The 288,358-nt window shown below is 35.6% G+C and overlaps 1 protein-coding gene across 1 annotated transcript; it reads left to right on the top strand.

Annotated features, from left to right (window-relative positions):
- Positions 1-26,405: 26,405 nt before the first annotated feature.
- LOC308617216 (AP-3 complex subunit sigma-1-like) lies at positions 26,406-27,119 on the top strand (the record flags this gene model as incomplete). Its single annotated transcript, XM_081234083.1, is given in 2 exon segments — positions 26,406-26,655; positions 26,658-27,119. Coding segments are annotated over 2 exon segments (579 nt in total). The 3' UTR covers positions 26,987-27,119.
- Between the last annotated feature and the right edge of the window lie 261,239 nt (positions 27,120-288,358).

A 288,358-nucleotide genomic window follows, 5' to 3' on the forward strand; every position in this document is an offset into this window, starting at 1 on the left:
AAACTACCACTGGCATTTTTCACAGAACTAGAAAAAAAAATTCACTATCTGTATGGAAATACAAAAGGCCCCAAATAGCCAAAGCAATCTTGAGAAAGAAAAACTGAGCTGGAGGAATCCGGCTCCTGGACTTCAGACTGTGCTACAAAGCTACATTGATCAAGAAAGTATGGTACTGGCACAAAAACAGAAGTATAGATCAATGGAACAGGATAGAAAGCCCACAGATAAACTCACGCACATATGGTCACCTTATCTTTGATAAAGGATGCAAGAATATACAATGGAGAAAAGACAGCCTCTTCAATAATGGTGCTGTGAAAACTGGACAGCTACTTGTAAAAGAATGAAATTAGACACCATACACACAAATAAACTCCAAATGGAATAAAGACCTAAATGTAAGGCCAGACACTTTAAAACTCTTAAAGGAAAACATAGGCAGAACACTCTATGACATAAATCACAGCAAGATCCTTTTATGACCCACATCCTAGAGAAATGGAAATAAAAACAAAAATAAACAAATAAAACAAAAAATAAACTAATGAACCTAAAAGCTTTTGTACAGCAAAGAAAACCATAAACAAGATGAAAAGACAACCCTAAGAATGGGAGAAAATATTTGCAAATGAAGCAACTGACAAAGGATTAATCTCCAAAATATACAAGCAGCTCATGAAGCTCAATATCAAAAAAACAAACAATCCAATCCAAAACTGGGCAGAAGACCTAAACAGACATTTCTCCCAAGAAGATATACAGATTGCCAACAAACACATGAAAGGATGCTCAATATCACTAATCATTAGAGCAATGTAAATCAAAACTACAATGAGGTATCATCTCACACCAGTCAGTATGGCCATCATCAAAAAACCTACAAACAATAAATGCTGGAGAGGGTGTGGAGAAAAGGGAACCCTCTTGCACTGTTGGTGGGAATGTAAATTGATACAGCCACTATGGAGAACAGTATGGAGGTTCCTTAAATAACTACAAATAGACCTACCATATGACCCAGCAATCCCCCTACTGGGTATATGCTCTGAGAAAACTATACTTCAAAAGGAGTCATGTACCATGGTGTTCACTGAAGCTCTATTTACAATATCCAGGACTTGGAAGCAACATAAGTGTCCACTGACTGATGAATGGATAAAGAACATGTGGCACATATATACAATGGAATATTACTCAGCCATTAGAACAAACAAAATTGAGTTATTTGTAGTGAGGTGGATGGACCTAGAAACTGTCATACAGAGTGAAGTAAATCAGAAAGAGAAAAACAAATATATTATGCTAACACATATATATGGAATCTTAAAAAATGGCTTGAAGAACGTAGGGGCAGGACAGGAATAAAGACACAGATGTAGAGAATGGACTTGAGGACACAGGGAGTGGGAAGGGTAACCTGGGATGAAGTGAGAGAGTGGCATGGACATATATACATTACCAAATGTAAAACAGATAGCTAGTGGGAAACAGCCAGATATCACAGGGAGATCAGCTCTGTGCTTTTTGTCCATCTAGAGGGGTGGGACAGGGAGGGTGGGAGGGAGTTGCAAGATGGAGGAGATATGGGGTATATGTACACATATATCTGATTCACTTTGTTATACAGCAGCAACTAACACACCATTGTAAAGCATTATACTCCAATCAAGATGTTAAAAAAACCCAGAATCTGAACAATAATTTTATATAATATCTGAAAATGTTACTTTGCAATTTTAGTTACTACGCTTTCATGAATCTCTAAAATTAGAATGATTGGTGAAAAACAAAACGTTACATAATGTGGTGCAGCATACCAATAAGCATCTGCTTAATCTTTTATTCAGGCCATAAGTAAAGAAAATTACAAAGGAAATAAAAACAGATGGTATCTTTTCTGTTAAGCTAATAAGTGTACCATTTTCGAAAAGGCAGATGCATTTGTTAATGTCAAGCCTTTAGAGCCCTCAGATATTATTAATGTAATGATATAATAATAGTACCTATATACTGAGTACTTTCTTGCTGCCAGGCATGGTAGTTATTTTACATATATAAGTTGTCTAATATGTAGAGAACATCCCCTGAGTTAAGTTTCACATTCCAGGTTTTTTATATCAGTTTTTTTGAGATATAATTTATATAACATAAAATTCAGTTTTCAAAGTGTGCAATTCAGCATTTTTAGTAGATTGACAGAATTGTGCAACCATCACCAATATCTAATTTTAAAATATCATCATCATCCCTAAAAGAAACTCCACACCCATTAGCAGTCACTTTCCATTCCTGCCACAATGTAGCCCCCGGCAAACATCAATCTACTTTTTGTCACTATGGGTTTGCCTATTCTGAATATTTCATGTAAATGGAATCTTTCATACCTGGATTCTTTCACTTAGAGTATTTTCAAGGTTCATCCATGTTTATTCCTTTTTATGGCTGAATAATACTCCATTGTATGGACAGACTGCAGTTTGTTTATACATTCACCAGTGATAGACATTTGGACTGTTTCTACTTTTTGGTTATCATTAATGTTGATGTGAACATTTGTGCTTAAGTTCTTGCATGAACATACTTCTAAATTTTTCTTGGTATGTACCTAAGAATAGAATTGCTGGTAACTCTATGTTTGCTTTTGGAGGAGTTGACAAACTATTTTCCATGTTGTCAGCACCATTTATATTCCCATGAGTAGGGTATAATGGTTCCAATTTCTTTATAACATCGGCAACACTTATTTTTTTACAATTTTTATTGGTGTATAGTTGATTTACAATGTTGTGGAGTATTAATAATATGGTGGATTCTGACCTGGGTTATTGTGAAACACGTACAGAGGTACATATCATTTTCATGCACATTTCTGAATGTGTATCATACAATGAATGTCAAAAAATCTTTAGAGTTTATATAATTAAAGGTAAGGTAACATATAAGTTTTTACATAAGAAAAAATTTTATAAAGTTCCTATTGTAAAAATATGTCTAAATTAGTTTACATAAATTTTTTCTAGGCAATCTACTTATTTTAATCAAGTTGGACACAAAACTGATTACATATAAAAAGAAAATAGGGCTTCCCTGGTGGCGCAGTGGTTGAGTCCACCTGCCAATGCAGGGGCACGGGTTCGTGCCCCGGCCCGGGAAGATCCCACATGCCACAGAGAGGCTAGCCCCGTGAGCCATGGCCACTGAGCCTGCGCGTCCGGAGCCTGTGCTCCGCAACGGGAGAGGCCACAACAGTGAGAGGCCCGAGTACTGCAAAAAATAAAATAAAATAAAATAAAAATAGACATATTGGGAGGAGGGCAGAATTTGTGCAAAAAAGCTGGAAATAGATGTGCCACAACTGATTATAAAGCAGGTATATTCTATCTCTGTTCCCAGTATGTATATGACCCACTCACCCTTCCCCCCCTGCTCCACGTCACTTTGCTTTTTCTTTTTTGTGTGCCTTTCTAAACGTTACAGAGAGAAGTCAGGGAATTCGGATAACAAACTGCACTTCAAAATACTATATGAAAAATCAGATCAGATGGGCACTGACTGCCACCCCACTAGGGATGGATATGCCTTACTATAAGGGGCTGCAAACCCCCAACCCATGCCCCAAACATACACAAACACACACACCTTCTTCAGAAGCATCTTTGTTGTTCCCTCAGCCTCGAGCCTTGCACATTAGAAACTTGCTTTTGTCTCACTGCCTTATTTCTTCCTCAAGCATGTTAGAGGTATGGTGACATGGTAAGGGAGAAGGGTAGAGTCTAAAATCATTTTTGGCTCAGCTGCTTTATTTTAAATAGAGGGAGAGAGAACTGTAACATAATTGACTAATCTCCACTGAGTCCTTATAATGTAATAGGTAGTGACCTAAGGGCCCTTTGTGTATTAACTCATTTAATCCTCTTAAAAATTCTTTGAGTTATTTATGATGCTATGTTTATAGATAAAAAAGCAAAGGCATAAACTGTTGAGATATCTTGTCCAAAGTTACACAGCTAGTAAATGATAAAACTGGAAATCAAACATGGGTAATCTGGCTCCAGGCAACCCACTCTCCTAATAATACTTCCTCTTAATTACTAAAATAATAAAAAAATCTTTTTCTGGCTTTGTCACACTTTCCAGAATAATGCCATTAGTAGTGCATTTTTAAACCAAAAGGAAGTTAATGGTGAACCTAACCACAGTTATTACGTTTTTCCCTTTCACCTTTTTTCTTTTTCCAAAAGAATAAAAACATTATAACTTTCAATAGAAAAATTATGTTATTTTGTGATCCTTCTAAAACACTTATTTACTTACTTTTTAATGATAATGATATATTTTGGTTTGTTTTTGGTTAAGCCCAGAGTGTACAGTAATGTAGTTTATTTTAGCCTGTCATCTTCTAATAACCAGCCTTATACAGTAATAGATTTTGCTGGTCAAATATGATTTCTTAGTACTCCTATGTTAGTCATTAACACAAAAACCAAGCATTACTAATTCTGCCCCTGGAACTTAGTAAGTTGTAATCCCCTCATCACACTAAAATGAGGCGTGGCCATTTGACTTGTTTTTTCCAACCTGTGTTACGTGACAGCAGAGCTTTATAAGCCAGTATGATACACCAAATTCTTTTCTATCAAAGTGACAGTTTTAGTTGATGGATGGTCTGTTGGCATGGGTTCAAGATTGAGGACAACATGCAGCAGGGGCCCAGTCAACACTAATGGACATGAAACATGGAAAAAAATAAAATTTTTCTGAGATGTTTGGACTGTTTGTTGTCACAGCATAACCTAGATTATCCAGACAGATACATACTCTATTACTAGAACAGATAAATACATGATTCTCAAAAGAAAATATTTGCTTTTACAATAGTACCTTGTTAGTGACATTCTGCCTCTGAATGTATTATGCTATTTTAATAACTTCTAGATACTAACAAAGTAACTTCTTGGAATTTATAATGTAAAATCATACATATCAACTTAGTATCTTCTTGTAGAGCAAGGAGCAAATAACTCATACAAATTGTTAAAATAGTTTTATGACAATAAAGAACCCCTATTCTCTATTATTTCTGTACTTTCATACTGTAATGCAGTACTAACGTCGCATTGACTTGTTATATAGAAAGATAGAGTTTAGAAATTTCCATTTTTTTTCTCTCCACTTTTCTACCTTCTTTTTTTAATCAAGGTAGTTTTTCTTGAAATGGCTTTGTTTTGTGGCATCTTCTGTCCAGCATAAGGGATGCAAGATAAAAATTAATGTTTCAAAAACATTTTCATACATTTCCTAAACCCAGTATTGTTAATTGCTTTTATATTAACAGTACTTTACTGTCATTATTGCTGTCATTTGTTGAAGAAATGAAGCTCAGATAAATCACTGACTCAGTAGACAATAGTTCATAGATGACAAAATTCAAAGTAGTTCAGCTTGTCCATGCCGGAACAAGTAAAAAAACAGAGCTTTCATTTTATATAAAAAAGTATCAGATCATTCTTTAAAATGTTGGGAAACCATTGTATTACAAATGCTTTTTTGTTCTTGGCAGACAACTTGACTCTAAGTGGAAGTTCACTCAAGTAGAATTCAAATTTGCATATTCTAATGCACTGCAGGAATGTCTACTTCACTAAAACTAAAAAATCACTATATCTCTATTTTCTGTAAGTGGATCTTATGGTACATGCATAATGTTACTGCCACAAAGTTATACAATATGCAATATTATTCTACTCACAACACATTAAGATCCTCTATGCTAGTCATTTGTTAGCTAATATATCACATTGCCCAGTGACCACTAATCTACAGTTTCTTAGTGTTTATGTGTGGAATATTACACAAAGAATGGATGGTTATTTATTTATATGCATCCTCAGTTTTCTATCCATATCCTATTTCTAACTATGCTTGTAATTGACATTGTGACTGTGTCTGAATTCAATACTTTCTAATGACTATAATGACATCAAATTCATCCTTGCATGAGCATTGTCCCTGTGTAAGTACTGCAAGCACTAACTGTAAGAATGAAATTGAGGTTGAAAAAGAATCCTAGAATTTCCATTAAAAGGATTATTGAGTATAAGGTGACTTCAAAAGTTAAAGAAAGTTCCCAGAAGCATCAACATAGCAGAGGAAGAATGGTGTGCTTTAGCATGGATTAACAGTAATAAATATTATAGTTCTGGTTGAATATGAATCTGTAAGAAATTTTTCTTCAGTACAGAGAAGGATAACAAATATTAAAAGTATATCTACCAGGTACTTTACATAGATAACTATTTGTCATTGGTTCCCAGAGTAATTTTAACTACATGTAACAGTTATAAACTGCATGTATCTTTAAAGTGATCAATTTTGCTATATAAATTGTCTTCTCACTTTTAATTTAACATCCAAGAGACTGTAATTTGACTACTTGGCGAGTTTTCACACGAATCTCTATCTAATATTTGACATATAATTCAACCAAATCTTTCTAATCTGAATTTTCATGTAAAAGGTATGTGGTGTGGGCATCAAAAATATTACAATAAAAGTTAGGACGTAAGTAAAATATACTTATTTGAACACACATACTTATAAGCCCTTATTGATGTATTTATTTCCTGCCATGCTCTGCTGTTAGGTCTCTTAAATAGCTTAACACCAGAATCTTAGATTATCTGTGTATCAGTTTAATGGAAAACTCTAAGCTTTTCAGAGACAAGTGATACAGAAATAATACTGATTTCTTTAAATACAAATTAATTCAATGTGTTATTCAGTGATATAAAATAAAATATAATGCATATTATATTTGTATAAATGTATGCATAAATATTATAAATACTATGACTATTTCTGAAACTCAAAAATGAGGTCCAAAAATGATAAAGAAAAGCAAAACTTATTATTAATAAGTAGCAATTATGTTGCTGAAACCCTGAAATGAACATCCTGTATTTATTGCTTTTCTACCCTCCTACTAAATTTTGCCAATTAGCTATAGAAGGTCATGGGAAGACTCAAAGCACATTTATAACGGTAATTGTACTGAAAGCAATCCGATTATGTTTAAATGCTTCCGTAATATTATCATTCTTATGGAAGCCTCTGTTATGCCACCTTCGTATAGGAGACAGAGCAGATGCTGCTTTCCATTTACCTACTTCCCCTCATTCTACTAAGCCTGGAATGTAGTCCAGTCAGGATATTATTCAGTACAGACTGTCTTGGCACCAATCTCCTTAAGTTAAATTCATTGGCTATATATAGATGCCCAGGATTAATGTATAACGGATTGGAAAATGATGAGCTATTTCAAGTATTTTCTACATCATCAACATAAGATGGATAATTCTATGCCTGTATTATACAACTTTAGCTCTCCAAATATTCCTTTATGAGGAATAATATCTGGCAAGTTGTTACAGTTTGTTAAGTTTATTGCAAAAGATGCTCCTAGTCCAATCTTTCTTGATTCTTTTTTTTTGAGTGTTATGTGTTCTAAGTTATCAAAAAGAGTCATAAGAAAGTAAATTGGGTTATCTAGAAAAATGTTCTTATTCTAAAAGAATTTGAATTGCAAGAACAAATTATTTTTTCTTTAAATTATTAAAATACAATTTAAATATTTTATTCCTCATATTTCTTCTAAGATTCAATCATACGGATATATTTGTTTTTCTTCTGCTGAGACATGACAAAATACAAACATCTACTAAGGATATGGATAGTTGAAAAACAGCCAAAAATAGATTATGCTAAATTTTGTCTGAATTTGTATACTTCAAGTGATTTATACCATTAACCTTTGCACATATAACTTTCATTTTCAAGTAGCATATTGAATCCTATTTAATATAATGCACACAATGTAATTGAGTGTAATATATGGATACATAATTTTATTCCCCATGAAACTGCTAGAGATATGATGCTAAAAAACCTAATAATCCCAATTTCTCAATGTCAGAGTTTTTAACATTCCTTCTCTCTAACTTTGGATTAATGACTTAACATGTCTCTTAAAAATCTGAATGAACGGTTGCCACTACTCTAGACAACCAAACAATATGCATTCTGCACCATGTTGATGATAAAACTTTATCTTGATCTAGTAGCTCACACTTGCTGTCACAATGAATGACTTAGTATCAACTTACTCTAAAACTGAAATCAGTTTTTGATATATATTCTCCAGTGTCTAATTGGTTTATATCCAACAACTGTATCCAGCATGCTAACATGTTTAGTTACCTTAGGGTATATTTTACAACTAATTTAGCTTTTGATCCTTCACTGGGAAGTCAAATTGCTTAAAATGAAATGTTTTATGGGCCCTGGTGAGTGATAATATGTTATGAAAATGGTTCAGGATAAAACTATTGAGATCATCTAGTGTGGAATAAGTCTTTAAGTCCTCACTCATTTTCATGTTGGAGCAGATGCAGAATTATTTGTCAAGGAAATGCCAGGTCCTAAATTTTTCCTCTTGCTATCCTCATGCAAATATGGGCTAGCAACTTTAGACAAAATTCCAGGTTTTGAAATCTATTTCCTTTTCAGATGTCAACTAACCTTAGATGATTATAAAGCATATGGGCCTATCTTTAATCAACAGAATGACTAATGCGTCTCTAGATTTCTACAGACTATATAGTCTCATACTCTTGTTCCTCAATATTAGGAAAAATAAAAAGGAACAAAAAAACATGGTTGCTCTTAGTAGGGTTGCTCTTGGAGGATGTGTTGGATCATATATCACCCTTCTTATGTTGAGAATAGTATTTTATAGGCAGCCAGAGTCTCTGAGGATTGCATTTGGATCTCAGTGTTTTAACATCTTGAACAATTGCTTTTATTGGACTTCCCTATGTCCTGGTGCTCAGCATGGATTGATTAATCCTGTAGAAGCCATCGTATAAAGTCTGCCTTTATAATAATTTCATGGATTTTTAAAGGACACTGTCTATTACATCACACAGTGGTCCCTTCAAGAGGCATCAGGGAAAATTTTATCCAGAATTTTAATTTTGAAATATCAGAAAAAATTTTATTTTATGATTACTTTGAATCTTAAGATTATGTTTCTCCCTTCACTTTAGTTTCTGAGACTCTTAGAGCTCAGTCTTTACCTAGAACTAACAACATATTAAGAGTTCTGTTATTTTATTTGGCTACTAACTTTGTACTTTTCTTCAAATTAGCACTTTTGTTGGTAATTTATCATAGAGTTCACTCTTATCAACAACCTTCCCTTTTCTTTTTTTTTTTTTTCTTTTTTGGCCATGTCCTGTGGCATGCAGGACCTTAGTTCCCTGACCAAGGATCAAAAACCCATGCCCCCTGTAGTGGAAGTGTGGAGTCTTAACCACTGGACAGCCAGGGAAGTCCCCTTAATTCAATTTTTAAAATTTACTTTTTAAAAAACCAAATTAACAATTTGGCCAGGGGCTATAAGAGGTTTCCCTTATAGCCCCTGACCACACATATAAATAGCCCCCCCCCATTATCAACATTCCCCCACCAGAGGGGCACATTTGTTGCCACTGATATGTCATAATCACCCAAAGTCCATAGTTTACATTGCAGTTCATTTTTGGTGTTGTGTATTCTCTGGATTTGGACAAATGTATAATGACATGAATCCATCATTATATTATAATACAGAGTATTTTAACTTCTCTAAAAATCCTCTGGGTTCCGCCTTTTCATTCCTACCCCCCACCCAACACATGGCAACCACCCATCATTTTACTATCTCCATAGTTTTGCCTTTTCCAGAATGTTACATAGTTTTACAACCTTCCTTTTTTTAAAAGCAGCCAATAAAATGCTAAGAACTAAACATTAACCTAGAATTAGCAATTTTAAAAATTTCTATTGTTTGGTTTGCTTACTAACATTATTCTAATCATTTGTCTTTCAAAATGAACACTGTCATTTACTTTGACCTTAGTGTACATTTTTGTCAACTGCTTTAAAAAAAACTTAGAAATGGAATGCATAAAACATCATATCCAAACCAAGATTCATTCATTCATAAACGCATTCGCTGAATAAAAATACGGTGAAAACTCATCCTGTGCCAGGCACTGTGCTGAGTGTTGAGTTATAATAATGAATAGAACCTCACATAAATATAGTCAGCTGATCCTTGACAAAGGAGCAAAGGCAATACAATGGAGCAAAGGTAATCTTTTTGATAAATGGTGCTGGAACAATGGGACATTCACAGGCCAAAAAAAAAAAAAAAAGAATCTAGACATGGAACTTACATCCTTCACAAAAATTAACTCAAAATTGATCACACACCTAAATGTAAAATGCAAAATAATAAAACTCCTAGAAGATAACACAGGAGAAAACCTAGATGCCCTTGTGTATGGTGAAGACTTTTTTTTTTGGGTGGGTGATGACTTTTTAAATACACCACCAAGAGCATGATCCATGAAAGAAATAATCAATAAGCTAGACTTCATTAAAATGAAAACTTCTGCTTCACGAAAGACACTGCCAAGAGAATAAGACCATCTACAGATGGGGAGAAAATATTTACGAAAGACATATCTGATAAATGTCTGTTATCCAAAAAGAACACTTAAAACTCAACAATAAGAAAATAAATACCCTGATATAAAAATGGGCCAAAGACTTAACAGACAAGTCTTCAAATAAGTACGTGAAAAGATACTCCACATTATGTGTCACCAGGGAAAGACAAATTAAAACAACGAGATACCACTACACATCTTTTAGAATGGCCCCAAATCTAAAACACTGACAACACCAAGGACTGCTGAAGAGATGAAGCAACAGTACTCTCATTCATTTCTGGTGGGAGTGCAAAATAGTACAGCCACTTTGGAAGACAGTTTGGCAGTCTTCCAAAACTAAACATATTCTTGCCATATGATCCAGCAATTGTGCTCCTTGGTATTTACCCAAAGGAGTTGAAAACTTATGTCCACACAAAAACCTACACATGGATGTTTATAGCAGCTTTATTCATAACTGCCAAAACTTGGAAGCAGCCAAGATGTCCTTCAGCAGGTGAATGGATAAATAAACTGTGGTACATCCAGACAATGGAATGTTATTCAGCACTAAAAAGAATGAGCTTCCAAGCCATGAAATGATGAAAGAACTTTAAATTCACATTACTAAATGAAAGAAGCCAATCTGAAAATACTATGTACTGTATAATACAGTACAGTAACTGTATATGTACAGTAACTATATATACAGTACAGTAACTATATGACATTCTAGTTAAGGCAAAACTATAGAGACAATAAAAAGGTAAGATCAGTGCTTTCCAGGGGATTGGGGTTTGGGCAGAAGGGAGATGAATAGGCAGAACACAGAGGATTTTTAAGGCAGTAAAAATACTGTGTATGGTACCATAATGATGATACATTTGTCCAAACCCATATAAAATGTAAAACAATAAGAGTGAACCATAATGTAAATTAGGGATTTTGATGATTATGATGCATTGACGTAGGTTCATCCAAATGTATCATCCTGGTGAGTGACGCTGATAATGAGGGAGGCTATGCATGCATATGGGCAGGGTGTAAATGGGAAATCTCTGTATCTTCCCCTCAGTTTTGTTTTGAACCTGAAGCTGCTCTCAAAATATAAAGTCTTAATAAAAAATTAAAATAAAAAAGAGGAAAAATGAATAAGACACAATCAATTTCTCTAAGGAGTTCACAGTTCAAAGGAGCAGACAGATAAGTGAACGAGCATTAACATGTGGTAAGCTAGACCACAGCAGAGTCAAGCACTGGGTGCTAATGAATAGAGGAGGGCTATGTAACCCACTGACTCCAATAGATTGGGTCAAGAAACAATTTCCTGGAGATGGTGACGTAGGCGAATCTTGTAACCACCATTTTGATAATATTGATAAGTTCTGCTACTTCTTTTAGGACATTTACTTACATTACAATTCATCATAATTTAACTCCCATGATTTCTAATTGTATTCCACCCCAACTACCCCAAATCATGGTTATACAGAAAAGGCAAATTAATCAAACCAGAATTAGAAGGTCTGCACTAGTTCAGCCATTTTTCCTGCAAATTTTTATAACAGGAAAAAGAAATTGTACCCAAAGCACAGAAATTATTTCCAAGTTTGCTTTTATTTAGTTATCCACTATAGATATGAATGGTACTAATTATGGCCCATCCCGTATTGGTATGTTTATATTTTGATACATATTTTTGGTGAGACATGTGATCATAAGTCAATCTATCATTAATTTCCAGCTAACTCATCTCTAATACTTTCAATTTATTGCTAAGGTCAATATCCTTTGAGCAAAACCATGCTTGAGAAGCATTAGGTCACTCTTTTTCAGAGTTGCTTTTCAGGATTAAATGAACAAATGAACAAAAAAAATTGATTTTTACAGAAGCAAGTAAAATCCTTAAAAATATCAGGCCGAAGAACTCTGATTCAACTTAATAGCCTAAAGGAAACATTTAGGAATAGCTTCTTTTAAATGCATACGAAGGTCATTTCTTCCATTACTTGAAAAATACAGTGTTGTTAGATTGTGTAGTTGAAGCCTACAGGCAAAATAGTGAATAATTTATTTAAACATACAACTTTATCTCTAAAATTTTTGTTATAACCTTTCATTATTTTATTGATATGAAATGCTTATAATGTAAATACTATTATAAAATTATAACCACATTGAATTTTAATCTATAGTTCCATCTATATAATTATATTATAACCAGATCAGTCATAAGTCCTTAAAATAGTATTATATTTGCATAAGGGTTAAATTTTGTTTTTTTAAGTATTTAATATTTAATTTTTCAGCTTGAGTAGGATGGTACCTACTCAAAGATAACAAAAATAGGGTAGTTTGAACAAAATATTACAAATATGAATTATCCACCATTTAACTACTTTGGTGTAGCTTGCAATATTTTGACATACTGACATTTCAAATCCATGTAATATCTAATGACTATTTTGTACAATTTCTTCAGCTTAAACTAAACTATAGGCTGTAAACCAATGGCTTGACACAGTATTTTATGTAACTTACTTTTCTTGTATTATATGCCTTTTGTTCTGTTGCAATTGCTTATTGCTTCCATTACAGTAATTATCATTCTTCATTTTCTCTCACAGAAGATTTCCTGCACTTCCTATTACTTAAAACATAATTTTATAAATGACAATAACCAAAGAGGAAAGGAGAAAGTATAGAGCTTTTAGTTCTGGTCATAAAACTACCACTTGTTGGTTTTCTGCTCAATTGATTGTGTTCATTATAACAAATTCAGGATCACTCCTGAAGAGATGGTCATATGAAGAATGAAATCCCTGGTAAGTGGGACATGTTACAGGAAGCACATAACTGAAATCAGTACTCGCTGAGCTCATGTTGTTTTGCATGCTAGATACAAAGGTAAGAACAAGCATCTCCCAATCTAGTGAGGTTTCTTTATGACTCTTTCTCAAAGTTTGGTCCCAGAGCCTACAGCATCAGCTTCATCTGAGAAGCAGTTAAAAGTGCAAAATCAAACTCTAGAGTTAGGGCTTAGTAATCTGTGTTTTAACAACCCGCCCCTGAGGTTTATGATGTGTGCTAAAGCTTGAGAACCACTGCTTTACCAGATGCTCTTATAGATCACTTTCCTTTCTTACAAAGCACTTATCTGAATAAAGTGAAATTATACATGTTTATTAATATATGGGGCTTCTTCATGACCTTTCCCCAACTAGTCTGCAAGCTCCCCTGGAACAGGGACCTCTTCTGTGCTTGCTCATCATGAATCTCCAGAGTCCTGCAGTGTTACTTAGCTGTCTGCAACATTATCTTTGGTGAATGGCATCATGCTTTTGAACTTGACTCTTAAAGGTAGATATTACATAAATACACAAATAAATTATAAGGAAGATTATATCAAATATTAAAGTCAAATGTGAGGGTAAAAATAGATTTGGCCTTTCAGTTTATGTGTCTTAGATATATCTTGTCTTACTTGGTAAGATGCAACATTGAGCTCAAAGGCATTTTCATAAATGTTTACTATAATTAGGCTAATGTTTATATTAACACAGTACAGTTCCACTATATATAATATATACATAAATTATTTGTTTTATTTGTTTATTATAACATATAAAAGCGTTTAAATTTATATAATACAGTTTAAAATGCTTTCACATGGATTGGTTCTTTGATCAAATGGTGGGAACAATATTTTAAAAATATGAGTAGTTTTTGAGGCAAAATATAAAAAGAAGTCACCAACAAAAGGAGTCTATTGAGAAGCATTAGCTCACACTTTTTCAGAGTTGCTTTTGAAGACTTAATGTCAAAATAATATGATATTTTAAAAATTTGCACCTTGCGTGAGTTATAGCCATAATCTAATTCATGTGCTTCATTCTTTAACGTAGCTTTAAAAAGATTCATGCAGCTACCTTTGCAAATACTTTCTCCCTTGGCTCTTGGTCTGTTCATTTTTCTGATCCTTGATGAGAGTATGCATAGAAAAACCAAGGCAATTTCATAAGAATAAGATGCATCATCTTAATTTTGTATTTACAGATTGTCTAAGTAATACTTAGAAATAATATGTGTAGGTTACTATTCATCCTTACCTTTAAAGCACTTACAGAAAAAAAAAAAGAACAACACAAATGTAAGTGCAATTATCTATGACATGCAAGTATCAGGTCTGCCCTTGACATTCGCAAGATCAAGACAAGAGGAAATGGAGGTTCAAATTCCATACGTCTAAATATGTAAATGTTACATTAAACTCAAAACAACAAAGAGTTAAATATGCTCTAATCTCTTCCTTTATAAAAGGCACTCCTCAAAATTACCTGGAAGGACAGAATTTAGTGCCTAAACGTGGCCGTGTAGTGTACCCCTCCTCCTCCTCCAGCCCTGGCTCAGTCTTATACTACAGCGGCGCCCCCCAGCTGGGACTAACAGACCTGTCCAAAGTCTCCACGGACAACCTCCCCTTGGCCAACACTTGAGCCTGGAGGTACCCACAACAGTGATATATAATCCACCCTAGAGAGGACCCAGGCAGGCTGTGGACACAGATTAGGAGCCATTTGGGTACAAAATTCCAGTGCACAGGGACAAGTACTATGGTCTGGAAGGTGATGCATGGGCTCTGAATGCACACATCTCTACAGGCCCAGGGATGCCTCAGCTCACGGACAGATGCTGCTGGAAGGAGACCAGAGTGTGGGCCCTCCAGCATACGGCAATGCAGGAAGGGTTTCTATGTGCCTTGGTCCAAGGGTGGAGCTGTGCAGCACACAAAAAAGAAGATGTTTGAAGGTAACACATTCTACTTGTCTTTGCCCAAGTCAGTGAATTTCTTCATGCTTTCACTTCTTTTGAAAAAAATACCTTTCAAATTTTTCCCCCAAGCATTTCCAAGGCGGATTGAGAGCTGCCCTCTAATCACTCTTCACATCATTTTTGTCTATTGTTTTTCTTATTATAATGGCATTATTGTAAGAAAGAAGTCACGTTGCCAGGGTAACCAGAGTGGAGAATAGGCATTGTTGTCACTGCAAAAAAACTTAACTCTTCTTGAGTAAATTTCCGCTGTAATATTAGACCCACTCAATTTTGTGTGAATAGTTTACAGTTTCTGCCTATTTCTCACCTCTCTTTCTCTCTCCTTCTCTCTCTCTCCAAGTATGGCTGTCCTGTTGATTTTTCTCTTGAACCTACTCTTTTTGTACCTACCACTGCTTCCTTTATTCAATAGCTTTTCTCTTCTGTTCATTACTGCACACTCAACGCTGCCAAACGGTAGCACTGGAAGCTCATTTAAACTTAGAGAACTTTGCTCTACTGGTAACTTTTCAAGTTGGCCTTGAATTAGAACATCTGCACAGCCTGTGCTTAGATGATTTCTCTGCCATTATTACTGCTCCACAGGACAGGACTGGGCAGCCCAAAGTGGGCAGTGAGAGTAGAACAGAAAGCCAACATAAATATCCCTTCAAAGCTATGTTCCATTTTCACTTAACATTTTTCTGTGCCTTATTCTATATTTAAACTTCTATTTCAAAATAATTTCATTGAAAGAAGATCCAACATCACCACCATAGGTCAATCATTAAAGCTGGAAGTGGAATCACACAGGACTTATTAATTTATATCAAATAAACAGGTCAACGATGAAGCTGCTTTGCATATATTTAGTGGTTTCTCATATTAGAAATTTTTTGATATTCTTATTTATTTTATAATATTTTAGTTAATGCTTTGAATCATACTAGTTCACTGTGAATAAAAAAACACATACTTTTAAACATTTTCTTAGGCTACTCTTCCTTGGGATTTAAACTTAACTAGGAAATAAAACCTCATGCTCTATCAGGCTGTGTGTTCTAAAAGTTCTGAGTAATAGTATATTAGCACATTCTCTGTGAACCTGCAGTGGTTAAATAGAAAACAGCTTCATACCCTAGTGCTTTCCAGAAAGGATCATGGTTATTTCCACCTCATTCTAAGGGAAAACAATCTCAAATCTTTTGACTACTAATTTGTCTTGGATGCTGCAACTTTGCTTGTCACTGAATGTAAAAGAAATAGATGTTGAATTCAGAAATCGAATTGCTTAAGGAGACATTTGCAAATAGATAATGATGCTAGTGCAAAGCAGAAAACATAAAAGTCAAGAAAACACTGGAAAAGAGGAAGAAGTAGAACAGGCATATAGGGAAGTAAACAGACAAACACCTGGGAAGTAAAGAAAGCAAGTTTTACTTGTGCAATGAATAGTGAACAAGCACAAGTAGTGGGATGCAATCAAAACCATCTTTGTTATATTACCACCCTGTCTATTTAACTTTGCTCAGTGGGGCTACTTTTCACCTGCCACTGGATAAAAATTTAGGCACCCATGGCTTTTCTGCTAACTCGTAGCTAATTCAAGTTGCTGTCACCTTATGTCACAAAGCAGAATCTTAATTCAGTACAATGAATGCCCAGTCCTATATTTTAAAAGTCAAAGTTTCCAACTTCAGACAAAATGATAGTTACTCCTCTTTTGCCAGCAGGCTCTGTCTTGATGAAAAGCCTGCATGCTTGCAGTCATGGGCAAATGCCAATCAAGCTGCCTGCTTTCTGGGCTTGGCTGAGGTAGAAAGCAGACTCCTTCCTGGGGGTAGGCACTTCTTTGGTTTCTTTGGTGATTCCCCTCAACCTCTTCCCCCATCATTGAAGGTCTCTCAATTTGAGGGATATACCTTCTTTCTATTACAGCTTTCATTCGTCTGAGTTTGATCAGAGGAGAGAAACTGCTAAGGGAGATACAGAATAAGTAATGTATTGCAAGGATCATACAATGTAGGAGCTGGTAAAGCAGTCTATTGTCCTGAATCTGGTGATGACCCTAGAGTTACTATCGGTCAGCCAGACTGGCTGTCAAAAATGAAAGCTCGACCTGGATGAGAACAAACTGCACCTTACAAGGACAAACAGGGACCCTCAAGACAAACTATAAAAGGGCCTGGAGGAGTTATGAGTTCAAGTACAGCATTATGCTAATTAGGCGAGCCAGTGAAACAGCAACTATGAATGCCTGGCCCCTGCACTGACCTTCAGAGCTTAATGGTTAAGCTTTACTTCTGCCTTTACTTCTGACTTCCAAATGCCAGGCACATTTCTCCCAAAGCCAACATGGCCTGAAACCATATAGGTAAGGAATTACTAGGAAATGTAGATCCAGATTGACTAAGGTGAAACAGTGTAGGGCCACTACAAAACTCCATTTATTTCTGCTGGTGCAGATAAGAATCTCAAGAAAACTCATCTTGTCCCTGCAGAGACTTGTTCAGACACCAAATGGCAAAATTATTGGACAAAATCTTACATAATCCCTTTTTCTCTCTCTCCCTGTCTCTCTCTCTCTTTGCACAAATCAGGTCCATGGGAAAGATATATCCAACACACCCCGGACAGACTTACCAACCAAAGTGTTCTCTTCTGCTTTATTTCTGCCTTCAACCCAGGTTCACTGCACCAGCTCTGCTTCAGAGAATAGATGTCAAACTGTCTGAAAGGTCTCACTGAAGTCTTTCTCTTTGGATTTGAGGGGAAGGGCAGGGATTCCTGCTCCTGGCGATGGGCGGAGCACTCTGAGCCCAGTCCAGCTGTCACTAGAGAAATTCTCATTCTCCAAATCCTCATCCCTAAATACCCTCAATGGGGGTGGGAGTTTTTGGAATCATGTAACTATTTTTTAATACCTCCCATGTAAATTCACATCTTGTTCTAGCACTGAGGTTTGACCTAGCTAGTCTTTTATATTTTGGCACTTCAATGAGAGCATCCAATTTAACTTATTGCTTTTAAGAAAAAAAATGTATACCTAAAGTTTTATATTTCCTTACACATTTAAATTTCCTTATGCATTTAGCCTATGACTGAAATTCCTACTTATTTAAGTTTAGAAGCAGCATGGCATATATAATGGCTTATGGACAACCTTCATTTTCCTATAAGTATATGGAGACTACTATCCATGATGTGTATTTCAATCTTACAAGAAGGATGTTAATGTTAATACTTTAAACATTAACTATCAATCCTCCTAGGACTCAAAACCATTGCATGTACCCTACTTACTGTTTTATTTGTATTTTTAAAGCAAATTTTATAGCAGCTCTGAATTCTGCATCTTCCTCTACTGGTAGCATCATCCTGCAATTTTTCAATAAAACTAATAGCAAACCCAACTCTAGCTTTAGAATCATAAAAATAGCCTGCTGTCTCCTCAGTATTGACGAGCTGATAATTAAAATGAGACCCGCTACCAAGCACAATCATTTCTGATCCTGTGGAAAGAGCTGTACTTCTGAACTCTCCAAACCATATCTTTCTGTACATAAAATTGATAACTAGAAATGCGCTTGGGAAAATCCACAATCAGAGAAGATCTCAGACAAACAGGGTAGAATACACGAGGCAGTGCAGTGAGGATGAAAGCCGCAGAAGCTAAAAAAGATATTGGGTGGAACTTTCTCAATTATTTTAATGTTAATATAGAATATGAAATCATAATACAAGTGAATACTTAGAAACTACAGAAAATAAAAATAACAAATTACCCACTTATCTAAACTTGAAGAAGTCTCAAGACTTAAACAGCAATTTAGCAATTCCTTTTTTTTTTTAAATTTATTTTATTTATTTGCACAGGCCTCTCATTTTGGTGGCTTCTCTTGTTGCAGAGCATGGGCTCTAGAGGGCAGGCTCAGCAGCTGTGGCACACGGGCTTAGTAGTTGTGGCTCGCAGGCTCTAGAGCGCAGGCTCAGTAGTTGTGGCACATGGGCCTAGTTGCTCCACAGCATGTGGGATCTTCCCGGACCAGGGCTCAAACCCATGTCCCCTGCATTGGCAGGTGGATTCTTAACCACTGCACCACCAGGGAAGCCCAGAATTTTTTTTTTTTAATATTTGAATTTTACTTTATTTTTTTATACAGCAGGTTCTTATTAGTCATCAATTTTATACACATCAGTGTATAAATGTCAATCCCAATCTTCCAATTCATCACACCACCACTGCCACCCCCCAGCGGCTTTCCCCCCTTGGTGTCCATATGTTTGTTCTCTACATCTGTGTCTCAACTTCTGCCCTGCAAACCGGTTCATCTGCACCATTTTTCTAGGTTCCACATACATGCATTAATATACGATATTTGTTTTTCTCTTTCTGACTTACTTCACTCTGTATGACAGTCTCTAGATCCATCCATGTCTCAAAAAATGACCCAATTTCATTCCTTTTTATGGCTGAGTAATATTCCATTGTATATATGTACCACAATTTCTTTATCCATTTGTCTGTCAGTGGGCATCTAGATTGCTTCCATGACCTGGCTATTGTAAATAGTGCTGCAATGAACATTGGGGTGCATGTGTCTTTTTGAATTATGGTTTTCTCTGGGTATATGCCCAGTAGTGGGATTGTTGGATCATATGGGAATTCTATTTTTAGTTTTTTAAGGAACATCCATACTGTTCTCCATAGTGGCTGTATCAATATTCCCACCAACAGTGCAAGGGGGTTCCATTTTCTCCATACCCTCTCCCAGCATTTGTTGTTTGTAGATTTTCTGATGATGCCCATTCTAACTGGTGTGAGGTGATACCTCATTGTAGTTTTGATTTGCATTTCTCTAATAATCAGTGATGTTGAGAAGCTTTTCATGTGCTTCTTGCCCATCTGTATGTCTTCTTCGGAGAAATGTCTATTTAGGTCTTCTGCCCACTTTTGGATTGGGTTCTTTGTTTTTTTAATATTGAGCTGCATGAGCTGTTTATATATTTTGGAGATTAATCCTTTGTCAGTTGCTTCATTTGCAAATATTTTCTCCCATTCTGAGGGTTGTCTTTTGGTCTTGTTTATGGTTTCCTTTGCTGTGCAAAGGCTTTTAAGTTTCATTAGGTCCCATTTGTTTATCTTTGTTTTTATTTCCATTACACCAGGAGGTGGATCAAAAAAGATCTTGCTGTGATTTACGTCAAAGAGTGTTCTTCCTATGTTTTCCTCTAAGAGTTTTATAGTGTCTGGTCTTACATTTAGGTATCAAATCCATTTTGAGTTTATTTTTGTGTATGGTGTTAGGGAGTGTTCTAGGTTCACTCTTTTACATGTAGCTGTCCAGTTCACCCAGCCCCACTTACTGAAGAGACTGTTTTCTCTCCATTGTATATCCTCACCTCCTTTGTCATAGATTAGTTGACCATAGGTGTGTGAGTTTATCTCTGGGCTCTCTATCTTGTTCCATTGATCTATGTTTCTGTTTTTGTGCCAGTACCATATTGTCTTAATTACCGTAGCTTTGTAGTATAGTTGGAAGTCAGGGAATCCAATTCCTCCAGCTCCGTTTTTTCCCCCTCAAAACTGCTTTGGCTGTTCGGGGTCTTTTGTGTCTCCATACAAATTTTAAGATTTTTTGTTCTAGTTCCATAAAAAATGCCATTGGTAATTTGATAGGGAGTGCATTGAATCTGTAGATTGCTTTGGGTAGTAGAGTCATTTTCACAATATTGATTTTTCCAATCCAAAAACATGGTATATCTCTCCATCTGTTGTTATCATCTTTGATTTCTTTCATCAGTGTCTTATAGTTTTCTGCATACAGGTCTTTTGTCTCCCTAGGGAGGTTTACTTCTAGCTATTTTATTCTTTTTGTTGCAATGGTAAATGAGAGTGTTTCCTTAATTTCCCTTTCAGATTTTTCATCATTAGTGTATATGAATGCAAGAGATTTCTGTGCATTAGTTTTGTATCCTGCTACTTTACCAAATTCATTGATAAGCTCTGTTAGTTTTCTAATAGCATATTTAGGATTCTCTATGTATAGTATCATGTCATCTGCAAACAGTGACAGTTTTACTTCTTCTTTTCCAATTTGGATTCCTTTTATTTCTTTTTCTTCTCTGATTGCTGTGGCTAGGACTTCCAAAACTATGTTGAATACTAGTGGTGAGCGTGGACATACTTGTCTTGTTCCTGATCTTAGAGGAAATGCTTTCAGTTTTTTACCATTGAGAATGATGTTTGCCATGGGTTTGTCATATATGGCCTTTATTATGTTGAGGTAGGTTCCCTCTATGCCCACTTTCTGGAGAGTGTTTATCGTAAATCGGTGTTGAATTTTGTCAGAAGCTTTTTCTGCATCTATTGAGATGATCATATTGTTTTTCTTCTTCAATTTGTTAATATGGTGTATCACATTGATTGATTTGCATATATTGAAGAATCCTTGCATCCCTCGGATAAATCCCACTGGATCATGCTGTATGACCCTTTTAATGTGTTGTTGCATTGTGTTTGCTAGTATTTTGTTGAGGATTTTTGCATCTATATTCATCAGTGATATTGGTCTGTAATTTTCTTTTTTTGTAGTATTTTTGTCTGGTTTTGGTATCAGGGTGATGACGGCCTCATAGAATGAGTTTGGGAGTGTTCCTTGCTCTGCAATTTTCTGGAAGAGTTTGAGAAGGATGGGTGTTAGCTCTTCTCTAAATGTTTGATAGAATTCAGCTGTGAAGTCTTCTGGTCCTGGACTTTTGTTTGTTGGAAGATTTTTAGTCACAGTTTCAATTTCATTACTTGTGATTGGTCTGTTCATATTTTCCATTTTTTTCCTGGTTCAGTCTTGGAAGTTTATACCTTTCTAAGAATTTGTCCAACTCTTCCAGGCTGTCCATTTTAGTGGCATAGAGTTGTTTGTAGGAGTCTCAGGATGCTTTGCATTTCTGCGGTGTCTGTTGTAACTTCTCATCTTTCATTTCTATTTTTATTGATTTGAGTCCTCTCCATCTTTTTTCTTTGATGAATCTGGCTAATGGTTTATCAATTTTGTTTATCTTCTCAAAGTTTTTAGTTTTATTGATCTTTCCTACTGTTTTCCTTGTTTCTATTTCATTTATTTCTGCTCTGATCTTTATGATTTCTTTCCTTCTGCTAACTTTGGGTTTTGTTTGTTCTCTTTCTCTAGTTCCTTTAGGTGTAAGGTTAGATTGTTTATTTGAGATGTTTCTTGTTTCTTGAGGTAGGCTTGTATAGCTATAAACTTCCCTCTTAGAACTGCTTTTGCTGCATCCCATAGGTTTTGGATCGTTGTGTGTTCATTATCATTCGTCTCTAGGTATTTTTTGATTTCCTCTTTGATTTCTTCAGTGATCTCTTGGTTATTTAGTAATGTATTGTTTAGCCTCCATATGTTTGTGTTTTTTACATTTTTTTCCCTGTAATTGATTTCTAATCTCATAGCATTGTGGTCAGAAAAGATGCTTGATATGATTTCAATTTTCTTAAATTTACTGAGGCTTGATTTGTGACCCAAGATGTGATCTATCCTGGAGAATGTTCCATGTGTACTTGAGAGGAAAGTGTAATCTGCTGTTTTTGGATGGAATGTCCTATAAATATCAATTAAACCTATCTGGTCTATTGTGTCATTTAAAGCTTTTGTTTCCTTATTAATTTTCTGTTTGGATGATCTGTCCATTGGTGTAAGTGAGGTGTTACAGTCCCCCACTATTATTGTGTTACTGTCAATTTCCTCTTTTATAGCTGTTAGCAGTTGCCTTATGTATTGAGGTGCTCCTATGTTGGGTGCATATATATTTATAATTGTTATATCTTCTTCTTGGATTGATTCCTTGATCATTATGTAGTGTCTTTCCTTGTCTCTTGTAACATTCTTTATTTTAAAGTCTATTTTATCTGATACGGGTATTGCTTCTCCAGTTTTCTTGTGATTTCCATTTGCATAGACTTTCTTTTTCTATCCCCTCACTTTCAGTCTGTATGTGTCTGTGTCCCTAGGTCTGAAGTGGGTGTCTTGTAGACAGCATATATATGGGTTCTCATTTTTGTATCCATTCAGCAAGCCTGGGTCTTTTGGCTGGAGCATTTAATCCATTCACATTTAAGGTAATTATCGATATGTATGTTCCTATTACCATTTTCTTAATTGTTTTGGGTTTGTTTTTGTAGGCCCTTTTCTTCTCTTGTGTTTCCCACTTAGCGAAGTTCCTTTATCATTTGTTGTAGAGCTGATTTGGTGGTGCTGAATTCTCTTAGCTTTTGCTTGTCTGTAAAGCTTTAGATTTCTCCATCGAATCTGAATGAGATACTTGCCAGGTAGAGTATTCTTGGTTGTAGGTTCTTCCCTTTCATCACTTTAAGTATATCATGCCAATCCCTTCTGGCTTGTAGAGTTTCTGCTGAGAAATCAGCTGTCAACCTTATGGGAGTTCCCTTGTATCGTTTTTCCCTTGCTGCTTTCAATAATTTTTGTCTTTAATTTTTGCCAATTTGATTACTATGTGTCTCGGCGTGTTTCTCCTTGGGTTTATCCTGTATGGGACTCTCTGCACTTCCTGGACTTGGGTGGCTATTTCCTTTCCCATGTTAGGGAAGTTTTTGACTATGATCTCTTCAAATATTTTCTTGGGTCCTTTCTCGCTCTCTTCTCCTTCTGGGACCCCTATAATGTGAATGTTGTTGTGTTTAATGTTGTCCCAGAGGCCTCTTTGGCTGTCCTCATTTCTTTTTTTCTTTATTCTGTTCCACAGCAGTGAATTCCACCATTCTGTCTTCCAGATCACTTATCCATTCTTTTGCTTCAGTTATTCTGCTATTGATTCCCTCTAGTGTATTTTTCATTTCAGTTATTTTGTTGTTCATCTCTGTTTGTTTGTTCTTTAATTCTTCTAGATCTTTGTTAAACATGTCTTGCATCTTCTCGACCTTTGCCTCCATTCTTTTTCCGAGGTCCTGGATCATCTTCACTATCATTATTCTAAATTCTTTTTCTGGAAGATGGCCTATCTCCACTTCATATAGTTGTATTTCTGGGGTTTTATCTTGTTCCTTCCTCTGGTACATAGCCCTCTGCCTTTTCATCTTGTCTGTCTTTCTGTGAATGTGGTTTTTGTTCCACAAGCTGCAGGATTATAGTTCTTCTTGCTTCTGCTGTCTGCCCTCTGGTGGATGAGGCTATTTAAGAAGCTTGTGCAAGTTTCCTCATGGAAGGGACTGGTGGTGGGTAGAGCTGACTGTTGCTTTGGTGGGCAGAGCTCAGTAAAATTTTAATCCGCTTGACTGCTGGTGGGCGGGGCTGGGTTCCCTCCCTGTTTGTTGTTTGGCTTGAGGCAACCCAACACTGGAGCCTACCTAGGCTATTTGGTGGGGCTAATGGCAGACTCTGGGAGGGCTCATGCCAAGGAGTACTTCCCAAAACTTCTGCTGCCAGTGTCCTTGTCTCCACGGTGAGCCACAGCCACCACCACCCCCCACCCCTGCTTCTGCAGGAGACCCTCCAACAGTACCAGGTATGTCTGGTTCAGTCTCCCCTGGGGTCACTGCTCCTTCCCCTGGGTTCCAATGCGCACATTACTTTGTGTGTGCCCTCCAAGAGTGGAGTCTCTGTTTCCCCCAGTCCTGTCGAAGTCCTGCAAGCAAATCCCACTACCCTTCAAAGTCTGATTCTTTACGAATTTCTCCTCCCGTTGCCAGACCCCCAGGTTGGGAAGCCTGACGTGGGGCTCAGAACCTTCACTCCAGTGGGTGGACTTCTGTCATGTAAGTGTCCTCCAGTCTGTGAGTCAACCACCCAGCAGTTATGGGATATGATTTTACTGTGATTGTGCCCCTCTTACCGTCTCATTGTGGCTTCTCCTTTGTCTTTGGATGTGGGGTATCTTTTTTGGTGAGTTCCAGTGTCTTCCTGTCAATGATTGTCCAGCAGCTAGTTGTGATTCTGGTGTTCTCACAAGAGGGAGTGAGAGCACTTCCTTCTACTCCGGCATCTTGGTTCAGGGCCCCAGCAATTCCTTTTTGATAGGACAAAAAAGTTGGGGGGTTAGTAGATAAAAAAAAGCCAAATGTATTTCCCTTTGAGAATATTTGTGAGTCATTTCTCAAACTGTCATTTTATTATGTTAATTTTGGAACCTCCTTAGGCAATTTTAAAGTAATTCTGTTATTTTTCATGGCATGTAATAGAGTGAAATAATTAATTATGATAGTACTAAAGACTGTCATACCAAATTCATTTTAATACAATGTGTAATACTATATATTATATATAGATAAGTGGTAAACAAATATTTAATTACTTTAATTATTCAAGAAAAAACTTAATTATGAAAGGTGAATTGTGAAATTATATCTCAGGATCAATTTTGGGCATTGAGTTAATAGTAAAATTATAGATTGTGTATTGACTTAGGAAGAGACAGAATGCCTGGATTTGAATCCCAGTGGGCATATATCTCTATCACAGGCTACCTACTGTTGGGCAAGTTGCTTAACCCTTTCAGTTGAATTTCCTCAGTTGCATCATGGGAGTAAAAGCATCAAGTATATCATATAATGTTATGATACAAAGAGCTTATAATAGTGCCTGGAACATGTACAGATTCAATAAATATTGTCAATATTGTGTTACACACACACATTAATCATGTAATCTTAAAATATTTAAAACATATAGAGGAATATCTTTATGACTTTGAGGTAGGAAAAGATTTCTTAGTTACAAAACTTAAAAAAATAATATCCATAAAGAAAAAAAGACACTTTCATTACATGATGATTTAAAAGTTCTATATAAATAAAGTAACCATATATAAAATTAAATAAGTGACAAATTAGGAAGATGTAGTATTATTTTTATATCATATATATGTACATACATATATATGACTGAAAAAATTAGTATTTGAAAAGTGTTCAAGGGGTGCAGGAGGGGGCAGGTGGGGAAGGATTGCCAGCAAGATCCCGAGGCGAGGCTCGCGCATCTGCCCCCGTCCTAGCCCCAGCTCCCACCCGGTTGGCCGGGCTCAGCCATGATCAAGGCAATCCTCATCTTTAACAACCACGGGAAGCCACAGCTCTCCAAGTTCTACCAGCCCTACAGTGAAGATACACAACAGCAAATCATCAGGGAGACATTCCATTTGGTATCTAAGAGAGATGAAAATGTTTGTAATTTCCTAGAAGGAGGATCATCAATTGGAGGATCTGACAACAAACTGATTTATAGACATTATGCAACGTTATATTTTGTTTTCTGTGAGAATTCTTCAGAAAGTGAACTTGCATTTTAGATCTAATTCAATTATTTGTGGAAACATTAGACAAGTGTTTTGAAAACGTCTGTGAACTGGATTTAATTTTCCATGTAGACAATGTTCACAATATCTTTGCAGAAATGGTGATGGGGAGAATGGTATTGGAGACAAACATGAATGAGACTGTTACACAAATTGATGCACAAACTAAACTGGAGAAATCTACGGCTGGCTTAGCAGGAGCTCCAGCCCGTGCTGTATCAGCTGTAAAGAATATGAATCTTCCTGAGATCCCAAGAAATATTAACATTGGTGACATCAGTATAAAAGTGCCAAACCTTTCCTCTTTTAAATAAAATATTTAAAAGGCCACTCCCAGGTAAAATCTGGGGGAAAAGTCATCTAAGTTTACCATGCAGTTGTTTACCAAAAATAGAGGAGGAGAGTCTTAACTTTTGCTCTTGGATTTAAGTCAAGGTACTGTATAGAATTTATGTCAAATCAGTATGGAAGTTCATTGTTGCTTTTCTTGCTCAGTGATTTTAAAGAAATTGAGTAGCTACAGTGTGAATTCTTTCTTTATTTTCTAAACTGCATTCCTATAGCCACCTAAGGCATGCCTCTATGTACTGGCTACTACAGTATTTTGAAAAGTGTTTGAGACATTTCTTTAAATTATATACAACCCAAAATGTTGGTGTTTTGTATGGATCACAAGTACAGCATTCCTAATTCTTTCTTTTATTTGTCACAATTGTTATTTAAAGAAAGAAGTATGCACTGCATGGAAACATTATAACCTTTTTCTCTTAGTTTAAATAAACTCTGAGGTAACTGGACTTTAAAAAATGTGTTCAAGCCAATCAATTTAAGATAAAGTTCAACAGAAAAATACATCAAAGAATTAGAATAGCAATTCATAAAAAGGAAAACCTGAATAACAATAAAAAATATGAAAAGATGATCCATCTCATAATAGAAGCTCAGAATCAGCCAAATGAAAATTAAAATGAGATAATATAGTACTTCATACATATCAGATTGAAAAAATTAAGACAGACTCTACCAAGTGAGGGTGTGGAAATCAAATAACTCTCCTATATAGTGGTGAAATATAAATTGACAAAACTGTGAAATGTACCATACTATGTAGCAATTCTACCACCAGGCTTATTCTAAAGTGCTCATGGAGAGAAATATATGAGTACTGATTACAGTTTTGTTCGTAATTAGGAATACTCGGAAAAACTTTATATATCCACTAATAAGACAAGGGATAAATAAATTGAGGGATATTAAGTCACTGTATTACACTGGAGTTAAAATGAATGAGTTAAAAGATATATGCCAAAAAGGTATCGTTTATATAAAATAAAAAACCAGTCAATAATGTTGTATATCACTTATGAATGTGCAAGTATGTGGTACAAACACATATATGAGAATAATGATACAAATTAAGAAAACTGTTATGTCTAAGGGGGGAGGTGAAGAGCTTATTTAAAAAGTATTCCATAGGTGGCTTTAGTGTCCTTGCTTATAGCTTTAGTTTTCATTTGGTTAAAAATATATGACAGGGACTTCCTGGGTAGTGCAGTGGTTAGGAATCCACCTGCCAATGCAGGGGACACAGGTTTGATCCCTGGTCTGGGAAGATCCCACATGCCGCACAGCAACTAGGCCCGTGAGCCACAACAACTGAGCCTACTCTCTAGAGCCTGTGAGTCACAACTTCTGAGCCAGCGTGCTGCAACTACTGAAGCCCGCACTCCTAGAGCCCGTGCTCCACAACAAGAGAAGCCACTGCAACAAGAAGGCCCTGCAACGAGAAGGCCACGCACCACAATGAAGAGTAGGCCCCACTCACCGCAACTAGAGAAAGCCCGTGTGCAGCAACAAAGATCCAACACAGCCAAAATATATATATGATGAAATTATATATATATTTGATATAGCTTAAAATTTATTATTATTACACAGGTGTTTTTTATTAGGTTTTCCTTGGTTCTCACATTTAAAATCTTTCATAACAAAAGTCAATTTAAAATATAATAAGTTTTTCTACTTGTGTTACAACATTAGAAAGAGGCAGAAGTGCCTTAAAAATTGGATTATTAGATTTTGTGCATTTTATTTTAAATTTCCATCTAATTATTGTGTGTGCTTGTATGTTTCATTTTTTACTATTTTTTTATTTCTCCTTTATTGACAAATAAAATTGTAAGATATTTAAAGTGTCCATCATGGTGATTTGTTATATGTATACATTGTATAAGGATGCCCCCCCTTCTGGTTAACTGACACATTCATCATCTCACATATTTATTTATTTATTTATTTATTTAAATTTGTATTATTATGTTTTTGGTGAGAATATTTAGCAAATTTCTTAGCAAATTTCAATTATATGATATAGAGTTGACAGTTATAGTCATAACGTTATTCATTAGACCCTCAGACCTCATTCATTTTACAGCTGATTTGTACACTTTTACCCATTTCTCCCGATTTCCCCTACTCCCAACCCCTGGCAACTACTTTTCTATTCTGTTTCTATGAGTTTGACCTTTTTTCTTTTAGAGTAAACATATAAGTGATGCCATGGAGTACTTATTCTTCTCTGTCTTATTTCACTAAGCATAATGTTCTCAAATTCCATTCACTTTGTCTCAAATGGCAAAGTTTCCTCTTTCTCATGGCTGAATAACATTTCATTGTGTGTGTGAATATATATATATATATATAGTGATATTGTGAATATATAGTGAATATATTGATATGTCATATATATATATATATCACATCTTCTTTATATGTCATATATATATATATCACATCTTCTTTATCCATTCAACTGTCGACGAACACTTTGGTTGTTTCTATATCTTAGCTAATGTGAATAATGGTATAATGAACATGGGAGTGCAGAAATATCTTAGATGTCCTGTTCTCTTTTCCTTTGGATACATTTAGATACATACCCAGAAGTGGAATTGTTGGATCACTATGATAGACCTGCTTTTAATTTTTTGAAAAACCTCTAAACTGTTTTTCATGGTGGCTGCACCAATTTACTTTCCCATCAACAGTTCATGAGGGTTCCCTTTTCCCCATAACCTTGTCTACACATTATTTCTTTTTGATAACAATCATCCTAACCAGTGTAAGGTGATATCACATCGTGCTTTTGATTTGTATTTCCCTGATGAGTAGTGATGTTGAGCACCTTTTCATGTACCTGTTGACCATTTGTATGTCTTCTTTGGAAAAATGTCTCTGCCCACTTTTAAATTGGATTGTTTGCTCTTTTGCTATTGAGTTGTATGAGTTCCTTACATACTTTGTATACTAACCCCTGCTCAGATACATGATTTGCAAATATTTCCCCCCATACCATAGGTTGTCTTCTTTTTATTTTGTTGACAGTTTCCTTTGCTGTGAAGAAGCTTTTTAGTTTAATGTAGTTCCACTAGTTTATGTTTGCTTTTATTTTGTTTGCTTTTGATGTCAAATTAAAAAAAAAAAGTCACTGCCAATACTGATGTCAAGGAGCAAGGTCCCTATTTTTCTTCTAGAAGTTTTATGATTTCAGGTCTTGTGTTCAAGTCTTCAATCGATTTTGAGTTGATTTTTGTGTGTGGTTTAAGATAGGGGTTCAGTTTCATTTTTTTAATGACAAAAGAAACTAGAGTGCTTCAACATCCTTTATGACAATGTTTCTCTGCAAAATACATTCTCTCTATTGATACCTTTCATTTCAAAACCATGAAAATTCACATTGAATTAAATCGATGTTAAATGCTGAATATAATCAGTTGCATATAATGGTCACTCTTTGCTCTTTTAAAAGTTTTTAAGTATCATCAGTGTCTCCCTGTATTATGTAAAATCTTTGATCAGATGAATGCAACTTACGAGATGTAGTTGCAGAATTATTATAATTTTTAATGTCCCTATTAACTTTTTTTGTATTTCAATGTTAAGTCCTTTCAGATTGTCTGCTTTTACCTTTTTTGGTCTTTTATGGGTGCAATTAAGCAGTATATCAGAATCAAGAAAAACAATTTAAAATTATGATCTCCACAACCATCATGTGATAAAGCACCTGAAAAGCTAAATCTTGAGTATGCTCATTCAGTCTCCCCTAATAGCTGTAAAAGTACACTTGATCACTCAAGCTGTTCCGTATTAAAGGGGGAAATATCTTTTTTTTTTTTTTTTTTTTTGGAAATATCTTTTATTATTGAAAATATCCACTGATTTTTCAAAGTAGAAATTCAAAGGTGTCATTATAGGTTTTCATCACTTGATATTACCCACCTTGCAAATCAATATGTTTTCAATTTCCCTGTGACTTCCACTCAGCAAACACTGATTGGAAAATGACTTCACAAAAGACAGGCTAGGGCTTCCCTGGTGGCGCAGTGGTTGAGAGTCCGCCTGCTGATGCAGGGGACACGGGTTCGTGCCCTGGTCCAGAAAGATCTCACATGCTGTAGAGCGGCTAGGCCCGTGAGCCATGGCCGCTGAGCCTGTGCGTCCGGAGCCTGTGCTCCGCAATGGGAGAGGCCACAACAGTGAGAGGCCCGCGAACAGAAAAAAAAAAAAAAAAAAAAAAAGACATGCTAAAGCTTAAAGATCATTGTGACACAATCATGTGCATGGTTCTAATAGCAGATATTAATTATTTAAGATTTACATCTTTTGACTCACATTTAGCTAAACACAACCTGCAAACTGCTCTAGCATAGCCAGCTAAGAAATATGAGTTTAAAGTTCCGGATTAACTTTTTTTTTTCTTTAAAAAAAATTTTTTTTGATGTGGACCTTTTTAAAGTCTTTACTGAACTTGTTGCAATATTGCTTCTGTTTTGGTTTTTTGGCAGCGAGACATGTGGGATCTTTGTTCCCAGACCAGAGATCGAACCCACACCCCCCAAACTGGCAGGGGAACTCTTAACCACTGGACCACCAGGGAAGTCCTCTGATTAACTTCTGAAAGGGTTTATCGTTCTGTAGGGAGGGTAAAGAGGCCATTATTATATCTGCCAAGGACTGTGCTGCATGCTGATGAATTTTGTAAACTCATATTATTTAAACTTTATAACAAGAGAGTATATGTGGCTATTAAATTAATTTTATGGATGCTAAAGGATGTATCTAGAATAGTAAAATTCCTTGCCCAAGGACACATGCACAGTAAGGGTTTATCAGAGTCCAAAATCTATGTTCTTTCTCCTACTTCACCACTCTGACCCTGGATCCACCACTTATTTAGCAAAGACTCATAACTTAATAAACCCAAGCAAGTGAGTTTATATGAATGAGATCAAAAGTCAAAGCTAGTCCATGAGTTGAAGATGGAGTTAACAACAGAAATTAAACTCAATTATTGGGTGACCAGACTCGTGGCGGTTGCAAACTGCACAAGTTTCAGCCATTTAGACACGTAAGACAAGAATAGAAACATACCAGTAAGAAGTGAAAACGGTGACATCAGTGACACAGCAGCCTACGAACACTGATATTGTGGGGAAAGAGCTTCACAGCTCTCAACAACCTTTTGGTATATACTGCAATAGTATACATTTAAAAAGAAGACTCAGAGCCCTTAAGAGAAGTCTAGTTTCTTATTTTTGGGGTGTATTATATTTAAGAATATTTACATAAAAGTGGTTAAAATGCTATAAAGATATATGGTGTTGTTAAAAACATAAGAATGCCACAGTTGATTAAGCTTCCTATCTATGCTGTGATCATGCCCTTAAGTACCTGCAAAGCCCTTCTCTCCCACTTCCACACCAGGGGGCAGCATATTTTTAAAAGGCTTCAAATTGAAACACTGGTATCCCTTGCATCTGCTGGCGCCTCCAGTTAGCACATGTCAAGACAGAGTTAGAAATGCAAGGAAAAATAAGAGGAGAGGAGAGGATTGTAGTAGAAGTAGGCCTCAAAATCCTTCTGACAATTCTAACGGTCTGACACCTGTAAAAGAGGATAAGAATGGAAGGTTGGGTAGGAAAAGTATCAGACTACACTGAAGCTCTGAAAAAGCCAGCAGGCCCATGTGGGAGCTCAAGCACAGACTGCTGGGAGAGGAGTCCTGCACCTGCACAGGGAAGAAATGGTCACGCTTAATATCCCCACCATGCTCAGCCATTGCATGGCCTCAGGCAAATGCTGTGTTACATCCTGAAGGCACTGAAGCTGGAGGGTGTCAGCTAACTGAACCCCTTACAGCTGATCATCCAGTTCTTTTGTGAAAGGAGATACAAGCAGTACATTTCTGTGGCTGTCACAGGCTTTGCCACAAGTTCAGCAGTCGCAGTCTTATTCCTCTGGTTTTGAACCCCTTTCCTTCTATCTGATCCTAAGGTGGTCTTCTGACTTTTTCTGACGTTACTCTTTTCTCCAGTGTTCGGTCATGGCTGATTTGAGCCTGAAGTTGCCACCCCAGTCTTGTAGCCACATCATCTGTTTCTATCTGTAGCTTTCTGTTCAGTATGGAGGACTAAATCTTAACCCAGTGTTCCTAATCCAGGCACTGTGCTTTGCTTTTCTCTCTACAGAAACCTGATAAGTTCAACTCTGATTTGGCCTAAAATTCAGGATTAATGGTACAGTAATTGCATTCGTCTTCTATTTAATGCATTTAATGGAAACAATGAATATACACTGAGTATCAATTCCAATCTGATGTTGATTACTTGGAAACTTAATATATGAATCACTTCCACTTTTGAAAGATTCTTATTGAAATACAACGCATATATATGAGTATGTGGGTATGTGTATCTTACATTCACTCTTTCGTTTTCTTTCTTTTGTTCTTCTTTCTTTCCTTCCTTCTGTCCTTCTTTCCTTTTCCCCCTTTTTTATTGTAGCACACTTGATTTACAATATTGTGTTAGTTTCAGTTATATGCCAAATTAATTAGTTATATATTTTTTCAGATTTTTTCCATTACAGGTTATTACAAGATATTGAATATGGTTCCTGTGGTATACAGTAAATTCTTGTTGCTTATCTATTTTATGCATAATAGTTTGTACCTGTTAATCCCATACTACTAATTTATCCCACCGCCCTTCCCCCTTTGGTAACTATAGGTTTGTTTTCTATGTCTGTGAGTCCATTTCTGTTTTGTATATAGATTCATTTGTATTATTTTTTTATTCCATATATAAGTGATATAATATTTGTCTTACTCTGTCTGACTCACTTCACTTAGTATGATATTCTCTAGGTCCATTCATGTTGCTGCAAATGGCAATATTTCATTCTTCTTTTTATGGCTGAGTAATATTCCATTGTGTGTGTGTGTGTGTGTGTGTGTGTATACACACAATGTAATATATATATATATATATATATATATATATATATTCATCTTCTTAAGTCAATTTTCTGTTGATGGGCATGGAAAAATATCCCTTGTTTTTGGATTGGAAGAATTAATATTGTTAACATGGCCATACTAGCCAAAGCAATCTATAGATTTAATGTGATCCCTATCAAAATACCCACAACATTTTTCACAGAACTAGAACAAATAATCCTAAAATGTATACTGAATCACAAAAGACCTAGAACCGCCAAAGCAACCCTGAGGAAAAAGAACAAAGCTGGAGGCATAACCCTCCAGACTTCAGACAATGATACAAAGCTACAGTAATCAAAACAGCATGGTATTGGCACAAAAACAGACATATGGATCAATGAAACAGAATAGAGAGCCCAGAAATAAACCCATACACCTACAGTCAATTAATCTATGACAAACGAGAAAGAATATACAATGGAGAAAAGGCAGTCTCTTCAGCAAGTGGTATTGGGAAAGCTGGACAGCCTTGTGTAAATCAATGAAGTTACAATACTCCCTCACACCATATATAAAAATAAGATCAAAATGGTTTAAATACCTAAATATAAGACATGACACCATAAAACTCCTAAAAGAGAATATAGGCAAAACCTTCTTGGACATAAATCATAGCAATATTTTCTTAGGTCAGTCTCCCAAGGCGAAAGAAATAAAAGCAAAAATAAACAAATGGGACCTAATCAAACTTAAAATCTTTTGCACATCAAAGGAAACCATAAACAAAACTAGAAGACAACCTACTGAATGGGAGAAAATATTTGTAAATAATGCAACTGACAAGGGATTAATATCCAAACTATACAAACAGCTCATACAATTCAGTATCAAAACAAACAAACAGACAAACAAAACAACCCAATCAGGAAATGGGCAGAAGATTTAAATAGACATTTCTCCAAAGAAGACATACAGATGGCCAACAGGCACATGAAAAGACGCACATCATTAATTATTAGAGAAATGCAAATCAAAACTACAGTGAGGTATCACCTCACACCAGTCAGAATAACTATCATCAAAAAATCCACCAGTAATAAATACTGGAGAGGGTGTGGAGAAAAGGGTACCTTTGTACACTGTTGGTGGGAATGTAAATTCATGCAGCCACTATGAAGAACAGTATGGAGGTTCCTTAAGAAACTAAAAAGAACTACCATATGATCCAGCAATCCCACTCATGGGCATATATCTGGAAAAGAAAAAGATAAAAACTCTAATTGGAAAAGATACATGCGCCCCAATGATCATAGCAGCACTATTTACAATAGCCAAGACATGGAACAATCCAAGTGCCCTTCCTTCCTTTTATTTATTGAAAAACTGCATATTATTTTTAACAGAGCTGTTTACACATGTTTACAAAAAGACATATATAAGGAGAAATACAAAACCACAATAAGATATCACTTCATACCTACTAGTATGGCTAAAATAGGAAAGACAACAAGTGTTGGTGACAGTGTGGAGAAATCTGAACTCATGCATTGCTTGTGAGAATATAAAATGGTGCAGCAACTTTGGAAAATAGTCTAGCAGTTCCTCAAAATAGTATACTTAGAGTTACTACATAACCCAACAATTCTACTCCTAGGTATATACCCAAAAGAATTGAAACATATGCCCACATATAAACTTGTACACAGATGGTCATAACAGTATTATTCATAATATCCAAAACGTGGAAACAATCCAAATGCCCCAAAACTGATGAATGAATAAACAAAATGTTGGATATTCTTGCAATAGAATATTATTCAACCACAAAAAATGAATGAAGTGCTTATATATGCTACAACAAAAATATGGCAAGTGAAAGATACCAACCACAAAAGCCACATATTGCTTAATTCCATTTATATTAAATGTCGAAAACAGGCATATCCACAGATTAAGTAGAACAGTAGTTTCCAAGTACTAGAGGAAGGAGATAGGCAGTGACTGATAAATGGTACTGGATTTCTTTTGGGTGATGAAAATGTTCTAGAATTAGATGTGGTGTTGGCTGTATAACTTTGTGAATAATTCGTTTATATATACCATATATATAGACAGAGAGAGAGAGAGAGAGAGAGAGAATTGGGCACTTTTAAAAGGGCGAACTTTACGATGTGTGAATTAAATCTCAATAAAACTCACACACACACAAACAAATCAAAAATTTTTTTCAATATGAGGCTAAAATGTGAATGAAAAACGCAGTTATTATCTGAATATTTAGTTTTAATGCCAACTATACTAACCAGCTTTCAAGATTATCTTGAATCAACCTCTGCCTATATACACATTCATATAGTTCACTCGCACATAATTTGGCCTATATGACCAATAAAACTCAGTAGAAACAATGGTATGTGTCTTCCAATATTAGATTATGAAGGCACTGTGGCTTCCATCCTGGTCACTCTCTCTTGCATCAATCTGTCTTGGAGAAGCCAGCCATGCAGTGCGTGGCATGAAGAATCCAAGACATAAGGAACTGAAGTTTCCTCCCAACAGCCAGGTGAGTGAGCTGAGGTCAAGCCTTTAGAGAAAAGCAGCATGGGCTAACAGCTTGATTGTGACCTCATGGGAGAACCTGAACTAGAACTACATAGCTAAGCTGCTGCCAGAATCCTGACCCTTAGAAAGTGTGTGAGAGAGTTAATTGTTTCAAGCTGCTAAATTTTGAGGCAATTTGTTATGTAGCAATAGATAATATACATAGGCAAACTTGTAGACATATAGGTGTTGGGTGACAGGTATATAAACATATATTTACATATTTTATTAAATATATAAATATGTGTATAATACACAAATATATAAAATATATAAATATATTTACATATTTTATGATAATATATACTATATTTTATATATTATTAAATATAATTATTGCATTTACACATGTCCTGTTAGAAAAAGAGTTACAAGAGATGAAGAGAAAAATACACAAAGGAGATAAAAATGAGAGAAACGAAATAAAGTATTGCCAGAGAGTCACATGTTCTTTGAACTTAACAACAGAAAGAAAAGGATAATGCAGAGTTTCTTAACAAAAACAGTAGACCAATGAAGACACTAAGGACTACTCCCCATGAAAACCCTACAGCATTATATGCACTTTCAGCCAAGGGATCAAGTGCATTAAATAAATATCATAAGTCACAAGCAACCCTAAACATCTAAACTCCTTGAGGTATATGTGTACTCAAAAGCAAAATCACCATTAGATGAAATTTTAATGTACTTTTCATGGTTCTTACTTTGAGAGCTTTAGAACAGTGTTGAATAGAAGGTTGAGAGTGGAGTTGAAATAAGTCCTAATGCTAAGATCATTGATCTGATAGTCTGGTGTTACAAGTCCTTAAAATTCAGATCCAGACAGAAATAAAATTATGAACTAAGGAATATTGAAATTTCAAAGTACAGAATACAAAGAGTGTTTTAAATCAGTGCAAAGATTATATTTTGCTCAGGGCAAAAGAATATTTTAATCATAATGTTACATGTTGTGTAATGCTCATATAATATAAAGCATCTGAAGTGTGACTACATAAATAAATATGCATTAATTAATATATCTAATTGAAGCAGTCTCCAAAAATGTACACATGGTGGCGGTAGGGCAGAGGGATATGCAGACTACACTTAAAGGTGCTGCTAATAGAGCAATCCTTTTTTCTTTAGTCCTTCCAGTATATATTTTCAAAGGCTATATGCTTTCAATACCTTTCAGCTCTACCAGTAATCATTTATGAACTGATTTTTCTTCAGAAATAATCTTACAACTTTTAGAACAAAGTTAAGGGTATGAAAATAAAAATGACAAATATAATAGTTAATAATTGTATAATTATTCCATAATTATAATGGTTTATCCTCATAACATTATATCCACGTTTTATAGGTGTATAAATAGCAATAGAGAAGTTAAGTAACTTGCACAAGGTCACACAGATTTATTTAATGTTTCTGTCCAGCCATGCATCTTTGTTTCTTTTTTCCCTTCTAATGTCATTCAGTAGCATTCCACTGACTTTCCAATGTATTGTGGCACCTCTGAGGTGTCTCAGAACCTTTAAAGGACTAACAGGTCTTACTAACCTTACTAACAGGTTAGTCTTACTATGTCTTAATCTCTGAGTTTCTGTGATATTCACTGTAAGTAATAGATCACCACCAATCCCTGTAGAGGAAAAAAGAAGAGTTCCTTATTTTCTGTTTTGTGGTCTTGGAGGAAGAAAGAAGTAACAACAAAACAAAAATTAGGCAAAGAAAAGCAAAAGATCCAAATCCCAAACTTCATTAGAATTTACAATCAAAATGATTGAAAATTTGCCTAAATATTTCTGAGCAAATTTAATCAAAATCAGCCTTTTCACTGAAATCCTCTCAACACAAAATGAGATATGAAAGAAAAAAATGAATACTCATATTCATTGATCAAAAGTCACATAATAATACATTGCTAGAGCCATAAGCAACCTCATTTGACACATGAAGACAGTGAGACCCCAAAAATCTGTGCATAACCCAAGGTCACACTGTTGGGATCAGGGAGTAAATCTCTTTTTTCCTATTACACAGTTTTTTGCTATTCACTGCAATTTTTATAAATGCTTATATTCAAGGTTCTTGTTCACTGGTGCTTTGTCCAATATATTGTTACAAGTTCCTACCCTCACCACTTTCTTTCTTGCATGAAATGATGTGTATGTAGCTAAGAATTACATATTTGAAAGAACATTTTGGATTATATTAGGTTTTAGTAAAAGTATTAGGTACTTCTAGTTGAACTGCTAGGTACTAAGAAGTACTTGGGTACTTCTAAGTACATATTAATATGTATAGTTACATATTGATTGTCCACAAACTAATTAATGGAATTTCTAGATCACTGACTCAATCTGATTTTGCCAGAAAAAATGAGTACATTTGTATGTTCTCATGTAGGTACATTCATACACATGCGTGCACGTGCACAAAACCTGTTGAATTAATGTCAGAGATTCATGGATTTCCTCAGTCTATCCACGAGCCTTGGACTTCATTTTAGATCACTGTTGAATTATCTTTCTTTTTTACTGCTTATAATGACTATTTTCCTCCTTAATAATGTAAACCCCTGAAAGTTGGTAGATATAGTACTATCTTTAGTTAAGTTTGTTAGTCTGATTGATAGTTGGTGGGAGTTGCTGAAAAGGAAAGAAGCAAACTATTTATTTACATGAAATTTAGGAATTTATTAGGTACTGTATTTATCCAGGTCATCCCTATTTCCCATTTTCATAGATGACTGACATTCAGCTAGATTCATTATGACAGAAAGAAAGAAAACTTTTAGTTTAGAAGATTGCTACCTTTTATAATTATATTCTAGAGTTAATAAATTGGACTTTGATTTTGAGAGTTTTCACAACATTCATGTAAGATATAAATAAAAGTCTTCAGAGGTGACAAAGTGACAAAAATCACTGAGGATTTTTTAAAAATAATGAGCAAAGCAAAATGCTCCTGGGTTGAGAATACTTATGACAGTTTTACCTGAAAGCAAATATTTTGCTTTTGTAATAGAATCTTCAGGAATACGGTCTATAATGGAACTGCTGACAAATCCTTAACTATGGAGTTGCTACTGGGAACAACAATAATGCCTTACACATTTCTTTGTGAAAATATTGAAAGCAGCAATAATAAAGGTTAGTTTTATAATATTGAAATTCTTTTATTGTTTCCTCTCTCTCTCCCTCCTCTCTCTCTGTTTTTTTAACCTCCAGGGAGAAAAACAATTAGAGAAAAACAATCTAGCTAAATAGACTGGAAAACAGCCTGACTATGTCTCATTACCCTCCCTCTTTCTCCTCTCACATTTTCCACAAATGGCTTGATTATGTTTACCTGACATCCTCACACTTCCCTGCTGACTGGCTGTGGGCGCTTTGAAGACAAGAGAAATAATGTTTTCCACAAACGTCTGTACTCCCTTGTAGACAGGCCAGTCTTTGTGAATACATAGTTGTAACTTCAATATGCCTATGACTGTACTTTCTCAGAATTCAAAAGCACTTTCTGAAACTAGCTTTGCACAATAGATGTAAGTGGAATCAGGATTGCTCTGGGGGTGCAAACACTCTAAGTTAGCTAAGCAAACACAGAATCAGAGGTTAGGAATTCATGCCCTGAATAAGTAGCATGCCCCCTAAAAGGCTGATCAAATGCTGAACTCCTTTATACTTTCAAAAGTCGGGGCTTTAGAAATATGGCTGCCATGTTTGGATGCCCTTTACTCCCAAATACAGCAGGATAATGGCCTCTAACTGTTGCACTGAAATAAGGTGCTTTTTCCAAGATGAAGCTCTTTGCAAGCACTGTCTGGGATGAGAGTTGTAGAGAAATAACAAGCAGCAGAGCTGATTTTCCTGAATTCTTTTTATGGACTGAGCCATCAATCTATAACAATGTGAAGGCTTCAGAGATTTCCTAGTTGCTCTCATAAGAAATAGACATCATTCTATTTTCGGACAGTTCAGGTAGTGGAAGTCAGCACATTTCCCCCATAGTCACCAGGCTATGAATCTGAGTAACTAATCTACTGACAATTAGATGTTATGCTTCAAATTAGAAACCAGTATCACATGTGTGAATTAATGGCATTTCATTATGCATTACTGTCTCCGTCAATAAACTGTGACTAGATTTAAGCTTTGCAGGTCTGAGGTAACTCAGGAGAGTTCTGTTCAAGTCCAGTTTCAATCAAGGGCAGTATGAAATGATGAATGTAGGAACTAAAATACACTGAATATGTCTTAGAGGCAAAACCATCTAGAGCTTCCCAGTGTGTGTGAGTCAAATGCCTTGCATGCTGGAGAGAGCAGAGCATTGTGGGAATGAAAAGTAAATAGAGATTTAAAATCCTGAGTGACTCTCAACCTACATGACAGATTAAACAAGTCACATTTATGGATTTTAAGTTAGACTGGTCACAAACTGACCGGGCTCACTGAGTAGAAAGAACTTGGTCTGGGCTTATGAACCCTAAATCACTGAAAGATAAGCTTTGTTTAGCAAGTAATAAAACTGGATCAAGAGCAGAAGCTGAATTTGATAGAGACCCCTGTGATTCTCCTCTCTCATCTGCAACCTCCAACTTCACTGGCTTGTTACAGCTGAATAGGTAGCATTTATGCAGTGAATAAAAAGCTGCCTTCCCTACCTCTTCACCTCTCCTCTCAAATCATGCAGTATTTCCAAACTCGGCCTGCTATTTTAAATGAAAAGAAATGCTGTAGCCCTATCTCTACATTAGTGGAGCATGGAGGACAATTTAGGTCAGCTCAAAATATTAATCAGTGGAGAAGCCCTCCTTCTCTGCCCTTACCAAGGGTTGGCCTTGGCCTGTTATTTCAAAATGAAATTTGCATTTTTTGTATGAGTGTATAGGGGTCACGTAACACTAGCTTGCCATTGGTAAGGGTACTCCCCACTGTGGGTCTAAGTAAGGTTGAGAAAGCAATTCGTTTATCAGATTTGGAATATTGCCACTTCTAAACGGATTTTACTATTTTCACTTCAAACACATTTACACACATGTATGAGTCTCTCATATTTACCAAATTTATTTTTCTGTATACATAATTAAGTGAGGTAATATAAAGGAAATTTAATGCTTTTTACTATATTCCAAATCCTTGTATTTGGCTTTTTTTCCAAAATTATCTCTCTGCCATCCTAAATTCTTCTCCCTCTCTCCAGTCTCCTTATATATAATAATAATATAATAATAGGTTTAAATATTGGATTTTCCATTGGAGCACATCATGATTCCAGGTACTGCCCCACTACCTGGCTGCTTCACTGAATTTGATCATGACTGGTGAGTCTCTTGGCTGTACCTGGATTAGACAGTATATACATATATATTTCATTCTTTTAGTTACTCACACTAACATCTGTAGTCCTGAATGATGTGAATTCATGGATTTCTCTTCTAGAAAAACAACGTAACTTTTGAGAAAGTGAGTCTATCTGTAATTTGACTTTGCCAGTGCTGTTGCAAGCTCCACAGTTTCAGTTAGTCAAATTTACAACCCTAAAGCAATATTCTCTTTCCCTTTTCTCTATCATGTAAAACTGTAATTAGTTTGCTCCAAAGCATTTTTAAAATCTACATTTAATCTATAATTTGTTGGGCATCATAATCCCTAAATGCCATGCAGTTTGTCTGTGCAGGAACCTATGTGCTGAATTTACACACGTGGATTTGAAGTCTCTAATCTTCCACGTGGTTCTATTCACTCCAGTAAGAATCACCTTCGTCAAGTATCAATTTCTCTTTCAGAGGCCAACATATCCTTGTAATTGCATCTTGAATTATGGTTAAGGGATCCTCTTGTGACTGTTAATTACTAGGTTCAACAGAATGAGAAAAGAGGAGAATTAAATTTGTCTATCCTGTGCTATGTATTTTATATGCATCCTCTCATTTTAGACTCAGGGTAAACCTGAGAAGAAGGGAGTATTATTTCCTTTCTACAAGTGAAGAAAGTGAGGCTTATACATATCATGAAATGTACTTTAAATTCCCAAAGCTGACAAAAATTTAGGCCCTTTTAACTCCCCTTCTCTAAAAAGGGACAGGGGAATAAGGAGGGAGGGGTGAGCAGGAATGACATTTGCCACTGCCAGGAAACAAGAATGCTATACTTAAGGGTAACTGACAGGGTAACAATGACCTGCTTCTTTCATTAATTCACACATGCATGTCCTGTATAGCCTCTAAATATTTTTCTTCAATATTTGCACAGGTGATGTGTGAGTGGTTGAGATATAAAAGAGTGTTACAAAAGAAAACAGAAAGAAACACTGTCCAAATTAACCCATATTCCAGAGTATATACTAATTGTGTCCATGTAATTTTGTTGAAAAACATATAACATAAATGATAGAGCCATGATATCAAAATTTAATAACATGAATATACATGCTTAAAAATCATTGAAATTATAAGCTGCACTTGTAATTTCATCATCAGGCATACCCTGATGACTGTTTTAATTTAGGCAGATATATTTGTCAATTTGAATTAAAGTGTACATTGCATGGAGTATGAACGGTTCCTTTCAAGTACTTGTTAGGGCAGTATGCAATATTAAACAATAAACAATGCATATAAATATTGGGAAAGAAATATTATGAGAAATAATATAAAGATAAAAGCAGTAAAACATAATAGGTTATTTTTAAATTCACAAAATTATGTGTTTCTCTTACCCCTCTCCCCCCACAAAAAAGTTAAAGGAAACATCATTTGCTGTTATATTCAAAGATCTTGAGTATGGCTTAGACGACAATAAATATTCCATCTTTGTAATTACTTAATTTGTATAAAAGTCCCAAATATATATTTATGAAAGATATAATGTAATAGTGGAGAAAGACCCAGGAAACATATAAAAAGAATAAAATGCTGAGATTTGGAGATTAAAATAACATCTACCAAATAGGCTTTGGTACTCTCACTTGGAGATAAATTTGTTTTGTAGTAGATGGGTAGGTATGAATAGATTTGTTGTACTAAAAGCAACCTCTATACGTCACTAGATACTGATTCATTTCCCTGTACTCATCGTCAGGCTGTCCTCAGAACCTCTGGGGTGTGCTTGTTGGTGCTGTGCAGCGACTTAGTATAAGTGGCATAGCTACTGACAAGAGAGGATTCATGAGTCCAGCAGAATCAGCAAGTGCTGGAGTTTACTTCCAAGGCTTTCCACTGAGTCACACCACTCAAAGAAATAGACTGTTCGGTTTGACAAATGAAATAACTCTCAAATGGTCTGCTTTCAAAATACGTTTTATATTAGCCCTGGCTAAGAACAGTGATCTTCTGTGAATTTCAACACATGTGCCTCTAGTGTACAGTATGGCCCTGATGAAAGACATGAGGTGAAGCAACAATCCTGCCATCCATCATCATTTAATCCAAAAGGTGATTTCTGCCTTGAGGCAGAAAACAAAAACAACTATGCAGTGTTTTACCTACTTAGTATCAAAGAAATTTTATTACTGATTTAAGAGGAAAAACAATGATGTGTATATATGAAGAACTAATTTTTTTTCTCATAAGCTTTTTACTTATATATTTTTCCTTCCAGTTTTTTTGAGATGTAATTGACCTATAGCATCTAAGTTTAACGTATACAGCATAATGATTTGACTCACATACATCATGAAATGATTACCACAATAAGTTTAGTGAACGTCTATCATCTCATATATATATAGATACAGTATAGAAGAAAAAGAATATTTTTCCTTGTGATGAGAACTCAGGATTTACTCTCTTAAAAACTTTCATATATAACATACAGTAGTGTTAATTATATTTATCATTTTGTACATCACATCCCTAGTACTTGGTTATCTTATGACTGGAAATTTGTACCTTCTGGCTACATCCAATTTCCCCTTCTCCCCCACCCCTTGTGGCCTCTGGTAACCACAAATCTGATCTCTTTTTCTATGAGTTTGCTTATTATTTTTTGAACTATAATTGACCTACAACACTATGTTAGTTCCTGGTGCACAACATAGTGATTTGATACTTCTGTATATCACAAAATGATCACCATGATAAGTTACCATCTTTCACCATACAAAGATATTACACTATTATTGACTATATTCCTAACACTGTACATTTCATCCCCTTGACTCATTTATTTTGTAATTGGAAGTTTGTACCTCTTAATCTCTCTCACCTATTTCTCTCCTTCCACACACAATCCCTGGGCCTCTGTCAACCACTTACTGATTCTCTGTATCTATGACTTGGTTTCTGTTTTGTTATCTTTGTTCATTTGTTTTGTTTTTAGATTCCACATATAAGTAAAATCATACAATATTTGTCTTCCTCTGACTTATTTCACTTAGCATAATACCCTCTAGGTCCATCCAAGTTGTCACAAAAGCCACAATTTCATTCTTTTTTATGGCTGAGTAATAGTCCACTGTATACATATACCACATCTTTTACCATTCATCTATGAATGGACACAAGTTCCTTCCTTCCATATCTTGGCTATTGTAAATAGTGCTGCAATAAACATAGGGATGCAAGTATCTTTTCTAATTAGTGTTTTTATCTTCTTCTGAAAAATACCCAAGAGTGGAATTGCTGGATCACATGGTAGTTCTATTTTTAATTTTTTGAGGAACCTCCATAATGTCTTCTACACTGGCCGTACCAATTTATTATACATTCCTACCGAAAGTGTACAAGGGCTCCATTTCTCCAACACTTGTTATTTGCTGCTTAAAGGAAAAAATGATGATGCATATATATATAAAGGATTAAATTTATGTAAGAATTTCATTGAAAATGTAAAGGAGCATAAAAGAAAGAATAAGAGGAATTAAATAAAAACATTCAATCTTAATTCATTGATTAAAATCTATTTAGTAGGAAAGCAAATAATTATTATGTGAACAAATAGTTATTGAGAGCTTACCTTGTGCCACCCAGTTCTAAACACTTTGCATCTCATTTATCCTCAAGATACCAGAACAAAACACGTAATATTACTATCACTATTTTACAAATGAATAACTGAAGCTCAGAAAGGTTAAGTAACTTCACTCAGATAAATTTCACTGCTGAGGGTTGACAATGAGAATAATAACTAAATGATTAATAAAGCTAATTGCCCATATTCAGATATATATTGAATCTTAATTATAATAATAGGAGTTAACAAGCAGCAAATGCATAGTACTTCATATGCTTCACCTGGTTCAATTCTGGTAACAACACTTTGGATTAGAAATTTTAATTGTTATCACTTTACAGTTAACAAAAGTGAGGCTTGAATGGGGTAAACAACTTTTTCAAAATCACTCAAGTACTAAGTATTAAAAGTGAGTGCTTGGATAAAAACTACCCACTTAACTCCAGAACTATTTCCCTTATCTACTATTATATTCTGATTTTATTTTCCCCAGTCTAAGAAGCTATGCCATGCACAATGCACCCAAGCGTGCGCACACACACACATACACACACAAACTTATGTTATTTTTTCATTGCTCTAATGAGAGTAATAATACATATAGAAAACAGGAATACATGTGTCATAGGAAAAAGCAAAATCTTTGTGTATACTCTAATAGATTACTCGCCTTTTGCCTGTGCCAGAGAAAGATTCCAAATTTTATGTTGCAATAAAAAGGATGGGCACATGTTTCAGACCATTGACCCATGCTGCTTCAAGATTTTAGTGTGAAAAATGGAACATCAAAAATAGACTCCTACGTGAAATACATTGTCCTGTACTTTGCCTCTGGATAAACACACAATCAGATTCTATACAGTATAAATATATATCATTTAAATAATTCAGAATAGCTAAGGGGATTGAAATAAATAAAAAAGAAGGCTGCAAGTCTTTTGAAATAGTTGCTACAGTATGACATTTTTTTAAAAAGCCGATATTGCTCATATTTATTTCTCCTTTTTTTCCCTATGTAGTGTTCAAGAACTTATAAAAGTGCATAATTTTTAGCCTCTTATTTATTTATATGAGGTAATTGTGGCATACATACCACCACGGACACTAACATATGTGACAATGCAGCAAATAAAAACATGCTTCATTTATTAAGATGCATAGGAATGCTGTTAGTCTGTAACCAATTTCTGTACATAATATATTTTTGATGATTAGTTGCCTAGTTCTCTTCAGAGCTTGGAAAAAAAGATGGGAATGTAGATATGAGCTACAAAATATTAATGGCATCGTATGGTTTACACTGGCCTGGGCCACTCTATTGGATTAGGGCTTGAGAGTCACATATGTTATAATGCAACCTACCACACGTAGCGGAACCATACTGACTCCATGTAGCTCGCTTCACCTTAGGCCTGCAGTCCTATTCCATTCCCTGTCTGCCTGAGTGAGCTTTCGCCTACTCACAAGGAATGGGCCCAAGCCAGATAAGTTCCCGGTCAACTTTTACCCTTGCCTTCATCTGATACGAAAACTGGAAGAATGTCTTCTACTGATGCAGATGGTTAATGGTCATGAGACCCCCCAGGGGGAGGGAAAAACCCCGGCTCCAGTTGGTTCTGACACACTTCTCACATAGTAGTCAAATTCTATTTTTAGCTTTGGCCCCCCCCTTTTTTTTTACATCTTTATTGGAGTATAATTGCTTTACAATGGTGTGTTAGTTTCTGCTTTATAACAAAGTGAATCAGTTATACATATACACATGTTCCCATATCTCTTCCCTCTTGCATCTCCCTCCCTCCCACCCTCCCTATCCCACCCCTCTAGGTGGTCACAAAGCACCGAGCTGATCTCCCTGTGCCATGCGGCTGCTTCCCACTAGCTATTTTATGTTTGGTAGTGTATATATGTCCATGCCACTCTCTCACTTTGTCCCAGCTTACCCTTCCCCCTCCCCATATCCTCAAGTCCATTCTCTAGTAGGTCTGTGTCTTTATTCCTGTCTTACCCCTAGGTTCTTCATGACATTTTTTTTTCTCAAATCAATAGAATTAGAAATGAAAAAGGAGAAGTCACACTGACACTGCAGAAATACAAAAGATCATGAGAGATTACTACAAGCAACACTATGCCAATAAAATGGACAATCTGGAAGAAATAGACAAATTCTTAGAAATGCACAATGTGCCAAGACTGAATCAGGAAGAAATAGAAAATATGAATAGACCAATCACAAGCACTGAAATTGAAACTGTGATTAAAAATCTTCCAACAAACAAAAGCCCAGGACCAGATGGCTTCACAGGCGAATTCTATCAAACATTTAGAGAAGAGCTAACACTCCCAAACTCATTCTATGATACCATCACCCTGATACCAAAACCAGACAAGGATGTCACAAAGGAAGAAAACTAGAGGCCAATATCACTGATGAACATAGATGCAAAAATCCTCACCAAAATACTAGCAAACAGAATCCAACAGCACATTAAAAGGATCATACACCATGATCAAGTGGGGTTTATTCCAGGAATGCAAGGATTCTTCAATATACACAAATCAATCAACGTGATACACCATATTAACAAATTGAAGGAGAAAAACCATATGATCATCTCAATAGATGCACAGAAAGCTTTCGACAAAATTCAATACCCATTTATGATAAAAACCCTCCAGAAAGTAGGCATAGAGGGAACTTTCCTCAACATAATAAAGGCCATATATGACAAACCCACAGCCAACATCATCTTCAATGGTGAAAAACTGAAAGCATTTCCACTAAGATCAAGAACAAGACAAGGTTGCCCACTCTCACCACTCTTATTCAACATAGTTTTGGAAGTTTTAGCCACAGCAATCAGAGAAGAAAAGTAAATAAAAGGAATCCAAATCAGAAAAGAAGTAAAGCTGTCAGTGTTTGCAGATGACATGATACTATACGTAGAGAATCCTAAAGATGCTACCAGAAAACTACTAGAGCTAATCAATGAATTTGGTAAAGTAGCAGGATACAAAATTAATGACCCCTTTTAAATCTCCCTGTATCCCTTTCAGCAGAGTAGAGTGCCTCTGTGAATGCCTCTGGTTCTTGTCTGCCAGATCACGCCTGTATGTAAGTTATTCACAGTAAACTTCATAAGTGTACTTTATGGAGTTGCCTTCTCCATTTTTGGTCTTAAAGTTCCTTCTCAGTTCAGAGGATATTTATTCAATATCCCCACCTCCCAACAACCATAAAGTCTAATTAATTCTCAGATTGCAGACCTCCTCCCTTGGAAGCCACAAAATAAACCAGCTCATCTCCTTGGGACAGTGACTTTAATATTCTTCAAAATATTTTTATATGCAAATAAACACAGGCATGTCATGGAAAAGAGGTAAAAATCCCCAAATTCTTTTAAATGAAAGGACAATAGTTAAAATTTACATGTACAGAAATCCCCTTAAGATTCCATGCCCAGCCCCCCGTTTTTCTATTACAGGTACCCCCTATTTGGGGCTTCTTAAGAGGAAACCTATGAATACCTCAGAAGATACCTTGATGGAGTATGTGGTAGGAAGAAGTTATCTCATCAACAGTACTGACCTGGTTGACAATTTATTTCCTTCCCTGGCTAGCAAGCACAGCACACTTGTATTTAGGTCTCTTGCCTTCATGTTTTTATGACAAAATTAGTCTCCAGCCAAGGGTAGTGTTTTATAATAACTTTTGCCCACTCACAGACTAGGATATAAGCACACGTAAATGAGCGTACAAAAGGTATCTTATATGTCTTAAGATCATAAATACACACTGCTTGAATTGGAGAGAAGAGACATCAAAAAAAATCTTAAAGAAAAAGGGACTTCCCTCGTGATCCAGTGGTTAAGACTATGCCTTCCAATGCAGGGGGTGCAGGTTCAATCCCTGTTCAAGGAGCTAAGATCCCACATGCCTTGCAGCCAAAAAACCAAAACATAAAAAAACAGAAGCAGTATTGTAACAAATTCAATAAAGACTTTAAAAAAGGTCCACATCAAAAAAATCTTAAAAAAAAAAAAAGAGAGAGGGCCCATTAGAAGCCTAGGGTTTTGATCTAGGTTATATATATATATATATATATATATATATATATATATATATATTTGTTTTATTTTGCCCACTCATTTTTTCTTACAAAGAGGGATTTTAGATCCAAACAAAAGTCTGTTATTATCAGCTTCTCTTAAAACAGGAAGATCTGGCAGCAAGTTGCTTACATTCTTGAACAGCAACAATCTGCAGTATCCCAAATAGGGAATGACACTTCATACGTATTATTTGTTCTTTGGTTGGCCACAGTCCTCACCAATCCCCATTATTTACTGCTTTCATCCATCTCTGTTATTTATTTCACTTCTGTGGCATTTGAGCATCAAGACAATTAAAACAAGCACATACTAATTCACCATTTTGACTACTAAGTCATCCATTAAGTAAAGCATTTTAGTAAATATGACTGAACTGCTTATAAATTGAAACAGAATAACTATGATACATACATCTCACGGTAGCACTGATCCATTGCTTGCCATATGTCAATGTATGTAGGTTATTTTAAATTAATGGTAAATTTCCAGGTTAAAAAAATTAAGGGATGAACGAAGAGAGAAATTACTTAAAGAAACTGAAATTAATTATCTACCTAACCCAAGTGCAAGACCATAAGAACATTTCTGTTAGGGAAAGAGAATATCAACAATTTACCTTGTGAACTAGGTGATTCAGTCTTCAATTATGGGATGTCTACAACTAAGGTTAGCCGTTAACTCTACTCATAATCTAACAATCTTGGCTTACTTTCAAAACTGACAAGTATGCATAATGATGGTAATTTGATTGGATTTAGTATTATATTACATGATTTTACAGGATTTGTAGTCAGAATACAAATGTATTTTATCTAATTAGTAAAGCCTGATGTATTTCTCCTATAAATCTCTTATTCTTGAATAACAAGTTCAGAAATGTTAATCATCAGTATTGACAAACTAATGCTTATTAGTGAGTATAATCCATCCTTTTCAGAACTTGTTAGAGATGAGAAAAACAAAAAAATAAAATAAAAATGCAATGGTCAAAATGACCTGTGTTTATAATTAAATGTAAGGCATCCTGAAAAGCAATTTACCCATTTACTTACATTTTCAGAGCTTTTTGTTTGTTAAGGTGTCCAAAAGTAGGGCTCAAAATAAGAAAAAAACTTACCCTTTTCCAGTGATAAATTTTCAGATATTTTCCAATAGACATTCAAAAAAGAGAAGAAAATGAAATAGATCTTTATATCTAATATTCTATTTGTTTTGACTGATTGTTTTATGTACATATTGGATGCTAAAACCTACTTTATTTTGGACAAAAGAATTAGCCAAAATTATTTCAAAATAATAAGCATTGTTTTAAAGATAATTAAAATATTTCTGTCAAAATATATGTATTTAATCCATACTAAATTAATTGTTTTTAGACTATTAGATGACTTTGTAATAAATTTTTATCTCAGTGCCAATTTGGGAGATAGGAAATCCAACCCTTACCGTGATTAATCCTAAGATCTTGAGAAACAAACTTTTATTTTCAGGCCTTAGTTTCCTCAGACAGGGACCCCTTCTTTTGTTTTTTTTTTTTTTTTTTTTGCGGTGGTGGGCCTCTCACTGTTGTGGCCTCTCCTGTTGCGGAGCACAGGCTCCGGACGCGCAGGCTCGTGGCCATGGCTCACGGGCCCAGCCGCTCCGCGGCATGTGGGATCTTCCCAGACCGGGGCACGAACCCGTGTTCCCTGCATCAGCAGGCGGACTCTCCACCACTGAGCCACCAGGGAAGCCCGACAGTGACCCTTTAACTCACAAATTCTGATATAGATTGCTTTGATTTTAATATGTATTTCTGGAAATAAAATTGCCTATTTCTAAACAATTCATTTCAACTCCTTATGGAAAATGCCATAATAATTATTATAATGGTTATAATTCTCCTCTTTCCTCTTTTTCATCACCTAATAGCTTGTCAGAATACCATAGAAGATAAACACCTGATTTGTTATTTTCAGTCAACCATCCTAGTCTTCAGATCGATTCTGAACAAATCACATTGGATCCTAATCAAGGCTCCATAAAATATGTATTATTTTTATGAACAGAGTGGGATATACAATCAGAGAAAAGATAGAAATAAGAAATTGGAAGTAGAAAACTTGGATAGACTGAAAATTATCACAATTTCCAGATGACAGAATTTGATACCTACAAACACAAGAAAAACAACTACAAAATGGTCATACTATAAGAGAATGTGCTTAAATAGCTACTTACAAGATTTATTTCTTTACAAAAAGTAGCTTTCCCATATTTGAAGAAGAAAAACATTATGGATATCAATTAAAGTGAAGAACCCATCTACTAAAGCAATAATAAGATAAAATACTGAAAAACAAAGTTGGAAGAAATAAAAACGCCCTATGAAGAAAACTTTAAAACACCACTGAGGAACATAAAACCAAAAAAGATGAACAAATGGCAATACATATTCTATCATTTGTTAGGAAAACTCAGTATTAATTCTATGAGGTCTAATTTGAAAATATAATCACAGTAAAATGTTATTTTTTTTTACCTTACTGGAAATAGTGATGCTAATTCCAAACTTATTCTAAAAATAAAATAAAATAATTTAGCATCTGTACATGCATAGTCTCACAAATCAATGGAAAATACAGAATTCAAAGATAGACATGGCTGAAACAATGATGTAGTGTGTGAGTAGAATACCTTTTGCAATTTATTTAAATCTTAATTTACTCTTTTAAATGCCCGAAGTACAGCACGTATGTAGAGACTATGAACTCTACAGTTTAATGATGCTTTACAAAGTGAACAACATATAGCCATAATCCAATGAAGATACAGAGTATTACCGACATCCGAGAAGTCTCCATATCATTCTCTCCCAGTTATTAGCATTTCCAAAAGCAATTTACTCATTTGGTTAAGCTTTACATAAGTGAAAGCAAACAGTACATATTATTTTGTGTCTAGCTTCTTTCACTCACCATTAAGTAAGATTTATCACTTTGTTGCTTATAGCCATAGTTTACTATTTCACTGTTGGTGGACATCTTTGTTGTTTAAATTTTTTGGAAAAACTGACATTCATGGTCTGCATTTAATGGATCAGAGAGTATTTGTAAGCTCAGATTTAGTATAATAAATATGAAAAGTGTTTTCTAAAGCAGTATACCAATTTGCATTCCAACCAGTAGTGAATGAGCTTTTCATTTGCTCCTCATCCTCATCAACTCTTGAAATCATGTTTTTTTGTTTGTTTTTTTAGCTTTTTATGACTGTTGTGGTAGGTACATGGTGGTATTTAATTGTGTCTTTTTTCTTTATTTCCCTCATGACTACCTATGTTGAAATTCTTTACATAGGCTGTTTGGTCATTTGGATATCATCTTTGTAAAGAATTAATTCAAAATTTTCTATTTTATAAAATGTGGGTTGTCTTTTTTCTTATTGATATTTAGAAATTCTTTGTTTATTCTGGATACAAATCCTTTGTTGGATATAAATATCTTTTCTTGCTCTGTGGTTTGTCCTAATGGTTTCTTCTTGCTGAACAAAACTTTAATTTTAATGGAGTTCAATCATCAGTATTTTTCTTTATGATTATTGCTTTTTTGCTGCTAGCTTAAAAATTCCTTGCCTCCTCCAGAGTCATAAAGATATTTCTGCCTTATCATCCAAATAGTTCTAAATTTTGATTTTATGTAGGGTATGAGGTAGATAGGTTTATATTTTCTTACACAGGTATATAATTAACCCAGTCTTATTTATTAGAAAGAGCATCCTTCCTTACCAAATTGCAGAGGCATCTTTGTCTTAAATCAGGCTAATTTCTGTACTATTTATTCTATTTCATTAGTCTACTTGTCTATTCTTGAGTAACAGCACTGTTTTAATAACTATGACTTTATTATACATCTTGATGACAATTATATCCTCCAGCAAGGTTCATTTCCTCAAGATTGTCTTCACTATTCTTGATTATCTCATTTCTACATGAGTTGAAATCAGCTTGTCAACTTAACATGCTGAAATTTTTACTGAGACTGCATTGAATCTATAGTTTGACTCAAGGAGAAGTGACAAGTTTACAATATGTGATCTCCATTGATTAATCTTCCTTACTTTATCTCATAAGTATCTTTTTCTTGGTATAGAAGTCTTATTCAAGTTTCTTAGCTTTATATTTTGATAAATGATATATTTTCAAAATTACATTTCTTAAATGTTTCTAAGTGAAAAATACAGTTTACTTTTATATTGATATTTAATCCAGTGACCTTTTAAAAGTCACATATTAATTTTAATTGTCTCTAACATTTTTTTGAATTCCTATGTACTATATAATGTCATCTGTGACTAATGACAGTGTTACTTCATCCTTCTCAATACTTATATCTTTTATTTCTTTTTCTTCCATCACTGAACTCCCTTGAAAGAAATATTGAATAGAAATTGTATTACAAAGCTTCTCCATCTCTATCTCATTCCTAGTTTCACAGTGAAATTTTACAATATATCACCATTAAATAGGATGTTTACTGTACAATTTTGGTCAATACTCTGTTGTATTAAGTAAGCTCCCTTCTGTTCTCGGTTTGCTAATTATTTTTAAAATTCACGAATAGCTGATGAATTTTGTTAAATATTTTTTTAGTGTCTACTGGTATGGTCATATTTTTCTCCCAAATATTGTTAATGTGGAGGATCACACCGATTCATTTTAAATGCTAAACCTATCTTGAATTTGTAGAATAAATCAAATTTTACAGGATGTCTTTTTTAATATGCCTGAATTCAATTTTTTCATGATTTTTTTCCTCACTGTTGTCCCATTCTCTCGCCATTCCTGGGACTCCAGTTGTGTGAATACTATTTATTTTTTCCATACACCTTATATCTCTTATGGCTTTTAATACATTTTCAATTATTTTTTTTCTCTCCAGACTTCAGTTTGAAATTTTCTAGTAAACTATCTTTTTCTTCACTAATTATCTTTCCTTTTCTGTCTAGTGTGCTATTAAAGCCTACTGAATTATAATTTCTGTTATTTTATTTTTAATTTTGGAATATTCATTTGATTTTTCTGTGTGTAGAGTTCAAGCAGGTCTGCTAAAATTCTCCACCTTTCTATATTATTGACCATAGACATTAACATTATTTTAAAATATCTGTTACCCCAATGGTCTGTTTCCATTTCCTATATCTTTCTCTAGGTTTTTTAGTTATTTTATTCTGTTACTTGATATTACTAGGTCAATATTATTCAGGCTTTTAACATTAGTAAAGGCTCTGGATATTAAGTTTTTCCTGAAGAGATTTTCTTCTGGCAGGCAATTCGTACCATGTTTACTTACTGTGGGATTGAGGAGATATTTGCTGATATCCTTCTTCACTGTCAAACCCAAGCAGAAGTGGAAACATTTAACAATTTCTATTTCCAACATGATTTTTCAAAGATTCAGTTTCCTTTCAAAGTGTAAGAGGCTTGTCACTCCAGAGCCTGGCAGGAGAGACTTGTTCAACCAGTTCAAGTGAAGAAAGAGTACCTACTAATTAGGTTAGTTTGGGCAGCCATTTATCATTTTCAAAGCATTCAACAAAATTTGTATCAATATTTCCTTAAATGTAGTACTGAAATTCACCTTCCACCTCAAACACTTTGACAATTTGCTGAGAACTCTCTCTACAATGAATCCAGATTTTTGTATGTATTAAACGACTCATGTGCTCTTTGTCCAGTTTTACTTTCTCAAGGGAACTGATCATCCTTTAACAAAGTTAATCATTTTATGGTATCATTCAGACATTTTAGTTTTCATTTCCTCTCCAAGTTTTTTGAATCCAGCATTTATCTGTGAATAAAGCACTGTATTGTGACAATGTCAAGATATTATTTTATAACAATAGATGAAACATCTCCTGGAGCCAGCCACCTATGGGATAACATCGGTAAAGAAGCCAACACAATTCCTCCTGGACAGCACTTTCTCAATATGAAGACAAAAAAATTAAATGTACCTTGACCTTTTTTGTTTCAGACAGAAACTTGCAGCAAGAAAATATTGTTCATGAATTTTGCCAACATTTACAATTTTTACAAGAGCTAGAGCTTGATATCTAATGGTGAAATCTGCTTACTCACCAACCTGGAAGGAGAAGTCATTTTTCCATTTACTGATCTCAAATCTCTTCAGTTTCAGGTGATACTTCTTCAGTAGTTCAACTTATACTGATAGAGAGTGGAGCCTTTGATTTATCCAGCTGCATCTTGACCTAACATTTTCTCACTATAACTTTACATGCTTCCATCATTATGTTCTCACCAACCATGTGAAACTTTTCCTTTTATTTTTTTGGGGGGGCAATAATTCCTGCTACTAAATAACTTGATTCTTGAAACATTTCATTGAATGCAGCTATTTTTTTAAAAAAGAGCTTTACTGAGTTTAAGATTCCAAGAACTATTTCTCAGTACTTTCCTTGTTGAGTGACTGTGGTTTGTAGTTGTGTCCTTTTGATCTTGTTGCTTCACTTAGAGATTGTCTGCAACAAACTATGTACAATGGGATTAGATAACTTGGATTGTCAGCTCCTATAAAAATAATTGGCTTTCGTGGTAAATATAGCAAGTTTTTGGTTTTATTGCTATAGTTTCATTTTTTCCTTTGTTGCTCTGGATCACTTACTTTGAAATGACTTTGAAGATTGTGATTGTTTATTTCCAACCTTACCAGAAGTATCTGTAGACCTAAAATAAAGAATCATCCTCTTCCATCTCACACCTCATGTCCAGAAAACACCATACTGGATCCTCAAACATGTTTGTAAAGAGAAACATTAATAAAACAGATGAGTAATAAATAATTTTACAAAAAAATCTCAAAAAGTATTAAAAGTTCACAACTCTTCCAGCCTACATATCCACATTTTGCAACATTTACAATAAGAGCAAAGCCATAGGAGGACTCCTGACCTACAGTGAATAAAAATTTTGTCTTTGAATCAAGATAGACATTTTCTCTACTGTGCTCCTCATTTCCTTCTGAGCACCAGAAGCACTTTTTTTTGGGGGGGGGGCCGTGTTGGGTCTTCCTTGCTGAGCGCGGGCTTTCTCTAGTTGCAGTGAGTGGTGGCTACTCTTTGTTGTGGTGCACATACTTCTCATTGTAGTGGCTTCTCTTGCTGTGGAGCACGGGTTCTAGGCACGTGGGCTTCAGTAGTTGTGGCACGCAGGCTCAGCAGTTGTGGCGCATGGGATTAGTTGCTCTGCGGCACGTGGGATTTTCCCGGACCAGGGCTCGAACTCGTGTCCCCTGCAGTGGCAGGAGGATTCTTAACCACTGTGCCACCAGGGAAGCCCCCAGAAGCACTTTTTTTTTTTTTTGCGGTATGTGGGCCTCTCACTGTTGTGGCCTCTCCTGTTGCAGAGCACAGGCTCCGGACGCGCAGGCTCAGTGGCCATGGCTCATGGGCCTAGCCGCTCTGCAGCATGTGGGATCTTCCCGGACCAGGGCATGAACCCGTGTCCCCTGCATTGGCAGGCAGGCTCTCAACCACTGCACCACCAGGGAAGCCCCCCAGAAGCACTTTTAAAGTCCATATTTCTGCTAACATTCTGTTCAAGGCAATCGAGGCTTTTTCTATGAAGTGCTTCAAATTTCTTCCATTCTTTACCACTATCCAATTCCAAAGTCACTTTCACATACTGAGTCACGGCAGGCTGGAAACTTTCAGGCAGAGCCGCTACTGCAGTTCACAGGTGAGATTTCTGCTCCCCAGGGAAACCTCCATTCTGCTCTAAGCCCTTTCTGCTGATTAGATCAGCCAGTGCAGATTATCAAGGATAATCTCCTGTACATAAAGTTAACTGATGGTAGACATTAATCACACCTAAAATATAGCACCACTGCAACACTTAAGATTTATGTTTGTTTGAAAAACTGGGTCCTATAGCCTAGCCAAGTTGACACATAAAATTGATCATGACAGGAGATTTTAGCAGTATTAAAATTAATTTCAATATTAAAATAGCACTATTAACCTCAGGTGTAGTACAGCATTTTGTTGTTTTATTATACCTAAAATGTTAACAAGGAGGTTTTGAAAATCAGAAAGGATCTTGTACATTCATGTATTCCTATGTTACACAAACCTTGAGGTGCATGTTCAGTGTATGATGCACCGGGATAAATACACTGTGGGCACCTAACTGGGAAGATAATGAGGAATCATCCTAGGCATGGTAGAGAGGTAAAGTGAACGCTAATGGACTAGATAAAATTTGTCAGGTACCCTGTTAGAGCACCTTTGTCTTGGTTTTCCTGATAATTAGTATCTTTTTAAATAGAGAACTTAATCACGTTCGCCTTACAATGCAAAATGTCTTGAAAAGAAATCCACCGAAATTATAGAAAGATTTTAAAAACCCTGATATTGGAAACTGAATTCAAACCAGGTTCACTGTATACAGAAGAAGTAGAGCAAACTGACCAAAAGTGTAAGAGTAAAAATGTTATTTCTTGGTCTAAAATTCTGATTCAATATTAATATTATCATATAATGACACACTGTAGCATTAGCAATGGAAGTTGTTTCTAACTTAATACAGGAAACGACTTCTAAACTATTAAAGATAAAATGTATGGTCTCAGAAATTAAAGATAATAAAACAGGTCTGTGCAATTGATGTTTATAGACAGTGCATCCCTGTATAACACCATGACATGGATTTTGAGTATCTTAATTATTTTTAAGTCACAAGTATTAATTTTATGAATATATTTTCCTTTTATAAAATTCAACATGAAAATAAATTCTATATCAACTATTGCTCTCAATCCTAATTCATTCCTTATAGAAAACCACTGTTATCAATTTGATTTCAGAAATTATTCTATATACAAGAAATATACATACCAAGATCATCCATTATTTTTAAAATTATTGTTTTTTACATAAATCATGATACACTGTCTATTTCTGCAACTCCTCCACATACATTATATGTCTTAAGACATCTTTCCATTACAGTTAATATTTGTCTTACTGATTTTTTGTTAACTACTGCATAGTATTCCCAAAGCAGATTCATCTGCAATTTATTCAGCTAGTTTCTTCAAGATGGACATTTTGGTTATTTCCAAGTTCTTGCTAATATGTACAACACATTCTTCCTCATGCATACGTGCAAGTGATTTTATAGCACATTTTCAAGTTCATCTGGAGGGCTTGTTAACCAAAACAATATACCCACCCCTAGAGTTTCTAATTTAATATGTCTGAGATAAATACTAAAAATGTGCATTTCCAACACGTTCCCAGGTAATTATGATGGTGAAGGCGCTGGTCCAGGGTCTGTACTTTGAGGACCACTGCACTAAGTACCTACTGAGTGCTAATCAAACTGTAGTCCATGAACCACCATTAGCAGCATTATTTCGAGTTTGTTAGAAATTCAAATGTTTGAGTCCCACCCCAATTCTACCAAATAAGAATCTCTGTGCTTTAACAAGTTCTTCATCTGATTATTATGTATTCTCAGGTTTGAGGAGCACTGATGTAGCTTAGATTTATGTAGCTAAGACTTACGTTGTCATTGGGAAATCTTATCCCCTCCACCCTCTTATTTAGAATCACATGAATTACATACTGTGATTGGGCACCAGTAAAATATTTTCATTAGTTCTAACAAACATCAGAGAGTTCATTAGAATTTTTATTAGTTTTAAAATGGGTTTATCAAAAAAATTATAACCTCAACATTATAGGAAAAGCTCACATTTAATATATTTTATTTTATTTTTGCTTTATTTTAAAAATGCTTTTAAAACAGTTCCTTAACTTTTCTTTAAATAAATTTATTTATTTTATTTATTTATTTTTGGCTGCATTGGGTCTTTGTTGCTGTGCGCGGGCTTTCTCTAGTTGTGGCGAGTGGGGGCTACTCTTTTGCGATGTGCGGGCTTCTTACTGCAGTGGCTTCTCTTGTTGCAGAGCATGGGTTCTAGGCACACAGGCTTCAGGAGTTGTGGTACGTGGGCTCAGTAGGTGTGGCGCACAGGCTCCAGAGCACAGGCTCAGTAGTTGTGGTGCACGGGCTTAGTTGCTCCGCAGCATGTGGGATCTTCCTGGACCAGAGATCGAACCCATGTCCCCTGCATTGGCAGGCGGATTCTTAACCACTGTGCCACCAGGGAAGCCCATGTTTAATACATCTTAAATTCTATACCTATACTGTCAAATAGGGTAGCCATGAGCCACATGTGTCTATTTACATTTACATTTAAATGAAGTGAAATCCAATTAAATTTAAAACTCAGTTCCTAAGTCACAGGAGCCACATTTCAAATCCTCAATACCAGCATGTGGCTATGGGCTACCATATTTACATCACAGAAAGTTCTATGGACAGTGCTGTTCCACAGGTATACCAAGGTTACATATTTTCTTTCTTTTTCAAAATAAGGTTCAGTTTACTGTGTTCAAAACATATTAACTCTGTTACTATGGCAAATGTGAGGAATTTCTTGCAATTTTCCTTGGAAGATTTACAAAATATTTCTAAGAAATAGAAGCATCTAAACAACACCACACTTATGTTTTCTTTTAGAATACACACACACACACATATATATAGTATATTCATAGTTTTGTACTTGAAGGTTATTAAAATGTGACTTGTAATTTAACCACTGCTTTCTCCAAAGGGCTCAGACCTTAGAGAGATAATTTTAAACTAACTCCAACTTTCTGGCTTTTATCTACCTCTTCCTACTCTCAGTAGTGTTGTAATCAATAGAAACATGTTTAACTCACTTGAACTTTCTAGGCTTATTTTCACTCTGTACTGTAATAATGAACTTTGCTTCTCCATGCTTGAGTTGCTAGAGATGCAGTGGCAATCAAATGTTTCTTCTTTTAAAAATAATATTTTACTTTGATAGAAGGAACCAAAATCCTAGGTATAAGATATATTACTTATAAAATTACATGGTGGAGAGAGACCTTCAACATGGTAGAAGAGTAAGACGTGGAGATCAATTTCCTCCCCAAATACATCAGAAATACATCTACATGTGGAACAACTCCTACAGAACACCTACTGAACGCTGGCAGAAGACCTCAGACCTCCCAAAAGGCAAGAAACTCCCCATGTACCTGGGTAGGGCAAAAGAAAAATGAAAAAAACAGAGACAAAAGAATAGGGAAGGGATCTGCACAACTGGGAGGGAGCTGTGAAGGAGGAAAGGTTTCCACACACTAGGAGCCCCTTTGCGGGCAGAGACAGGGGGTGGCTGAGGGGAAGCTACGGAGCCACGGAGGAGAGCGCAGCCACAGGGGTGCAGAGGGCAAAGCGGAGAGATTGCCGCACAGAGGATCGGCGCCGACCAGCACTTACCAGCCCGAGAGGCTTGTCTGCTCACCCGCTGGGGTGGGCAGGGGCTGGGAGCTGAGGCTCGGGCTTCGGAGGTTGGATCCCAGGGAGAGGACTGGGGTTGGCGGTGTGAACACAGCCTGCAGGGGCTAGTGTGCCACGGCTGGCCAGGAGGGAGTCCGGGGAAAAGTCTGGAGCTGCCGAAGAGGCAAGAGACTTTTTCTTCCCTCTTTTGTTTTCTGGTGCGCGAGGAGAGGGGATTCAGAGCACCACCTAAAAGAGCTCCAGAGACAGGCGCGAGCCGCGGCTAACAGAGTGGACCCCAGAGACGGGCATGAGACGCTAAGGCTGCTGCTGCTGCCACCAAGAAGCCTGTGTGCAAGCACACGTCACTCTCCACACCTCCCCTCGCGGGAGCCTGTGCAACCCGCCACTGCCAGGGTCCCGTGATCCAGGGACAACTTCCCTGGGAAAACGCACCACGCGCCTCAGGCTGGTGCAACATCACCCTGGCCTCTGCGACCGGAGGCTCGCCCCGCACTCCATACCCCTCCCTTCCCCCCGTCCTGAGTGAGCCAGAGCCCCAGAATCAGCTGCTCCTTTAAACCCATCCTGTCTGAGCGAAGAACAGACGCCCTCAGATGACCTACATGCAGAGGCGGGGCCAAATGCAAAGCTGAACCCAGGAAGCTGTGAGAACAAAGAATAGAAAGGGAAATCTCTCCCAGAGGCCTCAGGAGCAGCGGATTAAATTTTCACCATCAACTTGATGCACACTGCATCTGTGGAATACCCGAATAGACAATGAATGATCCCAAAACTGAAGCGGTGGACTTTGGGAGTAATGATGTATATATATTTTTTTTCCTTTTTCTCTTTGTGTATGTATTTGTATGATTCTCTGTATAATGTTGTCTGTATAGCTTTTTTTTTACCATTTGTCCTAGGGTTCTGTCTGGCCTTTTTTTTTTCTTTTTTTATTACATTTTAATTTTTTAACAATTATTTTATATTTTTAATTTTAATAACTTTATTTTATTTTATTCTCTCTTTCTTTTTTTTTTTCTCAGCTGTGTGGCTGACAGGGTCTTGGTGCTCCAGCCGTGTGTCAGGCCTGTGCCTCTGAGGTGGGAGAGCTGAGTTCAGTATATTGGCACACTAGAGACTTCCTGGCACCACATAATATCAAACAGCGAAAGCTCTCCCAGATATCTCCATCTCAAGGCTAAGACCCAGCTCCACTCAATGACCAGCAAACTACAGTGCTAGATACCCTATGCCAAACAACTAGCAAGACAGGAACACAACCCCACCCATTAGCAGACAGGGTGCCTAAAGTCATTATAAGGTCAAAGACACCCCAAAACATACCACCGGATGCAGTGTTGCCCATCAGAAAGCCAAGATCCAGCCTCATCCACCAGAACACAGGCACCAGTCCCCTCAACCAGGAAACCTACACAACCCACTGAATGAAACTTACCCACTGGGGGGCAGACACCAAAAACAATGGGAACTGTGAACCTTCAGCCTGCAAAAAGGAGACCCCAAACACAGTAAGTTAAGCAAAATGAGAAGACAGAGAAACACACAGCAGATGAAGGAACAAGGTAAAAACCAACCAAACCAAACAAATGAAGAGGAAACAGGCAGTCTACCTGAAAAAGAATTCAGAATAATGATAGTAAAGATGATGCAAAATCCTGGAAATAGAATGGAGAAAACACAAAAAACGTTTAACAAGGACCTAGAAGAACTAAAGAGCAAACAAACAAAGATGAACACCACAATAAATGAAATTTAAAATTCTCTAGAAGGAATCTATAGCAGAATAATGGAGGCAGAAGAACGGATAAGTGACCTGGAAGATTAAATAGTGGAAATAACTACTGCAGAGCAGAATAAAGAAAAAAGAATGAAAAGAATTGAGGACAAACTCAGAGTACTCTGGGACAACATTAAACACACCAACATTCGAATTATAGGGGTCCCAGAAGAAGAAGAGAAAAAGAAAGGTACTGAGAAAATACTGGAAGAGATTATAGTTGAAAACTTCCCTCATATGGGAAACGAAATAGTTAATCAAGTCCAGTAAGCACAGTGAGTCCCATACAGGATAAACCCAAGGAGAAACACATCAAGATACATATTAATCAAACTATCAAAAATTAAATACAAAGAAAAAGTATTAAAAGCTGCAAAGGGACAAACAATAAATAACATACAAGGGAATCCCCATAAGGTTAACAGCTGATCTTTCAGCAGAAACTCTGCAAGCCAGAAGGGACTGGCAGTACATAGTTAAAGTGATGAAAGGGAAAGACCTACAACCAACATTACTCTACGCAGCAAGGATCTCATTCAGATTTGATGGAGAAATTAAAACATTTACAGACAAGCAAAAGCTGAGAGAGTTCAGCAGCACCAAACCAGCTTTACAACAGACGCTAAAGGAACTTCTCTAGGCAGGGAACTAAGAGAAAGAAAAGACCTACAAAAACAAATGCGAAACAAGTAAGAAAATGGTAATAGGAACATACATATTGATAATTACCTTAAATGTAAATGGATTAAATGCTCCCACCAAACGACACAGACTGGATGAAGGGATACAAAAACAAGACCCATATATATGCTGTTTACAAGAGACCCACTTCACACCTAGGGACACATACAAACTGAAAGTGAGGGCACAGAAAAAGATATTCCATGCAAATGCAAATCAAAAGAAAGCTGGAGTAGCAATTCTCATATCAGACAAAATAGACTTAAAAACAATGACTACTATAAGAGACAAAGAAGGACACTACATAATGATCAAGGGATCAATCCAAGAGAAAGATATTACAATTGTAAATATTTATGCACCCAACATAGGAGCACCTCAATACATAAGGCAAATGCTAACAGCCATAAAAGGGGAAATTGACAGTAACACAATCATAGTAGGGGACTTTAACACCCCACTTCTTTCACCAATGGACAGATCATCCAAAACGAAAATAAGGACGGACACACAAGCTTTAAATGCCACATTACATAAGATGGACTTACTTGCTATTCATAGGACATTCAACCAAAAACAACAGAATACACTTTCTTCTCAAGTGTTCAAGGAACATTCTCCAGGATAGATCATACCTTGGGTCACATATTAAGCCTTGGTAAATTTAAGAAAATTCAAATCTTATCAAGTATCTTTTCTGACCACAACACTATGAGGTTAGATATCAATTACAGGAAAAAATCTGTAAAAAATAGACACATGGAGGCTAAACAATACATTACTTAATAACCAAGAGATCACTGAAGAAATCAAAGGGGAAATCAAAAAATACCTAGAAACAAATGACAGTAAAAACACGATGACCCAAAACCTATGGGATGCAGCAAAAGCAGTTCTAAGAGGGAAGTTTACAGCAATACAACCCTACCTGAGGAAACAAGAAACATCTCAAATAAACAACCTAAACTTACACCTAAAGCAATTAGAGAAAGAAGAACAAAAATCCCCCAAATTTAGCAGAAGGAAAGAAAACATAAAGATCAGAACAGAAATAAATGGAAAACATAGAAGGAAGCAATAGCAAAGATCAATAAAACTAAAAGCTGGTTCTTTGAGAAGATAAGCAAAAATGAAAAATCATTAGTGAGACTCATGAAGAAAAGAAGGGAGAAGAGTCAAATCAATAGAAGTAGAAATGAAAAAGGAGAAGTCACAACGGACACTGCAGAAATGCAAAGGATCATGAGAGATTACTACAAGCAACTATATGCCAATGAAATGGACAACCTGGAAGAAATGGACAAATTCTTAGAAAAGCACAACCTTCTGAGACTGAACCAGGAAGAAACAGAAAATATAAACAGACCAATCACAAGCACTGAAATTGAACTGTGATTAAAAATGTTCCAAAAAACAATAGCCCAGGACCAGATGCCTTCAGAGGCGAATTCCATCAAACATTTAGAGAAGAACTAACAACAATCTTTCTCAAACTCTTCCAAAATATAGCAGAGGGAGGAACACTCCCAAAATCATTCTGTGAGTCCACTATCACCCTGACACCAATAAAAGACAAAGGTGTCACAAAGAAAGAAAACTACAGGCCAGTATCACTGATGAACATAGATGCAAAAATCCTCAACAAAATACAAGTAAACAGAACCCAGCTGCACATTAAAAGGATTATACACCATGATCAAGTGGGGTTTATCCCAGGAATGCAAGGATTCTTCAATGTACGCAAATAAATCAATGTGATACATGATAGTAAGGAACTGAAGGATAAAAAGACATATGATCATCTCAATAGATGCAGAAAAAGCTTTCAACAAAATTCAATACCCATTTATAATAAAAACCTTCCAGAAAGTATGCATAGAGGGAACCTTCCTCAACATAATAAAGGCCATATATGACAAACCCACAGCCAACATTGTTCTCAATGATGAAAAACTGAAACCATTTCACTAAGATCAGGAACAACACAAGCTTGCCCACTCTCACCACTATTATTCAACATAGGTTTGGAAGTTTTAGCTACAAACATCGGCGAAGAAAAAGAAATTAAAGGAAAACAAATTGGAAAGGAAGAAGTAAAACTGTCAATGTTTGCAGATGACATGATTCTATACATAGAGAATCCTAAAAATGCCACTAGAAAACTACTAGAGCTAATCAATGAATTTGGTAAAGTTGCAGGATACAAAATTAATGCACAGAAATCTCTTGCATTCTTATAGACTAATGATGAAAAATCTGAAAGAGAAATTAAGGAAACCCTCCCATTTACCACTGCAACATAAAAAATAAAATACGTAAGAAGAAACCTACCTAAGGAGACAAAAGATCTGTATGCAGAAAAATATAAGACATTGATGAAAGAAATTAAAGATGATACAATCAGATGGAGAGATAGAGCATGTTCTTGAACTGGAAGAAACAACATTGTGAACATGACTATACTACCCAAAGCAATTTACAGATTCAAGGCAATCTACAGATTCAATACAATCCCTATCAAACTACCAATGACATTTTTCACAGAACTAGAACAAAAAGTTTCACAATTTGTAGGGAAACACAAAAGGCCCCACATATCCAAAGCAGTCTTGAAAAAGAAAAACGGAGCTGGAGGAATCAGGCTCCTGGACTTCAGACTACACTACAAAGCTACAATAATCAAGACAGTATGGTACTGGCACAAAAACAGAAATATAGATCAATCTAACAGGATAGAAGGCCCAGAGATAAATCCACACACATAAGCTCACCTTATTTTTGATAAAGGAGGCAAGAATATACAATGGAGAAAAGACAGCCTCTTCAATAAGTGCTGCTGGGAAAACGCGACAACTACATGTAAAAGAATGAAATTACAACACTCCCTGACACCATACACAAAAATAAACTTAAAATGGATTAAAGACCTAAATGTAAGGCCAGACACTATAACACACTTAGAGGAAATCATAGGCAGAACACTGTATGACATAAATCACAGCAAGAATCTTTTTGACCCACCTCCTAGAGAAATGGAAATAAAGACAAAAATAAACACATGGGACCTAATGAAACTTAAAAGCTTTTGCACAGCAAAGGAAACCATAAACAAGATGAAAAGACAACCCTCAGAATGGGAGAAAATATTTGCTAGGGAAGCAACTGACAAAGGATTAACCTGTAAAATTTACAAGCAGCTCATGCAGCTCAGTATCAAAAAAAAAACAAACAACCCAATCCAAAAATGGGCAGAAGACCGATATAGACATTTCTCCAAAGAAGTTATACAGATTGCCAACAAACACATGAAAGGATGCTCAACATCACTAATTATTAGAGAAATGCAAATCAAAACTACAATGAGGTATCACCTCACACCAGTCAGAATGGCCATTATCAAAAATCCACAAACAATAAATGCTGGAGAGCATGTGGAGAAAACAATAAATCCTGGAGAGGGTGTGGAGAAAAGGGAACCCTCCTGCACTGTTGGTGGGAATGTAAATTGATACAGCCACTATGGAGAACAGTATGGAGGTTCCTTAAAAAACTAAAAATAGAACTACCATATGACCCAGCAATGCCACTACTGGGCATATACCCTGAGAAAACCATAATTCAAAAAGAGTCATGTACCACAATGTTCATTGCAGCTCTATTTACAATAGACAGGGCATGGAAGCAACCTAAGTGTCCATCGACAGATGAATGGATAAAGAAGATGTGGCACATATATACAATGGAATATTACTCAGCCATAAAAAGAAATGAAATCGAATTATTTGTAGTGAGGTGGATGAGTGAAGTTAAGTCAGAAAGAGAAAAACAAATACCGTATGCTAACAAATATATCTGGAATCTAAAAAAAAAAAAAAAAAAAGAGGTTATGAAGAACCTACAGGACCAGACAGGATTAAAGATGCAGACATACAGAATGGACTTGAGGACATTGGGAGGGGGAATGGTAAGCTGGGACGAAGTGAGACAGTGTCATGGACTTACACATACACTACCAAATGTAAAATAGATAGCTACTGGGCTTCCCTGGTGGCGCAGTGGTTGAGAGTCCGCCTGCTGATGCAGGGGATATGGGTTCGTGTCCCGGTCTGGGAGGATCCCACATGCCACGGAGAGGCTGGGCCCGTGAGCCATGGCCGCTGGGCCTGCGCGTCCAGAGCCTGTGCTCTGCAACGGGGGTGGCCACAACAGTGAGAGGCCCGCGTACTGCAAAAAAAAAAAAAAAAAAAAATAGATAGCTACTGGGAAGCAGCTGTATAGCACAGGGAGATCAGCTCGGTGCTTTGTGACCATCTAGAGGGGTGGGAGGGAGACGCAAGAGGAAGGGGATATGGGGATATATGTATATGTATAGCGGATACACTTTGTTATAAAGCAGAAACTAAGACATCATTGTAAAGCAGTCATACTCCAATAAAGATGTTAAAAAAAATTACATGGTGGACATCGTATGCAGAGAATTATCTTGTGTTTAGGCACAGCTCAATAAGTGCAACTATTTATAGAATTCATGGAAGCATACAGACTCTCCCCAGTGTCAAAGTTGCTCCCTGGAGGCAAATTCACTATTCAGGGATAATCAAGACTTTTAGAACTTTGAAATACCACCATGATCCATTATTCATGGTATTACAGTCCAAAAAACTCCTAAAATAGTTTGGTGAGATTGTGGCAAACTCACTTGGTGGCAAAACATAACCTGATCTGATGGGAAGGGGTGTGATTTTTAGCCTATATTAATCCCATACAGTCTAATTATTCATAATTTGCTGAAGAAATGCAAATATGTTTGATTATGGGATGTTACTTCAGACCCTGCTGGGAGTATTTACATACCAACTTTTTCAATGAAGTGTTGCTCTGGGTCTCAAATAAAGATATAATTTTTAGGGACTTCCCTGGTGGTGGAGTGGTTAAGAATCCGTCTGCCAATGCAGGGGACACGGGCTGGAGCCCTGGTCCGGGAAGATCCCACATGCCCTGGAACAACTAAGGTCATGCACCACAACTACTGAGCCTGTGCTCCTGAGCCTGCAAGCCACAATTAGTGAGCCCATGTGCCACAACAACTGAAGCCCGCGCACCTAGAGCCTGTGCTCCGCAACAAGAGAAGCCACTGCAATGAGAAGCCCGCGCACCACAACAAAGACCCAATGCAGCCAAAAATAAGTAAAATAAATAAATTTTTTAAAAAAGATATAACTTTTAGAAGGCAAAAATAATATTACTCATAATCCAAAAAGGGTAATATTTTATGGCTGAGAAAAATAGCATCAAGAAGACTTCAATTTGACGTATTTAAGAAAATGTTATGCAAGAAGTTTTAAAATCCAGTTTAGTTTTGGCTCAGATATTTACCAGTTTAGTGACTATAAAAGCTCTCAAAAGCACAGATTCCTTGGAAAATCACGTTATTTTTTACTTTCATTAGTTTATGCATTCACCTTTTTCAACAATTGTACCACCAAGTCATATACGCTCAGTCAGAGTGAAAGGTGAGATCTGTTATCATAATATAACTTGAAGTATGATCAAATTATATATTTTTTAACTTAGAAGAATAAAGCCTTGATTTATAATGCCTATTTTTAAAAGAAATATTTCAATGCTAGGAAACAAGTCTGATTAGCTAACAGTACCATAACAACATGGCTCAGATAATGTTTTCAGGGAAGATTAAATGGAAGGAGAAAACCCTTTGTTAAGTTTGATGATCCATCCTGCTATATTTCCAAAGAGTATACTGTCATAGAATGTTTTATCTTCTATTTAATTTATAAACATTCAAATCCGTATTTACAAAATAGTCTCACAGCTGCAGTTGGTCGAGAGTCCCAGCTGGAGAAGGTGGGACGCACAGGACTTTCAGAGTGGTTGACACTTTAGATAATGGAGGTCATTGTTTCCAGTAATTCTCCCTTGGGATGAAAGAAATTACACAGGTGGATGGAGGAGGCAACTTATTTTAGGAAATTGTCCCTGCTATAGAGGCAATTTTGAGTTATGTTTGCAAGTATATGTACATAATTCTGAGTTGCACACTGATAGCTAGCCATTAAATTGATTATTACTGATCAGCATTTTTCTGATTTGATTAATATTCAATTTTGCAAATACCTGTATTGAACAATATAAATTTATATATCAGGGACAATATTGGATTCAGTCCCACTCAAATGTGAGGTCAGCAGTGGAGGGGTAATTAGTAACTTCTTGGAGACATGAAGAATATTTATTAAAATTAAGTTGATCAAGAAATAAAATTATTATAAATAAGTAAACTATATGTAGACATAAAGTTATTGTCTTAATAATTCATTTTTCCCTAAGACAAATATACCCAGTGCAGTTTAAATTCATCTAATTTTACAATATTTTACTATAAAAAAACACATAAATGTAAAAATAAACTAACAATAGTGATAATGACATATAATGCTATTTATAAATAGAAAATGTCTTCTGAGAAACTCAAAACATGTTACTAATATTATGTTAATAATCTTCTCCATGTACCGTCTTAGTTTAAAATTCTATGCGTTAAAACACGTCTCCTAGAGAATAATTCAGAAGTCTTCTAAGATACAGGAAATTTCTTGCTGACAACTTTTACTGAGTATTCAGATTATGCTGATGCAGGTGGCCAAAGGATCACCTCTTGGGATTCTCCTGCCTCAAAGATTATTGAGTTTAAGTTGAAATTTGCAGGTGAGGAAATGGAGTACAGTGGTTAAATGAATTTGATGTAAGTCACATACTTTATTAGTTCTTCATCTGGGCCTCAAAGTAACATTTCCTGATTCCAATTCCAGTACTCCTAATTTTGAATCTGTCTCCAAATAAGTTGTGTGGGGCATCTTTCCAAAATTTTACACTTGTGCAGATTTTGTTTCAAATGGGGAAAATTCTAACAGATTCTCCACTAAGACAAATTTTTATTGTTATATTTTGAAATACATGTGTAAAAACAAAAACTAAAAATTTCTATGTTTATATTTTTGGTTCATCTCAGAAACTAAACCAATTCATAAGTAGAATTTTATATTTGTTTAACAGAAACTTACATAGTCATTACCATAAATCAGTCAGTATTCTAAAAATTTTAATAATCATATTTGTAAATATTAATAAACAAAATTATTAAACCAACTACTTTCACATTATTAACATTAATTTAATGTTGCAGAGGGTATCATTTTGCTGAAATTAAATTAATGCCCACAACATTAATATAGTGGTAACTGTTCTGGTGCACATCCTTTTGAACGTGCATGTTCTACAACTAGTAATAACAGTGTCTGACCTTTATTGGATTATGTTCCAAACACTATTCTAGCACATTATATTTTAAACTCATTTAGTGTTCATAACAGTCCTATAAAAATGTATTATTATATTCCCAATTTTCATTGAGGAAACTTGGACAGGAAGACGTGAAATCACTTGTTCAAACTAGCAAGTAGAGAAGCCTGGCTGGAGAGTCCATTTTCTTAACCATTACTAACTAATGCTTTTGACTTCAGTGTGTCATGTTGTACTTCAAACACCCACTGTTATTATCTAGTTCATCTACTGTAAAACTGTCATTTGTACAGTGCTTCTTGACCACATTTCATCTTCACTCTGTGCAAATTTACATATTAATTGGCCTCAGTCATTTTCTTGATGGCACTAGACACAAAGCAGTGTATTTCACTTCCTATCATTGCTGTGATGTAATATAAAAGCCTCCATTATTAAAGCCTCCATTTATTAATTTCAGAAATCAAAGTCCTTTTTATAAAATGGCTCTCCATTGTGCATATAATTTTAACCTTCAGAACTGATAAAATAATTTGAGTATAACAGGGGATGTAGGAAAATTTCTGTCATTTGGAAATTTGGCTTTATTAACCTAAGACCAAATAGAAATGGTAACCCAAACATTAAAAGCAAAATATTGGCTCTTACATAATCACTTATGATTCACATACAAATGTAAATACAGGGGTCAAAATCATAAAGAAAATCTAAGAGCTCCAGAGTTTATTTATCATGGACAGTAAATCACAACATTAAAAAAATAGTCGAGGATCTGCTGATCTCCAAGAACACAATCAAATACTAGTAACACATACTCCTAGGGAAAGAACTGAATAAGACTGTATGGCCCTCTCACATTCAGAATGTATGAATGTGCAACTGCTGTATGACTGCACACTTAGAGTCCTTTTGGGATCAATTAAGTTTTGTTATTTCTGAGAATGTGACACACAAATTCTGATGCAAAATACACCTCCACAGATATTTCCACTAGCAGAATACATTGTCCTTATGCTTCAATCCAACACTGCTTAGCGAAATTTGTGACGTCAGCGATCTGCCCTTTAAAGCCCTCTTAAGTATCACATCAGGGTCCTTTCCCTCTCTGAGGGTCCTCCTCCCCTAATTCTCGCTTATGCTCCATGGCTTTTCTGAACTTTCACATTGACATGCGGCTTAGAGAGGCATACTCTGGAGCAGGCCTTCTAGACTGTACCCCAACTGCCAGGATTCTGGTTTACATTATATTGTTGATGACTAATAATAGCTCAATGAATCTCAATTAATTACAAAGGAATGCTCAGTTTTTAATCGAGGGCACCACAACTGTTTAAGTTGTAGCTCAAATAATGTAATCGCTTGTAGAATTTCAAACACACACATGATCGGGTGCATGGTAGGGCAGGCATTCAAGGATATATATATATATACACACACACAGATACACATATATATATTTTTAGGATGGTGTGTTATGTATGCATATACCATTTCTGAATCTCTCATCTATAACAGGTAGGCAAATACCCATACCATATGCATGCGTGGCCAACTGTGCTCTCAGCTGAACTGCAGTCACTTTTCTCTTTTTTTTAAACATCTTTATTGGAGTATAATTGCTTTACAATATTGGGTTAGTTTCTGCTGTATAACAAAGTGAATCAGCTATATGTATACATATATCCCCATATCCCCTCCCTCTTGTGTCTCCCACGCACCCTCCCTATCCCGCCGCTCTACGTGGTCACAAAGCACGGAGCTGATCTCCCCGTGTGATGCAGCTGCTTCCCACTAGCTATCTATTTTACATTGGTAGTGTATATATATTAATGCTACTCTCTCACTTCGTTCCAGCTTACCCTTCCCCTCCCCATGTCCTCAGGTCCATTGTCTACATCTGCATCTAGATTCCTGTCCTGCCCCTAGGTTCATCAGAACCTTTTTTTTTTTTTTTTTAGATTCTATATGGGTTAGCATACAGTATTTGTTTTTCTCTTTCTGACTTACTTCACTCTGTATGACAGCCTCTAGGTCCATCCACCTCACTACAAATAACTCAATTTCAGTTTTTTTTAGAGGTGAGTAATATTCCATTGTGTATAAGTGCCATATCTTCTTTATCCATTCATCAGTCTATGGACACTTAGGTTGATTCTGTGTCCTGGCTCTTGTAAGCAGTGCTGCAATGAACATTGTGGTACATGACTCTTTTTGAATTATGGTTTTCTCAGGGTATATGCCCAGTAGTGGGATTGCTGGGTCATACGGTAGTTCTATTTGTAGTTTTTTAAGGAACCTCCATACTGTTCTCCATAGTGGCTGTATCAATTTACATTCCCACCAACAGTGTATGAGGGTTCCCTTTTCTCCACACCCTCTCCAGGATTTATTGTTTTCTCCAAACTCTCTCCAGGATTTATTGTAGATGTTTTGATGATGGACATTCTGACCGGTGTGAGGTGATATCTCATTGTAGTTTTGACTTGCGTTTCTCTAATAATTAGTGATGTTGAGCATCCTTTCATGTGTTTGTTGACAATCTGTATATCTTCTTTGGAGAAATGTCTATTTAGATCTTCTGTCCAGTTTTGGATTGGGCTGCTTGTTTTTTTGATATTGAGCTGCATGAGCTGCTTGTATATTTTGGAGATGAATCCTCTGTCAGTTGCTTCATTTACAAATATTTTCTCCCATTCTGAGGGCTGTCTTTCTGTCTTGTTTATGGTTTCCTTTGCTGTGCAAAAGCTTTTAAGCTTCATTAGGTCCCATTTGTTTATTTTTGTTTTTATTTCCATTTCTCTAGGAGGTGGGTCAAAAAGGTTCTTGCTGTGATTTATGTCAAAGAGTGCTATTCCTATATTTTTCTCTAAGAGTTTTATAGTGTCTGGCCTTACATTTAGGTCTTTAATTCATTTTGAGTTTACTTTTGTGTATGGTGTTAGGAAGTGTTCTAATTTCATTCTTTTACATGTAGCGGTCCAGTTTTCCCAGCACCACTTATTGAAAAGGCTGTCTTTTCTCCATTGTATATTCTTGCCTCCTTTATCAAAGACAAGTTGACAATATGTGTGTGGGTTTACCTGTGGGCTTTCTATCCTGTTCCATTGATTTATATTTCTGTTTTTGTGCCAGTACCATACTGTCTTGATTACTGTAGTTTTATAATATAGTCTGAAGTCAGGGAGCCTGATTCCTCTAGCTCTGTCTTTCTTTCTCAAGATTGCTTTGGCTATTCGGGGTCTTTTGCATTTCCATACAAACCGTGAAATTTTTTGTTCTACTTGTGAGAAAAATGCCACTGGTAGTTGGATAGGGATTGCATTGAATATGTAGATTGCTTTGGGTAGTATAGTCATTTTCACAATGTTGATTCTTCCAGTCCAAGACATGGTATATCTCTCCATCCATTTGTATCATCTTTAATTTGTTTCATCAGTGTCTTATACTTTTATTCCTAGACATTTTATTCTTTCTGTTGCAATGGTAAATGGGAGTGTTTACTTAATTTCCCTTTCAGATTTTTCATCATTAGTGTATATGAATGCAAGAGATTTCTGTGCATTAGTTTTGTATCCTGCTACTTTACCAAATTCATTGATTAGCTCTGTTAGTTTTCTAATAGCATATTTAGGATTCTCTATGTATAGTATCATGTAATCTGCAAACAGTGACAGTTTTACTTCTTTTCCAATTTGGATTCCTTTTATTTCTTTTTCTTCTCTGATTGCTGTGGCTAGGACTTCCAAAACTATGTTGAATCATAGTGGTGAGAGTGGGAAAACTTGCTTTGTTCCTAATCTTAGAGGAAATGGTTTCAGTTTTTCACCATTGAGAACAATATTGGCTGTGGGTTTGTCATATATGGGCTTTATTATGTTGAGGTAGGCTCCCTCTACGCCTACCTGTTGGAGAGCTTTTATCATAAATGGGTATTGAATTTTATTGAAAAATTTTCTGCATCTACTGAGATTATCATATGGTTTTTATCCTTCAATTTGTTAACATGGTGCATCACATTGATTGATTAGCATATATTGAAGAATCCTTGCATTCCTGGGATAAACCTCACTTGATCATGGTGTATGATCCTTTTCATGTGCTGTTGGATACTGTTTGCTAGTATTTTGTTGAGGATTTTTGCATCTGTGATCATCCGTGATATTGGCCTATAGTTTTCTTTCTTTGTGTCATCTTTTTTCTGGTTTTGGTATCAGGGTGATGGTGGCCTCATAGAATGAATTTGGGAGTGTTCCTCCCTCTGCTATATTTTGGAAGAGTTTGAGAAGGATAGTTAACTCTTCTCTAAATGTAGGATGGAATTCACCTGTGAAGCCATCTGGTACTGGCTTTTGTTTGTTGGAAGATTTTTTAGTCACAGTTTCAATTTCAGTGCTTGTGACTGGTCTGTTTATATCTTCTATTTCTTCCTGGTTCAGTCTCAGAAGGTTGTGCTTTTCTAAGAATTTATCCATTTCTTCCAAGTTGTCCATTTTATTGGCATATAGTTGCTTGTAGTAATCTCTCATGATCCTTTGCATTTCTGCAGTGTGTTACTTCTCCTTTTTCATTTCTAATTCTGTTTATTTGACTCTTCTCCCCTTTTTCCTTGATGAGTCTGGCTAGTGTTTTAACAGTTTTATCTTCTCAAAAAACCAGCTTTTAGTTTTAATGATCTTTGCTACTGTTTCCTTCATTTCTTTTTCATTTATTTCTCATCTGATCTTTATGATTTCTTTCCTTCTGCTAACTCTGGGGTTTTTTGTTTTTCTTTCTCTAATTGCTTTAGGTGTAAGGTTAGGTTGTTTATTCGAGATATTTCTTTTTTCTTGAGCTAGGCTTGTATAGCTATAAACTTCCCTCTTAGAACTGCTTTTGCTGCATCCCATAGGTTTTGGGTTATCATGTTTTCATTGTCATTGTTTTCTAGGTATTTTTTGATTTCCTCTTTGATTTCTTCAGTGATCTCTTGGTTATATAGTAGCATTTGTTTAGCCTCCATGTGTTTGTATTTTTTACAGTTTTTTTCCTGTAATCTATATCTAGTCTCATAGTGTTGGAGTCAGAAAAGATACTTGTCATTTCAATTTTCTTAAATTTACCAAGGCTGAATTTGTGACCCAAGATATGATCTATCCTGGAGAATGTTCCATGAGCACTGAGAAGAAAGTGTATTCTGTTGTTTTTGGATGGAATGTCCTATAAACATCAATTAAATCCATCTTGTATAATGTGTCATTTAAAGCTTGTGTTTATTTTAATATTGGTTGATCTGTCTATTGGTGAAAGAGGAATGGGGTATTTATTAAGATATTTAAGTGTAGTTTAAGGTGGGCATAGTGAGCATTGCAAAGAGTCTTTGGGTATTGTCATTTGATGCTTTCTATTTCAGAGAGCATGGGTGTTTCAGGAAATTCTTGGAATGTACAATATCTTTATTCACAACGTTTATCTTCCTGGGGCAATACTAAAGTTACTGATAAAAAATTACTCTGTATAATATAGACAGTGAGCCCTGTGAATGATTTCAATTCTCAAAAGTTATATCTGGCAATAAAGAGATCTTAATTTTCTGAACTATACTTCCCATATCTTCATCTACCTGGAAAATGCTAACTTTTGAAATCCTGATTATACCCTCAGTATTCTCTGTGTTATTATTGAAGGACTTGTCTTCCTCAAACAGTAGACACACAGTGGTTTTTATCCACCACAAAATACAAAATATAAATTAGTCAAATCAATATATTTTTAGAACACTGAATCAAAATGGTCATTTCATTATTTATGACATTTAAAACTTGATTCAATCTTATCTATTTCTTTCATCTACATCATCATAATCACACCTCCCCCTTGTTAGAGCTCTTTGGTTATAAATAATCTTCAAGTGCCATTCTGCCTCTTCTTGATTTCCTGAACTTCAGAACGAAATGCCATGTGGACATCCACAGATGCCATACTCCACTCATCAGTCTAACGGTCCAGCTAGTAATGCTAATTGGGGTGAGTATAAAATAACAAAAGTCTAGAGTTGGTATTTCTTTTTTTCATGTTGAAATATACAGCCCATGTATATTATTGAGTCTGTAAAAGTAACATCATTATTTTGGTGTAGAATTCCTAGAAATTTATTGTGATCCATCTGACTTGTATTAAATTCTAGAGAAGTGCAGACATTTTGCTGGAATTAAAATGACAAGGGGATCTGGACAAGATCGTGTCATTTCTCTCTGCTCCTCCTGGCCAAATACAACGTTAGAAATAATGCAAAAGGCAACCAAGGGAAAGTTGTGAAAGGTGGTAAGAGGAAGATGGATTGGTCTAGGACCCCAGGAGTAAAGGAACAATGAAGCAGAAAGGTGTCCTATGTCTCCTCTCCAACAGTAGAAGGTAATCAAATTTCAGTGTTTCCAGAATCCAAAATCCAAACCTGGCAACAGAAGGAAGCATAGGTATGATCATTTCTCCCCTGGATTGAATGGGAGTCCCTCTGACAACTGCAGATGAGCCTAGCACCACTGGAAATGCTTTTGTTAACAGGAGTTCTGCTAAAAATAAATCTCCAGGAAAAGTTCTCTTTATCCCCACAGGGTTTGAAACTTCCCTCTCCCACTGAGAGATACCAGGGCAGCCAGGTGGGACTGGCAATAGGGACCACACTACAACAAGTAGCCTGGCCCTGGATACTCTTTATCCCTGTTTGCTTGAGAACCCCCTTTGCTTCTCCTTTGGTTGCCACTGATGCCCCCTCCCAGGTACCACCAGCCAGTATGGCCAGGTTGTGGAGGAGGCTAAAAGAGGGCATCTACCATTATAAGCCTGTAGCCCAACAAGGAAGATCTCACCACAAAAGTGTGTGGCCAATGTGCTTGTTGAAGTGGCCATGGGAAGCAGCAACAGCAGGGCCTTGGAAACCCCAGAGAGACCAGATAAACCAAGCAGACGAAAATAAAACCATGAAGGCTCTGGAAACAAGCTGTATTTAAAATTGCAGCCTACAGATGTAGCTTAGAACCTACATGCTAACTATAAACAGGATGATGACCTACTAAAATAAAAGGCTTAACTAGGACTCAGACACTCCTTAACATATAGACAAAATAGCCAGGATACAATAAAAAGCCACCTGGCACACCAAGAACCAGGAAAATCATAACTTGAACGAGATAAGACAGTCAAATGTCCTAAAAATGTTCCAACAATTAATTATAAACTCTCTTGAATAAGTGGGGAAAAAAACCTCAGTAAAGAGACAGAAGCTTTAAAAAAGAGCCAAATGAAAATTACAGAACTAAAAGACACAGTAACAAATAAAAATAGCTTAATGGACTCAAGAGTAGAGTGGAGATGACAGAGGAGAGAGACAATAGTGGAGGCGATAGAATCAGTGAACTTAAGGACAGAACACAGAATTGACCTAATCTAAACAACAGAGAAAAAAATACTGAAAAAAAAATTGTGCAGATTCTCAGAGATCTGTGGGACAATACCAAAAATCCAGCATGCATATAGTCAGAGTTCCAGATGGTAGAAAGAGAGTGGAGCTGAAAGAATTTTAGAAGAAATTAATACCAGAAAACTTCCCTAACAGAGAAACACTAATTTATAGTTCTCATCTGAAACTATGCAGGCCAGAGGAAATAGCATAACATTTTTTCAGGTGATGAAGAAAAAGGGAGTGTCGACCAAAAATTCCATTTTCACTGAAATTATTTTTCAGGAATAAATGGGAAGTAAAGGTATTTTCAGATAAAGAAAAACTAAAATAAATTTTGCTAGATGACCCTTTAAGATTGCCTAAAGTAATCTCCTGAAGCAGAAAAGAAGTGATAAAAGAAGGAATCTTGGAGCATCCAGAAGGAAGAAAGAGCAATTGAAAGAACAGATATATGGCTACATACAAGTTCTAATATCATTGTGTTGGATTTCCTAACTCTTTAACCATTCTCATTCAAGGCAAGATTTTTTTGGACTGGCTATTTTTTTTTTTTAAAGATGTTTGTCCCTACTCACTATTCTTTGGGTGATACAAGATTCTCATTCAAACAAATTTTAGGAGCATAGGTTTAAATAATAACTCTTGTTCAATTTGCTACAAATACTCCTCTAATTTAGCTCTCCAAGTTTAAAAACTATTCCATACTTTCATTAACTGTGGTTTTTTTGTTGTTGTTCAGTTAGCATAATGTAATATATCAGTAACTGAGGTCCCCATCATGAAATATTGGGCTGGCCAAAAAGTTCATTCAGGTTTTTCCATAAGATGTTGCAGAAAAACCTGAATGAACTTTTTGGCCAACACAATATTAATTACCAGGACTACTCCTATTCTAACCCTGGTCTTAATGGTAAGTGTACAACTTCCAACGTCTCCCACAAAACCACTATTTCCATTTTCTAATTCCTTATCCATATTCTGTGGTCATTGCAGACCACAAATAGATGTAGACAGGTGCTGGTAAAGGATGAAGTGCAGACAGTAGAGGTACCTGGACCAGTGAAACCAGTGCCTCTAAAGTAGGAGTTTTCTTATCTTTATGTTCCTTACAATGCTGAATTTTGCAGAATATCATGGGAAGTGAAATATGCTGTAGACCTCTTGGATTAGCATATTTGATTTAAGCATCAATATTTATACTGAACAATAATTGTTTTCACATTCTTTTGTCTTATAGATGTTAAAATAATTCCCCATATGCTAGCACCACATAGAAGCTTATTATTATCTTTTGCTGTATTATTTCATGAATTTTAATGGTGGGATGGGAAGAACTATAACTAGGATTTAAGCCTAAAATACTGGATGTATTCCTGTTGAAACATCATCTCTTAGAAATAAAAGTTTCATCTAGAGTAGAGAACAAAATAAGGCATCTAAAATGTCATTTAATACGTAGACCAAATAGAAATATGAAATTTTGGGATTCAACTGTAAACCAGAAACCAGATATCCAAATGTATGTATTTTTTCTCAATACAAAGCAACTTATCCTAATATCAGCATCCTATTTTAAAAAGTTAGTCAAAACTAAAAGCTGTCTAAGGAAAGTAGGATTTTTAAAACAAAGTTTTTTAAAGTACTATGTGATAGCTAAAAAAAAGTGTCAATATGAGAAAAGAAAAATAAAATTTTCTTAAGAGTAGAAGAGTCCCTAGGCCATTCTTTGTATTTCCATCTTTGACATTAAGCATAGCTTATAATAGTTTATATCTAAATGAGAACAGCCTGACACAGTTCACAATATTTGGTTTAAGGCCACACTTCATTCTTAACCAAAAAAAAAAAAAAAAGTGCCAAGAATGAGAGGTACATATGATGATTTGGGCAATTTAAAGTGCACCGTTTCTTGAGGCCTGAGGTGCTTAGTCCTGGACACATACAACATACTAAAATTTAGTTTGAGTAAAGGGATATGCAAGTGAAAGGATTTTGCAAAAGAGGATTGAACTTGGAAAACCTACAGGAACAAGCAAGTGAAATCTCAGGTAGATCACTTTTTAATGAGTGGAAGTTGAGGAATTAAAATTTTCTTTCTTTTAAACTGTATCTTTGGTCACCCTTGAGAATGCCTTCTGGGAAGGATAGCTGCTCTCCAAAATGAAGATCACAGATTTAGAAAATAAAGATTAGACCATTGTCCAATGCTCACTTATTTCCTGAAAGTGAAACAGAAGTTATTGAGTAAAAGATAAACTTCCTTTCTTTTCTTTTAAACAAAATGGAACTTATGTTTCTTTGGATGGTTTGATGTTTTCATATCTGTAAAACTGCTTATGCTTGGTTTATATTTGAAGATTGAAATGAAACAAGTTAAAGGTACAAAAATGGTAATGCTTCTTAAAGTCCAGATGTCGTGATGAATTTAATAACACTTCATCAAATGTTTTACACTCCATTGGTATCTGAACTTTGTAGTACATTTTCTAATTTTCTCTATCCTCGCTCTCTTTATTCAATATTCTTTCAATTTCAAGTTTTTCTTTAGCACTAGTTCTTTTCTTTAGTGGCATTTCTTGATTTGTTGTCTTGTCTCCAGCCTACTACATACAAATCTGTATTGCTATGGTCAACAACAAAATGACTGTTTTCTTGATCTCTAAACCTTTCAGACCTGTACTTGAGAAAAGTATTAATTTCTCCTTCCCTGATAGTGAACACCTAGACAGATCTGAACAAACCAAAGAAGAAAATCCCTAAGCACCCTTCCTCTCTTCCCAATTCTGGCTTCCAGTCTTATTCGATATACTTTTGGTAATTAGCACTTTACTGCTGAGATTTACAATACATTTTTTAATACCTTCAAACATATATCTAATTCCTTTATAATTTTGGAAACATAATTAGGAACTTAAGTTTAAAGGAAATTTCAAATGAGAATTGTAACATCTATTTATAAAATGAACACATAGCAAAGATTTTATTAACTCATTAATAAATGCAGGAACAAGTAAGAAGTTAACTGGTCCAAAGAAGAATATAAGGAATATATTTATAGACCCGGAATACTGAAATGGGCTTGCAAACAGGTGTGAAACTGAGTTGTAATTCAGTTGGGAAGGAACCAAGTTGAACCTCCACATGACAAATTTCTTTGCATACCTATAATGTGAATTATTTTGCATTGCTATCATTTATCTACAATTTACAAAGTTGCAAGTAGCTTAAAAGCAAAGAAAGGCACAGAATCCCTATAAGATTAGATAAACCGGAAGTGTATGTTATAAGAATGCAGTTTTCCATTGGAAGCACTTTTATTCCAATGTCATAAATATTTCTTTCACAAAGATTGAGCATATTGATTACCTTTACACACTGAATGCTTTTTTCCCTCTTTACTGAGATATACTTGATAAATAAAAATTGTATATATTTAAGGTTTACAGCTTGATATTTTGATATAAGTATACATTGTAAAATAATTACAATCAAGCTAATTAATATATCCATCACCTCACACAGTTTTCTTTCCCTCCCTTTCTTCCTTCCTCCCTTTCTCTCTTTCAAGATACTTAAAATCTACACTCTTAGCAAATTTCAAGCGTACAATACGTTAGTGCTGCAGAACTTGTTCATCTTGCATAACTGATACTTTGCATCCTTTGATAAGCATCTCCCTATTTTGCCCTTCCTTAAGTTTCTGGCAAGCACCATTCTAGTCTCATTATTCTTTAATGAGTTGGGTCATTTTAGATTCCACGTATCAGTGAGATCATGAAGTATTTGTCGTTCTGTGTCTGGCTTATCTCACTTAGCATAATGTTCTCCAGGTTCATCTGTGTTGTTGCAAATGGCAGGATTTCCTTCTTTTTTAAGGCCGAATAATATTCCATTCTTTCTTTTTATCTACCTATCTATCTATCTATCTGCCACATTTTCTTTATTCGTTCATCCAATGACAGGCATTTAGGTTGTTTTTATATCTTGGCTACTGTGAATAATGCTGCAATAAACATGGGAATGCAGATATCTCTTCAAGATAGTGCTTTCATTTCCTTTGGATATATAGTCAGAAGTGCGATTGTTGGATCATACAGCAGTTCCTTTTTTAGTTTTTTGAGGAACCTCCATACCGTTTTCTATAAAGGCTGCATGAATGTACATTTCCATCAACAGTGCACAAGAGTTATAAGACAGACCCTTGAATAGCAGCTGGAAAAATGAGGGCGGTAGTGTGAGGTCCAAACCCTTTGCTCCTCAGGGAGGAACTGCAATTTGGGGGTTCCCTCCTGATCGTATGGTACTGTGCCAGGGATGGAGTTTATGACAAGATTGAGTCTCAGCTTTTCCTACCAGTCGATGTGGGTGTTTTTTCACTTGCCCAGCATACAGGAATCTCTCAACCAGTTTCTGGATTTCACAAAAAGGGAATTGATGCTTGTGTAGCTGCTAAATCAGTGGTCTGTGGGGAGAAAGAGCATCTGGAGCTTCCTATTCCACTATCTTGCTGATGTTCACAACTTGACTAGTTCTAAAATATATTCTCCAAATGAGAACAGAAATATTCCTTATGTTTTTACAAAACAAATAACAATAAAACTGAACAGTTATGAATAAAGGAATTTCTTTTGTGCATGAAATATATATCGTATATATATACAGATATATATATATGTACATATAAAATATATATTAGGCTAAGATTACACGATTAACACATGTTCAGGTCACATTAATAAATGAAAAATGGTTGTATTATTTTATGCAAGTGCTCAGCAATTGTGTTGCCACAGGATTTGGTTCTTAGAAATAAAAAAAGCTGTATCAGTCCTGAATGTATCAATTCTGAGATGTTATGTCTGAGCTTCTTTTCTCATGCATGATAAAACACTCGTTTCTTAGATGAAGCATAGACTCATTATATGTACTCTCCACTTTGCTCTATTAATACTCTCACTTTGCTATCATGTATAATAAAACAGCTGCTGTAAAACATAAGTCAGATAATATCTGAAGGAAATAAAGAAGAGACTTGAAAGAAGGCTTTAGTTAGCTTTGCAAAACGTTATTCATCATATATCTGCACTATTATAAGTTCAGGTTTTCATTCCTTTTGTTTGATTTAATTATTTTGGATAAAATGTCAAGATAGTAGGCAAGTCTTTTATTTGATTTTTTCCTTTTTTCTTTCTCCCTTATAGTGCATCACTGCATACAACATAATTTCATCTTCAGGCCAGCATGACAGCTGAAAACAGTGGGCAGCTAACATATGAAGGAGTATTTCTTCTACATAGGATGAACACTATCAACAGATTATAACCGACCTACACTTTTAGCAAAAGAGGAAAAAAATCAATTTTTAAAAACAAAGTTCTGAGTTCCCTGAAAACTGGGCATTTGTGCCCTATGGTTTAGAAGCAAAGAGCCTAAAAGCAATTTTACTGACTTTTATGATAATGCATTTACATAGAGCCTGAGAAGGACTATTCACTCTTTTGCAAGACAAAAAAACAAAACAAAAAAAGCTGCACAATTAAAGGGTTATGGGCATAGGACTGCATGAAACTTGGGGGATCTGAGTACCTAAAAAGATTTTAAAAATATAAATAAAAGTGGTGAGCTGGACTAACTGAAGTAGAAACTCCTGCTTGGCAGTTGATTGAAAACAGAAGTCCTTTGAAAGCAAGTGGGGAAAAAGAAAGAGACTAGTAATAGCAACCAAAACAAACAAACAAACAAAAAATTCTTCAAAGAAAACACAGTCATTGTCACCACAGGTCTTAGTAAACTACATCATTTTGAATTCCCCAATTCTACCTTCGTCCTGCTCTTTGGTGAAGGAAAGAAAAAAAGCAATACCCCAGGGTTTTATTGCTTCGAATGACCCAGTTCCTCATGAGGTGATCTACCACTGTGTTAAATATGTGTTATATTTTGCCACAAACTGACCCTTCAGAGAACATTTAAAAGAGTTTCTAACCCTGAACTTTAAACACACATGTTCACTTGTTCAAAGTGCTTTGTTCAGTTTAAATAAAAACATGTTGTTTACAATGGTTTTAAGCATGTTGTGCTAAATTAACAGAGGTAATACAAATATGCATTTAAAAATAATTTTTTGGCAAAAACAAATTTACCTGAAACATTTAAGTAGAATTATACCACCTATATTTCATTTGCGTAATTTTTACCACACAATTTGAGATATTTGCCTTATAAAAATGAGAATTGCATTGCCTCTAGTTGTAACATGAGAAATAGACGAAACCAGGAAGGACTGTAACTGCAGCAAAGTTAAATATCACAAATGCACAGCCAGAACTGCTGGGAGTAAAATATGATGACTTTTACGAAGGTAATGTCTAAGGCAATATGGTGATCAAACTGTAATATGGAAACATTAGAACAACTGGGTTTTTTAAATGACAGAAATTCTCTGATTGTTACGCATATTTAGGTTATACGATATATGATACCTGGAACACTCCCTTGTTGTTCATTATGTCTTTATGGCCCATTAGAATTTATAGATCTCTGTAGTAGAGAAATTCCACAATTCTCAAAGTGGGCTTCTGTTCTAAATGAAACCATTGATTTAAATACAGGTGAAGTCGACCTGCTGCAGAGAACAGGATCCATTTTAGTAATATGAGAACGAGCTCCACAGATTGGTTGTGTTTATTGTCAGTTATATGATATTCATTTTATAAATTATTTAAAAAACAAAGATTGATCACATTGCAAGGCCCTCTGATTCACCAGAAAAACTGTTGTTTGTTTCTACATACCATATTCTTAATTTATTATAATCATCATTGCTAATAAGTAATTTATTTGAATTACACAGGTAGATAAAAATTTATTCATATTACACCTTGTCAGTTCCCTAGTTCCTCATTAAAAATACTATATATATATTTATATATAAATATATATGTCACCAAATTATAGTTTTAAATAAGATGTGGATTTTCAACCTAATGGATATACTTTAAGGTAGCTTATTACTATGATTCTAATTATTTCCCAGTATTTATTATGTGCTTATGGTTATATCTATAAGTAAAATATAACTAAAATGTGCTTTTCTGTGTAAGCCATTACGAGTTTACAATATGCAACAAGATTGTAGAGTAGATTGTAGATTCTATAGAGGAATAAACAGTTTCAGGGGGAAAAAACACTTGTTCAAATTATCTCAAATATTATATTATTCAGTTCTGTTAATTCAGTTAGATTTTTAATAGAGTTTCTATTTTTCTCATGAAATTGCCTCTCTTATTTTTCATTCTTTCATTCATTGCAAGTATGTTTTTCTCCACTGCATGAGCACTGCTTTAATAGTTGTTTAAAAGTCCTTGTTTGCTAATTCCAACATCTGGGTCATCTGGAGGTAGGTCTACATTTATTTTTTTCTTCTGAAAAATAGGTCACATTTTTCTGATTCTTTGTTTGTAGGATAAAATACAGTGTTATGTTGTATTGTGTCCTGTTCATTGTGATATTATACTGTGGAGACTCCATATAAGAATTCTGTTATTTTCCTTTGAATAACACTGATTTTTGTAGCTGTTATTGTTTCACAGGTATTTAACTTGGTTGGATTCAATCTGCCAAGTCCTCATGCAGCAGGTCAAATCTCAGTTCTTTATTTCCTAAGGTGTACTCTTCACTGTCTGCCCCATATGTGTGGTTCAGGGATTAGCAGGAATATAGACAAAGTTTACATACAGAATTGGAATCTCTCCTCAACTTCAAGAGATTGTGGATCCTTCAAACTGTTTTCCAATTTGTCGGGCCAAAAACAATAAAAGTTTTTGCAGTAATGGTTATAGTTAAACAGACTTCAGTGTCTAAAACAACTTACAAGACCCAACATAACAATGCTGACAAATCTACAGTTTATTTTAGGACCAGGCAACTGCACTAAAATAAGGAAATGCACCAAAGCCAAAGGCTGTCTCAGTAGCAAAGAATCCAAACTCTGGAGAGCTCCTGTGGAAGCTCCAACTATCCTCCCTCTATAAGGACACAAATTCTTACAGAGAAAAGAATTTGTGTTCATCAACATGTGCACAAAACTCCTCAGAAGCAGAGGGCCCAAAATGGAGCCTCAGTTCGGTTTTTATACCTTGCTGGTCACATAGGCACATTATTGTGTGTTTACATATTACCAGGGGCCATCATAAAGGAAAAGAAAACCTAATCAGATGCAGTAATAATTTACTTAATTTTATTCTATAACAATGAAATAGAAAATAAAATTGACCAAAATATCAAATTATTAATCATGCTTTATAAGGTTTTTTATTATCAAAATGGTCTTTTGCAAATGCATCTTGGAGATCAATTTGTGTATGTTCTTTCAATATTTGATATGATACATTTTACTGCATAACTAAAAGTATATTTTTTAAAAAGAAATTGACAGCTACTATCCTAAAATACAAGTTGTTTACATTGGTTGATAAATGGTCATTTTACAAAAAGTCAATGCAGTGTTTTTGAGGTATCTATTGTAATTTTTCAAATAGTGTACACCTGTAATCATTCATTCTCATATCCCACTGACCAAAACAATGACCAGTAATGTAGCTTAACAGAAGAAAATAAAAGACAAAATTTTAATTATTTTGTCTACATTTGAATTCACAGGGAAGGCTTTTTCTATAAACTGGTTAGTTGACATTTTTCATCAATTGAGTGTAGTTCTATGACTAATTCATTGCAATCATAATTTTCTTCATCAAATTATATTTATATCTGTGTCTCAGTAAACATGCCACATGCAGTAACCGTAGCAGATAAATAGGGTTCAATTGTTAAAAAATTTTCACAGAACCTGAAATGATGGTGCTTCCTAATCTACAGTTATTTGAAGGAAAATAATACAGTATAACAATAGCATTAAAATGAGGATATCAATCACAGCCATATCTTACAGCAAAGGGACCAGAGAGGCCAGGCATGGATTTCTATTCCCCATCTGTAAGCGCTGTGGTAGGACATACTTTCTCCTATAAAGAATCACCAATGTGTGCACAAAATACCTCAGAAGCAGGGAGCCCAGCAAGGAGCCTCAGCTGGGGTCCCTTATGTTTTGCTCTCATGTACATATTTCCCCAGCAAACTAGTTTCAGTGGCATTGTCTGGGGAGGGGGCAAGGGAACCACATGAAAATAAAATGTCACTGTTATCAATATAATACTAAAAAGCTGTTAGTTAGGTACTGTCCCTAAATGAATAACTCACCTATTTTGGTCCATTCTTCCAAGTTTCAAAGTCCCTCTAGAATCTTTCTGCTTTTGTTCCCTTTTCAGAGCCTCCTGGCAGTTGTATTTTGTGAAGAGTATATAGTTGTTATCTGAGGGAAGGACAGTTTGTTCAGATCTTAGTCATAACACAAGCAGAGCCTCAATTTGTTCAAACTAACATGGCCGGTAAAAGCAAAACTAGGTAAAGCATCTTGGTTCTGATAACCCAATCCACTATTTTTTCAAATGTTATTTTCTAATTTCTTTATTATTAAGTACTATGAAGCAAGATTTTAATTTTCATCACTGACAAGGAGAAATTTTTAAAAATTAGTCTCCAACCATATCATATCATATCATATCATATTTTCATCATATTTCAATCTATTCAACTTTCCCACTCATTTAAGATATACTAAGAAACAAATTATACTGGCTAGTGTTACTAAGACACCAATATTCAATATTAAATACCATGTATATCAAACTCACTTTATTATATAATAATTGCAACAATTAGTTAATGGAGCTGTTATAGGTAGTGTCCTGAACAATTCCTATGTATTGTCCTATCTAACTCTCAAGTGTCCTATAAATAAGTAGCTTCATTATTCTTATTTTATAAGTGAGAGAACTGAGGCAATATAGATAAAGTAACTTTTCTGATAACTTTCATCGAGTAAGCAACAGAGTCACATTTGAATCCCAAAGACTAGGAATGGACTACCAAAAAAAATAATAAAAAGTAAAAAAAAAAACCCAAACAAAAAAAGTACTAACTTCTGCTATTAGCATCTCCCTTTACTAATGAATCATGATAGAAAGAAATGTCCACTTCCCACCAAGGACATGCTAAGCTCACAAGCATTTTGCTATTACATTTGCCATTTATACAAAGTGTCCATGATACTAAACCATAATATCTTTAAACTACTACCATTATTGCATTTATATTTTGGGTTAAACTGTTGATATGTTCAAAAGTTATAAACATCAATAATCGTGTTGCAGGATGATAATTACTGAGCTGGCAGCAACACTTCCATGTGGCCATGGGTACTGGGAGAGGATCAGAAGTACAGTATAAAATACCTGCAACATAGGATGGGCTGGATGTTAAATATTAAAGGGCAAAAATAAGGTGGGATAATGAAAACAAAGAAGCCTAGTGTCCAAGGTAACTCTTGGCATGTCAATATATCATAAGCAGATTGTCCCCCTAAGACTAGGCTCAAGGAATTGTCCATCACAATTCAGAATTGCCTGAAACAAATTTACAAAAATACTTTATTCTTCCTGGTAACTAAATTAACCAGAAAACTTAAACTTAACATTGTGAATAAATGACAATTTTCACTATAACTGAAGTGGGAATAGATCAGGGTAAAATTTAATGCCCTGTACTAAAATCTAATGCCCTGCACTACATTTTTCTTTGTTTTGACTTTGTGGTAGTAAGAAATAGCTGAAAACAATTTTCTCTATCCACTTGCAGATTGTGTGAAGTTGCTTCACACTCTTCTAGGATATAGTTAGTTTCCCTAACATGTATGTTTGTTTTAAATTTTATTTATTGTTTTTTAAAATATTTTCATCCATCTAGTATTTTTACTTCTTTAAAAATAATATACCTTAAAAATGAAATTGTAACTCCAAAAGACGTGTTGCCTCAGTATATGAATTTTACTCTGGGCAGTGAGTCCAAGATAAACAAATGCTATGGAAGATGCTTTTGATTAGAAAACAATGCATCCTTGATGCTTTACTTTCCTTCAGAATAAATGACATATATTGCTGAGAACAGACCTCTGCAATCTATCTAGAGAAGAAGCTGTGAAACTTTTCAGTAGTCAAGAAAGATCTGTGATAATGAGCTATTGACAACTCTGCATGTAGAATAGACTGGAAGCTACTTGGTAAACTGTACTTTTAGTATAGCAACATTATCTGAGTCCATTTTTAAAAGCACCTAAAATAAATAAATATTCAAGAACATATGTTTATCTTTTTAAGATCAAAGCTTAGCTTATCTGAACAATTCAGACTGATTTATTTTCTACATATTCTACTTTCTTGACTGAATACACTTAATATTTAAATTTCACTTGGCTCATCAGAGACACCATTATAAGCAAGACTGTTTGTCTTAAGATAATAATGATCTCAAGGGATCTTAAGAGGCAGTTTAGGCCCTAAATGGACTCACCGGGTCTTTTAAAGAAATATATTATGCACTAGTGAATGCAAATATGCTTACTGATCTTTTATACCCAAACACTACAATAGGTTCAGAGGGGATTAGAACATGAAGAATACAAATTTGCCCTTAATAAATTTATATAGCATTTTAAAGGATATAAGATTTCAACATAAGCAGAAAACAATATACAAAATATTACTTCATGAAATCATAAATAAGCAATAACTACAGTTGAGAATAAGAGGAGACTTGAGCTGAAGTGCAGAAAGGAAGGAAAACTCAGAAATACAGTTATAGTTTTAGGCATCGAAACTATGCAAATGAATGGATTGCCACGACAAAGAATGTAGAGAGTAGCATATCAAAAGGAAAATAAAAACCCATAGGATCAACTTAAAGAATGAGGACATGGGGAATACTTGCACACAGAAGAAATTATATAGAGTTGATATTTAGAGGACTTGAACAATAAAAGGTCATGGAAGTCAGTGAAGAATATTTGAAAGAGGAAACAGAAGTCAATAGTATTTAATGCTATAGAGAATTCTAGATAAATGGAGTCTGAAAATGGGCACTTTGATGATTAGAAAGAGCTTAGGAATCTTCAACTTTTATAAAGGTGACTGGAGTGGCGTGCAACACACCAAGTATTACTTAGAAATGGGGAAGTGGAAATGTAAGAGATAGATGAATTTTACTTCTGAATTTAATATTGTCCATCACCTTAACAAGCTGTAATTTAAGATAAGGATGGTAAGACTAACATATTAGTAGGTTTATTGTGAGAGTTACATGGAAAATTGAGGTAACAAGAAAAATGTGTGAGGTGGTTGATAAATACCAACGAATCTCTGTTACTGAGTGACATACCTTCTATCATGACAATGGCATTTTTAAAGTTAGGTTTTGATAAAATTGTAGGTGTCTTTATTCAAAATCTCAAGGGTGTGAAGTGCTCTTCTGAAAATCTTTTGACATAAGATTTGTAATCTATGTTTGTCTTCAAAGGGTAATAATAATTTTTTGTGTGTGTTCCTGTTGTTGTTTATACATATATTTATAGTTTTTAAAAAATTTTTGAAGGAGATTTATGTAGGTTTTTAATTATGAGAGGGAGAGTTTGAAGATCTATAAGAGTAAAGAAATGCAAAATAACTTGAGGTCTCTAAAAGGGAAGGGGAACACAGGATAAAGGAAGAATTCACTTTGTGAGTCAACAAGCATGTGGCAGACTCCTTTCACTTTAGGCAAAAAGAAAGAAGAAAACTTGTTTCCAGTAACACCCTAGATCCTTTTTCCATATGGCTTATTATTCTGCCATTTCTCATAACCACTTTTAAAATAATCCAATAATCTAATCATGGTCCTTATCACATTGCTTTTCCTATTACGCTCAGCAGATATCCTTGTCTTTTATTTCTCACAGAACTAAGTTTCCTGCCTGTATTAGTCAGCTACTGCTACATAACAAGACACCCACAAAACACAGTGGCTGGGAGCAGTAAACATTTATTCTCATGCTCATAGGTCTACAGGTCAGCTAGAGTGGCTCTCAGGATTAACTGGAATTGCTTTATTTTAGTCTGCATAGGTCAGCTGGGACTACCCTGTTCCATATGTCTACGCTGGCAGTGCAGGGGTTACCTGTGCTATGTTTTTCTCATCACAGAGGTCAGAAGCTCCAAGAGAGTGCACAGAAAGATGTGATGCATCTTAAGGTCTGTTCTTGGATTCTGTACTGTGTTATTTCCACTGCCATTTCAATTGACCAAAGCAAGTCTCATGGCCAAATCTAAAACCAATGCATTTAGAAGAATACTGTGCCCATAGTGAGAAGTAGGGAGGAGTGAATATTTGCTGAACAATCATCTAACAATCAGAATCTACCCTCTTCTTTAGAAATATTCCACATGTTCTCTTGCACACAAAACACAGGTACTCCTATTCTAAGACCACTAATAGGCTTATCTGTCACAATGGTATCAGACTTTAAGACAAGAATCTCATCGTCTGCATCATGTCCAGGTGCAGATTCTCTTGACCTGAAGATTTATGAACCAAAGAGACAAGCCATTTACTCTCCACCTACCTAAGTTACAATGGTGAAACAAGCAAGGATATCCACAATAAATATTTTCATTCCACAATGAGAAGTATAAGAGGCAGAATTAATAGTTAATAGTCCACAAGAAGCCTAACTCCTGCTGGGCAAATGTTTCCAGATGCCCAGATGCCCCTATCTTTGATTTAATTCCAGATTTGCTCCCTGAGAGTGGCTACCCATTCTCCATTGATCACTACCACACTTGGTGCTACCCTCTGGGAGGCCCTTCTTTATCTTTAATCCTCCTTAGCTACTTTTGAAGCAGTACTGCTTGGTGGATAAACAGTTTTCTCAGATTGCTTCTTGTCTGTACAAAGGTGGTGGCTCTGAGGTATTTTTACATTGATAGACTATCTCATTTGCTCTAGGCTGGTAGTGATTTTGTTAATATAGGTTTCTGTAAGCTGTGGATTTCTGATGTGTTTCATGCCAGTGAATTCCAACAGTCAAAAGGCAGAACCACAAGGGTTTGGATTTTTGCTGTCGTTTGTCTGTTTGGGCATGCTGCTCTTTCTCTTTAAACATAATTATAGCTGATTTTACTTATCTGGCTTCTATAGGACCACACCCTTGTGCTTTCTAGTGGCTCTTTGTCCAGCTCAATAAATGAAGTTTAATTCACTTGAAGATCTTCGCAAAGGGTGTTACATTCTTATCTAGTGCTCTGGATTTTTGTCTTTTTTCCTGAATCTATGTTGTAATGTTTTATGCCTATGATTTTAACCCTGCAATTTCTAGTTTCTCTATATTCCTTCCAAGTATGATTTAAAACTGCACAGCTCTTTACTGGACTCATTTTTTCCCTCTGTAGTATCTTAACAAATGCAACTAGCCATTTATGCTATGAAAACTTTCTTGCCCAATACTACAGTTTCCTTAGATACTTTTTTCTGTCTTCCAAGTTACCAGAGGCAAATGTTTTACCAGATGTTTTTCCATTACATACCACAGCTCACTACTATCCAGTCTCCAATAAGAGTTTCCTTGTTATCTATTAGCAAGTCTCAAAGCCAGTGTGACCCATTCTAAGTCATCCCCATTCTTAGCCACCAATTAATTTATTACTTAGCTATTGTTACATAAAATTCAGTGGCATACAACAATAACTATTTATTCTCAATGTGAATTCTTATTTATTCTCAAAAACTATTTACCTCCACAGGTGTTCATGTTGGTTGGAGGACTCTGCTCCATCTGTTTTATTTTGGGGCTCAGGCTAGAGGGGCAGAAGCTATGTGGGGTATGATCTTCACAGTGGAGGTCGAAAGTTCTCTGAGTTGAGGAGAAACACTTTATAAATCTTAAGACCTACATTTGGAACTCATGTCCTGCCTCCAGTGTTGAAAGCTTCTGTAATATGGGGAAACCCCAAATCAATAAGGTATGTAAACAGACTCTGCCTACAGCAGGGCAGGAAACATAGTGACTATCTGCTGAACAATAATGCAAACATTCACACTGCCTCACCTATTCTCATGTTCCCAGATCCTTGTCCATTTCCTTCTTTCAGCTATCACAGTGGGATAAGTGCCTTCCATCTTTACTCTGGTTCTATCCACATTCTGCCCTTTCAAGGATACCACTGTCATCATGCCATCTTTGTAACAGTTTCACTAACTTCTTTGACAGCAATTTCAGGCTTAACCCTAGTTTTGAAGTAACCTTTAGTTAAAAGTTCTCCCTTGGCACTATATCCCCTCTGACTGATTTCAGCTCTTGAAACCTATACCAACTATCCCCACCTCCCTGCCAAAGACACACACACAAAACACGGATACACATATGTACAAACAATACTATGAGTTCCTTTTATTTAGGGATTGTATTTTACTCCTATTTTTTTAAATAAATCCAAGTCCATATACAGTATATGTCACATAATAACTGATAAATGTTAAGCAAGTGAATAAGAGTTGAATAAGATTATGTGCTATTTTGTAGTTGAATAGTGGAATGTAAGGTGGGGAAAATTTTTCTATCCACTCTCACAGTCAAAATGCTTTCATTTCTTGTTAATGCCACTTAGCAGGTAAACTCAGTTTTGATTTACTTATTTTAATCAGCTGTGAGCCAGAGTGCTTGATCACTGAGCCTATTAAGCTCACATGAGATGTGGGACTCAGTGGCTAACAGCTCTTATGAGAAAAGGTTGTATATGTGGCATGAGCAGAAATCCTTGAACTCTGTGACACATGACTGGCTGTAGTCTCTGTGAAGGTAGGGTGAGGTGTGTGGTTTTCACCATTCTATCCAGCACGTATCAAATAGTAAACATGAAATGAGTAAATGAATGAATAAATGATCCTGGCTGATTTCCTTCTTACAAATAATATGATTATCAGATGAGTGTCCTCTGCATCTATGTGGGATTATTGTGTATATTTTTTATTCAGGCATAAAACACACTACAAATATGAAACATTAGGCTCTCATTCAAATTACATTCACTATAAAACTACAAGACAGGAAATAATTTAGGAAGTTAAAATTGAAAATGGGTTATATTTTTTCTTAAAAATTTTTATTTTTGAACAGATGTTTGTTAACCAGCTTTTACTGCATTGAAATATACTTCCCTGCACTATACTGGCAATACCAACTGCCACTAATAAGTTGGGGCGTGAACTTCATTTATTAGCATTTTGAAATAAAAATGAGAAACCTATAAGAAAAAGAACTATAATATTTCTCTTTTAACTTGTGCAGATGGAGGTTGAAAGGAGAAACTTTGGTTCACTTATCAGACAAACTAATCATAACCTCTTCTACAACAAATACACATCTTGTGCCATTATTGCTTTACAATAAAATATAAAAGAGCAATTGAATGTCAAGATACTCCCCACTGGGGCAAACAAACTTTTTCTCTTTTCAATTTCCATATACAAAATTGCTGATGTTCTTCAACAGATGTTCACTTATCAGAAAAAGTCAGCATTAGAAATTGGAAGCTGATTGAAAATTCACAAGAAAAATAACAAAGTTATCTTCAAAAATCACATTACTTTATCAAAATCATTGCACATAAAAAGCATTAGGGAGGGACCTTCAAGATGGAGGAGGAATAAGATGTGGAGATCACATTCCTCCCCACAAATACAAAAAAAATACATCTACATGTGTAACAAGTTCTACAGAACACCTACTGAATGCTAGCATAAGACCTCAGACTTCCCAAAAGGGGCTAACAGGGTCTTGGTGCTCCGGCGGGGTGTCAGTCCTGAGCCTCTGAGGTGGGAGAGCTGAGTTCAGGACACTGGTCCACAAGAGACTTCCCGGCCCCCATAATAACAAACAGCAAAAGCTCTCCCAGAGATCTCCATCTCAAGGCTAAAAACCACCTCCACTCAACAACTAGCAAGCTACAGTGCTGGACACCCCATGACAAACAACAAGCGAGACAGGAACACAACACCACCCATTAGAAGAGAGGTTGCCTAAAATCATAAGTTCAGACACCCCAAAACACACCACAGGACATGGTCCTGCCCACCAGAGAGACACGATCCAGCCTAATCCAACAAAACACAGGCACCAGTCCCCTCCACCAGGAAGCCTACACAAGCCACTGAACAAACCTTACCCACTGGGGCCAGACATCAAAAACAACAGGCACGTGAGCGGGGAAGATGGCGTTAGAGTAAGACGCGGAGATCACCTTCCTCCCCACAGATACACCAGAAATTCACCCACACGTGGAACAACTCCTACAGAACACCTACTGAACGCTGGCAGAAGACCTCAGACCTCCCAAAAGGCAAGAAACTCCCCACGTACCTGGGTAGGGCAAAAGAAAAAAGAAAAAACAGAGACAAAAGAATAGGGACAGGACCTGCACCCGTGGGAGGGAGCCGTGAAGGAGGAAAGGTTTCCACACGCTAGGAAGCCCCTTAGCGGGCGGAGACTGCGGGTGGCGGAGGGGGGAGCTTCTGAGCCGCGGAGGAGAGCGCAGCCACAGGGGTGCGGAGGGCAAAGCGGAGAGATTCCCGCACAGAGGATCGGTACCGACCGGCACTCACCAGCCCGAGAGGCTTGTCTGCTCGGCCGCCAGGGCGGGCTGGGCTGGGAGCTGAGGCTCGGGCTTCGGTCGGAGCGCAGGGAGAGGACTGGGCTTGGCGGCGTGAACACAGCCTGAAGGGGTTAGTGCGCCACAGCTAGCCGGGAGGGAGTCCGGGAAAAAGTCTGGAGCTGCCGAAGAGGCAAGAGACTTTTTCTTCCCTCTTTGTTTCCTGGTGCGCGAGGAGAGGGGATTCAGAGCGCTGCTTAAAGGAGCTCCAGAAACGGGCGCGAGCTGCGGCTAAAAGCGCGGACCCCAGAGACGGGCGTGGGACGCTGGGGCTGCTGCCACCGCCGCTAAGAGGCCTGTGTGCGAGCATAGGTCACTATCCACACCTACCTTCCGGGGAGCCTGTGTAGCCCGCCACTGCCGGGGTCCCGGAATCCAGGGACGGCTTCCCCGGGAGAGCGCGCGTGCCTCCGGCTGGTGCAACGTCACGCCGGCCTCTGACGCCGCCGGCTCGCCCCGCCTCCGTGCCCCTCCCTCCCCCCCCCACGGCCTGAGCGAGCCAGAGTCCCGGAAGCGGCGGCTCCTTTAACCCCGTCCTGTCTGAGCGAAGAACAGACGCCCTCCGGCGATCTACACGCAGAGGCGGGGCCAAATCCAAAGCTAAGCCCCGGCAGCTGTGAGAATAAAGAAGAGAAAGGGAAATCTCTCCCAGCAGCCTCAGAAGCAGCGGATTAAAGCTCCACAATCAACTTGATGTAGCCTGCATCTGTGGAATACCTGAGTAGACAACGAGTCATCCCAAATTGAGGAGGTGGACTTTGAGAGCAAGATTTATGATTTTTTCCCCTTTTCCTCTTTTTGTGAATTTGTATGTGTATGCTTCTGTGTGAGATTTTGTCTGTATAGCTTTGCTTCCACCACTTGTCCCAGGGTTCTATCCGTCCTTCTAAAAAATTTTTTTTCTTAATAGTTTTTTTTATTTTAATAACTTTATTATATTTTATCACACTTTATTCTATTTTACTTTATCTTCTCTTTCTTTTTTCCTTCCTTCCCTCCCTCCTTCCCTCCTTCCTCCCTCCCTCCCTCCCTCCTTTCTTTCTTTCTTTCTACTTCTACTAATTCTTTCTACTTTTTCTCCCTTTTATTCTGAGCCGTGTGGATGAAAGGCTCTTGGTGCTGCAGCCAGGAGTCAGTGCTGTGCCTCTGAGGTGGGAGAGCCAACTTCAGGACACTGGTCCACAAGAGACCTCCCAGCTCCACATAATATCAAATGGCAAAAATCTCCCAGAGATCTCCATCTCAACACCAGCACCCAGCTTCACTCAACGACCAGCAAGCTACAGTGCTGGACACCCTATGCCAAACAACTAGCAAGACAGGAACACAACCCCACCCATTAGCAGAGAGACTGCCTAAAATCATAATAAGTCCACAGACACCCCAAAACACACCACCAGACGTGGACCTGCCCACCAGAAAGACAAGATCCAGCCTCATCCACCAGAACACAGGCACTAGTCCCCTCCACCAGGAAGCCTACACAACCCACTGAACCAACCTTAGCCACTGGGGACAGACACCAAAAACAATGGGAACTACGAACCTGCAGCCTGCAAAAAGGAGACCCCAAACACAGTAATATAAGCAAAATGAGAAGACAGAAAAACACACAGCAGGTGAAGGAGCAAGATAAAAACCCACCAGACCTAACAAATGAAGAGGAAATAGGCAGTCTACCTGAAAAAGAATTCAGAATAATGATAGTAAAGATGATCCAAAATCTTGGAAATAGAATAGACAAAATGTAAGAAACATTTAACAAGGACCTAGAAGAACTAAAGATGAAACAAGCAATGATGAGCAACACAATAAATGAAATTAAAAATACTCTAGATGGGATCAATAGCAGAATAACTGAGGCAGAAGAACAGATAAGTCACTTGGAGGATAAAATAGTGGAAAAAACTGCTGCAGAACAGAATAAAGAAAAAAGAATGAAAAGAACTGAGGACAGTCTCAGAGACCTCTGGGACAACATTAAACGCACCAACATTCGAATTATAGGGGTTCCAGAAGAAGAAGAGAAAAAGAAAGGGACTGAGAGAATATTTGAAGAGATTATAGTTGAAAACTTCCCTAATATGGGAAAGGAAATAGTTAATCAAGTCCAGGAGGCACAGAGAGTGCCATACAGAATAAATCCAAGGAGAAATACACCAAGACACATATTAATCAAACTTTCAAAAATTAAATACAAAGAAAACATATTAAAAGCAGCAAGGGAAGAACAACAGATAACACACATGGGAATCCCCATAAGGTTAACAGCTGATCTTTCAGCAGAAACTCTGCAAGCCAGAAGGGACTGGCAGGACATATTTAAAGTGATGAAGGAGAAAAACCTGCAACCAAGATTACTCTACCCAGCAAGGATCTCATTCAGATTTGATGGAGAAATTAAAACCTTTACAGAAAAGCAAAAGCTGAGAGAGTTCAGCACCACCAAACCAGCTTTACAACAAATGCTAAAGGAACTTCTCTAGGCAAGAAACACAACAAAAGGAAAAGACCTACAATAACGAACCCAAAACAATTAAGAAAATGGGACTAGGAACATACATATCGATAATTACCTTAAATCCCACCTTAAGAAACAGGAAACATCTCAAGTAAACAACCTGACCTTACACCTAAAGCAATTAGAGAAAGAAGAACAAAAAACCCCCAAAATTAGCAGAAGGAAAGAAATCATAAAAATCAGATCAGAAATAAATGAAAAAGAAATGAAGGAAACGATAGCAAAGATCTTCATCAAAAAATCTACAAACAGTAAATGCTGGAGAGGGTGTGGAGAAAAGGGAACCCTCTTGCACTGTTGGTGGGAATGTAAATTGATACAGCCACTATGGAGAACAGTATGGAGGTTCTTTAAGAAACTATGAATAGAACTACCATATGACCCAGCAATCCCACTCTTGGGCCTATACCCTGAGAAAAGCATAATTCAAAAAGAGTCATGTACCACAATGTTCACTGTAGCACTATTTACAATAGCCAGGACATGGAAGCAACCTAAGTGTCCATCGACAAATGAATGGATAAAGAAGATGTGGCACATATATACAATGGAATATTACTCAGCCATAAAAAGAAACGAAATTGAGTTATTTGCAGTGAGGTGGATGGACCTAGAGCCTGTCATACAGAGTGAAGTAAGTTAGAAAGGGAAAAACAAATACCGTATGCTAACACATATATATGGAATCTAAAAAAAAAAAAAAAGTTCTGAAGAACCTAGGGGCAGGGCAGGAATAAAGACACTGATGTAGAGAATGGACTTGAGGACACGGGGAGGGGGAAGGGTAAGCTGGGACGAAGTGAGAGAATGGCATGTACATATATACGCTACCAAATGTAAAACAGATAGCTACTGGGAAGCAGCTGCATAGCACAGGGAGATCAGGTCAGTGTTTTGTGACCACTAGAGTGGTGTGATAGGGAGGGAGGGAGGGAGATGCAAGAGGGAGGAGAAATGGGGATATATGTATATGTATAGCTGATTCACTTTGTTATACAGCAGAAACTAATACACCATTGTAAAGCAATTATACTCCAATAAAGATGTTTAAAAAAAAGGCAATAAGGAATCTCTATTGTAACTCAAATCATATTTTTAAAAGACTTCCCCAAGATTTGTTTCAGTTTTGACCTACACACACACACACACACACACAAACACACACACACACACACACTGCTAACATAATGGGGGGACTTCTTTTTTTTTTTTTTTGGCGGTACGCGGGCCTCTCACTGTTGTGGCCTCTCCCGTTGCGGAGCACAGGCTCCGGACGCGCAGGCTCACTGGCCATGGCTCACGGGCCCAGCGCTCCGTGGCATGTGGGATCTTCCCGGACTGGGGCACGAACCCATGTCCCCTGCATCGGCAGGCGGACTCTCAATGGGGGGACTTCTTAAGGATTTAAACATAGATCAGTGCACACTAGGGTTGTGCGTTTTACAGCATACAAAAAATAGATAATTATTTTGTGTCAGAGGATGGAATTTAATTTTTACAATAAAGAGAATTTCATGAAATAATCAGTTTTGAACTACATTTTTAAAGGAAGTGAATGAAGAAAAAAATGATTGTCAAAGAAAACTTTTCCCCAAATTAAAAGTACAATATATCGAAGTTAAATATAAAAAGTATAGAGGCTAAAATTATGTATTAAATTATTTTAAAATAATAATTCATATTTCCATCCAATTAAAGGAGGATATACACATTACTACTGAATAAAAAGTATTAATCTTAATACATATACTGACTTGCCTTAAAATCCAAACTCTCAAAAACTTGGAATCAAAGTTTTTAAAGAGGATGATTTGAAAATCCTAATAGAATCAGCTGGCTGCCTTGTAGTGAAAATCTAACTGAAAACACAAACTAGTGGGAAGGGATCTAACTTTTATCAAAAGCCTGCTATATACTAGGTATCTAGTGATTTTCTGTGAATTATTTGATTTGGTACTCACAACAGGTGAAGTAGGATCAATTATCCTCCGTTTACAAATGAGAAAACTGAGGATCAGAATATAAAGCTTAAAAGATCTGAACTCTCACATATAAATAACAGAGGCAAGATTGAAACCAAAGAACTCTGTGACTCCAGAGGTTTTCCTTTTCAGCAACATATTGTCTCCCTAATAATATATTTTGCCTTGCAGAATCTCAATAGCAGTAAGAGCAATAAGAAATGTTCACCATCAAAGTCCTTAATTTTCCCTGTGTATTGGCCGGACAACTAACTAATGAGAGATGTGTTGCAGACGTCAGGGTGTAGAGCTTTTAGAGAGAACCAGAAACACAAGCTAGACATAAAGATATAAATAGATGTTTGGGAATATTTATATGCATATAGTAGTTGAAAATATGCGTTTCGAATGTAAGCCCCTCACAGGACAGACAGATGGCTGGGCCTGAGAGATAATGATGAATAAGGCGGGCGAAAGATTATTCAGAATAAGGAATATTAAAAGAGTTCAGCCCTCAAAAATAATAATAATAAAGGAAAAGTGGAGAAGGAAACATTATCAAAGTTAGACACTGCAAGAAGTTCTTCCACAAAGAGAAGTACTATCTATGGAACCACTTTATATTTTTATCATTTTCTTGAAATTGTAGGGGAACAGGTTGCAGTTCTTGCCCCCAAGCTCTGATAATGTGGATTAGTAGTGAGAAAGTATAAGGGTAGATGTTTTCCCTTTTTTCCTCCCCACCCAGATTGAGGGCAGAGGCAGACAATTATCTCACTATCCCTCGTGGTAAGGAGCCCTGCAGACTTTAGTTGAATCAGCTCTATACAGTGGTCTCCAATTCCATCACCCACACTACATAGGATTTACAAGTGTGAATGGGCAGCCTGATAAAACCACTAAGATCTAGAATCTTAGAGCCAGGGAGAGACATTCCAGTCTTTATATCACAGTGTTTGTGTGCGTTCTTGTCATTTCAGGTCTCAAAAAAAAAAAAAATCCCCTTATATTCCCACTACTCAATATTGTTTTTGCATCAGTGTGCTTCCAAATACACTTATCTTATCTATGGATTAAGATATCAACTCTATGGGAATGAATCACAAAATTAAATCTCTTAAGCATGAAGAACATATCTCTGTATGCACATTGGATATTCTTGTCTTATATTCAGCATGTGTAAAAATGTGGTCCAGAATTTCAAGTGTACAGCATCCTAGCTATATGAAATCAAATTACCTAACTTCTCTGTGCCTCAATTCCCTCATCTCTAAAACTGGAATAAAATAACCCTTCCTTGTACAGTTGTCCTAGAACCAAATGGATTGTTACATATAATAGATGTGCTTCACACAGTGACTGGCATATGATAGATATTCAGTAAACTATACACTTTTACCTCTACAAATGTTCTGTTCTTTCTCTTTCACCATTTTTATAGTCAGGGTAAGCTGACCAAGCTGTCATAAAAGCAACCCATAATCATAGTCAATTTACACATGAAAAAGTTCATATCTCACTTAATGATGAGGATTGGATGACATTCTACAGTTGCTTCTATCCTTCAAGTGACTTAGGATTCTAGACTCTAAGTGATTCAGCCATCTCAGCTCTAGATCTACTCTGTTATCAAGGTCAGGGAAGAAAGATCCAGAGAACTGTATACCACTTATTCTTTTCTCAGGAGGGACACATATTATTTCTGCTCACAGCTCATTGACAAGAAGTAGCTAGATTATCTTACTTTACAGCAAGAGGAATGGTCAGTATGGGAACAAACATAGATATTTGGTGAGTATTAAATATCTGTGCCACAATTAAGAAATTACCATTCACCCAGTGAGCCAAGATGGCAATCTTGAACTTATTGCTGACACCTCCCCTTTCTTCTTTATCTATATAATTTATCCAACTAAGTCCTCTTATTTCCCTCCCTTTAATGTCTCTGAGATGAGCTTCCTCATCTCCACTTCTGCTTCTGCTCCAGGGGACATAGATTCTTACATGGTATGCTATCTCATGTCTGACTCCAGCTGTCTGCACTATAATCTACCCTCCTCAGTACTTCCAGAGTTACCATTATAAATATATGACTATGGGGTTTCTTGGTATAAGACTTCTGTTTTCTTACATTTCCTGTAAGCAGTCTCCTTCTGAATATTAATGGTTTTGCAAGATAGAAAAGAAATCCCTGGGTGTTCTTATACAAGCAATTAAATGCTTTGGCCTGTAAGTGATACATCTTGATATCCATTCACAACTTGCTTGTCAACACTGCCTTAAAGGTCCTTAAAAATCTAAAAATCCTAACTATCTTGGCCTATTTTCTGTTCACTATTATTGTGACCTCTGCATCCTAGTTTTTTAAAATTAATTTCAACAAATATTTATTGTACACATACTATGGGTCAGGGATCATATACTTTCACATGAACATTCATCTTTTCATGCTTTACTCATGTTCTTATCTCCTTAAATAATATATTTCCCTTCTCATATAATACCACAAAAAATCTTTAAGGCATGATTTAAATTTCCCCATGTAGGAGTACTTAAATATCCATTCTATACCCACCCAAAGCTAAATTAATTCCAGAGCATGTTGTTCATTTCTTTGTATAGTGTTAATACCTGAATTACTACAGCTGTTGAATAGTTTATCATACACTATAGACTGTTGGCCCCTTAAGGGTGAAGAACTGATATAATTCATCTTTGCATCCCCAGAACTTGGCACAAATTATGTACTTAAAGTTGTGAATTGAACTAAAAGTTTGGCAACAGTTCTATAGAGTAAATGCTTGAGGGAACACTTCAAAATTGAAGTGCTAATTCTAAAGCTTTTCCACAATTAGGCTTCCACTCCATAAATCACTACCATGTAAGTAAACTGTGGCAGATGCATTGGCTCAGGCAGTTCAATAACCATTCCAACCTCTTTCTAATATGCTTTCTTGTAATGCAGATGCTGAATTACTAAAACAGAACAAAACAAGAATATAAAATTCCTTGTTATGATTTAGATTCCCCAAATCAGACACACTTGAAAAAGACTTGAATTCAAAACTCAATTAAGTGTAAAAAGAAGCAGGGCACAAGGCATCCATTGGGGTGTGAGTGTGTGTGTTGTGTGTGTGTAGTATAGCACAGGAGTCCTGATTATGAAGCAAGCAGCTGTAGTATAGTACTGATTTCTTGATTCCACAGGAAGTTTCCTGATCATGGAGGGAATAGCAGTCCTTGGAAACCCAGTTCTATTGGTGGTTTGGAGGTTATTCTTGGCATCTTAACCTAGAGTCTGTCCCTACTGCCTCCCAATAGTTCAGTAAGAAATTAAATTTATTATAATACATTATTTTATATGTATGCCAGCTTGAGCGAGTTCTGTCTTTGCTGTTAAACCTTAACTAATACAACAATGTGTGCCTGGTAATAAGCCTCAAGGAAATGGGCATCTGGTATTGAATGTCTGACCTGGTTGTGTTTGAAGACAAAGAGGATCCTGCTAACATCAGAATACAGAACACTGTTATTCCATCATATGCTATGTCAAAGCAACAAATTAAATGATTATCTGCAGTCTCCCGGCAGAAAGTGTTTATTGAAGCAAAGTATTTGATAAGCTGATTAGCTTCTGCAGTATGTCCTTATGACAAAAATGCCAAACTTTCCATGTTATAACATAGAAGAAGGAATTCTAACACCTCAAAGATTTAACAATGTTGGTGTGGCTTAATCATACATAATTCATTTATACATCCATTAAATGCGACTCCCTGAGAGAGTCCAAAGAAGATTCCTTTCACCAAATCACTGAAAAATCCATTGGTAAGGAAAGCCATAGCATTCTATTTGCTATTCTTTGTAATATGATGATGAGAATTGTCTTGATATGGCTTCAGATTTTAATAAGTATGATGAGATCTAAGAATCCAGAGGCCAAGTGGATATATTTAACAGACAGAAGCAAGGGTATCATGGTTTTCATAATAGTTAAAGTAATCAGAATTTTTGACTAATTGCTCATAGACTACCAAAGATTAACATAGGCAGGGAGCCCACTAAGGCCTTACATTAATTTTTAGGCTTATAAATACAATCTTCATAATTACAAGTTTTATGTCATATTTATTATAAAGAGTGCATTATTTATAACCAAAAATATTCTATAATATGAAGTAAAAGTAAAACTGAGGCTCTAGAAGTCTCTGAATCCAGTGCATCTATCTCTACAGCACTGGCACCCCTCTTCAAGCCACATTTGGGCATGCTCACTTAGAGAGTTCCCTATGACCACTTGATTGAGAAAGAAAAAAAAAGAGCCGCGTTCACAAATGGCCCTTCATTATATGCTAGAAATAGTTAAAAGTGTGCCTGTAATGCCAAAGCAGTCTACTGACTGGAAAGGAGAGTGGAGAAGGTACTGCCATTTGGCAAAAGTTCTAATGATACATATGGTCGTCACATTGCATGGAAGAAGAACTGGCTGCAAGTATGAGTTAACGTTTATTCAAGAACAGAGGGTAACAGGTTAGCCAGATGGTCAGTGAATTAGAAATATATATATATATATATATATATATATATATATATATACAGGTAGGTTACCAAGAGTTTGGGGGAAGAGGTATGTTTATGAACTCAAAATAGACTGAAAATGAGAGGATATAAGCTTCTCTTGGTAGGAGAAGCTCTTAGGTGAATAAGACAGTATTATTATGATGTTACATGGCCTCTTTTCCTAGGTATCTCATATATACTTAAAAGGTTTAGGGCAAAAAGTGATCATGTTGGTAGGAATAAATATTATGAATGAGGGCATGCAGACTTCTTTTCTCTTCTCAAAGCTTATTTGGCTATGCCACTTAAACTGCCCAATGCCAGCAGCAAGGAGCAACACTGAGGTCTCCAAATAACAGTGTATCTCTAGGGGACCAGTTAGTAACTTGGGACATGTCAAATATGGAAGGTTTTCTTATTTGAAGAGACATTTATTCTAGTTCATTCTTCTCTGCCTGCCAGCAATGCCACTATAATCCTACTGAATGTCTTATTCAACATCAGGATACTCTACCTCTAAATGAATGAACTTGTTTTCCAGCCAAAGTAGTGAGGCAATTGGTTTACACTCAGAACTGACTAATCTAACTCTATCACCTGGAAGTAACTGGTGAAATGGGCTCTTAAAGACTCTGCTTTTTGTGCTACTTAGAAACAACCATCTGAAAGTATGACATCCTAGAGGAGACAGAATATTCTACAAATCAGTGACAAATATACGAGGCTGGACTAGTTCTCCCATAGTTAGAACACATGGAACTAGAATATTTGGGTAAATTAGAAGTAATATTTCTATTATACCTAATGACTAACTCACAATACATTTTCTTCTTTTCCTTGCATCACAAAGTTCTATTGGTTTAGAGTTCTCAGCTAAACGCTTCCACCAAATAAAACAACAGTAATGTCGCTGAGATCACCCCCTGGCCATTTTGGGCTCCTCATGCTGCTAGACCAACAACCCCCAAAAGAGGAATAATACAGTGTTACCTAGGATGACTGGTTCTGATTATCAAGGGCAAATGGGTTTGTTTTAACACAACAGGAGTAAGGAGGAGTATTTCATGTACTGCCATTCCAGTGCTATTAGTTAATGGAACACTGGAGTAACCACACACATGCAGGAGCATCAAGGGTTAGATCCTCTAGGAATACAGTTTTAAGCCACCCCAACATGTAAAGAATCCTGAAAAGCAGAGGTAGTAACTGTGAACAAAGGAAATAAAGAATGGGTGGTGGAAGAAACAAACTGAAAATCTTATTACCTTATGCAAATATAGAGACTAAAGAAGCTACCCATATATGCTTCCTATATGCTTTTATATTAACCAGATATCTTTTGTTTCTCTCTCCCTTTGTCCAACTATCTTAGTAGAATATATCAGTTTTATCTTTATCCCCTAAATAAATATACTGGCTTCATCATTTTAATTGAATTAGAGAAGGAATGAACATCATGTAGAATGTGCCTTTTCAGGAAAATTTGGATACTATTTCATTTGCATGAAGGACATTTATATTTATTAGGAAGGTACCTGTTGTAGAGTTATTGTTGCTTAGAAATTTAAGTATGGAAGTAGGTTACTGAGTAGCAATTGTTGGACTGCAGTAGATACAGAATATTGACTTGATAATGATCCATTCTGTCTTCTATGAAAATTCCTCTGCAGAAAGGGCTCAAAAGCTTAAGAAATTAATTTTTTATTCTTCTTTGAACCTAGAATTTCAAAAGTGATCTAGGTATTGCAAGTCAGGTAGGCTTGAGCAAAACTCGCATTAGAACTAAATTATGTGGGAAAAAGAGTAGGGCTTGAGGCATCCATTTTGCAACCAAGAATTATAGCAGGGGTAACGTGGAGCTGTAGCAGGGACTTCCTGATGCTCAACGTAGCATTCTTACCAATCATAGAGGGAACAGCAGCTTTCCTGGCAGCCTAGTTCTGGAGCATATTTTTAAGTAGCAGTTCCTGAAAGATCAGGCTAGAGACTGTTTTTTCAGCCCATCCCAAACTTTTGTAAGCATTTAATGCTCAGCAACAAATCCCTTTCTGCTAATATAAAACAGAGTGGATTCTCTTCTCTTCAATTGAATCATATCATAAATTGAATGTTGAATACTGACTGCAGTCATCTCAACCCAGAAAAAAGATATATAGAATTAATGATGTTGTTAATTAAAATATATTTCAAAGAACCACAATATAGCCTTATATTGAACTTTAAAAATTGCTGATAGTCTTTTTTATGACTAACAGAAAACCCACCAGGAATAAAATAATGACATTAGTGGGATGAAAGCTATTGTTTTTTGAGTGCTGCCTCTGTGTCAAGCATGAAACTAGACACATAAATACTATGAGGTAGAAAATATTGTCCTTGTTTTATGGATACGAAATCTCAAAGTCAAAGAGCTTCAGTAGAGTTCAAAAGCCACACAGCAAGAAAGGCAGTCTTACTACAACGTAGGTCTCTGTCTGTGAAGTCCATGGTCTTCCCTTGTATCACAAATATTTTTTTCTTTCCTCCATTTTTGCTATGTGTCATTACTATGTTTAAACCTATAGAATATAAACTGTAAACTCTTAAAACAGACCTGGCAGAGCCAGGGTTTTACTTTGAGTTTCTACCATCCAATATTCTCATTGTCTTCACCTCCAGTTTAAAATACCTCAACTAAATAAAACCTAAACATATACATAGCAAAAAAAAAAATCACTTTTATGCCTGACAATGTTTATAAAGCTTATGGGGATATAGTGTACTTCAGGAAGTTTGTATAAATCTATACTTACAATATTGAGGGGAATTTTAATGCTTTGCATGGCAGATTATGGACATAATTTAATTCTGTGATAACCTGGAGGTATGTTTTATTTCTTTTTTTTCCCCTGGTTTGGGAGAAACTAAACAAACTGCCTTCTGCCTCAGAAGGTTTTCACAAGTAAGAGACACGTTTATTCAGCCTCTGTCTGATTAAAGTCCATTTTCTACTGCTATCCTGTTTAGACCCTTTGCGTCCATCCACAGCCTGCTCTTCTTCCCTACTAATACCCCTGTGTCAGACAAACTGACGCTATCATTTTCACTGAGTCTAGCTTTTGTTTGCCTGCTTCTGAGCTTTTACTAAGGCTTTTCATCCTTACTGTCTATCGCATTCACTTTTTCTTTTTTTTTGTTTTTTGCCCGTTCAAACGCTATCCATGCTACAGAAAATGAGTAACATGATTCTGAAACCTTAAAGGAGTTCTTAGTTGCCATTTATTTGGCAATGGATCATATACTATGTCTTTGGCATGTTCTCACTTCTAAATTTATATAGTCCTTGTACTGTCAAAAAAACTTTTCAAACTAGTTATGGGTGGGTGTTTTATTCATCCACCCTTTTAGGATATGTACAGGAATTAAGTGACCAAACAACACTTCAAAAAATCTAATGTATAATAAAAAACATTAGAAGATGTTTTTCTGGACCTCCCTGGCATCAGCACTATGCAACTCTTGATAGTTCAGGTTTAATATATCAGTATTTGTAATTAACTTGAAGTTTTCCAACTATGCTGTTTTTAACACTGATCATTGAGAAACATGTAATAATGTGTGCTCTAGTTTTTTTAAAAAGGAATAAATTAAAGGTAATATGCCAGCAAGACAATTCCACTTGTAGTCCTATTTCAACTAGAATTTGAAAAGAAAAAAATGAAAGAGCAGAGACTGCCTCAACTCTTTCTCTGCTATCTGGGAATAACTCTTCCTGATGAGAACCTTATCTGTGATTTTTGTCTTAAACACTAACATGAATAATGTGTAAGTTGCATCACTGAGCAGATCATTCTTACTTAAAGAGCATCAAGTGCTTTATATTTCTCTATGGGGGAAAATGAACATATAGAGCTATATTACAGAATAGCGTAATTTCAGAGAAGGAAAGGACATTAGAGGACATCTAATTCAGAAGCTCATCAAAGCTAAGTTCGAAGTGAGACCATCATCAACATTTAGTGAGCTCCTACCATACTTTATTACACCCTATGGGAAAATGCAAAGGAAACAGTAGACATAGTTTTTGTCCTCCAGATACTACTTCTTGAAAAATACTTAATTCATAATCAAATCTTTTATGTTATTATCTTGCTACATTTCTTAGGTTGTAATAAAAATGATTTGAAAGCTGTTTTAATGTGAAGTTATTATAATATTTATCATTTATCAGAATTCAAAGGCTGTAACATATAAAAATTCTTAAATACAAAGTTATATTTTAAAGTATGCTTCATGCAAATGAACATAGTTTTTATAGCCTTTTAAATAACCTTAATAATATATATGTTCAAATGAAAACAGCAATTTCAAAAGAGCTCTTTCCATATTACTTGTCAATCATAAAGACATGCCACTTTCTTATGTATTACAAAAGTGAAATATTATTGAATTAATGGCAAATACTTATGATCCATTCAGGAACTTTTAAAAATACAGTGTTACTTTTAAAATGATTTATCATTAATAGAGTGGATATCTGTATTTTAGGAATATGTAAGTCATTACATTGAAGTCAACCTTATAGTCTAGCAACAAAAAAGTGATAAAATGAAAATATTTTATTTATTTAAATATATATATGTGTGTATTTATATCTCATAGTAATCTGACATTTTTCTATTATAGTCCTTATTATATGACATTCTAAAATTATATTTGTCTGTATTTTCCACTAATCTAAAAGCATTTTCAGAATGAGGACCATCTTGCCTTGTTGGTTATTTTATCACCAACTCTTAGCTTGGCAAGTAGCATCAACCAGGCACTCTGTGTTTTTTGATAAATTTCCATATTGTAATATATACTTACTATTTATTATATGACTACAATTTACTTCTGTCATAGTTGAAATACTTTAATTCTAAATTAAATATTTAATTATATAATTTTACTCATAAGTTTTAAAATTAAAATAAACACAAAATGAGTATATGAAACTATTATTGAGGCAATAGAACAAAAGTATGTGGACCAGATTATAGAGACAGTAAAATATTTGGGGCAATACAATAAAAATTATTGCATAATAAAAAAATAGCTAAAAATATAATAACTGAATGTGAAAGAAACAGCTTTATATACAAAAAAAATTGTTGGCTCTCAGTGCAAATGACAGCAATAGATGTCATGACTGTAAACATATTTAAAAGGCAGTTGAGGAGGAAATGACACTTGAGGTAGAGGGGTCATGAGAGTAAAAATAAAAATACAACTGAAAGGAAATAGTTCGATGACTTTGAATCCAAGTAAACTTTTTACCAAATTATAAGATTAACATTAATGTCTCTATAAAAATGAGTAGAGAATCTTAGTTGGGGTTTAAAAAGTAGCATATTGAAACAAAATTAAATTAAAGAGTTAATATCTAAGGATAAAGGAAATGCTTACATCAACTAAAGGTGAGAGAGTATATGGGTTTGTCAGAATAGTCAGGGCTGGTTCTCCAGGATAAAATAATGCCCCTCCATTCCTACTTCTGTTGAACTCCATATTGGGCCTGTTATAAACTATCCAAGTTAGAAAGCAGCAACCTCTCTAGCAATGACAGTTTCTCCCTTTACGGAACATCTCCAGGGGTAATACTCTACAAGCTTAAGAAGTTAATGATTTATGAATTTCAACTCTCTTTTGCACTAATTCAGGTCCATTTTCTCTCATTTGTGCTCTACAAGTAAATTCAGTAGATAATCTCACCATGAATTTGCACATTCATTTATTCATTAATTTATTATTTCACTCCACAAATATTTATTATCTGTTCTATGTCAGACTTCAGAAGTAGCCATTTACCTCCCTGAAGGACCCTCTTAGAGTTTCCCATGTTTCCGGATTGAATGAGTTTATATCATTGTGGCTTTTCATTCACTTGGAGTAAGATAGTTTGTTTTAACCTTTGCATAATATGTTAGAGTTAAAAGCATCACTGCATAATCTGATATTCTTAACCGAACTGAGATGTAGTTAAGCAGGTAATTTGACTAATTTTCATGGGAAACCCAGGGCTCCAAAATGAATACCCTGTTTTTCCCCCATTAACTTTTTCTTCCTGTTTTTCCTACTTCATATTATGTCATCACATTTACTCCATTTTCAAGCAAAAACCATCAGTCATTTTTGTCTACTCCATCTCTCATCCTTAATCTACTGGCAACAATGAATTTCCAGTAGTTACTTTTTCTCTCAATACTTTCTTCTTCAGCCTCACTGTTTTGTTAGTATCCTCCTAAATTTTCTCAGGACAGTTCACCCCAGCCCAGTGCCTGGCAGAGAGTAGGTGCTCATGAATTAATTAATACTCTGTTTTTTTTCCCTTCGGTCCTTTTCTACAGTGGCATGATAATACATTTACCCAAAGACTTTCCAGTGAAGTGGTTACAAAAGTGAAGTCAGACTGCCTTGTGTTCAAAGACTGTGTCGTTACATGTAATCCCTGTAGCCACTTATGTACCAAGGAGTAAAAACAAAACTTACCTCAGGCAAGTGTTGGAGGCTCAAATGTGTTAATGCATATAAAGTATTTTCCTCAGTATCTGATACATGCTAAATGAGCTAAAATAGTCAACATCCTTAGGACACTCTCTGCAATGTCCATTTTGTTTTTTCAATCTGGAAAATGCCTGCTTACCCTTAAAGTCTGAGTTCAGTTGCTACTGTCTTCATGAGGCCTTTGCTAAACCTCTTAGGGAAGTGTGCCATTTTATGCATGTGAGCATTGCCACTTTTCTCACATTACTGAAATCATGTATTCAGACTTGTATTTCCCCCACTAGACTATGAACATCTCTGAGAGGACCAATCTTGTCAGAATCACTTTTGTATTCCTAGGGCCTAATGAGGAGTCTGGCATTTTAAGGGACAGAATGAATATTAGATAAAGTGATTTCCTAACATTATAATACTAGTACATGGCAGAAAAGTTCTTAAGTTCTCTCTAAATAAAATGCTAAACTGAAAATGACAAAGGTTACATTTTGAAAGAAAACCAACTTGCATCAATGTTATTAAAATGCCTTTTTAAAGTCACCAAGCCCCAGATGTCAATGGGAACAGAAGCAATTTCATTTCCAAATTGTGAAAAAACTCTTGCTAGCCTATAAGTTAAGATGCATTCTACCTTGAAAGTACTCCCCTTTGTCAGAAGACTTTGTACTTCTTCATTGAACTGCTTGTAACTCCCTGAACTTAGCTCTTGGCTTGTTCTGAAGCTGACTACATCAACATAACCAATTTCCTTTCAATTGAATGAATAGGTACTTGGCTCATCAAAACAGGCTGAACTGCCCACTACAGAGGTTGATTCTGCCAGGCCTTGCCTCTCAGTTGCACTTGATTCGCACTGAACATAGAAATCACAAGCACTAAAGCGGTAGCTCCATTTCTCTCTATATTCTCATAACTTTTTGTGTCCAAAGAAGAGAAAATGTCATCTGTGAGCCAAAAATAATGAACTGTCTCTTGTTCTCTCTGTGTAACTCTCCTCTCTGCCTTCTAGCTCCTCCTTGGTTACTTAATGATTCCATTTTCTCCGCAGTGTGGTTGTTCATTTGTAATCTGGCTGTTTCAGTACACTGAGGCCTGGAAAACAGTGATTTTCACAAAAAGACTGAAGTATAAATCTGTGGAGGGATATAGGAAAATAATGGTAATAGTTAACTTATCATCTCCTACTATATGCCACATTATCATGTATATTGTCTTAGTAATTTTACAACTCTTTAAGGTGATTTTTTCCAAATAAAAATCGGAGACTCGAAAAATTCAAAAACACCCCAAACCATATAGCTAAGCTGGTGTAAAGGCAGGATGTGTGCCCTGGCCAGTGTGATTTCTGTGTTCACCCTCTTCTCCTTATGTTTTACTCTTTACAACATCGGGACTTGAGCCAGAACAAGCCAGTTCTATAAAACATCATAAGAGCAACTCTAGGCAAAAGAAGCCTGGATTGCAGATATGTTCTGTAGAAGAGCTACACCTTTCTTGGGCCATTTTAACCCCTTGATAAAATAAGTGAGAGATATTTGAGAATGATCCAATATGGAACTTTATAGAATGTGTTTTTCTACTTCTATAGGCTCTATTTCTTTGTGTTAATAAAACTTATTTTGAATCACTTGCATAATATATTTTCTACTGGAATATCCAATACAATGTAAGCTTAAGCTATTAGAAATGTGCTTACTGTGAAAGGTAACTTGGTTCTGTGCATCATGCCATAGTTATCAATAGCTACCCCAAACCAACACCCCACGCCAGCCATGCCTATTTTATTTTCTTGTACGAATTATACTACCTAAATTCTTCCCAGCTTTTTCACCGTGTGTTCTCCTTTAGTAGTTTTTCTTTTATAATTCCTCTCTTAAACTCAGTGTACATTCTCTTGAATCCTTTTTAAATGTGTTGATTAGAACTAATAATTTAAAAATAGTCTGGCTTGGAATATGAAAAGAGAACTTCCAATTCTGTCTGAGAACTAAATGAATATCCCAAATTAATGACACCTTTTTATTTTATGTGGAACTCAAACGTTCTGTGTACCTTTGAAGGGGGTAAGAATGAGGGCCCAGGAGAAGCCACCCATCACTGTTAATCTTATTGGTCAATTGGAGTCTTTGAAGGAGTGTGCCCCAGGTGGAGATAGGGAATGATCCACACACCTTCAGCTGGGCAATGAACTGGCTAGTTAAGAACACCAGTGATTTTCTGTCCCCTAAATTTTGTTCCAACATAATAAATGCATTCGATCTCTAGTGAACTATGATTAGGAGGTGTCTTGTTTTTCCACTTTTCCTACCTACCCATCATTACTGAACTTTTCATTGTAATTGGTTCTTTATTACTAAGTGTATTAATTTTAACTTGTCTTCACTGAATCTATTTTTAGGATTTAACTAAGGTAATTTTCTTGATTTTTAAAACTATATTTTTACTCTTATTTCAAAATAATGCATGCTTACTGTAATATTTTTGGAGGGGGCATCTAGATTATTGTAACGTTTTTTAAAAATAGATATATTTTGACTAAAATATGAATAGCCTCCTCTGATCTCCCTGAAACATATTCCCAGATGTAACCATAACAAACAAGTGTTTAAACTCCTTCCAGATATTTTCCCATGAATAATCAAACACACACACATGTTATGTGCATGTGTATATATATGTATATATATATATACACACATACACATGTGTATACATACATTTTATACAAATATGATATATACCATTTGTTGAATCCTTAATATTTTTTAGGAATCACATTATATCAAAGTGCTTATGGCCCCAGGCTGTGAAACTGGACAGACTGAATTCAAATCCTGAATCACCTTGTACTAGCTATATGAATCTTGGCAAATTATTTAACTATTTTATGCTTTAATTTCCTCATCTATAAAACAGGGATAATAACAATGTCTACCTTCTAGGGCTACAGTGAAACTATGATAAAAATACATGTAAAACATTTAGAACGATGCCATTCAGTAAGCAGTAAATATTATGGCTTTTCTTTCATTTAAGCCTGTTAGGGTAGTAATCCCCCAGAGAAGGAACTGCTACTGTACCCACTTTGATGACAAGGAAATTTGAGTTTAGAGAGTTTAAGAAATTCCCCATGGTTACACAGAAGTTAGTGATGCAACAAGGCATTAGTCTAGGGAACTGGCTACATGCCCATGCTTTAAGTTCTATCCTATCTAAACTACATTAAAGAGTGCTATACCAATCTCTAAACACACTCAGTGAATCAGTGGTCTGCTACTTAACATTTTCACTTAAAATATAATAATAATAAAAGAAGAGCTAACTTATACTGACCGTTAATTGTGTGTTGAATGCTTTGCATGTGATATCTTGTTAAAAGACAATTTTAAAAATGAAGAAAATGAAATGTAGGTTTATGTAGGTGAAGTACCTTTTTCGACATCATGCAGTAAATAAGAGGCAGAGCCTGCAAAATAATTGTTTTGCCAACACGAAAGTATATGCACTTAAGCTTTTTTATTTATTCCCACCATACACTGGGCATACTTCTATATAAGAGCAAATGAATCTACTTAATACTGTATTACTGAATGTATGGATGCATTATGACTTATTTAACCCATTCCCATACTGATACACATTCAGCATTTTTACAATTAAAAAACAATGTTATAATAATCATTTATGTATATATATATATATATATATATATATATATATATTTTCAAATTTTGCATGATTGTTTCTGCAGGATACTTACTCAGAAACAAAATGTCTGAGTTAAAAAATAGAGATTTGAACAATTGTACCCTATAAATAGTTGTACAATTTTTCTCACACATCAATAGTATGTAAATGTCTCAAGGATATTAATATGGAAATTATATTTCTCCATGTTTTTAGGTTGAGTTCTCCAAATGTGGAGTCCAAAACAGGTTCATATGATATGTTGAGGGAGAGCTTTCAGGAGAAAGAGAATGAAGAAGCATCATAGAGCACAGAAAGTAACTAAGGAAGGATGTGGCCTCAGTTAGATCTAGCTTCAGTCTGTACCCAAGAGGAACTCTACATCTTGAATGACAGTCAGTCACTGAACACAAACTGCATCCTTATGGGGTGAGTAAATGGGGTGACTCTCTGGAGAATCGGACAGTTCTGAGCCTTAGCAACTCTACCTCTAAGCAGGTGGGGTGTGGCAACACTGGCTGGGAAAGGGAATCTATGTCACCAACAGAATCTATTCTAGTTCACCCTTCACAAGTCACAGACCCACTTATGTTAACACTAAATATACTGCAGCTAGGCATAGCTTTTTTCAGATTTTGATCTGTCACAATTTCTGAGAAGACTTACAAGAGTGGGACAAACTGTAGGGCAAACTACAATTCTCAATGCTATAGTTGGTCTGGACACAGTAACTGATACTCAACATCACTCTCCCCCAAAATTCATTCTAGATTGCCCTCCCCTTTGGCTAGCACTTCTGTATGTCTCAGTGGCTTTCATGATGAATGATCCATACCATGCCCAAGGAGACTAAATCCATTTTTACGATGCCCTTATCAGGGGTCGGTTGCTCTCCTTGTCCATTTGTGGTTTCAGTTAAGTTTGGGAATATCAAGAGATGCAAGAAGGTCACCAGTGTTCTATACATTCCTCTTCACCCCCATTATGTGGTGGTAGCCTACCTCTCCTTGATGATAGGGTAACTGACCACTGCTTGCTGATCTACTGTAGCAAGGAACCCAATCAGACCAGGGGACAGTGATAGCTTACAGACACTCTTACTTGTATCCTGTTGGAAATGTCCACCCTGGACTTGGGACTTTAGACACTGAGTCTTGTGAGGACAAGAGGTATAAATCCCACAAACAGAACACTAAAACTGATGGTAAGCAAGGCCAATATTATAATAACTTATTGGTCCCTAAACCCATCCAGTCTACCGATTGGGCACACATCACCATATAGTGGCCATTGGTTTAAGGTTTATACTGCATCCTGAAATATACTACCTCATTTTCACTGACTGTCATCCTCAAGCTAGTGTCTTAGCTCTGACTTCAAAGGTTTAGTCTACTACTTTATCAGGGTAGAAATTTCAGAATAGCTTTGTATGTGATAAGATCTATGAATCCCACAATAATGTATCTACTACTGACTGAAATTCTTTGTCATATAACAATCTCTTAGTCCAAGAAAATGCTATATGATTTCATACATCAGCTTATTTCACATTCTGACCCCTGAGTGGCGCTGCTGGGGCACAGTAGACAAAAAAGACAAATTCAAATCCTAAGTATGGTCAATCCTGGTCAGGCGGAATTCTGGCCAGTCTCTTCCAGAGTGGAAGGCGTCTAATGCAGTCAACTTACCACCAAATGATTTGTTAGTCTCTTTTTAAAGTTAGTACTGTATTTCAGGCATGGCACTGAACTTTGTTGCAGGTGGTTTGGACATTCAGCAGTGGAAGTAGCAAGACAAACCTCAACAGGGTGCCATGTTCTTGCTCCAAAGTATAGCCCTCATCTTGGTCATCATCTGCTATCTACTTTGTTTATGAGTCCATTGTCCAAGCTTTGATGGCTAAGAACAGAAATTGGCTGAAATCTACTGGCCAAGTCATCCTGCCCACTTAATTGTTTAGAAGCTCTTCAGTAGTGGATAGCTTTTGGTAGAAGTTACATGATCCTCACATCCTGTGTCCACTTCCATAGATTCAACCACAAGCTTCTTCCCTAAATTTGCTTCTCAAAGATCTCTGAATCTTAGTTGTTCAGATTCCAACCAATTAGCTAAGCCATTCTCCTGCCTATAAATCCAAGCATAATCTGACCTCACATCACAACTTTCACTACACAAAGTGGATGGTCAGTTACATAACCCAAAGCTTTGCCCACTGGGAAGATTTACTCTCAATGCTCCCTTTTCAGATCACCCTTATGTGAGAAGGTAATGTAGTAATAAAACATTTTCATCTTGCAACCACATGTTAACCTGAGTTACCCTTGAATCAGGCTCAAATTATTCTTATCCTCTGTCAGCTGGTTCCCATGAGTTTGGGTGTGAGCTGATAGGAGTCAGTGCAACATGGACTGGTAACATGAAGATCTGGTCTGTCTCCACATACAGCTTACTGTGATCTTTGGACACGCCTGATTCTAATCCTGAATATACCATTTCCATATTACATTGGGTTTCTGCTGGGCTCATTTGACTTTATTACATGGTGGCCTGACTGGACCCAGGACATGACTGGCAATACTGGCCACATGGCCACTTGGATGTGATATACCTTGCCTTTACTAGGGCACAGAAGCAAAATGAGGTCTTTTTAAATGGTATCAGAGAGAAGGCTAATTGCTTGGCATCACTAGGAACAGAATGAAATGCTGAGAGTTGACACAATTTTATGTCAAAACACCAGAAAACTTTCTCATATATATATACATGTATATGTATGTATATATATATATATATATATATATATATATATATATATGTATATATATATTATTTGAAGGAACAAAATGCATATTCCCAGATATTTTTACTGAACTTATAAAACTGAAGTGGTAATGGATCTTGGAGTCACTTCACATTTTTCTGGAACAAGGGATAATAAGTTGAAATAAATTAATTCAACAAATCATTATTTTAAGCAACATTGTGTCAGAAAAGAAAAAGTAGGACTGCAGTATAAAAGCCTAAATTGGTAAAACTTTATAAGACATTAAAATGAAAGGTCACATTGCTAAGCGTAACCAAAATTAACGACAGCACTTCCTCCATTTTGGAAGAGAATACAATGAAGCTTCCTTACTCTGAGGATCAAAAACCCACAATGCAACTCTGGGACATTGGATCTTCTAGCACATCAGCATCACCCTGCTGGGCTATCACCATGGAGGTCCCACCACAACGCATCCATAGCCATAGGAAGCAGAACCAGGATGTTGGGGATCCACAGACGCCATCACTGATGACACGGATATTAGCCTGAGGCAGTGGTGGTGGTGTTACACTGTGGACACTAGTACTGCAGTAGCCAGAGCAGTGTTATTGGTCTGGCATAACTCCCTTGTTGGTCAGTCTTTTCCACAGTGCTTCAAAGGAGTTCAATGTCATCAACTTGCCACCAAGAGAATGGCTGGTCTTTCTGATTGATTGGCTGGTATCCATTCCTATGCCTTTGCAATTTATTAGTCTCACAAGAACCAGAAAGTAAACACATTGAAATGAAAGCTGAAAGGTTCTCATTATTCTTAGATTAAAGTAAAAATTATGACTGCTGTATACCTCTCAGGTCCACATACAGCTCTAACTCCAGCTTGTGTAAAACAACTTGTGATTTCCTGGATTACTACTCACTCATCTCAGTTCATTTCAGGCTATTTTGCATATACAGTTCTTTCTAGCAGGAAAGTTCTTTTCAGGAAGTTTGTTAATGGTAGGCTATGGAATCAGGCAGAGCCAGGTTTAGGAATAGGCTACACCTCTTACTACCTATGTTAACTTCCACAAGAAATTAATGCTATTGAAGCCTCCTGTTCTTATTGGTAAAATGGAGATAGTAGTGGTAGCATTTTATTAAATGATACAATCATAGTATATTAATAAGATCATATTAATTATAAATGATAAATGAGATATTAACAATTCCTATAGTGATGGATGTACGATGATGATATCTTACATTTTGGGAACATTTACAATATGACAGTCATACTCGTTCTAAGATTCTACATGTATTATCTTATTTAAGTCTCCAAACAGTGAGTTATGAGTTAGTAAGAATATAACAAAAATTAATAATTGTTACTATTATGCACTCCCTCTATACACCCCTCTATACACACTTTTCTGTGGTTAGTTTCTATTAAAATTTCAGCTTAGACATCACTTTTTTACTGGTAGTTTTCTGAACCTATAGAAATGGTTTGAATTCTCCTCCTATGTGTGTATGTAGCCCTCTGTGCTTACCTAGCATAGCTTTTTTTAATGCTGTATTATCTTCCTGTTTTCTTCTATTCTTCCCCTAAATAGACTATCTGCTGCTTCAGGCCGGGAGCCAGGGCATATTCATCGTTGTATGCCCAGTGTCTGGTGCAGCTCTTCACATATATTAAGAGCTTACTGAATATATTTAAATAAATTAAAGAATAAGTATATTGTTATTAGGAAATGAGTGGTAGGATGGCTCTTCATCCTTGGCTAAAGGCAGTAGAAGCAGCAGTTGGCTTGACTGTCTCCCCACACACTAGATGATTCTACAGAAAGTATGTCCTCACAGCAGCCAGAGCAAGAGAGCAGAGAGTTTTTGCATCATTTAACATCATTTAAGAGAGAAGTTATTGGTGGTAAATGCGCGATACCTTCCCGGGGTTGCCAAAAATTGGATGGAGCTATTTTACAAAGGCCGACTTAGATTTCCAGTGCATTTTGGTGGGGAGAAGAGCACCCAAAATATTGCTTGTTATTAATGTAAAATCCTATTGAGACTCCACATATATTCTATAAATAGGAGTTAATACTCTTGTTTGCTTATATGGATGAAAGCATTTAAGGTAAACACAAAACAAATTCTATTTTCTCTGGCGTTATCAAAAGGAAGTTTTACTTGTGCCTAGAACTGCTTACCTGGGAAAGCAATGTATTGTCATGATTTCCTCAAAATAAATTATGAAAAGAAATATAAATATTCCTGATTTCAGAATGTTAGAAATTACTCTGAAATCTAACAGGTATAGACTTCAGTCATTGGAAATGAAACAAGGAAAAAAACACAGGATTTTAACTCATCATTATTCTTGGAACAGGCAATTTGGAAAACGTGAGCCAAAGAAGTGTCAAATGTTCTTTGACAGTGCATATGTCACTTGATAAGGGGCAGATGTCACATGCCTGTAGAAATTTGTTATTAACAGGTAAACAAGTTTAGTTTTAAGATCTTATAACAAATTATTTTCATGTTACACATGTATAAATTATGATTTTCTTATGTAATCTGAAGATGATATCAATATTATAACATAGCACAATAGCAAAGGGGTTCTTGAAATAATCTAAGTATCATATTGCTAAATATTGCTAAGCATGTCATATGAGTTCAGAAAAAGGTGAGTGTTTTTCAACATAAAAATAAAATTTGGGGTACAGTAAAATCCTACCATTTACTTGATGTTACAATACGATAACCAAGACTATACATTAGGAATATATTCTTCTGGCTTTCACCAGAATATATTTAAGAGAATAGAAATAACACCATTCTCTAGGGACTCCATTTCTACGGTTAGTATTAGATAAATCATTTCAGTAATGCAAGTTTAAAATATAAAAAGCCTTTTTTACATTAAATATACATGAGAATACAACAGAAATAAAATCATCCCAATTTCTCTGTCACCCTTGGACTACAGAGAAGAAAAATTTTAACAGTGCAAAGAATAGATTTGAAAGGTAAAATTAGATTTATAGGCAGCCAGAATTTAGTATAAAAAATATTTTTTCATGGGCTTCTCATTCCAAACATTAAAATAAAACTCTTCGAAGAAGTAGCAATAATGTTTTCCCCCAAGTATTATATATATCAACATATGCTTGGCCAAAGTACTAACCTATCATATCTTTTCAGAAAGCAAGTTATAATTATAATTTTAATGTAACTACTTAAGATATTTTTAATACTAATTTTGAACACTTTTGAAGTATATTATAATACACCAATTATGAAACTATACAAAAAATATGCTCTTTTGCCGCTCCAAACACAACTATTTTAATTCTCCCAAAGTCTCCTTGTGAATATTATCATACACATGCATAATTTACATAGTTATTATCATCATGCACATTTAATCTTGATTTCTGTTTCAATTAACACTATATATTCATATACTATAAATAAGATATGCTAATATGATTACCTTATTGATATTGTCATTTATTCAATTTAATTTATGTAATTCAATACAATTAAATATAATTTATATAAATATTCTTAGTTAGGCATTTAGCTTATTAATTTTAGCCATTACATACATATATCATATGTTACTCTAAGGAGTATCTTTGTGAATATAACCATTTTATTATTTTGAAAGAATTGCTAAGTTCCTAGACCATTTTAGACATCCATTCACTCATCTGTCTTGTAGTGAAGAGAAAGAATACTTCCTAAGGAAATCTACCAAGAAAGGAGACTCGATCAATTTTAGAACTTAGATCATAACTGAATTTTTCAAAATCACTGTATTGCTTCTCCATTAAACCACATTGTTTCCTCCTATAGAAATAACATTCCTGAAAGTGGCTACATGGGGCTATCTGACCCAGGGTCATTTCCGATGTCTATTAAATTAGAGTGGAGATTCTCAGACTCCACCCTAGGTCTCCTGAAATTGAATTTCTGGGGTCAGAATCTGAAAATCTGCATTACTACCAAACTTTTCAGGTAACTTTTTGTCCACTAATGATCACAAAATTACTTCTTTGTCTTTTCTAAATGATTGGGAGCTTTCTCCCATTAGTAGGGTTCACCCATCTTCACAAAATTTATCTTAATATGCTTACTACACATCCTTAGAAAATATTTCCCTAGCTTTCCTCTGAAAGTACAGATGCTGAAGTTTCCTTCTTTAATTTTCTTATCCCATTTTCTTATCCCATTTTATTCAATGTTTGCTAATGAAATTATCTGGCCAGTACACTTGTGAGCTTCTTCCCTTCACTGATATCTTGGTACAAATATCCTGAGGTACTCCTGCCTCCTTGAATGGGTAGAATGTTGGCTCAATAACAATCTAGGTTGATTCCAGTAATCATTTCAATTTTTTTAGTTATCCTTCATGTCAAGCTCCTCATGCTGGCCTGGGGAGGTTTTCTTTTACACCAGTTGAATTTTAAGGTTCATCTTTTGGAATACAGCTGGTTGGATTCTCAAAGGAAAGAATTTGATGTGTTGGCAATATTCATGGGAGTATTTGGCAGAAATAAGAGGAATGTTATTCTTTTGTCAATTTTAAGAGGATTGCTCTTAAACTTTTAGGGCATATGCCTGTAATATATATATTTACCAGCTTTGGGCTGCTTTCAGAATTCAGTGATTTATGGTAGGTCTCCTGCTATCAGTTTGCACTGATTCATGTTTGACGAACAGCTTTACGAGAACCAGAATTCTTGTTATTGTAGAGATGTAGTTTAGGATATACTTTAGTACTCTAGTGCTTCAGGAGAAACCTGGAAAATATGCTGCCCTCAGTCTAGCATCAAGAAAAATTATCTTGATCAATTGTTTGATTTTGTGTTGGGACATTATGAACTGTTGATCTACACTTATTTTTCTTTCTGTTATGGCCACTAGGAAACTTGAGCCAAATTTTTGGCCACCTCTAGCTCATATACAAAAAGCTACAGCATGCAATTTTGTGTGCAAATATTTTCAGTGTTTCTATTTTCTACCCATATATTCCCTTTGTCTTACTCTCATGACAATTTTTTGCTATATTATTTATTTTAATAACTAATCTTAAATATTTTGTATAGTAAGATTGAGAATAAATTATTTTTAATATTTAAATATATATTTAATTACATTAATATTTAATTATAACAACAGTTTCTGAGCGTTAATAACATTGTCATTTAAATAATTTTCTTATTTAATGACTGTTTTCATATTGTTTTAGTGTTTTCATTGCATTCTTTTGATCATCAGTGATGGTAAATATTTTTGCTTTTCTTCATGTGTGAGCTTTTTGTTCCTGCCCTTTTATAATGAAGTTATTTTCTTTTGGCTATATATACTAGATAGGTAGGTATTGGTAGGTAGATAGATAGTTGACAGATAGATAGATGATAGATAGATTAGATAGATAGATATATAGATAGATTGGTAGCATATATGGATAATTTAAATAAGATGCACATATGTGTTTTAACTGATGTGGTATATACCCATTACCTTTTTTCATTTTATTTTTACATGTTCAATTTTCATTGAACAAAAGGTTTGAATTCTTATTCAAGAAAACATTTTCAATTGTCATTTATGAATGCTGACTGCTTTAAAAATAATCCTCAATGACAAGCAAAACACTGTTTACAGTTAAAAATGGAAAACAATAGAAAAAACCCTGAAATTTACAGTATTCTGCTATACCATGAATCCAAATTTCTATGCATGATCAATAGAAAGTATCAGTAGACAGCTGCTTTAGCCTATTTTTAAATGGAATGCTGTTGTAGCAATGGTACTGTGTTGAGAAAAATCAATGTTTGAGTATATGGAGTTAAAATGGTTACTATTTCATAAGTGTTAAAGCCAATAAAGTACCCATAAAAAACTCAGTGTTTATAAAGTATATATAAACTTATGATGATAGATCTGCTGTGCCTTCAAAGGTAACATAAATGTACTTCTTAAATGGAATGAGTCTTGTATACTAGTCTAGAACGTCTGTGCTTTCTTTGATTTGTTGTTATAGGAGTAATGCTAATTAAGGCTCATAGCAACATATGGAGATAAAATGGAAGATTTGTATGCCTGAGTGATTCTAAATTCATGAGTAATCCTTTACCCATGACTTGAAATCAACTTCCTTGCACAAACCAACTTTGCAGCCACATTATCTGCAGCAGCAAGAAATATTGCACACCAAACTTAAGAAGCTCATCCCTTGCCTTGCAGAGTTCTACCAAACATTATCAAAATATCCTCCTAGAAATATTGGCCTCCCTTGCTACTATGCCTCTTTTTTTAGTCTGTTTGTAGGTTGCGCATCTTCAATGACATAAATTTTACAATCCTAAACACTGTAGACTAAGAGTTTGACCTTCCCTAATTAGTTAAAGCAACACTCCCCAGCCTCTAATTGTCCTGATACTCACCATTTCCTTCCTCTTGTATTTTTCTTTCTAGCCCTTATTATAACAGTATTGTTATATATTTGTTTGTTTATATAAAGCTTCCCGTGCTCACTGGAATATAAACTGTAGAGCAGAGACGTGTTTTACTTCCTATTGTATCCTCAGGGCATAAAACAGTGCTTGGCACGAACCAACACTCTATAAGTATTTGTTAAATGAATAAATAAATTCTATAAATCTCTCCAAAGTGGGACCAATTAATAGTGCTGGTTCTAAAAGTATCAAACAATTTAACCCTAATTGATACATCACGTAACAGGGGAGAACTCTACATGAGTTTTCCTATGTTTCCATAGGAAACAGTTTTACTGTGAATGGAAAGAGGTTTGGTACCAGTTTGGTTTGGGTATCAGTTAGTTTGGATACCAGCCTGAGCTCAGATCCTTACACAGACGTTTAGTTACTCTGTGGTTCAGAGCAGGTCAGTTAATATCTCTGGCTCTCAAAGTCACCTGTAAATTAAAGTTATCACTCTCTGGATTATTATGAGGTCAAGTAAAATAATGTTTGCAAATGTGTAGACTGTGGTAGGTGCTTATCGAATGTAAATTTTGTCCCTTTTTCATCTATGAATAAAATGCCAAAGGCATAATTTTTAAATCTCTTTAAAACAAGCCCAAAACAAATTTCTTTATTATTCAGTGAGGGAGATCAAGATCTATTTTTCTCTAGATATTTGTAAAAATTAATAATAAATTATTTGATCTGAGAATTAATATCAAAATCTAAAAGGAAAAGAAAAACGCAGTAAGTTCAATAACATTTTGACACCATACATACACGGAATCACTCTCAAGTAACTTTGAATGTTGAATAATAGGAGAAAAGATGCTATTCGTAAGAAACCCATGAGAAACTTGATTGTATCAAGAGGGTAAAATACACTTTAATTTTATTCTAGTTGACCAAGCATCTTGGCCAAATTATAGATCCATATCTTAGAAAACATCTGTATTTCTGATATATTAGGTCACTTTCTTTTAAATTGCATTTTGCATTATGTACTAGAGTGATAAACAATATATCTTAGTAGATCTATAATGGCTTGTCAAATGTTTGAGATCAGGTACTTACTGTTACTGATTTTGTATCATCTAGCAAACTCAACACAATGCATTAAATATAGTGGGCGTTTAGAAAATGTTGCTTGAATTAATTTGGTGCTAATATTAGATAATCTATTGAATTTATAAATTGGAGGGTAGTCAATACATTTACATACATTATATAATAGGGTATAAAAAGTATCACATATATATTTTATTGATCTCACCTTCTGTCAAAATTCACGCATTCAATAAATAAAGTGAACAAAATATAGAAAATAAAATCCTTCAACAAAATAAGGAAAATTCAAGTCATAAGCTATGCAGAGTAAAGGTCCAAATCTATAAAATTTAAGCTCAAACAATACTAGGCACTGAGAAGTAACACACATTTCCTAAGATTTTAAGCAAGATACAAATGTATTTAAAGGTAAGTGTGATATATGTAAAAGAACTCTCTAATGTTCCTATAGTGAGCAAAGTGAAAGCAAAGGCAGACTATGGAAGAGGAGCAGTGACTTTCAAATAGTTTTACTCAGGTACCTCCAAAAAAGGTTTTTTAAAAACTGTATACACACTCAAATATTTACAAAATTGCTGTAAAATTTTTATTGTAACCATATAATTGCAAAAAAAAAGTAATTTCTGTGGTTGCTTTTTAAACCATTATATAACTTAAAAAAAAATCTACAAACATTACATGACTTAGGGGCACTGTATGTTCTAAAACTTCATGTACTGCTTTGACATCTTTAAGTTTTACTGACTCTTCAGTTTCCCTGTTCTCACCACATATGTCCCCACCCAGCAGGAAAGTTTCCTCATCTGACTAGTTTCCCTATCAGCCCAGAACTACAACTATGCAGCTAGAAACTCAAACCTGCATAGGCTGTAGCAAAGGATGGTTTTGATCTACCAAGCTCTGAGTTGTGGTCCCAGGGGTCTTCCACTGCACCTACCCCTACTTATGCCTCTGCTAACAAAAAAAACCGATCCTCAAACTTATAGAGGAAAACATCTGTGGTATAGTGAAGGGGTTAATTCAAACCTTCCTTAAGCCAGTTTCCTTAAACCATACAACCACTGGCACTGGGGAGGCCCCTGTCCCTATGATACTGATCTGAGGCTTTCTGGAGAAGGGAAGAAAGGAATTGATAAATATGAACAGTATAAAAAGAACCCCTCGGGCTTCCCTGGTGGCGCAGTGGTTGAGAGTCCGCCTGCCGATGCAGGGGACACGGGTTCGTGCCCCTATCCCGGAAGATCCCACATGCCGCGGAGTGGCTGGGCCCGCGAGCCATGGCCGCGGAGCCTGTGTGTCCGGAGCCTGTGCTCCGCAACGGGAGAGGCCACAGCAGTGAGAGGCCCGCGTACAGCAAAAAAAAAAAAAAAAAAAAAAGAACCCCTCACACCAAATATACCCAGTGACAAAAAAGGAAGGGGGGAAATAAAGAAAAAAATCTGGACACAAAAAATAATGAAAATAAAAACAAAAATAAACAAGTAGGACCTAATTAAACTTAAAAGCTTTTGCACAGCAAAGAAAACCACAAATGAGACGAAAAGACAACCCTCAGAATGGGAGAAAATATTTGCAAACGAAGCAACTGACAAGGGATTCATCTCCAAAATATACAAACAGCTCATGCAGTTCAGTATCAAAAAAACAAACAATCCAATCAAAAAATGGGCAGAAGACCAAAAAGACATTTCTCCAAAGAAGACACAGATGGCTAAGAGGCACATGAAAAGATGCTCAACATCACTAATTATTAGATAAACGCAGATCAAAACTACAATGAGGTAACACCTCACACCGGTCAGAATGGTCATCATCAAAAAAAAATCTACAAACAATAAATGCTGCAGAGGGTGTGGAGAAAAGGGAACCCTCTTGCTCTGTAGGTGGGAATGTAAATTTATTCAGCCACTATGGAGAACAGCATGGAGTTTCCTTAAAAAACTAAAATAGAAGTACTACATGACCTAGGAATCCCACTACTGGGAGAAATCCCACTATCCTGAGAAAACCATAATTCAAAAAGACACATGCACCCCAATATTCATTGCAGCACTATACAATAACCAGGACATGGAAGCAACCTAAATGCCCACCAACAGATGAAAGGATAAAGAAGATGTGGTACATATATACAGTGGAATATTACTCAGCCATGAAAAGGAATGAAATTGGGTCACTCATAGAGACGTGGATGGACCTAGAGTCTGTCATACAGAGTGAAGAAAGTCAGAAAGAGAAAAACAAATATTGTATATTAATGCATATATGTGGAATCTAGAAAAATGGTACAGATGAACCTATTTGCAGGGCAGGAATAGAGACGCAGACATAGAGAATGGACATGTGGACACGGAGGGGGGTAGGGAGGGTGGGGTGAACTGGGAGATTGGGATTGACATATATACACTACCATGTCTAAAATAGATAGCTAGTGGGAACCTGCTGCATAGCACAGGCAGCTCAGCTCAGTGCTCTGTTGTGACCTAGGTGGGTGGGATGGGGGGGCGGGGGGAGGAGGGAGGCCCAAGAACAAGGGGATATATGTATACATACAGCTGGTTCACTTTGTTGTAAAGCAACTATGCCTCAATTTAAAAATAAATAAGTAAATAAAAATAAAATAAAACAGAGGTCCAAAATTTGACCCAATTGGAAAATTCGACCCAATTTTGCTAAAAAAAATTTACAGCAAGAAGATAAAAGTGTGTTAAATGGCTTTTGTATCTGGCTAGTTTCCCTATCAGCTGGAACAACTGCACTCGACCAATCCTCAATCCCAATGGGTTTCACTTCTCAGCCAGACTAAGGGTACCTCATCTTCTTGTTACTTCAAAGGCTGCCTCCCATAGGTCCTGGCTGTTCAATATGCTTCTGAATGCAAGCCCTGTGTGGCCCTGCATGGCAAGCAATGTCCCCTTCTCCCAGGGAGTAAGTACATGTTACTAAAAAACTGTTTTGTTTTTTCTTTTCCCAAGGGAGGACAAAACATTTAAGTTATTAAATCAAATATACAGAGTGATTCACTTAATATGTACATATTTACGAAAAAAAAGCACTTTCACAAGGAGGGGTGGCCGGGGCCGGCAGGTGGGCAGCGGCCTGGTGCCCACGGCAAATGTTGACAGTTGCGAGGGGAGTGTCTGTGCGAAGGCACTTGTCACAAGCTTCAATACTGCCACCGTCCTGGGGAGAACACAGCAGTCAGGAAGGGCACTTCTGAAAGCACACTCTGGAGCGAGTGTTCTGGGCAGGAGCAGGCGAGGACCACGGACTGGAGGGGACAGACTGAAGAGCTGGCGAGGGTCTGCCCACGGGCCTCAGGCCATGCCGACCGCCACGGGCCTCACCGATGACCTCAAGCCCCACTGGCACCGCAGGTGCCACCAACAGCCACAGGCCACGCCGAACATCACAGGTCCCACTGAGAACCATGGGTCCCGCTGTCAGTCTCGGGTGGTTTCACAGACAGCCACAGACCACGCTGTCTGCCATGGGTGGTCCCACCGACAGCCATGAATCCCACCGGCTCTTTGGCCTGGAGCCACTGAGAACCCCAAGTGAAGAAGAAAGGAAGATTCTTTAAACAGTGCTGCCAATTTCACTATCCCATGTTGGGTGCTGTGTGTTTGGTCATTTCACACTATTGAGGGCAGAGATCCTTCCCTCAGCAACTGGGTGAATAAGAGGAGAACACTAGGTATCTATTATCATCCATTTAAAAAATATGAAAAAGCTTTTCTTTAGCAGTCAATGTGTCATTCTTTTTCTTTTTAAAACTGTATTTCCACCATACTAGCCACACATCTGAAAAGATATTAGTAATAATATCTCATAAACTCTATACACAAAATCATTTACTTCTTGATATACTGCAAAACACTAAAGCCAAAAAAATCTCTTCACCTATAAATGCATATTTTAAACACATATACATAGGTATTTTTCCATAAAGAACTTTACTTTTGTTTTATAAAAGGTATTAATGTTTTCCTTTCTTTTAATGTCCATGTGCTCAAACACAGAAAGTCATTACACAGCACACTATTATATAGGTACTGATCTGTATTTTATTCTAGGAATAGTACTGTTTTATAAATCTTTAGTATATGCAGAATTTATTTTACTGTAATATGTAAAATTGAGACCTAAATTACTTTTCCAAATATAACAACAATTTTTAAACAACTCAATATTAATAATCTCTTGCCCCATTACTGCTCTGACAGACATTATTATATGGAAGTCTTCCTATTTATTTTCACCTATCTGTTTCTGCATCAGTTCCATGTCTTAATTTTCATAACATTTTATGTTTAAAATATCATAAAGTAAGCAAAGCACTTTACCCTTATATTGCAAAAATCTCCTTCCACACTCCAGTCTTTTTTATTAAACTTTAGGTGAAGTTTTTATACTTTTCTTTGTGTTGGCAATTCTTACTATGCCAATAATGATATACTGTCTTTGTTATGTAATATAAATTTTTCAATAATACTTTTGCCTGATCCTATAATTTTTCTTCAAGGTCGATCATGTACATTCTATGGGAATATACTGACATCAATCACAATGAAAATTAGGCAGCATTTTACTAAAGAAAATACAGCTAAAAAAAGAAAAAGAGAGTTCATCGCAATCATAATCTACGGGTTACTGCAAAGAATGTGTATGAGGCTCCAGGTGAAATGTCTAGCATATCAAAAATTAATGACAGAAGATCCCACATGCCGCGGAGCAACTAGGTCCGTGAGCCACAACTACTGAGCCTGCGCGTCTGGAGCCTGTGCTCCGCAGCAAGAGAGGCTGCGATAGTGAGAGGCCTACACACCGCGATGAAGAGTGGCCCTAGCTTGCCACAACTAGAGAAAGCCCTCGCACAGAAACGAAGACCCAACACAGCCAAAAATAAATTAAAAAAAAAATTAATGACAGCCATAGGTCAAAAGTTGGTTGTTTTCATGTTCCCCTTAATTATACATAAATAGAGTCATTACTCAATTACAGAAGTGAATAATCTGATAGCTGGTATCCTCATTCACCATGCTCTGCTAGGAGTTAGAATTACTCTCCGGATCATCAATAAAAGCATTCTGATCATTCCGCTGGCATATGTGTCCTAGTGACAATCATTTCCTATCATTCTCCTCTACTCTAAAGCATTACGTAGATACTAATTAGTTATTCAAAACCCAGCACACTATCTACCATTGCAAAATCACCTAAAATCAATACCAGAAATGGAGACGTGTTGATCTGAGAACAAAGATTATTATGGGTGTTTGTACAGTAAGATGGGAGTAATACATTCCTGAGAATTCTTCAGTTCTGGCTGAGCAACATCTCACTTGTAGCAGTAATCTTCCCCCCTTACATGTGACACCGCTTTGCTGAAATCTCATCAGAAGACACATACTGGTTAACAGTTTGGATTAAGTCTTATAAAACTGCCATTTTCAGGTTGAAAATACTCAAATAGAAACAGACGCGTGTTTCCATTTAATATTTCAGTTGCTACTGAGCACATGTTTAATAGAAACTCTAATCAGATAGAAATAAAGAGTAATTCAGGGAGAAAAGTCTCCCTATATTCTAAATTTAACTTTGAGAAACAATTGAAAAAATGGAAATCTAGGAGCTTTTAGATTTGCATAAATTATTACTGCATTCTATTTTCTTCTTTTTCAGAGGATATGTGAAGCTAATGTTGCTATTATCCTATATCTCCAAGGTGACCTATTTTTACTGATACTAGGCTCATCAGAAAAGAGTGCAAGTAGACAAAATAGTGTTTATTTACTCTTTGTCAAAAATTTAGTATCAAAAGGCATTTAAAGTAATTTTACTTCCTTCACCACTTGTTAAATTTAATTTCACAATTACACAAATTTTAAAAAAAAGAGAACCAAATTGCACCTCAGGAAGTGAAAAACATATCTGTGCCCATTTTCTTAATTTTCTATTGTTAAATGATGCAAGTCACTTGACTACTAAGTAATGCTTTAAAGAGTCACATTTGAGACAATTTCTGTTATATTTTTCCTTTCACAGTAATACCTCTGTTTTACTTAGTTTGCTTATAATTAAACAACAAATCTCCTGTACTTAATTACTTTTGTTTTGTGCTCAGATTCCACCCCTTAAGTAACTGGGTAATCAGTGATCAAGTGTATCAGGCTTGTAGACTAGTTTGATGTTTATAAGGTATTTGTACGCCTCATTTGGTGGGGTGGTCTGACTGAAGATAATATGGATGGTATTAGTTGAATGCAGCTCTGGAAGAATGCTTTCAATTTATTTTAAGGACTGCAACTCTTGCTCTTACCCACTCACCCACTGGAGGAAAGTACACACATTACATTTCAAAGCATAGAAAGGGATCCATTTATAACTGAACAATACTTTTATGAAACATTTGAGATCCAGGTATTCTGAGAGGCCTACATTTATCAATTGTAGCCATGTAAAAGTATAATTGGAAGCCAGGAAATTTCGACTATCCTTGTTTTTCAGATTGAGGATGCTGCACACCAGGATAGTTACCATCAACAGATATAGTCTTAACTCTTGGCAGATGTAAAAAACCATTTAACTGAGCTTTCCTGTACCTATACTACAAGTAAATTTTTGCTCCTACATTTTCAAACTACTTATGTGTGATGTGAGAGTGAAATCTCTAATTTTTTTAAATGGCAGATATTTTTTAAATTAAAAAAAATGTAAGGAAAAGAAATGAAAAGCAGGAAGACGATGGCAAAAACTATACATCAGCATTCTGAATTCAGCTCACTAACCAAAAGTTGAGACAGGACATCTAAACTATGGGTCATCAATGTTCTGTTAATAAAGATGTTGCCTAAGTAAAGCTTTTGAGAGTTCCTTTGCTTTGTTTTTAGAAGGTAAACAGCAATATATTTATCTTTAGTGTAGAAATTCTGATGACATTCATATTAGAATCTTTAAGTTCTTGGCTCAAGATTTGTCATCACTGCTTGTCCCTGTGAGACTGGATTAGCAACATCAATGCTAGCAATACAGACAGACAAGCAAGCAAAACAAAATATCTCTCCAATATCACGAGGTTTTGTTACCTCGCCACATAATGAGCAAAAAATCACACCTCTCTAAAAAGTTCCAATTGAAAACCCCTTCAGGACACTGGATGCCAACTTATTAGTGCTTCTATTTACTTATTTTAATGTTATTCTCAAAGTATTTGAATTTTTAAATAAATCATTTTTTATTCTGTAAAAAAATCTTTAATCTGAGTTTTTCAATTCCTTTCAATAGTCAAGTTAAAACACACCCACACCCACACACCCACACACATACACACACAAACCAGCAAGGCATTTAAATCCATTTTCTAATATTGCACCACATTCTATCAAGTAGCACTAATTGCACTGGGAATAGAAATTAATTGAGAAGCCTTGGCTGTTTTTGCATAGCTGCTTGAATTTATACATTATCTTTGGAGTTCATTCTAAAAGAGCAGTTTTTTCACACGGTGTTCACGTTTCATGACTTAATATGAACAAATGTATGCGTAATTTGCCAGCACGCCATCACTGAAATATTACGATTCAATGTAGCCAAAGTACATAAAAATGACCATATAGTTATTTCCCAATTATCCCACAGCAGCAGAGTAACCAGTGTTTCAATATAAAGTGTAATTGATTCCTAATTACTGTGCTTTCACAGAGAAGCCATAGTCCATAACTTCATTAAATAGTGAAAACAGAAGTAACTATTCATGAGGAAAGAATTAACATATACTATATGCTTATTTACTTTCTAATCTGTAAATGTTTTAGGTTCTGGTCTGTGGAAAGGTTGCTTGGTCAGCAATATGTCATTCAGATGTTCCTTGGGGAACAGGAAATTTGCCCAGTGATGTTCATTTGGGAGGGGGAAATAAAATATTGGCTTTTGATGTTTGATGTGTTCTAGAGGGTGTGGCCTAGTTCTCAGACCATTTCCGATACAGGGGTATAGAAGAGCAAGTATCCAAGTCTATGAATTTAGGGCACATTAACCATTATATACACTAGCCTTGATAGGGTTCTCATGGAGGATGGAAGAGAAGAAATGATAAAGTGACAGAGCATAAGGGACTGGGATCTATCTATTGTGTTGGGCAAAAAATTCATTTGGGTTTTTCATAACGTCTTATGAAAAATCCGAACGAACTTTTTGGCCAACCCAATATGACTAATGGGAGAAATGAATGAAGAGTGTAGTTTCTCACCACAAATGCTACTCAAATATTTTCTGTTTTAGAGAGGTCCATGACATAAAGGGAGGGGCAACATATATCTGTGTATTATGAAGAAATGAGTAAACAAAATGGAATATAATGAGGTCTGCTATGTGAAGGTACCAAATATTGAGTTTTAACAGTGCTGGAGTTGATTTTCCTACCTTTACATCTCTCTATTATAGAGCTTTGTAAAGACGTTATTTTTGGTTACCTATAACTTGGCAAAAAAAGATTCAGATTATCTGCAGATGTTGGATTACAATGTAATCTAAAATATTTATGTTATGAACTATTTGAATAGTGATAGTAAAAAACACTCATTGGAAATCACTAGTATTTTAATTTTGGGCTGCCATAATTTTGGTGTACTCCCTGAAGTAAATTTTTCACATATGATAAATGTGTCATCGACTAGAATGACTGTAATCATTCACTGGTAATTCTTCGAGTCTCAAGCCTGTGCACATTACCTCACGTAAAATTGTACAAGGAAATATAATTGTATAATATAAATACTCAGTATAGCATGTGTCTGCTATACTGAACTAAATAACTGCTAGGCAGGACATGGCTCATCTGCTAGTCTCATGTCCTTTCCATGGCATGATAATTTAGGAAATAAGGGTTAGGAAGGCATAGTGGATACCTTTGGTGTCCCATCTAATCTTCCTTTGGAGGCTGGTGTTCTAATCCTCTGGCTACTCAATGTATTAGCACATAAAGACGCAAGAGGGAGGGGAGATATGGATATGGAGATATATGTGTAGGTATAGCTGATTCACTTTGTTATACAGCAGAAACTAACACACCCTTGTAAAGCAATTATACTCCAATAAAGATGTTAAAATAAATACATAAAAACTAAAAAAAAAAAAACTCAGAGCAACCTACTTCTCTGGAGAATTCTCCTTGGTCCCCTTACATGGGAGTCTATACTTCTTCCTTTCTACGCAACAGATCCTAGCCAAAGACTGAATCCTAGATCCACTGTCACATGTGTGAGTAACATTGTGCTTCAGAATAAAGCTAGTTCCCATCTAAATTTTCATTATTCTTTAGCATTTTCCCCTGGCTATCTCAGCTCCTTCACTCCCCTTATCCTAAGGGTACTCCCCCAATAAATAACAGTACAAGAATCCCCATTTCAGATTATGAGACTGATGCACTGCCCACTGTGCCAAGAGGGCTGGTAAGAATCCCCATTTTAGTCACTTCGTCGAGGAAATCCCACCAAATGGTGGGCTTGGCTCTAGATTCAGGAGTGGCCCTCAGAAAAATGTTCTAAGAATGACATCTGGAGCTGGGTCATTTATTGACTGTATGACCTTGAGGGTCCCATCACTATGGCAGGTAAAGGACTGATGGACCCTGTCATACTATAGTTATAGTGAACTGAGGTGGCATATAGGTGGAATGGGGTACACTGGGTGGTACAATGTCTCCAGCATTTGAAAGGTGTAATAGAAAAAGAAAATGTGAGAAATGTAGAACTGAATGCTTGTTCTTAAGCACCACTGATATTTTGAGGAGAAAAAAAATGACAGACTCACATCTATTAATCAATAACTTAAAGGAAGGTAGAGTTAAAAGGCCTTATTGATACCATTTAAAGAGACTGTCATTGAAGTCCTAGGGCAGAACCATTAAAGTTCAAGACCAGGATATAACTATAGCAGTGCAGAACTTCAGAAAAGCCTGAATGCTCAACTTCAGCAGGTCTTCTATGCCAGGCCAGGGCCTGGTGTAGAAGTAATAATAAAACCCAGAGATTTTAAAATGGGTACCTGTGTTGGTGCATTTGAGAATCTTGAGGTTCTGCTTAACCCTCTCTCAAGGTCAACTCCCTTTTCTTAGCAGACAGATCCCCTTTTCTAGCTGCTTGCTTAAAACAATGTAAGAATTTCCAGTAAGGCAAGAAAGTACAAAGCAATGCATGCCCTCTTCAAGATGTGCCCTCAACTGCCCTCTTGGCCAACAGACTATTTTTGTCTAGTTCTACTGAGATATAATTGATATAAAAATTGTGTAAGTTCAAGATGTGTAACTGGATGGTTTGATACACATATATATTGCAAAATGATTACTGCAGTAAGGATAGCTAACACATCCATTACCACACTAAATTATCATTTTGTGTGTGTGTTGCTGCGAGAACATTTAAAATCTACTCTCTTAGTAACTTTTAAATATACAATACAGCATTGTTAATTACATCCACTACGCTGTATATTAGATCCCCAGAACTTATTCATCGAATAATTGGAAGTTTGTACCTTTTGACTAATATCTCCCCATTTCCCCATCCTTCAACCCCTGGCGACCACTATTCTATTCTCTATTTCTGTGAATTCAGCTTTTTTATATTCCATTTATTACGAAGATCAAACACTGTATTTGTAGAGACATGGATGGACCTAGACACTGTCATACAGAGTGAAGTTAAGTCAGAAGGAGACAAACAAATATTGTATATTAACATATATATGTGGAATCTGAAAAAATTGGTATAGATGATCTTATTTACAAAGCAGAAATAGAAACACAGATGTAGAGAACAAAGGTAGGGACACCAAGGGGGAAAGGGGGAGGGGGGCGGGTGGGATGAACTGGGAGATTGGGATTGACATATATACACTATTGATACTATGTATAAAATAGATAACTAATGAGAACCTACTGTATAGCACCAGGAACTCTACTCAGTGCTCTGTGGTGACCTAAATGAGAAGGAAATCCAAAAAAGAGAGGATATATGTATATATATAGCTGATTGACTTTGCTGTATGGTATAAACTAGCACAAGATTGTAAAACAACTATACTCCAATAAAAATTAAAGAAAAAATTAGTGAAGGCAATGAGTAAAAAAAAAAAAAGACTCATAATTAGGGTAAAATCTCAGTATAACTCAACCAGAAATTAGTGGACCTAATCAGGATGAAGAGGTTTTATATACTGAAGGAGCTGCAAGCTCTGGCTAATATGTACCAGCAGGACATGGGAAGTAGGCCCGGAAGGGATCATGAGGGTGGCAGCAGGTGGGTAGAATATAAAGCTGGGTAAGAGAGAGTTTGTCTATATTGGGTACTCTCTGATAGCAAATAACTTAATACTCTCACAAGGCATGATCTGAATGCTTGGAAAAAAGGTCAGTTTTCATTAAATAAAAATGCCAGAGCTGCCTTGGTAATATATTGATAACTAAATAAAAAGGATAAGAAAGGTGGCATGCTACAATGGCTTTATTATATATGACCAGACAAATCACTAATCATCAGTGAAATGCAAATCAAAATAACAGTGAGATATACCACATACCTGTTAGAATGGCTATTATCAAAAAGACAAGAGATAACAAATTCTGCTGAGGCTGTGGAGAAAAGGGAACACTTGTGTACTGCTGGTAAGAATGTAAATTGGTAAACTGGTACAGCTGCTATGGAAAACAGTATTAAGTTTCCTCAAAAAATTAAGACTATCATATGATCCAGCAATCCCACTTGTGGGTATTTATCCAAAGGGAATGAAAACAGGATATCAAAGAGATATCTGCAGTCTCATGCTCACTGTAGCATTATTCACAATAGCTAAGACATAGAAACAACCTAAAAGTCCATAGACAGATGAATGGATAAAGAAAATGTGAATATTTGTGTATAGTATACACATACACACACACATATATATATATTGCTCAGTGATTAAAAAAAAAGAAGGAAATCCTGCCATCTGCAACAAGACAACATGGATGGACCTTGAGTGCATATGCCAAGTGAAATAAGTGAAACAGGAAAAGACAAATGCTGCATGATATAATTTAGATGTGGAATCTAAAAACATCTAACTCACAGAAACAGAGAGTAGAATAGAATGGTGGTTGCCAGAGGCTGATGGGTGGGAAGATGGGGACATGTTGGTCAAAGGATACAAACTTGCAGTTATAAGATGAATAAGGTGGAGGGATCTAAAATACATCACGGTGACTATAGTAAAAAATACTATATTGTATACTTGAAAGTTGTTATGAGCGTAGAGCTTCAATGTTCTCAACATGACAACAACAAATGGTGATTATGTGAGGTGAAGGATGTGTTAACTGACCTTATTTGGTACTCATTTCACTATATATGTGTATCAAATCATCACTTTGTATACCTTAAATATTCACAGTATCATACGTCAATTCTATCTCAATAAAGCTGGAAAAAACCCAGAAAACTAAAAAGTTAACTATATTCCTTAAGAGAGAGATCCTCTTGCCTCCAAGTATTTTAATTATTTATGTCATATTTACCATTGTTTATCTGCCTTCTGAAAGATTTCTTAATATTCAAATTACCTACTTAATCTTTTGTCCCATGTAGTCTATTATCCAGTTTGTTCATTTAATCTTTTAAATAATTTTTAACATTTTAAAAAATTCTGGAGGGGAGTCAAGGTGGCGGAGGAGTAGGAGGACATGGAGTTCCTCTCCCCATAAACACATCAAGAATACATCTACAGGGCTTCCCTGGTGGCACAGTGGTTGAGAGTCCGCCTGCCGATGCAGGGGACACGGGTTTGTGCCCCGGTCCGGTAAGATCCCACATGCCGCGGAGCGGCTGGGCCCGTGAGCCATGGCCGCTGAGCCTGTGCATCCAGAGCCTGTGCTCCACAACGGGAGAGGCCACAACAGTGAGAGGCCCGCATACCGCAAAAAAAAAAGAATACATCTACAAATGGAACAATTCTCACAGAGCACATGCTGAACACTAACAGAGGACATCAGACACCTAAAAGGACAAGAAAGATCCCTCACATAACTGGGTAGGATAAAAGAAAGAAAAAGGGAAAAGGAAGAGGAGAGGAAGTGGGACGGGACCTGAGCCCCTGGGGGTGGGGGAGCTAAAGGAGAGGAGAGGTTGCCGCATCTGCGGAAGCTCCCTCATAGGCAGGGAGATCAGCTGGGACACAAGGAGAACTTCAGGGGCTCAGAGGAGAGCACAGCAACCAGCGGCAGGCAGGACAGCGTGAGATCTACACAGATGGTCCATGCCACAGACTGGCGCACCCCAGCATGACACTTGTGTCCGCTGGTGCGCACAGGGGCTAGGTCCTAGAATGTGGGGTTTGGAGATCAGACCAGGGAGGGGACTGCTGTTGGCTGTGAGGAGACAGCCTGAGGGGATGGAAGAGAGGAGCTCTGTAACGAGGAATGCTTGTGGAGGAAGCCCAGAACACCACTGAAGAAAATCGCCATCGCTGAGTGACGCGCAAAAGGTGGGGCTCTCCTCATGCAACAGCCCCCGCCTCCCTAGGCACTAGAGCGGGCTTGCGTGCCCCTGGCTGCTACCTCTCTGCCCCTCCCTGCCTAGGTGGCCTGCTTGCTCAGATCTCCACCTCTGCCCCTTCCAGCCCGACGGGCTGGCGCATCCCGATCGTCACACCGGTACCCTCCTGCCTGGGTGGCCCACTCGTCCTGATCACCGCCTTGGCCCCCTTCCACCTGGGTGGGCTTGTGCACCCCAACTGCCCTCCAGCCCCTTCCCACATGGGTGGGCTCGTGTGCTCTGCAAGCCTCAGGAGCAGATGTCAGTGGGTGGCCCACAAGCAGAGGTGGGACTGAAACCACAGCTGAGCCCCAGGGGCCGTGTGACTAAGGAAGAAGAGCTGAAATCTCTCCTGCACAAACCACTGATTTACACTTCCACTGATGGCTTTGTAAGTTCAGTGCCTGCAGAATATCTGAATGGATAACAAGTGCTTCTGTCGCTGAGATGGGTCTGGCTTTAGCAGCTGTGGGCTTTATGGGCACGTACACATGGGGGTTGGGCCAGGCCAGAGTCTGAGCTGCCTCCATAGCTCCCACAGCAGGTCCACATGCACGATGACCACAGTCCTGGGACCTGACTTCAGTGGGTCTGTGTTGGTGGCCTACGGAAAACAATGCCTGAGAGTCAACAGGGCCAATTGCTGGCATACCTATGGTTAAGGTTGGGCCAAGAACAGTGCCAACAACAGTGTACTTCCTGAGCCCATACAGCGAGGGAAAGGTAACACAACAGTGCACACAGACACATGAACAGCTCCAGAGGAGGAATACTCAGTAGCTTCTCTCCCACTGGGAGTGCTCCAATCCTACCTACCTCACACCTCAGATCAGAAACACAGCCCAGAAACAGATCTGGGGGCCTCTGTTCCAACAACTAGGCAGCAGACCCCACCCCTGACAGGGCTGTGACAACCAAAGAGGAAAGAGGCGGCCCCGCTCAATATCCAGGGCAGGCTCTGGTCACCAAAACACCAGTTAACCCCCTATCAAGGGGATAACGGCCAGCATACACTGAGGAAAGAGGTGGCAATCATCCATATTAAAACTGCCCTTGCACCAAAAAAAGAAAAAAAAAATTAAACCCACAGAGATATTCCCAGATAAAAATAGCCCTCCAAGAGAGTCTGAGGGTCTGACATCAGGAGGAAGAACCCCCAGAGTATTTAGCCTTGAAGGCCAGGGGGATTTGAGTGCAGGAGCTACATGGGGCTGGGGGAAACAAAGACTCCACTCTTGGAGGGTTAGCTATAACTCACTATGGGGACAAAAACACTGGTAGGGTAGGTCCCAGGGAATATTATTTGGTGTGAGCTCTCCCAGAGGCCTCATTTCAGCACCAAGACCTAGCCCCACCAAACAGTATGCAAGCTGCAGTGCTGGAACACCTCAGGCTACAACAAGCAAGACAGGAACACAGCCCCACCCATCAGCAGACAGCCTGCTTAAAGTCCTACTAGGCTCACAGACACCCCAAAACACACCCCTTGACACCGCCCTGCCCACCAGAGGGACAAGACCTAGCTCCACCCACCAGAGGGTAGGCACCAGCCCCTCCCACCAGGAAACCTGAACAAGCCCCTGGACCAACCTCAACCAAAAAGGGAGAGACACCAGAAGGAAGGGGAACAATGATCCTGCAGCCTGTGGAATGGAGACCACAAACACAGTAAGTTAGACAGAATGAGATGACAGAGAAATATGTTGCAGATGAAGGAGCAAGATTAAAACCTGCAAGAACAATTAAATGAAGAGGAGACAGGCAATCTACCTGAAAAAGAATTCACAGTAATGATAGTTAAGATGATCCAAAATCTTGGAAAAAAGAATGGAGGTAGAGACTGAGAAGATACAAGAAAGTTTTAGAGAGATGGAAGATATATAAAACAAACAGAGATGAACGACACAATAACTGAATGAAAAATACACTAGAAGGAATCAATAGCAGAATAACTGAGGCAGAAGAATGAATAAGTGGGGTGGAAGACAGAGGGGTGGAAATCACGGCCAAAGAATAGAATAAAAGAAGAAAAAAGAATGGAAGGAAATGAGTACAATCTCAGATACTTCTGGAACAGCATTAAACATACCAACGTTCAAATTATAGGGGTCCCAGAAGACAAAGAGAAAGAGAAAGGGCCTGAGAAAATATTTGAATATATTACAGTCGAAACCTTTCCTAACATGGGAAAAGAAACAGTCACCCAAGTCCAGGAAGCACATAGAGTCCCATACAGGATAAACCCAAGGAGGAACATGCCAAGACACATATAAAAGTAAAAAAATTTAAATACAAAGAAAAAATATTAAAAGCAACAAGAGAAAAGCAACAAATAAGATACAAGGAAATTCCCATAAGGTTATCGGCTAATTTTTCAGCAGAAACTCTGAAGGCCAGAAGGGAGTGGCATGCTGTATTTAAAGTGATGAAAGGGAAAACCTGCAACTAAGAATACTCTATCCAACAAGGTTCTCATTCAGATTCAATGGAGAAATCAAAAGTTTTACAGACAATCAAAAGCTAAGAGAATTCAGCACCACCAAACCAGCTCAGAAGCAAATGTTAAAGGAACTTCTCTGGGCAGGAAACACAAGAGAAAGAAAAGACCTATAAAAACACCCCCAAAACAATTAAGAAAATGGTAATAGGAACATACATTAAAAGGATCATACACCATGATCAAGTGGGATTTATTCCAGGGATGCAAGGATGCTTGAATATACACAAATCAGTCAATGTGATACACCACATTAACAAACTATAATAAATAATAAAAAACATATGATCATCTCACTAGATGTAGAAAAAGCTTTTTAAAAAATTCAACACCACTTTATGATAAAAAGACTCCAGAAAGTGGGCATAGAGGGAAACTACCTCATCATAACAAAGGCCATATATGGCAAACCCATAGCAAACATCATTCTCAATGGTGAAAAGTTGAAAGCATTTCATCTAAGATCAGGAACAAGACAAGGATGACCAGTCTCACCACTTTCATTCAACATAGTTTTGGAAGTCCTAGTTATGGCAATCAGAGAAGAAAAAGAAATAAAAGGGATCCAAATTGGAAAAGAAGATGTAAAACTGTCACTGTTTGAAGATGACAGGATACTACACATAGAAAATCCTAAAGATGCTACCAGAAACCTACTAAACCTCATCAATGAATTTGGTAAAGCTGCAGGATACAAAATTAATACAGAAACTCTCTTGCATTCTTATATTCCAATAACGAAAGATGAGAAAGAAAAATTAAGGAAACAATCCCATTTACCATCACATCAAAAATAATAAAATACCTAGGAATAAACCTACCTAAGGAGACAAAAGACCTGTACTCAGAAAACTATAAGATACTGATGAAAGAAATCAAAGATGACACAAACAGATGGAGAGATATACCATGTTCTTGGATTGGAAGAATCAGTATTGTCAAAATGACTGTACTACCCAAAGAAATCTACAGATTCAATGCAATCTCTATCAAATTGCCAATGTCATTTTAGAACAAAAAATTTTACAATTTGTATGGAAATACAAAAGACCCTGAATAGCCAAAGCAATCCTGAGAAAGAAAACAGAGATGTAGGAATCAGGCTCCATGACTTCAGACTTTACTACAAAACTACAGTCAACAAAACAGTATGGTACTGTCACAAAAACAGAAATATAGATCAATGAAATAGGATAGGAAGTCCAGAGATAAAGCCACGCACCTGTCACCTAATATATGTTAAAGGAGGCAAGAATATACAATGGAGAAAAGACAGTCACTTCAATAAGTGGGGTTGGGAAAACTGGACAGCTAAATGTAAAAGAATGCAATTAGAGCACTTCCTAACACCATACACAAAAGTAAACTAAAAATGGATTAAAGACCTAAGTGTAAGGCCAGCTAGCATAAAACTCATAGAGGAAAACATAGGCAGAACACTCTATGTCATAAATTGCAGCAAGATCTTTTTTGCTCCACCTCCTAGTAATGAAAATAAAAACAAAAATTTTTAAATGGGACCTAATTAAACTTAAAAGCTTTTGCTCAGCAAAGGATACCATAAACAAAATGAAAAGACAACCCACAGAATGGGAGAAAATATTTGCAAATGAAACGACCAACAGGGGTTAATCTCCAAAATATACAAACAGCTCATGAAGGTCAATATCAAAAAAAACCACAAATAACACAATCAAAAAATGGGCAGATCTAAATAGACATTTCTCCAAAGAAGACATAAAGATGGCCAAAAAGCACATGAAAAGATGCTCAACATCACTAATTATTTGAGAAATGCAAATCAAAAGTACCATGAGGTATCACATCATACCAGTCAGAATGGACATCATCAAAAAACCTACAAACAATAGGTGCTGGAGAGGGTGTGGAGAAAAGGGAACCCTCCTACAGTGCTGGTGGAAATGAAAATTTGTACAGCCACTATGGAGAACAGCATGGACATTCCTTAAAAAACTAAAAATAGAACTACCATATGATACAGCAATCCCACTCCTGAGCATACATCCAGAGTAGACTATAACTCTAAAAGACACATGCACCCCAGTGTTCACTGCAGCATTATTTACAATAGCCAGGACATGGAAGCAACCTAAATGTCCATCGAGAGAAGAATGGATAAAGAAGATGTGGTGGATATATACAGTGGACTATTACTCAGCCATAAAAAAGAATGAAATAATGCCATTTCAGCAACATGGGTAGACCTAGGGCTTGTCATTCTGAGTGAAGTAGGATAAGAAAGACAAATATCATATATCGCTTATATGTGGAATCTTAAAAAAAATGGTGGAAATGAACTTATTTACAAAACAGAAATAGAGTCACAGATTTAGAAAACCAATTTATGGTTACCAGAGGGGAAAGGGGGGAAGGGATACATTGGAAGATTGGGATTGACATATACACACTAATCTCTATAAGACAGATAACTAATAAGGACCTACTGTATAGCACAGGGAACTCTACTCAATACTCTGTAATGACCTATATGGGAATAGAATCTAAAAAACAGTGGATTTATGTATATATATAACAGATTCACTCTGCTATACTCCTGAAACTAATGTAACATTGTAAATCAACTACACTCTAATAAGTTTAAGATAATAATAATAATAATAATTCCTATAAGCTCTTTAGTCTATCATTGCTCTTTCATAACAGCTGGTTATTTTCTCTGGTTATTTTCTTAGAGATACAATGTCTTCTTGCATTTCTCTAGGGGTATTAATTTGAATTTTTAATGTCCTCTTTTAGTGTCTGAATTATATCTGCTTCTTTCAGTGTCATTTGTTCCATGTCCTCATTTTGGTCTATATATTTCCTGCTCATAGTTACTCTCAAATTTTTGATGATTCTTAGTTCATATTCATGAATGAAAGACTAGATTAATTATGTGAATTGTCTCTACAGTTGTCAGAATATATTTTGCAAAATGGTCTCTCCCTTGAATGAAACAACTGACAACTCACATTAGGTAAGTAGAAGAGATTTGTCAACAGGCTAGCATCCCTAAAGGGGACCCAGACAGTGTACAGGTAGGCATTCTAGGGTCCTTCTCAATCTCTTTAGAAGAGCATTATTATGAAATTGGATTAATGCGGTGAAAGTTACATCTGGGCTGAGGTGTCTTTTTTTGTTTTTTGGGTTTTTTTGACTCACATTTTAATATAGAAGCATTTCAAGCTTAAAAAGTTCTTTAATTCAGTGCTTTAAACCTTTAAATCCACACAAGTATCTTAGGAAGGCCTACTGTCAGCAATTTTATACACATGGGAGTGGTGAAAGAATGCAATTAGTCCAAGTATTTAAACTGTGTTTCTTTAAATACTCAGATGACCATCCTAAAACCATTTCCTATTCTATAATTTTTTTAAGTTTGTAAATCCAATTACAACCAAAAATTTAATATGATGAAATATTTATACTCTATCCTGGTGAACTAGTGGATACAGAACATTCCCAATTGCTGGGAAGAACAGGTCAAATTTACAATGTAGTGAGTCTAATTCAATGAGTCAAGAAAGAAAGGCACAGATTCTTCCTCAGGTAAAATATCAATAGCCATGTTTGACAATATGTCCAGCCAAAATTGTCTAGTGGGAGTGTAAATAACTTCAGCTCTCTTAGGGCAACAGCCATATCTGTTTAGTTTGACATTCAGCTAACAGAAGAATGTCTCTCACATTAAATGTGTAAATAGAATTTATATTTTTATATATTATATTACTTATTTGTACTGTTTATTGACCATCTGTTCAACCGGAATTTAAGCTTCATAAGAAATATATTTATTCTTTCTCTTCTGCTCACTACTGTATCTGGTACATAGTAGGTTCATAATAAATATTGACAGAATGAATTCATGCACAAAATATACGGAAATTTTAATTGAGACTTCAACTCATAGATGTGTCTATACATTATTTTCCTTATAAAAATTTTTTGTGCTCCATGAACATAGACTCCAAAGAAATCTTGATTTAAAAAAATCTACTTTATTGCCCTTAGGTAGATATATTTTAATAGTGTAAAGAATGTTAACATACACTACAGATACAGTAAGGTCTGAATAGATGGAAGAACTTCTAAAAGAAACTAAATAAAACATGAAAAATTTACAAATTTCTTCTCATTAGTTGCTTTGAAATTCTCTGTATGTTTTTCTCTCTGTACCAGGAATACTAAGTTAAAGGTACACTTGGCATTAACCCAGTCAGTGATTTCTAGGACAGTTAATTTAGTTTCTACTCCTACCTTGAATAGATTCTAGGTATTATATAGGTTGGATAACTTGAAAACAGGAAAAAATCTTGAGGTTCTTTTAAGTACAAAGGAATACTTGTTATTTTGACTCTGACCACTCTTTCTGTCAGCACTGACACCACAGCACTTTATATATAATTAGAAGTTTAAGCAATAATTATATTGTCACACATACATTTGTAATCAGAAAAAAAGGATAGAGATCTAAATTAATTCCACAAAATAGCATGCTTATATTTTCCCAGTTTTTAAATTCTGTCAAATCTGTTAGCAATTATATAACAAAGCAATTATAAAAACTGGTTAAATTTATAACATGATGAAACAAACAAATAAAATACTTTAAAATATTTCTCAAATAGAATTTTTGAAATTAACTGATAAAAAAGGAATATACATAGTTAAAATAAAACTATTAATAAGCCAAATATATTTAAAATAAAACTATTAATAAAATAAAACTATTTTAAACTATTAATAAAACAAATAATAGTTTTAACTTATTAAAATAGAATATAAAAATAAATGACTGGGCTTCCCTGGTGGCGCAGTGGTTGAGAGTCTGCCTGCCGATGCAGGGGACACGGGTTCGTGCCCCGGTCTGGGAGGATCCCACATGCCGTGGAGCGGCTGGGTCCGTGAGCCATGGCCACTGAGCGGGCGCATCTGGAGCCTGTGCTCTGCAGCGGGAGAGGCCACAACAGTGAGAGGCCCGCATACCACAAATAAATAAATAAATAAATAAATAAATGACTGGTGTACCTCTGATTGATGCAAAAATTAACATACAAAATATGATTAGTGGTACTTTGCCTATGTCTATCTGAAAACATTCAAATAATTTAAAAGTCAAAATAAAATGGTAATTGGCTTGTGAGAAGGGGAGAAACTAGCACAATATCTGGACACATTAATAAAAGTTACTAGGAATTCCACTTCCACTATGATGTAGTAAAAGGAATCTCATTTACCCTCTTGCTTTAAAACACTAGACAAGTGGACAAAACAAAGAAATAAGTTGTCAGCCCCTAAGCTAGAGCTAACCCAAGAAAGTAATGTGTGAGAAAAAGAAATAAGGTGAATGCTAGGATTCCTTCAGATTACAGGGTGAAGCCACAGTGCAGAGAGGAACAATCCAGAGGCCAGAAGTCTGCATATACTGAAGAGACAAAGTGGAGTGTTTGGGGAACACAAGAGGTTAAGATTTATGAAACAAAATACTAGAGAGATTTCTGGAGTTCTGTGGAGAGATTCCCTCAAGTTTTAGTTAAAGAATAAAAAATAATTCGTGAATTTTTTTTTTTTTTTTTTTTTTTTTTTTTTTTTTTTTTTTTGCGGTACGCGGGCCTCTCACTGCTGTGGCCTCTCCCGCTGTGGAGCACAGGCTCCGGACGCACAGGCTCACTGGCCATGGCTCATGGGCCCAGCTGCTCTGCGGCATGTGGGATCTTCCCGGACCGGGGCACGAACCCGTGTCCCCCGCATCAGCAGGCGGACTCTCAACCACTGTGCCACCAGGGAAGCCCTAATTAGTGAATTTTAAGAACTAGTAACAGGAACTATATCATATATCATTCACGTAGTGAAAGATAACTGAACAAAGTGAAGAGAGCATCAGTGAGCTTTGGGGCAATATCAAATGGAATAACATACATGCAATTGGAGTACCACAAAGAGAAGGAAAAGAAATGGTACACAAAGAGCATGAAATATAAAAGAAAATGTTAAATTAGACTTTATGAAAAATTTAAAAATTTGCTCTGTGAAAGACACTCTTAGGAGAATGAACAGACAAGCCACAGACAGAGAGAAAATATTTTTAAATTTTATATATAATAAATAACTTGTATTCAGGATATATAAAAGGATGAAGAGTTAAGTAGGAGTCTGCATGTGTAGAAATCACAGGAAGCTAATTAGGCAAAGTGGTTGCCTAACATTACATGTTTAATAGCTGTGCTGATTTTTGACAGAGCTATATTCTAGACTAAACCGCCCCTCCTTTTTCCACACCACAGGAAGACTCTTTTTCTTTCTCTCCTCTCTAGGAAAGGTCCCCTTGGTCCTGGCAGGGAATAAGGGCATCATTAAGCTCTGTAGGCTAGTCCTGCTGATACTGCAAAATACTACTGCCCAACTATCCCTGTCTCCTTTCCATGTAATGGGTCTTAAGCAGGTAGACCCCCTAATTAATCCTGTCATCCAACTCTGCCTCTTCCTCCTTCATGCCTCATAACTCCCAAAATAACACTTGTGGAAACAAATGAAGAGAAATCAAGCTCAAACAGAGGCTGCTTATTCAGAACTTACTGTATAAAGGGAGTCAGTCACTATCACTTGTATTTGGCAGAAACTTAAAAGACGAAGAGTGAAGTGGGAAAGTCTTGTAGGAAAAAAGGAAGGCTTCAAGCATGCTCTGATTGGACATTGATGACATGAGGAAGCAGGGCATTGTATGTGATTGGTTTGGGAAACATATTCGCCTTCCTCTGGTTGGTTCTGAGTTGGAAGTGGGTGCCAAAAATAGGAAACTTGGCATTCACTAAGTCCTGAGCTGACTGCTGCAGAGGTGGAAGTAAGGGTTCTACTCTCATAGATACTCTAATGACTGTGCTTTTGTATATTCAATCTCTCACACTAAAGACTTTTCACCTTTGAACAACTCCTTGGAAACTCAGAGTGATTTCCTTAAAGTTTTGTAACCAGATGGTTAGTCAACTGAGAATTTACTGTATTGCAACCCAAGAGCTGCCTTGGGGTAGGTGTATAATTTACCAAATAACAGACAAAAAAAAGGGGGATTGTGACTATATTAATAATTATCTGTGGGAATATAATTTATCTTTTCAAGGACTATCTTTAATATACCTATGTTTTTAAGTTTAAAATTAATTTGAATTTGTTTCAGTAATCCAGAAAAAAATAAACTGAGATAAAACTATAGTTTCATTTGTGTGAGAGAAAAGAGTGAAGCACCTTTTAAAATAAAGTATGTCAAAATATCTAGAGAGTACTGACATATAAATTCTAGATATTCTATTCTAGGTTGGAAAGTTAAAAAGAAAAAAAATAAAGGAGAAATATTGTGAACAAAGTATGATCATAGACTAGGTATAAATGAGCTAGAGGAATATTTGTGTCATATAAAATTTCAAAATGTCACTGACACTTTGCAAAGAAATTAGGAAACAATGAGGGTTTCCAAATGGTGTCAATACTAAGAATTAGCGAGCTACTAGTGACAAGGATGCTAAAAAATTGTTTATTAAAATGTTATATGTTTAATTTAAAGGTTATATCAAAAAAAAAGTTGACCATTAATTGGCATATGGTTGATTTTTAATTCAGACCTTTTAGTACAAAGTCTATCACATCTAATAGTTTGGGCTTCTGTTTTTCAGTTTACTCTAAGCTTCCATTTTTACAGATCTAAAAATGATATGATGACATGCATCTTAAAATAATTTGGGATTTCAATGAGAATTCATATGGAAGCATCTAACATAATTCCTGTGGTTTCTATGCTCCTCCCCTGAATATCTCACAAGTGTTCAATTCCCCACTTCTCTATATCCCCCTTCCAACCAGTGGGTGCTAACCAGCTCTCCTTAGTCTGGACCATTACAATAGCCATAAGCTCATCTCTCTTACTCCAATTTCAATTCCAAATGACAGCCAATTGTCCTTTTAAAGAATTCACATCCAATTTTTTCACTATTCTACTTAAAATCCCTTGGTGGCTAACTCTTTTACCTTAAAATAAAGTCTAAAACTATTAATGAAGTCTACAAGGCTCTACATGATCTAGCCCAGCCTACATTTTCTTGTTCTTTATGCTCCAGTGATACTGGACTTCTTCTTCAGAAGTGCTTTACTTTTATCTATCTTGAAGTGTTCACACCTGTTATTTCTAATGTCTGAACATTCTTTTTTTTTCTTTTTGGTTCTAACTCTTGTTCAACTTTCAAAGTTAGACTTATCTGCCACTTCCCCAAAGAGCTTCCAAGACTTCTCGACAAGTATTAGTGTCCCCACTATCTTTTTATATAATATTCTGTACTTCTCCTTCAGAAAATTGATCATACTCCTGACCATTGTTTCAACTGACTTGCCCTTCCTAGCTTCCTTCTTATGCCAAAGGACATGAAATGTAGTCCATTTTTACTAATTAATGAAAAATGACATTTTAAATCATCTGCTTATTGTGTTGCATTATTTTTCAAAAGGAAACTACCTGCAATTAGAAATAAGGAAGTCACTAGTGACTTAAATTTCTGTACACTTCTCTTTAAAGATAAAGTAAGGCAACTCAAAATTAATATGTGTGTTTTCATGTATGTGTTTTCTCTCTGCTCATAACATGAAAACAGCCTCCTGAAAGACTTCACTTTAAACCCTCACAGAACAGACAAGGGAAGAATGACATGAGTTCTCATTTTTCAGACTTTTGCATAAAAGCCTTTAAATTCATTGACAGTAGCAATCTCTTTCATTTCCCCTATCGAAAAGCAAAGTGCCATTTCTCAGTAAACAAGCTTTCAGAGAACTCATATGTCTAAGTATATTTGATAGATAAATGAATAACTTCAAAACTAATGCTCTGCTTAATGCATGTACAACTTTTCCAGCATCCATTCATTTGTGTATGAATGCACCATAAGTGTAGATGGTCTTCCAGTCAATTATACTTCAACTGAGCATGACATGAGCAGTATACACAAAAACAACCTCCTTGAGGAAGCAGTAATGGAGAGCAACAGGACAGATAATCATGAGGGATTGGAAAATTGTCACATAAATCTACAGAGATGCTGACAAGATTTCAGCTTTAAGAATGACAAACCTTTCCTTCTATTCCTGCTGTGGGGTGAAAGACACCAGGCTAATGGACTCATTCTGCCGAACCCATCATCCAACCAAGGCATAATTTTCAAAAGAAATGTTTCTAAATTGTGTTACATTCACCAAACTGTGTTTGATCTTAATCCATACTATTCTCATAGGATTTGAATAAATTCTAAAATAACAATTATTGCTAATAATTTGGAGAACTTGATTATACTTCACTGGAAATTTACATCACTGTTTATAAAAATGTAGTCACAATTAGGTTAACTCTTCAGTTCAGGGAAAACTTATCAATATACCTGTAGTCCGATGAACACATGCAAATCACTGGACTTGTGTTCAGAATAAACCTATTTTTACTCAATTTTAAACAGTTAAAAATCTAATCCTGAATCGAGTTTATGAGGTGAGGAAAATCTGACAAGGAGCCAGTATTTTCTAGACTGTGCTATCAATTTATACATTTTACCTGATTAATTCATACAATTATAATGATGATTAGCCAGTTATGCAGCCAGTTCTGATCAGAGGTGTATTAAATGGATATGGGTAAGGAAAGAGCCCAAAGTCAAACAATTTAATTTTGACTTTTCAAAGTATTTGTGAATTACATACTTTGTCTTTTAAAAGGGTACAAAGCAAAATTGACATTAAAAATTATTTAATTATAACACTTTGAATAACAGAATCTAAACTTGTACTTAACTGAAAACATAATTCCAGTCACAAATTATGCATGAAAAATTGATCATAAGACCCGTAAAGACAGAAAGTAGGTCTCTCATGATGTAGGGCTAGGGGCAGCAATAGGGATCACTGTAAATGGGTACAAGGTTTCCTTTTTGGAATGATAGAAATGCTTAAAAACAGATTTTGGTGATGTTAGCACAATCCTGTTAATGTAATAAAAATCACTGAATCTTACACTTAAAATGAATCTAGTATATCTCAATGAAGCTGTTAATAAAAAATCAGAGCATTTTAACAAAGGCAACTTGTCTTCTAAAGCGGTGTGTGGCCACTGATCTCTTGTAATGGCATGCATTACTTTTCAATCTCACGCCTGGTGGAGGTTTTCTGTGAATCTACAGGCATTGACAGGTTAATATAAAGTGGATTTAAATAAGAACACTTATTCTTCAGTACAGCTGAAGAAGGGTGAGCAACACATTCCCTCATTTTTCAGAAGGTATTGAAAAGGTTTTTGATGATCTTATACTGAATAATGATGCCAAAATATGGAGGTTTTGTAAATCTTTAGGCTAATTTAAACTCTAGCCAATGCTGAAAAGCAACAATTCTGCACAGTCTGTAGTATATAGAAGTATACCATATACCATATTCTGTGGTATATTCTATATATCATATATGTATGCATGTATATGGCATGCACATCTTTGGTATATATAATATTCTGTGGTATATTATATAACATATTCTGTGGTATAGGAAAGTGTATTATATTCTGCTGTATATAAAAGTACTCCATATTTGCAAACGATTGAAAGCATCCAAGCCACAAGGTTTATCAGCAGTACAAATCAACCCTTATTATGTAATTTAAATAAAAATAACAAATCATAATTTAACTTTTCAAAAATTTTATAAAATTGTTTAAACAACTGATATTATAAGAGAGCAATATTGTCTATTTAATTATAAAGCAGTGAGTGAAGTTTAAATATCTGATTAATAATCATCATGTTAAAGTAAACAGAATATTTAGAAATGTACAGGATTCTCAAAGTAATAGTGCAAGTATTATTTTTCCCCTTAGTAGTGTTATGTTTCATCAAAGTAACACATGCATGCATGCACACACACATGGCTTATAAACCCAGTGGTAAACAAGGATTTATAAAGGAAAGCAACAGTCCCATTGTCTCACTGCTGCTGTTTCCACATCCACAACTTTTTTTTAACAATTGTCTGTAACTGTTATTCAGTTGCTTACTTACTTTCAAAACTCCAGATTATATGCTTATGACATTGCATATTAATTCATTAACTGTGGATGTTATCTATTGACTTTTGCCATGACAAGTGAGGATTTAGCATTTCAAGACTATGGTAATAACATCTCTATTTTAATGCCCTCATTGTTTTCAGTGTTTGTGACCAGAATTTTTCATAAGACCTTGGGAAAAAGAGGAAAATCACATACTCTCAGTCTGTCTGACTGAGATGAAACCTGAAATACAAGTTTTCGTCTTTTCATAAAGCCTTGTTCATTTCATCAAGCCATCTATTTAATGTGCCTACCCTACTCTGTGATTCATCACTCTTTTGATGTCCTAGAGGAGTTCTTCAGTTAAGGCTGACGCTAGCCTTCCCTTTCACATGTCTCCACACATCCAATCATAAATCTTACAGATTTTTCCTCCTTTAAGCCTCTTAATTTTCCCCTTATTAAGTTTATTTATCATCTATCTTACCTATCTAGTTCACATTTGTGCAATCTTACTATAACAAATAAATTAAAACTAACTTTCCCCAAACATTTCTAATAATGCCTGGCAAAAATATGATATCATATAAATAGATACTTCACAAGATATTATTCATTGACTGAATTTAATTAAAACACCTGAAATCAAACAAGTGTGAATCATATAAATAATGTTTATCGAGAAATCAGTTGATCCCACATCCATTATCCTAAAAACAGATATAGGTCTTACAATATATAATTATAATTTTTTCAGTACAACACTAAATGTCTACATTTATCCCATTTTGTGGTGAGATGTCCCAATCACCTCAGAATGGATGGGTGTTAACTGTGATGTGTTCTGTTCTTGTCGACTAGTCATTTCTCAGTATATTCGAATGCATTAGAATAATTTAGGAGTAAAGTAAATCACAGCTGTAAGCCTTCAGAAAATGTCAGACTGCATTTAAATACCACACAGTCTTATTTGAAATGAACTTCTAGAATTACATCTTCCTTTTTCCCATTTAACATATACAATCAGTTATCAAAACACTTTAATAAGGGCACCAATAAGTATCACTAAGTGCCTAAATGAAGATGGGAAGAGAGAAAAAGAGTACTTAGAGAATAGTGGACAGATTATTTGTGAAACTGCATTCCTACTTCTGTTACATTTGCATACAAATTGATCTGGAAATCCATCAGCTGACTCCGTTAATGAGGTCAAGAACAACATGCAGACTTAATCAAACGTTGCTATGGCTTTTGTGGGTTAACTGTCTCTGGGTATGAAAATTCCAAAATATGAAATGTTGCTTGCTATTGCATTTCCCTTCTGTCTAGAATAATTTCTACCATAAGATCATAATTAAATTTCATTTAGAAGTGTCCTCACTTTTCACTTTTACTCCAGAACTATTGATGTGTGTCATACTTGTCACTTTAATTGAACTTTGAGACATAACTGACATATGGTGGAATTTGGAATGACAGTATAACAGGAATGCATTATTTCAGAAGTTTGAGCAAAAAGTGTGAGTCTTTGAACTGAAATTCTTGCTAAGGAAATAGAGAGGAAACATGAATACATTAATTTTTTCCCTCACTTTTCTATATTTATTGTTTCTATGAATTTGTGTCACAGATATCCTTCATTTGAAGACACTATGTCAAATCATACTCTATAATATGACAATTAATAAAAAATGATATTCAACAATTTTCCTATTAGGTAACGTTTTAAAATACTGCATTATGTAGTTCAAACAGTATTTAAGTGGTTTAGCACATATTTACATAATGTGCAATGGAGCTGGGTGAACAAAAAGCTCTGGTAAAGATGCCCCATACTGTGCATATTAGTTTTTCCTTTCTGAGCCTAACACTTTCCTGTTAGTGTCTTTTTGCCATACATTTTGATAATGAAACTTGCTACATTCTCTAACAAGCTTTCTTTCTGTGGACAACAAAGTGAATACGTGATAAAATGTAATTTGTTCTTAGCAGTTCTGACAATTCTTTAAGCAAGGTGATATTGTTGAATGATATGGAAGATTAGACAAATTCATCCTTGGTCCATTTTACAGTATTTCTGATTTCTCCCAACTCAGAGGCTACTTTATGTTACTTTGTAAATATTAAGGTTTATATACTAGAATTTAAGCAAGCAGAAGAATATTATCTGAATCTGGTTATCCATAAAAACTAAATACTATTAATGTTTATGAACATTAAAATTAATTTTAAAAATTTTCTTAAATTTATATATATTGAAATTATGTTTCTAAACTTGATTGAGTAGCCAAGGACACCACTTTATCTCTTCGTTAGTTCCACATTTCTCCCCAACTTCTTCTGATTGAGTTACTAAAGATAAAGAAGGTGTCACATTATTTATAATAATGATTCTATAAGAAGTACTTGAAATTCATTTGGAAGAGACTAATAAAGTAACAGTGATGAAGATATCAATGCACTTTACAAACATCATCTATGTTTTCCATTCAACACTCTCTAAAGTCTTCCTTGAATTAAACTTCTCAAAGCTACACCTGCATTGAGACTTTTTGGTCTGTTTCATATGTCAGTACTAGAAAATAAAATAGTTGTTGATGTGATAAGAGTTCGAGTTGGAGTTTACATGAAATCATGTGTTACTAATATACAAACAAACAATAAGAAAGAAATAGACACTTCTATGAGGCTATCCTGTACAATAGCTATGTCACACTTAACGAACATAAATTGTCCATTAAATCTCAATCTGTGACAGATGTTATTACTCCATATTATGATATCCTAGAATCCTCGGAAGTATAACAGAATGTCACCCCAAAATATGACTGTAGGATTTCAGGACAGGCCACCCTAAAATATGCTGCCTTGGTTATACTGATTATTTTGAGCTGTAGGCACTTGAAATCAGCAGATACAGGGAGAGGCTTTTTCTGAACTTCCCTTATCTGTCTAAGGACAAATCCTCCAAAAGGAATTCAATTGCCATAAATCCCCTTCCTAGGAGTTTCATCAACCAGGGAATACAGACTCTAATCACAGGACAGGAAGCTAGAAGTCAACACCACAACCCGACAAACTGTCACAAACTACCATATCTCTTATCTTTTCTTCTAGGGGCCCATTCATCTTTCCTAAAAATCATTTACTCTCCCCTAGGAGGCCTACATCCTCCCTCCCCTTTCCCCATTAAGATGGTATGTAAGTCTAAATTTAATCCACTACAGAGAGTTACTCATTTTCCCCTGGTTATCTCCCAAGTATAAATGAGGAATGTATGTTAATAAACTTGTTTTTCTCATTAATCTATCTTTTGTTACAGGGGTTTCAGCTAAGAACTCAGAAAGGTAGAGGGAAATTTATTTTTCCTCTCCTATACCTCCTTCAACTTGAATTTAACTATTATGAGGAAAAGACAAACCACAATCTGGTTATGCATTCAAAGATTCATAAAGCACAGCCATGGCTGCAATTCTGAATGAAGAGCTACATAAATGCCATTCAATACTATTGCCTATGGGAATGGTGCCTACTGAGGTTGTGCAGTGCACAACGGGCACAACCATAAGTGGCAGCCCAGAGAATGATGACATCATCTTTCTGGGGAGAATTTTACAGTTAGCTTTTCCAGATCATTCTCTGCCTTATGACTTTGCTCCAGGAGATTGACATTGATGAATGTCATTTTCAGGGTCTCATGCTTTTTAGCTTCCAAAGAAGGGCACTAGCAGGAGGTTGGAGTATCATGGTAGAGAAAGGTCAGGGTGTACATTGCCTCAGCTTTCTTTCTTTTGGGACTTTATCAGTCATTCCGTTGTTCTTTCTGTTGGCACAGCTAGAGTCGCACAGTCCAATTCTCTGGGTGCTGGTAACACTCATCTTTGCCTTGACCATTCAAGCCTAGGAGAGTTAATACTTCCTGCTTTTATAAGCTTTTGGGTGATTTAATGTCTCTTCTTGGTTCCATTAAAGCCTCTTATCGCTCCTGTCAATAGTCCTTTCTTTCAATATTCTTCACCTAACATTTTGAATGTGCTATCTATTCCCTGATCTGACCTAGATTTTTATACATTATTTTAAACCCAGTATCTTGGAGAAATAATTTATAAAGAGCCACTTCTCTAGAAAAGCATGTGATTCAGTAGCGTCTTTGTAAAATATTTTATCACAACAATGGCTACTTCTATGGAAAGTGTAATTTCCAGATAAATTATGAATCTGGGTCAGCAAGGACAGCTACATGTTCTCCACTGTCTCTTTCTGTGTCTCTGGTAGAGCCATCTATTCAGTCACACTGCTCCTTCCAGCTGAGTTAGGATGTGACCTTACAATCTTTACCAGCAAAGCGCTCCATACAGTGTCTACCAATCAATAGTCTGAGGTTTACAATTTCTTAGACTGCATTCACCCCATCAAGCCAGGTCCTTCTGCTTTTAAACCCAGTGCTCACCCTCTTCAAAGGGAATGTTTGGGTCTGTTTTCATCGGTCACTGCACAAAGTATAACCAATTCTAGCCCTTAAATCTTCTTGCACACTAACCTCTCATAATGCATTATGCTTTCTGCATTTACCCAAACCCTTTTCTTCACTTACCTTTCAAACTCTTCCATGGAGGCATCTGGATCTCTTTCTTCTTAACCAACACATCCTCTGTATCTTCAACCACATTTGTATTTGTTCTACCTTTCTGTTTTAACTGATACGTAGGTCTTCCTTGAAAATGTTCTTTTTTCTTCTCTTGAACTATCTCAAATAGTTGATATATATATATTCTTATCCTCATCCTCATTTGGCCAGGGGTTAAGGATGTGCCCCTCTTAGAGCCACATAGTCTCTTCCAGACTTTCCATATCATTACTTTCATCAAACTTGACTAACTGCAGCTCACTCCATGCAACTCAGCAGCTCTCTTCTCTCACTGCAGACTGTCACCTGAATTTGAGCCACTTTCCCTCAATCACTGAAAAGTTTAGCACTTTGACTATGGTCTTCTACCACAAACACCAATATCTTGGATGACTTTAGCATCCACATAGAATACTCACCTTATACCAGGCATTTGAAAGAAGGAATATAGGTCAGGGGCAAAATTGTGGACTGTGTAAGCTGCCTGCCCACCTGTTTTCTGAAGCAGATAACTTTGATCCCAAGGCAAGTTACTAAACTGTTAGTGTCTTAACTTTCTTATCTGTAAGATAGGGTTGGTAGAGTAACTCATTTTAGAATTGTTGGGAGAAAAAAACAGTAGATAAAAACAGTAGATAAACCAGCACCTGGTTTATAAGAAGCCATCAATAAATATAAGCTATTATTATCATTAATCCCTTCCTCATCATCGATACCTGTGCAACAACACACACTCACAGTCTCATCTTGAATGCTGTCATCACTCAAAATTGCTGAACCTGTATCACCATCTCAAGAATCACAATCTCTGATTACAACCTCCTTCCTTTCAACTCTCTTATTCAGTGATGACCCTATGGTTTCATTCACCTTTATGGAGACTTTCAGTAACTGACCCCATTATTTCAGCCGAATTCTCAGGAAATAGACCTTTTATTCAATTCTAAACACATCTGGATTAGATTCCTAGGAGCATTATTTTAAGAACATTCTTGTCATTGTCCCAAGTTACCTTAATTCTTCATCTTTTTTATAACACTTGCCTGGGCAAAAAACACATCTTAGAACAAAACCAAACACCTACTCTAGCCAGCCCTGCTTCCAAGAAGCTGAGGATGCTTAGCTATAATTATAAAAGAGGTAGATTGGGTCAACTGTTAACTAATAATCTTTAAGTTCCTTTAGGTCCTTCAAATGACTTTGTATCTTAACTTAAAAAAAAAAAGAAATCTTATCATAGAGGATCCCTTCAGAACTACTAAAATTACCTTTTCTCCTCCCCTGCTGCTGCTGGGAGGAGCAGCTCAAGGTGCCTCAAGCCAATTTCTGTGGGTGCTGTGGAACTACCTTCATTCCTTTTCAGGACCCTATTCCACCCACTATTCCTCTACTCTTGTTTTTCAAACTCTTCCTCTCCCTTGGGTCTTTCCATCAGTGTTTAAACACATCCAGTCTCTTGGACCCCACCAGCACCCTCAATTACAGTCCTCTATCTCTCTTTTCAAACAACCAAACTCTTTGAAAAAGTGGTTAAATATGTGTTAGAGATTTTTGTACATTCTATAGTATATTGCCTGTGTGCACTTTCTGACAATGTTCCATGGTCATATTCATCATTTTTTGACTTAAAGTGGTTTTAAAGTTTTTAGAAAATTTTATTTGATCTTCTTGCTATTGGTCCCTCATCTCTATGGCCATGTTTGGAAACTGGTAACTTCGTCCACACCCCACTTGCTTGATCCCCCATCAGCCATCCACATTTGAATGCTCCTTTGCTGTTGAAACAGTCTCCTTTTTTTTGAAGCCGTGATGTGACACTGTCCTGCTTTCCTCCCATCTCTATAACTAGTCCTTTCAGACACCTTTATGCTTCCCCTCTTCTGTTGAGTCATTCATTTTAGGAATCCCTTAAAGCTGTTATATATTCTATTTTTAACTCAGGATATATTCTCTCATGAGGCCACTTCATCCATAACTGGCCCTTCAATTATGACTTCTAGGCAGATGGTCACAAATTTACCTGAGGGGCAGATTTTACATTTTTGCAGCAATCTCAAATTTTAAAAATTGAAAGAGAGGTATTTCATAATATATTGTGATAAAAGTTTGAAAGCTTAAAACAGGATACTACTTTTAAAAAATAAACTGTGTTGCAATGGTGACATACTCCAAAGTGACACACTGACTAAGGAATGAATAAGGAGACACATCCTTTTGAAAATGAGCACAAAAAGCAGTGGACTCAAAACAAACATTTGCTGCAAAAGAGACTCAAAGATTATAAAATTGGATGCTCATTGGTTACACTCTTAAGCAATGGTATATGCACTTGCTTAGTCATCTCATTTAACTTCATATATAATTTAACGTTCCTTTTCAGCTCTATTTTCACTAAAAATAGAAAGTAGAATCACCAAGACTACAGAAAAAAGTGATGGTTATTTACTGAATACCTTTGGCTCAGTGAAATGAGATGAGCGTTAGTGGGATGGGGAAAAGGCACACTGCAATGTTTGCTGAAGACCCGGTTTCAGACAGACCAATAAAAGTTGGATGACCCCTTTTTACCACATAGTGTATTCTTTAGTGTGTTCTATAAATTCAGCATTTTTATGGAAAAAGTGATATTTAAAGATGATACAAGTAACTATAATTTCCATTTGTGTACAGGACTATGTTTGGAAAACAAGTCATATAAGCACAGTAATTTCTAATCTCTAAAGAATATTCTTTCCTTTGCAGTTGCTACCTAATTGGAGAGCTGAATTAGGTTTGCTGTTCTTCATTTCATAGTTTCTCTGCCGCCTGTACCTAAAAGGATCTGAGCATTTCTCACTCCTGTACTCAGGCTACTTCTGGCATGCAACCCTTCCTTGGCTCACCAAAAGGAAACCCCTGCTGTCTTCCTCTCTGTCAATACAACCAACCCAATTCTGACTTAATATTGACAGTCTGCTATACAATTCACACTCTTGCTGCTTAAAGATAAGTTCTACGCAAATGTATGGATGCCAAGTGGGGAGAGTTGGGGGGTGGTGGTGGTGGGATGAACTGGGAGATTGGGAATGACATGTATACACTGATGTGTATAAAATAGATAACTAATAAGAACCTGCTCTATAAAAAATAAATAAAATTCAAAAAAAAATAAACAGCACAAAAGAAAAAAAATGATAAGCTCTACAAACATGCTGCTCTCATCATCACCTATTGCTCTGCCTAATCTTCCCAGTGTTAACTTAGCAGTCACTACTCTGAGAAATCTTCCTTGAACTTCTAAAATTGGTTAAGATTCTGTCTCTCTCTCTCTCTCTCTCTCTCTCTATTGAGGTCAAATTGATATACAACATTATATTAGTTTTAAGTGTACAACATATGCTTTGATACTTGCATATATACACTGTGAACTGATCATCACAATAAGCCTAGTAAACAAATGTAATCTACATAGTTACAATTTTTTCTTTTTTTTTTCTTGGGATGAGAACTTTTAAGATCTACTGTCTTGGAAAATTTCAAATATGCAATACAGTGTCATCAACTATAGTCATCATGCTTGGACTTCCCTGGTGGCACAGTGGTTAAGAATCTGCCTGTCAATGCAAGGGACACGGGTTCAATCCCTGGTCTGGGAAGATCCCACATGCCAAGGAGCAACTAAGCTGGTGTGCCACAACTATTAAGCCTGTGCTCTAGAGCCTGAGTGCTGCAACTACTGAAGCCTGCGTGCCTAGAGCCTGTGCTCTGCAACAAGAGAAGCCACTGCAATGAGAAGCCCGCACACTGAAACAAAGAGTAGCCCCTGCTCACCACAACTAGAGAAAGCCCGCGTGCAGCAACGAAGACCCAACGCAGCCAAAAATTTAAGAAAAATTAAAAAAAAAACTATAGTCACCATGCTATACGTTACACTCTTTCACTCTTTTATGCATGCACCCTCTCCCTACATACACACACACACACACACACACACACACACACACACACTAACATATATCTAAGTCCCATCAGGCCTGACCTATGGGGTAGAGTTAGGGGCTCCAATAGTAACCTCCACTGTTCTACTATCATAGCAAATCACAAAATCACAGTATCATGTAAAGGCTAATTGTCCATCACTCTACGAAAACTGCAAGTTCTGTGAACTCAAAACTCTGTTAAATTCCTTACATTGGAATTACAAGTGCCTTCTCAATTTATACATTTTTTCACTACAGATTTGAATCTCGGGGTGTTTTTTAAAGGTGAAAGAATAATTTCCTTTTCAAACAGAAATAATAGCCCAATTTTTAATTGTTTGGTGGAAAGAACTCTTTTATCTTTTCAGTACAGTTTTACTCACATTAAGTCACAGCTAATAATACAGTACAATGAACATAATGTAAAGATTGGACTAAAACTCCAAAGATCTAAGACTTGGACTACCCTAGGGTTTTAATCCTAATTAGTTAACTGTGTGACCCTGAATGATTCTCTTTAATTCTTCTGGACTTGAATTTTCTACTGAAAATTGAGGAAGGTTGAAGTAGACTAGTGGTTATTACTGGTGCTCTATTAATTTCCTGAGGATGGTAACACCTTACCAAAAACTTGGTGTCTTAAAAGAACAGAAATTCATTCTTTTATAATTCTAGAGGCCAGAATTTCTAAATCAGCATCACTAGGCCAAAATAAGGTGTCAGCAGGGCCTCACTCCCCATTTGGAGGCTCTAGGGGAGAATCTGTTCCTTGTGTCTTCTGGTTGCTGGTGGGTGCCAGCATTACTTGATGTTTGGCTGTATTACTCCAGTCTTCAAGACCAGCATTTTCAAATTTCTCTCTGCTCCCTATTCATGTCACCTTCTCCTCTGTGAGTCACATCTCCCTCTGCCTCTCTCTTATAAGGATACATGTGATATATTTAGGGTCAACCTGGATACTCCAGGATAATCTCCCCATCTCAAGATCTTAATTTAATCACATCTGAAAAGAACCTTTTTCCAAATAAAATACCTTTTATAGGTTCCAGGGATTTGGACCTGATATCATTGGAGGTGTGGCATTTTTTAGTCTCTTGCAGTAGGATTATTTATCATTGCTGCTGCAACTACTGCTGCTACTACTATCGCTATGAATCTGGGTGGAACAGTGACCAATAGAGTGCAATAGAAATAATGCTATATGATTTTCAAGGCTTTGTCAAAGGAAGCCTTGAAGCTTCCACCTTGGTATCTCAGAACGTTTGGTCTCAAGAAGTTCTCTCTAGGGAATGCTTCCTGGCAGAACCCAGCCACCACACTGTGAGCCACACAAAAAGGTCATATGCAGGTGCTCTCATTGGCAGATTCATCTATCCCAGGCTTTAAGTCATCCCATCACAGATGCCAGCCATGTGACTGAAGAAACCCTCAGATAATTCTAGACTCTAGTCTTTTGAGCCAATCCCACATGCTGAGTCTTCCCAAGTGAGGCCTCAGATGTAGAGGAGCTGAAACAAGTCATATTTGCAATGTCCTTTAGGAATTCTTTACCTTGAGAATCCAGTTCAGGTCCGAAGACCTGAGACCCAGAAGCACAGAGGGCAAGGAAAGCTTTTAAGCAAGCAGGCAGGAAGGGCTGAATTCTTTCTTCCTTCAAATTTTTGTTCTTTTCAGGCCCTCAGCGAATTAGATGATGCCCACCCACACTGGGCAGGGCACATTGCTCTACTGAGTCCATTCATTGAAATACTAATTTTATCCAGAAACACTCTTACAGACACATACAGAAATAATGTTTAGCCAAATATCAGGGTACCCTGTGATCCAGTCATCTTGAAACATAAAATGAACCATCACATAAGTTTAGGATTGTTTCTTATTCAACTCTACATAACCAAAACAGATAATAATAACAAGAGCAACAGTAAGCATTTATTTTGTGCTGTTAGGGACTGTTCTAATTGTGTTGAATTTGTTTAATCCTCACAGTATATCTATGAAATACATGTAATTCTCATTTTCATTTAAAGTTGGGAATAATAAGGCACAGGGAGATTAAGTAATTTAACCAAAATTATTAAGACAATACACTTAAATTTTTTTCTATTTTTGTTTCTCAAAATAAAAAACAGCTAAATGTTTCATAATCTTATTGTTTAAATATTGACTCTGTTGGTTAAGAGAATTCTATATATAAGATTTTCTTGGTACTTATAAGCAAATTATAATATCATATGTTGCCTATTGATATTTTTTCCATAATTAAACTTGCCTAAAGGCTTCTGTATATTTTAAGGAGCTGAGACTACATCATTGTTACATTGTTTAAATTGCCAAAATAAGGGTTTGTGTTTCTAACCTTTACTTCTTTTGTTCATAGATTAAGTGTTCCTTTGACATGTTAATAATCTTCAAGAAAACTAGTTAAGTAAACAAGTCATTTGACTTCACATTCCAAAAATGCAGCTGACTAGGTAAACTGCAGACATTCCAAACACTAACATTTAAGAAAACTATTCACAACACATTCACATACTGAAAGCTGAGATTGGAATTTAAAAAATAAATAAATAAATCACCAGGTGCAGGAAATACAGAAGGAATTGAAAATAAAAGCACAAGGGCTCATATGCAAACTTTGGCAAAAAAATGGGGAGGGGGTTGGAGAAGTAGAGGTGGTTCCCACGTTAGTCCATTAGCTTTGTCACGTGGGGACAGGAGGTAAGACCTTAACCTGTGAAATGCAGGGAGTTGACCTGAGAAGCCTAGACATAAAATGGAGACATTTAAAGAGCTGTTAAACTACTAAATGTATAATCTGAGAACAGATAACCTGTCCAATGGGACAAATAAGTGAAAAAGGAAACTTGTTTGTCTCTCATAGGATCCAAGTGGAAAAAATAAAGTCAGTGAGAATTCATAACCTTGCCCTGTACCTTACAAAGTTTTTGTGTGAAGTGACCAGTAGTTCCCAAACTTCCAAACTAGTTCCAAAGATCATAAAAGTTGGTCCTGCACTACTGATAGCCCTGAATTGCCTGGTAAAGTCAAACACAAATTGCTCAGGTCACAGGATAACTATTGATAAATCCCACTGAAGAAGAGCTTCACAAAGAAAATTAATGAGGGAAACCAACACCTAGAGTGAGAATCAAGAGGGATAGTAATCCTCAGACATTTGCATAATAAAAAAACATTTAAATAGTAAAATGAAGTATACTAAAAACATTAAAGACATATAATAATGAATTGATATCCTTATAAGATAAAATAATAAAATATGAAAAACATGCTAAATATTTTTAACAAACTACCAAAACTCTTAGAAGAAAAGAATATCATCATTGAAATAAGATATGCACAATAAACTAGTTAAATTATTAGGAAAATAAACTGCAAGATAAAACTGAGGCAATAACCTGAAATGTACAGATGTAAATAATTCAAAATTATGATGGAGAAATTAAGAAACATGGTGAATAAAGTGAGAAGCTTAAAAACAGAAACTCCTATAGGAATTCCAAAAGCCGATACCACTGGGAATTGGAGAGTGGTAATATTTGAAGAAATGTTGGCTGAAAAATGTCCAGAATTCTTGAATGACTTCAATCTTTGAGTCTCTCTATAGTTTAGGACTTGGGAATGGGGGTAGATGTATTCAGAAAAGAGATATACTCAAAGTCATATGGGGAAGAAAGATGACCTAAAAGTTTTGCATTTGTATGCTGGTATAAAAATAGTAATAAAAAGCATAAAGAAACTAATCATGATGGTCCTGAGGTAGATCATGGTAGATGTATAAGACAGAGTGGGCTGCATTGCATGGGAATATTTCCAGGGCTCCCGCTAACAGAAGTTGTATGGCTGGATGGAGACTGATTGCACTGAGGTTTCTGACTTCTACAGTGGAGGGTTGGAGGCTGGCAAAGGCGGTCTTACCCAGATCAGATGACAACCAGGACTATTTGTTTACCTTTGGTGATGGAAACAGCCAGCAAAATTTATAAAAATCTACAATAATTAAGAAAATGTGGCATTGGCATAGAGTTGGAAACAGAAAAATGAACAAAGAAGTCTCAAAAACAGACCAGTGTAGACACACGGGGACATTATATGTGATAGAGAGAGCAGTGCAAATCAGTGAGGGAAGACTGGGTGAACTAAATACTCATAAAAGGAAAAATAATTAAGATACCTCTGCCACATGGTATGCAAAAATAAATTTCAAATGAATTAAAGACATGAATGTGAAAAAAAGAAAATGTTTTAAAATAAAGCATAAGAAAATCATAGGATTCATAGGATTTTACCCATTATTTAAAATATACAAATCCATTATGGATCAAAAAGAAAAATAAACTCTTAGAAAACTATAAGATCAACTTGTGATATGTTGCTTCATTAGATTTAAGCCAACTAGCAAAATATTTTTGTGCTTAAGTAGTCGTGATTATTTTCTAAACACCCATCCTCAAACAGAAAAGGGAATATGTTTATTACATCAGTGTAGGGAAATATTTCTTAAGCAAGGCTAATAGGACAAGAAAGTAGAAATTAAAGAACTCCTACAAATCAATAAGAAAGGAAAGATGAAGCATTGGAAAAATGGCAAAAAATATGAACAGATTTATTCCTACCAGAAATGGGGGAATACATATTAGAACATTTATATGTCATTTCATAGATATCATATTGACTAAAATCAATGTCTGATAGCACTTTGCTGATGAGAGTTAAACTGCTACAATTTTGAAATTAATTTGGCAATATCAAGAAAAGTTGATTATGCACAATTCCTTTGACCCAGGAAATAAACTTTTCTGTATCTTCCTGTGAATAAAGAGACAAAATGAATGCTAATTATGGCTGTCTCATTTTAAATAGGAAACTGAAAATAACTCTAATATAATGTAAAATTACAAAATAGTGCAAATAAGTGAATATATATATATCACTATAAAGATTTTATAATTTATAAGGTCAAATGAGTGAGAATACACTCAGTAAGAAACTATATAATGTTGCAAAATATACATTTTAAAATGTTAATATTATAATGATAAATAAATATATAGTATAAGTTCGAATATATAAATGTAAATGGAATATGTCAACCTTGGGCATCTCCTTTATCTCTGGGAAATGAAAAGTTGAGAGAAATGGCAAGGGTGCTTGTTTACATCTGTATCATTTTAGCTCTCCTTTTAATTAGGTTTTTAGAAGCAAAGATGTTAACATTTATTTAATTTTAATGGTGGATACATGTGTGCCTATTTTCTTATTGTCGTTCATTTCAGTATATATGATATTCTTTATTATTTTAAATAAGATAACTTTTTAGAAGAAAAATATTAAAAACGTTTGGTTAGAAGCAAAACCGCAATTCAAGAATAGTTTGCAATTGTGACTGAACTATAGTACAAATTAGGTAAGGCATATATTAACATAAAATTAGTAATTTCCCTAGGCAATGATCAGTAATGTTTCAACCTAGGGCTACATAGGATATTACTGGAATCCTTAAGTAACTTAATGCTAGGTTGGTGATACATGAAGTAATTTCTTCTTTGTATACAAAACACACACACAAAACATTACATCTTACTCCAGTAAAAGGATTATTTTCCAGAATGACACAATATTTGGCATAAAATGTTGCATTGGCAAACAGTGCCCAAGTAATTGTAATATAAGATTAAAGTGGCTGATGTATTTAAGTGGCTTTAATGCATAACTATCTTTCTTCCAGAACAACCCCACAATGTGAATACATCTGTGGGCCCTGTTAGGTGAAGTTCATAGCATAAAGCCTACTTTTGCAATGACTGGGATGCCAACACACAGCAGGGGGCCTCCCTCCAGTGGGCCTCTCTCCAGTGTTCTACGGAAACAGTACAAGATACTTAAAGGAGGCTATGTAAAGTGATTAAAGTCCCCTCTCTTTTCCATCACCATAGGTAGGAGTCATCATGTCCACTCTCCTTCCCAGTCTGACTCTGCTTGTTATTCAATCTGATCGGAATCCAGGACCACCTCCGGGTGCCACATTTCACCAGAAGGTATACTGCCCATGCCTCAAGGCAGAAGTTCAGCTCCCTCCTCTCTCCTGGGTGCCATACTGCCTCGGTGGAGCACAACGAGGCAGGGTGTCTTCTCTTTTGTTTAATCAATGATAGATTAGTCAGTACACCACTAAGAGGACAGGCCTTATTTTCTCTTTCCTCACAGACAGGTTTAACTTGTTAGTACCAAGATTTAGAATCAAGGAAGAAGTATAAAACTGTACCAGAGTTCAGGTTGAAGCCATGCAATCCAGTTTAGCTTATGCCAACGAGCCCTGCATTTCTGATTTGGGTTGACCCAAATAATCATAAAATATACTTTAATTCTCATTCAGGTATGCTCCCTTAGGGACCCCTCAGGGAAAGAAGGATGATTGAGAGGAAATATTCTATATCCCTGGCAGAGAAATACTTTAACACCATTAAAATATTGCTAATATTTTCTGCATACCCCATATAAGTAAGCTTCTAGTCCTTATGCAGGAAAATGTGAGTACTACAGATTTTAATATAGGCACCAAAAATCTTCAAATTAAAATTCCCTACAGAAGAAAGTCTCTAGAAAAGCTTATATATTAACAACAAATTTACATACACTGAGTTAGCTTTAATAATTGGCAAAACAGTGTTCTTTGTTTTGTATGTTCAATTTTTTTATGGATTGTTTTTATTTTTCCCCCAGGAAGCCCAACTAACTGGGGTAGGAATTATTTTCAAATAGGGCTATTTATTGTTTGTTTGTTATGCTTCTTTTCAATTAGACCAACATGATCTGCTAATTAAATTCTCTTGGAAAACAAAGCTTACATTATTAGGATATATATTTCCACAAATGGTTTGACCATCTCTACCACTTATAAAATTATTAAGAAGTTTTTCAAAACTCATCAGCAGTACTGGGAAGTATTAGGCTTTCTATACATGCACATTCTTTGGAGAATTTATGAAATGATAAATAGGTTTATGTTTGTTTCTTTGTTTCCCATGTAGCAAATCCAAAACCACCGAATACGTAAAGAGTCATTTTCTTACAGATATAAGGAGTTGTGTAAATATTTTCTGTCTGATCCTGGAGCAGGAAAATAGATGGCATGCTAACCATAACAGAATAGAGCAGGCTGGTAGGGTCAGACTCTGGAATTTGTCCCAGGGGTGGGTCACACACAGGACACAGACACTGCAACAGGTACCAGGAAGAAGTCTAGCTACACTTATAAAACATGATGTGGAAGAGATACATCATAGATAGTAATGATGCTAATACAATTCCACATAGATTTTGCCTCAGAGAGCTCCAACATAGACACAGTGTTTTTCAAACAGGCAAGTAGAGAACAGCCATAAGGAATCCAGAAACAAATGTTATTTAGAAGATCATACCAGCAATCAGGAAATCAACACCAGGGAAGTCTTCAGTGATGAAGAAAAGGGAACTAATCCACATAAGGAGTGTCAGGCACCAGAGTAGAAAGTTACACCCATTGATCCATTTAATCCTCAATAATCTCAAATTTTTTTCATTTCATGAAAAAGAAAACTGTGGACCAGACAGGTTAATTATAGCTGGTACCTGGTATTCAAATCTTGTCTGACTCCAAATCCTTAACCCACTGAAAATGAAAAGCATGTTGTATTTAATTAGCATATGGATCAACAAATCACCACCAGGCTGGGCAGTTTGGGATGAATAAATATGTATTATTTCAAATAACATGAGTATCAAAATGTTCAAGGGTCTTGCTATTATTCTGTCATTAATTTATTCATTTTTAATATCTTTATTGGAGTATAATTGCTTTACATTGTTCTGCTAGTTGCTGCTGTATAACAAAGTGAATCAGCTATACATATACATATATCCCCATATCTCCTCCCTCTGCGTCTCCCTCCCTCCCTCTTATCCCACCCCTCTAGGTTGTCACAAAGCACCAAGCTGATCTCCCTTGAGCAGTGTTATTTGGCTGCTTCCCACTAGCTATCTATTTTACATTTGGTAGTGTATATATGTCCATGCCACTCTCTCACTTCGTCTCAGCTTACCCTACCCCCTCCCCATGTCCTCAAGTCCATTCTCTACCTCTGCGCCTTTATTCCTGTCCTGCTCCTAGGGTCTTCAGAACCTTTTTTTTTTTTTTTTATTCCATATATATGTGTTAGCATGCAGTATTTGTTTTTCTCTTTCTGACTTACTTCACTCTGTATGACAGACTCTAAGTCCATCCACCTCACTACCAATAACTCAATTTCATTTCTTTTTATGGCTGCATAATATCCATTGTATATATGTGGCACATCTTCTTTATCCATTCATCTGTCAATGGACACTTAGGTTGCTTCCATGTCCCGGCTATTGTAAATAGTGCTGCAATGAACACTGTGGTACATGACTCTTTTTGAATTATGGTTTTCTCAGGTTACATGCCCAGTAGTGGGATTGCTGGGTTGTAAGGTACTTCTGTTTTTAGTTTTTTAAGGAAACTACATACTGTTCTCCACAGTGGCTGTATCAATTTACATTCCCAAAAACTGCAAGATGGTTCCCTTTTCTCCACACCCTCTCCAGCATTTACTGTTTGTAGATTTTTTGATGATGGCCATTCTGACCAGTGTGAGGCGATACATAATTGCAGTTTCGATTTATATTTCTCTAATGATTAGTGATTTGAGCATCCTTTCATGTGTTTGTTAGTAATCTGTATATCTTCTTTGGAGAAATGTCTATTTAGGTCTTCTGCCCATTTTTGGATTGGGCTGTTTTGTTTTGTTTTTTTGATATTGAGCTGCATGAGCTGCTTGTAAATTTTAGAGATTAATCCTTTGTCAGTTGCTTCATTTGCAAATATTTTCTCCCGTTCTCAGGGTTGTCTTTTGGTCTTGTTTATGGTTTCCTTTGCTGTGCAAAGGCTTTTAAGTTTCATTAGGTCCCATTTGTTTATTTTTGTTTTCTTTTCCATTTCTCTAGGAGGTGGATCAAAAAGGATCTTGCTGTGATTTATGTCAAAGAGGGTTCTGCCTACATTTTCCTCTTAGAGTTTGAAAGTGTCTGGCCTTACATTTAGGTCTTTAATCCATCTGGAGTTTATTTTTGTGTATGGTGTTAGGGAGTGTTCTAATTTCATCATTTTACATGTAGCTGTCCAGTTTTCCCAGCACCACTTATTGAAGAGGCTGTCTTTTCTCCTTTGTGTATTCTTGCCTCCCTTATCAAAGATCAAGTGACCATATGTGTGTGGGTTTTTCTGTGGGTTCTCTATCCTGTTCCATTGATCTATATTTTGTTTTTTGTGCCAGTACCATACTGTCTTGATTACTGTAACTTTGTAGTATAGTCTGAGGTCAGGGAGCCTGATTCCTCCAGCTCCATGTTTCTTTCTCAAGATTGCTTTGGTTATTCGGGGTCTTTTGTGTTTCCATACAAATTTTGAATTTTTTTGTTCTAGTAATGTGAAAAATGCCATTGGTAGTTTGATAGGGATTGCATTGAATCTGTAGATTGCTTTGGGTAGTAGAGTCATTTTCACAATGTTGATTCTTCCAAACCAAGAACATGCTCTATCTCTCCATCTGTTTGTATCATCTTTAATTTCTTTCATCAGTTCTTACAGTTTTCTGCATACAGGTCTTTTGTCTCCTTTGGTAGGTTTATTCCTAGGAATTTTATTTTTTATGTTGCAGTGGTAAATGGGAGGGTTTCCTTAATTTCTCTTTCAGATTTTTCATCATTAGTGTATAGGAATGCAAGAGATTTCTGTGCATTAATTTTGTATCCTGCTACTTTACCAAATTCATTGATTAGTTCTAGTAGTTTGCTGGTAGAGTCTGTAGGATTCTCTATGTATAGTACCATGTCATAGGCAAACAGTGACAGCTTTACTTTTTCTTTTCTGATTTGGATTCCTTTTATTTCTTTTTCTTCTCTATTGCTATGGTTAAAACTTCCAAAACTATGTTGAATCATAGTGGTGAGAGTGGGCAACCTTGTCTTCTTCCTGATCTTAGTAGAAATGGTTTAGTTTTTCACCATTGAGAACGATGTTGGCTGTGGGTTTGTCAAAGATGGACTTTATTGTGTTGAGGTAAGTTCCCTCTATGCCTACTTTCTGGAGAGTTATAATAAATGGGTGTTGAACTTTGTCAAAAGCTTTTTCTGCATCTGTTGAGATTATTTTTTGGGTTTTATCCTTCAATTTGTTAATATGGTGTATCACATTGATTGATTTGCGTATATTAAGAAGCCTTGCATTCCCTTGATAAACCCGACTTGATCATGGTGTTTGATCCTTTTAATGTGCAGCTGAATTGTGTTTACTTGTATTCTGTTGAGGATTTTTGCATCTATGTTCGTCAGTGATATTGGCCTGTGGTTTTCTTTTTTTGTAATATCTTTGTCTGGTTTTGGTATCAGGGTGATGGTGGCCTCATAGAATGAGTTTGGGTGTGTTCTTCCCTCTGCTATATTTTGGAAAAGTTTGAGAAGGATAGGTGTTAGCTCTTCTCTACATGCTTGATAGAATTTGTCTGTGAATCCATCTGGTCGTAGGCTTTTGTTTGTTGGACAATTTTTATCACAGTTTCAATTTCAGTGCTTGTGCTTGGTCTGTTTATATTTTCTATTTCTTTCTGGTTCAGTCTCAGAAGGTTGTGCTTTTCTAAGAATTTTTCCATTTCTTCAAGGTTGTCCATTTTATTGGCATATAGTTGCTTGTAGTAATCTCTCGTGATCCTTTGTATTTCTGCAGTGTCAGTTGTTACTTCTTCTTTATCATTTCTAATTCTGTTGATTTGAGTGTTCAACCTTTTTTCTTGATGAGTGTGGCTAAGAGTTTATCAATTTTGTTTATCTTCTCAAAGAACCAGCTTTTAGTTTTACTGATCTTTGCTATTGTTTTCTTTGTTTCTATTTCATTTATTTCTACTCTGATCTTTATGATTTCTTTCCTTCTACTAACTTTGGGTTTTTCTTGTTCTTCCTTCTCTAGTTAGTTCCTTTAGGTGTAATGTTAGATTGTTTATTAAGATTTTTCTTGTTTCTTGACGTAGGATTGTATTGCTATAAATTTCCCTCTTAGAACTGCTTTTGCTGCATCCCATAGGTTTTGTGTCACTGTGTTTTCATTGTCATTGTTTCTAGGTATTTTTTGATTTCCTCTTTTGATTTCTTCAGCAATCTCTTGGTTATTTAGTAGCATATTTTTTAGCCTCCAGTATTTGTACTTACAGTTTTTTTCCTGTAATTGATATCTAGTCCTATAGTGTTGTGATTGTAAAAGATACTTGATATGATTTCAATTTTCTTAAATTTACCAAGGCTTAATTTGTGACCCAAGGTACAATCTATTCTGGCGAATGTTCCATGAGCACTGAGAAGAAAGTGTATTTTGTTGTTTTTGGATGGAATGTCCTATAAGTATCAATTAAGACCCTCTTGTTTAATGTATCATTTAAAGCTTGTGTTTCCTTATTTAATTTCATTTTGGATGATCTGTCCATTGGTGAAAGTGGGGTGTTAAAGTCCCCTACTATAATCATGTTACTGTCGATTTCCCCTTTTATGGCTGTTAGTATTTGCCTTATGTATTGAGGTGCTATGTTGGGTGCAGAAATATTTACAATTGTTATATATTCTTCTTGGATTGATCCCTTGATCATTATGTAGTGTCCTTCTTTGTCTCTTATAATAGTCTTTATTTTAAAGTCTATTTTGTCTGATATGAGAATTGCTACTCCACCTTTCTTTTGATTTCCATTTGCATGGAATATCTTTTTCCATCCCATTAGTTTCAGTCTGCATGTGTCCCTCGGTCTGAAGTGGGTCTCCTGTAGACAGCATATATACAGGTGTTGTTTTTGTATCCATTCAGCCAGTCTATGTCTTTTGGTGGGAGCATTTAATCTATTTACATTTAAGGTAGTTATCGATATGTATGTTCCTATTACCGTTTTCTTAATTGTTTTGGGTTTGTTATTGTAGGTCTTTTCCTTCTCTTGTGTTTCTTGCCTAGAGAAGTTCCTTTAGCATTTGTTGTAAAGCTAGTTTGGTGTTGCTGAATTCTCTTAGCTTTTGCTTGTCTGTAAAGGTTTTAAATTCTCCATCGAAACTGAATGAGATCCTTGCTGTGTAATCTTGATTGTAGGTTTTTCCCTTTTATCACTGTATATATGTCCTGCTACTGCCTTCTGGCTTGCAGAGTTTCTGCTGAAAGATCAGCTGTTAATCTTATGGGGATTCCCTTGTAGGTTATTTGTTGCTCTTCCCTTTCTGCTTTTAACATTTCTTCTCTGTATTTAATTTTTGATAGTTTGATTAATATGTGTCTTGGTGTGTTTCTCCTTGGATTTATCCTGTATGGGACTCTCTGCTCTTCCTTCACTTGATTGACTACTTCCTTTCCCATATTAGAGAGGTTTTCAACAATAATCTCTTCAAATATTTTCTCAGTCCCTATTTCTCTTCTTCTTCTGGGACCCCTATAATTTGAATGTTTGTGTATTTAATGTTGTCCCAGAGTTCTCTGAGACTGGCCTCAATTCTTTTCCTTCTTTTTTCTTTATTCTCCTCTGTGGTAGTTATTTCCACTATTTTATCTTCCAGGTCACTTATCTATTCTTCTGCCTCAATTATTCTTCTATTGATTCCTTCTTGAGAATTTTTAATTTCATTTATTGTGTTGTTCATCATTGTTTGTTTGCTCTTTAGTTCTTCTAGGTCCTTGTTAAACATTTCTTGTATTTTCCCCATTCTATTTCCGAGGATCATATTTACTATCATTACTCTGAATTCTTTTTCAGATAGACTGCCTATTTCCTCTTCATTTGTTTGGTCTGGTGGGTTTTTACCTTGCTCCTTCATCTGCTGCATATTTCTCTGTCTTCTCATTTTGCTTAACTTACTGTGTTTGGGGTCTCCTTTTTGCACGCTGTAGGTTCATAGTTCCCGTTGTTTTTGGTGTCTGCCCCCAGTGGGTAAGTGTGGTTCAGTGGGTTGTGTAGGCTTCCTGTTGGAAGGGACTGGTGCCTGTTATCTGGTGGATGAGGCTGGATCTTGTCTTTCTGGTGGGCAGGACCATGTCTGGTGGTGTGTTTTGGGGTATCTGTGACCTTATTTTGATTTTGGGTATCCTCTCTGCTAATGGGTGGTGTTGTGTTCCTGTCTTGCTAATGTTTGGCATGGGGTGTCCAGCACTGGAGCTTGCTGGTTGTTGAGTGTAGCTGGTTCTTAGCGTTGAGACGGAGATCTGTGGGAGAGCTCTCACTGATTGATTTCATGTGGGGCCAGGAGGTCTCTGGTGGACCAATGTCCTGAACTCGGGTCTCCCACTCAGAACCTCAGCCCTGACATCTGCTGGAGCACCAAGACCCTGTCAGCCACATGGCTTCAAATCTTCTTCAGTGTGTTCTTTGCGTTAGTTTTCCAGTCTGTTGGATCAAGGAGTTTTCCTTCTTCATATTTTACAAGGAATTCTCCCTTTTTTTTCTCTTTGTGCCTTCTAGTTTCACTCACTGCCTTAGTGCCAGGGGCACAGGCCTCACACCTGGCTCTTCAGACCTAATTTATTTTTTTATAACCACAGAGGTGATATTAAACATTTGTCATAAGGTCATGGGGGAAAATGAGGCATTAAAAAGTATCTAGGCAGCATCTGAAGTCTACACTGTGCTTTTTGGCATTCAGGAAGACTGGTCCTACATGATTAAGGTCCTAGTTAAAATTGTGGATAGATACTATTTAGGAAAAATAAGGGTTTTTTTGTCTTTTTTGTTTTGGTATGGTGGAGACAGTGCTATATATAGTTTAACCAAAGCTCCTTTAACATTCCACCTTCCTGTATACATGGAAAACCATGCATACACATGTAGAATTTATGAAATGTACCTGATCATAGAAACATCTGTTTGTGCTGAATCAGTCTGAGAAATCAGTTCCTCCAAGAATATATTTTGGTAAGCAATGCTCTTTCGGGGGTGAAGGGGAGATTGGTGGAGGGAACTTTGGGGCAAAATCTGGCAAGACAAATAAAGAATCTGAGTCCTAGAGTAACTGCGATCCTAACTAATGAGCCAAACTGTCTCTAATGAAAAAAATAAAGTTGAGTTTTTAGAACAGAGATAAATATGTCTGAATTAGACAAGCAGGAAGGGTGTCTTAATGTTGAGTTCCAGAGTGTTATGTTAGAGTTGCCTAAATCCCGTCTGCTTAAAATTGGGGTTGTTCTATATTCTGGACAGATGATGAGTAAACTATAGAGTGTACAAATGTGTACAAGGGGTGCAGATGGATCCATATCTGATGAGAAAAGAAAACAGAATATTAAAACCAGCTGAGCTTGAAGAAAAATTCAGGGTAAAAATATCCCTTTTGGTTTTAAGTCTATATTCTGGATTAAAATAATATGACAGGGGGCTTCCCAGGTGGCGCAGTGGTTGAGAGTCTGCCTGCCGATGCAGGGGACATGGGTTCGTGTCCTGGTCCAGAAGGATTCCACATACCGTGGAGCGGCTGGGCCCGTGAGCCATGGCCACTGAGCCTGCGCATCCGGAGCCTGTGCTCCGCAGCGGGAGGGGCCACAGCAGTGAGAGGCCTGCGTACCGAAAATAATAATAATAATAATATGACATAGTTAAATTGCATAAAATGATGGTCTGATAGATTAGGCTGGTAAATTGGATTCTTTAGAAGCATGAAGCAAATATGCTATGCAGGAGAAAATAGTCTTGGGAGAAAAATGTACACCAATAAATAAAACAATTAATCTGCTAATTGTGTGTGTTCCTTTGGCTAGCAAAATTTGGAAACATTTGGTAATTTTCTGTCAAGAAGTATACACAAATTCAGTCTCTAGATAATCCTCAAGCAGACCATGGAAATCCAGATCATGTGGAATAAAGTAAGAAATCTCCAGGTAGAGTCAAGGTTTTTGTTTCACCTTTTAGTTCCCAATTCCAGTAACTCTGTGACATTATTCTTATCTCTTATAAATATGGCAAGGTTATTCTCCTCACTTGCACATTCACTGAAGCAATCAATCAGTGACTAATTGTACTTCCTATTCTCCATGTTAGGTGTGGTTTGTGATGATTTACATTATTTAGAACTATAAAAATGAGACTAAACCATTGCCATCAATGATTATAGTAGAAGGCACAGAAGGAAATTGTAGCATTTTCATGAAAAGGGTAACTTCTGCTTAGAGGCACTATCATTACTCTGTGTCTCTCCTGGTGGTCCTAATGTGTCACCCTTCAGGGTCAGAGCTATTACTGCAATTCTCTGTGGAACCAATATTTTTCTATGTTTTACCATCTCAATATAGAAACATTTAAAATGGTGCAGTGTCATCACTGCCATGATAAAAGATAAACTTTCAGGTAAAATTTAGCATTATCCTACAAGATAAATGTTTAATACTATTTTAAGTTTGAAATTTGTCATTTGTACTTTGCAAAGTCACCATAAGTTTCTGAAATGCAGCACATATTTTTAAAAATTAGAAAATAGTAGCTGGTTTCCTTTCCACCAAGCAATATGTTCCAAACTAATTTGACTGAATTGATAGAAACTGATTATCCTCAAAAAGAATGTTTTCCATATCTTATATACCCATCATCACAGTAAATGAAGTGATTCCTGTTTTATACTCTAACCTTTATATTGCCTTAGATAAAGCTATATATCACAAAACTTTATTTCTATAGTTTACCTATCTATAAACTGCTACTGAACAAAGAAAATATCATTAAAATGGGTAGTTAATAAAATGTTTAAGTTATGTGGAGTTTCCCGGAATTCATATGTGTAATCTTTAATTGATAGAAATCACAAGACATTAAGGAATATTATCTTGCCTTAAAGGGTAGAAGGTAATCCTGTGACCTTACATCAAATAACAAAAACAGCAGACTTAAAAGAGCTGTAGGGTTAAAAAGAATCACTTGTAAGCCTCAAGTCTCTCCACCCTAGGTACCCATCATGTATCTGTTTGCCTGAAGACCTGATGAAAGATCTGGGAAGACTCTTACTCTAAGGGAAAACATCTTCATGATGTATTTCTTTCACAGGTAATGTGTCAGCATCAGAGGGGAGTATTTAAGCAATCGATAACTGTATCTTAAATTGTCTTAACCCTTCTGCTCTTCCTTTCAAGATCATCTCTAAATTTAGAGAAGGGGCTACAATAAATACAAAGTCAAGCATGAGACACAGTTTGCACTTAGCAGAACTGCTTTGAGTATATGTAATGGAGGGAAGCACAAAGAGAGGGAAGAATGGTGCAGCCTGATTGCCCTCGAGGAGTCTACTGGACCACACTGGAGCATGAACCAGACACAGTGGCCTAGATGAGAAACAGAACATTACCAGCACCCCAGAATCTCCTCATGCCCCCTCCAGTCACAATCCACCTCTACCCCTCAATGGTAACCACTATTCTGACTTCTAACATATGCATCGATATGACCCACCTTTAGCTTTAGGTTAATAATGCCATATCCAGACAATTTAAGAGAGACAAGGTATCTCTTAAAGGAGAAGCTAAGAAATGTCTCCTGTCTTGCCTCTCTATTTCCCATGTCAAAATAGATAATTAGATTTTCACTTTTCAAAACTTATTTAAAGTCTGAAAAATAATCTGGACATCTGACAGCAGATCAGACTACGGAATTATGAGAAATCCTTAGTAATTTATCTTTGGAATTACCTCTACATGAGTAATCTGTAGATTCAAAGGAGACTGATAGAACGAAGAAAGGCATGTAAGTAGAATAATGAGTAAACACAGGGAGAAAAGGAAAGAAAGGGAAATATGAAAACTGAAAGAGAAATGATTTTAGTCTCATATTTTTAATTTATTAATTCTTATTTTTAATTTAATAATATTAAATCTTTAAATAGCTAAAACATTTTAACATTCATTGGGGATTTAAAAAATCATATTCTGCTAAAATCTTTTTCAAATTTTACTTTACAACTCATTATTTGAATCTTCAGCCTTTATACCACCCAACAAAATATCTTCACATAATTTTAAAAACAAGGAATAAAACCCACTGGCATCAAGATAAACATGATATAAAATCTACAATAGGAATACCTTTTTCCATACATTATAAAGCTTTAGAGCAAATATTTTATAAAGTATACTTGTGAAAAGACTTTGCAGTTTCATTATAAAGGAACAACCAAAATAGAAGTCATCAGATTAGAATTACTTCATCTTCCCACCAACAAATCTAATAACCCACTCATACATGTTTCCATAAAATCTGCCTTCCCTCCTATCACAATATATTGTGCAACAAACTTTGTTCCATTTGCCTTGCAAGGATTTTGCTGTTGAAATGATTCTCTCTCATCTATATCATCAAATTTTCCCATGCTACTGAATTGTTTCTCTTTAGTTCACAGACACATCTCACAATATTTCTCAACTTAAAATGAAACCAAAGCAACAAACCACAACCCTCCCTTGATTCCACCTTGCCTATCTGCTTGTCTTTATAGCAAATTCCACAAAATGTACTGTACTTGATGTTTCCTTGTCCTCATCTTCTATTCTGTCCTCAACCCATTCTGTGGTTGTTCCTCACAAATTTTCTGAAAAGAAAATTTTTCTGAAAGAATCTTTCTGAAAGAATTTTCTGAAAGAATCATTCCATAGTCACCTTCACCTTGCCACACCCAGTGGTTATATTCTCAGTTCTCACCTTTCTCTCACAAATGCATTGTACACAGTTGACCATCTCCCCCGTGAATCACTCTCTTCCCTTGACTCTTAGGGAACCATATCCTACTGGTGTTCTTTCTGAGCCAGTGACTATTCCTTTTAAATATCCTTTTCTGATTGCTCTTTTTTTTCTGCCTTTAGATTTTTATAGTGTCCCTTGATTGAGTCCTCAGAAGTCTTCAGTTTCCACATTCACTTTCTTGGTGTTCTCATCTCATCCCTTGACTTTAAACACCATCTCTGTCCCAGTGCATTCCAAATGTCTATCTGAAGCATTTCAAATGTGTACCTCCAGCCCTAACCTTTTTTCTGAGTACCAGGCTCATATACCCAACTATCTAATGGACATTTCCAATATAGTTGTACAGAACATAAATCTTGTTTTCCCTCCTATGATCACCCTCACACTTGACCAATCATGTTCTTACCCTTCAGTAATATAAATTTACCAGTTACTCAAGCCAATGCTTAGAAATTAGCCCAACTCATCTCTTTCAAAATGGCTCTTTGTCTGCTATGGACTGACTTGCGTTTTACCCCCTAAAAATATTCATATGTTGAAGTCCTAACCCCCAGTAACCCAGAATATGACCATATTTGGTGTTAGGATCTTTACAGAGGTTATTAAGAAAAATGACATCATTAGAGTGGGCCTTAATCCAATATAACTGATATTCTTATAAGAAGAGGAAATTGGGACACAGACAGGTACAGAAAAATAGTGAAGAGAAGGTACAGGCGGAAAACTGCTATCTACAATCCAAAGATAAAGGCCTGGATAGAACCTTCTCTCACAGCCCTCATAAGTAACCAATGTTGATCTCAGATTTCTAGCCTCCAGAAATGTGAGAAAAAAAAATTTTTTCTGTTGTTTAAGCCACTTAGTCTGTTGTTTTGGCATCCTGAGTACAGTAATACAATACCCACCCTATCAACTTGTTCTATCAGCCCTACCTTCAACATATATCCCAACTCTGACCATATTCAGCATTAAGCTCATGCCCTGAGCTATCTGTCCCCTTGAGGTCAATGAGAGCCTGCTAACTAGTCTCTTTACTTCCACTCTTGACCCCAAAACTCAATGGCTGGAATCATATTTTAAGAATGCAAATATTGTATTGCTTTGCTTCTCAAGCTATTCACTGGTTTCCCATCCAATATGAAATGAATGCAAACATCATACCTCAACCTACAACGTCTTAAAGGATCTTGCCTCTGCCCAACTTCTTGATTTCATCTTCTACAAGCTTGGGCTTTGTTCTCACTTGCCTTCTTGCTGTTAATGGAATACACTAAACTTTTTCCCACTCCAGATCATTTGCAAGTGCTCTTTCCTTCCCTTTCCCATGATTTTCATACTTGTAAGTACACTTCTGCCTGGATGAAGTGACACCTACTCAGAGAGTCATTCCCTGACCACCCTAAAATATGTACTCTCCATCTATTTACCTGTCATTATATTATAATCCACTTGTTTATATTTTCCTGTATTTCTCCCTCCAGTAGATGGTGAGCTCCTTGAGGGCAAAGGCTTTGTTTGTACCACTGTACCACCAGAATCTAGAAAAATGTCTGGCAATATCTGCTGCATGAGTCAATGCATGGAGTCTCCGCCCTGTACCACAAAGATGCCTCATATAGTACTGAGGTCCCTGAAACAACTAATATTTAGTACTAAAATGTGTCTTACCCTGAGCATTTACAATGCTGCATTCACACAAAGAACAGAAATATAACTTTTCAAGGACCATGCATGTGTTTTTCTTCACTTTCTTTGGCCCCTATAATCTTTATATTCAAGAAAAATGAAAGAGATCAAGAACTTACTACCCATTCGTCTCCATTATACTTCTCAGTTATCAAGTTAATACTTCTTAAAATTGCTACATGAAAAAACATTTTTTGACAAAGAAATAGAACATTCTGAAATCATTTGAAGGTTTTCATTTCTGACATATCTGGATAGGTCTCAAAGTGCAAGTTGGCTGGGAGGCCTATTTCTTCACTCAGTACACATTCTACCTCCTACTAGGCCAAGCTTTAGTGAGAACCTCTTTGATTAGAAGTTTCTTTTCATTTTGGTAAGATGAATGTTTAAGGATACATCAAAGTATACTTGATCAGCTGAAGATACTCTTTACAAAAATAGTTAATGCATGCCTTTATCTTAATGAGTAAAGACAAGATTTCAAAACAAGCATGCTGTTTTAAAATAGATCTCTTACTGTTAATTTTCTGAGAGTGAACCAAGGTCATCTTTACATTGGGTGAAAAAGGCTTAGATTTTCTTAAAACATGTAAAATAAGTCTAGACAATGACTAAGTAACTCCTAAGGTCTTCTGAGGAAAAAATATATTGTTTTAGACTTCACAACTCAGAAATTTTTGTGGTTGATAAATGTCATGTTTCAGTTTTAGAAGATTCAATCATTGATTTATTAGTTCAATAAAACTTACTGAATACCAAATAAAAAGCTATGCTCAATGCTAGGCACTGAGCACACCCAAGGTGAATTAGATATGTCCTTTGCTTCTGAGAAGCTCAGAAGTTGCTCAGGAAGATAGCCATGTAACAAACAATTACAATGTAACAATAATAATTATGATACTGATAGTAATAAATTCATATTAATTTTTGTGGATTATTTATTCCACAGATTGCAATGTTCTTAGCATGAACGTAAACTCTCAGAGTAAGCAGAGATAGTCAGGAATTGACATTTGTGTCGTGTTTTGAATAATGAACAAGAGCATGCAGGAAAAGAATGAATATGCAGGAAGAGAATCACTTAGCAGAAGAAACACCTCTGTGTAAGGTCATGGAACCAAAGTATAAATCTTAGTTGCCATATTGATAAAATGATAATCTCAGTTTTGCTGAAGCAAAAGCTTTTGGAGAAGATAGGGATGATTATATCTGGTATAAAATGAAAGAGGTAAATTGAGTCCAAATTGTGTGCCAGTTTCGCTGCCTTCTACACCATATGGCAGTATTCAATTTTATAATGCAGGCAATAATGAACCAACAGAAATATTTTAGTTAGAAAAATGTGATTAAGACATTTTTATGAAGATAAATCTGGTGACAGTGAGACTATATATAACATATATATAAAAACTGGATAAAATGGTGTTGACAAGAGCATTTACCAGGCTGTTGCAGTTGAAAGACATTAAGGACCTGTATTGAAAAGGATAATAAGCATAGATCAAAAGAAATGGCCAAATTTGAGAGATATTCCTGATATATTTAAATGGATTTAGTGGCTAATTGGAGGAGAAGAGTTCAAGAGAAAAGAGTTAATAATTATAAGGGTTTTGGCTTGGAGATATGAATGAATAGAGTTAAAAAGGCTAGAAAATTCAGTTGGGTAAATACCTTTGAGAAGAAAAATAATTAGTTCTTCTGGGGACATATGGGGCTTGAAGTACATGGGGGGACTTCTCAAGGTCCATTTCTTGTCATCACAGTTACTCCTATTGAAAGTGGCACATTATTACAGCAAAGTAGGGAGACTTCAGCTAACATAATTATGCTTCTAATAGATTAAAATAATTCTAACCATAAGGAGCTTTGAATTTAAACATTGTATAAGTGATAAGCATTATTATCATTCAGGGCAACCTTGAGGCTTCAGTTTGGTGATATAATGGAGATCATAATTAATTTGAAAATAATTTCTAGTCATGTAAAAAATCTCCAAAGAAGAAAAAGAAGTAAAATTTTTGGAAAAAACATAGAAAAATAAAAACAAAAACCCCACAACTTTGTTATCTTCCCCACAAATATTACTTTAGGATCAGACTCCTACTACCAATGGATCTAATGAGCCTGTTAATCAGACCTCTGCCTCCTACATAAGGTCATGACCCAATTCAGAATTTTCTTCCAGATACACACGGGGATGAAGTGGTTAGAACTGAATTGTTACTGCATCGTCCTGAAGAGATGTCCCCCAAAGTGCCTTTTGCTGAGATCTCAAGCTGCCCTGATTTCTGTTGTTCTTGAGAACTTATTCTATTGATGATTTTGATTTTCTGAGCACACAATTCTTAAAATAAATCCTCCTTTACTCTCCTTTATTCCTTTTTATTGTTTAAGTTAGTTGAAGTTGGAGATTATTTATGATAACTGAATAACCTAAGTGATACAAAAATTGATACCAGAGAGGAGCTATACAGAAAAGATCCTCATGAAACATGGGGTATTTTGAATTAGTTATCAAACTCAGATTGGGCATATGAAATTGAAGTCTCCATTTATATTCTGATTGAGCTAGAATTAGTCCATGTCTCTCAGTGCCAAATGCATTAATCAGCCTACTCCATGTGGCTTCAGAGTAAGCTTTTGGTAAAGTTTGGGAGACTAAGCAACTGCTAAGATAGATCAATAAAAAGGAGATGAGAAAAAAAAATTTTAACCAAAGAAATACAGGTTGCTTTCAAAGCACTGAATATTAAAATTAAAAAAAAAGAAAAACAAGCTAAAATTTGAAATGTTTATCTTTTAGAACCTTTATGTAACAATAATGAAAGAATAGCTTGCTGCTTGTATCTGTTGTTGAAGATAGTATGAAGAGATTGATTGTGGAAATTGCTGGATTTTACTGACATCTGGCTGTTAGATGAAAAGTTAAGGCTGATCATACGGTTTCAGAGGACTAAGAGCCTTGAAGAATCCCAACTTCCCAAATCCCTTGAGAATTATCCTTTATTATTATGCCTTATCAGACTGAAGAGAATGTGCTTCCCCTATAGAAAAGAATTAACCCTTCTCCTCATTCCATACACCTCACATTATTTACAAGGTAATGTAACTTCAAAGGTAACATAAATTCAAATAAAGGAAACCCAAAATCAGTCAAGTGGAATCATAAAAGGAATTTCATCCAGAGGATTTGCATATGGTTTGAGGAACAGATTTTGATTTATTACTGAGCTTTGAGGGTGACAGCACACCTACCCTTGGTCCAGCACGTGAACATGCAATCTAAGATGGTAACATGGACCCAGCCTTCCCTTACTCCTCTGGCTATGAAATTGGGAATGTGTACCCGCTCTGTGGCATCAGAGAAACCTGGCTCATCTAAGGGAGGCCTGGGCAGCCTTGGAAGGAACACTGCATTAACAAGCTACTATTTCTGAAGTGCCGTACATACATACCACTTCCTCACCACCAACCACTGAAATCAGAGGCGTGCCTCAGATCAACTAACTAAGCAATGAAAAATCTCTTGCCCAAACTACAGACGGTTCTGAAAATATGCAGACTACAGCAACGAGACATCAACTGGAGTATTACAGCCTCATTAATAGGAAATCCCTAAGGACAAAAGGAAAGTTCTCTGATTAGGCAAAAACTTCAATCATTACATTTTTTTTTCTACTTTGCTTAAAAGGAGTGATGACCTGGGGTCAAGATCTACACTAATTCATGAGTTGTGACTAATGGAATAGAAAATTAGGATCTTAGAAGGCTTCAGACTCTGGAGATTGGACAGGAAGCTCAGTCTTTCCTCTTCACTTCTGCTATGCATAATTTTGGGAAATATTTTTGTTTTAACATTGAGTCCTCCATAAGTCCATAATATTCCTTAATGATATTGGATTTGGAGAAAAGAAGCCTTGTGACACTGGCCTTTGTAGGCTTTAGCTAGACATTTTTTTAAGATTGTCTTTCTGACAAATCAGTGATTTGGTTTGCAATTTTAAGAGGGTCAGTTTTGTAAACAGTGACATTTTTGTAAGTGAATACATATAGGGAAAAAGGTGTGTGTGCGCAGGTGTGTGCGAGAGAGGGGGGAAGGAAAGAAAGAGAGAGAGGTGTATCAAGAAAAGAACACAAAATAAATAATAAAAATAAAATGTGTATTGATTATTAGTAGTACAAGCTCAATTTTCTTGAAATAGCTTCTCCTGCTCAATGTGATTCTGGTAAAGCTACCAATCACTACAGAATTTGGGCTCCTATGCAGAGGATGATCACGTGACTCAGGCTGGACCAATTCCTTTCTCAGGACTTTAGAGTAGACATGCTTCTGGGATGAAACAGCTTTAGTTATGATTAAAACAATGTAGTCCTCTAAAGAAAATATGAACGATTTTTAAAAAATTACTGTAATTTCTAGAGTTGCATGGTTCCTGCCTCTTTAAGGCCTGTTTTTATGTTTTTTTAACTCTTTCTATCAGTTGCAGTAATGACCTTTTTCTTGCTCTAAATGAAGTCTAAACAGAATTTATCAGGGTTCTTAGAAAAGCAGCTTGGATATTTTGTCATGAATATAAATATAACTGCATATTTCTAAACACATAAAGTAAATATTTTATTATAATGTGGCTATGAGTAAGGAAATTATTAATTAATTGAGTTATAAATAATAGAATATTCAGCTGTACTTAAATATTGAACAAACTCAAAATTTAACATGGTGTGTCAGGGAAGGCACAGCCATCCAGTTTCATCTTTCCCTTCATAATGACAAGGCATTAAGGTCATTGAAAGGACATCCATGTATTCCGAATCTAATGTCTACAATGGAAGAAATTCATGCTGATAATTAACTTAATCCCCTTTGTTTACCTAAGAATCAGTTAAAACATCTACATCCATTCAATATTATTTAAATGGTATGATGGTAAGAAGTTTTTTGGAATAAAATTTGAAGAAATTTAATCAAAATCCCCATTATCAGTTCTATCACGATAGAGCACAGTCCAATTTTCCCATCTGTCCCTCGATACACAAAACCAATTTACCTAGAAGTCTGAAGTTCCTGAGGTTTAGAATGAGCTGAGGTGACAGAGTTAACCATCTCATCTCCAAAATATGTATCTATAAATGCACCCTAGTTCTGTAAAAATCACAACCCCTGGCTTAACCTGGCCTAGAAGTGAATGCATAAAACACGTTCTTGACAATCGTTTACTGGACTGTGTAGAAAAGGACCTGCCATCAGTGATGTTACCCCAACAGCCAACCTACGTGGCTGTTACCATGGTGATACAAGGAGAATGTCTTGGGAAGAGCTGTGAAGTGTTTGCATGTGGTGAGCATTCAGTCCTTCCTATCTACCCTGGCAAATTCCTTATTTTATTTTATTTTATTTTATTTTGCTATACGCGGGCCTCTCACTGCTGTGGCCTCTCCTGTTGCGGAGCACAGGCTCCGGACACGCAGGCTCAGCGGCCATGGCTCACGGGCCTAGCCGCTCCGCGGCATGTGGGATCTTCCCGGACCGGGGCACGAACCCGTGTCCCCTGCATCGGCAGGCAGATTCTCAACCACTGCGCCACCAGGGGAGCCCCAAATTCCTTATTTTAATTACAAAAATTAAAATATACTAAAGCCAACTATATAAGGAAATGCATTAAAATTGTTTTTAATCCACATTTTAAAGAGCAAATATGCTTGGAACTGCCCCATTTAAAAATACTCTTTATTGAAATTATTTCTGAGAAGTCAGAAATTCAATATATTATAATATATAAAATGATTTTAAGAGTATAAAATTGATAATCATATAGCAAAATCCTAACATAATTAAATATTCACATTTTTACTGTTGCCCTAGAGAAAAAGCATGACATAGGTAAAATTTTAGTGATAATAGAATTAGAATGTCTATTCTCTTAGCCAAAAGTATGACCTCTGAAATAGTGAAAAAAAGTGCTTTATATGTGATTAATGACTATAAAATATGAGAAAGGTTTCCACATAAGAATATCTGTCTGATATATATCTGATATATATATATATATATATATATATATATATATATATATGATTATAGTATTATAACCATGTCTCTAGATAAGTTTAGTGGCTTCATAAACTTATTACAGGCATATAAAACTCCAAACACTTCTGGAATCTGTTCTTTAACTGATGACATAGCAGAGAGGGTTTCACAACTTCAATATAATAACATTTATGGTTCTCTTTACAACCAACTCTATATAGTATTCTCTTTGCATACATCTTAATAAATGTTGCCCATTATACAAAGTTTACTATCTACCATTCTTCGACATCCTTGAAACCCCTGACCAGCACCCAAGATGTAAGCTTTTTCCATAAGTTACTCTGTCCTGTTTTACCAATACACTCTTACAATGCTTTCTTTCCTCTTATTCTTGCTCCTAAATATTTCCATTGTGAATTCTGAAAACGTCTATTCCACTACAATCTCATCCTCTCCCTTTAAACTTGTGGCCTTGTGGAAACAGATTTCCCTGCAGAACATTTAAGAGGAAGTTACCATTCTCTTACACTGCTGTATGGGTATCAGCTGAGACTGGTGTAGTCTTGGTTCCTCAGTGGCTTTTCCAAGCCATTACTGATGATTTCTCCTGTAAAAACCAGCCCAGTGCTTTTGGAGGCCCGTGCCAGTTGGCTATGTAACCAGCTATCTTTCCTCATGCTTTCATTACTCATTCTTGCCATTTTCCTCTCTTCCACTGATAACCTTGCTACTAGCTTTTCTGGCCTTACTCCATTCAAATCCTTACTATCATCCTGAATGATTATGTCCATATAAAAAACTCCACCCAACACACTGCATTTCCAGTTCCTTGACCCAATATTCCAAATAACCATCCTATTTGCTACACCAGAGACATCCATCCCCATAGCCATATTCTAAACTTAGTCATTGCTCAAGCTACTTTAACTCTTAAGTAATAAAAATATATATGTGTGTTTGATTTAAAAAAAATTGTTACTCTTCCCTCTTTCTCCTACTTTATGTGGGTCAGACCAGCATTGTGTCATCTTGATAAAGAAGGGAATCCCCTGTACTGAACAAGCTGTCCCATCAGTGTCTGAAATTTATGAGACAGCTAAAGGATTTCTAGAACCATTTACTGTCTAAGTACTCCACTTTGATAATTAGTAGTCATTCAATTTTTATTGTGAATGAATCATTGTGAAATTTTGTTTAAACAACCAGCTATTTAACCAATGCCCTTTATCCCTTCCTTCCTGTACTCTTTCTGGGTCATGTTGTTTCACTACAACCTGTTCCTAAATTCTGAGCATCTCTATGTCTAAAGGCTCTTACCCTAAAACATATATACATTCACACATTCTGTCTCATGTGGATTAAATGGTTTCCTTCATTTTTCACCTCCAAGCCCCAGCTACTGTCTTCTCTCACCTCTGTTGCTTTCTAAGCTTCTTGGAAAAAATTACTCCACATTTTCACATCCAATACTATTGAATCTCTACAGAAAATTAAAGCCAGTCAATTTTCTTTCTTGTTCTTTTCTTTTTAATTGACTATCCTGCTTTGAGATACATTTTACTACTTTCTCTTAGCTTTTCTTTGACATCTCTAACAATTCTTTTTTTCCACCTGCCTTATGAGAACTTCTTTCTCCAGTTCTTATTTAAATACTGGGGTTTTCAAACTCCTGTCTTTGGTTTCCTAACCTTTCTATAATTCTCCACATTTCTCATTGTTTTAACTAGCATCCATATGCAGTAGATAGCAAAATCGTTATCTCTTCTTCTGCCTTTCCATTTGAGCTTCAGACTTGTACATTTACTCAAATTTATGGACACATTTATTTGATACATTCCTGACAAGTTTATTGAATGAACTGAGCTCTATAGGGAACAATCAGAAAACAACTCTATTTTTCCCCTTTCCTTATCAAACACACTCTCCAATCTCATTCTTTCTTCTTCTTTCAAGCATGGTCCATCAATTCTTTAGTCCTCTGTGGTACAAGAGAAAGCCTCAGTTTCAGTTATTTAAAAATAATCTCCGATCCAAAAGTCCAATTGATCTGCTTCAGAGCTCTGTTTCTTTTACAGCTCAGGACTGCCATGGACCACAGTGGCATAGTGTGACACTCACCTCTTCATTCTCTAATGCAATGGTTATCAGACTTCCACACGAATCAGCATGAATCAACTGTGCGATTTCTTGGACAGGTTGCTGTGTCTAATCCTGAGAGTTTCTCATTCAGTTGGTCCAGTGAGGTCTGAGAATCTGATTTCTGATAAGTTCCCTGATCACCCTGCTGCTGCTGCTAGTCAGGGATCATACTTAGAAAACCACTTCTCTACTCCCCACCCCACCCTGTCATGTGCTGGCTTTTATTGGGCTACTGTGGCTGCAAGAGAGATAAGAGATAGCAAAAACCTCACTAGGTTGGTAAATTTGTAATTTGGTTTCAACACCCTCAGGGTGAAAGAGGAATTTTTTGGCTTTCTCCCATGGGGTTTCTGTGAGTTCCTCAGAGACCCTCCCAATGAGACTTGGACCTGTAATTTCCTTGACATGCATCCACTCCCTTTTTTACCATCTCCCCCAGCCTTGGTCTGCAGGGTACTCACCCTTCTGATAGAAACCCCTTATCCATTTTAGGACTGCTGCTTTTAAAGTGGCCCTAGGCCAACCACCTAGAGAATTCTCATCAGGTCCTAAATACATTTGCCCTGCCTACAGGAAAATGCAGCTTCTGCCATCACAGTCCTCTCTTGCTTTGTTTGGATGTTTCAGACATAAGTAATCAGTGTTTTTACCTTTTGACTTGTCACAGAAGAATAAGATTCCAGACCCCAATATCCCTCAGTCTTCAGAAGATGCATATCAGGCTCTCCAAATTATTTCCTTGAAGGCCCACTCACCTGACTTAGGCGACAGAGACACACTTTATTCTCTTCTCCAAAAGGTAGGGAGAGCAAATGCCACAGCACTCCAACGATTCATTCCCCCCAGATTATCACTCCTTGTCCTGTACAATACCCCAAGCCCCTCTACAACAATAACAATAAGAAAAGGGAGAGGTGGTTACTGCTGGTAACATCTTATTACTATCTCTTAACATGTCTTACCAAAGTGTTTAGAACCTTTAGAATATGGGAGAAGTGGAAATAACTATATTGTTCTTGGCCTTTGAGGCCTCACAAATATTGAGACAGAAACAGTCTGTTTATACCTCCTATTACACTTATTATGTATCAGACAATGAACTAGATTCTTAGGATAAAAAAGAGAAATAAAATAGTCCTTGTTTTGAGGGCTTTCAATTTAGTGGTTTAAACCAATAGAAGTGAGGTAAAATATTACAGAACTTATGATAGAAATTTAGGGAACATCTGGACATACATAAAGTAGTGGGCAAATGTAGTGGGGATTTACAATCACCAAGTGCTGTCATAGTCACCTCAAGCTCAGAAGGCTAACAGGGAAACCACTTTTCTTCCCCTCAGACCTGCTGGTCCTCCTGGGTTCTTTACCTCTAACAAAAGCCCATCACACACTCAGTCACTTAAGGAAAAACCCATCCTAGGTCCCTCACATTATTTAACTCTCTACAAATGATCAATGTCTTTCAAACCTATATGTATATATATATATATATATATATATATATATATATATATAATATTTTTAAATCTCTCCTCTCTTCTCCTTCCTCATTATCACCACCTACCTCTGTCACATTAAAAGAAATTACATCTGTCTAAGAGATATGAATGTTTCTAAATCTAGTGCCCTCAGATCCAATTCACTTCCCGGCTCATTAGAGCCAGAATGAAAGTCTAGGTCTCACACCTAACCATGACATTGGCTCCTCACCATGTATATAAAAATGTCAATCTCTTGAGTATAAAAAAAAAAAAGATACTTGATGGCCTGACTGCTACCTACCTAGCCATCTCCATCTTTACTACTCCCCTTATCACATACTGCCCCTCATAATTTGTTATCATGTTGCTTCTTATCTACGTAGTTCCATTCATACTATTCCTTCTTTGTGGGAAGTCTCTTCCCACACTACTTACCTAATTTATGCTGGCTAGGAGGTAGCTAAACAACCTTCTCACACAAATAACTCACATTGAACACTCTGGCTGGATTAACTGCTTGCTTCCTTCCTTCCCAGTCTGTGGCACAGTGTGTAGGTTTTCAACACCAAACTTACTACTTCCTCCTCATCTCGAAGTTAAAATTAAAGAGGCCATCTTTTAAAATTTCTTGGGAGTGATTCTTTTTATAAATTACCTTTTTTATTTTGAGATAATTTTAGATTTACATGCAGTTCTAAGAAATTGAACAAGATCCTGTGTACATTTTACTCTATTTCCCCAACAGTAACATCTGGGAAAAATATAGGACAATATCACAACCAGGACATTGACATGTATATGATCTACCAATCTTATTCATATTCCTCACGTATTGCTTGTACTTGTGTGTGTGTGTGTATTTAATTCTATGCCATTTTATCACACATTTAGGTTTATGTATATACTGCCACAGTCAAAATATAGAAAAGTTCCATCATCACAAGGGTCTCCTGTTGTCTTTTATAATCACATCCACACACTCCCCCCTAATCTCTAACCCCTGGAAAACACTAATCTGGGCTCCATTTCTAAAATTTTCTCAATTCAAAAATTTTAGGTAAATGAAGCACATAATAGGTAAACTTTTGGGATTAGCTTGTTTTATTTATTTATTTGTTTATTTATTTATTTTCACTCAGCATAATCTCTTTGAGATTCATCCAAGATGTTGTATGTATCAACTCTTTCTTCCATTTTCATGCTGAGTAGTATTCCATGGCATGGTTGTACCACAGATTAGCCATTCACCCAGTGAAGTATGGGCTATCCCACTGAGACCTGTGTTTAATCCAATGGCTGGCAAAGGAGGAACAACATTTAATAGAAATTCTACTCTGCTACCTCCATCCTCTATTTTCAAAAGAACAGAAAGTTAATTACTGAAGTGTTGAAAGTTAAAGTACTAAAGGTAAATTGTTTCACTGAAGGTAGACTATGGAAAAATGCTTAATTAATATTAAGGATCATACACCTGATCAAGTGGGATTTATCCCAGGGATGCAAGGATTTTTCAATATCTGCAAGTCAATCAGTGTGATACACCACATTAATATATTGAAGAATAAAAACCATACAATCATAATAGATGCAGAAAAAGCTTTTGAAAAAATTCAACACCCATTTATGATAAAACTCTCCAGAAAGTGGGTATAGAGGGAACTTACCTCAACATAATAAAGGCCATATATGACAAACCCACAGCTAACATCATACTCAGTGGTGAAAAGCTGAAAGCATTTTCTCTAAGATCAGGAAGAAGACAAGGATGTTCACTCTCACTCTCAACACTTTTATTCAACAAAGTTTTAGAAGTCCTAACCACAGCAATCAGAGAAGAAAAAGAAATAAAAGGAATCCAAATTGTAAAAGAAAAAGTAATTATGTCACTGTTTGCAGATGACAGGATACTATACATAGAAAATCTTAAAGATGCTACCAGAAAACAATTAGAGCTTATCAATGAACTTGGTAAAGTTGCAGGATACAAAATTAATACACAGAAATCTGCATTTCTAAAAACTAAAAACAAAATATCAGAAAGAGAAATTAAGGGATAATCCAATTTACCATCACACCAAGAAGAATAAAATACCTAGGAATAAACCAACCTAAGGAGGCAAAAGACCTGTACTCTGAAAACTATAAGACACTGATGAAAGAAATCAAAGATGACAAAAAGAGATGGAAAGATATACCATGTTCTTGGATTGGAAGAATCAATATTGTCAAAATGACCATACTACCCAAGGTTATCTACAAATTCAATGCAATCCCTATCAAATTACCAATGACATTTTCATAGAACTAGAACAAAAAAATCTTAAAATATGTATGGAAACACAAAAGACCCTGAATAGCCAAAGCAATCCTGAGAAAGAAAAACAGAGCTGGAGGAATCAGGCTCCATGACTTCAGACTATAATATATAGTTACATCATCAAAACAGTATGGTACTGGCACAAAAACAGAAATATAGATCAGTGGAACAGGATAGAAAGCTCAGAAATAAACCCACACACCTATGCTCATTTAATCTATGACAAATAAAGTAAGAACATACAATGGAGAAAAGACGGTCTCTTCAATAAGTGGTGCTGGGAAAACTGGACAGCTACATGTAAAAGAATGAAATTAGAATATTCTCTAACACCATACAGAAAAATAAACTCAAAATGGATTAAAGACCTAAATGATGAGGCCAGATACTATAAAACTCCTAGAGGAAAACATAGGCAGAACACTCTTAGACATAAATCACAGCAATATCGCTTTAGATCCAACTGCTAGAGTAATGAAAATAAAAATAAAAATAAGCATATGGGACCTAATTAAACTTAAAAGCTTTTGCACAACAAAGGAAACCATAAACAAAATGAAAAGACAACCAACAGAATGGGAGAAAATATTTGCAAATGTTGTGACTGGCAAGGGATTAATCAACAAACTATAGAAACAGCTCATTCAGCTCAATATCATAAAAACAACCCAATCAAAATATGGACAGAAGATCTAAACAGAAATTTCTCCAAAGAAGACATACAGATGGCCAAAAAGCCATCTTGAAGAGATGCTCAATATTGCTAATGAATAGAGAAATGCAAATCAAAACTACAGTGAGGTATCTGACACCATCATCAAAATGTCTACAAACAGTAGATGCTGGAGAGGGTGTGGAGAAAAGGGAACACTTGTACACTGCTGGTGGGAATGTAAATTGATACAACCACTATGGAGAACAGTATGGAGGTTCCTAAAAACTAAAAACAGAACTACCATCCGACCCAGCAATCCCACTCCTGGGCACATATCCAGAGAAAACCATAACTGAAGAAGATACATGCACCCCAATGTTCACTGCAGCACTATTTACAATAGTCGAGACATGGAAACAATCTAAATGTCCAACGACAGAGGAATGGATAAAGAAGATGTGGTACATATATACAATGAAATATTATTCTGACATTAAAAAGAATGAAATAATGCCATTTGCAGCAACATGGATGAACCTAGAAATTGTCATTGGCAAGTGAAGTAAGTTAGACAAAGACAAGTACCATATGATATCACTTATACGTAGAATCAAAAAAAAATGATACAAATGAACTTATTTACACAACAGAAACAGACTCACAGACTTCAAAAACAAACTTATGGTTACCAAAGAGGAAAGGTGAGGTGAAGGATAAATTAGATATTTGGGATTAACATATACACACTACTGTATATAAAATAGATAATCAACGAGGACCTGCTTTATAGGACAGGGAACTCTACTCAATATTCTGTAACAACCTATATGGGAAAAGAATCTGAAAAAGAATGGATTTATGTATATGTATAACTGAATCACTTTGCTGTACACCTGAAACTAATATAATATTGTAAATCAACTATACTCCAATATAAAATAAAAATTAAATTTAAAAAATATAAAAAATGGAAAAGTACTGCATATACAATAGTTAAAATATGATTCTAATCATGTTTTAACTAATCTTCTATATACAGAAAAAAATAGAGCTCAATAGCTGCAAAGTTAGCTGTATTTGGGATTGGAGGTTGATGCTTTGGTAACCATTTTCATATGTTTTCTTTTTTCTATACTCTGCTTAAAGATTTTGCATTAAAAAATAGAAATGGACTTTAAGGAACTAAGTTTTCTTTAACTTAACTAAAAGACTAGTTAATAATATTTTATTTTGCTATTAGAAATAAAGAATGTTGGATCTGTTTGGCATGCTTATTAGTTATATAATATTAGGCAAGTTATGTATCCTCCCTGGGCCTCAATATTTCAATAAAATGTACCCACTTCATAGCACTGTGAAGAAGAAATGAATTGATACATGTAAAGCTTAGGACAGTACCTGGAAGGTGGAAAGCAATCACTCAAAGTTAGGTATTACATTGGTCAGATTTTTTAAATGACGTTTTTATTTTAGAATAACTTTATATTCACAGAAAAGTTGCAAAGATTGTAAACAGAGTTGTAGTACACTTTTCACTATGTTTCTCCTTTTGTTAACATCTTTCATTGCCATGGTTCATTTGTAACATCTAAGAAAACATTTGCACATTACTATCAATGTTCTAGTAATGTCATTTTTTTGTGCCAAGATCCTATCCAAAAAACTACCTTAACCATCATATCTCATAGTCTCTCCTGGTCTGGGACATTTTCTTAATATTTCCGTATTTTTCATGACCTTGATAGTTTTGTAGACTGTCCCTTGACTTTTTAAATATTTTTCTGACAGTTACACTAGGAAGGTGGGTTTAGGGAAAGAATACCACAGGGGTGATTGCCCTTCTCATCAGATAATATGAGGGGTACATGTTATTAAGTTTAATTTTATTTCTCGTAATTTAACTAGATATTTTGGTTAAGGTATTGCTTGCCAGGTTCTTCACTACAAAGTTACTTTTTTCTCCCTTTCCATACTCCAATCTGTGAAACATCAAGTGCAGCCCATACTCAAGGAAGAAAAACATTATAGACTCTACTTCCTAAAAGGAGGAGTATTTACATAAATTATTTGGAATTCTTCTGTATAGTAGATTTGTGTATTCCTTCCCACTTACTTATTTTATCAATTATTTATTTATATGGAGTCAGGGATGTTTATTTTATACTTTGGGTTATAACCAGTACTAAATTATTTATTTTATTGCTCAATTGTTCCAGCTTTGGTTATTGGCAGCTCCTTCAGGTTGGCTCTGCTGTCCATTTGACGTGCCCTTATTCAATTTTTTGAGCATTTTCTTACTTTCTTATAAGATGCCCAGGCTCATTTTGTACTTTTTATGTTCGAGCCCTAGAATCAGCCATTTCCCCAAATTGACATTTCTGCATTGAATTTCCTTTGAACCTTTGTAAAAAATTAATTAACTATATTTGAATCTCTCAATTATGTCCACTTGATCTGTATATCTATTATTTTGCCCATGCCATACTGTTTTGGTTACTGTGTTTTCACAGCAAGTCTTGAAATAGAGTAATGTGAGTCCTTAAACTTTGTCTTTCTCACGATTGTTTTATCTGTTCTAGTACCTTTTCCTTTCAATATAAATTTTAGAATTAGCTGGTCACTTGTGAATATGCATAGTTAGGTTTTCTTTTTTCTTTTCTGTTTGTTTTTTAATTTTTAAATTTACTATCATTATTATTACATAAAAAACTTCCAACACTTAATGTCTTAAAACTATTAGTTACTTAACTCAAATTTTTGTATGTCATCACTTTAGATTGGGCTCATCTGTCCAGTTCCTCTGTTGGTCTAGCCGGGCTCATACAGTGTTTGCAATGAACTGCAGTTCAGCAGAGCAACTCTGCCCCTGTTGATTGGGTAGTTGGTGGCTGTAGCAACAAAGAGTGCAGGGGGGTTAACAACTTCACTATGTTCTCTCATTTTCCATCAGGTTAGTCTGAGCTTATTCATGTGATAGCAAGAAAGACTTCATGACATGTACCTAGAAAGTTGCTCATTGTCACTTCCATTGCTTCAAGGATGTCACAAGGTCTGCTTAGATTCAAGGGGTAAGTAAAAGAGCGTCACCTCAAGATGTGAGAAGCTAAAAATTATTGTGCAATCTACCATAGTTGTTATTAACTAAGGTTATCAGCAATGACATTTTTAGGAATTATCAGAAGACAAGGGCAATCACTATGAAAACAAAGATAAGAAGCAAATTCATAATTTTTTAGGACCAAGAACACCTGAAATAAAAAGTACCAATTTTTCTTAAAGCAGAATAATGACAATTGTGGTTAAGTCATTGTTTTAGTCCACTGGGCTGCTGTAACAAAGCATCATAGACTGGGTGGTTTAGATATAACAGAAATTTATTGCTTACAGCTCTGGAGCTTGAGAAGTCCAAGATCAACGGCCAATAGATTTGATGTCTGGGGAGAGCCCTTTTCCCAGTCCCTAGACTGCACCTTCTGGCTGTAACCTCACATGGTGGAATGGATGAGCTAACTCTCTGGGGCATCTTTTATATGAATATTACAGCCAATCATGAGGGCTCCCTCATGACCTAATCACTATCCACAGGCTCTACTGACTAACACCATTCTCTTGATGGTTAGGATTTCAACATATAAAGTTTGGAGGAACATAAACATTCAGACCATAGCAGCCATCAAAGAATAATAGTAGTTTAATCAAAGAGATATTTTACTTGTCCAATCCTTAATCTAAAAATTCATCCATAAATGGAGATATAAATACAACTATTGATACAGATAGAAATTTAGCTCTAAGTCATCCCAAGGATAATAGGTCTAATTGGTCCAAACTCTACAGTTCACTATTAGCCAATGCAGGATTTGGATTTCTGCACTCTAACTACCAGTCCAGTGCACTTCCCACAAAAGCATGCTCCCTTTTTATGGTAGAGATCTTTTTAAGAAAGTTTCCTGTAGAAAGAAACTGTATATTTATCTACACAGTTTGTGGATAAATATAAATTTAATATTACCTTTAAGAGTTAAGAGAAAATAAGATTTTATAAAATACTTGTTTATAAATTATAAATCTCTATATTCTACTCTCTGCTATGTGCCTTTGGACAAGTCACTTACCTCCCTGGAATTTAGTGTGCTCTTCTATAAAATAAAGAAAATAACTTATTTTTCCCTATTATATTGGCACATTGGGATGAGAAGCGGCTTTCAAAGTATATGGTGTCAAAAATAATGTAAATTACCTTTTCTTTGAGAGCAATGCATCCTCCATAAAACAAAAATCTATTTCTCAAAATGGAAAAAATAAAAGATATTGAATTGTTACAATAGGGAACTGCAGGCAAATACCCCATATTGTGTTTTGAAATGTAAATACTTTTATGAAGGCAAGGGAACATTATCAATTTCAAATAGAAAAAAATGAATTATTTTGAAATATATTTAAATATAATGACCGATTAGAGCAAAATTAATTAGCCTATGAAAAAAATTTAACTCCTATTTGATTTCAATTTTGAAGTCTTGAGCTAAAAAATAAAAATTGCCAATCGATAACAACAAAATATAACAAATATATATATATATATATATATATATATATATATATATATATATATATATATATATATATATATATATATACAACAAAAGTCTATATGTATTTTCTGGCTCTTTGAACCAAGAGGCAGAATGTACAACTTTTTGATTATTGGTGGTAAAGAAGAAAATTGTCAAAATATATTAATATGCTTTTTCAAAAGATAATAGTGTTGTATAATGTTTTACAGTTAAAAATGCTGTTCATAATTTTATCTCATTCCACTTGATCAGGCTTATAAGAAAGAGAAGGAAGTTCATTATTCCCATTTTGGAGGTGAGAAAAATGAAGTTCAGAAAAATGGGGACTTGAGCCAAGTTTCATAGCTAGTGATTTAAAGTGTCCAGACTTGAACTAATCAAGATATGTTTTTTTGTGCTTTTTCTTCATTTAAAAGTGTGGAATCTTAGGGGGAAAGCTGATTAAAATTTTGCTAAATGTTTGGAATAATAGGATAAAATAAGTGATATTTCCACTGTTATTATTACAGCAAGGGTTGGCAGATTCTCAGTCTTTATTCTTAGAAGTCTGTTTGTGTAAGTCTCTGGTGACCTAGAAATGTTTTTCAAAGCATCCCCAAATTCTTCTTATGCATACTTCGGTCTGGAAAAAACTGTTAACAAAGCCCTGAAAGTCAGAGATGTCTGAGTTTATACGTGTGTATGTGTGTGTGAGTGTATGGGCAGGTGAAGTCCTGTATGTGCAATTGTACATGTGTATATGTTCAACTATATGTGGGTTTGTGTGTGTGATGTCTTGGTGTGCTTGATATTGGGCAGGACTGCTGCTTGATAACCATTCCTTATTTGTGTGAATGAAATTACATAAAACTGTATCCCAGAAATACACCCTTATTCTTGAATTTTCACTCAGGTAAATTTTAGAAATTATATCCACTCAATAATGCACTTCCTACTCTTTATATTTTGAAAAATCAATGCTTTTACATCTACATTGCCTTAGTACATTTATTCAAGCATCTTAAACATAGGCACCTGTGTTATGTGAAGAAAGACATTTTACTATAATAGTACTTAAAAGGGATTCTAAGTTCAGATTGATTTTTCTCACATTCGTTGTTTTAAATGGCTTTTATAAAGCAGACATATAATGGCATGGTTGTCCCCTGTCAAAATATCAAAGTGGAAAATATTTAAAAGAACGATATGAGGCATTTGGAAAGAAAGCCCATATTCATCCTCCTCTAAGTGGCCTTTGGGACATTTCCATTTAAAAATGTTAATGTGTTTTATAAGTTTTGATTAATAGATATTTTTAACATTATACCTTTAACGTGTCAGCTCTTGGTAAATTAATTATGCTCCCTGCCCCTTTCTAACAGCACGAAGGCTGCTGGGTATACCCTAAGGGAACGAACAACAAAATGAGTAGGAATCTGGTTTGTTAATAAGATTTGATCTGAAATAGAAAAGACAGAAATATACTAATGTTTTGAATTTGAATAACATGTTAGCTAACGGCAATAAAAAGAAACATCAATTCAAACAGAAGGGAAGGTAGCTAAAATCACATTATATAATCCAAATCGCAGAATAGCTGCAGGACTACAATGAGTGACAAGGATAGCACATCACTTTACAAAGCATCTGATTTAGACTCTGTTGTCTCTCCCCATGTAGTTGCTTCCCCATCTTTAAAATCACTGTCACTTCAGGAGTAGAAACAAGTAATCTGAAAACTTGAACATAAACCCAGAGGAAAAAGGATGTCTGAACCAACAACCAGGAAAACATGTTCCTCTTTCTTTTGTCTATGGAACCCTTAAAAAAATCTTGTATATGGGTAACAAAAACAGCATCAGTAAATGTTAAAAACAGTGATTTTAGAGGCCATGTTCTAAGACATTAATGTAATAAATATAGAAGTGAACAAAAATAGCTTAACATTAAATAAGTGGAAATTTAAAATGGAAATCATCTCTAAATTAAAAAGATTTTTAAGGAACAACATATCTTGTAAGAAATGAATTGTATTTGTTTAAATGCTTTCCTTTTCAGAAATAAAAGAAAATATATGTGCTATATTGTTTATGATAATAGAAAAAGAGCAAATAAATTAAAAATTGAGTTGGTATGAATAATGATAAAAGCTTAGACTAAATTAAAATAAAAAATAAATTAATATAAAACTCTAAATAGAGCCACCTTCTCTTTCCTTAAAAAGACCAAGTATCATTAAGAAAAGGAAAGAAAAAAAGCACTAATATGTACAACCTCAGGATTGAGAAATAAGGACTCAAAAGGGATTTAAATTATTATAAGTGACAGTTATATGCTAATGCATGACATCTTTCATGATTTTCCAGCAAAATATATATTATAATAACGGGCCTAAAAAGAGATAAAAGATTCAACATTCCATAGCTTTAGAAGGAAAGATTTTCAAAGGTACATGATTGCAAAAGACACCAGTCCCAGGTAGTTTTACTTGTAAATTTTAACATATATTCAAAAGACAGACAAACCCTTTATATTTTAGTAAATTTCATAACAGAATGACAAGAAAAACTCCTCAGCTTATTTTATAATACTGGCATGATCCTATCACCAAAACGTTATTTTAAAAATTGCAGAAGTGCACACACACATACACACACACACAAATGATAGAAAAATACACTTTTGTTTGTAGATGCCTGAATAAATGAATACATGCACTGAAGGAAAAGCATAACATTATACAATAGTTATCTAGCCACATAAATGTTTGCATTTAATTTAATGACAACCGGAATTACAAAGGACTTTTTTATAGCAAATGATTCTTAAGTGTATATGGGAGAATAAGCATGAAATTGCTAAACAAACATTTTAAAAGAATAATGAAAAGATACCTGTCCTTTAGCTACCAATCAGAATAGCATGATAGTTGTACAATAGAAGTCATGGAATATTACTCAGCCATAAAAAGAAACGAAATTGAGCTATTTGTAATGAGGTGGATAGACCTAGAGTCTGTCATACAGAGTGAAGTAAGTCAGAAAGAGAAAGACAAATACCGTATGCTAACACATATATATGGAATTTAAGAAAAAAAATGTCATGAAGAACCTAGGGGTAAGACAGGAATGAAGACACAGACCTACTAGAGAATGGACTTGAGGATATGGGGAGGGGGAAGGGTAAGCTGGGACAAAGCGAGAGAGTGGCATGGACATATATACACTATCAAACGTAAAATAGATAGCTAGTGGGAAGGAGTCGCATAGCACAGGGAGATCAGCTCGGTGCTTTGTGACCACCTAGAGAGGTGGGATAGGGAGGGTGGGAGGGAGGGAGACACAAGAGGGAAGAGATATGGGAACATATGTATATGTATAACTGATTCACTTTGTTATAAAGCAGAAACTAGTACACCATTGTAAAGCAATTATACTCCAATAAAGATGTAAAAAAAAAAGTCAATGGAAATAATAGAAAGTGAAGAAATTTATCAAAGTAGTTATGTGGAAATAATATAAAAATAATAATAATATGTCCCAAGTGGGGGACAAGAGTGTTCCAAAAATGGTGCTAGCATGCCTAATATTTTATTTAGAAGAAAATAGATATAAGTTTTTCAATTTATAACATACAACAAAATTAATTTTAAATGAATTAAAGGTCTACATATAAATTTAGAATAACATATTAGAACATATGAGAATATTTATATAATCAGGAGGTGGAGAAGACAAACCTATTTAAATAATTTAGGTAAGTTCATAGTAGGAATGAAGATTTTCACAGAATAAATTGTACAATATGAAAAAATATTATTTGGCAAGGGAGAGCATAAACAAAGATAAAAGGCTAATTCTCACCCAAACTTTACCTTATTCTCAAGCTTAATCTGACACACAGTCATAATAAAGTTCAAAATCCATTCCAGGTCCTATAAGCCCCTGCCTAGTCTGGTCCATGGCTACCCATCAGTATTCCTAATATACAAAGCTTTGCTACTAATTACTTAATAATTAAAAGATAAAAGCAGTCATTTATTTTTTTTATGAGAAGGTTCATTTTCCAAAGGAACAAACTGTAAAGATATCAAGAGTTATACTGTAGATATAGAAAATGTTAAGGATTTTTTAATATAGTGTCAATACTGTGATTTAGTGATTAAAGGCATGATAAAAAACACATACACACAAAGCAACAAAAACAAAGGAGCATGAGGGAACTTTGGGAGGTGACAGATATGTTTATTACCTTGATCGTGTTGATAGTGTCATGGATGTATGTATACGTCTAAACTCATCAAATTATATATATATTAAATATGTGCAGCTTTTTGTATATCCATGATACTCTTATAAAGCTGTTTTAAAAGGTTAAAAAGAAAAATTACTATATGGGTGTTTGGAGACTTTTTTTAATCTAAATATTGATACTTTCAAGGTAAACTCTTTTTTGTTCTAAAATAGATATTTTAAATTAAACTTTTTATTTTGAAATAATTGTAGATTATCAGGAAGTTGTGAAAATAATACAGAGAGATCCTGTGTATTCTTTACCCAATTTTACTAGTGGTTATTATATTTTTCAGTCCTGAAATCTTCATTTGTGTCTTCTTTATATCTTCTATTTCTTTACTGAGACTTACCACTTTTTCATTTGTTCTTTACTCAGTCTTTACTGATGTTGGTTAGGGTTGGGCAGACAGTGTATCTAGCAGAATTCCCACAGGAAATATATATGGCATACTCATATAAGATGACTGAAAAAGAGTTTAATAAAGGATGTTTTACAGTTGTGTGGACACATGTATGGGAGACCAAAAAAGAAGGTGAAGAATCCTAGGAATTGGCAATAGCTGGTGACTGATGCTTCTCTGCACATGACAAGACTTAGAGCTACAGAAGGTGCGGCCCAACTGGAGCTCTGGCCTGCAGTACAGGAACCAGCCATTGGTAACCACAGGTTAACAGAGAGAGCCAGAGATTTAAATGCAATGGTAGTTTTGTCTTCACACCCATCAATCTCCCACTGGAATTTTCTATGGAACAAATGTAACTGTAAGGGATAAGGACAGGCAGTCTAGCCACATCAAATACCGATGCACAGAGTATGGTAAAGAAGGGTAGATAATGGAACTCTAGGGCTAAGTGCAAAATATTCAACCCAGAGAAGACTCTATATCGGAAAGAGACCAAATTATGTACATGTGATCAAAGTGAGAAGGTTAACCTATCTAGTGAAGAATTCAAAGAAGACAGCAATTGGATATAAAATGAGATCAACCCATGAAGTTGGGATCAGCAGCCTCAACTAAGGCAGATGATGGGATTTAAGTAATTCAGAGGCTAAATGGTTGAAGAACATATAGGTAATAAAAGAGATAACATGGAAAAGCTTAAAATATTCAGTACTCAGTTACATTTTTCATAAACAAATTTTTTTCATTATAAGGCAAGAGAATAAAAGATAAATTTAATTAACACAGCAAAATATGATAATTTCATTGAAAAGGTATTTAATTAAATTAGAATGATAGTGGAAGGGTTGGAAGGATTGATTGGACATTTTGTAGAGATGAATCTATTGTGAGGAAGATAAGATTCAGAATGAAATGCTGAGGGTGTGCCATTTTATTTCAAGGATTTGTGTGAGTGTGGCATTCTTCTCATTTATATAAACCAGCCATACTGAAAATAAGAAGTCTCAACCAGAAATCTGCCTTCCAATGAGAGACAATAACCACCTAATCACTGCCCTTATTCTTTCCAACACAGTTAGGGTCATCAGAACCACATCTTCCTAACAGGGAAAGAAACAGCCAACATCTTAGCAGGTGCTGCATAATCATGCCTCAAATGACTTTCTGCAGATAAAAAGAAAGTAGTATCTGCTTGCACAAGTGAATGTATCTGCTTGAGTCGTCTTCCTACAGATGTTAACCTGGGATTGGAAACAAAATTATTCATTCACTAACAGCTTTCAAGAAGCACTATGATCCGGGGCAACAAAGAACCAGCAATAAAAGACAGAGAGGCATTCACAATTCTAGAAGAAAACACTGGTGTGAAAATACATAAAATGGCTGTTTGGTCCCAAGACTGCCTAAATTGTTATCTAGCTATACTGGATGTTCTAATTCCTGTGTCTCAGAAGACTGCAAGTAGATATATATACTGACTTATACATATGTAGATAATACTGTCAAATGCCAGCTTTCATTAACAGTGTTTGTATTAAGCTCTCTGCACTTTTCAGGATGGCACTATTTGTGGCTAAGAGCATCTATTAATTATAAATCCTTGAGAGCAGAGACAGTCTCTTATTCACTCTGTATTCCCAAATTGAGCCTTGTACATATGCAGCATCATACATGCTTTTGACATTAAAGATCCTTTATATCAGGAGTCCCCAAGCCCCGGTTAGGAACCAGGCGGCACAGCAGGAGGTGAGCGGCGGGGCAGCCAGTGAAGCTTCATCTGTATTTACAGCCACTCCCCATCGCTTGCATTATTGCCAGAGTTCCGCCTCCTGTCAGCATTATGGTGAGTTGAATAATTATTTCATTATATATTACAATGTAAAATAATAGAAATAAAGTGCACAATAAAAGTAATGTGCTTGAATCATCCCCAAACCATACCCCCCAACCGTCACCCCCGGTCCGTGTAAAAATTGTCTTCCATGAAACCGGTCCCTGGTGCCAAAAAGGTTGGGGACCGCTGCTTTATATCCAAGCTATATTTATAGCTCAAAGCGACTTAAGAGTAGGGATTTATTATAAAATCACAATATCTAATATTTTACTAAAGATTGTTAACATGCAGTTTCAGTCAAGTGTAGAAATCAGAATAGACCGATTTTCCCCCAGCTCCAGACCATGCCAGATATGAAACTTGAGCCTGAAACTTTTCTACTAAGTCCAAACTTAAGATCATAATATTTTTCAATGCAATCCTCCAGGTAGGTACTTCCAACAAATCAGAGTTGGAAAGCAACATGGAATCTATTTGCTGTTCTGAGTTTAAAGATATGTATCACATAGTGAAAACACACACACACGTACTATATACACACCTATACTCTTACTAAATATATTCTAACTACACTTTATACTATACTGTAACTAAACTATAACTAAATTACTCAGTCACTATACTCTAATTAAATTAATTAAACCAGGTATAAGAGTTATTTTTATATACAAACTTGACTGGATGAGGGGATGCCTAGATATCTGGTTAATCATTATTTCTGGACGTGTTTGTGAGGGTGTTTCCAGGTGAGATATGCATTTGAATCTGTGAACTCAGTAAAGTAGGTAGCTCTCCCCAATGTGGGTGGGCATCATTCAATCTGCTGAATGCCTGAATAGAACAAAAAGACCAAGAAAGGAAACATCTGTCCCTTTTTTCTGCCTCTACTTGAACTGGGACATCTCATCTCATCATCTCCTGCCCTTGGTCTGAGATTTACATCCATGTCTGCCCTGGTTCTTAGGTCTCTGGACTTCAAATTACGCCACTGGCTTTCCTGGATCTCCAGCTTGCAGACAGAAGACTATGGGACTTCCAAGCCTCTATAGTCACATGAGCCAATACCTCATAATAAATCTTTCTTTTTAGCCTATTGATTCTGTTTCTCTGAAGAACCCTTAGTAATACACTAGGCAAAGGGAATCCTCATATATTCCATTGTCAGCATATTGTGTTTTCGAAACTAATACTGCATTTTGGATTCTGATTCAGCTGTAACTGTTCATTTATTATATAGAACTGCTGTGCTTTATTTCTGTTTGCTAAAACCTTCTGTCTCGGGCAGACACACTTACTCTTTCAACAAATATTTATATAGTGCCTAGTATGGGTAAGGGTTTATGCTAGGTAATGAAGTTGTCAAAAAGGTAAGTTAGCTCTGGAGAACCAAGATTCAGATTCCAGATTGTAGTGTACCAGCTTGATTTCTGCATCATCCTTTGCAAATATGTATCCATTTTAATATTTTTATGGATATTAACAAGCAATGATAACTGCTATATTTCTATATATTACTATTATAATAATTTGCAGGATATTTTCTCAATAAAATGAACAAATGGAATGAATGCTTTGTGAATGAACACACTGAGCTTCAAAAAGATGTGTTCAATATTTTAGCTAATTTGTCACTGACTTACTTTCCTCCAAATTATAAGTATTTAAACAGGTATAATGACGGATTGGCACTGATTTCAATGTAGGCCAACTGAAGACACAGTCTCAAGATCTGACAAGATTAGGTCAGGCAGATACTCATCATGGTACTCATTGACTTATCCTGTTTGGAGAAACTTCAGAGCCAAGCGCAAGAAATGAGTACAGAATAGATTCTGGACTTAGAAAGAGAGGACTAGTGATAGCTTTTAGCAGTGTCAGGACTCCAGCTGAGCAGCCTGAGATTCAAGTTGATGGGTAATAAGTGCATTGAACAAGAATAGAAGGGGGCGTCCCTGGTGGCACAGTGGTTGAGAGTCCGCCTGCCAATGCAGGGGACACGGGTTCGTGCCCCGGTCCGGGAAGATCCCACGTGCCGCAGAGCAGCTGGGCCCGTGAGCCATGGCCGCTGAGCCTGCGCGTCCAGAGCCTGTGCTCCGCAATGGGAGAGGCCACGAGAGTGAGAGGCCCATGTACTGCAAAAAAAAAAAAAAAAAAAAGAATAGAAGCAAGTCACACTATGTAGTAGATGTGACACATAGTAGTAGTCTACTATACAGTAGATAAATAAAACTGTGATTTGTGTCCAAAGTGCCCACCCAGGCCCTATGGCAGTAAAAGTAACAGGATGATTTCCAGCACCCCCTTGCTTGTGGAGTTTCTTCTCCCAGTGCTCTTTCTGCCCTACATGATTGGCTCAGGTACATTAGTTGAAATCAGGAGGTTGTAAAGTCTGAGCTCCACTGTGGAAAACGGAATACTAAGGCTTTTCAGATTTGTGACTAGAGAAATAAAAAGGTGAGATACTTTGTCCATATTCTAAATGTATTTCCAACATTTTTCTGCTCTTTAGTCCTCTTCATTGGTTCTCAATTGCTTTCTAGAACAATATTAAAGCAATATGCCCTCTTATACTATGCATATTTAAACATATATTTTGTTTCACTTTGTGATTTCATTTCAATACATTGTTCAATTTGTGTCTAGTCTATTTTCCTTCAAGATATTTTCATTTCTCAGCATGACCAAGAATAATCTACAATATACTCCACAAAATATTTTATTTCCCTATTTCAATACCTTTCAAAATATGCATTTTATTGACCTTTATTTCCAGTCATTTTAGACTCCACTAAGATATAAAAATAGTTAATCCAATGTTAACGTATATTCATAACTTTTGTTCCAAGCTGTGAGACCTGTTAAGTTCAATATATGAACTCTGAAGGAAACTGCAATCAATGTCTGTCTCATTCTGTGTTCTGCTTGGTACCCCCTTTGTTCTCAAGAGATCTTTATGTGTATTATGAGAATTACAATGATTAACTGTGTGGTTATTCTGCATTTTACTAAACATCATCTCTGTCCTCAAGAAATAGATTATCTAGGAAGGAAGATAAAGTTCATGTGCAAATAACCACGACAGAAGGTAAAATAAGATAAGTACCTCATAAGGGGCACACACAGCATGTTACAGAAGTTCAGAAAAGAAAGATACCTGGTTGAATTGGAAGAACTTTATTTAATGTGTTACATTTTATTTGGATAGCACAGAAAATATTTTTTAAATGAATGTATCTGGAAACTTTTTAGTTCTTGAGTTTTAAGAGACAGCACTGCCCTATTTTGGGGCTGCTATTAACAAAAAGCTCATTAATATAGTTAAAAACAAAATATTACATAACCCAAGAAGGTAAAATCCGTGCCTGAGGGTCCCCCTCCAAAATAGGACAAATAATAATTTTTCTGAAAAAATAATGACATGCCAGACTCCTAAAGTTTCTTAAACATATGAGTCACTGACGTGTGGAGTTTTGATCTGCTATCTCTGGATTCAAGGCCGCCTAAACACATCACAGTATCCTGTTAACAAAAGTCACGATACAGTATGTCTTAAAAGTTTTACTTCACACCTATGGAAAACCACTGAGAGCATTGCCTTTACCTTTCCTAGTGGAATTTCAGTAGCAATATTTATCCTCTTAAAACATTTTTCAGAGTAAAAGTTTCACTATGGAATGCAAATCAAGCACTGAACTCCAAAACAGAATCTCTGTAAATGCAGCCTTTGGGTTCAGTTCAGTTAACTCATCCATTTATCAAAGCCCCAACTACACAGTAACTTGTTGGTAATTGTTCCTATGCATTTTTATGCAGACTTTCCTAATAACAGGCCTTCCACTCCCTTCCTGCGATATTGTACGGGGAGATTTTTCTCTCTCCCTGGCCCTCCTGGCTTTCTTTTCTCCTAGAACTCCCAGACAAAGCTTTTTGTTTTTCTTATTTCTTCCTCCCCATTCTATTCCTGTGCTCTTCTTTCCTGCAACTACAAATAATTCCTTTATCTTCTGCCTTCTCCTCATTCAGTGGTTGCTTCATGGATAACAGTTTATATGCGTGCTTGCTCCTCTCTGCCTGAAAAGTGGCAGGTAGGGGTGAATTATCTGAAATTATTATTTCTTTTAATCCCAACTTCCTTGATCTCCACACAGTTTGCACATGTTGTCCACGTGAAATACTTTTCCTTTTCTAAATCTGCTGCTTTGTGAACTAGCTGCCTAACGTGGCACACTCCTTCTCTCCCCCTCCTCTGGAGATGATCCTTTCCAACTCCTACCATTCTCAGAAATGCACATAGACTCAGGTAAAATTTCATTTAATCTTCATCACTAGCCTTGTACATGAGGTATGACTGATCTCCAATTTAAGAATTGTACACTGAGGCCCAGAGAATTTGAAACTTTCTCAAGGTGCCTACAAAGGGGAGTGGCAGAGCTGACCCTGGAGCCCAGGTCCACATTCCTAGTCTTATGCTCTCTCCACTGCCAACCAGTATTTTATATAAAACATAAACAAATCAAAAATGTAAGTAAATTACACATAATTTCTATACTTATAGTTTCCACTGGGACAAATACAATTTCTTAGGAAAGAAATAACACTAAAAATTTATTTTCATAAAGACAGTTACAACTCGTAGAAGTAAAAAGTTAAAGAAAATATGGGAGAAGAGACTCAGAAAGACTTCAGCAAACTTAAAGCCTGAGTCTGGTAGAGAATTTGAACTACAGAAAAAGTTTTGTCTTGCCTCTGAAAAGACCTTGGCCTTTCTCCACATAGTATCACATCCATTTAAAGCCATTTAATTAAGTGAATACTACACATTGCTTGATGTTCAATGCAAACTAACATGCTATTTTAACCACAATGTAAAGCTCATGTGTACAAATCAGCTGGGGAATTTGTTAATTATAAAGATTCCTGGGCCTACTCCTAGAAGTCTTTATTTAGTAGGTTTAGGGTATAGTCCAGAACTCTGTATTGTTAAATGCTTCCCTGGGATACTGACATGCAGCCCATGAGGAAACAATTAATTCACACTACGTATTGTCAAGGATTCAGTAAAAACATGGTTTTTGAAAGAGGAGAAATTTATTGAATTTCTAGACATTAATTTCTTGATTTCTTACAGACTAGTTTCATCACTTTCCTAAACTGCTCTTTTTCTTATTATTTTTCAGGAAAACTTATGGTAGAAGGAGAGGAAATGCTGAAAATATGTATTGATGCCATCTATTCACTTATCCAATCCATAGTAAATATTCATGTGGAGTCAATTACAGGAGTGGGGAGGGGGGAAATTAAAATCTAATGAAAGTTAATCAAAGAGAAGAACTTCCTTCAGGCTGACCATGCATGTCTGTGGTTTGTCTGTCATTTATAATGCTGCAGCCTCTGGTTCATAGTCAAGCTGTAATTCTGCCAGTTAATGTATCCAATTAACCCCACTAATGAGCTAATCAACAGTGTAAAATCTGTGTAAAATCACTGAGGGTATATGATAAATGGAAAATGCACTGAACTCTCCCAATATAAAAAGTGCTTTATTGCACTTGTTAAAGTGGCACTGTCTTATCCCTCTCTAAAGCATAATTTATCACCAGGGTCCGTAACAGTGCCATGCCCTGATAAGGCAGAGGTGGCAATAAACCCATCAGAAAATGATTACTCAGGAATGCGGAGCAATTACAATGTCTCAGTGTATCAGTCATAGGCTACAGAGTAAATGTGTTTTTCTGTTGATGCAGAGTTCACATAAAGAACCAGCAGTAAACTTGAAGGTGATCCATAACTTGTAAATGGATGGTATTTTTCTATACGCACGTAATCATTTATAATCCTCTGAAGGATGTATTTCCGGTATCACGGTATCATGGGTCTCCGTTGTAAAGGAGGATGATGGTTCTTATGGGAACTCCTTACTTATCACAAGGGTAGGGCAGCACAAAGTTGGCTGCCCTGTAGAAGCTACCAATTTCCTCTAAAACCAATCATCTCCTACAGAAAGACTTCCGTCAGCTAATTAGTAGTCCTTTGCTCTTGCTTGTATACCAAGATAACATTCTGGAAAGGTTAATTCTTGTGCTGGGAAATCAAGGTTTTCTTTGTGGTACAGAATCTAAAGTCATCCTCTTGGATACCAAAGCAAACTCCAGTATTTGCTCTCCTAATCCTATCCTTTGATGGCACAGTCCCTGGGTGTTTAATAGACTTAAAACTAGTTGTAAATCAAGGATAGACTTCTAGGGAAGGGAAGAAGTGGAGGAAGGGAAGAAGCAGTGTGGTTTATTCATTTCTGGATAATTATCTACCTTATTTGCTACTTTGGCTGACCTATAGCCTTATCATTATTTTTCTAGATCTGGCCCCTTTACTCTCAGTTATCATCTTCAAAACAGAGAAATTCCCCACTTTTTCACCTAACATATCTCTGCATTTATTACTTCTGTCATTTTACTTTCAACAAAGACTTGATCCACCTTCTTTCTAACGCTAACTCTTCCTCCCCTGTTGGCATTCTTATCCTTGCTGCATCCATTAACGGTTTGCCTTTCAGTCTCTCCCTCTCCCCTGCTCCTCTGTTTTCATCAACAAATATGCTCAAGCATCACTACTGTTAAAGATCCTTCACTTTCATTCTCAGTCTTCCCTCTGTAGTTACCATTTTTCTCCTTCCTTTTACTTAAATTACTTCTCCCTTGTTGTCTCCTTTCTGTCAATGCACATATTAACTTAACCTGATAATCTGATTCCCTCTTTTACTACTTAAACTAAAATTGCTTTCTCAAAGTTCCTCACTATCAAGTCCAGTAGTTTTATCATAATTACTGTCTTTGAAAAAACCTGACACACGACGACGTATGCCTCCCTAAAATGCTTAAGTGCCCCCTACATTTTATGATGCTACATTCTTTTTCTCTTTCATGTCTCTGATCACCTTTCTTGAAATTGTCTTCTGCGGGCTTTAGTCATCTGTTCTTCACATGTATGTATTCTACAATATTGATTTATATACACATTTAAAAATACTCCTACCGGGCTTCCCTGGTGGTGCAGTGGTTGAGAGTCCGCCCGCTGATGCGAGGGACACGGATTCGTGCCCCGGTCTGGGAAGATCCCACATGCCGCGGAGTGGCTGGGCCCGTGAGCCATGGCCGCTGAGCCTGCGCGTCCGGAGCCTGTGCTCCGCAATGGGAGGGGCCACAGCAGTGAGAGGCCCGCGTACCGCAAAAAAAAAAAAAAAAAAAAAAAAACCTCCTACCATGCCTGGACGCACAAGCAATCTCCGTCTTGCCTAATAATTTGATTGTCCTCTCTATTCCAAACTAGGAAACTACAGTTCTGAGCTCGTTCATGAATTCCAGGACTGAATCTCCAAAATCTGCTGATGTTTTTGACACCTCACACTTAGTATTTGCAAAGTTTAGGTGATTATATTTTACTACTCAGTCAGCCAGACCTCTTTAGGTTACAAAAATCCCACTTTAATTAACTTAGGCTAACGAAGGATTTATTAGAAAGATACCGGCATGTGATTGGACTAACCATGGTCAGAAGTCTGCATAGCTGTCTTCCCTGCTTCTTTCTAGGTGCTGGTTTTATTATGCCCAATAAAACTCCACACTATCCATAGGATAGGGAAGGAGGTTATCAACACCTGATTCTCATACCTGAAGCTTCCAGTTCTGAAGCTTTGATCTCCTTCCCTCCATTCACAGCCACATTTCTCTGATAGCCTTTAGGATAAAAAGATATAACACAACTTTATGACAAAATTCCTTAGAAAAGCTGTCAATACTGCCTGTCTTCAATTCCTCAAGTCTGTTCTCTCGAGAAACTAGTGGAGGTTTTCATCCCCACAAACCCATTAAACCTCATTCCTAATCACCAAAGACATCCATCATGCTAAGTCCACTATCAGCTGTCTCCTTTTTACTCAAACCTTAGCAGCATTTGATTCAAATGATTAATTCCCATTCTTGAATTACTTTCTTCTTGCCTTTTTAGTTTCCATACACTCCTGATTTATTTCCTACCCCACAGATGTCCTCTTCTTTTTTTTAATCGAGATATAATCGACATACATTATATTAGTTTCAGTTGTACAACATAATGATTCGATAGTTGTATATATGGCAAAATGATCACCATAAGTCTAGTTACATCCACCACCATATATGGTTACAATTTTCTTCTTGTGATGAGAACTTTTACATAGATGTCTTCTTTCATTATCTATTGCTAGATCTACTTCCTCTTTCCAAACTCCATATATTGGCATACTCCAGGGTTAAGTCCTCAGGCCTCATTTTCTTCCTTATATAAACTTTCTCCCTAAGTTAGCTATGCAGCTTTCCCTGCCCTCTGTAAATATAAACTCATCACCGATTGCACTCATATATCACAACCTTCTGGTGTATTCATAATTTCTGTAATACTTCTGTATTTCTGTAAAACTTCCTGTGCTCTCACATAGTTGACTTCGATCAACTTCTTTCCCATTCTCTGCCTCTGATACCCACCACTATTATCCCCAGAGCCAATTCGAGGCTACCTCTCCTATGTAACTTTTCCTGTCATGCCCACTCAAACTTAGCTGGAATAAATTATTCTAGGTTTCTGGCTCTGTGGTTTGTATCTCGTTTTAACACTTGTTTCATCCTGTATTCTTTTATAATTAGCTATTAAATTTTTGACTACCCCACTTAGACTGCAGTTCCATGAATGAATGCAATTATCTGTTCTGGCATGCTATCAAGGCACTCTGTAGCTAACCTGTCTACAAATGCATAATTCAGTTCCACCAGACAACATGGACTTTTGATCTCCACCTAGCGCAGCCTATCTGAATGCCTCCTCTCAGAAAGTTTTACCTGTATTGCCAAACTCTGGTTTGCTTCCCAGAACTAGCTTTATTCAATTTTTATTCTCAGTCACTTACAAGGTAGCAGGCACATAACTTAAAATGTTACATTTATTCACTCTATTTTGATTAATTTTAACTTTTGTTATTGCCTTACCCAAAATTAAAAAATGGTTGCATACTTAATTTTACTTTTACAATTCTCTTTAGCTCTATCCAAATGGGGGAAAATATAACTGCAGAAGTTATCTTACTTAGGGCCACAGGTCAATGAGGGAAAAGTTAAAAATAATCGAACCCATTTTATTTAATTCCAAAGCTCTCCCCCTCTGTTCTTCATCAGTCACCTCCTTCCCTTTTCTCCTATCCTCTTTGCTCTAGCAGAGTGCCACCCACACAGTAGGAGCTCTGTAAATATTTGTTAAATTGACTATAACTTTTGTGAATGCTAGTGGTTTGGCCATGAAAATGCTGGGAGGCAGGGAAGGTTAACTGAATATGAGTCTCAAGGTGTCCCGTGTTGTCTCTCCTCAGTACTAGCTGGAGAACTGCACTTTTCTCCTTTCTCAACTGCCTCTTATAGCCAGCTACAGGGGGCCTGCAAAGCTTGAGGCAAAGGCAAATAACCCAGTCAACCCATTTTAGGGAGGCTCTGCCAGAAATTTATAGTGCTGAGGTGCTAGGAAAGAGATCACAGAGCTGGAGGAAAGAAGAAAACTGGCTTCAAGTGCAGCAAGAGAAGTGCAGGGCTTGATGATAAGAATGCAGCCTCTGTTACCAGGATTGGATTACTTACAGCGTGTGTGAAATAAATACGGGTTTTCACAGAGATTTACTGAAATACTGGAAAACAAATAAGAAAAAGCACAGTGGTGGGAAGGTGTCTTTACACCTTTGCCCCTTTACAGAACTTTATTACAACTTTGTCTTTTTACTTAACTTTATAAAATGTAACCAATGAAACTGAAATTAATGATCCGGTAATGAAAGTGGTTCAGAGTCAAAAGCTGCAAATTCCTCTGCATAACCAGACAAAATAATGTTACAGAGCAGTGTTTAAAATTTTTGTCAACCGGGATGTCATAACTGATCTACCTCTTAAATGGATACAAAACTATTTCCTACATTTAAAAGATGATTCTGTCATTTATATTCTTAAAAACATGAATAATCTCTTCCATTTTAAAAGAAATCTTACGCTCCAAAATTGTTTACATGATTACTTTCTCTGTGGGTATACTGACTGATAAAAGCAAAGAAAAATAGTTGAATATTTCTTATACCTAAGATCATGAAGTAGAGTTTAGAAGTAACACAAAGCTTCAGCATTAGGTAAACTTCAAACTCTAAATCTTTATGTCACTGACACTATGCCTGCTCATCTCTGACTTGTTTGATCCAAATTCCTAGTTAAATTTGTATTTTTTCTTTCTTCTTATGCAGCAACACATTAATTGACCATAACGTATTCTATTTTCCCACTAGGTCCAAGTGATCCTTCCAAGTCATCCTTAGATTTGCATCCCTGATGCCATGGTAACAGATTGTGTTAGGTAAAAAAACTGAATACTGAATCCCTCCAGCTAAGAATGCTTTTAGCTATCCAATAAATTTTAGTTATTTTGCAGAACATTACATAATGTGGATTTGTCTAATGGTATCCTCATAATGAGACCAGGTTAAACATTTTTGTCAGGAATAGTAATGTTGTATCTTCTGTGCAACATATCAGGAGGCATATGGTGTATAATTGTTCAATATTTGACAATGAAAAATTTGATCACTTGATTAAAGTGTTATCCTCTAGATTTCTCCATCATAAAGGTGCCTTTCCCATTAATGAAAAACAATTTGTGTAGCTATTCTTTGAACTGTGCAAACTTCCTTTTTCCTGCTAAACTTTATCCAATGTTTTCTTTTTAATAAAATTTTTATTCTAGAATAGTTCTAGATTTACAGAGCTATATAAAGATGGTACAGAGGGTTCTTATATTTACCATAAGTAGACTGCCCTGTTTTTAACATCTTACATAGGTTGACATATATGTCACAACTAATGAGACAGCATTGATGTATTATTACAAGAGTCCATACTTCAATTGGATTATTAGATTTTTATCTAATGTTATTTTTCTGATCCAGAAACCCATCCAGGATATCACATTATATTTAGTCACCATGTCTCCTTAAGACTTCCTTAGATGATGACAGTTTCTCATACTTTTCTTGTATGACAAGACAGTTGACAGTTTTGACGAGGGCTAATCAGGTATTTTATAGAATGTCTTTGGTTTGGGTTTGGCTAATGTTTTCCTTATGATTAGACTAGAATTATGGGTTCGTGGAAAGAAAAGCCACAGAGGTAAAGTGCATCACATCATATCAGGGGTGCATGCTATCAACATGACTTACGACTGTGGATATTAACCTTGATCACACGGCTAGAGTAGTGTTTGTCAGGCTTCACCACTGTAAAGTTACTCCTTTTCTTTCTTTCCATACTCTACTCTTTTGTAGGAAATCACTATGGCTGGCCCACACTTAAGCGATGATGTTCTATGTTCCACCTCCTGAAACAAGGAGTATCTTCATAAATTATTTTTAATCTGTGTGAAGATTTGTCTATTCTCCCCATTTTATATATTTATTCATTGAATAATTTATTTGTATAAGTATGGACTTATAGATATTTATTTTTACTTTACATTATAGTTCATTTCTACATTATTTATTTTTTGTTCAAATTGTTCCAGCTTTGGTCAACAAAAGGTAGTTCAGTTGTGCTTCTCTAACATATTCTGTTACTTTTTGGTACAAGATGCTCCAGGCTTATCTTGTATATTTCCTGTCCCAGACTTATAAGTATCCATCTCCCCAAGGAGCCCTCATTCCTTCTACTAGAAACCAAGATCTGGGTTCTAGACATGTTCATTGTTACTGGAGTGTCATTGCTTCTAGGCTTTTTGAGAATACAGAGCTTAGAAATCTATCTATGTATAAACATATTATTATAATAAACTATTAATAGTTTGCTAATTATATAGATTATATATTATATAGATAAATACGGTGTATAAACCCATTTTATAATTATTTATATATCTACTTCCCTTTGTGTCAATATTAAACCAAACATGAGTTCATACTGATGTCTCCAACTTAATCCAGTATTAACGGTTTATTCTAGCTTTGCTCTCTTGCTTGTTTGTAACTCCAACAGTGAGAAACCTGGCTTCCAACATCCATAATTCATTTATGTGTCTGCTCAGTCCCAGTATACATGTACAGTGGTTTCAGATTTGTTATCTCATAGACCTGTGAGAAACAATTTCACTAACTATAGTACAGTGCTTATGTACCATTCCTTCCTTCTTTAGTCTTAAGTCTCCACTTGTTAAAAGTCACTTGGGTCGGGCTTCCCTGGTGGCGTAGTGGTTGAGAGTCCGCCTGCCGATGCAGGGGACACGGGTTCGTGCCCCGGTCTGGGAAGATCCCACATGCCGCAGAGCGGCTGGGCCCGTGAGCCATGGCCGCTGAGTCTGCGCGTCCAGAGCCTGTGCTCCGCAATGGGAGAGGCCACAAGAGTGAGAGGCCCGCGTACCGCAAAAAAAGTTACTTGGGACAACATGTTTTCTCCCCACCTCCTTCAGTGATGTCATACATTTGTAATGCAATAGATTATTTTATCACAATTTGTATTTCATCTTGGGATCCCCTGACCTCCTAATTAAGATGTATACATTAAGTTTCACTCTTTGGCTGTAAAATTCTACAGGTTTGACAAATCCATGTTGTAATATGTATACCACTATAGTATCATCCTAAAAAGTTTCACATCTGTGAAATGAAATTCCCTGTGTTTCTATTTATTTCTCACAAAATCCCTGACAACCACTGATGTTTTCCATCTTTATATTTTTGCCTTTTCCAAAATGTCATATAAATGGAATGATATAATATATAACTTTTCCATTCAGGCTTCTTTCATTTAGCAATGTTCATTTAATATTCATGCAAGTTGTTGCATTCATTTCTCTTTATCAATGAATTGTGTTCCATTGCATGAAGGTATGACAGAGTTTTTTATCCATTCATCTTTTGAAGGACATCTTGGCTGTTCCATTTTGGGGGATAACTGTTGTAAATATTTGCACATAGAATTTTGGTAAACATAAGTTTTCAAATCAGTTGGATAAATACAAGTGCAATTGCTGGATCCTATGCTAACACTATGTTAGTTTTATGAGAAACTGCCAAATTGTAACCAAAAGTAGCTATATCATTTTTCATTCCCACAAGCAATCAATGAGATTTCCTGTTGCTTCACATCCTTGACAGTAATTGATACTGTCTTTTTTTCAAGCTATTCTAACAAGTGTGTAATGATATCTGATGGCTGTTTTAACTCAGTAATGGTTTTTCTCATTCATTGATGATCTTTTTCTAAATTATTTATTACATTGGTAGTTGCAAAATAGCAATATTTTAATTCTATAATATATTTAGTATCATTTAGTACTTTTTTGCTAAGGCCTGATATTAAAGAAGAGTGCCCTCCCCTCCCTCATTTTAGTATCTTCCATAGACTCATCAATGTCTTTATTTTAATGTTATAATATACTATTGTCATTGTATTATTTATTTTAAGAGATGCTTAAATTATCCCAAATATGGCTTATAAGTGCCTATTTATGTTTACTCCTCTTGCTTTTGACATTTTTAGTACTGAGAAGTTTCTAAACAAATAAACAAAATAAACAAGAGCAATAAAAATGTGTAGAGGGAAAGAGTCAGAATACAGAGTTGCAACTATAAGTTGCTAAAATGAGTTGCTAAAATGGCTACTTTCAACAAAACCTCACAAGACACATAAACAAATAGAAAAGTGTGACTCATACTCAGAAAAAAGAAACTTTCTACAAGAGGGGGCAGATTTGGATTTAGCAGAATAAGACCTCAAAGCAGCTCTTATAACTATGTTCAAAGAACCAAAGGAAATGATTTTTAAAGAATTAAAGTATGATGACAATGACTCAGGAAATAGTAAATCTGAGTAAATACATAGCAATATATGAAAAAAGAACCAAATGGAAATTCCAGGATTGAAAAATATAATAAATGAAATGGAAAATGTACTAGATTGGCTCATTAGCTTATTTGAGATGACAGAAAAACAAATCAACAAACTTGATAAAAGGCTTAAGGACAAGGAGAAACAAAGATTTAAGAAGAATAATCAGAAGCTTGGAAACCTGTGAGCAAATATCAAACAAGCCAACATGGAGGTAATGTGACTGCCAGATAGATAGAAATAAGATAAAGGTGTAGTAATAATATTTGGAAAAATAAGCATTCAAAATTTCTCACATTTAATGTCATAAATATCAATTTACAGATCCAAGAAGCTCAACAAACTCCATGTAATATAAACACAAATATATCTAAGCCTAGATATATCAAAGTTAAATTGCTGAAAAATAAAGACAAAGAAAATCTTCAGTATAGCCAGAGAAAAACATGTACAGAGAAACAAAATTACAATTAACAAATGATTTTGCATTAAAACAACAAAGGTCAGAAAGCAGTGGGATTCACATTTCCTACGCATATTCCATAAATGCCTGAGCCAGAAATTTCATTGTTTCCCCTAATACTGTCACATCTGTGAATGCCTTCCCTTATATCTTTCTTTGTCCAGGATTCTCTCTCTCCCTCCCACCTCCTCCCCCCCAACAAATACATTATTTTCACCATTCTGATTTTCTTTTTATCCTCATGCATTTATTTTTGAGTTTCAATAATTTTCATTCACTTCCCTTTGGAAAGCCAATGAATTCTAGTTATCCCTCTTCATCGTTAGAGGGAAACTGGAAATAGTTAAATACTTAGTGTACCCTTTTTAGTACAAAGAATGATTGCCTCGGTTTCCAGTCTCTTCAGAAGGAAAGTTAATTTTTTTTAAAAGGTTGGGTTCTAAAGTGTAGAGCAGGGGTCCCCAATCCCCGGACCATGGACCAGTACCGGTCCGTGGCCTGTTAGGAACCAGGCTGCACAGCAAGAGGTGAGTGGTGGGCAAGCAAGTGAAGCTTTATCTGTATATACAGCTGCTCCCCATCGCTCACATACCACCTGAGCTCCACCTCCTGTCAGGTCAGCAGCATTAGATTCTCATGAGAGCGTGAACCCTACTGTGAACTGCCCATGCAAGGGATCTAGATTGCATGCTCCTTATGAGAATCTAATGCCTGATGATCTGAGGTAGAGCTGAGGCGTTGACGCTAGCGCTGGGGAGTGGCTGCAAACACAGATTATCATTAGCAGAGAGGTTTGACTGCACAGAGACCATAATCAATCAACTGCTTGCAGACTCATATCAAAACTATCAGTGAGTGGCAAGTGACAATTAAGCTGCATCTGGTGGCGGGCTTTATAGGGGCATGTGAGTTAACGTACTTCAATTGTACAGCTGCATCTGGTGGCAGGCTTTAAGTCAGAATCCGACACTTATTTTAGTCCGCGCATGGCCCGCCCATTATTTTATTTACCACTTCCGTCCGCGCCTCTTTCCTGCACTGCGCACTTGTCTCAGTCACAGTTTTGGTAAGCCCACAAGTGAACCCTAGCCAAAATGAGTAAAAAACAAATGTCGCTGGCGAGCTTCTTTGAAAAGGGGGAAAGACCCAATGATGAGACAGCAGAAGGCTCAAAGACGGCCAACAAAAAGAAAGCTGCATTTAAAAGAAAATACCGAGAGTCCTACTTAAATTATGGGTTCCTTGCAACAGGTGATTCACATTCTCCAAGCATGCTTTGTATAATATGTGGCGATCGGCTATCCAACGAAGCCATGTAACCTTCAAAACTGCTTCGCCACATGGAGACCAAGCACCCTGCATTAAAAGACAAGCCTTAGGAGTTTTTCAAAAGAAAAATATGTGAACACGAAAAACAGAAGCAATTACTGAAGGCCACAACTTCCTCAAATGTGTCTGCACTGAGAACATCATTCTTAGTGGCTAACTGCATTGCTAAAGCTAAGAAGACCTTTACCATCGGTGAAGAGTTGATCCTGCCTGCTGCTGAGGACATTTGTCGTGAACTTTTAGGAGAGGTTGCTGTTCAAAAGGTCGCACCTGTTCCTCTTTCGGCTAGCACTGTAACTACACGAATTGATGAAGTAGCAGAAGATATTGAGGCACAATTGTTAGAGAGGGTTAATGAGTCACCGTGGTACGCAATCCAGGTTGACGAGTCTACTGATGTTGACAACAAGGCAACAATGCTTGTTTCTGTGTGATATATTTTTCATGAGGATATGTTATGTGTACTTTTGTTGCCAACCAACACCACAGTTGCAGAACTATTCAAGTCTTTGAATTATTACATATCAGGAAAACCGAATTGGTCATTTTGTGTCGGTATATGCACGGACGCAGCGGCTGCCATGACTGGACGGCTTTCTGGTTTCACTACTCGGGTCAAAGAGGTCGCTTCTGAATGTGAGTCTATGCACTCTGTCATCCATAGAGAAACGCTGGCTAGCTGAAAAATGTCACATGAACTTAACGATGTTTCACAGGATGTGATTAAAATTATCAACTACATTAAAGTACATGCCCTAACTTACATCTGTTCCCGCAGCTCTATGAGGAGATGGACGCAGAGCACATGTCTTCTCTTATACACAGAAGTGAGATGGCTTTCTAAAGGTAGATCACTGGCCAGAGTTTCTGAGTTATGAGAGCTGCTCCAGATATTTCTTTTAGAAAAAGTCACCACTGACAGCACATTTCAGTGATGCAGAATGGGTCACAAAACTTGCTTACCTGTGTGACATGTCCACCCTGCTCAACGAATTCAATCTGTCACTTCAGGGGAGAATGACAACTGTGTTCAAGTCGGCAGATAAAGTGGCTGCATTCAAAGCCAAACTGGAATTATGGGGGCGACGAATGAACATTGGGATTTTTGAAATGTTTCAAACATTAGCAGAGATTTTGAAAAAGACTGAGCCAGGGCCATCTTTCTCCCAGCTCGTGCATGATCTCTTATCTCCGCTTTCAAAACAGTTTGAGCATTACTTCCCAACCACAAAAGACCCCTGAACTGGGAAGGAATGGATCCACGACCCATTTGTGAATAAGCCAGGTGAATCGACTTTGTCCGTGCTGGAAGATGATCAACTGCTTGAGATCGCAAATGACGGTGGCCTTAAAAGTATGTTTGAAACAGCTTCAAATCTCCATACATTCTGGATTAAAGTCAAGGCGGAATATCCTGAGATTGCCACAGAAGCACTGAAAAGCCTGCTTCCATTTCCAGCACCCTATCTTTGTGAAGCAGGGTTTTCTGCAGTGATGGCAACGGAAACGAGATTATGGAGTAGATGGACGTAAGCAACACACTTCAGGTGTCACTGTCTCCTGTCACCCCCAGATGGGACCATCTAGTTGCAGGAAAACAAGCTCAGGGCTCCCACTGATTCTGCATCATTATGAGTTGAATAATTATTTCATTATATACTACAATGTAGTAATAATAGAAATAAAGTGCACAATAAATGTAATGTGCTTGAACCATCCCCAAACCATCCTCCACCCCCTGGTCCGTGGAAAAATTGTCTTCCACAAAACCGGTCCCTGGTGCCAAAAAGACTGGGGACCACTGGTATAGAGCACATCTAATTAATTTTGGGTAACCAATATTTCAAGATTTTTATAATTTTGAGATTTTCTTGTTCCATGTGGAGAAAACATCATATGACAGATTTCAGCCCATCCATCCAACCATCACTGCACTTTAGTTTTATTAAACAGAGCACCCTTTGTGATGTTCTACTTCTGGAACACTACCCTTAATATTAGTTTTAACCTAATTAACACATATATCAATGTTTGTAAAGGAACTGCAGATGTAATTTTTTTGGCATCTCAACACTGGGAAGGTCTGAAGAAATGTTGACAATATACAAGAAAATCAGTCACTAGTTTTAGAGTGGGTATCATGGGTCAAGCTTTAAGGACTACTAGTTGGCTGCTATTTCTATGATTCTCTGATATACTCTTTAACGCCTCTCAGTCCATAGCATTTAGGTGCTCCTTCCTGAACTCTTCCATCAATGTCTCAAAGCACAAAACTTCTGTTTGAGGTAGACTGAGGTAAGAATCACAGCACTGACTAGAGTCAGTAAGTCTCTGTTTTATTTGTTAGCCAGAACTCAACCTCTGCTTTCTCAGTGCAATAAGTAAATCTTTTCAGGCTGCCATTACTTGACAAGTAGAAGCTAGAGATGAAAAAGCCTGGATTTAGTTTTGTGAAATTTATCTTTTAATAACAGTATATTTGAATAGTAAGTACATTTTGAAGGTCTAGGAATCAAATAAGCTAATATTATGGTGATAATTTTGAAATATGGATTTTAGCCTACATGGCAATTTAATTGCTAGTTAGAAGCAAATCTTGTCTTGTTGCAGTAGGGTTAGTCAGTATTACTCTAAATTCAGTATGAGCTGTTGATTCATGTCCGCTACACTATTGAGGGCTTACTGAAAGAGCAAGGGTTTCTAGACTAGGTAATTTTGAGCAATAAAATCATTTGAAGAAAAAAGCTGTTAAGAGAACAAATTCATTTAACTCACACTGAACCAGACTACTAGGAACTTGGGAAAGTGTAAACTTGATTAATAGTGGCTGTTTGTTTAGTTTTGAAAAGGAGGGAAGCCATGCTGTTAAAATGATCTCTTTATTACTGTTTCCAAAACAATTCAGCTACGTGTTGTCAAATTCCATTGGCTATACTCTTCTGAAAAAGAACATATGATCTTGTGTATAATCAGACCTTGAGTCTTAATAATGATAAAGGATTTATGAAATTAGTAGAGGTTATATCTTTTCAGGCCCTTAACTCTTTTGTATACCTTTTATTTTCTCTATGGCTTTTTGGATATATCTGCCCACCATTAACATTTCTTATAATGCTCAGGTAGATGGTATGTTATCAAATAGGTAAAAAATTGCCTCTAATATATCAAGCTTCTCAGATGCATTCTAGTTTTTCCTTCACTTCCCATGTCCACTCAGCATTCATTTTCATTCCTTGTCTGACCTTCAAAATTTCTAAAATCTTTCTTTCATATCCTAATTTTTTTATACCAAGGTAAAAAATAAACAATTAAAGCAGTGTTATCCTTTCTTACAGTAGTTGCATTTTCACAATTAAATACATTTTAACCAATATGTATGATACTCACCATAGATCCTGAAATTGAAATAAATTTCCAGGCTAGTGCTTCTCAATGCAGAGTTGAGAGTAAAACAAAATTTCCAGGGCACTTGCATCAGGATGTGTGGGTGAGGAGAAGGGATTGGCCAGGCATGAAGGTTTTGAAATACTCCTGGGATAATTGTGAAGCGTCCTCCATACCCTCTACATGACTGAGAGACACTCAGCTAAGTTTCTGCCTCCTCCACCCATCCCTAAAACCAACTTGAATCAAGGCCATCAACCTTCAGCTTGCTGCCCATCACCTCTGCTCTACGCCTCCTATTCCCAGATCCTGTTCCAGATCAACCTTTGCCAGGTGAATCCCAGTGACTAGTGTGGGATGTGAAGTTGAGTCAAATAACAAGGGTTATCAGAGAAGGGACTTGTTTCACTACCTGATACAATATATTACTTTAGGACAAGTCGGATTAAACTCAGAGGGTTGATTTCTTTCCAGTCAGATGTAGTCTACAGCAGTATTTCTCAATTAGAATCATCTTGAGAGCTTTTAAAAACATCAAAGTCTGGCCTCAACCCAAAGATCTTCATTTAATTGATTTAGGAATGGTTCTGGACATTGATTGTTTTTAAGTTTCCAGATTCTAACGTGCAGCTGAAGTCTAGAATGTTGAGGTGCCAAAAAAGTCATAGGATAAAGAATAACGTGTTGCTTTATTATGTTTTAAAAGGCAATGTATGTTTGTTTGGTATATTCTTCTTAAATCTTATTCATACACGATCTTCTCCTTTTGTTCCCAAATGTAATATATGAAAGTGGTCTGAAGTTTAAAAAAGAAAAAGAGTTAATTGAGTAAATTAGGTCCCAAAGGTAGTTAATGCTAGACATTGAAATCTGAAAGTGTTACATACTGCTAGCCCCAATTTTTTTTCTAAAGAAACATGTTTTCCTAAAGAGACTTCTGTCGAATACTAATCCTATAAGATATCTAAAAATTGTATATTGGTCAAACAAGCTTGGAAAACTTTTTAAAGCATATCCTAATTTTGAATATTTTTAATAAAACTGGTTATTTTTAAATGCTCTTTGAGGTCCTGCAGTGAAAGAACTCATTTGAAATGATTAATCCTGCATTTTCTTAACTTATTTGACTACAGACTATATTTTGTGGTAACATAGTAATACTTTGCAAATTTTAATCTTCTGCCAAACACACACTGAAAATCACTGTACTACATCATATTGTCCTATATATATAATATATATATTATATGTATAAAATAAAATGCACACAGAATCTAGTAAAATCCTATGAATTAATGATATTTTCTGAAAGTCACAATACTAGAAAAGAAGGTCTAACCTCCTTACTATAAAAAGAGTTACTGTAAATTCCACAATAATACTCTAATAATGTCCTTTAAGATGTGGAAAAGGCTGCAAATCCATTGACTATACTATCTAGTGTTAATAAACTGATTTTCAGTGTAATTGTAATAGAAAAGAAAATTATTTAAGTTGGGCTTTTTATATTAGATAGAATATAATGGATTAGCAAATATTTATTTCCCTATCTATATATTTCATGTAGAGACTAATTTATTTTACCAATTTCTATAAAAGACAGTTACAATTTAAGTACATTCTCTGTCAATTCAGAGTTTTCCAATACACTGACTTTAAACTATTACTTTGCAACATCAAGCATTACTCTTCATAGGAATTCATGAATCATACAACTAGGAAGCAGGTGCCTTCTCTTTTTGCCATGAAAGCACTTGCAGTAGTAATTCACATATTGTCCATCTAATAAGAAGACCCTATTGGTTCATATTTGCTAAAGCGTGCATTTACTTGGAGACTGCTGGTTTCTGTGTGTGTTCTAAAGATTGTTGCTTAAACACACACTCATACTCACACACTCTAGAGGTTTACATTTTATTAACTATATATGTTTCTTGGTTACACTAGGAGTTTAAATGCATATTCTATAGATTTGAAGCTTTTCTCTTTTAGTTTTTGATCGTGTTCTCATTTGTTTAAGTATTGGCCCATGCCATTATTCATGGCCAAGTCTATATATGTAAAGATCATCTAGTTTGAGTGATTTCTAGTTTTTAAAATCAAATGACTTTTCTTTATTATTCTATGTGCTTCTAGACTTTCTCTCTGTCATCAATCCAAGACAATGCTTTTTTCATATATATAACTGTAATAATTGGAAAATTTTGACTTACTATGAGATAATGACATCCAAAGGAACACTGAAATCTTGCTATAGACTATCTAATATCGGCTATACATAAATTTATAAGTGTATTTCAGAAACACTGAGTAATGGCTATTATGCTTTATTCCTCTTATAATATTTGTTTAATAGATAGGAAATTTCATGTTTTAAATGAGTTTTTCTTAGTAGAGCTGTATTCATTTAAACAATTAGCAATCAGTTTAAGATATAAAAAAGAAATTTCATGAGAAAAAAACAGGCTGTAAATAGACAAATAATATTTAAAAGCTATTGGTAATTCTTTTCATGTTATCTCCTACTTTTAGGACCCTAAAGTAAGCTCACTGAAATGAAACAATAAGACACAATGTCATGTTTCTTTCCCTTGAACACTTTAAACAGCAGGAAGGATCCAAATGATTGTCAGGTGGCTTTTGTTGCTGCTGAATACCAAAGAAGTAAAGAATTGTAATTTAAGCTAAATTTGGTTTCTAGAGGCCTAATCCAAAAATTCTGAAACTACCCATTTTTTTCTGCTAAACTTCTAACTTCAATATCTTCCTCAGTTGCCTCTGATTTTCTTTTCAGGCCTGACAGATTCAATGGTACTGAATTTAAAACTTCTTCATTAGGAGGCTGATCTAAGTATATTCACTGATTCCTTCTGGCCATATAACATGATACCTTTAAAAGACACTCAAGCACCTGAAGGCTTATAACATTATCCCCATTATTGAGTCAAATCAACCAACTATATAGCGATTTATTTAGCTTTTATTTGCTTCAATTATCACTCTGAAAATATTAGACATCATATTAACTAAACTAAAGAAAATATATTAATGCAAAAATGTGGTCTTTCATTCCACTAAAGACCTTTCTGATAAAATGTACCTGACTATAGAGGTAGGAGTCCTTTATTTGAAAGAGAGTTTAGCCTAGAATTCTAGAATTGAATCTTCCAATATCTATGTGCAACTGAAAATGGTCATTTCATTTTTCTATTAGTAAATTCCTTCATTTGTAAAATGGCATAGTAGGATTTGATTATCACTGAGGTTTTTTTCCCCAAAAGGCATAGTATAAACTCAGCATTTAATATAAAATATGCACTTAAAGTAAATTAGAAAAATCCATTTTCACTTTTAATTTAGAACTAACGGATTCCAACAAACTAGTCTCTTTCTGTATAAGAAATGGAAAATACTTAATGTTGGTGGAAGGTTTTGCCTTATTGGGACAACTTGAGTAGATAATCACTTGATAAGAACACTGAAAATTTTAATTATATCTTTTTAATATATTGATACTCTTGATATTCTTAATTTCTGGCTCAGTGTCACAATTTTTCAAAGACTGTTAGTCTAGTAGGAAGAGGCTACATACATGCACACACGAAACAAATGCACACACACACACACCTGCTAAATATTCCGAGTTTGTTGAGCTAAATGAAAAACTCAACGAAAAGCAAAGATGTTACCAGAGTTGATAGAGAAGTGGCTTATCCATGTGATGCTTTTCTCCTGTCTTGTTCTGTTCTGTTCCCTGCCTGTAACAGACTTCACTAATAGGTCTTGTATAAGAGTTGGAAAAGAAGTCAAATGTTCTTGTATCACAAATCTTTTATTGTGGGTTTTCCATCAACATTCCAAAAGAACTTACACTAGCAATCTAATTGTTAATCTTAAAAAAAAAGTTCCCTTAAAAGGTTTCCTTTACTCTTAAAACAAAGTCAAGATCAGTAAGACCAGAGTCTTTGTTCAGAAAAATGTTCCTCCAGCTTTCAAAATTCTGGAAAGACTGTCTTATTAGTGGTAGTATTACATGGTTCATTTTAAGAAAATAAGTCTCTTAACATTGATTAAAATTGTTAAGATAGTTAAAAATTGCATATTTTGTTCTGCTTCTATCTATATACTTCCCAAATAATAATGTAGTTTAGAATTGGAAGGGTTAAAAGAAAATCAAGAATACTTCAAGTAAATTGACAAATATATGCAACCTGCAGAATGTTTCTAGGTGCTTATAATACTGCTAGGAAGTCTGTATTGATAAGCACTTTCTATATTTCTAACAATACTATTTTGTTGGGTGTTCATTTATATTAGGAAATACTCTCTATTTTCCTACAAATAAACCCTGTTTATGTCATCCTATGTAATAGGAACAATGTAAAATTGATTAATTAATTCTTATCTAAGATGGGGATTATTTGGTCGCACCTGAGAAATACAACCTTAAGGTTTTATGCATTTTTTGCATTTGCTAACCTATTAGTTTATCCATGCATTATATTTTCATGGAGCACATAGTGTCTGCAAAGCACTTTCACCCCCGTTACACCAATGGCTAAGAGGCACTGAGAGGAAATTGTAGGAAAGTCCAACTCTGTGAGCCCTCATAAGCTACAGAAAATGCTAGAAGTTGCAGTGACTGATGACTGGATAAATTAAGACAAAATTTTTCAAGGCAACTAGGACCTATTTACTAGGTCTGTGACGCTTCAGAATTCAGTTGACATTCCTTTTTCCTTTGCTTGTTTCTTTATTATTTTCCTTCTCCTTCTTCTTCCCATTCTTTCCCTCCATTGAATATGTTTTGCTTCAAATATATCTTGCTGACAAAAATGACGTTAGAAAACAAGCAAAAATAATCACTTTCATGTGTTTTTTTTTAACAGATTTTGAACAAAAATGAGAATTCCACAATAAAAATACAGGAGAGGATTAATTCTATCCATCCTGATCATTACTATACTATTACAGTATGGATATGAAGCCTGATCTGCCTATCAGATTACATAATTTCCAATATAATTGTAATGGATCTTAATGGATTTTTACAACTAAAATATATCAAATGAAGCTGAAAAATAACTTTGAAATATTGTAGAGTACTTTCTCTTCCTGGCTCCCACATAAATAAAAATGTGATTCTACTTTAGAAGAACCAGTTCATTAATCACATTGATATTGAGAATATTTGAATAATAATGTTTCAGATATTAGCTGGTATATGAGTAACTTAATCTAACAAATCTGATGGCAAAGTGTGAAGCATAAATAATGTTGAAAATTGGATTTTAATCTAGTTATGACATAATGTAGCTGTAATCTATGAAAAGTCATTTAACTTCTATGGCCTGGTTTTCCACTTTGTAAAATAATGTTCTATCATGCTGAGCAGTAATCTGTAGTTATTATTATTTAAGTAAATTAAATTATAGATTACCCCATTACAAATCTTAATCTAATATTTTGACTCTTTGGCCACCACCTTCAATCAAAGGAGAACAAAAGCAGGGAAGAATAAGGAAAAAAGAGATAAAAAAATTATTGAATACCTACTATGTGTTTCCCAGTGTTCTAGGTATTTTATAATTACTGTTCCATTTAATTCTCATAATTATTTTTTGTGGTAAATATTATCTGAATTAAAAGGCTGAAGATTTTGTGGCTTGACTAGTAATTTGGTTAGTAAAAAATGATTGATGCAGGTATACATACACCTTTGTGACTCTCAAAGTTGCACCTGACTCTCAAATTTGCACTTGAATGTGACACGCAGTGTGAACAAGCTAAAAATATGTCCTACCTTTCTATCTCCATGACCATCTGTTCCCTCTACATACACACATGCATTCAGGCAAGAGGTCTATGCAAATAACACTTTTATTGGCAAAAACTATGTGTTTACCATATACCAGCTATCTTATGTTTCCCCAAAGACTCCAGACACTAGTGTCACCTAGTTCTTTAGGAAGTCTGTGCTTTGTGCCCTATATTTACACCTCTCAGTCTAATTTTCTTATTCTGCTATTTTTAAAATTTTCCTTTGTGTCACACATTTAAGTTGTTGTTCTTGCTCAGTGGAGAGAAGGAAACAATTATCTCAGCCTTTTGTAAAGTAAAATAATATATCAAGACCCAGATATTTGTTTACTTTTATTCAGATTAAAAATGCACTTAGGAATTTGATTCTTGTTTGCCTGGATCTCATTACCAAATATTTAACATTATCTTTCTCCCAAATCCTGAATTATTTTGTATCCTCCACTTGAGTTACATGAAAGCAAACAGGATTCACTCCAACCTTTTAAACTATATTTCACAAAACATACAATTTATTATCTCCTGGTAGATTTTAGCAGACTAATTTAGATACTAACTCAGTATCTATTGAGTTTTATTTTGTCATGTGTTATTTATGAGAATACACATATTATTAGGAGAAACCATAGACAAAAAGAAAAATAATCTAATGTAGCAATAATGTTAATTCTCTTCCCAAACCATGAGAGAGTATATACAAATGATCAAAATAAGAAATCACTGACCACACTTTACAGTATGTAATATACCATAAAAAAGAACAGTGGTTTGCCAATAAATGTTTTTAGAAATCAATCTGCTCATATCATTTCAGTATTTGATGTACTGTAATAGACTGTGATATGACATGGAAATAAAACTATATTTTAAAACAAACCATTTGACAGCTGCTGTTCTAAAATATAGGTTGCTATGTGTTGATTAAAAAAGTTAGAAATTTTATAGAAAATTGATGCAAGGTTATTGTGATATATAGTTTAATTTTTAAGGCATTGTATATCAGAGACCCTCATCTGCATTTACTCACTCTTATAGCCCATTGATCAAAGCAAATAAGCCAAAACTAATAATGTAGCATAACTGTAAGGGAGAAAAACACTAAAACTAATATAATTATTCTGTCCACATTTGAAAGTGCATGACATGCTTTTCCTATAAAATAGTTGACTTTTTTCATAAAATGAGGATAACACTATGATAAATTCATTGTATTCATAATCTTTATTAAATAATATTTATTAATTATATCTCTGCCTCAGTAAACAGACCAAAATATATACTTAATTAAAGAAAAATCAGTTTGCAATTTAAAGAATTAGTAAATATTTGCTCAAATAAATTTTGAATGTATCGTAAAATATTTAAATGGTTCTTTATTACTTATGAAATACATGTATTAAAAACACCTAATTTATTACATCTTGAATCAGTAAATTTCAGGTTTAAACAAAGTTTAATAAGAAGTTTTAACATTTATGACCAAGCATTAAAGCTGTTTTAAAAAGCATGGTTACACAGAGTAGTCACATATTTTTTTCTTGCAAAATAGTATAAGATCCAGAGAAACAAGAGTTTTGCACAAGTCTAGCTTTCAAAACATAGTGATTCTAGTTTATAACATGTTAGGGAAATACCCTGTATTTTAGTTTAAAATTACAATGCAAAAAATACTATAAAGATTCAGTGAGGACTGAACTTATTTTTAATGCTAGTCAACATAAAAGGCATAGATGGCCACAACTTCAATACATGAAAAGAATAAAATAAGTGGAAGATAATCAATCCAATCTGAGCCCTTGTTTAAGTTATGTAAAATTGAAAATAGCCTACGTGATTCTATGGTTGTGTAAATGCCCCTCATTTCACACAAATAAGCTTTAAAAGTGGGGTATCATCACATCTCATTCTGGAGTCAACTACTGGCATAACATGACATTGCACCTCACCCATATCTCACATAAGTGACCAGACAAAAGAAACAGAAAAGAAAGCAAAGTATTGAGACTGCAAATATCAAGTCAGGAAATGCCCAGGAATAAATATAGCACTACTAAAGCACAACATTTAGCATGCTATAGATCATTATTTTAATAGTTTTCTCAGAAGTTACTGAAGGTATAAAACTTAATTGAAAATGGCTACTGCAGTAGCTTCCTAGGTTAACTCAATCCTTCGATGTTGTTGCTAAGAGTTCTTCAATATTTATATTTAATCTCACAGATTTTTATATCTTATTTATTTCTGATTTTCTGGAGTGATTTTTTAATTTATAATTTTGCATGGTGTTTCTTAAGAGTTGGAGGTCAGAGAGAAAGGGAATATAATACAATAATATCTACCATAGAGTTTGATGCTATTTCTGTAACTGGTTTAATGTTCTGTAGATATGCTACTTAAAAGTAGAGTAGTGGAAATCTACTGCTACCAGCTATATTAGAGCGAGTAATTAACTGCTCTGATTCTCAGTTTTATCATCTGTAAAATGGAATTAATAATAATAATGGCAAGAAGATATACATATGGCAAATAAAAACATGAAATATGTTCAAAATCATTTGTCATTGAGAACTGTAAAATAAAACTACAATGAGATGAGATACTACTTATCTATTTGAATGGCCAAAATGGGGGGAGGGGGAGAGCTGATAATAGCAAATGCTGGTGAAGATGAGGAACAACAGAACTTTCATTCACTGATGATGGGATTATGGGGTACAGCAACCTTAGAAGAGAGTTAGGCAGATATTTATAAGTTAAAGACTTACCATACAACCTAGCAATCACACTATTAGGTCTTTATCCAAGAAATCTGAAAACTTATATTCACAGAAAATCTATGAGAATGTTGAAAGCATGTTTATCCCTAACAGCCAAAGAAATCAATATGTTCTTCAATTGGAGAATTGATAAATCATGAAAGAGCCATGTAATGGAACAGTATTTTGGGATAAAAAGAATGAGCTATTGATGCATACAATGACATGGATAAATATTAAATGTATTTCACTAACTGAAAGAAGACAGACCCCTAGATCTACATAAGACATGATTCTATTCATATAATATTGTGGAAAAGGTAAAAATTATAAGGACAGAAAATATGTTAGCAGTTGCCAGGGATTAGAGGAGGGAAGATCAGTTGACTACAAGAGAATGGGCAGGGGAAATTTTAGGGTGAAGGAACTCTTCTGCATGGTACTAGAATATCAAATACATGACTCTATGCATGTGTCAAAATCTATAGATCATATACATCATAAACCATATAATACAAGTCATACATCACAGAGAATGCACTTTAATGAATGCTAGAGTTTAGTTAATAGTAATGTACATATGGAAGTTTCTTAGTTTCAATAAATGTACCCTAGTAATATTAAGATGTTAAACTGGATGAGAGGTGTACTGGAACTCTATGTACCGTCTTTGTGATTTTTCTATAAATGCAAAATATAAATGTAAAAAATGTGAAATTATTCCAAAATAAAAAGAATATGTTCCTTATAGGGTTGTTAAGAAGATTTAATAAGTTAATATATATAAATTGTATATATCAATTCCTGAGATATAAACATTATGTAATGTTAGCTAAATATGCATTCTGTCAGTCTAGTCTTTTCTTTTCCACTTCTTCTAAAAAGGAAACTCTTTCTTGCCTGGGGGAGTACTATGCAAGTACTTTGCATGGGACAAACAACATCTTCCCCTTCCCTCCACCTCCAACCAGCAGAATGGGCATACCTGCCACACATAGCCAGTGAGGTAATCCAGTCCTCCAACCTCAATGATTATTTCAGACAAGGACAAGTAACCCAAGCCAGGACTCCAGAGACCTCAGGCATTGTTGGAAAATAATTATTGTTTGCTATTCAAGTTGTTAAATTTGTAGACCGTGAGCAGGTGACTCCTGGTGAGCCTTTTGCAACTAAATGAATTGAATTACTAAAAATAAAGCCAAATAGATGTAAGCAGAAATAGATTTTAAAAAAAAATTCTGATGATATTAACAATACCCCTGAATCTACCTATATCTGGAGCTAGAGTCAACCAGTAATTTATGTCAATACATTAACTTTATTGCTTCAGTTACTAGTAGTTGAGATTCAGATTCTTGCAATACAAAGAGTCATGACTATTACTTATAGTTTTAATTGCTTATGGTTAGACAATATCAGTTATATGTAATCTTAAGAAGAGATTAACTGGTTCTTTGGATAGGAAACAATGAAATCAAAGGTGGGCCTGAAGCATCAATCAATAAATGATTGAAGCGTTCATTCAGTCAACTGATATATACTGTGTAATTTTGTTTTAGAAATTCATATCACTTAATGTGAATACCTTGCAAGCAAGAGACAAATAAGGAGACTATAAGGAGTTATAGCCTCTAGCTGAACAGCAGTGATTTCTGAAAAAAAAAAAAGACACATGTATTGTTTATTACTCTCCACTAGAAAAGAAACTTAGGGATAAAAACTATGCAAAAAAAGAGAATATATTAAAAATTGTCAAAGTTTTAGATAACTAGCTGTTTACATAATCAGAACAAAAGAACAAAAAGGACAGGGTCATAATACTTCCTTTTCCTCTATGTTACAGTAAAGTGAAAATAAAAAGCCTTAAAAATGAATAAATTATTCCAGTAATGCAAGAATGGTGCAGCATTAGAAAATCTGTCATCAAAACTCATTACATAACTCTTTTTGAATTATAGTTTTCTCAGGATATATGCCCAGTAGTGGGATTACTGGGTCGTACGGTAGGTCTATTTTTAGTTTTTTAAGGAACCTCCATACCGTTCTCCATAGTGGCTGTATCAATTTACATTCCCACCAACAGTGCAAGAGGGTTCCCTTTTCTCCACACCCTCTCCAGCATTTATTGTTTGTAGATTTTTTTGATGATGGCCATTCTGACTGGTGTGAGATGATATCTCACTGTAGTTTTGATTTGCATTTTTCTAATGGTTAATGATGTTGAGCACTCTTTCATGTGTTTGTTGGCAATCTGCATATCTTCTTTGGAGAAATGTCTATTTAGGTATTTTGCCCATTTTTGGATTGGGTTGTTTGTTTTTTTGATATTGAGCTGCATGTGCTGTTTGTATATTTTGGAGATTAATCCTTTGTCAGTTGCTTCATTTGCAAATATTTTCTCCTATCCTGAGAGTTGTCTTTTCGTCTTGTTTATGGTTTCCTTTGCTGTGCAAAAGCTTTTAAGTTTCATTAGGTCCCATTTGTTTACTTTTGTTTTTATTTCCATTTCTCTGGGAGGTGGGTCAAAAATGATCTTGCTGTGATTTATGTCATAGAGTGTTCTGCCTATGTTTTCCTCTAACAGTTTGATAGTGTCTGGCCTTACATTTAGGTCTTTCATCCACTTTAAGTTTATTTTAGTGTATGGTGTTAGGGAGTGTTCTAATTTCATTCTTTTACATGTAGCTGTCCAGTTTTCCCAGCACCACTTATTGAAGAGGCTGTCTTTTCTCCATTGTATATTCTTGCCTCCTTTATCAAAAATAAGTTGACCATATGTACGTGGGTTTATCTCTGGGCTTTCTATCCTGTTCCATTGATCTATATTTCTGTTTTGTGCCAGTACCATACTGTCTTGATGACAGTAGCTTTGTAGTATAGTCTGAAGTCAGGGAGCCTGATTCCTCTAGCTCCGTTTTTCTTTCTCAAGGTTGCTTTGGCTATTTGGGGTCTTTTGTGTTTCCACATCATGTACCACAATGGTCATTGCAGCTCTATTCACAATAGCCCAGAGATAGAAACAACCTAAGTGTCCATCATCCAATGAATGGATAAAGAAGATGTGGCACATATATACAATGGAATATTACTCAGCCATAAAAAGAAACGAAATTGAGTTATTTGTAGTGAGGTGGATGGACCAACAGTCTGTCATATAGAGTGACGTAAGTCAGAAAGAGAAAAACAAATACCATATGCTAACACATATATATGGATTCTAAAAAGAAAAGAAAAAAAAAAAGATGGTCATGAGGAGCCTAGGGGCAGGATGGGAATAAAGACGCTGACCTACTAGAGAGTGGACTTAAGGACACTGGGAGGGGGAAGGGTAGGCTGGGACGACGTGAGAGAGTGGCATGGACATATATACACTACCAAATGTAAGGTGGATGGCTAGTGGGAAGCCGCCGCATAACACAGGGAGATCAGCTCGGTGCTTTGTGACCACCTATAGGGGTGGGATAGGAAGGGTGGGAGGGAGACACAGGAGGAAGGAGAGATGGAGATATATGTATATGTAAAGCTGATTCACTTTGTTATAAAGCAGAAACTAACACAGAATTGTAAAGCAATTATACTCCAATAAAGATGGTAAAAAAAAACTCATTACATAGGCAGTACAAAGAAGGAAATCCACATGATTATTTTAATTGTGCCCCAAAAAACAAATTGGAAATTGTAGAAAACTTCCTTAACTTAGTCAAGAAGATAATAGTAAATACGACACAATAGTGAAACCAAAAATCGGTTCCATTACAGTACAAAATCAAGAAATGCCTACTGCCACTATTTCTCTTTTACATTATAGTGGAGGTTTTAACCAATACAATAAGACAAAGAAATGAGATAAAAACGTTTGTAAATAATATGTAAAACTCATTACTGCAGAAAATCTAATTTGCCTATAAATCCTAAAATAATGACTAAAACAACAACTAAAAAAAAGAGAGTCTAATAAGTGTTGGATACAAGTTCTCACATACAAAATAATGTCTTCATTTAAACTATTAGTCAAGAGTCAGAAAATATAATAGAAAAATGCCATTATATACTTAAAGTATTGAAAATACTCAAAAATAAAAACAAGAAGTATGAAAAATTTTTATGAAAAGTAAAAACTGATAACCAGAAAATATTATTGAAGACCATAAAATATGATGTTCATGAATGAGAAGAATCAATATTATAAAATTGTCAGTCCCACTTCAATTAACCTATATACTCAGTGGTTTCCCAAAATAATGAAGAATATTTTATATAATTTGACATGGGGCTTTTAAAATACAAATGGAACCATAATTGGTAAAAATAACCAAGAGTTTTGATTAAACAAAAAATATAGTAGATTATCTATGACTTAATTACCGCATCTTTTAAAACTAAAGTAAATAAAATAGTATTATTTGATTGAAGACAAAGAATATGAAATTAGAATATTAGAAAATTTATAAAGTCACTGACATAAATGCATACAACAGAAAAAATAGTAAATGACAAAAATATTTCAAGTTATTAGAGAAAAGACATTATTTTATAATTTGGTTTTTTTAATTGATTATTTGGAGAAATACATAATAAAACTCTTACATCATGTAATTAACAAAAATAAATTTCAGATGAATTAAATATCGAAATATTTTAAAATCTGGGAATATATTGGAAGCATAAGTAGTGTTTTTGGAGTAAGAAAGCTTTTCATAACAGAAAAAGGGAAATTATTGAAATATTACACCATCAGTTTTATTATCTACATGGAAAAATTATGACAGTCATTCACAGAAAAAAATAAGTATGACAAATAAACATAATATATTTTAACATTATACATACTATGGGATATTGTGCCACAGTTTAAAAAAGTGAGGGAAATCTCCATTTATTAATATGTAAAAAGTGACAATATGAAGACTGCATGCTTCAAAATTATAGATGGACTATGATATCTCTGTAAAAGTAATAAAAATACACATGGAAAATTGCAGGATAGCATCATACTTTGGCAGAGTGTGTGTGTGTTTGTAAACACACTGTAAAATATCTCAAACCTGACACACCAAACTGTTGAAAGTAATTACCTCAGAGAAGGGACACAACATGAGACGGGACAACGACTCAAGTATAATTGCCAAAGGAAATCTTAGCTTATTTGTATTGATCAAAAGCTTTAATTTTTTTCCCAGGAAATCCACTTTCATAACTAAGAAAAAATTCAAGAGCTACATTCTTGTTTTCTAGAATGTACATTTCACACAACCAGATATTATTTTTTATTGCTTAATCCCTGGGCCTACAATAGTACCTTGTAGAGGACAAGTGTTCAAGTATCTCCCAAACGAATGAATGAACAATTCCTTAGTATAGAAAAATAAGAAACACAAAATAGTAGAAGAACAGCCTGCTTGAGTTTTCCTTTAAAAACAGAGCAGAACTAGTCCTCTTCCTTTCCCCCTTTTCATCTGGGCCCAAGGAGAGTGTACAGCCGAGGAGGCCACACTGGGACTAGGATGAGGAGGCAGCTGGCATTTTGGGAGACACATTACGTACAGGAAGAATGAACAAATAGTAAACATACTGAGGATAATGGGACCAGGTTTCTCATTATTAGAAAAAAATTTACAAATGTAGAAAAAAGACAAGGACAGAAAGAACCTGGGGTGTTATGTGGGGACTAGAACATATGGTTGTGAACTTATGTTATTTTAATAAAATAAATAGAAAGATGGACATGGATACAAACATATGTATGTATATATGTGTCTATCTCTCTCTCTCTCTCTCTCTCTCTCACACACACACACACACACACACACACATACACAGGGGCATAAATTTCCCTGGTCTGTCTGCTAAAACATAGAAGCGGTCACACTACAGGAAAATGAGCACACTAGGCACACAGATCTTGGTATATAGATACCAGCCCTAGGGCCCCTTATCTTGGTATATAGATAAGGGGCCCTAGTTTCTTTGGGCCCCTTAGAAATAGTTGGTATTAGGGCTGAGGTAGGAAAAGTACAAGATGAGCCTGGAACATCTTATTGGACCCCTTAGAAATAGTTGGTATTAGGGCTAAGGTAAGAAAAGTACAAGATGAGCCTGGAACATCTTATATTGGGCCAGAAAGTAAAGAAGTATTCAAAGAAAAATGAGGATGTAACACAAGGATACAGGAGCCAGTCTTTCAAGGGGATTTTCACTGGCCAAAATTGGGACAATTTTAGCTTTAAATACTGAAAATAGTGAGTTAACATCCAATAAATAAAATGGAAATCTAAGACTCCAGACTGATAAAAATAAAAGAATATACAAATAAATAGGGGAGGAAGAGAAAAATGAGAAAAATTTTACTCTTCCTCAGAGTAAAATGCCAAATAATGAATATAGAAGAAATGACTGAAAAAAAAAAAAAACACCATTTGGCAACTCTCATTTTGGTGTTTGATTCAAGCAGAAGTCATGAATGGATGGACTTCTGGTGGGTGGAGATTTGATGAGAAACAGGTATTGCATTTGGAAGAAAACATAACAGGATTTTCTTAGGAGTATCTCTGCACATATCACTTATCAGAAGGCTATAAAATATGAAATATAAGAAGGATATTCTGAAATCCATGAAGGACAAAGAAAGACTGAGGAACTGTAGCACTCTGAAGGGGACTAAAGAGACAAGAAATCTGTGCTATCCAGGATCCTGGACCAGAAAGGAAAAATACACTTATTGGAACAGTTGGCACAATTTATTGGTGATGTAAAAAACTGGATGATAGTGCATAATTTTTTAGTTTGAATGGTTGCATTGTGGATGTTTGGTGGTTATGTAATAAAGTGTCCTTGCTTTATCAAAAAGCAAACAGGAGTATTTAGGGATGACAGGGGATTGTGTTTACATCACACTTCCAAGTAAGAGAGAGAGGGTGATGAAACAAAAATAGCAAAATGTTAACAACTGGGGGTTCTGAGTGAATGAAAATTTGGGAATTTGTGAGTTCTTTGTACTATTCTGGCAACTTTTCTGTATGGGTGAAATTATTTTTAAATAAAATATAAATAAATAATATTTAAAATAAAGTGATTAAAATAAGTTAGAATAAAATGTGCTATATTTAATAAAGAGGGATGACAATCCATATTATAAGCTGAATAATATTTATGATGTGCTTATGATTATGTGAAGACCTGTAAGATAATTGGAGAAGAATTGTCTATGGTGTTCTTTCCACTCTGCGAGGAAATAAAATTAAATTTGATGTTAATTGCTACATTTTGAAATACTACAACCTTCATTTACTTACTTTCTTATTCCTGTGTTATTCCACAAATATTTAAAGCAATTTATAAAATACATGTGACAAAGAAACATAAACTGAATTATAAATAATGATGAATAATGATATAATTATTTATCACATAATTTATTATGTATAATATGTACTCATATGTTAGATAAATTGAGTTAAAAAATAAGAATTATGGAATTTTTAAAAAGTAGCCTAAGCATCTTTATCAATAAGATACAATTTTGTAGTAACAAATATGTCATTTTAGTTTAGAAGAATCTGTGAGATAAAGTCCCTGGTTAAATATTCAATAAGTTGATTGTGGTTTTTTTAATGTAAATGTTTTAACGTTTAAAATAACTTCAGCTGCACTAAATTCAGGGAAATTTTGGAAGCTAGTCAGAAATAGATTTAGAACAAACAAGGTTACAGGTACCTTGACAATCAGGTTTGATTTAAAAGGAATATGGTATCATAATAATCCTGAGAGAAGAAAATACAAATCAGATTCTTGAAATGAAGCAAAGGATGCTGTTCATCCATTCAGCTCTTTCAAGGCAAATGTGTCATAATTTTCACCTCTGAGCTCCTAATTGTTTTTATTATCTCAGGGGGATCAGTTAGTGGTTGTATATGGCAAGCATATCATTTTGAAAATCAGTCTGTTAATAAATGAATTCTTTCCTCCATTTTCCTTTCTGGTTATTGCAAATATAAGAGTATAAGTCTTACAATCATTTCTTTGTTGTAATTTGCCTCACCTGCACAAGGCAAAAGTAAAGAATACAGTAGACAGAACCTCCATGCATAAAGGCTGCTTTGATCACTACTTTTGTTTCAACTTACTATGTGTAGAAAAAGCATGTCTGTTTGCTGCACTCAGGGCCCCTTCCCAGGTTCCTAAAAGATTGGAATTGCACTGAACCACCCCGCTGTCTTGTACATCCCACTATTCTGTGTTGCTGCTTTTCTGGTGTGCTAAGTTGCTTAATTAAATTTTACTGGTTTATTCTGCTTGCTCATTCATATCCTACTTAATCCAGCCTACAACATTTTCTTCCTTAAAATGAACATATGAAACCTTATGATGTATTTTTAGAGGTGCATTTTGGCTGTGAAAATGGATAAGTGGTTTAATGTGTAAGGGGCTTTTTGTTGAAAAAAATAACTGAATACTCGAGTATAAAAGTCATAAACAACATTAGCACGTTGGGTTTAACAAAGCTTTTGGGGGAGCAATTATTGGATTAAATGTCTGCTTTTACTAAGTGTCATTCTGGTTTATTTGTAAGCTTTTGTTCTATCATATATGTTTGGAAACAGATTCCTGAAAACAAGAATTGTGCATATAATACTCCCTGTAACAAAATCCCTGTTTAGGGTATGTAAGAAGAGGAAGCACTCATGTTTTCTTTATCAGAATCCCTTCATAATTGAAGGTGGCTGGTACACGATAAAGGATTGGAATGTTTCCATACCATTCACTTCACCACTAGTATTCAAAAACTTTTCATTTCCTCTTGGAACGGTTTCTTCTCTTTTCAGATGACTTCATATCTTTAAAAGTAAAACTGTGACCATTTAAAATAAGTATCTTCATTGTTTCTTTATCACAGATTAATGATTAAGTGTAGCTTTGTCCAAACTCTTCTCCTTTATGACCATCACCAATGATAATTCTTCATGGTACTGAATCATGCCTCAGCTTCTGGTGAATTAGCAATAATTAAATTCACTTTTCTAATACTCCTGTATTACACTGAACATTTAATATATTCATTCATTTTATTATTTACTATACACAAACTCATTTATTTGAAAGCATATATAAATATGTTGAAACTTTTCCTCCAGATGAGAATAGAGGCATAGGAACAACTACAAGTGGAAACTCTTCCTTGCTGCTATGGTTCAAATTGAAACTCTGTCATTGTGGTTTTTTAATCTCAATATATCACAGTTTCCCATTTGTAAAATTATAGTTCTCATTATAGTTGAGTAATTATAGCACTCAAATGAGCTAATATATATTTAGGGTGTGGCCTAATATTGGATCTCATTTTATTAATATATTTCATAATGTTGATAGCCAACAATTGGGTGTTCTATAGTTTATCAGTACCTCCCAGTTGCATTAAGTGGTATTATTCATATTAGGTGTCCCCTCCCACGGCTCCTAGCACTGGCTGCCTGCAGAGCTGGGGCCAATCAGCCTATTTCCTATGAGAACCTACTAATCAGAATGGACGGATGTAACCCAGACAGTCAGGATATAGATAACCTGTTACTGATCTAAGCTTTAACCTGCAAGTAGACTGCTGGGTCCCAGAAAGTTGGTGGATGGAAGAGGCAGCTGGGATATAGGTTTGTATTGTGGGGACTATTCTCTGAGGACTCGAAGCAGAAGAAAATTTCCAATCCCAGAGAATGCATGTCACTATTTTAACGGACTGTACTAGGACTGTCTGAATGAATATTATTATTTCTTTTCCCCAGTACTAACCACTCAGATCTGGCAATCACCAGATCTAGGGTCAGGCTGCATTAATGTTTATCCTTCTTTCTTGTGCAATTTAAGTCTAACTCACCGTATCAGATACTCTTTTCTCCTTCAAAACTGTAGAGATTTTTCTATTAGGAAAATGAAACAAAAATGGAATCCTCAACCACTCAGACTGATATCTTAGCTCACTCCTTTTCGTGGATGCCAGACTTTACTTTTGGTTTGTTTACTCAATGTGGTTGCTGGGCAGAATGCCAGTTAAGCAATGACCAGCCAGCACTTTGGGTTGGTGTGTTGACTTTAGCGAACTCATTCCATTGAGTACAAATGGAATTCAACAGAGCCAGTGAAAAGTGGAAGATCCACGTCTCAACTATTTTCTTAATCCATATAGCTTCCAAATATTTAACTCCAGACTTATCACCCTGAGATCCACTTTTACACACAGTCACACACAGACACACAACACATGCATATTTGTGTACATATATACATATATATGCATCACTTTTTCAAATGAATATCCTTTTGTTGCTTCAAACTGATTATTTCCAGACTATAATGTGTATGCACCTAAACATCTTCCTGCATTTTCTATTTCTGTTAGTACCTCCTTATTCTAATTATACAGGGCGGGAATTTTGTGGTCATCGTTGATCACTCTCTCTGCCCTTTTCCTTATGTTGAATTAGTTTTATCTTTTCAATAGTTTAATCTCTTAAATTTTTTATTTTTAAAATTCTTACTTCTAAATCACTGTTTAGATTCTCATTAACATTTTCTCAAACTGTCTAATATTCTTCTAACTTACTTACATGTTCTTAGTTTACTTCCCCCTTAATGCAACCCAGTTATCTTTCTTGAGTTCTAGACCTTTATATCCTGCACACTGGACATCACTATTTGGATATTTCATAGTCAATTCAGACATAACAATGTAAAACTGGAAGCCTGAATTCTTCACTACACATAGACAGATGTACCAAATTTGTCCTTCCTATAGGGCTCTCCATCTGAGTACATGGCCCTTTATTAACCCTTTTGATCAGGGCATAAAATCTGGACATTATCCTTGAAACATCATCACCAATATGTAATTCATCACCATGTCCTATCAAAATTACACATCTGGGATGTCTCATATTGAGATCTTATTAAAATACAGATTTTGATTAAGTGGGTTTAGGGTGAGACTTGAGGCTATACATTATAAAAAGATCCCAAGGGATACCAGTGGTGATGGTTTGAGAACCATACTTTGAACAACAAGAACCCATGAAGTCCTACATAACTGGCCTCTTTGCAGCCTCTCAAAATTCATCATCTAACACTCTGCATCTGACTTACACAGCTCCAAGCACCTTGACTTCCCTCATTGCCTTAGTACATCAACCTCTTCTATATGCCCATGCCATTGCATGTAGAGTTTTAATCTGTCCAGAATACTCTTTACCACTTTTTATACTAATTACCTGCATTCTTTAGATCTCAACTTCTCTCATTCATCTGACAAATATTTACTGAGTGTGATGGTTATTTTTAAGTGTCAACTTGACTGAGCCATAGGATACCCAGATATTTGGTAAATATTATTCTGGGTGTGTATTTGAGGATATTTCTGGATAAGATTAACACTGAACCAGTAGACCGAATCAAGCAAAGTGCTCTCACTAATGTAAGTGGGTCCCATCCAATCCACCAAAGAAGTCCTGATCAGAACAAAAAGGTGGAGTAAGGGAAAATTTGCTCTCTCTGACTGATTGTCTTTGAGCTGGGGCATCAGTCTTCTTCTGCATTAGACTTGGCCTCAAACTGGAACTTATACCAAAGGCTCTCCTGGCTTTAAGCCATTCTGGCTAAAACTATACCATCAATTCTCCTGGATTTCCAGCTTGCTGACTGAAGATCTTAGGACTTCTCATCCTCCATAATCATGTGAGCCAATTCCTTATAATACACACACACATGCACATACTTGTACCTCCTATTGGCCCTTTTTCTCTAGAGAACCCTTACTTAAAATACTGAGTGTATATTATCTACTGGAAAACCCTCACATAAATATTTGGACAACATAGCATTAAGGGCTATAAAGGAAAAGAAATACAATGTTATGAGAGAAAGAAATATAGGTTATATAAGTGGTCAGAGTAGTTTCTTAAGAGGAACAGAATTTTAACTGAAACTTGAAGTTAGTAGACCAAGAGTAGAGAAGTTATCTCATGAAGATGGAACATCCTTTGTGAATGTGATGAAACAGTGACTGAGTATAGTCAAGTTCTGAAAGAAATCAGTGTGTCTGGAGCAAGAAGATTTTCATTAGATATTAGAGAGGAGTCAGCAGATAAACAATGCAGAACCTAATAGGTCTTGATAAAGAATATGGACTTAATCTAAGTACAATGGGTATTCAATGAAATATTTAATCAGAAAAGAGGTATGACCTAATCTGTGTTTGTTAGAAGTCACTATGGTGGGGCTTCCGCTTTCAGTCATGACAGAATATATGACACCAGATTTGATCTCTTCACGAAAACTATTATAAAACATGATAAATAGATATGAGGCAAAACATTTCAGGTTTGGGACAATAGGCAGAGGAGAACTGTGATTGTGGAGAGAAGGGAAACACAGGAGGTGAGCCAGATGATTGTGCTATGATGGCCCCAATTTCAGTGTGCAGGCATTTCTGTGCTGCAGAATAGGGACAAATGAGCAGTGATATTGCTGGGCTGAGGAGAAAGGTATCAGAAGACATCGGATTTGTCTTCTAGAACAGCCAAAATGTACAGCTCTGGGTATGTAAGACTAGAGAGCTGTCAGAAAGGGTGCTCCATATGGCTCTGTAGGGAATCATCACTGGTCCCTGAGTGACGGCTAAGTGGTTCACTTGAGATAGACATTTGAGTCCCCCCCACCCCGATCAGAGTGGAAAGACCCCCATGGACACACTGAACATTCAGTCAAGACTCCAGAAAATGCCCTGGCCTCGAAGTAAGGACCACACCTGTGGTAAGCGGCATGCCCCTGATACTGATCACAAAACAGAAACAGAATCTCTTTAACACAGAATAAGATCAAATCTGACAGGACTAAAGTATAAACCAGCGATTTAAATACCTGGCAAAACAAAATGCAATGCCCTTTAACAGGGCACGAAATGATCCAAATACTCCACAATGTAATCCACTGTGTGCAGCATAAAATTAAAGAAAAAATATTAGATGTGAAGAAATAGGAAAGACCACTCTATAAGCAAAGGAAAGATCGGAAAAACAATTAACTTCAAAATGATCCAGGTGTTGTAGTTAATAGAAAATAACTTTAAAGGAGCTGTTGGTTCTTTATTATGTTATCATGTAGGTACGGTTTTCAATAGTGCAGGGGACAGGGGAAAGGGCAGGAATAAAAATAACTGTGGTTATAACCATAGCAGTAGAGTATTAAGAGAAATAATTTATTAAATTACTCTCCAAGTGAAGTTCGGACTACCTTGAAAAAGCTTCAAGCTTTCTAAGCTTTCATTTCTTTACAAATTTCAACCCGCAGCTCTTTTTTACTGCAAGAGTAGGAGGTGTATTCCTTCCACTTCTACATCCTGATATGACCAATGTAAGTGCTATTCATTTCTTTTTGAAAATGCAAATGTGGTTATACCGCAATGTTATTATTGTAAAAATTATTTTACAATGTTATTTCTATTTACTTTTAAAGATACTTACATGTGACATCATCAAATATAGACACCAGCACCTAATTACTCTGCTTTTCTTCTGATCTCTTTTTCTAAATGAGTCTTTTTTAGACAGAGTTCTTGGAACACAAACCATTTCATGTCATGGTACAGTTTTGGCCACAGGTTTCAAGAATTTATTTTGAAATCCAAAAGCCAGAAATTCATTCATTGTTTTGGTTCAACATTTATGTCACCATTAAGAAAATGTCAAACCCAGTGCTGGAGTTATTAGTTTCTGTTGGGGAAAGGGAGGAGAGACTTCATTAGTGTATCAAAAGAATTGTTTGCAACTCTATGGTCATGTTGTTTATTTGTTATGTAAATAATGCCAACATGAAATTCACAAAGCCCCAATCCTAACTGTGTTTCTTTATTTACTAGTTGTTACACACTGTTATTAATGATCTGTTTCCTCTTGCTAAAGTGTAGGCACATATCCAGGCTCCACCCTGGTTCAGAAACGTGAAGATGAAATCAAAATTTCATATGCTGTATGAGACCACTATATAATAGTAAGATAATGGACTTCATTCTTTCTATCATTATGAGCCAAATAAGTTATCTTAATTAAAAGGCCAATAAAAATTGTTTTTATGATCTTTGGATACATACATTATATACAATATCCAAGGCTATGATACTCTTTGAATCATGGAATCATTTTCATTTTCATGATTTTTGTTTCTGAGAATATTTCTTCCTTTCATTTCATTTTCTCTAACTGTATTTTCTAAAAGAGTTAAGCGTGAAAAAACCAACAGCAGTACTCCTAAGGAGAATAATTTATTCATTAAATATTAATTAGGTGTCTACTATGTAGCAAGCACTGGTGAATATACTTTATATATATGGAATACAGCAAGAAGGGAACAGAAAAAATAAAAACAGAAACTCTGCTGTCATGGAGCTTATATTCTGATGGAGACATTCCCAAAGACACAAGAGAAACGAAGTTAGTATGCATCTATACTCAATACATTCCTATATCAATTGTTTACCTTGCAAACATTCTTTTGGGCATCAAATTTTAATTCATCAGGCAACAAATATGTTTATTGGTGTGACATTCAAATCTGTAATTCAGAAAATCTCCGATATTGCCTAATGCAAGGAAATATATTTAATTGTTATTTTATAATCAATGTAAAAGTATTTAGTTGTTAATATTTTAATGTAGTATTATACTATCTATGGTAAAAAAAATGCCTTTGCTTTACTGAAGTTATACTCTAAAACTAAAAATAACATCAGGGACACAGTGTTAACACATTGTGCTTGCAAACCATTCCTAAAATTCTTATTATGTGGTGTTGCTCCAGAGATTTCTGGACAGTTTATATGAATCAAAATGGTGACAAGAAATTACTCATCTAGAGCCAAATTATCCAGTAACCATAGTCTGACTGAGTGATTTTTACTGTTTTTTGCACAGAGCACCATTTTAATAGCTCTTTTTTTTAAAGCATACTTTACTCAAATAATCATAATCAAGATATTGAAGTTTTTTTCAGAATTCCACACTTCAAGTGATGTAATTTTAGGACAAAAATATCGCAAGTGATGTAATTTTAGGACAAAAATATCTCAGAGCTAATCCAATTCAACCCTACGACATTTAATGGAAAAATTTATGACCAACGTGGTAAAATGTTTCATATTTTTTGAAACTAATTAATCCCAAGAGAACCAGGACTTGAATCATTCCCAACTATCCTGATTTCACACAGTTATAAACTTGTATCATTTAAGCTCCTTTGTTTTTTATTATCACACTTTAAATTGGTGTGAAGGAAGTCCTTCATCTTTAAAGAAGGATTACTGTAAGCTACTTTTGAATAGTCTGTATCCTAATTCTTTATCTTTTTTAACATCTTTATTGGAGTATAATTGCTTTACAATGGTGTGTTAGTTTCTGCTTTGTAACAAGGTGAATAAGCTATATATATATATATATATATATATATATATATATATATCTCCCCATATCTCCTCCCTCTTGCATCTCCGTCTCAGCCTCCCTATCCCATTCCTCTAAGTGGTCACAAACCACCGAGCTGATCTCCCTGTGCTATGTGGCTACTTCCCACTAGCTATCTGTTTTACATTTGGTAGTGTATATAAGGCCATGCCACTCTCTCACTTCGTCCCAGCTTACCCTTCGCCCTCCCCATGTCCTCGAGTCCATTCTTTACCTCTGTGACTTTATTCCTATCCTGTCCCTAGGTTCTTCAGAACCATTTTTTTTTTTTTTAGAATCCATATATATGTGTTAGCATACAGTATTTATTTTCTCTTTCTGATTTACTTCACTCTGCATGACAGTCTCTAGGTCCATCCACCACCTGAATACAAATAACTCAATTTCGTTTCGATTTAAGGCTAAGTAATATTCCATTGTATATATGTACCACATCTTCTTTATCCATTCATCTGTTGATGGACACTTAGGTTGCTTCCATGTCCTGGCTATTGTAAATAGAACTGCAATGAACATTGTGGTACATGACTCTTTTTGAATTATAGCTTTCTCAGGGTATATGCCCAGCAGTAGGATTGTTGGGTCGTATGGTAGATCTATTTTTAGTTTTCTAAGGAACCTCCATACTGTTCTCTATAGTGGCTGTATCAATTTACATTCCCATCACAGTGCAAGAAGGTTCCCTTTTCTCCACACCTTCTCCAACATTTATTGTTTGTACATTTTTTTGATGATGGCCATTCTGACTGGTGTGAGGTGATAACCTCATTGTAGATTTCATTTGCATTTCTCTAATGATCAGTGATGTTGAGCATCCTTTCATGTGATTGTTGGCAATCTGTATATCTTCTTTGGAGAAATGTCTATTTAGGTCTTCTGCCCAGTTTTGGATTGGGTTGTTTGTTTTTTTGATATTGAGCTGCATGAGCTGCTTGTAAATTTTGGAGATTAATCCTTTGTCAGTTCCTTTGTTTGCAAATATTTTCTCTCATTCTGAGGGTTGTCTTTTCATCTTGTTTATGGTTTCCTTTGCTGTGCAAAAGCTTTGAAGTTTCATTAGGTCCTGTTTGTTTATTTTTGGCTTTATTTCCATTTCTCTAGGAGGTGGATCAAAAAGGATCTTGCTGTGATTTATGTCATAGAGTGTTCTGCCTATGTTTTCCTCTAAGAGTTTTATAGTGTGTGGCCTTACATTTAGGTCTTTAATGCACTTTGAATTATTTTTATATATGGTGTTATGGAGTGTTCTAATTTCATTCTTTTACATGTAGCTATTCAGTTTTCCCAGCACCACTTATTGAGGAGGCTGTCTTTTCTCCATTGTATATTCTTGCCTCCTTTGTCAAAGATAAGATGACAACCATATGTGCGTGGGTTTATCTCTGGGCTTTCTATCCTGTTCCATTGATCTATATTTCTGTTTTTGTGCCAGTACCATACTGTCTTGATTATTGTAGCTTTGTAGTATAGTCTGAAGTCAGGGAGCCTGATTCCTCCAGCTCCATTTTTCTTTCTCAAGACTGCTTTGGTTATTCGGGGTCTTTTGTGTTTCCATACAAATTGTGAAATTTTTTATTCTAGTTCTGTGAAAAATGCCATTGGTAGTTTGATAGGGATTGCATTGAATCTGTAGATTCCTTTGGGTAGTATAGTCATTTTCACAATGTTGATTCTTATAATCCAAGGACATGTTCTAGCTCTCCATTTGTTTATACCATCTTTAATTTCTTTCATCAGTGTCTTGTAGTTTTCTGCATACAGGTCTTTTGTCCCTTAGGTAGGTTTATTCCTAGGTATTTTATTCTTTTTGTTGCAATGGTAAATGGTAGTGTTTCCTTAATTTCTCTTTCTGATTTTTCATCATTAGTGTATCTGTGCATTAATTTTGTATCCTGCTACTTTACCAAATTCATTGATTAGCTCAAGTAGTTTGCTGGTAGCATCTTTAGGATTCTCTATGTATAGTATCATGTCATCTGCAAACAGTGACAGCTTTACTTCTTCTTTTCCAATTTGGATTCCTTTTATTTCCTTTTCTTCTCTGATTGCTGTGGCTAAAACTTCCAAAACTATGTTGAATAATAGTGGTGAGAGTGGACAACCTTGTCTTGTTCCTGATCTTAGAGGAAATGGTTTCAGTGTTTCACCACTGAGAACGATGCTGGCTGTGGGTTTGTCATATATGGCCTTTAGTATGTTGAGGTAAGTTCCCTCTATGCCTACTTTCTGGAGGGTTTTTATCATAAATGGGTGTTGAATGTTGTCAAAAGCTTTTTCTTCATCCATTGAGATGATCATATGGTTTTTCTTCTTCTATTTATTAACATGGTTTATCACATTGATTGACTTGCATATACTGAAGAATCCTTGCCTTCCTGGGATAAACCAGGAATAAACTCACTTGATTATGGTGTATGATCCTTTTAATGTGCTGTTGGATTCTGTTTGCTAGTATTTTGCTGAGGATTTTTGCATCTGTGTTCATCAGTGATATTGGCCTGCACTTTTCTTCCTTTGTGACATCTTTGTCTGGTTTTGGTATCAGGGTGATGGTGGCCTTGCAGAACGAGTTTGGGAGTCTTCCTCCCTCTGCTGTATTTTAGAAGAGTTTGAGAAGGATAGGTGTTATCTCTTCCCTAAATGTTTGATAGAATTCACCTGTGAGGCCATCCGGTCCTTGGCTTTTGTTTGTTGGAATATTTCTAATCACAGTCTCAATTTCAGTGCTTGTGATTGGTCTGTTTATATTTTCTCTTTCTTCCTGGTTCAGTCTCAGAAGGTTGTGCTTTTCTGAGAATTTGTCCATTTCTTCCAGGTTGTCCATTTTATTGGCATATAGTTGCTTGTAGTAATCTCTCATGATCCTTTATATTTCTGCAGTGTCAGTTGTTACTTCTCCTTTTTCATTTCTAATTCTATTTACTTGAGTCTTCTCCCATTTTTCTTGATGAATCTTGCTAATGGTTTGTCAATTTTGTTTATCTTCTCAAAGAACCAGCTTTTAGTTTTATTGATCTTTGCTATCGGTTCCTTCATGTCTTTCTCATTTATTTCTTCTCTGCTCTTTATGACTTCTTTCCTTCTGCTAACTTTGGGTGTGTTTGTTTTGTTTTGTTATGTTCTTCTTTCTCTAATTGCTTTAGGTGTAATGTTAGGTTGTTTATTTGAGATGTTTCTTGTTTCTTGAGGTAGGATTGTATTGCTATAAACTTCCCTCTTAGAAACACTTTTGCTGCACCCCATAGATTTTGGGTCATTGTGTTTTCATTGTCAGTTGTTTCTAGGTATTTTTAAATTTCCTCTTTGATTTCTTCAGTGGTCTCTTGGTTATTCAGTAGTGTATTTTTTACCTCCATGTGTTTGTATATTTTACAGATTTTTTTCCTGTAATTGATATCTAGTCTCGTAGAGATGTTCTCGGAAAAGATACATGATACTTTTCCAATTTTCTTAAATTGACCAAGACTTGATTTGTGACCCAAGATATGATCTATCCTGGAGAATGTTCCATGAGCTCTTGAGAAGAATGTGTATTCTGTTGTTTTTGGATGGAATGTCCTATAAATATCAATTAAGTCCATCTTGTTTAAAGCTTATCATTTAAAGCTTGTGTTTCCTTATTTATTTTCCTTTTGGATGATCTGTCCATTGGTGAAAGTGGGGTGTTAATGTCCCTTAGTATTATTGTGTTACTATCGATTTCCCCATTTACAGCTCTTATCATTTGTCTTAGGTACTGAGGTGCTCCTATGTTGAGTGCATAAATATTTACAATTGTTATATCTTCTTCCTGGATTGGTCCCTTGATCATTATGTAGTGTCTTTCTTTGTCTTTTGTAATGTCTTTATTTTAAAGTCTATTTTGTCTGATATGAGAATTGTTACTCCACCTTTCTTTTGATTTCCATTTGCATGTAATATCTTTCTTCATCCCCTCACTTTTAGTCTGTATGTGTCCCTAGGTCTGAAGTATATGTAGACAGCATATATATGGGTCTTGTTTTTGTATCCATTCAGCCAGTCTATGTCTTTTGGTTGGAGCATTTAATCCATTTATATTGAAGTTAACTATTGATATGTATGTTCCTATTACCATTTTCTTAATTGTTTTGGTTTAGTTATTGTAGGTCTTTTCCTTCTCTTGTGTTTCCTGCCTAGAGACCTTCCTTTGGCATTTGTTGTAAAGCTGGTTTGGTGGTGCTGAATTCTCATAGCTTTTGCTTGTCTGTAAAGGTTTTAATTCCTCCATTGAATCTGAATGAGATCCTTGCTGGGTAGAGTAATCTTGGTTGTACGTTTTTTCCCTTTCATCACTTTAAATATGTCCTGCCACTCTCTCCTAATTCTTTATCTTATCAGGAGACTACCTGACTCCCAATGTAAGAGTAAGCTTTCTATATTGACCAGTCTTTTAATTTTTTTTAATTGTTGGAAATAGTTTTATATCTGTAGCTGAAAATCACTCATGGGATTTCTAGGACATAAGTATATTCAGATATTTATCTCTTACAGATGTCTTTAGTGCTAATATAAGAACAATGAATTTTAATTTCCTCTTGCTTATTCAACAAAATGAATGAGATTAATAAACATTTCAACAGGCAATCAGGTATATTAAGTTAGCAAATGGATAATATCTGTTTCTCTGTGTGTATTTGTATGCACATATAGGATCAATGTGGAATTGGAAATAAAGGTGTCTTACAGATTTTTCTTTGTTCATGGAAATCATTTAACATATATAAAAATTATGTTATATTTTGATTTATTTCAGCAATGGATTTGACCAAGTTTGCAAAATAGGAGTAATCCATTACTTAAATTGTAAAATTTCATGTATGAAAGCCTTTGGCTTTACTCTCCTTCGATAGCACCACATCAATTGTCAAAAGAATATTATCCAAAAAAAAAAAAAAGAATATTATCCATTATCCAATGAAAGGCATAAAACCTCAGGAAATAAGAGAATAGCATGTTTAATAGCAATATTCCCTATACAAGAGAATGTGATATTAGGCAATGAAACAGTCTTCCATCCTGTGACTCCTCATCATGTGGTCTCGGCATGTCTGTGAGCGAATCAGACATTTATTATTTCATATCCCCTCTGATACTTTGGGATTATCACTTAATTAACTTGTTATAAATAGATTGAACAAGTGGTGTAAATCCCAGTAGACACAACACTTAGAATTCTATGATGGATCCTCAAAAGAAATCCTGGAAAATGAACTAACAAGAAATAGAAAAATGACACCTGCTTCAGATCAGGATTTGAGATCATGACAAACACTTTTTATTTTTCTGCACACATTTTTTTTAGTCTGGCTCACACATTTACAAGTTATAAATAGACAGACAGACATTCACTGAAATATTATAGGACTTGTTCCATGCTTCTCAGTTTGGGGAACTGTTAAAGGATTAGAGATTGGTTTAATTTCTAGACACAATTCAAATACCTGCTCTTTTATGGTGGAATTTAAGAGAATTCAACAAACCATTAGTTGATGATGGAGACATACTTTTATGTTGTAGACAACAAAGAACATGTGTATATTATTTTTGTAAAATATAAGAAAGATAACTAATGTCATTGAGGTTTATTAATTTTTAAAGTTCTCCTTAAAAGTGAAATTAAACCTCTTAATCAAATCTCCCTGTGATCATTTAGGAATCTGATTCAACCTTTTTTGACAGTACCCTAGATAGTATATTTTAGAAATTTATTACATCAGATCAAAGGGTAGTACTAGATGTTTTAACCCAAATTGCACCTAAAAGAAAGCATTAAAAAAAAAAACTATAATGCAATTTTAAGCAAACTATATCTTATATGCATGTTATACAAGTAATTCTTCCAGGACTTGACTGTTAGTGAATCTTTGTAAATGGAAATAAATATTCATATCATTGTTATTAAAAGGGCACTGGACATTTTATAATTTAATATATTTTAAAGTATATGAAGAATAGCAAACTGAAGCATACTTTTGCTGACACTGCCCACAAATATTTTAGAGCTTAAATAAACAAATACATTTGTGTTTGCATCTAGAGACAGAAATGTGGCTTAATAAATGAAGCCTTTAGTAAGGGACATCTCAGCTCCATAGAAGTCACTTCTAAATCCTTACAAGATGTTTCAGGTACAGATCAATTGAATACATCACATGATATTACACAGAGACTTTTTTTTTCCTGCTGATACAAAAAAAAAAAAGTACTCAGTTTAAAAAACTAAGATGCTTAAAAAGGGGTTCTGACAGTCTGTTTTGCTTGGTCAAAACTTCCAGTATGCTGACACACATGAACTTTGAAGAGCCATCTATTTCAATAACCTGTTTGTATTTATTCATTCCAATGATCATAGGCTTTTATTTGAAGTGACAGTAGGGTCATCAAATAATGAGTGATGTTGAAAGATTTTTCTGGTAATATAAAAAAATGAATATCGAAATGCTGTTTCTTTTTTTCTGAATAATTATTTAATAAAAGTTATCTTCATTTTCATGAATTTTGGTACTCTCTCATTTTTCCATGCCCTGTTTCTTGACTTACATACATAAGTTATAAATAAGATGGGCTTTATCAGGTTATTTAAATTACTAACACAGTAAGCAATGCTAGCTTTTACTTCCACTTTTTCCTTCTCAAGTGCATCAGGGGAAGTACCCATGGGAGCGTTACCTACAACAAAAGACACTTTCTATTAGAATGGCATAAAGAACAAGTTTATGGTTAGGGCTGAGAATGGAAGGAAATTATTCTGAATTCATTACCTGGAGGTGCATGTGTCTGGAGGAAAGAATCTGGTTGTCCATGTGGCTGCTTGAATATTGAGGACAAAAACTAATGGCCTGGCCTAGCACCCACAACACTGATAAAGTGTCTTTAGAGACTGCTGTGATTCAAACAGTAGTCCTCATAATAGCTTTTTGGACCCTATGCCTTTGCAGTTCTCAACCTGAGAGTTAATCAGATTGACTACCATATATAGGCTCAGACCTGCTGCCAGAGAAATGTCCTGATTGTAGGCAGCCAGTAGGTAATTTTTTATGCACCTTCAGTCCTCTCTCTCTGTCAACTTCTCACGAATTTTATTTCTCTGGGGAATGACTTTTATTTTCTCAATCCCCAGTATATTGCTGGTGGCCCTGCCTATTTCTGACAATACACCTGCCTAAACTTTAGCAGTCTTCCCTCTGACTTTTTTTTTTGTGTATGTGTGTGTGGTATGTGGGCCTCTCACTGTTGTGGCCTCTCCCGTTGTGGAGCACAGGCTCCAGACGCGCAGGCTCAACAGCCATGGCTCACGGGCCCAGCCTCTCGCGGAATGTGGGATCTTCCAGGACCGGGGCACGAACCCATGTCCCCTGCATCAGCAGGCGGACTCCCAACCACTGTGCCACCAGGGAAGCCCTTCCCTCTGACTTTTGAAGCCACTTTGATTATGATGTCAAGATAGTTTGAACAAATACCAGGATAACAAGTATTTATAAATATAATGAATATAAAGAGAAATAAATAATAATTTGTTAGGTAAAATTAAATGTTATTATATTCAATATTGTTTTACTTTATTATCCTTGGGATGATGTACACATTTGGAATTACTTTATTAATTTTATTCACATAAACTCTTCACTAAAAGAACTAGCTTAGATTTTTGTCCCACCTTTTCACTTCTAGTCTTGGCTGTCCTGTTGCATCTTCCTAATTTTTGGTCATATCCTTGTTGATCTGTTTGACAATTTTTTTTTTTTTTTTTTTAGTTTATCCACAAAACAATTTTTTGAACATGCTTTCCTTATAACAACATGTTGAAACAGAACACATTTTAACTTCCAGTGAAGGATGTGATCCCTTTTATTTAAATCCACAGGTTCTTGGCAATCAATAGGTATAAGTACTGGCACTGTAATTTTTAAAGGACAAGTACCTTTTACCTTGTAAAAGGTAAACACAGCTTTTCAAGGATTTCTGTAAAATAAATAATAGACAATCCAGTGATTTGCTCTAAGATATAGGGGAACTTATGGCTCATTCTAAATTGAATCAATAGCATAAATTTATTATTTAATGTCAAAGGGCTATTTCCAGCTGAATTAATGGCTTTTGTTGAGCTTTTTTTCCGGACAGAAGCATGGATTTTGACTTATTTGTTAACCAGGCTATTAACTCAAAGTAACAGCAATAATGAAAAAAATTAAAGTCTATTATTTATTGAGTGTGTCTACAATGCACCCATGCATTGTGTTAGGTGATGATAGATAGATAGGTACATAGTTACATAGATAGATAGTCAGTCTAACATTATCCTTGCAATAATTTTAATATTGATGAAATGGAGAATCACATAAGTTTAAATATATCAAATCTAGTATGAATTACAGGGAGCATTACATTGTGAGAGTATATAACTCGAAAAGAACCAAATGTTAGGTTCTTTCCACTATACCTAACATTTCTAATTAGGACTCAGCCACCCCTTCTTTGAGGCAATTCCCAGGTGTCAGTATATTAAGGCAAAACCAAGGTTACAAGGAAATAAGCCTAGACCCACAAACCTCAAAAAAATCTACATCTCTAAGCTATTTAGTACTGGAATGGATTCTTGCCAGAAAAAAAAAAAAAGATATATATCCGTTTTCACCTTTGGAGAACTTGGCAACAGAAATGAGGCAGGGTGTTTTATGGGCTATATATCATCTACTTATTTTTTTTTACAAATAAAAACAGTCTAATCGGTGAACTTGAAAATTGATCAATGACTTAATAAGTTGTTTGCTGTTAATAAAGTTAATTCTTCATCATGTACACATTTATTACACTTTTTATAAGTGTACATTTTAATATAAAGATTGTCATAGTGATATAATACAATTAGAATGTTTTTTTTGAAATGTTGGCTGTTTTGAGAATTACTACTTAATATTTACACTTCTTTCTTTCATGTTTTGAGCCAACTGAGAAAGAGATATAGGAGTTAAATGAGGATATAAATAATATATGATTTTTATTGGTGTTAAAGCTGGATTGAAAAAGCAGCCTAGGATAAGGTTTAAAATGTGTGGTCTACCAGTCCACCCTGTGAATTATACTTAACCTTTAAATTGCAGAAGAAGCAGCTGTGGAGAGAAAGTTAAAGAGAGGGAGGGCATCAAGCAGTTGGCCTATGTATGAGTACTGTTCTTTAACACATTGGCTCAACAATGGGAGTCAATGAACGTCATTTTTTCTCTCTTGAGGTGGGATGTGACAAAAATACATAGAATGCCTGGAAGTATTACCTCATTCCTGCTTCTGCTTTGGGAATGGAATGGCCCTCTGTGCAGAGGGATAATAACGTTTCCCCAATAAATTTGGTGGGAAATTAAAATAGTTCAGATCAGATGTATTATAAGTACGAAATGAGATCATATGCTGAAAATAAACAGACTAAGTGATATTGGACATTGAAGAACAAATAAACTAAAACTGTCAACAAACAAATTGATTTTCCTAATTAGTTGCAATACACACAGATATCAGGAAGGCTTAGCTGAATATGCTAATGACTGTTGGAAGGGGTGGTAGATAGCTTTATATACCTGGGAAGTCCATAGAGCCACGAAAAGCCTGAAACATGGCAGGAGGTATTTAAGAAGAACAGGGAGAAAAACAGAAGGAATGTACTATGGGCCATTAATATAGTAACAGGGTAGGCTTTCCTAAAATCACAAATTTATGCAGTGGCAAGAAGTAATTTTGACCCAGACATTTTAATGTTAAATAAAGCAACCACCACTCATATAGGTCGCAAATAGAAAAAGCTTATGATGCACAACGATGGAGGATTTTCACACAAAACCACATGGATCTATTCCAATATATTTAATAGTATGGCACTGCTTTAATTTATTTTGGTCCAAACTTTGTGCTTCAGTTTTTCAGACTTAGAAACTGCCATTGGCAGCTTCCCAATATTATATCCATCTCTCTCTCCATGGCAGCTTAAGTGAACAAAAAGGAAAAGATGTACAGTATTTATAAAGGAACAAAATTCAATTGGTTACTTTAAATGATAAATATGCAGAATATGACCAGATGACTATATCCTCAAGTCAATTAATTTTTCCCATGATTATGGGAAATCAAATTATAATAGGTCTGTTGCTTGGTGAGAAAGGAAGAATTAGATAATTCAATATTTAATGGCATCAGACTGAAATTGCCTAACTTATACTTCTCCTCAGGATGGAGATAAGTAAGTACAACAAAATTCTAAGAATCTTAGATCTTGAACCAGAGCACAGCCCATCACTGTCTCTACATTTTAAGCAAGTATTCTCCCACCCATCACCCGCTGATTTTAGAATTTAACACTAAAAATGTTTTCTTTCTTTTTTTTTTTTTGGTCTGAGATTGGTATGTGGAGATTTACACAAATTACTCAGAACACTGGTAAATTCATGACTAGACTATTTATTGATTCTCTAAGTTAAGAAAATGGTGAAGAGAATAGTTCTAATTCTAAATCTGGACATAAAAAAACTGAAGCATAATTGGAACTTTTAATGTTCCCTTCTAGAAAAATACCTGGCACCCTACATTATAGTAAATCATATGAAAGCCTTCAAAGAAATAGCCTCCAAAGCCAGAGTTTCTCAAAGAGTAAATGGATAAAGAAGGACAATAGAAGCACTACACAAGTAAATATTTATAATTTAAAATGCTGCAAAAGGAGAAATAAGAAGGAAGTGTATGAAAACCAAACTGGCTGCTTATGAATTCATATCTTTGGGATATTTAAATGAATAAAGGAAAACAGAGGTTATAGGTGCCATAATTGGGGAAACTTAAGGTTTAAACCAAATTGCTGAAAAATTGAATCAGGCACAGGAACGATAACCCCTGAAGGTAACATAGGAAAAACTGGCCAGCCCACCGTCATTTGTCCTGCCCAATTTGCTTTCCCCAGTCAGATGTCCCAAATCCTTACATATGTGGAAGCAAAGGTTTTGAAATACAAGTATCCTATAAGTATTTACTATTAGTATATTCAGAAAGTCCAATTCATATTTGTCTAACCAATTCTTAAAAAACAATGACCCAGGGCTTCCCTGGTGGCGCAGTGGTTGAGAGTCCGCCTGCTGATGCAGGGGACACGGGTTCGTGCCCCGGTCTGGGAAGATCCCACATGCCGCGGAGCAGCTGGGCCCGTGAGCCATGGCTGTTGAGCCTGTGCGTCCGGAGCCTGTGCTCCGCAACGGGAGAGGCCACAACAGTGAGAGGCCCATGTAACGCAAAAAAAAAAACAAAAAAAAAAAACAATGACCCAAACCCACATTCCTTAAAAGCATTTTGCCCAAAGATTGATCTGCCGAGTGGACAATTAGCTTAAATTCAGCCTCCCCTTAAGTATTTTTGGAACTATTTTGAGACCTATTTTTTGTTGTTATTGATACTATATTAACTTGAATTATTGGCATCTTTATAGACTAATCAATAAATCTAGCAGTACTTTCTCACTTATTTTTTCATTTCCAATATACATGTATCAAATCTACAATATTTTCTGACTTTTTAATAGATGCATTTTTTTCTTTCATCTCTTCCAAATATTTTGAGACATTTTTACATCTTTAATTAAAGACTCTTTCTCCAGAAATGTTTTATTCCTAGTGACTTAAACATTTATAGTCTTTGGGAATTTCTTTCACTGTACTTATGCCTTTGTTCTTTGTTGTTTTATTCCATTGTATGTGCCTGTGTTTACTCCATGCATTAAACAAATTAGTACCTGCCAATATCCATTTCTGTTAATGTTTTCTTAGATATTGATATTCTGACAGGAAAAAACAACAAAGGGAATTGGATGAGTCAGAATGTTATTGAACTCCGTTAAATCTTATTTTTCAAGATAATTTTTAAAATGTAAAAGTGAAACAAAAGGATACATTGAACATCGGTATCACCATTATGCTAAAATTTCACTGGTGTTTCGAAGCAAGTCATGATTGTCCACTTTGGATAGTCAGCAGTTATTTGATTACTGAGCAAAGTCATAAATAGCAGAGTGTTTAAGAACTGTAAATTAGCAGGTTTCCCTTATTCAGTAGTGCACAAATGTTAGCTGTAATGAATTTTTTCAGTGATTAATTATGTAAATAGACTTTGAGCTAGACACTTAAGTTAAAACCCCAACCCAGACATGGATATAACCATATTTACCCTATCCCCCCAACTTGTTCCCAGAATCTCCAGGGAGTCTATCTATTGACCTTAATACTTAGTTTGAACAGCTATTTCACTTTGCTACCAGACTTGTTCCTATAGAAGCCATAATTTTTATTGTTTTAATTAATTAATTTTTTGCAATTCTAATTTTTTAATGTCCCTCTATTTTCACAGTTTTCAGGCAATGAAAGCATTTTAGGAAATTTAAAAGTCTGGCAAGCCGCCTGAACCTTACAACCAAGAGATTTTGAACCAGTTGGTCTCCTTTTAAGTTCAGAAAACATATCAGTTAAAATTAGGTTTCACAGAAAATGGCAGAAACATCAAGGTAATAATAAATTAAACAAAATGAGTAGAAATTAATTCTCCCCCATGTAAATGTAGGTAAATACAGATAATCCAAGGTGGACAAGACATTTTCATGACCACTGTGTCCCAGCTCCTTTTTTTTTTTAAACATCTTTATTGGAGTATAATTGCTTTACAATGTTGTTGTTAGCTTCTGCTGTATAACAAAATGAATCAGCTATACGTATACATATATCCCCATATCTCCTCCCTCTTTTGTCTCCCTCCCACCCTCCCTATCCCACCTCTCTAGGTGGTCACAAAGCACTGAGCTGATCTCCCTGTGCTATGCAGAAGCCATAACTTTTAATGCAGCTAATCTCCCCAAGGCTGGGAAACCAAGCTTATCTATTCGATACTGTAGCATATTGATAGTAACTGAGATAAAAGAGGATTTTCTGGGCCAAGCCACCTAAATTTGAGTTGTATTTTTTAGATAGGTCAGTTCTCAAAGACTATCACCAGGAAGAGTCATGTCTGGCAACAGAGGGGAGAACAGAGAGGAAGAGAGAGGGAGATTGTGAGGGGAAGAATTGAGGTTCAAGTACCCAGTCAACAAGAGCTGGGAAACATTGAACTTCTGGAGGCTGATTGGCAAGTACAAACATGAATAAAGAAGAGTCTTCCCTGGAGAATGTATTCAGTTGAAGCGGTCTGGTACAAATCTAATAGCATTTGAGGATTAGAAAGTTTTGTAAATCCAGAGTGTTTTGGCATACGTCCTATAGATTGGTATAGTCCAGTGTGACCCTAAGTTTCTACGGTGTATGCCATGTTTTCCTTAGGGAAATGGACAAAATGGTGTGAGAGCAATGTGAGGCCCTTATCTTATTTGTCACCCCTCACATGCCAACCTATAGCTCTTAACTTCATTTAGCCCTTTCTATAATGGCAAGAAATATAGGCCCTTTTCAAAACCACTTGATGCTCCTAAGTGGCATTAGCAGAGGCAAGCCAATCTTGACAAAGACTAATAGAACAAAACTTATCAAAAATGCATAAGAGGTAAATATGGGCACATTGCTTTAAAATTTCAGAGTAGTACTGCTTTATTAAGACCTTGTCAAAGGTTAAAGCTTGAGGCTAGGGAAAAAAGAAAAAGGTATGGAGACTGGTCATTTGAAACTGGGGTAACAAAGACTGAACAGAACTATTGTTGAGGATACATGATAATATGAGGTTTAAAATTAAATCAACCAAAATTATTTTCAAATTTCTAGTATATGCCAGGCATTTAGTCAGGTACTGGGTACTGAGTATATAGTAACGGATAAAACTGATGACACAGAGAATACATCACTACCAATCTTAATTCTTTACATCTTTTGTAACTGGGCTACTGGTCTTTAGTCATGAAAAGGGTATAACAAACAGAGCTCTAAATATATGAGAAGTGGATGAATATGAAATTAAATAAGTTAATGTTTTTTTGGCTCAGGCAAATTACAACCTGGAACCTGCTAACAATTTAAGAATGGTAAAGGTATCAAACACTACCATCTTGACTTTTAATTAAGGGGGAAAAAGCATATTCAGAAAAATACAGATTAATGATCTCCATTTTCCTAATTAAACAAATAATACTATATTTTTTGAGCAAGATTATCCAAGGAACTGGGCAGAGTTTACCATCTAGTGGGGACATTGTTATGTTAAACATTAATTAGTCAGTAAGGTGAAACTATGATGATAGAATGTGCAACATACACATAAGGTTAAAAAAGAAACACACCTACATCTCTAGGAAGTGCAAAGAAAATATATTGGTTAAGCTGCCAATAACAGAATATTGAACTAAACAAGGCAAAAACACCAAGAATGTCTATCACGTAACTTAAAAAGAATCTCAGGTGGTTCAACAATGTTATCAAGTACTCAGGTTCCTTCCATTGGTCTGCTCAACCATGTCTGCCCCTATGATCAAGAGACGGCCCAAACCTTTTTATGGCTGACCCCTCACTGACAAAAGGGAGAATTTCCAAGATGGCAGTGGGCCAGTCATGGCCTATTCCTTTGTCCTAGGTGTGGAGGTGGGGTAGTCTGCTCCTTGTGCCTTTACTGCCTGAACCCTAAACAAAATCCAGGATCTATAAGCCAGGAAAGGAAGTAAATAGTTGTTGTGAGGCCTTCAACAGGTCTGCTATAGGAACTTACACAAAACTGTTAATATTTTACCTTGGACTTGATGCATGCAGGACCTACCAATCTATTAGGCACAAAAGGTATAATGCTTAGGATACACAATGCATTTGGGGACAAGAAAATATTTTCATTTCCTTTAAGTCAGAAAACAATACATTTTTAGATAGAAGAAAATGTATTAATATGTAAAATCAATATACTCATCTTTATACAAATGTGATTGTGAACCATAAGTTTAAATTTTTTCTATAGTGGCAGGGGCCCATGGAGGTCATAATAGAGCCCTAGTTACATGAGTGTAGCATGCTAGGTGCATTAAGAGAGGAAGTGCATTCAAGGTGAAGGGAACAGCATATGCATTCCTCATGGGAAAGGTGAACCACCCGTTTTCAGAGGAATTGATATCCACAGTCTCAAATTCCCAAGTGATCCTAGGATCATTACGTGCATAAGCAGACAACTGCGGTGAGGATACTCAGATTAATTTATTCCAAGTCAATTTCCAGTTAAACTGGACATAATAAACAGGTTTTCCCAGAGATGCCAATGATAATACAGCGACATAATTTTAACAGATTTTCCTTTCAATTTTTCAAAATGATAGAACAATATTTCCAAAAGAAAGTTGTGCCCTTTTTAAGACTAACTCTGTGTTCCATAAACACTGTGCCATATACATATGCGCACAGCTCACACACATATTTTTTTGCTTTTTGACATCTTTTCGAAACCGGTACATTTGAGAAATGGCTATCTCTGTATTTTTGCTGTCAAGGTCCTTTATTTGCCAACTGGTTAGGAAAGAAGGAGGCAAAGGTCGATTTGCTTCTCCCCAGAAACAAATCTGTCATATTACTGATGTTCCACTATAGCAGCCTTGTGGGACTGGGGAGGCCAGTCCTCCTCCTTTAGGGCACTTCCTGCTCAAATACACACAACAAATTTTCTTCTAGATGAATCAGACATCAGGATGGCAATCAAGTCTGTTATGTTAGGAAAAAATAGTCACAAAAAGCTTGCCTAGCTATTTCTAATAATCAGAGTAGTTTAAGAAGCTTCTTATAATACATCCTCACGCATCAAGGTTTTCTGGCTTTTGTAGTTGCAAGAGTCTTATTTTAGAGAGCAAAACTGCAAGGCTGAGTGATCAAAAGCGTCAGAGCTTCTCTGGCAGAAATAAATGTGGTTCAAACATTAGTAAATATATATATGCTCTAATGAAAATATCTTTTTATAATATAGTTCCCAAGTCTCAGTTGTGAATTTCCATGGGAATTATTTCCAAAGACAAGCTGAAAGGGAAAACATCAATTAATCTGCTGAATGAATTTTTGAATCCATTCTCAATGCTGAGACCCCCTCCTGGTGCTTGGTAATTACCCCAATATTTTCTGCACACTTGTTTAAATGGCTTCCTCTTGGGCTTCCTGTGAAGAAGGCATTTCTCTCTGCTGATCTGAGAGGCAGCTTGCCTTATCGCTGTGCCTCATTCCATCTGCAACTAGTGGGGGATCCCACTAATCATTGTCATTGGAACATTGGATGAGCAGTCTGGGGACATAGATAGATGCGACACCAAAGGAGACCAGGGACCTTCCAACAGAGTACTCATCTCAGTAAATGCTTCATGTCCTCCCAGATTCAATGCAAGAGGTGAACTCTTTTTAAAGCAAAAGCGTGCACCTTAATTATACAAATACAGTGATCAAAGTCATTATCATCCTTTTCAAACAGCAAGGATTTATTAGAATGGTGTTATGTTACCTTTTTTTTTTTTTCCATTTCAATAAATAACATGTATTTAGGTGATTTAAAAAGGAGTTGAAAGCTGCTCTGGTGTAGTATGGACAGTCAGATAAGAGCAAAGGCTTTTCAGTCTCACTGACCTTGCTCATTCCCGAGCCTGATATTTTCAAACCTCAGAAATAACCATACATACCTTCCTGCAAAACTGTACACTTTAAATGTGTTAGTGCATGACCAGCGCTTAGAAGACTGACCTGAAGCCCATAAGTACTCAATATATAGTATGGAAAAATTGATAAACCCTCAAATGTTAATTGTTGGACAATGGTTTGTTTCCATAGAATGGTGTTATGTTACCTTTGACAGAAAATATTTGGTCCTTGTGAAGAAAGAGAGAAAAATACAATGAGAGGGGGGGAATAAAATAAGAGGAAAGGAAAATTGATCTAAAACAAAAATGCTGTTGCTAGAGAAATACAACTTAAAAAGCAGTTGATGCAAAAGAAAGATAAATGTTGTAAAGTGTTGAATTTTGAAAGAACTTCAAAGTGTATTCAAATGTCACACTGATTTTTCTTACATCTTTGAGTAGTAAGTTTCAAAAGATAAATGTAATCCACAATTTATCCACACGATTCATCTATAAACAGATAAAATAAAGCACAGTGATTTTTTCATATAAAAGTATGCTCCTATTGTAAATATTTATTTTTTACTTTACTTAAATAAAGATGACTTTCATAGTTTTGGAGACTGTGACATGCGTGAATATCATTTCCTATATAAGTTAGGTCAGAGGTTCCTTGAAACTGTCTCTGAGATATCTGAAGACAAACTGCTACTTTGCTTAGTGTGTAATAAGTGAATGTGGGTAATTTAACTCAAACACTAAAAGATATAATCTCACCAACATGAGCAATGAAAGTTTTTGATGCACAAGTATTTGAACAAAAGAAAATTAAGTAAAAGGCTAAGGGAAAATGTCATTCCTTTTAATCTTAATAATATAAAAATCTCAGTTCAATAATTTATCTCTGAATGGTCTGATTCCCAATATTTAAAAAGTTTGAGATAACTTCTCATTTATAATGCTAGTTATTTCTAGGACATAAACTTGTAATATCACAACCACTATTGTTCTACTTGCTATCATCCAAATAAATAAAATATTTAGAAAGCCTCTATATTTAGAATATTTAGAAAAACTCTATCAATATTTATTTATATACTGGTATGTAATATCTATACATCAGAGTTCAAAATTTTACCCATAAAACAGAAGATCCAGTCATAATAATAGACTGCAGTCTGAAAACCAAGAGCAAATCTCAGTTAAGATTCAAAGGTCCATATTGATCTTTAATTTACCTCTTTTTCTTCTTCTCTCTCAAGAATCCACACTAATCAGGAATTGCCTCCACTTTTCCAAAATGTCCCCATGTTATTAAGTTGTTCCCTGTTGCTAAAAACCAATGGTCAATTCTCATTTCTCGTCTTAGTTGACCTAGTAGTGACATGTGTCATGGTTTCTCAGACCATTTTCCTTGAATATTTGCTCCCGGGGCCCCAGATCATCATTCTCTCCTGATTTTCATCCTAGATCACTGACTCTTTCCTCTGGTTTATTCTGATTGTGTTGGTTTATCTGCATAATCATTTAAATATCCTGCTGCTCAGTACTTGTATCTTTCCTATCTGCCTACACTGATCACCTTGAAGGTCTCACTCAGTCTCAGAGTTTTAAATACCATCTAAATGCCTATGACTCAGAAATTGAAACTTTCCATCCTGCGTATCTATCTTGTACTCCCAACTTTTATATCTAACTTTTTACCGTAATTTTGATGAATGATAAACATCCCAAATTTATACTCAGAACAAAACTCCTGATCTTCCCCCAAATATCCTCCTGAGGTTTCCTAAACTCAACAAATGGAAAATCCATTTTATCATTACTGAAGCATAAAACCTTGGATTCATCTGACTCCTTTGGTTCTTTAACTCTCCACACTTGATATATCAGCAATGTGTTAAAAAAAAAAACAAACAGCCAGACTGATCCTTTTACAACTCAGGGAAGGTCATGACACTCTTTTACTCCAAATTGTCAATGGTATCCCATGTTGCTCAAATGTAAAACCATGTTTTCTTCAAATGGGCTACAAGATAAGGTTTTCTAATACTGAAAACCTTACTTACTTTTCATTCATTATTCCTTACTTTTTTCTTTGCTTACTACAAAACTGTCACTTTAGACTTCTTCTGTTCCTAGATCAGGCCCAACATGCTCTCATCTTTGCTCTCCTGATCCTTCTGTTTTGAAAGCTCATCCTTCAAATTTCTGCTTAGTTTACTCCATCATTTCCTACTGGTCTTTGTTTATATATTGACTATGCTCTTGTTAGTGACTGTGTGTGAACTTGGGTAAACTATCTTAATTTTCTGGTATACATTTTTCTAATCTGTACAATATTGATCAAACTTATAGAATCACTGTAAGATTTAAGTGAGATAGTATAATAGAATTTGTAAAAGCTGTATGAATGATATATATCTCAGTCCTCAATAAAATATGCTATTCATGGTATATAACAGCAGAGTATATAAAAGCTCAAATTATGCTAAAATAAAGTTTATATTAGCACCCCTACACCTCTTAAAACATGATGACAGATTTACCCAGTCTCTAGAAAACAACCAGTAAAGGAAAAAGTAACAATCCAGACAAATAGTCAAAATATTTGACTAGACTAGAAAAATACATGTTATATGTAAAAGCATATAACATGTGAGAGTCTAAAGACAGTATTCTTCAAAGTGAGGTGTCTCAGAAGAGTCCAGTGTCAAATAGGCTAAAATCAAACTTTTTATGTTTCAAAACCACGTCTGTCTCCAGAGTTATCATGTACAACAGTAGTCAAATTTGAGAAGCAGTACTGTATTTGATGACATGGACTTTGGTGCTTGATCATTTGGGCTCAAATCAACAGTCTTCTACTTGTTAGAAGATAAGTGTAGCATGTATCCACGTTGGGCTAGTTAATCAGTCCCTCTGGTTACCTTACCTATGTTCTCTTCGCCTAACTTTCATATCTGAAAAGTGGGAAAAATTAGACTACGTTCTATTTTTGTGATAATTAAATAATCAGTGATATAAGACTTAGAGCAGCGCCTAGTTCACAGGAAGTGGTAAATGGTTATTAGTTATTAGTAACATTAACCCAGAACCAAATCTTTTGTAGAGCTCTGCATGGAGAATAAAGTAACTCTAAGGTATAGGCAGAATAGGTATAGGTAGAATCTAATATAAATAGGTGATATCTCCCAGAGTTATATGTCCCTAGCTACAAGTGTTTTCTATGGCTCCAGTGATTCCAATGTATCAAAATCACTGTCAGGAAGGAACATAAGAAGCTGTTGTGCTGCATGTCATCTATCTCCTTTCAGTCTCCCCAGAGTCTCCATTTCTCAAGTTTGGACAAGGAGTCAGCTGGAGTCTCAACTGGAGTCAAAAGTTGAGCTCACTGCATTGGATAATCTTGTCCAAGATGCAGATATGAACCGAATCCCATTTGGAGGACCAAGAAATGTCAAAAACATGTGTTAGCTTTGAAGTGCCCTGAAACTTAAAATTATCCTTTAGACCCTTGAAGAATTTAAGTATTACAGCTTCTTGGTGAGATACTTAAATCTGTCTGTCCTAAATTTCTTTCCTAATGATTTCTCAGGGACAGTTTATTTTCCATCAGTCTGCTTTTCTAGGAAGTACTCAAAATGATCTATTTCTGTCTGGACCAAAGTGTGGGGACAATATGAATCAGCTGAATCCTGAAGTGGGTGTTTCTCACTAGTAACTGAATTTTGATAAAAGGAAAAAAAGGGAATGGCTGAAATCTGTGGGTACAAGAGAATTTTTTTTCTTCTTCAAGTAACTCTAACATAGATCCAATCTCTCCTCACCAATCATGTGTTTGGTACAAATACGGATTTCAATTAGTTTAAGATCATATTTCATATCTAATGTTATCTAAAATGCAACTTGTTTTACTCCCATTTCTTATTATACTAACATTTTAGTGTGCTGTTGCCTTCCATTATATACCCTTTGTATCTTTGGCTAGAACTCATGGCGCTGGGTCTATGTATGACTGTGATGTAACATAATTTTAGGAGTATAATGCATCATTACCATTTTTGCTTTCATATAAACCACAAACCATTTTAATTCTGAATAACCTGTACTTTTAGTTACAACTCATATTCAGTAATTGGCTTTTGTCCTTTATATGTGCTATGAAAACTGCTCTTTTATAATTTATTACCATAAAAGGAAAAAAATACTAAAGTGAAATAGTTCAGGTCTAGGTACAAATCTCCAATGAATTTATAAATTTTACTGAAGAGTTGAAAGTAAGTACGTTGATTTGGGCAAATGAGTTTATCATTTAGGCAAATTCATACTATTAAAATGAATTTAGGAAAACTCTAAAAGGGTGAATTTGGGGGGCATAATGTCTGCTGTGTTTCCTTTATTTCATAATTTTACCCAAAGGTAATTAATCAGTTCAAAATTTCATCTTAATTCTTATATTAATAATCTTTTCTGAAATACTGATTCAATGTTACTACATTGGATGACTTAAATAATATTCTCTTTTTAGCAAATAAGGGTCTCAGAAGATTCTCTCTTATCCATTCCATTACTGCATATAATTGGGAACTTGCAGGCTACAGAATCCTCCTTTTTCCTTAGAAGTTCGAAGCTAACCATTGATAGTGAATTAAAGAAAGAAAAGTGTTAAGTTGAATTCATGTCTGAAGAAGTCCTTGTGAAATGTTTTTGAGAGGTAGAGATATAAAGAATGAGAATGTTTTGATCACTTAACTTGCAAATGCCTTTTATTACATATATATGTCATACATATATATATCACATAAATATAAATAACATATATGTCATATATATACCATATAAATAGAATGTGTTTTTAAGCCATATGGTTTTCTCTTCTTAAAATGTAAAATGTTTCACAAAATGCCTGAAAATTTTCTGAATAATGAAGCAATCTCTGTGATGATGATGGATGCAGAGGTTACTTGCAAACAAATTATCAATCCACACAAACACAGAAAACAAAAAAAAATGCCAGTTGTATAACTAAAAGAAATATTCATTGAATGAAACAAGGGTCAGTAAATTTATCTCACAGAACAGACAGAGCATCACGTTTCTGAATGTTAGTTTAAAATGCCCATGATATTTTCTTTCTGCGCTGACATTTTCTTCTCTCCAATTCAGTTTGTAACTTAATCCTGTACAACTTTATGATTTGAATAGTAATTTTATACGATAATTTCATTGCATTCTAAACTATCACTTTGTGTTCTGTTACCACTTATACAGATGTGTTTTTTTTTAAATTTTCATTATTTTGATACAGCTCGAAGAAATGTTTTGGTGAGAGAAATTTCTCTTTTAAATGTTGGATATTGCTCCTTTTGAAAACAGAAAACACTAGGCATGGAACAAAAGTATGTTCTCATTTATTATTCATTCCATAAATATTATTCAGCATCTATTATATATAGGATGGTCTCTGACACATATTGGAGGATGGATAGCTCTGTAAAACCTTATTTTTCCTTCAAGAAATCTTACCCGAATGACAAGAAAATAGTTGCTGCTGATTCCCTACCACTCTGGGCTGGCCCAGCACTGCCAGGCAAATTGCTAAAGTCACACCAGAAGCATTCCATCTCTCCATCTCCGTCGTAGGTCAAGACTCCTGCTAGTCTGAGCTACAGAACTACCTATTTAATTATTGCATCTTTTGAAACACACACACACACATCCCCCTTATCCCTGTTGGACATTGGACATTGCTAATAGGACAATGACAGAGTTATTGAAACCCACTTGAGGAAGGACATATTTCTTTGACTTGCTTATGTTTAGAAAAACATATTACAGTCAGAATAAAGTTTATTTCTTTCCGCTTTATTGCTTCCTTGTGTGGATATGCTGAACTATGAATCAGGGCTTGTTACCTTTTAGTTATGACTCTTGACTTTCCCAAGAATGTTTTAAAAACCTGATTTTAGTCAAAACTCAATTTCTCAAAGAATCTTTTTTTTTTTTTTGAGTCTTTCTATTATACACAATGCCAGGGAGCACAACAAGTGAGACAATGTGGGGGACACAGCTGCTATACACTAGTTTCTGAACTGCAAATGGCTTACTGTGAGACATTAAACAGGAATCTTGTGAAAGAGACCTGACTTAGAAGCCTGACATGGGCCAAGAGACATACAGTACCGTAGTGTACTCTCTCTTCCCTAGACACGGGACTTGGGAATGGAGGGCAACATTGATCATCCTCCTAAAAGCCCAGGGACTGACTTAATCTCAAATGACTCAAATTTGGAAAAATGTACTGCTAAAGGAATAGAGTAATATTTGCACTCTATAACTGTGGTGGCAATTATTACAAGAGCATTATGCAGTTTGGACTTGAGAAAAGAAAGATATCTTATCAGAACAGCTAAGAAATTGAATGTGTTCTCATGCGGAAACCTTTTGATGAAGAACTCTAATTCCTTAGATAATCTTTTTACAGAGTCTCAAGAAAGTTCACTTTAGGGAACAGAATGCCAGTTGTACAATGGGAAATGGCAAAACTAGACATAGTAGGAAAAGACTTCACAGTGCTAAGAAAACATCTAAATACAAAAATCAAAGACTTAAGACCAAACCTTCTCTTCTTATCCTAAATAGCAAAGGGAGCTGATGTTGAAAGGTGAAGAAAATAAGAATTACAGATTATATAAATTATTTATGTTAGCTGACCATTCTAGCATTGTATGGCTCTGATCATTAACCATCATATATCTCTTTGATATTCACCTAGGAGATGGCCAAATAAAGATGGTCATATGATCAACAAGTACCAACACAAAAAAATGACTATTATTTGAAGAGACTGTCTCCTCTAACTAACTCATAACTTAGATTATATACTTGAAATCTAGATCTAGGACTTTGCCCACATACTAATGCTGTAATAAGCAGAGAGAAATATATAATGATGTAAATATATGCATATGAGTGTAAAAATTAAGATACATGTCATGTATTTGCTAATAATTTTCTGTGATCACAATTAACTTTATATATTATACATTTTTTTCAGTGAATAACTTAAGGAAAGGTTGAAGTTATTTTTACTTGGATAATTTATTTTTAAACATAGGCATAGTCTATGTTCACTGTAGTGGAAGATGGTGTGACTCATTTACACGGACAATTAGATTTCATTGCTTTAGTATTATTGGACAAAGTCAATCAACTGCCATAAAATCTGCATTAGGCTCTGCTTTCCATGTGGCAACTTACAATGTTATACAGTCAGACCAATAATTTTGATTTAACATCACCACCATGTTTGTGTACCTACTGAAGGCACCTTTCACATAGAATATAAAGTGAATGGCACCTAGTTAAATTGTGCAACAGGGCAGGAATGAATATCACATAAGTTGGCAAAATGTGACAAGGACTTTGCAATATAAATCATTTACCTGATTAATTAAGAAAAGGGAGATTTTTCTGGCTGATCAGTCTATAACAAAACTTCTGCAAGTGCTTTGGAACTACTAGTTTTTTAATTGAAGAATATGATTAAGTGAAACAAATTCCAGCTAAAATCGAATTTAGGAGTTCTTTTGGTTAACATTAAGTGATTTCCTTGAGGTAAATATATTTTCTACCCTTTTGAGCAAAAATATTCTATAACTACCTCCATAAATGTGAAAATGTGCTAAATTGTCCTTCAAACTTTTGTTTTTGGTAAGTCCATCATATTTCATAATCTTTCTGCAAACATACTTATTATTATTTAAAAAATCATCTTATTAAGGTATAAGTTACATTAAAAAGTACAAACTAACAATCAGTTCACAGATCTATTAATTTTTATGAAGTGGACACATCCAAAAACAAAATCCAAAACAAGAAACAGGACACTATCCACATTTCAGAAGCTTCCCTCAAGCCCTATCCCAATAACAGCCCTCCTCTTTAGAGGTAACCACTTTTCTGAAGATTAGATGGCTTCTAAGCATTATTCAAATGGACTTTTACAGCATGTTTCCTTTTATGTTTGACTCTAAAATGACTGTGATATCAGACTATGTTGTTGCAGGTGGCTGTCATTTGTTCCCTTTCATATCTATATCCATTGTAAGAATATTACACAGTTTATTCATCCACTATATTCTTGTAAACAATTTTGTTGTTTCCAGTTTGGTGTTATTTCAAATAATGTTGCTACAAACATTTTTGAACATGTCTTCTGGTGTACAAACATAGACATTTCTCTTGCTACTGTACTTAGAAGTGAAATTATTTTACTTACGGGGTACTCATATGTTTATGTTTAGTAGATACTGCCAAAAAGTTCAACAAATTCATTATAACACCAACTTGAAGTCTGTAGTGCTACCTGTTGCTTGGTAGCTTATATTATCTTTGGAAATATTTTTACTGTTTTTCTTCAAATAGTGTTCATGCTGCAGTGCCTTTCATTTCTCCCTTTGTTACTCTAATATATAAACATTACTTTTTTTTTTTTACCATGCCCCAAATGTGTCTTACTCCTTTTTCTTTATTTTCCAAACTTTTTAATCTCTCTGTGCTTCAGTTTGCTAATTTTCACTGATTTAACTTTCAGATCATAAGTCCTTATTTGGGCTATGTGTAATGTACTATTAAATCAATTTATCAAGTTCTTAATTCTAGGTAGTATGTTTCTCTAATGTTAGAGTTATTTTTGAACTATTTTCTTTAAATTCTAATTTCCTACTGAAAATCTAGATAGACAGATATAGATAGATATATAGATATAAACTTCAGTTATTTGAAATATAAAATATGGCTCATACCTCCACTATTTGGTTTTTGATTTTTCCTGTAGGTCTGTTTCTATTGTATGGTTTTTCACTTAGATTTCAACAAGTTTTCTTTTCTTTTCTATTTTTTTTTTTTTTTTTTTGGGATCCTGGTGTTCCTGTTTTTTTGTTTTTTTAATTCCAGGCATTCTGTATGAAAATGTGTCCAGGTTATTTGTGAGTACACAAAGTGTTATTATTTCTTCTTTTGTCCCTAACAAGAAGTTACACTATGGGAAGATAGCTTTAATCTTACCAGGAGTTAACTCTTTTGAGGCTAGGTTTCTGTCTTCACGAGAGCAATTCTACATTGTGTCTGGCCACTCACTTTGGGCAAATTTCTTCAGAGACCCCAACTAAAATCCTAAATGTGTTCCAGCACTTACCACCCTCCCCATGTCCCCATGATACTGCTAAATGCTTTTCTCAACTTCTCAGCATTTCTTCTGCTGCTTAGACTATGGACAGATCATCATGATATAATCAGGGCAGAAACGGCTGAAGTTTAAGATCTGGCTACAACTTGTAAATAAGCAAATAACTCCAAAGCAACAGCAACTTCCAAAATCAGGGTCACTTCTTTTTCTTTCTTATCTCTCTAAGATATTGACCTCTAAAATTCTGACTGACTTGATGGTTTTCTGATGTTTTTAAATTGATTTTTTAAATATTTTATTCACTTTTCTAGTTTTTCTCAACAAAAGAGTTAGTCTGATACAACCTGATCTGCCATAGTCAAAAGCAGAAATTTTCTGTATTTATTTTTCATTCAAACCATGCTACATTCACATATATTTTATTCAACAAGAACAGCAGTGTAGTGGGAGGCATATATAACTTTTGGTTTAATTTATAAACATGTCTTTTTATCAGTTCAGTAAAACATTTTAAACATAAGACTTGACATCAAAAGCACAAATTTATTATTTATATATAGACTTCTTTATGTTCCTAATATCATGTTTGGGATTTGTTTCTAAAGATGTAATTAGGCAAATTATTACGGAATTATTTGAGACTGCAGTCTAAACATAAATATAAAAGTTAAATAATATCTTCATAGGGTAGTCTCTATTGGGTATATAAATGTAGCCATATGAAGCTATTAATTTTTAGAAGGAAATACACAAATATGCTATATAATTTCAGGTCATTTTTATATGACTATATTTTTTCCTTTGGTTAAGGATAAATCCATTGAATAATTATATAATCAAATAATTTATTTTTCCTTTGGTTTTAGAAATAGTAATTTCATTAAATTGAAATAATCAGTAAAATTGTGTACTTAAGAGAATTTTTGGTGATAATATTTAACAACGGATATGGAGAATTATATATATTTTTAATCACAAAGTCTGTCTCAATTTTGAAGGTGTCAAAGTTTTTAATTTATTTTACTGCTGGCTCAAAAACCTGAAAAGAACTCTTTTCTTCACAACTTGAGAACAAATGAATATTCCTAGGAAAAATGTATTATAGGTTGCCAGAATGCCCTTCCACATAATTGTGGAATAAAGAAAATAAGCCCATCAATTAGAATTTAATTATTTATATGTGTACATGTTGATGTTTACTTAAGTATGTGTCTTCTCACTTCATTTTCTACTTGTATTGGTAAAAATGGAAAAATTTGTAATATTTACACTAATTCAATATTGGATAAAATAAAATGAAATATGCTATATTGTTTAAACATTTCAGTCAGTTCTGCCTTGTTTATGGTCTCATCTCCCATCCCACCCTAGAAAACCTAGTGCTGCTGGAGACTTCCATCTGATGGCCTTTTAATAGCTCAACCACCTTTATTCAAACTATGTTTTCTGAGCAGCTACAATATGCCTCTCCTTAGGCTGACTGGGGAAGTGTACCTCAGTGCTGAACAGGAAACTCTGGAACTGCATGCTGAACCACAGAGCATACCCTCCATCCTTCCTCTACTCTGGTCCTCTCATTCACATCCCAATAGTCCTTCTCAAGTCCCTGTGTAAGCAGCCTGGGTGGTCTCTTAATCTTTGAGTAAAGAAAAGGTCCTGACTCTGATCTGGATCTGTCCTTAGAATCTGGATACCATCCCCATCTGGGTTCACAAACTATCCTTGCTCTGATTCCTACATACATTCATACAAACGTATGGCCAGATTTCTGAGAATCAGCCTTCTGCTAAACTATGATAATTCTGCTCCTAAGTGTTGGGACAAATCACTACTTTGCTTTATTCCTCTTTGCTGTACTTTTTGCCATTTACCTGGATCATGACCAGAAATTACCTCTCTCACTTGAGAGTGTCTTCCAGCCTAGATCTCCTCACTTACCAGAATCTGGGCACTGGGGCTTGTTCCATGGTATGTCAAGCCACAGCCTCTTTCTTGCCTTCACTGTTATTTGTTACAAATTAGCTGCCATGCTCCTTCAGGAATTCAGAGACACAACAAATCTCATATAAGCAACCCTTCGCTATGTCACAGAATTGACCTCTCCTTTTTTCCTCTGTAAAGGATACATTTATTTTCTAACTATAGGGACAAGTTTATCACATTAAAATAACAGTCAAATATTATTCAGTCAATCTAAAAAATAACCAAACATAATATGTAATATCTAACATACAAGGAAAATAGAAGCTTTGAGGAAATGAAAATTCAGAATATATTCCTTACAGAAAATATTACATGCTAGCAACAAGATCCTGGTATATTTATGAATTTTTCTAATAGCAATGAAAGAAGCTGAATTATTAACAATCACCAAAATTAAGTCTGTAATACCAATCCCATATTAAAAATATATGACTTTAGATAGTCATTCCACTTGATTCAAATCACAGCTTGAGGTGGTATATAAGTAGAAGAGTAAAGAAAGAAGAGTATACACATTGGTGAGTCTACCTTGGTAATCAAGGAGTGAAAAGATTTTACAATCAGATCACCTTTACCTATAAAACATGATACTTAATAAATTATCTGGTTAATCCATCAATGCATCCTCCCCCCCAAAATTGAAATCTATGATGAATGAGTACATAACATTCAGAAAAAAAACTCTTCTAACACTTATTTTCACTAGAATTCATTTTACTTAACTGTTTTATATGATCATTCTGATTAGTGATACTTTTGATGAGGTAAAGTAAGAAAACTAAGCTTTTAGCCATTTTTATTGCCAAGTAATATGAAAAGTATATGTTCTCACCTTGTCTGAATATTACCCTATCACTACATCTAGATGTTTAGGATGAGCTGAGACTCAGTAATTAGCCAAACCAAATATGAAATTTCAAAATCATAGATAGGGTTAAAATGGGGAAAATCTTATGAATGAGTGAGGGATAGAGTAAGGATCAAAGAGGGGGTGAGAGATAAAGTTCAGAGATAAAACTCTGAGTGCCTGTAGAACACTATTGTGGTACAAAAATAGCCTTTAAATATTATGATGTGTTTATGGACAAATCATTGCAATATAATGTTTTGTTCAAACAACCATATCACATGTCTTGTTTCATCACAAACATAAAAAGGTTTGTAATGAGGGACCCCCTAAGAATTTATTGTCCAGGAGTTAAAATATTAAAATACACACACACAGATTTCTGAGTAACTGTAACTAAATCAGTAACTACATATAGAAATATCAAAGTTTAGGCAAAATAGCTAGTGGAAGTCCCAGTAGAGCAGGATGAGGTGAGCTTGAATAAAGCTTAACTGTCATTGATTTCACTGTTCCTCAGAGAAAAACTGTGTTAACGGAGAGACAATGTTTTAAAGGATTCCAGAGAAAAGGCATTCAAAAAGCTGGACTCTGACCACTTGACTTCACATCTGTCTAGTCTGGGTAAAGGTTCACATGGCCCAAAAGGGAGATAGGTGTCTCAGGCTATCCCAGCTTGATGATACCAGCCATTTCAATAATAAAACCAATTATCCTTGAAGTGATTCTGTACCCACTGAACTAACACCTTTTTGGAATTGGGCTGCTCAAGGAAGACTTTCCTACGGAGAATGGATGTCCTGGGTAGTCACCATGAACATCGCAGCTATATTGCTCATGACAAATCAATATTTTGTGGTTCTGGTTACAGCTGAATCTTTTGAAAATATGATCATTGTGGATTAGTTCTCAAGAGACTAAACTACTTGAGCTACACAGGTAAAATTGTGTTTTTGTTCCAGAAATACTGATAAGTAAATATAGCCAATGCATCAAGTCAGAATTTTTAAATACTTTTTTTTTTTTTTTTTTTTTGTGGTACGTGGGCCTCTCACTGTTGTGGCCTCTCCCGTTGTGGAGCACAGGCTCCGGATGTGCATGCTCAGTGGCCATGGCTCACGGGCCCAGCCGCTCTGCAGCATGTGGGATCTTCCCGGCCCGGGGCACGAACCCGTGTCCCCTGCATCGGCAGGCGGACTCTCAACCACTGCGCCACCAGGGAAGCCCTTAAATACTTTTTAATTCAGTTTTAGAGTACACTCAGCAAAATGCAGGGATGTGAACTGTTCACTTCATGGACTTTGACAAATCTATACAACTGTGTATACAACACTCAAAACAGAATGTTTCTCCACCCCACAGAGTGTTCTCGCTGTCCTTTTGAGTCAATCTCTTCCCACAGAGGAACTGTCTTGATCCCTATCACCATAGATTATTTTTGCCTCTTCTAGAACTTTATATGCATGAAATCATAGGGCATATCTTCCTTTTTTCTTGACATTTTCATGTACTATGATAGCTACAAGATGACTCCATGTTGTTGCACTTATTAGTAGTCATTTTTTCTTGCTTAGTTTATACCACTGTATGAATGTACCAAAATTTGTATACCCATTTTCCTGTGGATAGATAACTTGTCTCCCCACCATCTCCTCAACTCTCCCAGTTTGAAGCTAATACAAATAAAGATGCTAAACACTTCTTCACATATATTGGTGGGGGAATATGCACACATTCATTTATTTTCATTATACACCAAGAAGTGAACGTTGAAGGTTATAGGGCAGGTGCGTATTTAATTTACTGTATAAGAGAATATCAAATATTTTTCCATGTTATGCTTCCACCAGCAATGTATAGCATGAGAGTTCTCAGTTGCTCCACACTCTCAAAACATTAATCATTTAAAAAATTTAGTCATTCTAGAGAGAGTGTAGTGATATCTCTCTCATTGTTTTACTTTGCATTTCCTTGATGAAGCACTATGTTGAGCTCCTTCCACAAGCTTATTTTCTTTTGTAAAGTGTTTGTTCAAGTCTTTTAATTGGGTAGTTCGTGTTTTCAACCATAAATTGAAGGACAATCTTTAGATTATCTGAATACAAGTCCTTTGCCAGAAAATTTTACAAATATTCTTCCCAGTCTCTGTCTTGCTTTTTCATTTCCTTAATAGTCTATTAATGAGAGAAGTTTTCAAATTTTAATGAAACCTAATTTATTAAATTTTTAACATATTGCTAGTGCTCTTGTATCTGAGGAAAATTTTGTCTACCCCAGTGCTGTGATGACACGTTCCTATGTTTTCTTCTGTAATCATTTAAATTTTTATCTTTTATATTTAGGACTGTGATATACCTTTGAATAATTTTTATATATGTTTCAAAATATGGAAGATTCATTTTTCTTGATTTTAATATTCATTTGTTCCTACACCATTAGTTGAAAAGACTTGCTTTCTCTTTGAATTGCTTTATTACTTTTGTTAAAAAATCAATTTCCACATGTTATGTGAGCTTACAGACATCCGGACTTCATGTTCATTTCTATTAATCTATTTATATATCCTTATTAATTTCTGTCCCTTTACAGTACTTTAAAAATTTGAGCAGTAGAAATCATCCATCTTTTATGCCTTTTCAAAGTTGGTTTGGCTATTTGAAATCATTTGCATTTTCATATAAACTTCAATTTTACCAGTCATTTCCTCAAAAATCACTCTTGGGATGATAACTGTGATTGCATGCTTAAGATAGTTACTTCTTACATGTATTTTTGCTATGTTTTCCATTTCAATTCTGATTTTGTCAGAGAATACATTCTGTACTATTTTGACACTTGAAATTTACAGAAACTTTTTTTTAAGTCATTAGGTTTGTTATATTAAACACATGCACTTGAAAACAATGTGCATTCTATAGTTATTGAGTATAATTGTTCTATAAATGTCAATTAGGTAAAGGTAGTTTACTTTGCTATTTAAATCTTCTAAGTCCTTATAGATTTCTGTGTGCTAATTTTATAAATTACTGAGAATGGAGTGCTAAAACAACTATTTATCAATTTTGGCTTTAAAATTTTTGAAATTGTTAGTAGGTGAATAGCATATATAATTGATTAACTTATTTCATTATTATTATGAAATTTCTCTTCTTCTGAAAATAGTCCTGAAAATACAAACACAGTCTGTCTGACATTAATAGAGCCATACTAGCTTTTTGATGAGTAATGTTTTGCCTTCAAGCTGTTTCTATCTTTATGTTTAATTAATATTTTTCTCTTATAAAGACTATTCAGCTAAATCTTCCTTTTTATCCCAGTCTGACAATCGCTGCCTTAAAATCAAAATGTTTAGTCCATTTACTATTTATATAATTATTGTCATGGTTGGGTTTAATCTATATAACATACTGCTGTTTGGTTTTTGTTAGATCTATCCTTTTTTTATTTGTATCTCTTTTCTTATCTCTCTTTTACTTAACCAAGTAGTTTTTGTCATTTTTTTATCTCCTCTATTTTGTTTTTAGGTGTTTATTTTATATTACTTTTATAGTGCTTATTCTACTGATTATAATATTACACATCCTTAACTTACCACTGTCTAGCCTGAACTAATATAATACCATCCCATGTATAATGTAAAGCTATTCCTATCTTCCTGACTTTTTTGCTACTTTTTCATTTATTTGTAGCTACGTTATTAACTCCACAAAACATAGGTATTAGTTTTGCCTTAAATGGTTTTTCTTTAAATAAAATTAAGAAAAATAATATTTTATATTTAACCCCAAATATACCATTTCTAGGGTTCTTCCCTCCTTTGTTTAGATCCAAGTTTCCATCTGATATCATTCTCTTCATCCTGAATAACTTTCTTTAGCATTTCTTTTAGGATAGGTTTGGTGGTAATGAATTTCTTTATATAGCATTTAGTTGAAAATTTCTTTGTCTTCATTTTAGAAGAAATTTTCACCATAGAATTCTGTGTCGATTTTTTCTTTTAGTACTTTAGAGATGTCATTCCTTTTTTGACAAATTGATCAAATGAGTAGTCTTACCTATTGCTGTTTACCTTATGTCTTTTTTTTTCCTCTGCTACTTTCAAGTTTCCTCCATAACTTTAGTTTTTAGCGGTCTGACCATGATGTGCCTAGATGCGGTTTTGTTTGTATTTATTCTATTAGGGGTTGCCTGAGCTTCTTCAAACTTTAAGTGTATTTATTTCACAAGATTAGAGGATTTTCAGCTATTATATATTCAAATATATACTTTAGCCCAGTCTCTCTCCAACGAGGATTTCATTCACACATGTCAGACTGCTTGATGCAGTTCCGTAAGTCCTCTAAGGCTTTGAAGAATTTTTTCTTTATTCTTCAGATTAGATTACTTCTATTGATCTGACGGCAATTTACCGGACTCTTTTTTTTCTGCCATGTCCAACTTGCTGTTAAACTCATCTGGTGAATTTTTCATTTCAGATATTGTAATTTTATTTGTTATTTTTTTAAAACAGTTGTATTAAAGTATAATCATATAGCATAAAATTCACCAGTTGTAAGTATATAATTCAAAGCTTTAAAACAAATTTATAAAATTGGGAAGCTAGTTTTAGAAAATTTCCATCATTTCAGAATGATTCCTTTTTGCAGTTGATCCCCATTCCTACCTCCAAACCCAGGCAGCAACACATCTGCTTTCTGTCTTTAAAGATTTCTCTTTTAAATACATATCTTATAAATCAGGGGTCCCCAACCCCCGGGCCGTGGACTGGTACCGGTCTGTGGCCTGTTAGAAACCAGGTCGCATAGCAGGAGGTGAGCTGTGGGCAAGTGAGCGAAGCTTCATCTGTATGTTCAGCAGCTCCCCATTGCTCGCATTACCGCCTGAGCTAAGCCTCCTGTCAGATAGCAGCGACTTTGGATTCTCATAGGAGCGTGAACCCTACTGTGAACTGCACCTGTGAGGGATCTAGGTTGTGTGCTCCTTATGAGAATCGAATCTGATGATCTGAGGTAGAGCTGAAGAGATGAGGCTAGCGCTGGGGAGTGGCTGCAAATACAGATTGTCATTAACAGAGAGGTTTGACTGCACAGAGACCATAATAAATCAACTGCTTGCAGACTCATATCAAAACCCTATCAGTGAGTTCCAAGTGAAAACAAGCGCAGGGCTCCCACTGATTCTGCATTACAGTGAGTTGTATTATTTCATTGTGTATTACAATGTAATAATAATAGAAATAAAGTGCACAATAAATGAAATGCTCTTGAATCATCCTGAAACCATCCCCCAACCCTTAATCCATGGAAAAATTGCCTCCCAGAAAACCGGCGCCTGGTGCCAAAAAGGTTGGGGACTGCTGTTATAAATGGCATCATACCGTATGCAGTCCTTAGCATCTGGTTTCATTCACTAAAGACAATTTTATGAAGTTTACCCATATTACAACATATAATATTTTGTTTATTTTTTATATTTTTTTCATTCACCGGTGATGGACACTTGGGCTGTTCCAAATTTTTGCTTCTTATGAATAATGTTGCTAAGGAACTAAATGTAAAAATCTTTGTGTGTGTGTGTGTGTGTGTGTGTCTATATGTACATTTCACTGTGTGTAGATTCATAGGAATCATATTTCTGTGTCATATGGTGAGTTTAGACTTTATTTTTGAAGATACAAACTGTTTTCCAAAAAGACTATACTATTCTGCAGTCTAATCCCCCAGTACATGAGAGTTACAGTTCTTCCTCAACCTCAACACTTACACTTTTTGGCCTTTTAAAAATTATAGCCATTATAATCAGTTTAAAATGGTACCTTGTTGGAACTTCCCTGGCGGTCCAGTGGTTAAGGCTCTGTGCTCCCAATGCAGGGGGCATGGGTTCATCCCTAGTCAGGGAACTAGTATCCCACATACTGCACGGCACAGCCAAAAAAAATGGTATCTTGTTGTGGTTTTAAATTTCATTTCCTTAATAACAGAGATATCGGCTATTTTTTAAACTTTTTTATAGTTCATATCTTTTCTACTGAGAATTCCCAGACGTTTTTTCACTGTGGCATTATTTTTCTCTAAGTCAGATTTTCTAAGCAGCGTTACCATTCTGAACCACATAATTTGTTTGGGGATGCTGTTCTGTGCATCATAGGATGTTTAGCAGGATCCTTGGCCTCTAGTCATTGAATGCCAGCCAGCAACACACCCACCAGTCGTAACAATAAAATGCCACCATACATTGCTAAACGTCTACTTTGGGGGTCAAAAAACACCCCAGTTGAGAACTTCTGCTTTAATTCTTTGATAGTTGCTTTAAAGTCCACTTATGCTAATTATAATATCATGAGGTAGCTTTTCCTGTTTCTTCAAGTGTACAAGGATATACTGTAATTATGGATAATACATTGTAGACACTCTGGCTTCTGTTTTCTTCCTCTGAGGAGTATTATTTTTTGTTTAGCACTCAGATTGCTGGCTTATTGCCTTGTAAAACTGGGAACTTGGTTTTGTGCTTTATTAAAGTCAACCTGTTTTAGGTTTTCCCTTGTTCTTGGAGTGAAGCCCTTAATTCAGGGCTGTATTTTTGTGCCTGATGTAAGTCTCTTCTGGTTTTTCAATGGAAAGCCCAAGGTATTTCCATGTACCTCCACTTTGGCAGGATTCAAACTTAATACTGATACTATGTTTCCCATGAGATGGGCAGCAGTTGCAATTTCTGCTGTTTTTCAACATTCCATCGTGTCTTCCACTTGGTTTCTTAGAGCCTTCCCAACACTTACACAATTCTGTGTGTCAGTCAAAGATTTGAAGACAGTTTTTCTGAACGTTTTGAGCTTCTCCATCTTTTTGGTGTTTTCCCATGCTTAATTTTCCAGCTACTCTGGCATTGCTAAACTATATCTTCTAACCCGTCAAGCAGATAAAGATCTGTTTATTGATACTGTTTAGTCTATCACCTCTGTGTGGTTAGTCTTTTATATCCAAACTTTACAGCAAGATTAAATACCTTCATGGTCACATTGCTAGTCAAGTAATCCTCTTTCCATTTCACTATACTTTTATTTCCTGACATTGTTTTTTTCTATGTAGGTTTTCTTTTTCTTTTTTTTTTAACCCAGTCATCTGAATTTAAAAGTGCATGATTTGTAGTTTTCTATTTATAAATATTATAGATTGTCTATAATACTCTATCACAGGTATTCATTGTCAGAAAGTAGCACTAATATGTATGTATTTGATTAAAATAAAACAATTTAGTAAAAGTAGGCTTCCATTCCTATTTATGAGCTAAGTAGGCTGCATCTTAAAGTCAACTCCAGGACGTTAACTCCAAAAGCCTTTTAAGCTCTGTCAAAACAGTTTTCCAAATATGTGTGAGACTAATTCTGGATTTTCTACTCCATTCATTTATTTTTCTATCTTTGAGCCAGTGCTACACTGTTTTGATTATTGCAGCTTTATAATAAATCTTGAAATCAGTTGGTGAAATAAGTCCAGTTAAAAAATACTAAAGCCAAACTCACAGAAACAGAGTAGCATGGTGGTTACCAGGGGCTAGAGGGCAGGGTAAATCAATATACACTGGTCAAAGAGTACAAACTTCCAGTTATAAGATAAGTAAGTTCCGGGGACCTAAGGTTCAGTATGGTGACTATAATACTGTATTATACACTTTAAATTTGCTAAGAGAGTTGATCTTATATGATGTGATGAAGGTGTTAGTTAATGTTACGGTGGTAATCATTTTGCAATATGTAAGTGCATCAAATTAATGTGTTGTATACCTTAAGCTTAAAAAGACCCACTAGTACAATTTATTTCTGAGTTCTCAGGATTTCTAACACTTAAACAAATCAGAAATCCCTCTTTTTTCCTTCATTACAAAATAAGTTAATTAATTAATAATGAATTAATAGTAATACTATTAAACTTTTCGTGTCTATGTATATTTAAATCTTAGCTTCACAATAACCCATCCATTTCAATGAGGAATCTTAATATAAAGAGATTAGCTTCAACACACAGTTACTAAATGGCAGAGTTGGAAATCAAATTTTGGCAGTTTAAGCCAGAGCTTAGTTCTTAGCTAGTTCTTAGCTCTATTAGTAACTAAACAGTTGAAAACTATGCAAAAGCATACAAAGAAAATAATAAATTATTTTAACCTCACTCAACAGAATAATCGCTGTTATTTTGGTATGCTTTTCTCCATACTCTTTTTTATTTATATACCAATAGTATGAAGCCAAAAATGAATACATTCTTAAACATGATAAATATTGATCCATTCATTCCAGCAATCTAAATACAGTATTATATCCCAGACTTATTTAACTCAAGACTGTGTGAAGGAAACAAAGAGATCTCTTGAAATAACAGAACCTATATTCAATAATGAGAACAATATAGTTACTGGTGTTTATATTTACATGCAAAGAACAATAAAGGCTGTAAAGGGTAAAGGTTTTTTTTTTTCTTACTTAGGCAATATCCTTAGTAAGGCAATATAGCAAAATTTGCTATAGGATACCTCCTTGTTTTGTGACTTTGTTAAATTAACATTTGTTAAGTAAACCCCCCATCCCAGGGTATCTACGAGATAGTGAGCTAGGTTCAACAAAAGACCACAAGGGAACTGAAATAGAAAAGTTTATTACTCACAGGTCTTGGAGGAGATGTACAGCAAGGGGAAGTCAAGGCAGGGTACAGGCAGAGAAAAAGGTAGGAACTGGGGCACACGCCTTTACCAGGAGCTGTGAGTGAAATGCATTTGGGTTCCCAGGCTAAGGCCAGATTGATCATAGACCCTGAGGGTCATATCTAAGCAGTACACAAGGTTAAAGGCCCTGGGAGGCAGGGGAGACTTTATCACAAGGGCCCTTGGGGAAGTCATACCAGGAACCTACACTTACTTGTGACTCTGTAGGCTGCTGTCTAGAGCATGCATTTGCATCAGGGGCTAGTGTCAGTTTAAGGCCTCCACAGCCTGCTTGGCCAAACAGAATGGATGCCGCTAACACAGCAATACCACAGAGTAGCTTAGCTAAACTCTGTACACCTTACCACTGAATTCTTGGTCTTCTCATTTTCACTCCAAGGAAGACTAGACCATACTTCCACATTGTTTCTCTGAGCTAGATGGGTGTGTCTGAACTCTCTCCATAGTGAGCAGTGTTTTCCTGCTCTGAACATTTCTGCTCTATCATATCTATAGAGGTGCCAGGCAGTAGGGAATGATTCTTTCTGCTTAGACTCAACTATACTTGGGTTCCTCATTTGCAGGGGTCAGGACACATCACTGTTTAATCACCTTCCCTCTAGTGATATGCTTGTTTACAAAAGCATAGGTTTCTGTTCTGGCCTTGAACAATAAAATTGGAATAATTTCCATTTTGCCCATTTATTGAGAAAGTGATATAATGTATAGGGTAATAGTGTATATAGATAATTATGTTATTAATAATAGGACTTCTTATTAACATACTATCTCCTCCGAAACTGTTTCTTTTCCAAGGATAGCACTTCTCATAGATAGCAATTGGGTACAGTGAGGATGAGGTATAAGGTCACAGCTAATAGTGATTAGTTCCATAAAATGGAGCTTGTAGTTTTTCTTTGTTTTAATTTATAGAAGAAAAATGTTGCTGTTTCAGTGTTTCGGGGAAGAAAAAGCATTAACTTATTCTTCAGTATGCATTAGTATACACACACACACACACATATACATATACATATAATTCATTTCATGTACATATGCTTTATGCTCTACTATATTTTTATGTTATCCCTTCCTCTGGGTGGGGAAACATAGGGCACAGCTCTCCCTTGTTCACCACTATTTCTAAGCATAGCTACAGGAATAATTCACTCCCAGCTGACAAGGATAATTGAGGTAATCAGCTATCAAATGAAAACAGTTTATTATCTGTTTTGCTTAGCGCTTTTATCTTATAAAAGTTTGAATGAGATTTTAATAAAAGATCTCTGAAATTTTAATTTTTATTTCTCTAAAAACAAAGCAATTTAAATAATCAAAAAGGATCTCTAATTTGTGTACAAATAACTCCCAAATGCATTGAAGTTCCTGTATTTTGATTGTTCTGGAGGATTAAATATAGGTACTTCAATGAGCTGTGTTTAAGATGAAATATGTGAAAGATAGATACATTCTGATTGGAGGACATGTTCAACAGACATTTAGCTTGCATTAGTCAGGAAAAAAAGTTCTTAACGTATCTTCATTTGAGCTAACAATGTAATTCTAAACTCCTGCCTTCATGTATACATTTTGGAAACACAGAGAATATGTTGGCCAAAATATAGTTTGTTTTCTATAAACCTTGTGAGTCTTACTAAAATTCCCTTAAATAAATATTTTAAAACACCAGTTACAATACATGTTAAGTATCTTAAAAATGGAAATGGGTAATTATATACTTGGAGGTAGGGATGAAAACCCGAATGAATCATTTGGGAAAACTTCCAACATAGCACTTCTTATGAGAGCTTTACTGTCATAATAGTAATGATGAGCTTAATTCCTCTGGGTGCATAAAAATCACATAAGGATTGTATTGTAATTTTAGATGAATGAAAGTGCTGTGAAGGGGTGCAAATTGGATCATACACACACCTCCACAGCCCATGGGAGAAGAGATGAGCCTGAAGCAAAATCCTTCTTGAGATTATAATGCTCAGTTTATGAAGCTTATATTTCATCTAGCAGGAAAAAAACACCTACCGGAAAAATCTTTTGTTAACCTCTGTTGCGACTTTGCCTCACACTAGCAAACAGTGACATGCAGTCTTTCACATAGCAAGCACTTATGTTTGAATAGAAATTGAACATTCCCAAAGGGTGAGAATATGGCTATTTGCACCTTCAAAATGGAATTGTAAGCCTGGGGCCCAAAACATAGCTTTGTAAGATATAAATCTGCCACAATGGACCACCACTGCCTCCCTCACACCTCCCCCGTCTCAGAGATACTATCACGTATTAGTACTTCTGTAGTTTTAATTACTCCAGTTTCTTTCAAAAGTTTTTCTTTTCCTTTCTGCTTGATAGATATTGGCTTTATTACAATTAATTGGCAGCTGGGCACTTTCATTTAGAAGTCCTAATTTCATTAAGAAAAGTATGTCTAACTAAAATTGCAATCTTTCCTTTCAAACTGCTCATCTCTCCAATTTCACTGTCAGAAACAATGGTACCATCATTTTTCTTGTTATACAAATTCAGACCCTCAGAAATATGTCTGAATTTCTTTTTCCCCTCTTTAACTTAAGATATCTCATTAGGTCAGACTCCAATTATTTTGATACTGGTAACCTCATTATTATCTCTTTATTTTTATTACCACTTTTCTAGATCAATTTCTCACACTTGGATAATTGTACTAGTCTTTTAACAGAGTTTCCAGACTTAAGTAAAACCATCTCATCCTGCACATCACCATCAGATTAATTTCCTACTGCAGTGTTCCCATCAGGCGCTTATCCTTCATCAAAACAAACCTAAAAGGTTTCTAAATAACATTCAAAATCATGACTCAATGTTCTCCCTTACCAAACACAAATCTCTCTTTGTCTAATTTATTTTCCCTCTATTTCCAGCTATATTTATTCCTACTATGCACAATACCTCTCCCATAACTCTACATTTCAATCTAACCTTTGAAATCCAGCACTATTTTCAACTTAGTCATCGATCATTCAAATACTGATCCTCTCAATGCATTGTCTACATCAAGGTTCAGCAAATGGCATCCATGATTCAATTCCACCCCTCTATCGTTTCTGGCTTGTCTGCAAACTAAATTTCGTTTTACATTTTTAAAAACTTTGTTAAGGCCTGGTCTGTACCCCTTTGCCTTCACCTTCAATCGCCAGTCAATCAGAAAAAAGTTAAATTGTTACAGGAATGGTATAGGTAAAGTTACTTGTTTTTACTGTGGAGTCTGAAAGGAGCATGATGGTGTAATCTTACTGAAGACAAGTCTAAGTATTTCAAGAACTAAGAAAGTTTAGGCAATATATTGGACTGGCCAAAAAGTTCGTTCGAGTTTTTCCTAACATCCTATGGAAAAACCCGAATGAACTTTTTGGCCAATCCGATATAAGTACCTGGAGAGTCGGAGAGTTTTTCCAACTTGAATAAGCCTAGGTCCTGAGACTATATTTGAAGAAGGCGGCGCCACAAAATTCTTTTTGAGAAGT

This window comes from Mesoplodon bidens, assembly GCF_964165515.1.
Source record: "Mesoplodon bidens genome assembly, chromosome: 1".
NCBI lineage: Eukaryota > Metazoa > Chordata > Mammalia > Artiodactyla > Ziphiidae > Mesoplodon > Mesoplodon bidens.